Source organism: Pituophis catenifer, unplaced genomic scaffold (genome assembly GCF_029215685.1).
Source record: "Pituophis catenifer annectens isolate HBS135680 unplaced genomic scaffold, rPitCat1.0.hap2 SCAF_16, whole genome shotgun sequence".
Taxonomy (NCBI): domain Eukaryota; kingdom Metazoa; phylum Chordata; class Lepidosauria; order Squamata; family Colubridae; genus Pituophis; species Pituophis catenifer.
Window position 1 is genome coordinate 8,558,316 of NW_027256896.1, and position 288,358 is coordinate 8,846,673.

Sequence of the window (288,358 nt, forward strand, 5' to 3'; positions counted from 1 at the left end):
TCTTGAGACCTGGCTTGGATCTCTAGAAAGCTACAGGAGACAACTTTTCCATCGGCTTTAAAAGGCCTTGCTCCTAGCAACACTTTTAGGTGGATCCCAGGTATGAAAAATTCAAAATTAAATCCACTTCAACACATCATCCCGGCAAATCCTCTTATCGATAGATTTGGACACGGAGGAATAAGGAGAAGGAAAGGAAAAGAAAAGGATTTCAAGGTTTTCTTACTGTAGTTTAGGTCAATAAAGTAGATTTCCAGCATTATTTGTGGGTTTTATTTCTTGCCTTCCAGAACATGTTTTCTATGTTTCCCTCTTACGCTCCTGGGAGTTAAAGCAGAGTCAGTTTAAGATACTTTCTGACGTTTTCTTCAATACCTCGATTAAACAAGTTTTTGTATCTGACCCCACGTAGTTTTTCCAAGGTAATTTCCATGGCTCACCATAACCAGATGGGGCACCCCATGGCTTTCTGGAGGATGGTATTCCAGAGGGCAGAAGCTCTGCTCAGTCTACGCTGGTCACACCTTCTCTCCACTCTCCAAGCCCTTGGAGCAAGAGGGGGTGGTCCTTGCTCCTCGCCTGAGCTCTGTCTCTCACGTTTATCCTGCCTCTGTTCCACCCTACCTACAATCTGTCCTAATCCTGAAAGTCCCTGGCCTTCCCCATTTTCTTCCGCCCCCTCCCCCTCAACCTCTTGTCAGCTCAGGTTCCAGCTCACCTTCCCCCACAGATTCAGGCTCCGACAATAGATGGGTTCATGACACCCACAATATACTGTTGACAGTATCAAAATTGAAATCGAATTGAATTGAATTGAGGGTTCTAAAAGGACTGCCCCCATCCAGGCCCTGACACCATCGGTCATTCAGGACACATTCGATACAATGTCTCCAACAGCTGGAACAGTGGTGGGTTCCTCCCGGTTCAGCCCCGTTCTCCCGAGCCGGTGATGTCACCGAACCGGTTCTGCCCCTCCCTGCCCCCCGTGCCCCCCCACCTACCCCTCGGGTTATTCTTACCTTTTATTTGGCCCCACTCCCAATCTATTGCTGCCTCCTGAGTCCCAGTAGACCAGTGCCTGCAAAAATACATGAGTAGATCAGTGCCTGCAAAAATACATGAGTAGATCAGTGCCTGCAAAAATACATGAGTAGACCAGTGCCTGCAAAAATACATGGGTAGATCAGTACAACTCTGCAAGCAGTTAAAAGCCTGGTAGACCAGTACCTCTGCTATATCCTAAATAATTGTCACATGACCATCAAGCCACACCCACTAAATAAGCCACGCCCACAGAATTGGTAGTAAAAAAATTTAGAACCCACTCCTGAGCTGGAATACTACATTTACATCACTGTTCTGCAAAACGAACTCTGCATTAAGCCTCCTGTCACATCTTACCATAGAATTAAGCGTGGTTTAAACAATGCTCTACAGAGAGGTCTCCTAAGGTGTTGTAAATCGTAAATTCTCTTCCATCTAGGAAACGGATTTATGTCATGCCAGTTTCTAGCAAGGATTTGGCACATTTTAAGAGATGTTACTGTCATGATAAATGCCTAACTACTATATCTCCCTGATCACCCGGACCTTCAAGGGTTAACTAACCACATATCCCATAATCCCTGTAACCACTCCTTACCTCTTAGCCCCTCCTCCTGGGTACAAAAGGTCCTACCACATGGTCCACAGGTGATTCCAGATGTATACCTGAAAGAGAAAGGTACAAGGTCAGTGACCTCCAGTACCACCAGATCAATAATAAAGCTACAGAAAAGAATTGGAGTCTGTCTTTGAGTTATTGGGCCAGATCCAGCTTCTAACAGTTACGTCATCTCAAGTAGGTTCATTGTTTGAGCCTTTTCTTGGTCTTCAGATCTGTTTTGAATTGGGAATTGAACCAGAAAAATCAATATTGTGAAACGATGCTTTTAATCTGAATTGGCCAAATCTGAAAGCCTGGTCTTTAAGGCACAGCTTTGTTAGAATAGAATTCTTTATTGGCCAACTGTGACCAGACACACAAGGAATTTAGTGACTAAGTTCTCCGGAGCATAAGTTCTCTTGTACATACAAGCAACAAAGGGATAAATCATAATCATAAAATATAAATATCATATAGAATGGAATGGAATGGAATGGAATGGCACGGCACGGCACGGCACGGCACGGCACGGCACGGCACGGCACAGAACAGAACAGAACAGAACAGAACAGAACAGAACAGAACAGAATAGAATAACAGAGTTGGAAGGGACCTTGGATGTCTTCTAGTCCAACCCCCTGCTTAGGCAGGAAACCCTACTCCACTTCAGACAAATGGTTGCCCAATCTCTTCTTAAAAACTTCCAGTGTTGGAGCATCCACAACTTCTGGAGGAAAGTTGTTCCACTGATTCAGTGTTCTCACTGTCAGGAAATTTCTCCTTAGTTCTAAGTTGCTTCTCTCCTTGATGAGTTTCCACCCGTTCCTTCTTGTCCTGCCCTCAGTTGCTTTGGAGAATAGCTTGACTCCCTCTTCTTTGGGGCAGCCCCTGAGATATCGGAAGACTGCTATCATGTCTCCCCTAGTCCTTCTTTTCATTAAACTAGCCATGCCCAGTTCCAGCAACTTTTTCATATTTATGACAGTTCCAGTGTCCCCGGATCATGTGATCTTTGGCAGCCTGATTTCCTTTTACGGCAAACATAATCACTTCCTCCACTAAGTTCCTCGCAAGACACGGTCAAAGTGAGACGTAGTTTTGTGATTTTGGTTCTACAGACTAGTCTTCGTCAACCTGGACACCTTTTAACATGTAGGGGCTTCAAATCTCAGAATGGACAGGCTTGGGAATCCTGGGAGTTGAAGTCCCCACCTCTTCAAGCGGCCAAGTTGAGAAACCCTTCCCTACACATTTCAATCTCTATGGAGATTCTCCATCATCCAGATCTTGGTTGTTCCAAAGGTGCTTTTCCAAAAGTCAACTGGACTTTCTCTTTGAAAACATTTCACTTCTCATCCAAGAAGCTTCTTTGATTCTAACTGAGAAACTGAATAACCTTCTTGGATCATAAGCAAAATGTTTTCAAAGAAAAAAAAAGGTCCAGTTGCCTTTTGGAAAAGCAACTTTGGAATTTATTATTATTATTATTATTATTATTATTATTATTATTATTAGTTAATCTTTAGTGAGATTCACAGCCTTTGAGGCTGGTTAATAGCTCAGCAGCTCGAGTCCTAACCAAGGACCTAGGAACTGTTAAGGTATCGTCGGAGGATGTAAGCTGTTCTGAGTAAGGTGATTTTTTGTAGAGTCAAAATGTTCAAGTCCGGCAAATTTAGAATGTCTAAATAGCGGGGTAGCCCTTTGGGTATTGCTCCGAGGGCTCCAATTACAATTGGGACAACACACGATTTCTTTTTCCACAGTCGCTCAACTTCAATTTGCAGGTCCCGGTACTTTGTGATTTTTTCTTGCTGCTTATCTTCAATCCGTGCACTACCAGGTATTGCAATGTCAATGAACCATACTTTTTTCTTTTCAACTATTGTTATGTCAGGTGTGTTGTAGACCAAGTGCCTGTCAGTCTGAATCCTGAAGTCCCACAAGATGATGATGATATTATTATTATTATTATTATTATTATTATTATTATTATTATTATTATTAGTTAATCTTTAGTGAGATTCACAGCCTTTGAGGCTGGTTAATAGCTCAGCAGCTCGAGTCCTAACCAAGGACCTAGGAACTGTTAAGATATCGTCGGAGGATGTAAGCTGTTCCGAGTAAGGTGGTTTTTTGTAGAGTCAAAATGTTCAAGTCCGGCAAATTTAGAATTTCTAAATAGCGGGGTAGCCCTTTGGGTATTGCTCCGAGGGCTCCAATTACAATCGGGACAACACACGATTTATTTTTCCACAGTCGCTCAACTTCAATTTGTAAGTCCCGGTACTTTGTGATTTTTTCTTGCTGCTTATCTTCAATCCGTGCATCACCAGGTATTGCAATGTCAATGAACCATACTTTTTTCTTTTCAACTATTGTTATGTCAGGTGTGTTGTAGACCAAGTGCCTGTCAGTCTGAATCCTGAAGTCCCACAAGATGATGATATTATTATTATTATTATTATTATTATTATTATTTAATCTTTAGTGAGATTCACAGCCTTTGAGGCTGGTTAATAGCTCAGCAGCTCGAGTCCTAACCAAGGACCTAGGAACTGTTAAGATATCGTCGGAGGATGTAAGCTGTTCCGAGTAAGGTGGTTTTTTGTAGAGTCAAAATGTTCAAGTCCGGCAAATTTAGAATTTCTAAATAGCGGGGTAGCCCTTTGGGTATTGCTCCGAGGGCTCCAATTACAATCGGGACAACACACGATTTATTTTTCCACAGTCGCTCAACTTCAATTTGTAAGTCCCGGTACTTTGTGATTTTTTCTTGCTGCTTATCTTCAATCCGTGCATCACCAGGTATTGCAATGTCAATGAACCATACTTTTTTCTTTTCAACTATTGTTATGTCAGGTGTGTTGTAGACCAAGTGCCTGTCAGTCTGAATCCTGAAGTCCCACAAGATGATGATATTATTATTATTATTATTATTATTATTATTATTATTATTATTATTATTATTATTATTATTATTATTATTTAATCTTTAGTGAGATTCACAGCCTTTGAGGCTGGTTAATAGCTCAGCAGCTCGAGTCCTAACCAAGGACCTAGGAACTGTTAAGGTATCGTCGGAGGATGTAAGCTGTTTCGAGTAAGGTGGTTTTTTGTAGAGTCAAAATGTTCAAGTCCAGCAAATTTAGAATTTCTAAATAGCGGGGTAGCCCTTTGGGTATTGCTCCAAGTGCTCCAATTACAATCGGGACAATACACGATTTCTTTTTATTATTATTTTTTTCTTATTTTAATTATAATTATTTTATTATTATAAAATAATAAATAAAGTAAATAAAATAAAAATAAATAAAAAATAAAATAATTTATTATTATTATTATTATTATTATTATTATTATTATTATTATATAAATAATTATTGGATTATTTGTATCCATTTCATGTATTCATAATCATGTTTAGACTTGTAACTGTTATCTAATACATGCTCCACGAAAATAAATAACTAAATAAAAAATATAAAATAAAATAAATAAACATTTGAGCATTTCTAAGGTTTTCCCCACTCAAACCTTGTAGTTCCCGCCGCTGGCCACAAGAGGGCAAACCCAACCCGTCCATGCTTTCCTTCGCTCCGGAAAGACGCGGCTTTCCCTGAGCCTCACGTGACCTCCGATCATATGACCCGCCTTTCGGTTTAATATGGCGGCCCCCATGAACTGCCTGTCACACGTCCCAGGCAGGGGGCTCACAGGTCTTTCGCTGGCCGCGTTTTTTGGGGGGCTGTTTCACTGCTTTTGGGGCGTTCACGGCAGCGCGGGAGCCTGGTAAGGAGGCCGAGCCAGGGAAGGGGAAGGGGGAGGCCCTACCTAGCAGGGCTGCCGGGGGTTGTTTCTCTTCCGCCTTTTGCAATGAGCGTTTAAATGTCGCTTTTCGTGGTGAAAAAGAAGGCGAGCTAAGCCCTGTTCTGCCTTCCTAAAAAGGAGGATTAAAAAGAAAAATATTTGCAGGGAGCCCATTTTTTCCTCTGCAGAGAAATGCTTGAGCTACGTAGTTATTTTAAAACTGGTTTTACTGGTCCCTCCCTCCCTCCCTCCCTCTCTCTCTCTCTCTCTCTCTCTCTCTCTCTCTCTCTCTCTCTCTCTCTCTCTCTCTCTCTGTGTGTGTGTGTGTGTGTGTGTATAATATATATGTGTGTGTATAATATATATACACTGCTCAAAAAAATAAAGCGAACACAAGCAGAAGACATCTGAGATCTGAATGAATGAAATAGCCTTATTAAATACTTTATTCTTTACATACAGTAGTTTATACACTGCTCAAACACCTAAGTATTTGAGGGGCTGCCACAAAGAAGATGGGATCAAATTTTTCTCCAAAGCACCAGAAGGCAGGACAAGAAACAATGGTTTGAAACTGATCCAAGAGAGAAGCAACCTGGAATTCAGGAGAAACTTCCTAACAGTGAGGACAATTAACCAGTGGAACAGCTGGCCTCCAGAAATCGTGGATACTCACTTGACTGAAATGGTATCTACTAGGATCTCCTGCTTGAGCAGGGGGCTGGACTAGAATACCTCCCAGGTCTCTTCCAGCTCAGTCTGGTCTAGTCTTTCATATATTTTATCTATTGTTAGTTTATTTTGTGATTATTCTATGATAGTATCTTCTTCTTGTGAGTTGGGTAGGGCTGAGAGAGAGAGAGAGAGAGAGAGAGAGAGACTGGCCCAAAGAAAACCCATCTGGTTTTCATATCTAAGGGAGGACTTACTGTTTCTTGGATTCTTAGTCCAGAACTTAAATCACTGCACAAAACTGTTTTTCTATAACAGTGGCAAATAGAAGAGTTAAAAAGATGGGTTTTTAGTTCGGTGGGTGAAAAGGAAGACAAAAACTTTTTATTATGTTTTACTTGCTATAGGTAGTCCTTGATTTTTGTGCTGATTCTGTAAACTACTTAGAGTGGGCTGCAAAGCACTGGGAAGCGGTATATAAGTCTAAGTCCTATGGCTATACACGACATCAGGTAAAGTTTTTCGCTCCTTTTCTTCTGTCTGAATCCGCCCTGTTGCTTTTCAACTTTCAGGAATTCTTTGAATGATGACCTCTTGCTGCCCTACCTTCCTCCCCAGCATGGCCCACGGCATCACCATCGCTACGTCCGAGATTGCCAGGCTCACCTGCATGGCAATGCGACGCATGAAACCTGGCCCAGCGACAACAGCAGTGCCTCCCCTCTGGCTAATACATATACATTTGTTTCGGACTTCCCACCGTACCGTCCAAATCGCCGCCAGGTGTACGGCCACTTGACTATTGTGCGAGATCCTCTGAGGACTTTTTCTGTCCTAGAGCCCGGGGGACCAGAGGGCTGCCAACACCACCGCAGAGCTACTGTGGAAGAGACGGTGAGCCAAAGTCAGTGCCTTGTGGCCCAGAATGGGGGCTATTTTGATACAAAGACAGGAGCATGTTTAGGGAACGTTGTAAGCAATGGGCACCGGGTACAATCCTCTGGAGGAGTGCAGAATGCTCAGTTTGGTATCCGGAAAGATGGCACTTTAGTGTTTGGGTAAGTGTTGGCGTGCTCTTTTTTCTTTTTTAAGTACTGCAACTCCTTGTTTAGTGACCGCAATTGTGAGATTTAAAAAAAAACAGCAAACCTCATCAAAAGTGAAACAAAGACCATGAACAAGTAAAAAGCAGATTTATTATAAATTTTAAAATCTTAAGTTCCGGAGTTCGCTGTATGTCTGCTTTTTTTTTACTAATATATCTGGAACTCGTATTTTTAGAATATATCTATCTATCTATCTATCTATCTATCTATCTATCTATCTATCTATCTATCTATCTATCTCTCTATCTATTTTCTTACTTCTTCGTAGGGTTTATGTGTGTTTTTCCTCTAGCCAGGTTTCTCCTATGTAACCAAGGTTTTTCTGCAGCCCTAGCTCAGTAGAATCACATCCACTCGATTCTGGGCTTTTTTCTTTCCTGGCAGCCAGCAAGTTTTTCCTGCCAGGTGGGAAACATATATAGATCTATTTCCGGCTCGTTTGCTTTCATTAGTAAGCCACACCCACATCTTATGTATCCTCCCTGTAAAGGTATAGTATCTATTTTCTTACTTCTTGTTTTACTTAATAACCACAGTGATTTAATGTCCACTGTCAAAAATGGTCTCGTCATGTGGGTGCCTCAACATCCAGCTGGATTTCTATTTCCAGTTGTGGTCATAAACAGTAAATCTATAATTGGAAATAGTCGCTAAGTGTTGTGGCCCGTCAGCAGCCTGTGCAGTTAGTAGCTGATTCCGACAGCGAGGAGGCTGATATGGTGCTGCGCCAGCAGCCTGTGCAGCTGGTACTCAAGTCAATTAATGAGGAGGCTGGAGAAGATGTGGTGCCAGAGGCGGGGATTCAGCCAGGACCTTCAGAACCTCCAGAAGCTCCCATAAGTGAAGAAGAAGAAGAAGAGGAGGAGCCTCTTCTCAATGCATGAGTGTGCAGAGCTGTTAAAAGGCAGGAATGGCTCCTCAGGAGGAGGTCTCCTCGAGAGTCAGGCTTGGGGCTAATTGGCCACTCCCCTAGCCTATTTAAGGAAGGACGACGACTGATGCAATTTGCAGGAAACAACTTCGTTCATATTCCTTCGCGTCTTGATTCCAGAAATGTTTGATTTGGCTCTTGTTTCCCTCTTGTCAGTTTTCCTGCAAATTGCTTCTGGGCATTCAGCCAACCACAGTAAGATTACGGTTATCTGAAATACTGTGCCTCAGAGTTATTATTCTTTGGATTCTTGTCGGCTGTTAATGAAGTTAAATTAACAGCCCTTGTTCAGAAAAGACTGATTTAAACTGTACTTGTGTTCGAACAACTACTAAGAAAGCTCATTAGTAGTCCTTAATTAGTAAACTAAGGTTTGTATGGACTTTGTGGGTCCTGCGTTCTTTGGGGTCCGTAGCTGAGGCAGAACACTAATGAAGCTGTCACTAAAACAAGGACTGCCAGTAACCGTTTTGGCTTCCCTGCAATTTTTCAGTCTGTTTTTTTTTTTTTTTGCTTGTCTCTTCCAGCTACCTCTCTGAGGATGAGGTCTTGGCTACAGAGAACCCATTTGTGCAGCTTGTCAGTGGGGTGGGTTGGCTTCTACGTAACGGAGAGGTCTACGTGAATCAGAGCCAGGTGGCAGAATGCGACAAGACTCAGGAAACAGGTACCAAGCTGAAGGCACAACCCCTCACCCCCACCCCTTGAAGATTCAGGAGAATGGTTCTAAACTTGGGGTCCCTGGCCCAGGGACCAGCATCAGTCCATGTCATGCCAGAAACCGGGCCACGCAAACAAGCAAAGCCCACATCCGCAGGATGCAGGCAGTACACGAAACCACATCCCCTCAGTTCCGTGGAAAAATCCACGGAACCGGTCGCTGGTGCCCAAAAAGTTGGGGGCCACTGCTCTAAATCATGGGTGTCCAACCTTTGGACTTGCCAGAGTTAGGATTGAGTGAAGAGGAATTGTCTTGGGCAGCATATAAAATACGTAAAAATCACATAATGATGATGAATGTTATCCATTCAGTCATGTCCAACTCTTGGCAATTCTATGGGCCAGAGGTCTCCACGTCTTCGTCCGAAGAGGTTGTAGAAAAAAATGCTTTTAAAAGGCTCCGACGATCCCAGCTGAGTTGCCTGATCGTCAGAGGCTTTTAAAAGCATTTTTTTTTCCTGTGGAAAAAATGCTTTTAAAAGTAAAAAGTAAAAAAAAAAAAAAGGTTGGCCACGCCCACCCAGTCACATTACCCTGCCCCCCCCCCCCCACCAAGCCATGCCCACAGAACCGGTAGTAATAAATTTTACATTTCACCATTGGGGCCAGTCTAATCTCGGGGGGGTGGGGAGGATGATGTTCCAGAGAGAGGGAGCCACCACGGAGAAGGCCCTTCTTTTGGGTCCCACAAGGTATATCTCACTCAGGGATGGGACCCGCAACATTTCCTGCCTCTCCATTCTGATGAGTCGGGTAGATGTGACCGGCAAGAGACGGTCCCTCAGATAATAGTTTAAAGATTAAGGTTAATAATTTTCCTCCCTTCTCCACCCATCAATACAGTTTTGGACCAGATAATCTTTCAGGAAGTTCCAAGATGGTAGCAGTCCTGCCCAATTGTTGTCACGTAAAGTCATTCCACAGGGAGGGAAGACGTTCGGCTCAAGCCAGGGGTGAAATGCTCCCAGTTCGGACCGGATGGCCCAATCCGGTAGTGATGGCAGCGGGTGGTTTGGAGAACCGGTAGCAAAAATCCCTGCAACCCCCCCCTCCGCCACCATGTCCAGCTGAGCCGCACGATCATCAGAGGCTTTTTTTTTTTTTTACTTTTAAAAGCATTTTTTCTACAACCTCTTCCGATGAAAAATTGCTTTTAAAAGTAAAAAAAAAAAAAAGCCTCTGATGATCATGCGGCTCAGCTGGGATCGTCAGAGGCTTTTCAAAGCATTTTTTTCTGCAACCTCTTGGCCGAAGAGGTGATAAAAAAATGCTTTGAAAAGTCTCTGACGATCCCAGCTGAGTTGCCTGATTGGCAGAGGCTTTTCAAAGCATTAGAAAAAATGCTTTGAAAAGTTAAAAAAAAAAAAGTTGGCCACGCCCACCCAGTCACATTAACCCTCCCCCCACCAAGCCACGCCCACAGAACCGGTAGTAAGAAATTTTACATTTCACCCCGGCTCAAGCCAACCAACCCGCTTAACTTGGCTGCTTGAAACATCTCTCTTTTTCCCCCCGGGCAGGGATTTTTGACACTTTTGTCAACATTGTGTCTGCCAGGACGGCTGTGGGGCATGACCGGCAAGGACGGCTCGTGTTGTTTCACGCTGATGGGCAGTCAGGCGTCAGAGGGTATGTCCCGTGGCTTGGTGAAGCTTTCTGGCGAAGGAGATGGGAGATCTTTCTGGAGGGGAAGGTGTCTTCTGCGTTCCCAGATGTTGATCCCAAGAAAGAGAAGCTGGCGCTGTGTTCTCAGTTGTACCATCACACTCAGCCAAGCAGGGTGGATTTGATTTAAATCGAGTTGATTTAATTCACAATTTAAATCATGATTTAAATCACTAGTAAAAAGGCTTGATTTAAATCAACTCGATTTAAATCATAATTTTTAAAGAGCAACTGTCATCTCTGCTACTCCTTTGACCCGCTGTTGACTCACCGATAGTCCCAGTGTTGCAGAATATACAGCCTCCTGCTACATAACTAAGCTCCATTTCATGCTGAATAAACTAAATCATTTATGTATCTTAAATAGAAAACTATCTTACGATAGATTTTTACCCCAAAAGTTTTTCATTAAAATAAATCCGATAAAAATCAAAAAAATCCGATTTAAATAAAAAAAATCTGATTTAAATCAAAAAAATCCGATTTAAATCAAAAAAATCCGATTTAAATAAAAAAAAAATCCGATTTAAATCAAAAAAATCTGATGAGAGGAATCTTTTTTTTTTTTATTGCAAAAGTTTTACAATTACATTTTCACCCCTTTTTTCACCCCCCCACCTCCCTCCCCAAACCCTCCCTAACCCTCCCTAACCCTCCCCCCCCCAGACTTCCCTATTATGTACTCATAACTAGTAACACTAATATATAAGCTTGAACCCATCCCTCCCCCTGTATAATTTTTCCTCTTTGTCTCTTTACATTAAAATATTTCTAATACATTATTTTCAAATAAAAGCTATTTGATACTTTCTAGTTTGGTATTTGTTCTGAACATATTCTATCCACCTTTTCCATTCCCATTCATAAGTCTCTTGTGAACAGTCTTTTAAATATGCTGAAATCTTCGCCATCTCTGCAAAACTAGCCATCTTCAAAGTCCATTCCTCGATAGTGGGTAAAGCTTCATTCTTCCAATATTTACCTATCAACAATCTTGCTGCTGTTATCATATACAATATCAGTTTTATCTCACCCCGTGTAAAACCCTTAACTATACCCAATAAAAACAACTGTGGAGAAAATTGAATTTTTTTCCTCAAAACATTCTGCATGACCCACCAAATTTTTATCCAAAAAGCCTTAACTTTCCTGCAGGTCCACCAAACATGATAATACGTAGCATCTAAACATTCACATCTCCAACATTTTGGCTGAACATTAGGGTACATACATGACAACTTTTTAGGATCTAAATGCCATCTATAAAACATTTTATAAAAATTTTCTCTCAGGTTTTGCGACTGTGTAAATTTAACATTCTGAACCCAAATTTTTTCCCAAGTTTCCAGCATCACTGGTTCTTCAAAATTCTGTGCCCACTTAATCATACAATCTTTAACTAATTCCGTTTCTGAATCTCTTTCTAACAATACATTATAAAGCCTTTTAATATGCATTGGACCTTTCTCTCTTATATGTCTAACCAATTCTTCCTCATGCAACATAATACCAGTTTTTTGGTCCTCTTTCCATCTCAGTTGTAATTGATTATATTGTAACCAAGTTAAATTAAACCCTTCATCCAACAGTGTCTGTAATGTCTTCAGCTGCCATCTGCCCGCATCTGTGAAAAGAACCTCTTTATATAAAAACCCCCCGAGTGACATTATATTTGTATTCCACAAAGTATGACCAAGATCCAGCCATAGCGGTATTTTATAATCCCATTTGAATCGGTGCTTCTTCCAAACTCTCATCAAAGAGTCTCTAAGTATATGACTTTTAAATACTTTATCTACTTTGTCGTCATAAAATAAATAAGCATGCCATCCAAATTCAAGATCAAAACTTTCTGCATTCAATATTCCAGTCTTTTTACTTCCAAACCAATCACTTGTTAAAGTTAAAGCTGCTGCATCATAATATAACTGTAGGTTTGGGAGTTTAAGACCTCCTCTTTCTGGAACATCTTGCATAATTTTCAATTTCACTCTCGGCTTCTTCTCGTTCCAGACAAACTTATTCACACCAGACTGCCAAACTTTCAGTTGTTTATCACTTTTAAGCACCGGAATCATTTGAAACAAAAACAGAAATCTTGGCAAAATGTTCATCTTAACTGCTGCTATTCTTCCAAGTAAAGACAGTTGCAGCTTTTTCCAAGTCTCCATGTCTTTCTGAACCTCTCGCCACAACACCTCATAATTATTTTGAAACAATTTCATGTTTGATTCTGCAACCTGAACTCCAAGATATTTTACCTTAGGTACAATTTCAAAACCTGCCCTCCTTTCAAGCTCATGTTTACGATCTTGTGTCATATTTTTAACTATCATTTTAGTCTTTTTTGAATTCAGTCTAAAACCTGAAACTCTACCATAGTCTTGTATAATGTCCTTCATCAGGATTGTTGATTCCATTGGTTGTGATAGGGTAACAACCAGATCATCTGCAAATGCCTTTATTCTATAATCCTCTTGCCTTATCATTATGCCTTTCAAAATTTTAGAGTCCCGTATTGTGTTTAGCAAGACTTCCAATGTTAAAATAAATAAAAGTGGGGACAACGGACATCCCTGTCTTGTTCCTTTTTCAATTTTAAACTCTGTCGTCAGACTTCCATTAATAATAATCTGTGCCTTTTGCTCTTGATAAATTGCTGAAATCGCCTGTATAAATTGGTCCCCAAAGTCCATCTTTTTTAAACTCTTTAGTAGAAAATTCCAATCCACTCTATCAAAGGCCTTCTCTGCATCCAAAAAAACCAGCACTGCAGGAATCTGTTTATTCTTATCAAGATATTCCAATAAATCTATTACTTGCCTTACATTGTCCTTCATATACCTGCCCTCAATAAATCCCGCTTGATCCTCATGAATCACCTTTTGGATTACTGGCATCAACCTGTTGGCTAATACTTTCGCATAGATTTTATAGTCTGTATTCAAAAGAGATATTGGTCTATAATTCTCTGGTTTTTTAGGACCAACTTGTTCTTTTGGTATCAAAGATATATAAGCAGTTGTCCATGATGGGGGTATTTTACCCCCTTGTTGAATATTGCAAAATAAATCTCTAAGTTGTCCCACCATTTCAGCTTGTAAAGTTTTGTAATACACTGCGGTCAAACCATCCGTGCCAGGAGCTTTGGCTGTTTTTAACTGTTTAATTGCTGCTATTATCTCCTCCTCTGTTATAGGATAATTCATTCTTTCCTTTTGTTGATCAGTAATTTTTGTAACTCTCTTATCATTTAAATATTTTTCTATAAGTCCATTCTGCACCTCCTCTTTGGCATATAGTTTGGTATAATAGTCCACAAAAGCTTCTTTAATTAATTTTTGTTGAAAAATTTCTTTCCCTCCAATATCAATACTATCAATAGTCCGTATACTTTGTTTTTTCCTCAATGTGTAAGCCAACCATCTGCCCGGTTTGTTAGCGTTGCAAAATGTATTATGCTTCGCATATTGTAAATTTGTTGCAACTTGTTCCGCCATAAGCATTTGAAATTGGTCTTTCAAAAGTTTTATAGCATTTCGTATTCTTTCATCTGTTGGATTTTTAATAAATAACTGTTCTTTATTCTTTATTTCCGTTTCCAATTCAGATCTTTTCTTTTGTCGGAACAGTCTATGTTTAGAGTTCATGTAGATAAGTACCCCTCTCATATAAGCTTTACTTGCGTCCCAAACAATTTCAATTGGGGTACCTTTATTCAAATTTATTTCAAAAAATTCTTTCAAATGCTTTTTAAGTTCTATTGTATTTTTTTCATATCTAAACAACATCTCTGTTGGAGGAAATGATGAGAGGAATCTTGAGTTGTTTGTAAAAATAATACAGGCGGGATATAATAAATAATATTTTATAGTATATTAAATAAAAATTAAAAAAATGTATGTTTTGGTTGTGGATGGATAGGCAGCTAGGAGATTCTCTACCAAAATCGCAGCATAGTCAGTCTTGCTTTGAAAACAGATTTATAGCCAGTGGTGGGATTCAAATTTTTTTTACTACCGGTTCTGTGGGCGTGGCTTGATGGGTGCAGGCCTCCCTGCACTTAACCTGGGAGCCAAAATGGGGTGTGTGAGGACCCCTGGAAGGGGCGGGGCAGGAAGGGGCAGGGCCAGTAGCAATTTAACTACCGCTTCACCCGAACTGGCTGAATCCCACCACTGTTTATAGCTCTTTTTTAATTCTTTCATATTTGCTTCTAGGCTTTTTCTTGTGCTCCCTCTTATCATCCTCAAAGCCAACAAAAATAGACCTAGAATCCTAATAGCTTTGAATTCTCTCAGGAGCTGTGAATGTGAACATGTCCAGCTTAGGAAAGTAGAATTCTTGAGTGTCGGCTACTGGAAAAAGACCCAAATCATTTCTTCATTGGGGTAATATAACCAAAAGCTATGTTTTCCTCTCATCAGGTTCATATAACCATCTCTGTTTCTTGCAACCGCAGGCTGAACCTCTGGGAAATGGCAAATTTCCTGAAGGAACGCGGCGTCGTGAATGCGATCAACCTGGATGGTGGGGGATCAGCTACTTTTGTTGTCAACGGATCCCTTGCTAGCTACCCTTCGGATCACTGGTAAACATTTTCTGCCCTCATTTTTGGGGAATACCCTGCTTCTCGGGTGTTTTGAGTTGCACATTTTTCTCTGACCAACAACCACAGTAAGCTTCGCACTTCATGTTAATGGCTGTACAACAATGGTGGGCAGCCTGAGGAAACAATTTGGTTAGAAATTGTCCGGACTTCCAGTGGTGACGTCGTGTCGGGCGGTTCAGAGGAACAGAACTCCGTTCCCTGTGCCGGATTTCTAGCGATCGGGGGCCGTGAGAGGCAAAGTTTTGTCCTGGAGGGACAAACAATAGAAGGAGGAAAGCTCAGAGGCAGCGAGGAAAGGTATGGTTTACCGCGGCGTTAGGAAGAGAATCTCCAACCTGATGCGGAAGAAGCCTGCCTTAATGGCAGACCTGGAGGCGTGACACGCTGGCCAAAGAAAAGGGAAGCGAGGAGAGAAGACAGTACAGCAGGCATAATGCAAGCAGTGGATTTAGCCGAGTTTGAAAGACTGGCGAAGAAGCAGCCGGAGGAGCGATTAAAGATACAGAGTGATATATCTTTAATGGGAGGCTTAATTGCAGATGTACTGCAAAGGGACAAGCAAGAGATCATAAACGAGTTGGACGATGTGTACAGGGTCGATACGAGTTATGCTAGACCCCACAAACTCCCTAGGGAAGTCCACATAAGATTCGCTCATAAGAAAGTGAGAGATATGATATACAAGATCACAAGAGAGGAACCGATGACGTACAAAGGATAAGAAATTATTACTCTGAAACAAATCCCTAGGAAGGTCCGCGAACAACGGAAAGACTTATCGCTTTTTAGCGACTCAATTAAATAAATGGAATATACGGTTCCGATGGATTACTCCGGAGGGAATGTTAGTCTCCTGGAATGATAAAAAAATTAAAGTTGATAGTATGGAGAAAGCTCAAGAACTGTATGACCAGCTAACTGGCCTAGAGGAAGAATATAGCAGTAGGGAGGAATTGGAATCGGCCAGCCAAAATGAACAACAACAGGAGACAAGAGAAAGACCAAGAGGATAAAAGCAAAGAGGAGAAAGATCATCGAGGAGAAGAGGGAGTAAGAACAAGGATCCAAAGAAGGCAACGAGTGACACAAAATTAAGAATGGAAAAGGAACTGAAATTAATATCATTAAATGTGAATGGTTTAAATTCACCGTCCAAAAGAAGACATGTATTTTCCAAATTAGTTAAACAACAAGTAGACATCTAAAAACAAGATGAAAAATATTTACAATATAACAAATTGGGAAAACTTTATTCAACATTGGCAGAAGAAAAAAAAAGAGGAGTGGTAACATACATTAAAGAGGGGATAATAGCTAAACAAATATATGCAGACACAAGAAGTAGAATGTTGATAATCAAAATAGTAATGGGTCAAAAAAAATATTTTGCCTGTGGTGATGTATGCGCCCAATAAGAACCAAGCGGACTTTTACAAAAATATGTATGATAAGGTAATAGAGATAGGGAATGACAATGTTTGTTTGATTGGTGATTATAATGCAATAGTGGACATTAAAAAAGATTATGCAAACAACAAAACAAAACAAAAATAAAAAGGAACATCTTACCCAAAGTTTTTTTTTTTTTTTTTTTTTTGAAATGGCAGAAGAATTAAATCTATTAGACATCTGGAGATTCCGTAATCCAGAAGAAACAAAATTTACTTTCTATTCCAACCCCCATAGATCCTGGTTGAGAATCAATATGGCCTGGATATATGGAGGTTTAGTTAAAGTTGTTGAAACTGTAGAGATAATGCCAAACACCTGGGCCGATCATAATCCTCTCAAAATAATATGGAAAGGGCAAAAAAGAAAGAAAGGCAGGTGAACATTGAATCCACAAATTTTAAAAGAAAAAGAATATATTCAAAAGATTCTAATTATTTTAGACATGGCGCTCCCACGTGACACCTCTCCTGCACGAGCTGCATTGGCTTCCGGTGGTCTTCCGAGTGCGCTTCAAGGTGTTGGTTCTCATCTTCAAAGCGCTCCATGGCTTAGGACCCAGCTATTTATGAGACCACCTTCTGCCTCCGATAACCTCCCACCGGCCAACACGCTCCCACAGAGAGGGTCTCCTCAGGGTGCCGTCTGTCAGGCAATGTCGGCTGGCGATCCCCCCGGGGAAGAGCCTTCTCTGTGGGGGCACCCACCCTTTGGAATGAGCTACCCCCAGGAATACGACTAATCCCGGACCTCCGGACCTTCCGCCGGGCCCTGAAAACTTTTTTATTTCAGCAAGCCGGGCTGGGTTAAAAATTTTTAATTGGGTGAATTTTATGGGTAACGGGGTTTTAAATTGGAGAAACCTAAGATAATTTAATTTTGTTTTAATGTATTTTAATATTCGTATTGTGTGTTTTTAATTCTGGCTGTTCACCGCCCCGAGTCCTTCGGGAGAGGGGGCGGTATAAAAATTTAATAAATAAATAAATAAATAAATAATTGGAATAATTTTTTAATAATTGGAATTATTTTTTAGAGACAACAAAAAACACCACACCTCATTACAAAATCTCTGGGACACTATGAAAGCATATTTAAGGGAGATTACAATAGCATATATTGCAAAAAGAAATAAAGTGGAGAGAACATAACATTTTGTCCCAAGGAAATTAAAAAATTAGAAAATTAACTACAAACAGATTCGAGGGATGAACAAATTAAAATCAAAATCGCCCTAGTCAAGCATAAATTGAATGTTTTGGATGAAAAAGAATTGGCAAGAAACTTAAAATTTGCAAAACAAAATTACTTTGAACATGCAGGGAGGTGGTTGTCTTATCAATTAAAAAAGGAGAGAGAAAAAAGAATAATATACCAACTACAGGATGAAAATGGAATTGTGGAAAGTAATATGGAGAAGAAAAAAGAAATCACACAAGAATTCCTTGAGAGGCTTTATAGACAGGAAGAGACAGAACAGGGAAAAATAAGTGATTATTTGAAGGAAGGGATTGGGTTTTCATTGATGGAAGAAGAAAGGGAAACACTGAATAACATTATTAGAAATTAAAGAAGCAATTCGGAAACAAAAAAATAATAAGACCCCAGGATCAGATGGGTTGCCAGGGGAAATTTATAAACACTTAAGAGACTCGATAGAATTATTATTATTGGAAGTATGTAATGAAGCCTTGAGAGAAGCAAAGTCACCAGAAACATGGAAGGAGGTATATATTACCTAAAGAAGGCACAGATAACAAACAAATCAAGAATTATAGACCAATCTCATCTTAAATTCAGATTACAAAATATTTATGAACATTATGGCAGAACGGATAAAAAAAATACTAAATGATAAGATGCACTCAGATCAAAATGGATTTCTTCCTATGAGACAAATTAGAAACAATACCAGAATAGTAATTAATATATTGGAATATTACGAGGCACATCCAGAAAGACTAGTAGCCCTTGTCCTCCTGGATGCACAAAAAGCCTTTGATAATGTGAATTGGGAATTTATGATTCAACTAATTAAAGCCATGAAAATTTGGAGATAAATTTGAAAAGATGATTGACTCAATCTATTCCATGCAAACGGCAAGGGTAATAATAAATGAATTGATTTAGAAGAAGATATTGTAAAGGGATCAATGATAGCATGGGCTAAAAATATTGGGCACAACATTGAGTTAGAAGATTGGGAAAAAATTTGGGAGAAAAACTATACATTAACAAAATCTGCTGCATATAAAGAAAACCAGTATAAAAAGTTCTATCGGTGGCATTTAGCCTCAACAAGACTCGCAAAAATGTACCCCAACCTAAAACCTAATTGCTGGAAATGCAAACAAGTACAAGGTACCTATTTCCATGTATGGTGGCTTTGCCCAGAAGTTAAAAAATTCTGGATTAAAATACAAAAATGGCTAAAAGAAATTACACACTATAAAATAGAATTGAAACCTGAACTGTTTCTTCTGGGGATTATCAAAGGAAATTACCCTAAAAGGATTAAATATTTATTTATTCATATAACCACAGCATCAAGAATCGTACTCGCACAAACCTGGAAAATTATTCCACTATACCAACAGACTGTGCAATAATCTGGAAAATTTTCGAATGTGCAGAAATGGACAAACTTACTTTAGAACTAAATAATAAGGAAGATTCGGAATACTACTTAACTTGGGAAAATTGGTATCAATGGATAGAAATTAAATATAAGGAATGTATAGAATAAAATAAGAGACAAAATGTGTTTAAATATGTCGACTAAGTAGGAATATGCGGGAATAGATGAACAAAATTAAGAATTATGTACTGTCAGAATGACATTGAATTGTATAATTATTACGGATGTATTTTTGTTATAGCTGTATTTTAACTTGTAGTTTTGGATTTTAAATGTTAATAAAGGTTTATAAAATAAAATAAAATAAAATGCACTAAATGAATTTTAAAAAAGAAAAGAAAAGAAATTGGCCAATTGGCTTTTGCTCTCGTTCCCCAAGTTCCAAAAATAATCATTACATAAAAACCCCTTCCCCTCCCAAGGTGGTCTGTGTTTATTAGTGCCCCAGAGTTTGCATTGTGGACTCCTTTTATCAATAGGTTGTGTCATCTTTTTTGCAGTGGCTGTGGATGTTATACTTTTTTTATATGTTTCATTATTTTTAATCTCGTTAGCCACCTAGAGTTATGGATGTGAGTTAACAATAGCAGTTAGACTTATATACTGCTTCACAGTACTTTCCAGCCCTCTCTACGTGGTTTACAGAGTCGGCCTCCAACAATCCGGGTCCTCATTTTACCGACCTCGGAAGGATGGAAGGCTGAGTCAACCTTGATCCGGTTAGGATCGAACTGCTGGCAGCCAGCAGAATTAGCCTGCAATACAATACTGCATTCTAACCACTGCACCACCACGTATCTTGACTTAGGTGGCAGTATAAATTAAATAAATACATAAATAACGCATCTGCCACAGGCTGGGCTTGAAGATAAGGGGATGTGGCTGTGTTTTTAATCCCATTAGCCCCAAAGGTGCTTTTTCAAGAGGCAACTGGACTTTCTGGTTTTTCTTTGAAGACGTTTCCCTTCTCATCCGAGAAGCTTCTTCTAGGATGAGAGCTAAAGAAGCTTCTTGGATGAGAAACGGAACATCGTCAAAGAAAAACCAGAAAGTCCACTTGCCTCTTGAAAAAGCACCTTTGGGACAACCCTGACCTGGATGACTTGAGAATCTCTACAGACTTTGAGCTATGCAATTTGGGATGAACACCCTTTGAATGGTGTGGGAGGAGGAATGGATTTCCAAAGGAAAAAAATTGCAGACTACAGGAACCAGGAGCACCACTCAGGTAACCCTGAGGACACAGATAAACCTCCAAGTGCTTCAACGACCCTCTAAAAGGATGCAAATGACCAGCTCTGTCTGCAAGGAGTATCAATCCTTCCATTCCCCGCCATCCTGTCAGAGCTGAAGAAGCTTCTTGGATGAGAAGCGAAATGTCTTCAAAAGAAAACAGACAAGGAAGTCCAGTTGCCTCCTGAAAAAGCACCTTTGGGACAACCATGTCCTGGATGACTGAGAATCTCCATAGATAATTCCATCTGCCTTTCTCTCTTCTTTCTTCCCAGCGTGTTTGACTCTACCTGGCGCTGCCCTCGGAGCGTTTCGACCGTCTTGTGCGTGCACGAGCCTGCCTGCCAACCTCAAAACTGCAGCGGGCACGGGCACTGCGTGCTTGGACGATGCCACTGCCACGGAGCCTTCTGGAGAGGGCCAGCCTGCGACGTGCTGGATTGTGGTCCTTCCAACTGCACTATTCACGGAATGTGCACGGAGAGTAAGGGCCCACCTTTGGAAGGATGCGGGTGCAAACGGGTCTCCCTTTGGGGCTAGGTTAAAGGGGCCCTTTTGCTCATTGCGAATTGGCACCCTTGATTTTGAGGCTGGGCGCAGAAGTTCTTCCTCCTCTTCACTGCCTTGGTAAAGCACTCTCGGTAAACAGCTCTGTGCAAATCCATGTTGCTCCTTATTTGCTCATCCTCCACCTCAGGGGTCCTCAAACTACGGTCCGCGGGCCGGATACGGCCCACCTAAGCCATTAATCCAGCCCATGTGGGACCATGAGGCTGCCCCGTCCACATCACCCCACCTACGCACCGGCCCCCACCTGCCTTCTGGAGGCCGAGGAGGCCAAAAACGGGATGCACGGAGGCCTCGAGAGAGAGAGAGAAAGAGAAAGAGAGAGGGAGAGAGAGAGAGAGAGAAAGACACACACACACACACACACACACACACACACACACACAAACAGAAGTCCTTCACACGCACCCCAAGGCAGCCACATCCCTTCACTAACCTGCTTTCCATCCCCAGGAGCATAACAAATTAAAGTGTAATTTGTGTGTAATGTTTAATGGCCTGCTAAATTGGCCACACCCACTCAGTCACATGACCACCTAACCACGCCCACACAGCCGGTCCACCCCACCCACCCCCAACAGTCTGAGGGACCATGGATTGGCCCCCTGTTTAAAAAGTTTGAGGACCCCTGCTCCCCCTGGATCAAATTCTAGCTCTAATCCTGTCCCTAAATCCCTTCCCGTTCTTTGATCTTACTACCCAACTTCATAGTGTCTTCTCTGTCCCTTCCTTTATTGCAGCGGGATGCGTCTGTGATGCCGGTTGGACCGGTGAAAACTGCACCCAAGGTAAATCCTCTTTTCTCACTTAACCATCTTGGTGTTGGTTTCTTTTGCTGTGTCGACATCTCCTCTTTGCTCAGGGCAACAGGAATAAAAAAAATTGAATTCCATGAGACAGAAGGGAGGTGAATTAAAAAGAAAACAGCCAACATGGTGGTCCTTAGTCGCGAAGTCATGTCCGACCCATCGTGACCCCATGGACAACGTTCCCCCAGGCCTTCCTGTCCTCTACCATCCTCTGGAGTCCATTTAAGCTCACGCCGACTGCTTCAGTGACTCCATCCAGCCACCTCCTTCTCTGCCGTCCCCTTCGTCTTTTGCCCTCAATTGTTCCCAGCATTAGGCTCTTCTCCAGGGAGTCCTTCCTTCTCATTAGGCAGCCAAAGGATTTGAGTTTCCTCTTCAGGATCTGGCCTTCTAAAGTGCAGTTAGGGTTGTACATGTTGTAAACATGGGGGTACCCTTCCACAACTCTACAGCAAAGGTGTCCAACCTTGGGAACTTTGGTTTTGTGGATTTCAACTCCCAGAATTCCTCAGCCAACATGTCTGGCAGAGGAATTCTGGGAGCTGGAAGTCCACAAGTCTTAAAGTTGCCAAGATTGGAGACCCTTGCTCTAGAGTATATCCATACCTGAAAACAGGGTGTGCAATTCAAGTTTTTGCATTTGGCAAATGACAGAACAGAGCTGGAACAAAGCAGAAGAGTATAACAGAATTGAATGGGGAGCTCCAACTCCTTCCTTCTTGAGCTTGCAAAAAAGTCAACTAAGAGAGATTTGATTCTTCAACATCATGCATAGCACTGATTTTTTTTTCTTATCTAATCAAATCTATATATATAAAAGCGAAAACCACTCACGCCGTAATCACAAAATCTCCAGAACTGTAAAGCCTACAAACTTGAAATTTGCCACCTATGTTCCTCTTGCCTTCTAGGTGCTCACTAAGAAAGTATTTTTCAAAATGACCATCAGAGCATTAGAATTTCCTGTATTATGATTAACATCTTATGTTATCTTATGATTAACATATTATGATTTAAATTTTTTAAATTTTTTAATTTGTGGCTTTATAAACTGGGTGTTTTAATCTGTGTTTCGGCCAAAATATTTAATAATTTTAAGGGATTTTTAATATTTGTATTATCTGTATTTTATCTTGGCTGTTCACCGCCCTGAGTCCTTCGGGAGTAGGGCGGTATAGAAATTTGATTATAAATTTGATTATAACACGCTCTGATTCTAAGGAGTTCTGTTGTTTCGATGAAGAAAGACGCGTAGGCAGGATGATGGTTCACGGGAAGGCCCCTCAGTGGGAGGGCACCTTGATCAAGGTACCTCAGTGTGAAAATACCTTGGGGAAGGCACCCTGACTCCATCCAGAAGGCTTCCTTTTATTGTCATTTTACAACTATCATGGCGAAACATCAATCAACGTATACTTGTCCCGATTGGCTACAGAAAGCTCGTGAAGTCCATGTGGATCCCTCGTGTTTCCCTCATGTTATTTCCTGTAACAGACAATTGCCTACGTGTTGGGCCCTCATGCCTGGTATGTCTGAGATAAGGTCTTCTGCCACACATCCTGTTTTACATTTCTGTCTTTACATCTCTGATAAGATTAGGACATATGGTAACGTTGTTTACCCAGTGCGGTTTGCCGGCAACTGAGATAACACCATCTCCACAGTTCTACTCCCCCTCCCCACCTGAAAAGAAATCTGTTCCAAATGCTAAACACAAGCAGAGGAGAGGAGTTTCACTTTCACTTTCACAGCAGCAACCGGGGGATAAGATAGCAGAGGCTTCTGTGGGGCAAGGCTGAGGGAGAGAAGGGGAGAGGAGAGGCCAATCGTAACTACTCATTAATTTTCAATCTGTAAGTGTCGATTTATCAAGCCCCATCACATAGTTTCGTAGCGAAGCACGGGTATCCAGCTAGTATTTATATATTTTTAAAGCATGGAATGTAAATCTCTTGTGAGGTAACTCAATTATTATGGGGCTCCATTTGAATTATAGCTAACTTTAAAATTATTAGGGAATATCACTGGATGGGGAAGCTACTGTATATAACAGAGAGCAAACCCCACTCCCATCTAGCACTGATGACGTTACCTAGTTGGGTAATGAGAGCACCAGGATCTCCACAGTTCAACCCTGAGCGACAGAAGTTCTCTTCTATCGGATAAGAGAAAACTGTCAAGCAAAATGCCAGCTTTAAGCATCACCCTAAATACTTTCCAAATCCGGGGTGGGGCTGTTATGTTGTCACTAATGAGTACCATCATTAGTACCTCCTGGCTTCCCATCCACAATCCTGATCATGCTTTCCCTTCTTTTTAGCTTGCACCGATGGTACCTACGGGGATAGCTGTGCTCAGAAATGCCTCTGCCACAACAACGGCAAGTGTGACCCTGTGTACGGATCCTGCACTTGCCCAGTGGGCTTCAGAGGATTCTTCTGTGAAGAAGGTGAGAGGTTTGGAGCAGGGGTGGGTTCTACTTACCTTTACTACCGGTTTGCAGTGGGGCCACGTGCACGCGCACTCTTCTGCGCATATGCAGAAGCGTTTTGATGACGTCGGGGTCGGTGGGCGGAGCCTCCCACTGGTTTTACTACCGGTTCTATAGAACCGGTGCGAACCAGGGGCAACCCACCACTGGTTTGGAGCCAGTTCTGTGGCTCCCCCACAAAATCTTTCCAAGTGACAAGTTATTCCATCCATCCATCCATCCATCCATCCATCCATCCATCCATCCATCTACCTACCTACCTACCTACCTACCCCACCCCACCCCACCCCACCTCAACCCATCCCTCCTGTCCTGTCCTGTCCTGTCCTGTCCTGTCCTGTCCTGTCCTGTCCTGTCCTGTCCTGTCCTGTCCTATCCTATCCTATCCTATCCTATCCTATCCTATCCTATCCTATCCTATCCTCCCATCTATCTATCACTTAATAATAATAATACAACTCTTTGGGCCCTCTGCTGCGGCTCCCTCTCCCATCACTGGCTGGCGCCACCCCTCGCCCTCACCCTCCCAGTCACTCCTCGCCTGGCCTTGGAAATCCGAAAGATACAGAGGGAGAGGGGGAGAAAGAGACGTAGATACAGAGAAAGAGAGAGATACAGAGAGAGAGAGAAAAGGGTTTTGTGGTTCCTGGTGTTTTTTAACAACTGGTTCTCTGCCCTTATGACCAGCTGGGTAGACGTGCCTTATGGGGGGGTCATGTGACTGGGTGGAAGTTGGTGTTTTTTTCCCTATCTGTGGGAAACGGGTTCAAATGGCTCTTTGAGTGTTTAAGGTTGCAGACCTCCTGGGCTAATCTATAAATGCAGAAGATTGTCCTCGATTTATAACCACAATGGAGTCCCAGATTACTGTTGCTAAGCGAGACAGCTAAGTGAGTTTTGCCCCATTTTACGACCGTTCTTGCCACCTGTTGTTGGAGGGTGGCACCTCCACAGGCTGCAGGATGGCATCTTAAGGCAGGCTGGGCACGACTCCTAGCTCCTTTTAGCTTTGTCTTCTTGCTGACTTTTGGGACGTAACATCTATGTGTTAAAAGACGTAACATTTCTTCATTGTTTTTGCAGCCTGTCCTCTCGGAGGATACGGACCTAACTGTCAGCATTCCTGTCAGTGCCCAGACCAGTGTTACTGCGATCGGACGACAGGCAGCTGCAATATTTCTCTAGACTCAACCATCCTGGATAAATTATCTAGAGGTACATACTTTTTGGAGTCCAGACTGTAGAGATAATCCTTAGAAAAAAAACTGTTTTGAATTGTTTGAGGTTGCAGCCTCTCCAGATCTTGGTTTGCAAAGCCCAGAATTTAATTTTCTCTGTTCTCTTGGAGGGCTGTTGCCAATCAAGGATTAGCAAAATTGAGGTTTGGATCAGTGGTGAAATCTAAAATTTGTTACTACTGGTTCTGTGGGCGTGGCTTGGTGGGGGGTAATGTGACTGGGTGGGTGTGTCCAATTTTTTTTTTAATTTTTAAAACCATTTTTTCTACAACCTCTTCGGCGAAGAGATTGTAAAAAAATGCTTTCAAAAGGCGCTGACGATCCCAGCTGAGTTGCCTGATCGGCAGAGGCTTTTTTTCTTTTAAATGCCTCTGACGATCCAAGCTGAATTGCCTGATCATCAGAGGCATTTAAAAGAAAAAAAGCCTCTGCCAATCAGGCAACTCAGCTGAGATCATCAGAGGCTTTTAAAAGCCTTTGACGATCCCAGCTGAGCCGCGCGATCATCAGACGCTTTTTTTTTTACTTTTAAAAGCATTTTTTTGGCTGAAGAGGTTGTAGAAAAAATGCTTTTAAAAGAAAAAAAAAGCCTCTGATGATTGTGCGGCTCAGCTGGGCATGGGGCGGGGGGGGGGGAGAAGGGACTTTTGCTACCGGTTCTCCGAACCACCTGCCTCCATCGCTATCGGATCGGGCAATCCGGTCAGAACCGGGAGCATTTCACCCCAGTTGAATTTGGTTTGGGTGCAAAGTGAATATAGTGGTCTTTAGGATCGCGAAGGCAAATTCATTTGTTAAGGAAACTGTCCTAGCAGTAAGAGCAGGAAGTCCTCAACTTATAATTGTTCGTTTAGTGACCATTCAGAGTTAGGACAAAAAATAACTTAGAACCAGTTTTCCCTTAGCACAAGTAGGCCTTGATTTAGAACTGTTCATTGAGCATCTGTCTGAAGTTACAACAGCCCTGAAAAAAGGGGACTTATGACCGGTCCTCACAGTTATGACCATTGCAGCATTCCCCACAGTCACATTTGCGACCTTCCCAGTTGATTTCTGATAAGGTCGATGGGTGAAGCTGGATTCGCTTAACCACCAGGGGATTCACTTAAGAATTGCAATGATTCTAAAAAATAATAATAATAATAATAATCAATTTTTAGGCCAAAGAATTTGAAAGAATACAGTAACATTTTGTAAATAAAAATGGTGACAGTTCATAAAAGACTACTAGGTGCAAATGGAAATACGCATTATTTCCATAGCAAGGAAGATAAAGCAGGAATGGTTAAATTGATTCTTTTATTTAAAGAGAAAATATGTTCTTATTTGGATATCACTTCTGGAATTAGCGCTTGTAAAGCAAAAAAAAAAAGGAAACTTTGATCGTGGTTTTTTTTATTAGAAAGATTTGGTGTTATAGAAATGGCTAGTTATGTATTAATGTGTAAAAGCAGGGGTGGAATGCTCCCGGTTCAGACCGGTTCGCCCGATCCGGTAGTGATGGAGGCGGGTGGTTTGGAGAATCGGTAGCAAAAATCCCTGCCCCACCCCCACCATGCCCAGCTGAGCCGCACAATCATCAGAGGCTTTTTTTTTTTTTTTTACTTTTAAAAACATTTTTTCTATAACCTCTTCTGATGAAAAAATGCTTTTAAAAGTTAAAAAAAAAAAGCCTCTGATGATCGCGCGGCTCAGCTGGGATCGTCAGAGGCTTTTCAAAGCATTTTTTCTGCAACCTCTTGGCCGAAGAGGTGGTTAAAAACATGCTTTGAAAAGTCTCTGATGATCCCACCTGAGTTGCCTGATCGACAGAAGCTTTTCAAAGCATTAGAAAAAATGCTTTGAAAAATAAATAAAAAAAAAAGTTGGCCACGCCCACCCAGTTACATTACACCCACCACCACCATCAAGCCATGCCCACAGAACCGGTAGTAACAAATTTTACATTTCACCCCTGTGTAAAAGCAAAAAGTGGAAGTTGGAGTGTATTTATCTTGTACTGTGCTAGGAGGAATTGTAAGTCAATCCCCCCTTTTCTTTCTTTCTCTCTTCCCCCTATTATCTCACACCCCCTTTCTCTCCTCCACTTTCTCTTTCCCTTCCTAAATTTCCTATTTTCTTTTTCTTTTGTATTTTATATAATAGGAAAAAAATGGAGAAAAAATTATGGTGATTCACTTAACCACCATGGCGAAAAAGGTTGCAAAATCAAGTACGATTCACCTAACAACTGTCTTGCTTAGCAATAGAAAGCCAGTTCCCAATTGTCGTCGTACATCGAGGAATCCCTGTAATGGAGCCCCAAACGGATCCTTTTTGCACCAACAAATGTGCTCGTGCCAAGGCTGGGCAGATGATCAATTTAGATTCCCACAGAAAGCGTTTCACTTTAATAGAAACATTTGTTAAAAAATTATATTATTTTGATATCAATCTCAATGGACTATGTTTAACAGATTAACAGAGTTGGAAGAGATCTTGTAGGTCATTTAGTCCAGCCCAGTCCAGTCTCTTCTTGAAAGCTTCCAGGGATGAAGCCAGTGATGGGTTCCTCCCGGTTCGACCGAGCCGGTAGCGGTGACGATATGACGTCACCAAACCGGTTCTCTTTGTTCGGGAGCTGCCCACCACCGCGTTATTCTTAGCTTTTATTTGGCCCCACCCCCAATCTATTCACTGCCTCCCGAACCCCAGCTGATCGGCTACAAGGAAAAAAACTGTTTAAACTCTTGCCGCGGAGCTTCAAAGCTGATCAGTGTTAAAAGGCAGCGTGGTGGTAGACCGGTGCCTCCAAAAACAAATGGGTAGACCGGTACAGCTCTACAAGCAGTTAAAAGCCTGGTAGACCAGTACCTCTGCTAAATCCTAAAGAATTGTCACATGACCATCAAACCACGCCCGCATAATAAGCCACGCCCATAGAACCGGTAGTAAAAAAATTTAGAATCCACCCCTGGATGAAGCTCCCACAACTTCCGAAGGCAACTTCTGTCCCACGGGTTGATTGTTCTGACTGTCAGGAAATTCCTTCTCATTTCCAGGTTGAATCTCTCCTTGATCAGTTTCCATCCATTATTCCTTGTCGGGTCTTCGGGTGCTACTTCAATTCAATTCAAATTCAAATCCTTTATTGTCATTGTCTCCGCCCCGAGTCTCCGGAAAGCTGCCGTGAGTCTCCGGAGAAGGGCGGCATATAAATCAAATTTAAAAAAAATATTAATTAAAAAAAAATGTACATCATGCATACAATGAAATTGGTTATTTGTCGTCCAGATCAATATTTTTTGTGGCTCGGATCTGAACCAGGAAATAGGATCCCTTTTCTCACTTCACCTGATCTGATTTGTTTCTCCCCCTCCTCCTTTTTTTTTTTTAAGCTGGGCCGTGCCTGCTACAAGCTACCTCAAAGGATGCGATCCCTTTCTCCAAGTAAGTTACACGCATTTTGCTTAAATTCCTCGCATGTTCTCGGCGGTTTGCCTGCCTCCCACAGAAGAGTGGGTGGAGGGGAAATAAAAGCTCAGAAAAGACCCTTTTCGATCTGTAGCTTGGTGGGTGGCGCCTTTCTCTGCCCTCATTCATGAATCGTGGCTTGTTCTTATAGGAAAACCTGGGCCGAAATAAGCCTGGGTTTGGTTGTCCTGCTTTTGCTCAGCTTGTCGTTGAACGTCAAACTGGCTTTCTGCAACACTAAAAAGCGTCGGAAACACGGCCAGTACACGTCTCTCCCCTTTGATGAGATCAATGGTAGGATCAACGGGGGTCTGCGAGGAGCTTGGGAGGCTGACGACCCCACCGAGGATGCCTGGGACACAAATCCGACAGAAAATGTTAATCTGCTGTGATCAAGTTTCTCTTCCGTGGAGCAAAAACCTCAGGAGGCGCCACCGTTCTTCAATGTAGAAGTTTTGCTCCATCGCTCGGGAATCGGTTGCCATTTTTTCCTTATTGCCTTAACTGGAACCGGCGGCCTAGGAGGGGTCTGGAACTCTTTGGGTTCCCCAAGAGCAGGGGTCTGCAACCTTAAAAACTCAAAGAGCCATTTGGACCCGTTTCCCACAAAAAAGAATACACCGGGAACTACAAAACCTCAGTGGGCGTGGCCAACACGTCTCACCAGTCACATGACCCCCTCTAGCCACGCCTACCCAGCCGGTCATTAGGGCAGAGAACCGGTTGTTAAAAAACAACGGGAACCACAAAAGCCTTTTGACATTTCTCTCTCTCGCTCCCTCCCTCCCTCCCCCCTCTCCCCCCCTCCCTCTATATCTCTCTGTCTCCATCCCCCGCCGTCGCCCTTACCTTCTCAGGCCAGGCGAGGAGTGATTGGGAGGGGAAGGCGAGTAGTGGGGCCAGTCAGTGGTGGGATCATCCAACGGAGCCAAAGCAGAGGGCCCAAAGAGCTGCATGCGGCTCCGGAGTCACAGGTTGCTGACACCTGCCCAAGAGGGAAGCTTCCATACTTGTATGGAAATATTTTCTCCCGCCAAGTTTTGGAAAGAAGGTGAATGTTGGGTCACCAGAGCTGGCCATTTCCCGAATGCTGTTAGAAAATTTGATGATTTGAGAGACGGAAAACGAGTTTTTTTTTTTTTTTTTTTTTTTACTGGCACGTATTTGTGACGGTTGCACGGTCTCATGTCATCACCCTTTGCAACCTTGCCAGCCGGCTTCCGACAAGCAAAGTCAAGGGTGGTGCTGGGAGAAAGTGCGATTCGCTTAACAACCATGTCATTCATTTAACAATGGTAGCGATTCGTTTAACGGGGGCAAAACAAAGTAGAATGGAGCAAAACCAATTCGTAATTGCTGCCTCACATAGCAATTTAAATTTGGGGGCTCAGTTGTGGTCGTAAGTTGAGGACTACCTGTAGTATATTTTTGCCTCCCCCCTCCCCTCCCCCGGCTATAGACACCTTCTTGTCAGTGGTGGGTTTCAAATTTTTTTACTACCAGTTCTATGGGCGTGGCTTGGTGGGCGTGGCATTGCTTGGTGGGCATGGCTTTGAGGGCATGGCAGGGTAAGGATACTGTAAAATCTCCATTCCCACCCCACTCCAGGGGAAGGTTACTGCAAAATCCCCATTTCCTCCCGATCAGCTGGAACTCGGGAGGCAGAGAATCGATGGGGGCGGGGCCAGTCAGAATTTTTACTACCGGTTCTCCGAACTCCTCAAAATTTCCGCTACCGGTTCTCCAGAACTGGTCAGAACCTGCTGAAACCCACCACTACTTCTTGTCCTTCACACATTCCTGGGGGGAAAAAAAGGGAATTTGTTCTCTGGACCATAACTTCCATCATCCCACTGGATGGCTTGGCCACAGAAAGCTAATGGGGTTTGGAGCTAGTCAGGTTTGGGAATGCTGCTGTTGCTTTAAGCCAAGGATGAGCAACCTTAAACACTCAAAGAGCCATAAAGGTCCTAACCAGAAGCCCCCCATTCAATTCTGGAGCCGACCGGAAGTCCAGTTGCCCCACCCCACCATAGAGTCTCCTCCTAGCGCGGCATCCTTTTTCCTCTGCTGACCGGAAGTCCAGTTTCCCCCCCCCCCCATAGAGTCTCCTCCTAGCACGGCATCCTTTTTCCTCTACCTGTCCTAACCGAAAGCCCTATCAATTGTGGAGCCGACTGGTGACAGGGAGCCGCAACAGAGGGATGAAAGAGCCACATGCAGCTCCGTTGCTGACTAGCTGGTTGGCTGGGGAATTCTGGGAGTTGAAGTCCGCACATCTTCAAGTTGCCAAGGTTGGACATCTCTGCTCCAAAACCTGTGCTGCAGTGCGGGCCAAATGGACATGCCAACCTATTTTAGGACCGCCTCTTATACGGGGAAGAGAGATGGTGATATGTTTGCCCCTGCTATATTAATAGGGATATCTTAGTTAGGGTGGGGAACCGATAAGCCAATCCCTTTAATCAAATTTAATCAGCCCTGCTTTCTGATGAAGTTTTGATGATTAGCAGAACTGTTTTGCAGAAGTGTTTTGACATTTTGCAACCAACCTGTATTTACCACTATTTGCAATGGTCAAGTGACTGCAGTTAATGATTTGCTGGGGGAAAAAATAGCATTTACTTCCAGTTTTTGGCAAGCCATGGATTCACTTTACGACTGCGGAGTTCAATTTTATGACTGCAGAGGTAATTTTAGAACCCCCACTCCGAAATTTGTTGAACGACGGCCACAAAAAAACACTTCACATGATCTTGTTTTAATGTCTTAAAACATAGAACCTTTGAGATATATGGTAGAGCTTTACGAGCTGCCTCTGAACAATTTCAGCATTTGAATAAAAAAATCTAGATGTCTACCCTTCTGGAAGACTATTTGGCTCTTAAAAGGTTTGTCAGCCACAAACTCACATACTTGCGGCTACCTACTTCTTATTGATTTAGCTACACATATTTGTTATTTATTTGGACTTCTCCAAAACACCAGAGGGCAGGACGAGAAGGAATGGATGGAAGCTCATCAAAGGGAGATCCAACCTAGAACCAAGGAGTTTTCAGGCAGTGAGAACAATTAATCAGTGAATTAATTAATCTTGCCTCCCAGAGTGGTAGTGCTCCGTCCCTGGAGGTTTTCAAAAATAACACCAGACAACCATTTGACCGAGGAGGTACGAGGTCTCCTGCCTTAGGCAGGTGGTTGGACTAGATCTCTTGAGGTTCCTTCGAAACCTATGATTCTATGTTTATGTCTTACATTTAAGACATGTTTATGAATGATAGGCTATGGTTCATAACTGTGTGATTTATACGCTTGTTACAGAACTGTGAGTTGCCTTTTTCTTCCTCTTCTCTTGGACTTAACAATTTGCAACCAAAAACTGCTTTTCAAGATGATTTAGCATATCCTTCAACGTAAGCTTCTATCAATCCAGGTTTTATCACTTGAAATAAAGAATTCTTTAACCCGATGTTTCTCAACTTTAAGCTGTGTGGACTTCAACTTTAAACTGTTCATGACTTCAGCGACATGATGGCTAGAGAATTCTGGGAATTGAAGTCCACACATCTTAAAACCTTGCCAAGGTTTAGAAACGTTGCTTTAACGCACAATTCTGAACAAGTAGCCAACATGGGGCATCCAAATGATCTGGGCTTGTATATATTTGTAGATCTGTTTTTATTCAGTGGAATTGCAGAAATATTTTGGAATTTATCTGCTAAGCTTTTTCAATTGCATTTTTTTTCCTTTCCAAAATGACTTACTTGATGTCAAAATATGTTTTACACTTAACTTGCCGATTCAGAAAAATACATTGTCTTTATATATATATATTTTCAATGTACAAAAGAAAATAACCAGCGGAAAAGGTTTCAGTGGTGAGATTGTGATGCTGGTTACTGTAGCTTAACAAGCTAGGATTCCTAGGTTAAAAAGTTGTACAAGTAGATTCACTAGTTTTATTCTGCAGGCTAGAATAACAGGAGATACAGAAAAGGTGTTCACTAAATTGCTAATCTTTTTTATCAGAGATTTTTGAGAGACGTATGTTAATTTCTTAAAAAGTGTTTTTTAAGTAATATATTTGAAAAGATGAACATTTTCTTAGGATAGCAATAGGAGTATCTTTTAATAATAATATATTTTGGAGCAAAAATTAATTCTTTCTGAGCCAGCTTTTTTAATGCACTTTGACCTGTATTTCCTTTTTGTATTTATGGAACCCTCAAGTGAAAGTTTGAAAAGTAAGAGTATTTAAGTCTCTCTAGAAAAAATGAAGCCTCGAGGAGATTTTGCTCTGTGATTTATGTGGAAATAATCTTTTTACAGAAATAAATTCACATTCTGCCTGCTTCACTTTTTTGCTTGTGATTTGGTGGGCCGAAAGGAAAAAACAAAAAACAAAAATGGGGCACATTCTACTTTGAATAAAATGGGAAGATTCCCCACCATCCAGTCAGAGCTGAAGAAGCTTCTTAGATGAGAAGCAAAATGTCTTCGAAGAAAAACAAGAAAGTCCAGTTGCTTCTTGAAAAAAAGCACCTTTGGGATGGGAAGAGGAAATTTCTCATAGTTATAGATGACTAATTGACATGGCCTAAAGCAACCTCCTTCAATGGCTAGTCAAATTCAAAATAGATCCAGTAGGTTTCTTAACCCTGAATGAAACACAGTTGTTGATAAAAATAGGATCGCCAACATGATTGCCAACGTCCGATGATGGATATGGCACAAGAAGAAGAATGAAACAGACTTGTAACCCTGACTAAGATAAAAGGTAAAGGTTCCCCTCGCACATATGTGCTAGCCGTTCCCGACTCTAGGGGGCGGTGCTCATCTGTTTCAAAGCCGAAGAGCCAGCGCTGCCTGAAGACGTCTCCGTGGTCATGTGGCTGGCATGACTCAACGCCAAAGGCCCACGGAACGCTGTTACCTCCCCACCAAATGTGCTCCCTATTTTTCTACTTGCATTTTTTACGCGCTTTCAAACTGCTAGGTTGGCAGAAGCTGGGACAAGTAACGGGAGCTCACCCCGTTACCCGGGATTCAAACTGCTGAACTGCCGACCTTTCGATCTACAAGCTCAGCCCTTTGGAAAAACGGATATAAGACGCAGGAATCCTGCCCTCGCTCAGATCCTGACTCTTGCCTTGCTTTATCAGCTGTATATAAAGGCCATTCTTCAAAACAATGAAGCATGTGATGAGAATTTGCATGCAGAAATTGGGAGCAGGTTAGAAAACAGCCCTGCAGAATGGAGGTGGAGAAATTTGAACTGGCCATCACTTCCATCTTCTTTTCTTTCTTTAACCCTATTTTTAGAGAGAAGGAAAGAAAACTAAGGACATAGATCGGCTGTTTCCAGAATAAAGGAACTGTAAAACAAAATAATAAACTTTCAAAAAAAATAAATTTTAAAAAAAGCGGTCAAAAATAAACCCTGCTACTAAGATTGTTGGCCGGGCAGGCACAAAAACAGCCAGGGAAGTGATTGAAGTCTGGGAAACGGGGCCCCGTCAATCAAAAGGAGTGCTGATTTACTCCCAGCTTATCAAGTACTTAAAAGGGATATGGTGGCTCAGTGGCTAAGACGCTGAGCTTGTCAATTGAAAGGTCGGCAGTTCAGCGGTTCAAATCCCTAGTGCCATGTAAGGGGGTGAGCTCCCGTTCCTTGTCCCAGCTTCTGCCAAACTAGCAGTTCGAAAGCAGGTAAAAAATGCAAGTAGAAAAATAGGGACCACCTTTGGTGGGAAGGGAACAGCGTTCCGTGCGCCTTTGGTATTGAGTCATGCGGGCCATATGACCACGGAGACATCTTTGGACAGCGCTGGCTCTTTGGCTTTGAAACGGAGATGAGCACTGCCCCCTAGAGTCGGGAACAACTACCATATGTGCGAGGGGAACCTTTTATCAAGGTTCAAGGAGGCTTGGCAGCACAAGGAAACAACAGCCAATGACTTAATAGGCAGCCATCAATACACCAATCTACATCCAAAAAGCCACAAACAGGCACCACATAAATACCACACACAGAATAGCCCGAAGCTTACAGAGAAGTTCCCTGAGGACGAGCTCCACTACTGTTCTGTCCCCGTACCACACACGCACCCCCACAGACGGCCCGGAGTTAATAAGCCACACGACAAAACTCTTTGAAGATAAAGCTGGCAGCAACCCAGTGGCTAGCTGCCAATTCAGACTTTACTCACACAAAACAAAAATTAAGACTGCAAGCGTTCCGATCAAACAGGCTAATCCAAATGCAGTCTGATAAAGCAGGCAAAGTCCAGTAACGCAGAGATCATGGATTATTTCCAGTTTTTGCTCGTCACAAACTGAACCGGCCACCACACCCACATATATACCCTGTGGGGTGTGGTCCAGTGACTCAGCTAATCTCTGGCACGCCTTCCCCTCTGCTGCGCACGCTTCTCCCTGCGCCTCTGCCGAGGGTCCAGCCAGCACTTATCTTCATTGTCGCTGTCCACCTGTGGCTGCGGGGACATGCTTGGCTTTGAGCCTATCATTTGGCCTTCCGTGTCCTCCGGAGGCATTGCCAGAGAGGAGGGTCCTGGAGAGGGAGGCCTTGCCAACTCCTCTCCCTCACTCTCAGAGTCTGCATCTGTCGATAGCCCAGGCTCAGGCAACGGAGCCACAACATCTACAAGTCTGAAAGCTCAAACTTTGACTGACCCAATTTGGATGCTGTCAAAAAACCCAAGATGATGGCTGTGACCATGGGATCGAATCTCTTATCTATTTTTATATTTGACATCCATTAAAAATGGGTGAAAATTTGATCGCCTCTTTCTGGCTGCCAGAAATCTTGACTTTTCTGACTGTGCCCTGCAGATATCTCTGAGGTTAGTTATACAGATAAAATGGGGGCAATTTTCTTAGGTTTTATGAAAGAGAAAGCGTTTTGCTGAGTCATCTGGAACTTCTGGAACAAAAGAAAGCCGCAGAGGTTGAATACACAAAACTCTTCGTTTATTTGGAATTTTAAAAAATGTAAACAAGTCCAATTCTTTTCTTTCGTTATCAATTACAAACGAAAACAAGTGCAATGTGAATGTTGTTGCTTCAATTGTTACAGGCCAAGGTTAAGAAAGGAAAGAAATACCTGTTGCACTGCTGATATCGGCTCACGCTACCTGAGGAACAAACCTGTGTTTCGTTAACCATGCATTTCTAAAAGCAAAACTCATCACCTTTATAAATTCTGAGTATAAAATGAGCTTGAAAGTTCCTGATCTCTAAAATAAACTATAAGGTCAACCTGTGCTTTTAAAAGCCTATTCAGCAGTTAAGACTCAGCGGTGTTTCTTTGTTTTTGTTTTTTAATGCTTTTTTGTGATTCTGTTACTGAGAAAACTGAAAGCAGAACAGGAGAAAGGCATTTTCTTTTCAGCTAAACGGTCACTTGAAAGTATAACCAGCGACTACAAAACTATAAAATCAAAACATGGTCCTGGGAGAGAATGAATTTTTAAAAAAAGAAAAAAGAAGCAGCTATTTCAGTTGTAGAAAAATATGTGAAATATACATATATACATTTGACACAATGCTAAGAGTAAAGGGACTAAAACCAACTGCAATAGAAGAGAGGAACATTGTGCTGCCCTCTTCCCTGTTTCACAACAGTTCTCCCCTGGGCCAGATACTTTAGCTGGGGTTAGCATGTTACTTAAAATTCACACATTCTTGTAGGGACGTCAGAAGTATGGAGATCAGTTATTGGGCAATCTGTCCAGCCAATTGGCTGGAACAGACCAATGGCTTGGTCCACTGATTCTATAAATCATCCCACTTTTTAGAAGGCATTTGGACAGATGCCACCTGCCAATTCCAGAGGTGACGAGGAGATCTCCTGCAATTGACGCGTCTGCCAACTGTATCACGTCAAAAAGCCGGTGAGAATCAGCCATCCCCCATAACATCCAGCTAAGATTTTTTGGCTCGTGGTTCAGAGGGCCTGATCAAGCTACTTTGGTGAGCTGAAAAAAGAGTGAGACAAACTTGAGTTATCTGCGGAAGTATTAGGAAGTGAGGCAATTTAGCATCATGACTTCAAATGCAAAAAAATGTGTGCTACAGATAATACTTGACTTATGATGGATCCTAAAAATGGTACCGTAGTTTTTGGAATATAAGACTCTCCGGACTATAAGACGCAACTACCTTTTTTGGGGAGGAAAAGAAGAAAAAAAAAATCTGCCTCTGCCTCCCAGCAATTTGCCTCCTTGCAGCAAACAGCATGTTTCATTTTCAGCACAGCCTGATTAGCACAAGAAAAAAAAAATCTGCCTCCCAGCAATTTGCCTCCTTGCAGCAAATAGAGGCCCGCGCGGCAATAAGCAATGGTAATCCCTGCAACCTGATACGATGAGGGTCAGGAGGCCAATCCAACCAACAATCAGCTGCTTGTGCTAATCAGGCTGTGCTGAAGGTGAAACTGGCTGTTTGCTGCAAGGAAGTAAATTGCTGGGAGGCAGAGGCCAAAGGGTGGGGGCCAGCAGATAGGCGGGGCTACATTCATTGTATAAGACACACCCAAATTTTCACCCTCTTTTAGGGGTGGGGGGGAAAGTGCGTCTTATACTCCGAAAAATACGGTACTTACAACCTGAATTCAAAGCTCCAATGGTCACTCCCCTCCTGCAGTCACATGATCACATTTTGGGTACTGGGCAATTAGCTCATGTTTATTTGCAGCATTTGCAGCACTTTGTGGTCACATGACTGAAAATTATGACAATTTTTTGTTGCCGAAAACCAGCTTTCACTTCCAGTTTCCAGCAAAAAAATGTCCATTGCAGACAATGAGGTTTGCTTAACGGTATTCGTTTAATGACCATGGATTTGTTTAACAACCATGGAGATTCACTAAACGACTGCCACAAAAAAAAATGTAATAAAATCAGGTCGGTCACAAGATAACTTGCTTAATGACTGGCCTGACTTATGACCATAATTCTGGGCTCAATTATAGTCGTAAATCGAGAACTACCTGTAACCTAAATGTCTACGGAGATTCTCGTCATCCAGGTTGTCCCAAAAGTGCTTTTTCAAAAGGCAACTGGACTTTGTTTTTCCTTAAAGCGATTTTGCTTCTCATCCAAGAAGCTTCTTCAGTTCCACATTTCTTTGCAGTTGAACTGGAGAAGCTTCTTGGACGAGAAGCAAAATTTCTCCAAGGAAAAACGAAGTCCAGTTGCCTTTTGAAAAAGCACCTTGCAAGCTACCTGTATCCTACAAAGAATGATCCTTATGTAAACAGAAGGGGAAGAACTTCTTCCAAATCCTGCAGGCTCTGAATTGACTGCTATCATCATGGTCAGCAGAGTGCTTTAATGGCCAGATGCCTTTCCTGTCGCCAATGCGGAGTTTTGTACAGCAGATATATATATTCTCAGTGTGCCCAGAGAGAGAAATATCTGCCTCTACCTAGGATCGAACTCACAGCCTCCTGATTGTGAGGCGAGAGCTCCACCTCTAGGCCACCGCACCACTCTTCTGAGTTGACTTCTATGCTAGTGGCTAAATTCAAGCTGTCACTTGAATCCCAGCGACTGGGATTCAAGTGACAGCTCAGCTCTAATAGAGAGACCTGCCTGCCCCCTGCCCCCCCCAAATTTGGGGCTCAAAGTTGCAGCTGGCCCATGGTAAGAGGAGATGAGTGCCATTCCAGGGTTCACAAGCAACCATCATCTGGGCATGATTCCGCTGGACATCAGGCCAGGATGAGGGTGAAGGGGATGATCTCCATTCACCTGCTCTGGACTTCCCACACCAGGATCTCGTTGTAGGAGGCTGTGAAGAGGCGTTTCCCGGAGGGGGCAAATCTGCAGAGGGAAACGGTGTCGTTGTGTCCCGCGTAGTCCTCCGATGTCCTTGTTGCGCGATCAATCAGCCTCAGCATACGTTCTGGGTGGCAGAGAAAGGGACTGGCTAAGAGAAGGTAATTTTACGGTGGGTGGCTGGCTGAAACGTCGTAAAACTACAGGGAAAGTAAAACATCAAAGGTAGTCCGGTAGTCAACTTCTCCAAAGAAATGTGGCTTGCTTGCCTAGTTTTCATCTCAGGTTCTGTCTCTAATCCTAAGAACTAAACACTTGAAGAAGAATGTGTTGTCTGAAGCTCTTAAAAAGATGCTTGACAGTGAACGAACAATGCCTGGCATTAATCAAACTCACTGCAAGATGATTTGTTTGCATCAATGCAATGAAAGAGCCTCGTGGCGCAGCAGATTAATAGCCTGTTATTAACATTCAGCTGCCTGCAATTACTGCAAGTTCGAATCTCGCCAGGCTCAAGGTTGACTCAGCCTTCCATCCTTTCAAAGGTAGGTGAAATGAGGACCCGGTTTGTGGGGGCAATAAGCTGACTTTGTATAAATATACAAAAGTATGAAGGCTATTGCTTAACGCATTGTAAGCCGCCCTGAGTCTCCGGAGAAGGACGGCATATAAATCAAATTTTTTAAAAAATGCTCTATTTGTTGAGCATTAGTAATACACTGGTAACAGCCAGGGCTGCCTAGCTTGCTTTTGAGAGAAAACGACACATGTATTCGTTTAATGACCATGGATTTGTTTAACAACCATGGAGATTGGTTAAACGACTGCCACCAAAAAAAATGTAATAAAATCAGGTTGGTCACAGGATACCTTACTTAACGACTGGCCTGACTTACGACCATAATTCTGGGCTCAGTTACAGTCATAAATTGAGAACTACCTGTAACCTAAATGTCTATGGAGATTCTCAGTCATCCAGGTTGTGCCAAAGGTGCTTTTTCAAAAAAACTTGAGAATGAACGAAAGCATTAATCAAACTCCCTGCAAGCTGATTTGTTTGCACCGATGCTCTTATTTCTTGAGCATTGGTAATACACTGGTAACATCCAGGGCTGGCTAGCTTGCTTTTGAGAGAAAATGACACATGACCATTTAACCTCTCCAGATACGTACCGCTGAAGCCAACAGCTATGCTGCAGGCAACTGGAGAAAGGCTCAGCGAAGCGGCAAAGGAAGGCAAGGGAATCTTCTCGATGACCTACATGATGTGGGGAGGGGGGGAAAATCTCATTAAAAAAAAAAATCTGACATTATCTTGGTTACAGTTCTTTGTCCTGTACTTCTGAGGTATTTCTTCTGCCCATTAAAAATCTATACCCTCAATCTTTAAACAAACAAACAAACAAACAAACAAACAAACAAACAAACAAACAAATGGTATCCAATCATGCTGGAAATTAGGGAGCGCCTGAAAACATTAGGACAGCGGTAAATTGGCATTTGTGCTTCTCTCTAATGTAGTCCAACTTTGTGATACAATAGACAATCACAGGTCTTGTGAGATGTTTCTACTGCTATAGGGAGAGTTTAGAATAGAATAGAATAGAATAGAATAGAATAGAATAGAATAGAATAGAATAGAATAGAATAGAATAGAATAGAGTAGAGTAGGGTAGGGTAGGGTAGGGTAGGGTAGGGTAGGGTAGGGTAGGGTAGGGTAGGGTAGGGTAGGGTAGGGTAGGGTAGGGTAGGGTGGAGTAGAGTAGAATAATAGTATAGAATAAATAGAATATAGAATATAATAGAATCTTTATTGCCACTTTAAATGTACACTAATCATACATTAAAATGAAATTTCATCGCATTCAGCTCTCAAAAACAACCATTATGCATATACCCAGATACATACACATATATGACAAGAGAAACATCACAGTCTAGTTCAAATATATACATATACGTGGCAAAAAAAAAAAAAAGAATCCTGTAAGTTTACAAGACGGATGGCATAAGGAACAAAGCTGTTACAGAGTCTAGTAGTCCTGCTATAGATACTTCAAAACCTCCTTCCAGAGGAGAGCAACAGAAACAAACGGTAAAGTGGGTGTGTGGAGTCTCTAACGATGCTTTGAGCTCTAAGCACATAGCGCTTATAAGCACTATCTTGAATAAAGGGAAGCGAGCTTCCTATAATCTTCTCTGCTGTCCTCACCACTCTCTGTAGGGACTTTCTATCTGAGGCACTGCTGCCACCAAACCAAACAGTGATGCAGTTTGTTAAAACGCTCTCAATCATGCCTCAACCTTCTCTCCAAACCTGAAGGCTGAAGTGGTCTCATCTAGCAGCACATAAACCCCATCCAGATTCAACCACCGACTCCGTGATGCAGCCACTGGCCAAGACAACGCCGCATACCTGTTTCTGTTGCAAGCTGTAGAAGAGGATCTCTTTCTGCAATCCAAAGCCAATGTAAGCAATAGTACTTTTATCCCAAGGGCAAAACGCTGCCAGGCTAGGAGGTAGAGGACTGGGAATCTGAAAAGGAAAAGATCCATTATCAGACGAGTGCATGTAATCTGGAAAAAGCCTTGGTAGCGCAGTGGCTAGAATGCAGTTGTCAACCAGCCCACTGGGTAAGATAACAAAAAAATCCTCCTGGGATGTTTTTTTTTTTTTAAAAAATTAAGACTATAACTTTACTGAAGATTCCATGTGGGTCCAGAAGCAGAAAAGCCAGTTCTAACTATTTTGCGTGAAAACAGCATAGGAAAACTTTCCCTTTTTCCTCCTGGACCTCCCATTGTTCACCACTTATTTGCACTCTCTTTCTTTTGAGAACGGTCTGTCTGCTTTGGATGGGAATGGGACAACTCGCCGCAGCCAACTCGCTGCAGGACAATTTAACAATTCCATTTAATTATTTAAAATAAATAAATATTATTTTAATTTTTGCCATTCACACTTCATTCTGTCCCCTCCTTTTGCATCCTTTCTAATACCATTTCTTTTGTATTAGTGTAACTTTTCTCCCACAGTGAGTTCTCCTGTGGCGTGTTAGCCATGGTGAATTGTCATAGACCAACCTTGGACTTCCCCAGCTGGCGACCTTGAGGTGTTGGGTCTGTCTCAGGCTTCCAGTAGGCACCTTTGCATTCCAAATTTCCCTCCCAAATCTTCCTTACATTCCAATGCCTTCCCTCCCCACTCCCGTTACAGTTGTCTAGTTGCAAGCAGGCGCTGTGTAGCGAGTGACAAATTTTGCCCACTGCCAGTTCAATCTTGATTGACTCAAGGTTGACTCAGCCTTCCATCTTTTCAGTGTCAGTAAAATGAGGACCCAGATTGTTGAGGGCCATAGGCTGACTCTGTAAACCACTTAGAGAGAGCTGTAAAAGCACTGTGAAGCGGTATATAAGTCTAAGCGCTAGTGCTAGTGCTAACCAGTCCATATCCAATTCAGTAATGACATAAAAATCATTACTGCCTTCCAGAAAATTTACTTTCCTAAGCACTTTTTAATATGGAAATTAAATGTATCGTTTTATTTAAACAAATAGAGATATATACACATACATCTTAGTTGTGGATTACCTTTTTGAGTAATTCCTGGACCATAAATTGATCTAAATTTGAAACATAACCAAGACAACATGATTTGCCATGTGATGGAAATACTACAGACAAGTAACCTACTCTCACCTCAGGACCTGTGGGAGCTGGAAAGCTTAACCAATCGATGATCTCACATTTGTCCTTCAACCAGTCAGAAATCCAGACACTGACCCGTCGATCACTGCTGGAAGCCAACCAGAGGTCGCTTCCTTCAGTCCCAAGTTCGGTGTACTGGAGACAAATGGTATGAAAATGAGAATTTGTATTTGTTTATATAAATCCGTTTTTGATCTCTTTTGGTTTGCTATCAGTCTCCACCTGGACTGTTTTTAACTCCACTGTTGTTTCTGCATTTGTGCTGACTACATAGCTAGGTTATTGGCCTCTAGGATATTTTTAGAATAGAATAGAATAGAATAGAATAGAATAGAATAGAATAGAATAGAATAGAATAGAATAGAATAGAATAGAATAGAATAGAATAGAATAGAATAGAATAGAATAGAATAGAATTCTTTATTGGCCAAGTGTGATTGGACACACAAGGAATTTGTCTTGGGGCATACGCTCTCAGTGTACATAAAAGAAAAGATATATTCGTCAAGAATCATAAGGTACAACACTTAATGATAGTCATAGGGAACAAATAAGCAATCAAATCATATTAGAAAACAGTCAATATAAATCTTAAGGATACCAGCTACAGTCATATAGTCATAAATGGGAGGAGATGGGTGATGGGAACGATGAGAATATTAATAGTAATGCAGACTTAGTGAATAGTTTGACAGTGTTGAGGGAATTATTTGTTTAGCAGAGTGATGGCGTTTGGGAAAAACTGTTCTTGTGTCTAGTTGTTCTGGTATGCAGTGCTCTATAGCGTCGTTCTGAGGGTAGGAGCTGAAACAATTTATGTCCAGGATGCGAGGGGTCTGTAAATATTTTCACAGCCCTCTTTTTGACTCGTGGAGTATTTTATTTATTTTCCATTCTGTAACCCTCTCTCTTCTCTCTCTCCCCACCTGAATTCCATTTATCTGGTAACATACAGATGGGTAAAACAATTTGCATGCCTTACTGGTTTTCTGGTGCAATGGATAACGTTAATGGCCGAGGGTCGGTGGTCAGTAAGGACTCTGATGGTCATCCCTGTACGTGGGCTATTAATGGCAATCAATCCATCCTTGCTTCCTGATAGGATGATTTGCCCTAGAGACAGACACAAGGCGTCATCAGTCATAGGAAACAAATATGCACACAAACACTTCAGATTCTTCAAATACTTTCAGAAATCCTTTATTCAAGTTTGAATTTACTTTATTATCATTGCACCTCGTGCAACAAAATTAAATGCCATCTTCAGTGTACATTATAACTATAAAAATAAAACACAACACACATCTTTCACATTCTATAAAATTGAATTGAAAACCCCTGATATTGCATTAATATTGCACTGTACAGTAGAATTCAATATAGTTATTGCTCTGGGATAGAAGCTGTTTTTCAGCCTATTTGTCCTTGTTTTTATTATCCTGTACCATCTGCCAGATGGTAATAGTTCAAAAAAAAAAAAGGGTGCCTGGGATGAGATGGCTCTTTAAGAACGTTTTGAACTTTCTTAAGGAAGCGGGAGCTATCAAGCTCTTCCAAAGAGGGGAGAGGGCAACCAAAGATCCTCTGGGCAATGACGTTGACCCACTGGAGCTCTGTCCTATCTGCCACTGTGCAATTGCCAAACCATACACAGGTGCAGTAAGTTAAAATACTCTCCATGGTGCAGCGGTATAAGGTCACCAGCAGTTTTTCATTCAGTTGTTGTTTCCTGAGAAGTCCCAGGTAATATAATCTCTGCTGGGCCCTTTTGACCAGTGCTGCAAGGTGAGCACCCTAAGTCAGGTCCTCTTTTATGATAACACCCAGAAACTTAAAACTTAAGGCTGAAAACACCAGAATTAACACAAAGATTGTTAGCAAAGCCAAGAAGAGAGCATTTGATTTCATTTGTTCTACTGTCATTAATCCAGATAATCTCTGTGCTATACAGAAATAATCTAATAAAAGTAAGTATTAAAACTAGCTTCTAGTTAGTTAGATTCACTAGAGAAAGCAATCATGTTTGGAAGAGTTAGCAGTAAAAGGAAACTAAGTCGTCGAAGAATCCGGTGGCTGGACACCATCAAAGCTGACACCAGACAGAGCATGGAAAAACTCAAAAGACGTAGTGCAAGATTGGAAGATGTGGAGAGACCTGGCCCACAGAATCGCCAGGAGCTTGACACAATTGAATAGCTATCATTATCAGTTAGTTAGTGTCAGGCCTGCTTCCGTTCAAAAGTCAGGAAAGAAAACCCCCAACTCCATTGGATTAGAGGAGGAGGTCCTTTTACCAAGTTTAAAATGATAGCAGCGAAAGCAAGGCAAGATCTGAATCAAAGCGCACGAAAGATAAACAGTGAATGTTTAACTCCAAATCTCTCCCCCCAGGATCCAGCACTGAGAGGCCAATCAACGTCCAGTATGATGTTATGGGAAAGCTCCTCTGCAGGTATTTCTCGCATCTGGAGTCTCAGGATGGTTGGCCTTGACGGACTATAAAAAACTCCACTCAGCAGCACCATAATTCATGAGTGCAAACCTCCCTCCCAGTTCTCATGGAACTACTTTACACTAGCTTACTTCCCCACTCCAAATGCCCGTGGCCCCCTCCCTGTTTCTATGGCAGCCAGGAGCAAGCAAGCTTCAGAAAACCATGCTGGAAATTTGGCTGACAGACTAGGGGTCCCCAATCCCCGGATTATGGACCGGCACAGGGCTGCGGCATGCTAGAAACCGGACCTTGCAAACAAGTGAAGCCCCATCCATGGGATGCAGGCAGCACATTCATTCATTCATTCATTCATTCATTCATTCATTCATTCATTCATTTATTCATTTATTTTTTATTTATTTATTTATTATTTATTTATTTATTATTTATTGTGTATACCGCCCTTCTCCCAGAAGGGACTCAGGGCGGTGAACAGCCAAAATTAAAAAACATACAAATACAAAAGTTAAGATAATTAAAAAGAATTAAATCACTGGCTTCCCAATTTAAAACCCCCAAATCCATAAAATTTAAAATCCCAATTAAAAACCATTTAGGCTAGGCCGGCTTGATGGAATAAAAACGTCTTCAGGGCTTTACGGAAGGTCCGGAGGTCCGGGATCAATCGTATTCCAGGAGGCAGCTCATTCCACAGGGCGGGTGCCCCCACAGAGAAGGCTCTCCCCCTGGGGGCCGCCAGCCGACATTGCCTGACCGACGGCACCCTGAGGAGGCCCTCTCTGTGAGAGCGTATTGGCCGGTGGGAGGTTATCGGTAGCAGCAGGCGGTCTCGCAAATACCCTGGCCCTAAGCCATGGAGCGCTTTAAAGATGAGAACCAACACCTTAAAGCCACATGAAACCACATCCCTTCCTGTCCACAGAAAAAGCTCTCTCCACGAAACTGGTCCTTGGTGCCCAAAAGGTTGGGGTTAGACTACATCTCCCATCAGCCAGTAAGGCAAGGACACAGTTGAGAAAGTTAGGAAATGTTGAGATCTTAGCTTGGAAGGGTTGGAAAAGAGAAAAAGAACCAAGCCAATGGGGAAGACAGCAAGAAGGGTGTTGCCCAACTCAACATGATGGTTTGTTCCCTACCATCTGCAGAATATCCAAGTGCCATGACGGCCACGGAATGCGGGTGCATTTTCAATTCCATCTCCGTCCGGGAAATGCTGAATAGGCGGATGGTGCCATCGCTATAGCCTGCCACAATATGATGGCTTTCGAGCCCATTGATGGAGGTGGGCACTGGGCTCCAGGCCAAGCACAAGCAACTCTAAGGGGAAACGGACTAGGGGTTAGCCATGCCTTAACCACGACCAGGTGAAAGATGGGAAAGGAATAGCGGTCCCACTTTCATATCATGCATGCAGTCAAGCGCAGGAAATCAGAAATCCAGGCAGTTCAAATGAATATAAACCCTGTTTTCCCAAAAATAAGACCCGACCGGAAAATAAGTCCTAGCATGATTTTTCAGGATGCTCGTAATATAAGTCCTACCCCCAAAATGAGCCCCAGATAAGATTGTCAGCCAGATGGATGCATTTAGTACCATATTTTCCCCAAAATAAGACCTAACCAGAAAATAAGCCCTAATGTTGTGATGGTGAACCTATGGCACGCGAAGCCATATCGGTGGGCATGCAAGCTCAACTCTTGGCCAGCTGATTTTCGGACCTTCTGGGCCCACCGGAAGTAGGGAAACAGGCTGTTTCCTGCCTCTGGAGGGCCTCGGGGGAGTGGGGAAGGTCCGTTTTTCAGTCTCCCCAGGCTCCTAGAAAGGCTCTGGAGTCTGGGGAGAGCAAAAAACGGGCCTTCTGGTCCCACCGGAAGTCGGCAAATGGGTTGTATCCAGCCTCTGGAGGGCCTCTGGGGTGGTGGGGAAGGCTGTTTTTGCCCTCCCCAGGCTCCTAGAAAGCCCACCATGCCATCACGTGCCAAAAGCGGGGGGAGCGCGGGGGGGTTGCGTGCACATGTGCGGGGGCGGGGCGCATAGAATTATGGGTTTGGGCACGCGCACGCCCCCCCCCCCCCGTGCTCCCCCCGCTTTTGGCACGCGATGGCAAAAAGGTTGGCCATCACTGCCCTAATGTGTCTTTTGGAGCAAAAAATAATATAAGACCCAGTCTTATTTTCGGGGAAACACGGGTAGGTTTGCTGTACACTAAAGCTCTCTACAAGAATTTGAACTACAGGTAGTCCTCGACTTACAGCGGTTCATTTAGTGACCATGCAAAGTTATAACAGTACTAAAAAAAAAAGTGACTTAGGACTGTTTTTCACACAGCTATTGCAGCCTCCCCATGGTCACTTGATCAAAATTCAGGCACTAGGCGAGGCATTCGTATTTATGACTGTTACAGTGTCACGGGGTCATGTGATCCCCTTTTTCGATCTTCTGACAAGCAAAGTCAACTCGAACCACTTGAGAATACGCTCAAGTTCTTTACTGTTAAGTCACCCATGCTATAAGAATCTTGCCAGACTGACTGCATTCCCTTGGAATGCCCCGAATTAAGGCTTCGAGGATTCTTGGGGAGATCAGGCCTGTGCCGCTTTCTGCAATGCAAGGACTCTAAGCTTGGCCCCCTCTTAACACCTCCCTCCAGTTTAGTTGGAGAGTCCAACATATTCTTCCAAAATTACCTGATTGAGGACTTGAAACTGCACCACCAGCTCCAAGCTAGCCAGGGACCAAACCCTGACGCTACCGTCTTCCGCACAGGTAGCAAAATGAGACTCTCCGGGACTGAAGGCCACTTCACTCACCTGGAGCGACAGAGAAGAGATGACAACTGAAAGCGTTGCCTCAACAAGGAAGCAGCTCACGCGATTTGGATTTATCCATGACTGCCAAGATGCGCTCCAAGGCAAACCTTGTTCTTGTGGCCACTGATCAGCCGGATGCTGGTGTTCTCTGTCCAGTTGATGTACCACAAGGTCCCTGCGGTGGTGCCCACAATGCCCATGTCCATGGCATCATCAAAAGCGGCACTCACAATGGTCCCATCGAGAGTGATTTCCTGCTCCAAGAGAACGGAGTTAGATCTACAGGAAAGAGCCCAAAAGAGGAAAGAAGAGAAATTAAACATATTCCATTTTAGCTGCACAACTGTTATCATCAGGCCTGCAGAGAGTACGTACAAACGTACACATACACACAAACCTATACATAATGGTACCTTGATACTTGGTTCCGGGAGGTGCTATGAGTACCAAAAATGATAAGTACCAAACAATTTTTCCCCATAAAAAGAGCCGAGGTGGCACAGTGGTTAGAGTGCAGCTACTGCAGCTACTTCTGCTGACTGCTAGTTCAGCAGATCAGCGGATCAAATCTCACCGGCTCAAGGTTGACTCAGCCTTCCATCCTTCCGAAGTGGGTAAACTGAGGACCCAGATTGTTGGGGGCAATATGCTATTTGGTATACTGTCTTTGGTGTAAGCCGGCCAGAGTCCTCGGAGAGTGGGCAGCATAGAAAGATGATGAAGAAGAAGGAGAAGGAGAGGAGGAGGAGGAGGAGGAGGAGGAGGAGGAGGAGGAGGAGGAGGAGGAGGAGGAGGAGGAGGAGGAAGAAGAAGAAGGAGAAGGAGAAGGAGAAGGAGAAGGAGAAGGAGAAGGAGAAGGAGAAGAAGAAGAAGAAGAAGAAGAAGAAGAAGAAGAAGAAGAAGAAGAAGAAGAAGAAGAAGAAGAAGAAGAAGAAGAAGAAGAAGAAGCAGCCTGAGTGGCATAGGAGGCTAATATCCAGCTGCCTGCAATTACTGCGAGTTCAATTCTCACCAGGCTCAAGGTCGACTCAGCCTTCCATCCTTTCTAAGGTGGGTAAATTGAGGACCCAGTTTGTGGGGGCAATAAGCTGACTTTGTATAAATATACAGAAGTATGGCGGCTATTGCTTAACGCATTATAAGCCGCCCTGAGTCTCCGGAGAAGGGCGGCATATAAATCAAATTAAAAAAAAAAAGAAGAAGAAGAAGAGAAAAATAATGGGAAAGTGAGTGAGTCACAAGGCAGCCGACACTGACATATCCTAGCTTGTGTATTGAGTACCAAACAAACGATACATACTTTTGCGTTAAACAAAACGTTTTGTATTAAAATGTGTTGGGTACCAAATTCGATGAGTTTCAAAGCAACTGAGTACCAAGGAACCACTGCATGTGTATGTGTGTGTATATGTGTGTGTACATACACATGAACACACATACATACATTTACACACAAACAAACACATAACTATGTTATAAGGTATCCTGCCATGGGCAGGGGGTCGGACTAGAAGACCTCCAAGGTCCCTTCCAGGCCTGTGAGTCTGTGATTAGCTGCCCAAAGCAGATCTGTTTTTTTCAGGACAGGTTTTAATGCCCCACATTTACACTTCTTATCTTTGCAAGCCAGACGTGTGCTAGGCTCCAGTACAGACTGTCCATACCGCCTACTCCATTCACACATTTCCAGCTAGCTGGAACAACCAAACTGGCTGCCATCAGTCAGTGTGGGCAAAGTCTAGGAAGGAAGATTTATTCGAGATTTACTCATGAATGATTTCCAACCAGAAAGAATTTATTCCAAACCAGAGTCTTACCTTTGCTAATTCTATATTGCTTAAACTGTTTTCTCAATCATTCTCTGGGTTTCTGGCATTAGTTGCCTGAACCCTGCTGGTGGCAGGGAAATCCAAATGTTTTGCTTTTTATTGAATACTAGCTGGATGCCCCTGCTTCACTACAAAACTATGTGATCGGGCATGATAAATTGACACTACTCTGTAGCATCAGAGCGTGTTAATATAAGGCAACTGGCAGTTGGAACAGAGTTCTTTTCAGTTGGGGAAGGGGAGTAGAACATCTAACTCCTTAGCATCAGAGCATGTGAATATAATACTGTATATGAAATACTAATGCTCTGATGGTCATTTCAAAAAATCCTTTCTTAGAGAGCACCTAGAAGCCAAGAGGAACATACATACCAAATAGATGAGAGAGAGAGAGAGAGAGAGAGAGAGAGAGAGAGAGAGAGAGAGAGAGAGAGAGAGAGAGAGAGAGGTGATAGATAGATAGATAGATAGATAGATAGATAGATAGATAGATAGATAGATAGATTGATTTCTTGGAAAACCCTTGTCCACTTTCTTTCTCTGTGCTCCATGCTCCTCAATTAGCAAGGCACATCAGATGGTCCTTCCTGTCGCATTGAGTTTAAACAGTGCAATTAATTTGGAACAGAATTCCAGTTTGGTCTGGGAACTTCAACTTCTGCAATGGCTTTTTCAAAAGGACAGAGAAACCAAACTGATCAGTTCTACCTAAGGACATTTTTAGAGGTTGGAAATAGATTTAAAATGTTTAAATCCGCTTCCCTTGAGGGAATGATCTAGCAGGGAAAGTAGGAATGCTGTAAACAAACAAAATCGTCTTTCACGGACGCTGTGAGAATAAGGGAGAAAAGGGAGCCCCAGCAGCTCTCCATCATCTGGTATCTACAGAACCAACTGTTCACCCTGCGGTCCCTTCACACCTGGCATCAGATCCTTTGACTCTCAGCTCCTGGACTGCGGCCACTGACCACATCTGGATCTTCTTGGTATTGCTGCCACTGACCAGCCGGTTATGGCGACACTGCAGTACTCCTAAACAAGGAAAGGATTATTCCGATTAACACAGATTTCATCCAAATTCTGCTGGAGCCTGCAGAGATCAGTCCTCCTTGTTAGAGATGAGAAACTAGAAATCATGGGTGCTCCATCACTGGAGCACCCATGGAGGTTTTCAAGAAGAGTCTAGACAATCACTTATCTGAAATGGTATAGGATCTCCTGCCTGAGCAGAGGTCTGGACTAGAAGACCTCCAAGTTCCCTTCCAGCTCATTCTACTCTAATTCCTATTAAATGTAACACAGTGCGGAGACTCACCAATCTCACCGTCCACGGCCTCCCAAGTCATGAAGCAGCAATTCGTCTCCGTGTCCCAGCTGCAGATCTGTCCTGTGCTTGTCCCAGTGTAGAGTAGACAACCAGAGCTGTAGCACATGGATGTGAGCTCCACCCCACCAATAGCATCAGGAGCTGGGACTCGCTGGACCTAGCAGGAGGAAGGAAGATGATATGCATAATAGGCACTCCAAAAATAGCCCAAAGCTGCCTTGGATCGCTTATCACTGACAAAGCTGAAGGCTTTCTCGTTGACTACGGTCTACAAGGACTCCTCAAATTACAACTGGTCACTTAGAGACCATTCAAAGTTACGAAGGATCCACCCGGGGGGGAAGGGGGGGGCTAAATACAGGTAATCCTAGACCAGTGATGGCTAACCTTTTTGCCATCGTGTGCCACGAGTGTGCGTGTGTGTGTGTGTGTCACACGCATGCGTGCCCACACCCAGAATTCTATGCGCCCTGCACCTGCGCATGCGACCACCTCCCCCCCGCTCCTGGCACGCAATGGCACGGTAGGCCTGTTTTTTTGCTCTCCCCAGCCTCCAGAGCCTTTCTAGGAGTCTGGGGAGGGCAAAAACGGCCTTCCCTACACCCTCGGAGGCTGGAAGTTGGCAAATGGGCTGTTTCTGGCCTCCGGGGGATGGGGAAGTCTGTTTTCGCCCTCCCCAGACTCCTAGAAAGGCTCTGGAGGCTGGGGAAAGAGAAAAACGGGCCTTCCCCACCACCCCCTGAGGTCCTCCAGAGGCAGGAAACAGCCTGTTTCCCTACTTCTGGTGGGCCCAGAAGACCCGAAAATCAGCTGGCCAGCACGCGCATGCGCGCCGGAGCTGAGCTCGCATGCCCACCAATATGGCTACGTGTGCCAACTGTGGCACACGTGCCATAGGTTCGCCATCACGGTCCTAGATTTTAGCAAGGTAGTTGTTAACGAATTTTGCATGACTTTTTTGCCATGATTGTTTGTTTGTTTGTTTGTTTGTTTGTTTGTTTGTTTGTTTGTTTGTTTGTTTATTTATTTATTTATTTATTTATTTAATTTCTATACCGCCCTTCTCCTGAAGGACTCAGGGCGGTGAACAGATTAAGATTTCGTATACAGATAATAATTTTTAAGTGAATCATTAAATGATTGTTAAGTGAATCACTTCAATTGTTAAGGGAATTCTGCAGTTGTTAAGCGAATCTCGTTTCCCCCATTGACTTTGCATGTCGGAAGCCGGCTGGGAAGGTTGCAAACGGTGATCACATGACCCCAGGACATTGCAGCTGTCATATATACCATGCCAGTTGGCAACATGCCAGTTGCCAAGCACCCACATTTTGATCATGTGACCATGGGGGGGGGAATGCTGCAATGGTTGTTAAGTGTGACCGGCCATAAGTCACTTTTTTTCATTATCATTAACTTCGAACGGTCACTAAATGAATGGTTGTATGTCGAGGACAACCTGCCTGACCCAGATTTGATGTTCCAACGCTCGCCCCCCCCCAATGTGGTCATGTGACTGAACTTCAGACCCTCTGGCATTTACTTCCAGTTTTTGGCAAAACCAGGCCCACAGCAAATCATTGGTTGGCTTCGCCACTAGACAGTTTGCTTTAATGACCACAGCAACTGCTTTACAAGTGCGACACAAAAAGGTTTTCACCTTTACCTATTTTACAACCGTCACGACTTAACAACTGTCATGAGCAGGCTCCGTTGCTTTCGTAAGTTGAGGACTCCTTGTAAAATCGGGCAAAATGTCAAATGTATAACGGGGGAAAGAATACCTACTTTGAGGCTGATGTCCGAGCCCTGTTGCTTCATCAGCCAGAAGGTCACAGCTCCCTTCCCCACGCAGGCAAGCTGTCCCACGGAAAGGGGATTAAAAGCCAGGTCGTGGACGGGCTCAGCAAGACGGGTGGAGGACATGAGGTCGTAAGTCTGGGTGTTCCACAAGGCAATGTCTCTGTCTACATAATCTCCTGCAGGGACAGAGGTAGATGGCAATCAGGTTTTTTTTTTATTTATTTGTGAAATCTCGATGCCTGATAAATCTGGACTTCTCCCTAGCATCTGGGTACACTTTGCTTTTCTCAGATTCAAAATAACCTTAAGTGCAATAGCATGTTGTGGCTTATCAGCCGTCGGCCCCTCCAACAACCAAATCTGAGGAAGAGGAAGCGCTGGAGTCAGGGTCAGCAACAAGGCAAGCTAAGGGCTCCGAGGTGGGAGAGGGAATGGAGCTGTCAGAGAGAGACAGAGGCTGAGCTTGGGCCATCTGTCAGCCCTCAGATAGAGAGTCAACAGCCTCCAGGTCTGGAGGTGGCTGATGAGGAAGAGGAGGAACAGCTGGGTCCTGTGCCTGACACACGGATGCGAAGAAGGCAAAGGAGAGGAGAGCAGTGGAAATCTATGGGCCGGTCCTTGGGACGGAGGAGCCACCACTGCTAGCGAGGCCCCACCCTAGCTCTGGGGATGAAAGGCAGGGGGCAGAGATAAATAGGTGTGGCAGACAACTATTCATCTTCTGGCTGGATGGACTTCTTAGCCTGCGTTGAAAGAGGAGCTTTTTTGCTGGGCTGCCGGCACTCCTAATTAAAGGAATCTTTGAGTTCACTTCAGAGGGTTTGTCATGTTTGGGGAGCACTGAAGACTTATATACCGCTTCACAGTGCTTTGCAGTCTTCTCTCTCTCAGATGGTACTTAAAACCAAGGACTGTGACTCAGCAACTACAGATAGCCAACCACACAACCCATAATCAAACCAGGACTCAGCAAGGTATTTAAAGGCTCCTGCTCTCCCAGACCAGCACAATCCAAAGCTCAGTGAAGATGTCTCTTCAAATGGGGACGAAACGTTTGCAACCAAATCACCAAGCTCGGAGCTCAAACCAACAACATAACTACCAATCCGAGCTACTAATATTTAAAGACATTTCACAGCCTTCTCTAAGCCCCACACCCCCAACAATCTGAATCCCCATTTAACTGACCTCGGAAGGATGGAAGGCTGAGTCAAACTTGAGCTGGTCAGGATCAAACCGTTGGCAGTGGGCAGAATTAGCCTGCAATGCTGCATTCTAACCACTGCGCCAGCACGGCTCTTATAAACATTCATAAACGTTCATTCATAAAACATGAATGTTAAAATCTGCTCAAAAAAAATAAATATGAGAAAGATATTCCATCCAACTCGGTGCTTCTCAGCCTTGGGAATTTTAAGATGTGTGAATGTTTCTGGAGATTCTCAATGATCTTGTCCCAAAGGTGCTTTTTCAAAAGGCAACTGGACTTTCTTGGGTCTTTTTTTTTTCTTTGAAAATGTTTCATTTCTCATCCAAGAAGCTTCTTCAGTTCTGAAGAAAAGAACTGAAGATGAACCGAGGAAGCTTCTTGCACAAGAAGCGAAACTTTTTCAAGGGAAAAAAAACAAATGAAGTCCAGTTGTGTTATGAAAAGCACTTTCGATTTAAGATGTGTGGAGTTCAACTCCTACACTCCCCCAGTGTTGTGGCCCATCAGTGGCCTGTGCAGCTAGTAGCTGATTCCGACAGCGAGGAGGCTGGTGTGGTGCTGTGCCAGCAGTCTGTGCAGCTGGCACTCGAGTCAGACAATGAGGAGGCTGGAGAAGATATGGTGCCAAAAGGGGGGATTCAGCCAGGGCCTTCAGAAGCTCCAGAAGCTCCCATAAGTGAAGAGGAAGAAGAGGAGGAGCCTTTTCTCGATGCACAGGCGTGCAAAGCTGCCAAAAGGGAGGAGTGGCTCCTCAGGAGAAGGTCTCCTTGAGAGTAAGGCTTGGGGCTAATTGGCCACTCCCTTAGCCTATTTAAGGAAGGACGACGACTGAGGCAATTTGCAGGGAACAACTTTAGTTCACTCTCCTTCGTGTCTTGATCTTAGTTCTCTGCAAATTGCTTCTGGGCTTTCTGCCAACCATAGTAAGATTACGATTATTTATTCTTTGGATTCTTGTAGGCTGTTAAGAAAGTTAATTAACAGCCTTTGTTTGGGAAAAAAAATCTTATTTAATTTAGTAAAACTAAGGTTTGTACAGACTTTGTGTGTGCTGCGTTCTTTGGGGTCCATAGCTGGGGCAGTACACCCAGCCTGCTATGAAACCCACACATCTTAAAGGTAAAGGCTTTTCAAAGGCCTCACTCGCAATTTTTGAGAAAATGCAGAACTAAAATAAATATCTTACTTTCAGTTAGGATGCCATAGCAAGTGTCATTCCTTGGTCCAAACTAAACCCACAAAAATGCACCCACCCACCACTTGTGGAATGCCTGATGCCTTCTCATCCCCCTTGGCTATACCAACCTAGAGTGACAAGGAAGCGGTCGTCTTGAGAATATGCCATGGCTTGCACTTGGTTTTCATGATGAAAGAGGATTTTTTCACAAGTCCTATTTTGTACGTTCCAGATGCAAATTTGACACCGCAGGTCTCCACCACCTTGGGCAGAGGCAGAGGCCAGAACCTAGAGAAGAACAGCCCATGTCATCAGTAAAGAGCTAGGAGAGTAACTGTTTAACAAGTGGAAAAATGCAATTAGCCCCCAAAAAATAAAATAAATAAAGCAGCAACTCAAAGCCACGGAGAGAAGACAGGGAGAAAATGAGTTTTTAATTCTGTTCAAAATCACATTCAGACAAAGGACTGTGATGTCCACGTGTCTCGTGATTAAGAAACCCACAGGCAATTTCCAAGCAGGGCTAAAGCATATTAAAATACAGCTATTGTTTTAACAATTTTTTCTCCAGTTGCAATGTATGGCTGTAAAAGTTGGACTGTAAGGAAGGCTGAGCGCCAAAGAATGGAGGCCTTTGAACTCTGGTGCTGGAGAAGACTCCTGCAAATCCCTTGGACTGCAAGGCGATCCAACTGGTCAGTCCTAGAGGAGATCAACCCTGACTGCTCTTTGGAAGGCCAGATCCTGAAGATGAAACTGAAATACTTTGGCCACCTAATGAGAAGGAAGGACTCACTGGAGAAGAGCCTCATGCTGGGAATGATTGAGGGTGAAAGAAGAAGGGGACGGCAGAGAACGAGGTGGCTGGATGGAGTCACTGAAGCAGTAGGCGTGAGCTTAAATGGACTCGAGGATGGTAGAGGACAGGAAGGCCTGGAGGAACATTGTCCATGGGGTCACGATGAGTCAGACATGACTTCGCAACCAACAACATTGTTTTAACAAAGACTGTGCATATTGAGAAGAATTACCAGAATATATCTTAATTTTAGGGAGAGCTCAGAATAAATTGCTTTCTCCCACTCATACTGTCTATATATAATTAAATCGCTTACCACGTAGGCTATTGCAAAAAAAACAACAACTTTTCACTTACATGAAAAGCACAATGGATATTTGTAAAATATGCATGCTTATTTGTGTGGGTATGTGAGAGAGAGAGTTCTGACCCTCCTCCCCACACACATACAGTCACATGATCACATTTTGGGAACTTGGTAACTCGCTCACATTTATGAGCATTTGCAGCAACCATAATTTTTGGTGGGTTTTTGCCCGTTTCCGGTATTAACTTCCAGTTTCTAGGAGATAAAAAAAAACGCCCATTGGAAAAATGGACTTCTTTAATGACCGCAGCATTCACTTCATGACCACAGTGTTTGCTTGATGTCAGCCACAAAGCAATTCATAAAATTAGGCACGGTGACCCTCACTGAATGACAGCTATAACTTACGACCCGAGCTCAGTTATGATCGTAAGTGAAGGATTACCTTTTATTCAAAAATTATCACAATCTGAGCTTCAATAAATCCGCGTTTTGTCCGATCCAACCAACACATTCGTGATTCTGGTAAATCACATTTGTTACCTGTAGAAAAATGGTGGGATGACCCTACCTGGGCATTATGACTGAGAGCTAAGGTTGAAATCTCTTCCGGATGACCCAGCCAATGCTGTTGGGATCCAGAGTGCAAGTCTTCCACAATCAGCACACAACCACAGCTGTAGGCAAAGAAACCTGGCAGAGGGGGAAAAAAATAACCTATAACAACTAGAATCTCCCACACCCATACACACACACTTCGCCCAATACGATGTACACGTCTTCCAGATTACAACACGCAACTAGACTTCAGGATATTTTGCAAAGTAAATATTGCAGGCCAAAGAGACTATTCAAATTACCGTATTTTTCGGCTATAAGATGCACTTTTTTGTCTCCCAAAAGGGGGCGAAAATGTCTGTGCGTCTTATAAACCTAATATTGCCGAAGCCCGGCCTCCCGCCAGCCATTTTTTGGCTTCCACATGCCTTGTTTTCAGGCCTATTTAGGCCTTTTTTTGGCCCATTTTCAAGGCTTTTTTTTGGCCTGTTTTCAAGGCTTTTTGGGGGGCTGTTTTCAAGGCTTTTTCTTTTTCAGGCTTTTTGGGCCCGTTTTTGAGGCGCTTTTTGGCCCGTTTTCAGCCTGTTTTGAAGCTTCTATTGGCCTGTTTTGGGGGCTTTTTTCACCCCATTTTCGAGGCTTTTTTCAGCCCGTTTTTCCGGAAAAAAGCCTCAAAAATAGGCTGAAAAAAGCCTCAAAAACGGGCCAAAAAACCCCTCACAAATGGCCCCCAAAAGCCTTGAAAACGGGCCCAGAAAAGCATCAGAAATGGGCCAAAAAAAGCCCCCAAAATGGGCCGAAAAAAGCCTTGAAAATGGGCCGAAAAAAGCCCTGGAAACAGGCCGGAAAATGACCTGAAAAAAGGGAGGCCAAAACCTTTTTTTTGTTATTTTCCTCTTCTAAATTTAGATGCATCTAAATAGTCCGAAAAATACAGTAAACCTGAAGGCATCATCGTGGTAGATTTGGACCATGGTTTTTCGTTTTGTTTTTTTGAAAAGAGACTTAGAAAGTCTATGGAGATTCTCAGTCATCCAGGCCATGGTTGTCCCAAAGGTGCTTTTTCAAGAGGCAATTGGGCTTTCGGAAAAATTTTGAAACTCTTGAAAACTTTTGAACTCTTGAAAAAGCACCTTTGGGATGAGTCTTAGGAAGCCTTTCAAAATATTCCAAAGGCTGCCATAGCTCCATTAAGAGCTTCGTAAATGAAGGTAATAAAATCTTTTATATTATTTCAGGCAGGGGTGAAATCCAATTTTTTTTCCCTACCGGTTCTGTGGGCGTGGCTTGGTGAGCATGGCAGGGGAAGGATATTGCAAAATCCCCATTCCCACCCCACTTCTAGGGGAAGGATATTGCAAAATCTCCATTCCCTCCCCACTCAGGGGCCAGCCAGAGGTGGTATTTGCCGGTTCTCCGAACTACTCAAAATTTCCGCTACTGGTTCTCACGAACCTGTTAGAACCTGCTGGATTTCACCCCTGATTTCAGGGCTGTACCTGTGTCAGGGTTCCACACCATGTTCCCTCGGGCATTCCCGTTGTAGCCAATCACAGCTTTCAGCTTCAGACCCTCGTTAGCGGTTGGAGAAGAAAATACCTGAAAAGCCAAAACATGAGCTCAGTATAAATCATTATATAGGTGGTCCTCGGCTTACAACCACAACTTAGCCCGAAAGTTCTGTTACTAAGTGAGCCATTTGTTCAGTGAGTTTTGCCCCGCTGTACGGCCTTTCTTGCCAGAGTTTATTAAATGAATCACTTGCGGTTGTTTAATTATTAACACCGTTGTTAAGTGAATCTGGCTTCCCCATTGACTTTGCTTGTCAGAAGCTCGCAAAGGGGGATCCATATGACTCTGGGACACTGCAACCGTCATAAATTTGAGTCAGTTGGCCAAGCGTCCAAATTATTGATCAAGTGACCATCGGGATGAGGCAATACTTTTAAGTGTGAAAATTGGTCGTAAGTCACTTTTTCATTGCCTTCGTAACTTTGAACAGTCATTAAGTGAACTGTTCTAAGTCGAGGACTATTTGTACTTTACGCATCAGTAGACAAGGCAGCACTGCTTGTTAAATTAATTTATAGCTGTTTTCCTGAGAAACAATTTCAGAATAGCTAAGCCATTGATCAACATTTCTCTCTACACTCGGACTGGGTTAATCACACCAAATTATGGTTTGCTTGTTTGTTTGGCTTTGCCTTACAAGACTGGGCAGACCCAGCCTTTAAGATTTGTAAACCAGGACTGATGGCTGAGCGTACGAACCCCGCAAATTAGATTTATAGAATAAATCAGCACTGAACAACTGACCACCTTTTCTCCCCAGACCAGGGGTCTGAACCTTAAACACACAAAGAGCCATTTGGACCCGTTTCCCACAGAAAAGAAAACACCGGGAACCACAAAACTCTTCCCTTGACTGACTATTTCTTGAGTGGCCACAAAACTAGCATATGTAGTTGAAATTTTCTTCTGAAACTTTTCTTTTCTTGGATTTATCCATGGTTGGCCTACCGGGGGTTGAAAAGCTCAATAAATAGCATGCCGGTGGGTGTCGCACATTGGCGGTTGTGATGCATATTTTGAGTGACAGGGAGCCGCAGCAGAGGGGTGAAAGAGCCACATGCGGCTCCAGAGCTGCAGGTTTCTGACCCCTGCCCCAAACAGTCAAGCCAGGTCTCACCTTGGAAGTTGCAGAAGATTTGAAACGGGGTATGAAGTGCCGGTAGCAATCTGGCCGGATGATATTTTGGGGTAAAGACCCTTTCGTTTCCTTTCCTCTGTCTAGCACATGAGAAAAAGCAAACATGCTGAGTTAGTCTTAACATAAAGTTTTAATATTCTAGTTCTAAAAAGATCAGTTAAATCCATACAGGTGGTTAGTTTCTTGGGATAGAACGTACTGTAACTTTGAATCTTATTGTCAGATCCCTAAAAGTGATACTGCCATTCAGTTGGGAGAAGGGGGAGACTTGGATTCGATTTATTTATTTTATTTATTTATTTATTTATTAAATTTATATACCGCCCTACTCCCGAAGGACTCAGGGCGGTGAACAGCCATAAAAATAAAACATGGAAATACAAAATTTAAAATAGAGATAAAACAAATTAAATAAATTTGGCTGAACCATATTTAAAACCCCAATAATTTAAAACCAAATTTAAAATTCCCATTTAAAAGCGGAGAAGTTTAGGTCAGGCCGGCTTGCTGGAATAGGAACGTCTTAAGCGTGCGACGGAAGGTACGCAGATCCGGAATCCTCCGTATCTCGGGGGGGAGCTCGTTCCAGATAGTAGGTGCCCCCACAGAGAAGGCTCTCCCCCTGGGGGCCGCCAGTCGACATTGTTTGGCCGACGGCACCCGGAGGAGCCCCTCTCTATGGGAGCGTACTGGTCGGTGGGAGATTTACTAGCACTGCCTGTATCAACAGATATTTTACAACCTATATCCTGGCGCCAAAGAGCCCTGAGATCCCCTTAACGTTGAGGAATGTTTATGACAGCCATGTGGGCTATTTCACTTTAAAGAATAAAGGAGAAACGATGTGAATACATACTTATCCGGTTCTCAGGGCAGCTGGTAAAGAAAACATCTTCACACTTATGTATTGGCTAAAATCTGCATTCTGGTTTAAGGGAGGGGTCTCTACTGCTTTAATCCTACTTGTCTTGCCTAAGGGTATTCAGAGCTTGCATTGACTTCATTGTTGTCCCTTCTGCTTAATAAAAGGGTCCTTTTGAAATACTCCGTTTCAAGAGTTTTTACTTTCTTAAGTTGGGAGGAGAGGCAATCCTTACATTATTTTATGATTCGTACTGTGCCAACTTCTGCCACTGATATTTACGAACCGCCTGGATTTTAACAGTCACCCTGTCGTTTATAAAATGGAATATTCAAGTGCTTAAAAGCAGTTAATTACATATTCAAAATTCTTACCCAATTCCATGATATTTGTAGTTCCCATTTATTTGTTTCATGTTTTATAATTTCTATACTTTTTCTCCTCTTTTCGTTTGTCTTTTTTTCAAATTGCTTAATATTTTTTTTTTTAAAGGGAAAAAAAGAACAAATATCTAATCATGTTTCCTGATTGCCACTGCTGGAAATCATTCTCCATGATGTCACTGAGCTGGCCCTTCATTTTGTCGCACACTCAGCCAGATGTTCAGACTGGGTTTGGCATTTTTATCCACCTATCAAGTCCTTCCCAAGGACCTGGGATAGGCAGATGTTCTTGTATGATGATCTTAAAGGTCACAGGATGTAAGCTGTTCTGAGCAAGGTCGCCTTTTGCAATTGACCGATGATTTTTGTCAATGCTGATGATGTTCAACTTTACTATTATCAAATTTATTTGCTGCTTATCTCATGGCTCAAGACAACTTACCCCCTCCTGCAGGACTGTGAGGGCTTGAACAAATTGGAGTGATGTCAGGTTTCACAGGCAGAGGCTCTTCATGTTGGACAACATCATTTAGCACAAGAACTGAGTGGCCAGTAGTCCCATTAATCGTGTCCCCATTCTTTTTTTTCAAATAGGCTTCTTTTTCTTCTTCAGAGTCAGACCAAGTGTCTGGAAGAGAGAAAGGAGAGGAAAATGACAGAGAGGAAGCAACTAGCTCCATCAGCTTTTAAAACAATCGGAAGACGTGGAGACATCTGGCTCATAGAATCACCAAGAGTCAGACACGATTAAAGAGATAACTTCTTCATTCTCAACCTCAGGAATTTTAAGGATGGGTGGATTTCAACTCCCAGAATTCCCCAGCCACCATGCAGAATTGAAGTCCACCTCTTTTAAAATTCCTGAGATTGAGAGACCTTGTTTTCAGAAGATAAGAGGAATAAAAGAAGGGAACCCATTTGAGAGCTGCCTAGTTTATTTATCTTCCCACTGCAGAGACAATCTTCAAAAGGGTCTTAGTTTCTGTGTTGGAAAAGGAATTCTGGGCAAGGAAGAATATTCCCTCTCTCCAGAGGTGGTGGTAGATATACAGCATTATGCTGGCAATCCCATGAAGAGAAAAATGTATAATCCAATTCTCATTAGACACCTTCAGAGAATTACACCGTCAAAATCTCTGTTTCGTGCAGAAGGAAGTGAGATTGCAGACGAAGACAGAAAACTGTCAAAGGAAAAGAGGCAATCTTTATTTTCCATGGTTTATTTATTTGAATGTATTAAATGCCAATGGACCAATTATCTCCTTTCTCCTTTCCGGCTGGTAGATAGATAAGGTAAAGGTTCCCCTCGCACATATGTGCTAGTCATTCCCGACTCTAGGGGGCGGTGCTCATCTCCGTTTCAAAGCCGAAGAACCAGCGCTGTCCGAAGACGTCTCTGTGGTCATGTGGCCGGCATGACTCAACGCCAAAGGCGCATGGAACGCCGTTACCTTCCCACCAAAGGTGCTCCCTATTTTTCTACTTGCATTTTTTATGTGCTTTCGAACTGCTAGGTTGGCAGAAGCTGGGACAAGTAACGGGAACTCACTCCATTACACAGCACTAGGGATTCGAACTGAACCTTTCGATCAACAAGCTCAGCCTCTTAGCCACTGCGTCCCTTCCAGTAGATAGATAGATAGGGCCTATTTTATGGAATGACTGGTATCATCTTTAATGGAAAGGCAAGATCCATTGTGTTTTGATCAAACGTCTCTGGAAAGGCAGGTGATAGACAACCAGGAGGGGCGTTAAGTTGCCTATAGAATTGTATAGAGAAGACCTGATCGGTTCCTATGGTGAGGAATTTTCTTTGCTCACCATGCTCAACCAGTCGGTGGAGAGCGCTGAGATCCAGACACGGAGGAGACACCACAGTAGGCAAAGGAACCAGCTGGCGGGGGGCATCACTGGACCCAGGAGGTGAATTTTGTGCCTTCCCTGAATTGGCGTCTGTGAACAAACAAGAGGCAACATGGGAGGATGGGTTAGGGTTCAGATTTCCAGGTTCAGACCTTCACTTTGATTCTGTGTAAGTTTGTGCCAAATATCCATTCTCAGCCAAAACCAGCTTTATACATTTTGCTGCAAAAGAGCACATCAGGAATGGGGGAAGAGATGGAGATATATTCCCAGTATCTTTTGATGCACAGTTTTGTTCAGCTCCAATTCATCTATCTCTCTACTATGGAATATTGGCGGATTCCTGTTGTGGCCCACCAGCGGCCAGAGGAGTTGGCAGCAGATTCGGACAGTGAGGAGGTTGGGGAGGAACATGGGCCAGTCCTGGAGTCTGGGGAAGGCTCTGATGAGGGCTCTGCGTCGGAGGCAGAGATGGGGCCAGGGCCGTATGACAGTTATCAGTTGCCTTTGGAGTCAGACATCAGTGAGGCAGATAAACAGCTGGAGCCTGTTCCCAGTGTGCGCATGCACAGAGTTGCCAGATGAAGGGAACAGCTGAAGAACAAGGGTCGACTTGGGAGTAAGGCCACAGGTAGACGATGAATGGCTCCTCCCAGAGGGAATAAAAGAGGAGCGAAAGGGGAGGGGAGTTTGCAGAAGATAATTAGTTCGCTTAATTGGTTCGTGACTCTCCCAAGACTGCTGGCCAAGTTTTGAAGATATCGGCCTGGCAGCTCTCCAAGCCAGATAAGGTTTGTGACTGTAAATTCTCCCTTGAAAGACTTTGCTGGATGTGAATGAGAAGAATTTACAGTAATTTAATAAAAAGGAGTTTTTGTCGGGACAAGGAGTGTGCTTCATGCTCTTGGGAAGCCTAGGTCAGAACAATTCCCAGGAGGGAGGGAGTGCAATTGAGAACAGCAAGAGTGTGGATGAGAAGTGTCCAACCTTGGCAACTTTATGACTTGTGGACTTCAACTCCCAGAATTCCCCAGCCAACAATGAGAATTGAAGTCCACAGTTCTTAAAGTTGCCAATGTTGGGCACCGATATACAGTTTGTCTGGGAAGAAGAAAGTTAAGATGGCTCCTCCCAACAGTTCCCAGAGTATATGTTAAAGGTACAAGTAACTCTTGTATTTTTGGATTGGCTTTATTTTATTTTATTGGCCACGGTTCCGTTGAAATGAATTTAAATTTGTGTTTATTGAATTCTCCCACAGAGAGTTGTCCCATTCCGAACTAATAAATATCAACCTCATGTCTTGTAGGCTTACTGTGGGAGGTGCAACACCAACTGTATTACTCAAAAGCAAATGCCAACTTACCAACTTGAAGAACCACTAAGGGCCCAGGGGAATCGATCCTGCAATGAGAACACAATGAGTCCAAAATGAGATGACGACGTTCAAATCTAGAGGCGGGTTCAAGAAAAGTATCTTCAAGGTGTTAATGAGGAAACATTGAGTTCTTACTCATCCTTGAAGGGCTCCTCTGCAAAGACACCTAGGAAATCCCACAGGAAGATGGCATCTCCAACACTGAAGACCTGCTTTTGATCAGCAGTGAACCTCACCTGCTGTATCGGTTCGGAGTGACCGATGAACACCTGGGAGAAAGAAAAGCAGAACAACAGTTTTCTCCTTCATTTCATTTCCACAGTTTGAGATTAATATTGTTCCTAGACAGGATTTACCACTACAGCAGGGGTGTCAAACACAGGGCCCTGCTGTAGTGGTACTGGATCCGGCCCGCAATGTGGTCAGATCAGGGGTGAAATGCTCCCTGTTCGGACCGGATCGCCCGATCCGGTAGCGATGGCGGCGGGTGGTTCGGAGAACCGGTAGCAAAAATCCCTGTCCCCCCACCCCCCCATGCCCAGCTGAGCGATCATCAGAGGCTTTTTTTTTAACTTTTAAAAGCATTTTTTCTGCAACCTCTTTGGCCGAAGTTTTTAATTTAAGATACAAACGACCCAGAGGCATTAATGATTTTTTTTTCTTTTAATGACCCCGTAATCCTTTGCATCGGGGTGAAGTTGGGATAACTGAATGGAGTTGAGCCTTTACAGGCCAGATGCCCTTCCTGATGCCTACGCAGAGCTCGCAGCAAACAATTACTCATTGTGCCCAGAGAGAGAGAAATACCTGCCGCTACCTAGGATCAAACTCACAGCCTCCTGATTGTGAGGTGAAAACTCCACCTCTAGGCCACCAAGCCACTCAGAGGCATTCATGAATAATTAGAAGTTAAGAGCAGCAAATATTTATCTAAACCTTAATTATTTAGAGAGTCATGTAGCAGATAACTTTTTTTTTTTTTTTTAATTTGATTTATATGCCGCCCTTCTCCAGAGACTCAGGGCGGCTTACAATGTGCTCAGCAAAAGCCTTCATCCTTTTGTATATTTATACAAAGTCAGCTTATTGCCCCCACAACTGGGTCCTCAATTTACCTACCTTAGAAAGGATGGAAGGCTGAGTCAACCTTGAGCCTTGGCGAGATTCGAACCTGCAGTAATTGCAGGCAGCTGGTCTTAATAACCAGCTTAATAACAGGGTGCCTTAGACCACTGTACTACCAAGGCTCTTATTCTACCCTCTCTCTCCCTCTCCCTCTCTCTCTCATACATACCTTTCTGTCACATTGGTCCCATTCTATTCCATTTCTGTTAACATTCTTTGACTGAATGTTGTATTATTTTAATATGCCTATCAAATGACCATTCATTGCCCTGTTTCCCTGAAAATAAGACATCCCCTGATAATAAGCCCAATCGGGCTTTTGAGCGCATGCACTAAAATAAGCCTCCCAAAAAAAAATAAGCCCTCCCTGAAAATATTTAAATGCAAAGCTGGAAATCAGGTAAGACGGCAAGAGGAACCCCATCTTGCTCCATGCACCCCAAAATAATAAGACCTCCCCAAAAATAAGGCCAAGCGCTTATTTCGGGGTTCAAAAAAAATATAAGAGAGGGTCTTATTTTCAGGGAAACACAGCAGTAATGAGGAAGGAAAAGAAATCTAAGATTGCCCCGATTTACTTACCTGGCAGCTGACATCAAATCTCATTTCATAATCCCACACTTTGATAGTCCTATCACCGGCTGTGAGAACATACCGGCCATCGGGACTCAGCGTTAAAGAAGAACAAGTCTGTCTGTGAACTTGAGGGACCTGCAATCGATAGAAATCATCACTAACATTGGATTCCACTCTGAAACCGAAGACCTTCCATTAAGCAGCAAAACCCTTAGCACAGCGGTCCCCAAACTTCGCAGCTTTAAGACTTGTGGACTTCAACACCCAGAATTCTCCAGCCAGCATAGCTGACTGGAGAATTCTGGGAGTTGAAGTCCACAAATCTTAAAGTTGCCAAGTTTGAAGACCTCTGCCTTAGCATATTCATGTATAGATGACAGCTTCAGCTCACCCCTTGTGGTTTCAGTCAAGTACATCAATTTAAAATCTTCAAAGCCACCCATTCAAACATCAATACCGGTAGTCCTCGATGGAACACAAAATTTATGTTGCTCAGTGAGACAATTGCCCCATTTTGCAACCTTTCTTGCCCCGCTTGTTAAGTGAATCACTGCGGTTGTTAAGTTAGTAACATGGTTGTTAAATGAATCTGGCTTCCCCACTGACTTTGCTTGTCAGATAATCGCAAAAGGGAATTTTGTGACATGACCCCAGGACATTGCAACCGTCATAAATGTGAGTCGGTTGCTAAGTGTCTGAATTTTGATCATGTGAATATGGGGATGCTGCAATGGTCGTAAGTGTGGAAAACAGTCATAAGTCACTTTTTTCAGTGCTGTTGTCATTTCGAACGCCCCCTAGATGAACTATCGAGAACTACCTGCAATTACCCAGTTTCCCCCAAAACAAGACATCCCCTGATAATAAGCCCAATCGGGCTTTTGAGTGCATGGCAATAAGGCCGAGCGCTTAGTTCAGGGTTCAAAAAAATATAAGACAGGGTCTTATTTTCGGGGAAACACGGTAGTAATAATTTAGCGATTTTAGACCCATAGAACATTTGGGATTTTCCTCACAAGACGTGGGTAAACAGAAAAATATGGAAATCGCAAGGAAGTCCCACCTCTGAAAGGGAAACAAAAATTGTGGATCTCCTACCACTCGGATTAAGCGTCCAGACTTGGCATCCAGCACCAGGACCTTCTGGGAGGAGGTTGACACCAAAAGATGGCCAAAAGGGGCGAAGCAAAGCCTCACTGCAACATCAAGGGCCGTGCTGTCCAGATCCAGTATGCTCACATCGATTCTTAGTAGCTGACATGCGTAAATAAGAGTTTAACATTAACATCAATGTTAAAGAGCCGCGGTGGCTCAGAGGTTAGAATGCAGTATTGCAGGCTAATTCTGCCGGCTGCCAGGAGTTCAATCCTGACCAGCTCGAGGTTGACTCAACCTTCCATCCTTCCAAGGTCGGTAAAATGAAGACTCGGATTGCTGGGGGCAAGAGGCTGACTCTGTCAACCGCTTAAGAGAGGGCTGTAAAAGCACTGTGAAGCAGCATATAAGTCTAAGTGCTATTGCTACTAAGCTCTGTTTACTCAAACTGGATTTGCACTAGATCAAGAAATGGGCAAAGAAGCTAGGGATGGCAACCATCGGAGGTCAGCTGATGAAAATGATACAATTATTTCTCAGATTTATATTCCTTTTTTTTACCCTAGGAGTTCAAAGTACGCAGCATGACCTGTTATGATGGTATGAGATGCACCATTTGTCAGTGATCTCTGACATGAACTCACAACACAGATACTTTTATATTTGTGCTTATATATATTGGATGTTGTGCACATATGCGTGTCTACGTATGTGGGTGTGGGTCTATTTATGTGCATGAGTAGATGGAGGGAAGCTAGATGGATGGATAGACAGACAGATAAAGGGATAAAGAGATAGATATTGATGATGGATGGATGATCTTTGCTACAAGCTAAATATGTTTTTAATCTATGGGCTGAAACAGTAGACTGACAGAGATCTGAGCCAGAAAAAAATTGAGACTTAAAATTTTCCAGTCTGGCAGTTTCAAAGCTATCTCAATTTTGCTTTATAGGTGATAGTCCTACAACAAAAAGCCAAAAAGCTAAAAGGACATGGCAAGTACATGTTAAATGCCATTTGCCCAACACTGTTGCCACTATTCCAATAGAAATAACTTTTCTTCCCCGTGCAGAATGTTTAATTTCTTCAAATACAATGTTGAAACCTCACAAAATACACTGAATTTCATTTACCAGTCAAATGTTTAATAAACAAATATTTAATTCTCATTAAAAGTTATTTAGATAATAAACGTGTGTGTGCAGACCAGGGGTACTGAGGTAGTGATGATGATGTGAATTTGCATCATGCTTTTCTGATTCACAATTTCCACATCCACATCTCTAATTGTCAAATCCACATTTCTAATTGTCAAAGAAGATTTAATGAATATAAAAGAGTTATCCCGTAGTCCCTGGTACAGAACTGGGGAGTCGCAACGAAAGTTTGGAAATTCAGTCTATTCTACCAACCCGTTCTGCTTAATGGGTAGAAAAGGAATAGATCACATAATAGGTGGATGGATGGCGATAAATAAAGGTAAAGGATCCCCTCGCACTTATGTGCTAGTTGTTTCCGACTCTAAGGGGCGGTGCTCATCTCCGTTTCAAAGCCGAAGAGCCAGCGCTGTCCGAAGACGTCTCCATGGTCATATGGCCACCATGATTCAACGCCAAAGGCACACGGAACGCTGTTACCTTCCCACCAAAGGTGGTCCCTATTTTTCTACTTGCATTTTTTTTATGTGCTTTCGAACTGCTAGGTTGGCCGAAGCTGGGACAAGTAATGGGAGCTCACCGCCTTACGTGGCACTAGGGATTGGAACTTTCGAATGACAAGCTTAGCGTCTTAGCCACCATAAATAGATACCTAGAAAATCATGATGTAGAAATAATTCTCCAGAATGAAGTGAAACAAAAAGCCATGGTCTCCTATAGATAGCAAATAATTAATATACTCATTTCATATAGTTATTTGCTATCTACAGGAGACCGTGTTTCTTGGATTCTCCTCAGAATCCAAACTGCACACCTTCTCTTATTGTTTCAGGAAAAAAGGCCATGTGTTTGTTGATTACTTTATTATTTATTAAACCAGTTTATACAGCTGCCTACCTCACACACAGTGACTCCAAAGTTTCACACAGTTTCATTAGAATGATATGAGCAAGAAATTCTACCCGCTTTTGAGGGATAGTTACCTCATCCAGAGTATGAGCGTCCATGAGGGAGACGATGTATTTGGAAGGTCCCACAAAGGCCAAGAGACGTCCATCGCAACTGACAGACAAAGCGTCAGGACCGTGGTCAGCGTCTTGGGACACCACGTTAGCTGAATGAAAGTCGGAGAGTCAATTTCTGTTGTAAGCCACGAGGGTTGTGAAGCCCAACTCCCACTATTTCGCATAGCAGTCATTAAACAAACGTCACAGTTGTTAATCAAATCAATATATTCCTATGGATGGTTTTTGTTGGAAACTGACCCAAACCGTAAATTACAGTGACGAGTTCACGTGGAACACTGGAACCAGACATGAATACGAGCCGGTAGCCAAATGCCCATTATGTGATCAGGTGAACGTGTGGGTGTACTGCCCCAGCTATGGATCCCAAAGAACGCAGAACACACAAAGTCTGTACAAAACTTAATTTACTAAAATAACTCAGTCTTTTTCGAACAAAGGCTGTTAATAAACTTTCTTAACAGCCTACAAGAATCCAAAATAATCACAATCTTACTATGGTTGGCAGAAAGCCCAGAAGCAATTTGCAGAGAATCCAGACGCGAAGGAGAGTGAACTAAGGTTGTTCCCTACAAATTGCTTCAGTTGGCGTTCCTCCTTAAATAGGCTAAGGAAGTGGCCAATTAGCCCCAAGCCTTACTCTCGAGACCTCCTCCTGAGGAGTCACTCCTGCCTTTTGGCAGCTCTGCGCGCCCATGCATCGAGAAGAGCCTCCTCCTCTTCGTCCTCTTCACTTATGGGAGCTTCTGGAGGTTCTGAAGGCCCTGGCTAAATCCCCGCCTCTGGCACCACATCTTCTCCAGCCTCCTCATTGTCTGACCCGAGTGACAGCTGCACAGGCTGCTGGCGCAGCATCACACCAGCCTCCTCGTTGTCAGAATCAGCTACAATCCGCACATGCCGCTGACGGGCCACAACAGTGGGTGTGTGCAATTATTGGAATGCCAGAACTTAAGTGGCTTTTCTGGGGGGGGTCCACTGAAACTTCAAATGGTCACTGAATGACCGGTAATAAGTTGTGTGTCAGTGTATAAGAAATTGTGAGCTGGGATAGCCATAACAACAAGTCAGCCAATGGGAAAATGTTTGTGACTAAGAAACAGGATCTGTTGTGAACCATGGGAGATGGCTCAGAGCCTGGGCGTAGCTTAGCTTAACTGGTCTGTATATAAGAGTTAGTTTGTCCTTGGATTAGAGCTTGTATGATTCTGTGCTTCTGGATTCTGAGTTCTGGTTCTGGCTTGTGCTGCATGGGTATTGTATACATGCATCATGTTTTATATTATTGTATATAAAGAAGTTTCTTCTATAAATGAAACCTGCTGAATTATTTACTTGTGTGCTGGTTTGATTGCTGCAAACTCTGACATTGAGGAACACCTATAGCCATGATGGTGAACCTATGGCACACCTCCTGCCGGACAGCTGATTTTTGGGTCTCTGCCGCACATGCGGGAGACAAGCATGGGAGGCTTCACGGAGGCCTGCCACGCCCAAAATGGGGTGGGGGAGTGCGGGGTAGTAGTGTTGCATGCGCATGCACAGAGGATGGGGGGAGCGCATTATGGGTGTGGGCACGCACGTGTGCCCTTTGGCACCTGAGGAAAAAGGTTAGCCATCACTGACCTATAGTAAAGTCCCACCTTAGGACACAGATGTAGAGTAGAACGCTTACCTAACACTCGGACAGTGTGACTTTTCTGGATGGCGCAGTTATAAAGACTCAGCGTCCCATGCGTGCAGGAACTGTACATGAAATTGCCATCTGGAGAGAAGGTCAGACCCGTGATCAGACCCCGGTGCTGCCTGTCCAATAGTTGCCCCCAAACAAAAAGGCAAAATGAGGAATGAACGTGAAGAATGAAACTAGCGGATGACAAAAACAATTGCCTTTATATCCCACAAGCGCAAAGCATTCGGGTTTGTCTCCCTTCGTTCTAAGCCCATAACAATCCTGGCACAGGAAGCCCTCAACCTACGACCATAATGGAGCCCAGAATTTCTGTTGCTAAGGGAGAAATCTGTTAAGTGAGTTTTGCCCCATTTTACGACTTTTTTTTGGTCACAGTTGTTAAGTGAATCATAGCAGTTTTTTAATTAAAACAACAGCGTTGTTAAGTGAATCTGGATTCCTCTTTGATTTTGCTGGTCAGAAAGTCGCAAAAGGGGATCATGTCTCACACACACACACACACACACACACACACACACACACCCTGGGACACTGCATTCATTGTAAATGTGAGTCAGTTGCCAAGCATCCAAATGTAAATCACATGAAGATGGATGCTACAATGGTCATAAGTGCGAAAAATGGTCATAAGTATGAAAAACGGTCATAAGTCACTTTTTTCAGTGCTATTGTAACTTCGAATGGTCACTAAGTGAATTATTACAAGACGAGGACTACCTGTAGTTATTGGCCAGAGAGCAACCTGTTCAAACTCACCCAGGGAGCTATTTAATCAATAGGATTTGAATCAGGATTTCCTCCCTGCGCCTCCCCACGAGCCAAGTCCACTATAGTATATTTTTAGAGTTTCCTTTTGCACTATAGTATATTTTTTAGAGTTGTGTGATGCTCGTTGAGTTATTTGTTGTAAAAAGAAGAACATCTGCCATTGGAAAGGCGATAGAAATGTGTCTCTTTCTCCAAGCATTTGGGTTAACTCCCCATTGGTGACGTATAGTATAGTTTAATTTTAATCACTGTATAATTATTTTAGTTTGCTCTAGTGGCATGTGCTATTTTTCTTTTCTATTTTTGTATAATGATTTCGGATGCTGCCCAGAGTCTTGTCATTTGAGCTGAGCAGCCATGTTGAATATTTCATATAAATAAGATAAATCAGAAACAGAAATGTTGTGATACAGGTAGTCCTCGTTTAGCGGCTGTTCCAAGTTACGACAGTGATAAAAGAAGTAACTTTGCAACCACTCCTCACATTTACAATCTTCACAGGTCTGTAAACAAGGGAAAGCTGAAATGAGATTGTAAGCATGGTTTACAATTTCACTTAGCAACCGCTTCGCTTCATGACCAAATCGTCAGTCCCAGGTGAGGTCGCTAATGAGGACCTGTACTTAACATTTGACGTAGCTCTCCAAATACTGCTAAGTGAATGGATCATTCTTAAATCAGCACATTTGTTTTCCTGTTTTTCTTTACCGCATTACAGGCTAATATCGGTATTTATTTCATTTTTTTTCCCCTCCGGAGAAATATATTCCCTTTCAAATCAGTCCCCCTTCTGTTGCATGCATGCAAAACATTCAAAACCTAACTAGGAAATTCCACAAAGGCTTTACTTGTGTTCTTCAAGTAGTCTTGAGGCAGCCAAGCTGATGGTCCTGACCACGCCAGTGTCAAAACCGCAAGCAAAAATAGGTTGCAAGGGATGAAAAGCCACAGCGCACGGAATTTCATCAGAGGCCGTAAATTCATAAAGCTGTAAGGGGATAAAGTGGTACCCAGGTGAGATGGAGGCAGCAGAAGGAAATGATCCAGGTGTTAGTCTTGTGTCTCAGATCAAGGCCTCACAAATAAGGAACCTCACAAGGTCTCACAAATAAGGAACCACATAAGGTCTTACAAATGAGGAACCTCACATGGCCTCACAAATGAGGTACCTCACAAGACCTCACAAGTGAGGAATCTCACAAGGCCTCACAAATGAGGAATCTCACAAGGCCTCACAAATGAGGAACCTTACAAGGCTTCACAAATAAGGAATCGCACAAAGCCTCACAAATGAAGAACCTCACAAGGCCTCACAAATGAGGAACCTCACAAAGCCTCATAAGTGAGGAACCTCACAAGGTCTCACAAGTGAGGAACCTCACAAGGCCTCACAAATAAGGAATACTAGATCCAGTTTTGGTGGTCACGATGTAAAAAAGATGTTGAGACTCTAGAACAGAGGTTGGCAACCTTAAACACTCAGAGAGCCATTTGGACCCATTTCCCACAGAAAAAACAAACAAACACCGGGAGCTACAAAACTCTTCCCGTGCCTGACTATTTCTTGAGCGGCCACAAAACTAGCCTATGTAGTTGAATTAAAGGTTCTGTTTTCTTCTGAAACTTTTCTTTTCTTGGATTTATCCATGGTTGACCTACCAGGGGTCGAAAAGCTTAATAAATTGTGCATTGCTAGGTGTCGCACATTGGCAGTTGTGACTCATATTTTGAGCGACAGGGAGCTGCAGCAGATGGATGAAAGAGCCACATGCGGCTCCAGAGCCGCAGGTTGCTAACCCCTGGCTCTAGAAAGAGGGCAGAGAAGAGCAACAAAGATAATTAGGAGACTGGCGGCTAAAACATATAAAGAACGGTTGCTAGAATTGGGTATGTCTAGTTTGATGAAAAGAAGGGTGACATGATACAATATCTCAGGGGCTGCCATAAAGGAGCTGTCTTTCTTTAGAAGGCAGATCAACAGGGCTATGATCACGGTATCTTAGCTGTTTTGGACTTTCATTGACATCTCGATTTATACTGAAAGCAATTCATTTTGGTTGACGGGTGATTCAGCTAATATTTCACTAATGGATTGATTCACCCATCAATTTAACTGTTCGGTTGTATATACAGCTTCCATATAAAAGTTTCCGGCATTGAAGAGATAAGTGCCAGAATAACAAAAGGGTATATCTAGTTTGATGAAAAGAAAGACTAGGGGAGACATGATAGCAGTGTTCCAATATCTCAGGGCCTGCCACAAAGAAGAAGGAGTCAAGCTATTCTCCAAAGCACCTGAGGACAGGACAAGAAGCAATGGGTGGAAACTAATCCAGGAGAGAAGCAATTTAGAACTAAGGAGAAATTTCCTGACAGTTAGAACAATTAATCAATGGAACAACTTGCCTCCAGAAGTTGTGGTTGCTCCAACACTGGAAGTTTTTAAGAAGAGATCGGACAACCATTTGTCTGAAATGGTAGAGGGTTTCATGCCAAAGCAGGGGGTTGGACTAGAAGACCTCCAAGGTCCCTTCCAACTCAGTTATTCTATTCTATTCTAACTTCCAAAAAGAAACATCTATTGTTAAAACAATGTTAATCTTTAAGGTGCCACAAAGGAGTGTGTGTATTTGTGTGTGTTTGTTCTGCTGAAAGAAGTTCCGAAATCACCTGCTGCATAGATTCGACATTCCAGATGCGAATGGTATTGTCTTCGGACACCGTCACCAGCTGTTTCTGGGAACTGTCCACTGAAAAGGCCAAGACCGTGCCCACATGAGATCTCATGATGGTGCTGTAATTCCTCGACTGGATGTCCAGGCAGCCCACGTTCCCAGTGGTGGTGGTGCACAAAACCTTCAGATTGTCTGGGCTGATTCGAACCGAACTCACTGGATTGTTGTGCTCTGGAAGAAAGATGCCAGCTTAGTCAGCATTCGGGTGACATGGTTAGATTCACCGGGCAAAGGGAACAGTGAGACATCTGGAGTTTATTGGTGATGATGCAAATAAGAGAAATGAGATGAAGTGAGATGAGATGAGGTGAGGTAGGATGGGATGGGATAAGATGGTAAGCAGTGGTGGGATTCAAAAATTTTTACTACTGGTTCTGTGGGCGTGGCATGGCTTGGTGGGCGTGGCAGGGGAAGGATACTGTAAAATCTCCATTCCCACCCCACTCCAGGGGAAGGATACTGCAAAATCCCCATTTCCTCCCGATCAGCTGGGACTCGGGAGGCAGAGAATAGACGGGGGCGGGGCCAGCTGGAGGTGGCCATATCAGCCATTAGCGGCAGTCAATGGTATTTGTGATACATTTTAAAATGTCCAGTTGACTGAGTTTCATTTTTAATGAATAAAAGAGAATAATAATAATTTTATTGTCATTGTGCGTGTATACACAGTATACCCATACAACGAAATTCACAACACCCAAAAATCAGGTCCAACACACATAACAATCCTCAAACACACTGTCAGATCCCTAAAAGTGATACTGCCATTCAATTGGGAGAAGGGGGAGACTTGGATTCGATTTACTAGCATTGCTTGTGTCAACAGATATTTTAAAACCTATATCCTGGCACCAAAGTGCCCTGAGATCCCCTTAATGTTGAGGAATGTTTATGACAGCTATGTGGGCTGTTTCACTTTAAAGAATAAAGGAGAAACGATGTGAATACATACTTATTCGGTTCTCAGGGCAGCTGGTAAAAAAAACATCTTCACACTTGTGTATTGGCTAAGATCTGCATTCTGACTTAAGGGAGGGGTCTCTATTGCTTTAATCCTACTTGTCTTGCCTAAGGGTATTCAGATGTTGCTTTGAATCCATTGCTGTTACTTCTGCTTAATAAAAGGGTCCTTTTGAAATACTCCATTTCAAGAGTTTTTACTTTCTTAAGTTGGGAGGAGAGGCAATCCTCTCTCTCTCTCTCTCTCACACACACACACACACACACACCACAAATTCCCCACCCCTAAACCACCCAAACATCCACACAACAGACCAAGTAATGGTCTGTGAATGTGAATCACTGTGAATGGTGTGGGAGTAGGAATGGATTTCCAGAGGAAAAACTGCAGACTACAGGAACAAGGAGCGCTAACTCAGGTGACTCTGAAGACACAGATAAACCTCCAAGTGCTTCAACGTCCCTCTAAAAGGATGCAAATGACCAGCTGTCTGCAAGGAGTATAAATCCTTCCACCCCACCACTATCCTGTCAGAACTGAAGAAGCTTCTTGGACGAGAAGCGAAACGTCTTCAAAGAAAAACCAGAAAGTCCAGTTGCCTCTTGAAAAAGCAGCTTTGGGACACTCTCATAGGAGCAAGTGTATGTCCTCTGGTGTCATTTCTTACCTTTCCAGAGGCATCTCCAGTTGATCTCCTGAACGGAAGATCTACCTACTTTGTGATCTTTAAGCTCTACGTACCTGCCTCCAGGAAGACTTCTGAGAAGTCCAATGGCCACAGTCGCAGGTAGCCATCGTCAGAGGCAGTGGCACAGAAACTTGAAGAGAGGCAAATGCTGTTTAGGGATATCCCAGGGCCTGGAGGTGGGGAAAAAACAAACAAACCAGAAATCCAGGATGCTCTAAGACACAACAGCTGCCAGTGCTTGAATCTCCACCCCACCACCACCACTCCATCTCTAATTGATCCTTGATATCTGAAGCCCTTTTTAGTTAAGACCCTGTCGGATAACATTCTACAACTACTCCAAAACAAAATCCCTTCTCTTCAATAAGTCTGTAAGAAAGAGACTTCAGGGTTCAGCCAAAGACCACTGTTCTCTTTTTTGACCCAAGAACTGATGACGTTTCTGCCTCCGCTAAGAAGCCATCCGAGCCTAGGAAAATACAGCCCAATTTAAAACAGAATTTCTTTTTCAGGATCCCACCAGTTAATAGCATTGCCAACGTTGTAAATTCCGTATCTCCAATATGACACCCATGAGTACCAGTGGTCTGATGATTTATTTTATTTCATGACTGTGATCATGATTTATCACTTATAGCTTTTATGTACACTGAGAGCATATGCACCGAAGACAAATTTCAATCACACTTGGCCAATAAAGAATCCAATCCTATCCTATCCTATCCCATCCCATCCCATCCCATCCCATCCCATCCCATCCCATCCCATCCCATCCCATCCCATCCTTCATTCCAATATTCTATTCTGTTTTCTGTTCTGTTCTGTTCTGTTCTGTTCTGTTCTGTTCTGTTCTGTTCTGTTCTAATTCTATTCTATTCTATTCTATTCTATTCTATTCTATTCTATTCTATTCTATTATTCTATTCTATTCTATTCTATTCTATTCTATTCTATTCTATTCTACTCTATTTCTATTCTATTCTGAAAAATACAGATAGTCCTTGACTATTTGTTTAGTGACCATTCAAAGTTACGACAGCAGTGAAAAAAGAGACTTATGACTGTTTTTCACACCTAAGACTTTTTGTTCTGCCCCAGCTATGGACTCCAAAGAACGCAGCACACACAAAGTCCGTACAAACCTTAGTTTACTAATTAAGGACTACTAATGAGCTTTCTTAGTAGTTGTTCGCACACAGGTACAGTTTAAATCAGTCTTTTCTGAACAAGGGCTGTTAATTTAACTTCATTAACAGCCGACAAGAATCCAAAGAATAATAACTCAATTCTGAGGCACAGTATTTCAGATAACCGTAATCTTACTGTGGTTGGCAGAATGCCCAAAAGCAATTTGCAGGAAAACTGACAAGAGAGAAACGAGCTGAATCAAACATTTCTGGAATCAAGATGCGAAGGAATATGAATGAAGTTGTTTCCTGCAAATTGCCTCAGTCGTCATCCTTCCTTAAATAGGCTAAGGGAGTGGCCAATTAGCCCCAAGCCTTACTCTCGAGGAGACCTCCTCCTGAGGAGCCACTCCTGCCTTTTGGCAGCTCTGTGTGCCTGTGCATCGAGAAGAGGCTCCTCCTCTTCTTCCTCTTCAGTTAAGGGAACTTCTGGAGGTTCTGAAGGCCCTGGCTGAATCCCCGCCTCTGGCACCACATCTTCTCCAGCCTCCTCGTTGTCCAACTCGAGCGCCAGCAGCACAGGCTGCTGGCGCAGCACCACACCAGCCTCCTCGCTGTCGGAATCAGCTACACAGATTCTGTGTAGATACACAGGTCGCTGACGGGCCACAACACTTTTGCAGCATCCCCCTTCTGCATTCTGCCCTATTCAGGCTCTTGGCAACTGGCTCGCATTTATGACACATTTATGACGGTTGCAGTGTCCCGGGGTAACGTGATCCCCTTTTGCGACCTTCTGACAAGCAAAGTCAACAGGGAAGCCAGGTTTACGTAATAACCGTGTTGCTAACTTTCCAACTGCAGCGATTCTCTTAACAACGGTGGCAGGAAAGGTCGCAAAATGGAGCAAAGCTCACTTAACAACTGTCTGACTTAGCAACAGAAATGCTGGGTTCAAACGTGGCCGTAAGTCGAGGACTACTCTATTAGCTAATATTAATAATTAATAATAATATTAATAATTAGCAAAGGGAGGTGTCAGCCTTGAGTGTAAATTCGTTTTTCAAAAACTGTTTATCCTCTGAAGATATTTTTAGATGTTCTTCTGGGCTCCTCTAAATCAAATTACTCATTTTTTTTTTTTTTACAGAAGGCCAACAGTAAAAAAAAAAGCTCCATCTGAAGACTGCGTTTTGTTTGGAAAAGTACCCTTTTGTTGTTGTTAGTTGCAAAGTCATGTCCGACCCATAGTGACCCCATGGACAATGTTCCTCCAGGCCTTCCTGTCCTCTACCATCCCCTGGAGTCCATTTAAGCTCACGCTGACTGCTTCAGTGACTCCATCCAGCCATCTCGTTCTCTGCCGTCCCCTTCTTCTTTTGCCCTCAATCTTTCCCAGCATTAGGCTCTTCTCCAGTGAGTCCTTCCTTCTCATTAGGTGGCCAAAGTATCTGAGTTTCCTCTTCAGGATCTGGCCTTCTAAAGAGCAGTCAGGGTTGATCTCTTCTAGGACTGACCAGTTTCATCGCCTTGCAGTCCAAGGGGCTCGCAGGAGTCTTCTCCAGCAGCAGAGTTCAAAGGCCTCCGTTCTTTGGCGTTCAGCCTCCAACTTTCACAGCCATACATTGCAACTGGGAAAACTACAGCCTTGACTATATGCACTTTTGTTGGCAGGGTGATGTCTCTGCTTTTTAGAATGCTGTCTAGATTTGCCATAGCTTTCCCCCCCAGGAGCAAGCGTCTTTTAATTTCTTGGTTGCAGTCCCCATTTACGGTGATCTTGGAGCCCAGGAAAATAAAATCTGTCACTATCTCCATTTCTTCCCCATCTATTTGCCTAAAGTATGCTTAATGCCCGTCAAAAATGTAAGTTAAGAGGGTAGAGACTTAATGAGAGTATCCAATGACACACCCATACGAGTCTAACACGTTCACCTGCCTCCCAAAGTTAGATACAGATTCAGATATAGATTAACAGAGTTGGAAGGGACCTTGTAGGTCATCTAGTCCAACCCCCCGCCCAGGCAGGACACCCTGCACCACTTCTGACAGATGGCAGTCCAGTCTCTTCTTGAAAGCTTCCAGTGATGAAGCTCCCACAACTTCTGAAGAGTTAGGATTAGAAAAGGGTTAAGTTAGAAATGGCTATGATAACTGAGCGCTGAAAAGTTCCCAGAAGCACGAGCTCATACCTGAATTAAAAGCTTGCTTCTCCCGCTGAGGAACGGGTCCCGTCTCCAAGGGCAGAAGGCGACGGACATTTTTGACAGTGACATTCTTGTAGTCAATTTCTAAAACGTGCCCACTTCTGCTGCAAACAAATCTAGGAAAGGAAGGGAGGAAGAAAGGGAGGGAGGGAGGGAGGGAGGGATGGCTTTAATGCTTAAATCAGTTCTTGCCTGTGGCTATTGTGTCACCACTACGTCACTCTGATAACGGAGGTGAAAAAATAATTTTTCCGTAAATAGACATTGCATTATATAAACCAATGTCAAGATCCCTATGGAACTAGGCTATGGAGGAACATCCTATACTTCCCTGCTAAAAGAGGCAGGAGAAAAAAAAGAGGAAAAAAAACCTGTGTAGATTTCCTTGCTGAAACAATTGTCCTTGCTGAAATAATTAAGTGTAAAACTAACTTTACTTTTAGAATAGAATAGAGTAACAGAGTTGGAAGGGACCTTGGAGGTCTTCTAGTCCAACTCCCTGCTTAGGCAGGAAACCCTATAGCATTTCAGACAAATGGTTGTCAAATCTCTTCTCAAAAACATCCAGTGTTGGAACATTTACAACTTCTGCAGGCAGGTTGTTCCACTGATTAATTGTTCTAAACTGTCAGGAAATTTCTCCTTAGTTCTAGGTTGCTTCTCTCCTGGATTAGTTTCCACCCATTGCTTCTTGTCCTGTCCTCAGGTGCTTTGGAGAATAGCTTGACTCCCTCTTCTTTGGGGCAGCCCCTGAGATATTGGAACACTGCTATCATGTCTCCCCTAGTCCTTCTTTTCATTACACTAGACATACCCTTTTGTTATTCTGGCACTTATCTCTTCAGTGCCAGAAACATTTATATGGAAGCTGTATGTACAACCGAACAGTTAAATTGATGGGTGAATCAATCCATTAGTGAAATATTAGCTGAATCACCCGTCAACCAAAATGAGTTACTTTCAGCATAAATCGAGATGTCAATCAAAGTCCAAAACAACCTCTAGCAAAGGCAGGAATGAATCTTAACGTCCTTGCTAAGATATCAGGATCACAGCCCTGTTGATCCGCCTTCTAAAGAAAGACAGCCAGAAGCTGCCTTGAAACATCATTCTTTGTCTTAGGAGAAGAAAGGAAAACAGTTTCTCACAGCGTCCGGTCCTCGGGCTCACGCTGGGTGGAGTGGCCGACCTCAAAGGCCAGGTCTGTGAACTCCAGAGAACGGTATTCGCCCAAATTCACAGGGCAGGAACGCAAAGCCCCGCTTTGGATCCGCCACAGCCTCACATTGTCACGGCCACACGATACCATCCTGTGGTGAGAGAAGTCAGGGTACAGGATGAGAAAGGATTGTTCCTTCGTGTCTTGAGGGAGGGAGGGAGGGAGGGAGGAAAGGAAGGAAGGAAAAGAATGGGAGAAGGGAAGGAGGAAATTGAGATGATATGGGAGGGAGAAAAGAAGGGGATGTTGTGGCCCGCTGGCGGCCAGTGCAACTGGCAGCAGATTCGGACAGTGAGGAGGTTGGGGAGGAACTTGGGCCAGTCCTGGGAGCTGGGGAAAGCTCGAACGAGGGCTCTGCATCGGAGGCAGAGAGGGAGCCAAGGCCATCTGATAATTATGTGCAGCCTCCAGAGTCTGACATCAGCGAGGCAGAACAGCGGGAGCCTGTTCCCAGTGTGTGCATGCGCAGAGCTGCCAGATGACAAGAACAATTATGAAAACAGGGTCGACTTGGGAGTAAGGCTTAGAGATGATTGGCCCCTCCCATAAGACATAAAAGAAGAGCGAACGAGACGTGAGCTTTTGCAGGAAGCAATTTAGTTCATCTGGCCGGTTCAAGATTTGAAAATTCTGTTTGTGACTCTGTGCCAAGTTTGGTCCTGCCCTGAGTCTGGAAGTTAGCTGTCTGGCAGCATTCCACGTGAGATTGGTGGGTGTTGATAACCTTCCCCGAAAGACTGTTTATCAAGCCTTGCGGACGGTAAATGAAAGTAATTTACAGTCATATAAAAAAAGAAGTTCTGCGGAACCAAGATTGTGCTTTATACTTTCTAAGGAAGCCTAGGTCAGAACAGGGGAGGGCTGGAAGGGAGGAAGGGAGGAAGGGAAGGAAGAAAGAAAGGAAAGAAGGAAAGAAGGAAGGAAGGAAGGAAGGAAGGAAGGAAGGAAGGAAGGAAGGAAGGAAGGAAGGAAGGAAAGAAGGAAGGAAAAGAAAGAATAAGAGGGAGGGAGGGAGGGAGGGAACTTTATCTAGCAAAGCTTTCCAGCTTGGATGTCAATCTGAATTCACATAAGCATAGTAGTCGTGATATACAACTTTCCCTTCCTTCCCTCTTGAGTCACTCTGGTTTGCTGTTTGGCCTGGACTCAGCATCTTGATGCTGATCAGTTTCCGATGAAAGACTCCTTCAATAGCTCCACCAGCTATGATGCAACACAGTGCGTAAGAAAAGGCTCAGAGAGTAAATAACAGGCTGGCTTCTGTGGCCTGTAGCCACTGTACATACAAGCAACTCGGTTTCCTGAAGAGCTGATTCGAAGACTCTTTTGCAAGCTCTCCTTGCAAGGATGGCCGTTTAGCCCCAAGAAGAACAAGCGGTTCTTTACCTGGTATCGTCAAAAAAGGCAATCTTGAAGGCCCGAATGTCCACATCTGTGTGAGCTTTGGCCAGCATGACCACTTCTCCTCCACGATTCACCTGCATGGTGTTCCACACCACCACCAACTGCCAAGAGAGCACGCAACAGCTAGAGTGATCTTTCCTTGACTGGACAAGCCTGAACAAATCTACCACTAAAATCCTTCTACAACGCCCAAATTCATTCTTCTTTAACCAAGCTCAGAATTAAGGGTTTTAAAAAAATATCTTAGCTCAGAACTTTCAAGGAAGGAAGGAAGGGTGGACTGAGGACATCTCGGCAAAGAGCTGGCAAAGGCCAAAGGACCACTGAGTAAACCGGTTCTTTGGAACCTCTCTGGATAAGGAGAGGATGAGATTGCCCACATATGCTCTGGGTGGCTGCTCCCCTTAAGGAGACCTCGGGACAGCAATTGTCTGTCTGACAAAGGGTAAATGCCTGGCTATGGTGACAAGGCAATACTTGGGTTCTTCCTGGTTTATCAATGGAGAGAAGATTCAGGATCTTCACAGCTGATTCTAAGTAACGCAAATTTACACATTTAGTTAGCGTGTTTCCCCAAAAATACGACCTACCCTGAAATTAAGTCCTAGCTCGATTTTTACACGAGCCCAATTTAAGTCCTACCCCCCACACACACACACAAAAATAAGACCTAATTAAGACCCCACCCACTCCAGGGTGCACGGATAAAAATTAAGCTAGTGTGGGGATGGAGGTGTGGAGCTGCCCTATTACTTACCTTCGGACAATTGCAGCCAGGCCTCACACATCCCGACACCTGCCTTACCAGCCCACTTTTTGGGCTCTGTTATCGGCTGCAGAGGCCTTCAGGAAAGCCCTGACGGCCTACAAAGGAAGTTCCTGAAGGCCTCTGACAACGAAAAGGAGGCCGAGGGCGACGCGCGCAAGTGAGGTGAGTCAGTGGACAACATTCCCCAGAAATAAGACCTCGTGACGTTTTTGGTGGCAAAAAATATATAAAACAGGGTATTATTTTTGGGAAAATACTGATACGATATTTTGAATGCTGCTCTAAACCATAAAAATTAAAAGGAACACTGGGATCTGAAAAAACAGAAATGAATTAGCTGCAGAGTAGTGCCATTTTTGAATATTCTAACGGGGATAGGAGTCTTGTTGTTCTATCAAAAAAGCTCTACAGAGAATCATTAAAACTGCCCAGAATATCATTGGGTTCCAGCTACCAGCCCTGGACGACATCTTCGCATCTTGCTGTTTGAGAAAGTTGCATAACATTCTCAGAGACTCTTCCCATCCTGCTTACAATCTTTTTGGACTGTTGCCTTCTGGCAGAAGATTCAGAACAATTAAAACTCGGACCACACGTTTTCTGAATAGTTTTTAATCCCAGAGCTATAATTGCACTCAACAATGAACTAAAGGGCCACCATCAGTGAGCTGTTGGACAGCATTACTTGGTCTGTTGTGTGGATGTTTGGGTGGTTTAGGAGTGGGGAATTTGTGGTGGGTGGGAGTATGTTTGGGGATTGTTATGTATGTTGGACCTGGTCTTTGAGTGTTAAGTGAATTTTGTTGTATGGGTATACTGTATATACACATACAATGACAATAAAGTTGTTGTTGTTGTTGTTATTGTTATGATGATGATGATGATGATGATGATGAGTGCTAGAAATCTAGCTTCAGATGAGGTAACATTGTCAGTACATACAGTAAATTGGGTAATAAAACGTCTGCAAGAAAACAACCAAGCTCAGACAGCATCAAGGATCCTGCAGTTTAACCCTGAGCTACAAATGTTCTCTTCAATTTAAAAATTAGGTGACACTAATCAGAAAACATAGTATCTTGGAGCAACTATATCTATGGGCAATTCTAATGTATGAAAAGATGGCATCAAGATATCAGCACTTGGACAGCTCCATCTCTGTCCAGAGCAAATACAGAAAGGAAAGCAACTCTAATAATTTTGAAATATTCTACTGGAATCAAGGTTCTGCCTGGGAAGAGATCTTCAACCATGAGAAATCTATGTTTTGATCTCTGGGAAGAAGTAGATGGGATGAAGAATATATGACCAGGACTCCCTTCCTCCACTCCAGAACCCGTTATGCATCTGCCTTGACTTTAGATGACACCAACTGACAGTTAAATCAATTTACAAATCAGTTAACTATGAGCAAGTCAAAAATCAAGTCACTAAAAGCACAAATCATAAAAAATACTCAACCGCTTTGGCACGCAGAGGGAATCTTTTTCGGCCCTCAACGTTGTTTCCCAAGTCCTCAACCACCATACAAATCATGTCTGGGAACTGGGAAAGGCTAGAGATACCTCTGCAGATCCTGGGAGCTATAGATGTCCCATAGAGACCTTTGAGGTAACATTATAAAAGAAGTGAGTGAAGTGAGGAAAACCCTCAATACCTTCGTATGTTTTACAAACAAAATGCCAATTTACTTACCGTCTTCCCGCGTTTGTCCTTCCCGGTGCCACAAAGGACATTTCCGCTGTATGAAAAACTGGGGAGAAAAATGCCAAGTAGAGTCCATCATTTTTACTTAAGTAAAAATAAGCTACTGATGGGTGTTATAGTTTAAGAATTGGAGAAGCCACTGCCTGTCAGGACAGATAATGGAGATGTAGGCAGGCAGAGAATTTGATCTGTCGAAAGATCATTGAGTTTCCGCTTCCAAGGAAACTCAATGCAGACCATTCAATGAATTCTTCACCACCAAATCTAGAACTCATTCATTCATTGATTCATTCATTCATGGTTTGTTTTATTGTCTATGTATGCAGCCAGGCCTTCGAGATTGCAGTGGCTTGCAACAACATACTAAAACACAATAAAATGTCCCCCAGTAAATAAAAACAACAAAATACAAAAAGAGCCATTAAAGGGTCTTGGGTTCTTGTGTAAAAACAGGATGGAACAACAACTGATGATCTCCTTTTACCGGTCCACAGTAGAAAGCATCCTCACTTATTGGATCATGGTATGGCACGCTGATCTGACAGCCGCGGATAGAAAAACATTACAGAGGGTGGTGAGCACAGCCCAAAACATCTTGGGCTGCCCCCCGATACCCCTACATGAGATCGCTAGGGCTCGCTGCCTTAGAAGAGTGAGGAAATGCTCAGGGACGACTCTCACCCTGGTCACTATTTCTTTACCCTCCTACCATCGGGAAGGAGATCTAGAAGCATAGCCAGCCGCACAAACAGGCTGAAGAAGTTTTTATCCGTGGGCTGTCAGACTCCTGAATGAGAAATAGCATCATAACTACGTAGTATGATGGACTTGCAGGGCTGGCGCAACGTGTAACATGTTCACACTGGTGCAATAGGACTGGGGGTTTTGTTAATATGATTTATTGGGTTAGGGATTTTCTGTCTTCACTGTGAATTGTATTGTGTTGGGGGCAATGGTGAAATGTAAAATTGGTTACTACCGGTTCTGTGGGCGTGGCTTGGTAGGGGGCTTAATGTGACTGGGTGGGTGTGGCCAACTTTTTTTTTTTTTTTTACTTTTAAAAGCATTTTTTCTACAATCTCTTCGGCCGAAGAGGTTGTAGAAAAAATGCTTTTAAAAGTAAAAAAAACAGCCTTTGATGATCGCGTGACTCAGCTGGGCAGGGGGCGGGCAGCGATTTTTGCTACCTGTTCTCCGAACCACCCGCCGCCATCGCTACCAGATCAGGCGATCCAGTCCGAACCATTTCACCCCTGGTTGGGGGGTTGCACTGAGGGAGTTCCACCAATCTCATTGTACCTATGTTGTGCACTGACAATGAGGATTTGAATTGAATTAACGTGATAGCTAATAACAGGTAAAGAAATCAGAAAGTCCAGTTGCCTTTAAAATAAAAGCACCTTTGGGACAACCATGATCTGGTTGAATAAGAACCTCCATAGACAACATATTAAAAAAAAAAAAACTTTGTGTAAAAATGGCAAATGTTCATTCTCCAAGAGCCATATTTGGTTTTCAAAAGCTTCCAAAGGGCGCTCACACAGAGGCCAAACTAATATCTATTGGAAGGCTGTTCCATGATAAAAAAAAAAAGCCACACTTGGTATCCTCAGCCCCCTCAACACTGTTGTGGCCCGCCGGCAGCCAGCAGAGCTGGCAGCAAAGTCAGACAGTGAGGAGGTTGGGGAGGAACATGGGCCAGTCCTGGAGTCTGGGAAAGGCTCGGATGAGGGCTTTGTGTTGGAGGCAGAGAGGGAGCTAGAAAGTGTTGTGACCCAGGCCCAAGTAGGTATTATCAGACACAAACAGTTCCAAAACAGACTTTGGTCCAAACTACCAAATTAAAACAAATTCTTCATAACACAAATTCTTCAGTCTTTATTTTTTATTTTATTTTTATTTTATTTTGAATTTGTATACCGCCCTTCTCCCTGAGGACTCAGGGCGGTGAACAGCCAAGTAAAAACATCAAGTACAAATATTAAAATACAGTTAAAATATACATATATAAATTTGGCCCTATTAATTAAAAACAATAAGTCTTATCACCGACCTTGGTATAATTAGGCAAACTGCCAAAGCTTCTCTTGGCAAAAGTTCAGAAGCAGAAGACGCCGACAAGAGATAAGTGCAACAAGACAAGAACAAGTCTATCAACATTGTTTTCTAGCAAAGAGGCCAAGAGCCTTTGCTGGTCTTTTAAGCCTTATGGGAGAGGCCAATCATCTCTTGGCCCTACTCCCGAGTCGTCCTCTTTGCTGTAGCTGCTCTTGCCTTCTGGCAGCTCTTCTCATACGCACACTAGGAACAGGCTCCTCCTGTTCCTCTGCCTCTCTACTATCAGCCTCTGGAGGCTCTGGAGTCTGCACATCACTCCCCGATGGCCCTGGCCCCATCTCTGCCTCCGACGCAGAGCCCTCATCCAAGCCTTCCCCAGACTCGAGGACTGGCCCATGTTCTTCCTCAGCCTCATCGCTGTCCGACTCCGCTGCCAGCTCTGCAGGCTGCTGGCGGATCACAACACTAAGCAGCGAGGCAGAGTCAGTGCGCGCATGCACAGAGCTGCCAGAAGACAAGAACAACTCAGAAAGCAGGGTCGACTCGGGAGTAAAGCTACACCTTGGAGGTGATTGGCCCCTCCCATAGGAAATAAAAGAGGAGCGAACAGGGAGTGGGCTTTTGCAGGAAAACAATTTGTTCGTTCCGTGACTCTGAGAGACTCTGTGCCAGGTTTTGCCTTGTACTGCAGTTGGAAACAAGTTACATGGCAGCTTTCCAAGTGAGATAAGGTCTGTGTTGATAAATATTCTTTTGCAAAACTGTCTGGACAAATCTTGCTGACTGTGAATGAACGTAATTCACAGTCGTGTAAATAAAAGAGGTTTTGCTGGCACCAATTTCTGCTTCCTGCCTGTTAAGGGAGCTTAGGTAAGAACAAACACACCCATGTGTTCGAGATTATGAGCTCTTCCATCTTACATTCTCCCCCACCCCCGCACCCTTTTTTCCGAGGTGTCCGGCATTTACCTGAGGCACGAGATGGACTGGATCCCAGTTTTAAAGACGCAAAGGCACTTCCCGCTTGGGAAGTCCCAGAGACGCATCACGCTCATTTCTCCCGTCTGCGCGGATGCCAGCAAAGTGCTTTTGTTGTTGAACGCCAGTGCCGCCACCTGCAAAATAAATCAGGCCACTGTCTGTGCCAAGGGTTTCCAGCAAGCATGGGGAAGTTAGGTCACACCCGAATCAAAAAGATGCAAGGATACCAGGGCAAGAACAAAAAAAGATCTGCAATAAAAATACTAGAAAAGGCAGATGCTGTTTTGACGGCATTCCGAAAATCAAGACAAACGCGTGAAAATGGATAGAAAAAATCAGGTGAGTAGCTAATATGAATTCCCCAAATGCTGGCTCGGGAATTCTGGGAGTTGAAATCTACAAATCTTAAAAGCTGCCTGCTTTAAGAAACAAATGTCTATACATTTTCCATACTGCATCCTTTCCATGTTAGAGACATGGCTATATTTGGAATGACTTTTACGTTAAGACAAAAGGAGAAGGAAATACCTTGTCGGTGTGGCCAGCAAAAAACGTCTGTTTGCCAGAATCAATTGCTATGGCTACAATCAGAGCATGGCAAGGGTAGACCACTACAGCACTGCCAGAAGCCCACAATGCCTGGGTGAGGAAAAAAAAGAAGAAAACGTCAGAACCTTCATAATAGAGGTGCCCTTTCTGAAGCCCTGGGGCTGCTGGGACGCCCAAATGGAACGCAGGTGCCTCTCAATCTCTAACTTGTCATTTTGAATAAGATATAAAATGAACAATGTTGCATATGTTACCAGAATGAATCATACAAACTAGGTTTAATTGGAGGTCATATGTAAGCTTTACCCTGGTCTTAATCTGTACTTCATACAAAAGTATGAAGGCTATTGCTTAATGCATTGTAAGCCGCCCTGAGTCTCCGGAGAAGGGCGGCATATAAATCAAATTAAAAAAAACAAAACAAAACAAAAACAACGGCTTCTTGATGCACCTTGGTGGTGCAGCGGACTAAAGTGCTGTTAAGTAGCACTTAGCTGCCAGCTGCCTGCAATTACTGCGAGTTCAAATCTCACCAGGCTCAAGGTTGACTCAGCCTTCCATCCTTTCGAGGTAGGTAAAATGAGGACCCGGATTGTGGGGGCAGTAAGCTGACTTTGTATAAAAAAGAACACCGCTTGGGGGGGCCGAAAGCCCTACTTAAGCAGGTATATACAAAAGTATGAAGGCTATTGCTTAATGCATTGTAAGCCACCCTGAGTCTCCAGAGAAGGGCAGCATATAAATCGAACCAATAAATAAATAAATAAATTCTTGTATGCTATTCCAAGACCTAGAGCAGTGATGGCTAACCTTTTTTACCTCGGGTGCCGAAAGTGTGCCCATATCTATAACGCAATGCCCCCCCGAGCGCCCCGCCCCCATGCATGCATGCGCAACCCCCCCCCATGCTCCCCCAGCCCCACATATATGCGTGTCCCCCCCCATGGCCCGTTTTTGTCCCAGGAGGCTTCAGGGAGGCCTGCTAGGCCCAAAATGGGCCATGGGGCACGCGTTCCCCCCACCGTACCTCCCTGCCCCTTGCACATGCACATGCAGCCCCCCGCCCCCACACATATCTCCCCAGTGACCTGAAAATCAGGTGGCTGGCATGAGGCACATGCGGGCAGTGGAGCTGACCTAGGGCGACAACTCGTGTACCCACCTGTAGCATGCGTGCCATAGGTTCACCCTCATGGACCTAGAGGGGTATCACAACCCAAAATAATGTCTCATTTTGCTTGGAAGCCTGCTTGTCTCACTATAATGTTGCATGTTTATCTTGCTTTTTTCGTCTAAGGCGCTCAAACTGGCACCCATGGTTTTTCTCTCCCCCGCTGGAGAGAAATATGCTAACTAAATAAGGATATACTGACCCATTTGGTGCTGCATCCCCCAAACCCAATAATCTTCTTCAGCTTCAGAATTGGATCTGGTAGCAGCTTCTGAAAACCAATCCAGAGTTACATTGAGTCAGGAAGCATCAAATGTGAAAGACATCAACACAAACGATAACTCCTACCCTCAAAATGACGCTATAGAGCACTGCACACCAGAACGATTAGACACAAGGACAGTTTTTTTTCCCGAACTCCATCACTCTGCTAAACAAATCATTCCCTCAACACTGTCAAACTATTCACTAAGTCTGCATTACTATTACTATTAGTCTTCCCATCATTCCTATCACCCATCTCCTCTCACTTATGACTGCATGACTGTAACTGGTATTCTTATTGTTGCTGGTATTCTTACGATTTATATTGTTTCCTAATATGATTTGATTGCTTATTTGTTCCCTATGACTATCATTGTTGTACCTTATGACTTTTGACGAATGTATTTTTCTTTTATGTACACTGAGAGCGTATGCACCAAGGCAAATTCCTTGTGTGTCCAATTACATTTGGCCAATAAATAATTCTAATCTAATCTACTGTGTTTCCCCGAAAATAAGACCCTGTCTTATATATATGTATATATATATATTTTGAACCCTGAAATAAGCACTTGGCCTTATTGCCATGCGCTCAAAAGCCCGATTGGGCTTATTATCAGGGGATGTCTTATTTTGGGGGAAACAGGGTATCTGTCATCTATATCATCTATTTATCTCTCTCACTATCTTCTATCATCCCTACCTACCTACCTACCTACCTACCTTCCATCCATCCATCATCTATTGATCTATCATCTATACATACATACATATATATCATCTATCTCTCTATCTCTATCTATCTAGCCACCTACCTACCTACCTACCTACCTACTTACCTACCTACCGTGTTTCCCTGAAAATAAGACCCTGTCTTATATTTTTTAGAACCCTGAAATAAGCGCTTGGCTTTATTGCCATGTGCTCAAAAACCCGATTGGGCTTATTATCAGGCGATGTCTTATTTTGGAGGAAACAGGGTAATCTAATCTAACTTTCTAGTATGGCTCTGCTTTTTTTCACTAAAGAAGCAGTGTACAACCTCTGGGCAATATATAATTCAGTCTTCCTGAACCTTGGCAACGTTAAGATGCATGGACCTCAACTCCCAGAATTCCCTAGCCCAGTGGCCTCCAACCTTTTCAGCACCATTTTTTTCCGTGGACCAGAGCGGGTGTGGTTTCACGTGCTGCCTGCATCCCACAGATGGGGCTTCGCTTGTTTTTCCAGCCCAGTTACTGGCATGCCATGGCCTGGTGCCAGTCCAGAGAACGGGGGTTGAGGACCCTTGTCCTAGGCCAGCATGTTTAAAAAACAACTGATCTAAACGGGTCGACACTCTGATCTGGTATTAAGCAGCTTCCACCATTCATCATTGGCCCAATTTTCCCTTCTGGCTAGAACTAAAATATCATCAGTCCCAGAAAGGAGCTGGGAAGGAAGAAAAAAACGAAAGCGGTGGAGAGTCAGAAGTCGCCTTCTGTAACCCTGATGTGATTGTATCTCACAGGTGAGCGAGTCTCCTTCCATGAAACAAGGAGGGACTTCAGAGGTATAATCCTGCAAAAGAATAAAATTGCTTCTCACCGTGCAGGGCACAGAACTCTTGGCAGAGATGGTCTTTGGTCCTGCTGTCGGCATATATTGGTTCTGGAGAAACAGAGGACATGTTAAAGGTTGGGGGAACAGAGCAGGGACCAAAAAAAAAAAATATGTTACAAGTTGTTTTGGGTAAAAAAATGTTCTTCGTTAAGTCATATTAAACTGAGAAGCTGTACATTCGAAGCACCTGTCACAGATATTTCAAAATATTCAACAATTCATATTGTAGTCTCCTGGCTAACCATACCATCGCCACGCGCTAAATAAATAATTGTGGCAATCGATATGCTTCTTTTATTATGACAATAATTCTTTCTTAAAGTTAGTAACAGTAGAAGGGCAGGCAGGTTACCTGAGATTTGTTAATTATGAATATTTATGCTCACATCATCTGTTACTTATAAATGACTATCATCTTCTCCTCCTTTCTGAAATGTCCACTGGAGACTGATGAATTAAATCAGGGGGAAAATATATTAAGAGAGTTGAAAGACACTTTTGAAAGGGAGATAGGGGCCTGGGCAGAAATTTTGGAAACTAGGCAGTGGAAAAGGGTAGAGGTGGGAGAAATACCTAGATTGAATAGCCAAGAAGCAGAGGCAGACAGAGCTAAAGATCCAAGGGAGGAATATGAGAGGCAAGCCAAAAAAAAAAAAGCATAGCAATTAAATATTGAAGCGGGCAAGAGACGATGGATAGATGATTTCTCTTTGTTGTTGTTCTGACTTGCTTTTGCTTTTTTCTCTCTTTCTTTTCTTTTTTAGGTAAGTGATATGACTAGAAGTTAGGTAGGATAGAAAGAAAACGTCCATTAATAAAGGGGTGACATGATTAAAAGTTAGAATAAGAGATAGAAATAAGAGAATGGGGAATATTAGTGTATACACGTTTGTATAATAAAATAAAAGCAACAACAAGAGAAAACTTGGAATAATTGAATGACAGACTGCAACTTAATATCATTATTAGAAATATATAAGTTGGTTGAATGTAATAACTATGATTAATTCTACTAGTTTTATTTGTATTAGAAGGTATGACACCCAGGTGCCACACTGTTCACGCATGGACATGTTTGTAAAAAGATAAAAAAATAAAAAAACTTGGGGGGGAAAATGAAATGTCCACTGGAAATGTGAGCACATCCTTTTGTCCGCAAGAATTCCTCCAGCACGCACTGTTATAATAAATACCGCAGTGACCCTTGATTATTTGCTTTGGGTCTTGCATTTTGATTCCATATCACCCATGGCAAGAATTCCTCGGAGATTTTTCTCTCTGCCCCCACTTTTCCCAATCCAAACTGAAACCTACAGCTGCGTTAAAGGGGAACATTTGTTCACAGGAATGCCTAAGGAAGAATGGCTCGGAGTTGCGGCTTACCTCGTCAGAGTCGATGGTAACATCACGGACCGCGTCATCTCCATTTTTGTGGGCATAAACATGAATGCTGCCATCGTCCATCGAAGAGTGGGGGAAACGGGAAACTCCTCTGGCCTGTGACCCTTCTCTCAGGCTCTGGTCCGCAATGCAGGATGTCCACACAGGCTCGGACCTGGACGGGTGAATCTTGGGGATGTGCTTTGTAAGAAGAGGAGACTGGCGAGGCATCTTTCAAAAAAAAAAAAAAAAAAACAGAAAGTTTTGGAAAGTGGAGGCTGATCCCAAGGTATGCTGACTCTTTCTTCAGCAAGAAGCAACGGAGCTGTGGGTCATAGGGGGACGGTAGCAAGCTAAAGTTTGAGCCGAGGTGGTGCAGTGGTTAGAGTGCGGTACTGCAGGCTACTTTCTGCTGCCTGCCGGCTGCCTGCAATTTGGAAGTTCGAATCTCACCAGGCTCAAGGTTGACTCAGCCTTCCATCCTTCCGAGATGGGCAAAATGAGGACCCAGATTGTTGGGGGCAAGAGGCTGACTCTGTAAACCGCTTAGAGAGGGCTGTAAAGCACTGTGAAGCAGTGTATACCGTATTTTTCAGAGTATAAGACACATCTTTTTCCCCCCTAAAAGGGGGTGAAAATGTAGGTGCGTTTTATACACTGAATGTAGCCCTGCCCACCCACTGGCTCCCACCCTTTGGCCTCTGCCTCACAGCAGTTACCTCCTTGCAAAGAAACAGCAAGAAAAAACAGCTCCTTTCAGCTTCAGCACAGCTTGATTAGCACAAGGTGATTGGATCGGCCTCCCGACTCTCAGCTGATTTGCTCTCAGCTGTTTTGCACAGGGCTCTGCTGCTTGCTGCAAAGAGGTGAATTGCTGGAGCAGATTTTTTCCCCCTTGTGCTAATCAAGCTATGTTGAAAACGAAAATGAAAGTAAAACAGACTGTTTGCTGTTTGCTGCAATGAGACAAAATTGCTCAGAGGCAGAGGGAGATTTCTTTTTCTTCTTTTCCTCACTAAAAAAGGTAGGTGCGTCTTATACTCCAGAAAATACGGTAAATCTTAAGTGCTATTGCCATTTGAAGTGGCTGAGTGAATTCTGTGCAGGGAGTCCTCAACTTACAACCACAATGGAGCCCAAAATTTATGTTGCTAAGTGAGAGTTGTTAAGTGAATTTTGCCCCATTTTACAAATCTTGCCACACAGTTGCTAAGTGAGTCACTGCAAGTAGTTAAATTTGTAACCTGGTTGTTAAGTGAATCTGGCTTCCCCCTCGACTTTGCTTGTCAAAAGGTCGCAAAGGGGGATCACGTGACCCCGGGACGCTGCGACCATCATGCATACACACAAGTTGCCAAGCGTCCAAATTTCGACCATGTGTCAAACGGTCGCAAGCGTGGGGGAAAAAGGCCGTAAGACGTTATCAGTGGTGGTATTCAGCCGGTTCTATCCAGTTTGGGCAAACCTGTAGCGGCGGCTGCGGGAGGCTCCGCCCACCCGCCCGGTTGTCATCACATCCTGTTTGTGATGCCCTGCGCGTGCCTGGAAGGCCCTGTGCATGCGTAGAGGTGGCACGTGCGAACAAAGCGACCGCACACGTGCACGCACTCACATCTGTGAACTGGTAGCGAAGGTAAGTGAATACCACACTCCTGAACGTTGTAACTAAACGAATGGTTGTAAGTCGAGGACTATCTGTACAGCTCTGGGTGTGTTCTGTCCCCAACCCCACGCACACACACCAACAGACGTTCAGGAGTTAAAGACCAAACCAGCCAGCAAAATCCTTTTCCTTATGATAACGGAACTTGGCAACAACCTAGTGGCTGCCTGCCAAGAGTTTATTATTTACAAAGAGGAGAGATAACTTCTCCCCACTTCTGATACATCAAAGGAAAGCAGCTCAATAATTACAATCAAGTCCAGAGATAATCCAGTCTTAAAGCAAAAGTCCGGCAATGCAGAATGGCGTGGAAGCTTTCAGCTTTGTTCGTCACAAGGTTTGACTGGCCACCACGCTCCCTTTTATATCCTGTGGGGGGTGGTCCAGTGACTCAGCCTAATCTCGGGCACGCCCTTTCTTCTGTTGCGCACGCTTATCTCTGCGACGCTGGCGTGGGTCCAGCCAAGACTCATTACCCTCATCACTGTCCATCTGTGGCTGTGTGGACGTGCTTGTCCCCGGCCCTATCTCTTGCCCTTCGGCGGACACCGAAGGCATTGCCAGAGAGGAGGGTCCTGGAGAGGGAGGCCTTGCTAACTCCTCCCCTTCACTCTCGGAGTCCTCTCCTGACGATGACACAGGCTCAGGTAACGGAGCCACAACAGGGTGTTAAGAAAGATCAAAAGCTTACATACCTCTTTGGGACTGGTGATTTGCTGGATGAGAGACACCCGGTCCCGAATTGGCTTGCTCAAAGACACGTCCTTGGGAACCAGGGTCACTGGCTCGTCTTCGGGATGGCCAGCTGAAAAGATGGAAGAGAGCAGGGGTGGGATGCTGGGGGTTCGCAGGGGGTTCGGGAGAACCTCTAGCTAAGATTCTGTGCAGTTCGGAGAACTCCCAAATCCCACTCCTGGCTGGCCCCGCCCACTCTGCCCCACCCCTCCCAGGAGTCCCCACGCGGCCCATTTTGGATACAGGTATGTGCAGGGTGTACACGGAGGCTCGGGGAGGGCGAAAAATGGGCCTGCTGGAAGTTCGGGAAGGCCGGAAACAGGCCTCCGGAGCCTGGGGAGGCCGTTTTCGCTCTCCCAGAGGCTCGAGGAAAGGAGCCTGGGGAGGGCAAAAACACCCCACCCCCACCCGCCATAGTGCAGGAGCAGTGGTGGGATTCAAGTAATTTAACAACTGGTTCTCTGCCCTAATGATTTCTTCCAATAACCAGTTTGCCAAACTGCTCAGAAAGTTAACAACCGGTTCTCCCGAAGTGGTGCGAACTGGCTGAATCCCACCACTGTGCAGGAGGCTGACTAGGCCACGCCCACCATGGCCACGCCCACCCAGCAACCGGGCAGAGAACCCCTTGCTAAAATTTTTGAAGCCCACCCCTGAAAGAGAGCAATGAAGACCTCAGGACATGGAGCCTGCTGTGCCTGCTGGTGTGTGAGCTGCTCAGAGGTGCCTCCGTTATCTTTGGGTGGTCTTTCTCAACTCTTGTTTTGCCCGATTTTTATATTGGCTTTTGATTTTGGTTTTTCCGTAGGGCTTGTTAGCAGCCCAGAATTACTTGGATGAGTAGAGGGGAGAGAGGCATATATATGTTTCGAATAAATAACGGTACCATTAGAATCATGGCTCATTATCAGGGTGGATTTGATTTAAATCGAGTTGATTTAAATCACAATTTAAATCATGATTTAAATCACTAGTAAAAAGGCTTGATTTAAATCAACTCGATTGAAATCATAATTTTTAAAGAGCAACTGTCACCTCTGCTACTCCTTTGACCCACTGTTGACTCACCGATAGTCCCAGTGTTGCAGAATAAACAGCCTCGTGCTACATAACTAAGCTCCATTTCATGCTGAATAAACTAAATTATTTATGTATCTTAAATAGAAAACCATCTTACGATAGATTTTTACCCCAAAAGTTTTTCATTAAAATAAATTCGATAAAAATCAAAAAAATCCGATTTAAATCAAAAAAATCTGATTTTTTTTTATTTTTTTTTAAAAATCATTGATTTTTATCCACCCTGCTCATTATCAATTTTCTTCTTCTAGAACTGCTTTCAGTCTGTGATCTAAGGCACTAGGCCAGTGTTTCTCAACCTTGACAGCTATGAGATGGGTGGACTTCCAACTTCCAGAATTAGCTGGCTGGGGAATTCTGGGAGTTGAAGTCCACCATCTTTGTCAGAGTTTAGGCAGCGTAACTAATATTATGAGATAAATCTAGGAGCAAAGACACAGCACATAGAGCTTTTAGATAAATAACAATGGTTTATATACAGCTAAATCTATACAGACATACATGGTAAATACCTTATCATACAGCTACTGACACAAGGAGAACAATGAGATACACAATGAGAGAGAACATGAGGTGAAGAAAAAGCCCTCTAATGGCTTCCCTTATATAGGCAGCTTCTTACCCAGCTTCTTAAAGTGGCAGTAACCCTGCTGCCTCATTCCCACTGCATCAGCTTTCAGTTGCTTCTGCTTACAACTTTCCATCAGCTTACAGCTATTAAATCTACATTCCCTGACAATCTTAAATGTTGTCAAGGTTGGGAATCCCTGCACTAGGATTTCAGAGACATAGAATAAGAATCGTATCGTATCGAATCGAATCAAATCAAATCAAATCAAATCGGGATAGGATAAGATAGGATGGGATGGGATGGAGTAGAGTAGAGTAGTAGAGTAGAGTAGAGAGAATAGAATAGAATAGAATAGAATAGAATAGAATAGAATAGAATAGAATAGAATAGAATAGAATAGAATAGAATAGAATAACAAAGTTGGAAGGGACCTTGGAGGTCTTCTAGTCCAATCCCCTGCTTAGGCAGGAAACCCTACACCACTTCAGACAAATGGTTATCTAATCTCTTTTAAGCATTTGTTGGGGATTGAGCCATGGTGGTGCAGTGGTTGAAGTACAGTATTGCAGGCTAACTCTGCTGACTGTCAGGAGTTCGATCCTGACTGCCGGCTGCCTACAATTTGGCAGTACAAATCTCACCAGGCTCAAGGTTGACTCAGCCTTCCGTCCTTCCGAGGTCAGTAAAATGAGGACCCAGATCGTTGGGGGCAATAGGCTGACTCTGTAAACCGCTTAGTGAGGGCTGGAAAGCACGGTGAAGCAGTATATAAGTCTAGGTGCCTTTGCTATTGCTATTTTGTCAATGAGAAGATAAGCACAAGTAGACATAAAATGATTCATCAGCCTACTAAATCAATCCATGCATAAATGGAGTTACATCTCGATATATTCTTGGTTTATTCTGTAAGAGGGGTGGTAGTTCAGAAAGCTGTCTGTGCATTATTTCTGTTTTTCACAGTCTCCTGAATTCACTCACTCACCAGCATAGGAATTCGAAGTGCTTTTCTGAATGGAGTCATATGGCATTTTGGATCCATCAGAAGGGAACCTGAAGAAAAAGATTAGAGAAAGGATACTGCATAAGAAATTGATTTTTTTTTTTTTTGGTCCAGCGTTTCAGCCTCTATCAGCCAGCAAGACAAAGTCTAGTTGTGGTAAGGATGGGGGTCAATTGAATCTGATCAGGCAAACTTGATCCTGTAATCTGCAATAAACATTTTGGCTCAGAGAATAATACCATATGTGGATTTTAGGTGCTCAAAGCAGGAGTTTTCATTAGGAACACCCCAGTTGTAGAACTTCTATTCTGACAAAGCCCCACACTCAGGGGTGGGTTCTACTTACTTTTACTACCGGTTTGCAATGGGGCTGCGCGCACGCGCTTGTTTCGTACGCACGCTCTTCTGCGCATGCGCAGAAGCATTTTGATGATGTCACGGTCAGTGGGCGGAGCCTCCCACCGGTTTTACTACCGGTTCTATAGAACCAGTGCGAACCAGGGGCAACCCACCACTGCCCCCACCCCTTCCAAATCGCAACATATCCCTCATGCATCTCTTTTTCAGGATGAGCAATATTACGCAAAGCAGGAAGTCCCCCAAAAAATATTATGGCAAAGAAATGAGAGGCCTCAGAATAAGAAATTTAGCCAAACCTACCGAATGTAATCATAGAGATCGTGCCACAGTTCTCCTTTGGGCACAGGAAATGCCATTTCCCGAGGCATGGGAGAGAAACCATGCAATGCCATCTTGGACTGGTGAGCCTCAGAAGAGGTCAACGCTAGAAGAAAAAAGAAAAAGAAAGAAAGAAAAAAGGGTGGGACAGATGTGGTTGTTCTTCATTGAAATTATGCCAATATTGAAAAGCCTGTTTTGATATTATGATGCAAGTTCTCCCCTTTCATATAAATATTGTAATATTGTAATATGGATACAAGCATGTCAAGGGCAGAGTTTAAGTTGCAGTATCACTTGGCTTCTCTTCCAAGAGAAGCCAATGCTTGCATGAGAAAAAAACTGAGTCCTCTTTAGAGGTTTCTTTGTGCCAACCTCCCATGAAAGAGTGGGGTATTGTATTGTAAAAAAAAAACATCGCTCATAGGTTAGGAGAGAGTACTATTCCCTATATGAATGCAAGCTAATCTGCATATTATTATCATTTATATAAACTTGTCTTTTTCATATCCTGCAATGTTTGAAAAAAACTATACTTAAAACTTTATTTGGCTTTGGTTAAATAATTTCTGGAGCCAGGCTTAGTGTCACCAAACAGGCATTCTTTCTGTTCCCAGCTCCATGCTGCGGCACAGAATTGGTAAACCTGCAAATGTTGCTTGTATTAGTGTAGCAACCAAGATCACAGCCCTCATGCCTCTTCCTAGCCATTTATTTTTTATTTTTTGGTAAACATTCCTTTGTAGGAACAAGCCAAAAAACCATGGAGAAAGATGGAAAGGATTTAGGAAGCCAAAGGTCAATTGAATCAACCCACTCTACTCAGAATGCTAAACGCATCTGAAGAACAGTTGCAGGAACTGGGCATGGCTAATCTAGTGAAGAGAAGGACCAGGGGAGACAGGATAGCAGTCTTCCAATATTTGAGGGGCTGCCACAGAGAGGATGGGGGTCAAGCTGTTTTCCAAAGCCCCTGAAGGTGTTAGGCCAACAAGGTGTAATGGATGGAAACTGATCAAGTGAAGTGTTAATACCACTCTATAAAGCCTTAGTAAGACTACACCTAGAATAAGGCATCCAGTTTTGGTCACCACACTATAAAAAAAGATGTTGAGACTCTAGAAAAAGTGCAGAGAAGAGCAACCAGGATGATTAGGGGACTGGAGGCTAAAACATATGATGAACGGTTGCAGGAACTGGGCATGGCTAGTCTAGTGAAGAGAAGGGCCAGGGGAGACATGATAACACTGTGCCAATATTTGAGGGGCTGCCACAGAGAGGAGGGGGTCAAGCTATTTTCTAAGGCACCTGAAAGGCCAGACAAGGAATAATGGATGGAAACTGAACAAGGAGAGATTCAACCTGGAAATAAGGAGGAATTTTCTGACATTGAGAGCAACCAACCCATGGAACAGAAGTTGCCTTCAGAAGTTGTGGGAGCTTCATCCCTGGAACTTTCAAGAAGGGACTGGACTGCTTTTTGTTTTTTTTACTTTTAAAAGCATTTTTTTGGCCGAAGAGGTTGTAGAAAAAATGCGTTTAAAAGTTAAAAGAAAAAGCCTCTGATGATTGTGCGGCTCAGCTGGGCATGGGGAGGGGGGCAGGATTTTTGCTACCGGTTCTTCGAACCACCCGCCTCCATCGCTACCGGATCGGGTGATCCGGTCTGAACCGGGAGCATTTCACCCCTGCTGCATCCACTCTTTAAAGACTCTCACCTGGGTCAAAGAGCAAATCGCTGGTGAAGAGGTTTTTCACCAGCAGGTTGGAGCACAGCTTGACGCTTTTCAGATGACTGTAGGTTCTGTTCAGGTAGAGGCCGAGAATGTGGCGGAGATCCAGGATCAAGCAAGTCCATCGCACGTTGATGGGGGCAAGGCCCACCAGATCTGAAGGGCCAAACATGCCAGTTCCGAATTTCTACAGACATTTGACACACTCGCAGGAATCTCAAACCTTATACACAAATGGCCTCATTTCCCCCCTCCGACCCACACAAAAAGACCCCAAAGGGGGAGACTCTCTGCAGCAACACAAACATTCATTGCACGTATCCGGCCCAGGGATACGTGCAATACGTTTCAAGATTTAGTGCAATATAAAAAATGCAAATAATTTTTCTGCAGACCACCAAAATTTTCTCACGGACCACCAGTGGTCCACGGACCACCGGTTGGTGACCACTGCTCTAAACCATCAACTCACTTCTCAGGAAAATTAGATCCAAGTTTCTAAAGTCTTGGGGATCAAATCAAAGGCAAGACCATTTGCTGGTTGCTGTAGTAGGGGAAAAAAAATACCCCCTAAATCTTGATTAGACCTTCTTTGCATTTTACCTCGTTTAGAAGTCTTGGCTGTACTTTCATAGACTGACCCACGGGCTGCCCCACAAATATATGGGAACTGCAACCATGTGGCTGTGGACTTGAATTCTTTAAAGAGGTTAGAGAACGAAATACGGACCACTTGGCTGTCCTAGAAATGAAAAGAAACAGAGCCAGTTTATAGAGACAGAATTATCATTCCGGGAGCAACAAATATTTTGGAGCTGATTAAGACAGCCCACAAAAGATAACCAAAGCTGAATATTGTTACTTATATAGATTTATAGACTGGACACAAACTGTTTCAACTCCTACCCTCAAAGCGACGCTATAGAGCACTGCGCACCAGAACAACTAGACACAAGGACAGTTTTTTCCCAAACGCCATCACTCTGCTAAACAAATAATTCCCTCAACACTGTCAAACTATTCACTAAGTCTGCATTACTATTAATCTTCTCATTGTTCCTATCACCCATCTCCTCCCATTTATGACTGTATGACTGTAACCTTGTTGCTGATTTATATTGACTGTTTCCTAGTATGATTCGATTGCTTATTTGTTCCCTATGACTATCACTAAGTGTTGTACCTTATGATTCTTGATGAAGGTATCTTTTCTTTTTATGTACATTGAGAGCATTTGCACCAAAGACAAATTCCTTGTGTGTCCAATCACACTTGGCCAATAAAGAATTCTATTCTATTCTATATTCTTCTCTCCCACCCCCTCCCCTCCCCTCCCCTCCCTTCTATTCTACTCTACTCTACTCTATTCTATTCTATTCTATTCTATTGTGTGATTTTAGCCAGGAAATAAATTCACTCCTACACTGCTTTTCAAACTTATTCAGAAACTTATTCTGTTTCTGCCAGACCTATGTACTGTACATTTAATCTCATGCCGACTGCTTCAATGACTCCATCCAGCCACCTCATTCTCTACCGTCCCCTTCTTCTTTTGCCCTCGATCGTTTCCAGCATTAGGCTCTTCTCCAATGAGTCCTTCCTTCTCATTAGGTGGCCAAAGTATTTGAGTTTCATCTTCAGGATCTGGCCTTCTAAAGAGCAGTCAAGGTTGATCTCCTCTAGGACTGACCAATTGGATCGTCTTGCAGTCCAAGGGACTTGCAGGAGTCTTCTCCAGCACCAGAGTTCAAAGGCCTCAGTTCTTCATCTCTCAGCCTTCTTTATGGTCCAACTTTCACAGCCATCCATTGCAACTGGGAAAACCACTTAAATGGACTCCAGAGGATGGTAGAGGACAGGATGGCCTAGAGGAACGTTGTCCATGGGGTCGCGATGGGTCTGACACGACTTCACAACTAACAACAACAACAATGTACTGTACATACCTCTGTATCTAAAGCTAAATCCAATACAGGGTCAGGGTGCCAAGCAAAACACTTTGTAGTTTGATGGAGAATGTAGAATAATCTTTCCCTTGCTACTTCAGATCATTTCTTAAGTGCACAAGTGCAGAGACTAAAATATAGTCTACAAACGAGTCAGGAAAAATAAGAAATCTGGTAGCATTTTCTCAGATTAACAGATGCTACTAAAATAAATAAAATTATTTTAAAATGTTTATTACTTTTTACAAAATAAATACATGTATTATTATTTAAAATAAAATAATAAAAAATAGGTTTTTTTCATTTTGGGTTGAGACCTGCCCAGAGTTTGTTAATAAGATTGGCAGTTATATAAATGTTTTAAATTAATAAAATGTGTCAGTCTGATAAGGTGTTACCAGATTCCTCCCGATTTTGAGCTACCATAGATTAACCCAGCACTTCTATTATGTCTTAGACAGCGAGTAATTCAAAAGTAACACTCAAGAAAAGTAACAGCTGCGGTGTTTAGGAAAACAAATCTGCCACCAGGTATCAATCAACAACTCCTAAAACACCAAACACACAGATTGTATCAGAATTCCTAAAAGGCAACAACTATTCAACAACAACAAAAAAATGTTAGAAAGACAGGTGGCATATATCCACCTCCTTAGGCGTGTTCATTCTTCTCTCATTCCAGATCTGTTGGCCTGTGGGAAGGATCCTAAAAATGTTATTTGTCTTTTTTTTTTTAATTTTGTTTTTGTTTCAAGTGGTTATATTGTTTGCAAGCATCTTTGGAAGGACAGCTTCTCTGCAAGGTGGGGAAGAAACAATGGTAATAAATAGTCAATAAATGTTGTATTATGAAGGCATCACTAGAGGACTGCAGTGCTTTCAAGAGCAATTTAATTTATGTTATTATTGTACCACGACCATCGTGGAGCCAGGAATAAACTCACACACTCACCTCAGTGGCAACATCCAGATGCACCACAAAATATTTGCCTGGTGCAGGTTTGAACAGGATGTAGATATAGCGACCAGTGAGACCCAAGGACTGGGTGCCAGTTTTGGGAAGCTGGAGGTAGTTGCTGGCCGGAACAGCACCGCTAATGCGATATACTGTCCCTTTCAAAGTCTTGTCCTGAATGGAGAGAACAAGCAGGCTTTAAAGTTTGCTTTCACATAGGAAAGCTAGTTTTGAGTAGAGTCACACGATTAAAAATGCAGGTGCTTGGCAACTAGCATTATTTACAATTGTTGCAGCAACCTGGACCCTCTGATCACTATCTGCAACCTTCCCAGCCAGCCTTTCCAAAAAGCAAAGCTAATGGGAAAAGCTTTGTGATTCACTTAACAAGCATGGCAAAAAAAAGGGTCAAAAAATCAGATTCAATTCACTTAACCACCACTTTGCTTAGCAACAGAAATCCGAGTCTTGATTGTGGTTGTAAGTTGAGGGCTATTTGTAGTCACACTAACCTCTGTCCACTCACAAATTACCAGCTGAGATTGCCTTAAACCTATCTGTGTTTTCATACGATGTATCTCTACCCCATGAGTTCATCCATAAAGACATATAAGAGCCTTGGTGGCGCAGCAGACTAAAGTGCTGTTAACTAGCACCAGCTGCCTGCAATTACTGCAAGTTCAAATCTCACCAGGCTCAAGGTTGACTCAGCCTTCCATCCTTCCGAGGTAGGTAAAATGAGGACCCGGATTGTGGGGGCAATAAGCTGACTTTGTATAAAAAGAACACCGCTTGGGGGGTCGGGGGGGGGGGGGGGGGGGCTGAAAGCAGGTATATACAAAAGTATGAAGGCTATTGCTTAACGCATTGTAAGCTGCCCTGAGTCTCCGGAGAAGGGCGGCATATAAATTGAAGGAAGGAAGGAAGGAAGGAAGGAAGGAAGGAAGGAAGGAAGGAAGGAAGAAAGAAAGAAAGGAAGGAAGGAAGGAAGGAAGAAAGAAAGAAAGAAAGAAAGAAAGAAAGAAAGAAAGAAAGAAAGAAAGAAAGAAAGAAAGAAAGAAAGAAAGAAAGAAAGAAAGAAAGAAAGAAAGAAAGAAAGAAAGAAAGAAAGAAAGAAAGAAAGAAAGATAGTTTAAGGCAGGTGTCTAAAATCCCCAGTCCGGGGACCAGCACCAGGCCATGGCATGCCAAAAAACCGGGCTGCACAAACAAACAAAAAGCCCTATCCGTGGGATGCAGTCAGCATACCAAACCATGCTCCCTCCGGTCCATGGAAAAACCTCTGCCCACAGAACCGGTCCCTGGTACCCAACTGGTTTAAAGGGTTTAAGGCTTATGTATATGTAATTCTGGAGAAGTTAAGGCACCCCTAATCATGATCTATGCCATAATCTAAGTTCAGATGTCAGAGTAAGCGAACTACAGACTACCACAGGAAACTGAGCGAACGAATTTAATATAAATTAAGCTACTGAGAGAAATGTCAGGAGATTTGGCCTTACCATAAAGGTTGTCACGTCCCCATCCTTGGTAGATCTTTTCCATTCTTCTACTTTAAAGTGTTTGAAGATGTTCAGATAAGGATGCTGCCACACTGAAGGGGAGGGGGGGGAAGGGTTGGAATAAAAGAGCAATGAGCCCCAATTAGTATTCCCAACGCTAAATTCCTCATTCATTCTGAGTAGGCTTTCAGTATAGAGATTTTAAAATTATGACTGGAAGAAACCTGAAGGTAAATTGCTATAGTTAAACAGAACTCAAAACAATGGACAAAATACAATATAAAAATCATACAAAACCATACATACGTACACACAGACACACACATGCATCTATCTATCTATCTATCTATCTATCTATCTATCTATCTATCTATCTATCTATCTATCATCTCTCTCTCTCTTCCCCATATCATTTATTTATCCATACACACACATATATGCACATACACAGAAATATATAGATACATACACACACATATATGCACATATACAGTACATAGAAGTATATACGAACACACACATGCATAGAGAGTAGATATACAGTACATATATACAAATCGGGGGTGAAATCCAGCAGGTTCTGACAGGTTCTGGAGAACCGATAGTGGAAATTTTGAGTAGTTCAGAGAACAGGTAGCAGGAATTTTGAATAGTTTGGAGAACTGGAAAATACCACCTCTGGCTGGTCCCAGAATGGGGTGGGAATGGAGATTTTGCAATATCCTTCCCCTGGAGTGGGGTGGAAATGGAGATTTTGCAGTATCCTTCCCCTGCCACGCCCACCAAGCTACATCATGCCCAAGCCACTCCCACAGAACCAGTAGTAAAAAAATTTGAATTTCACCACTGATACATATATACCTATAGATACACACATACATACATATATACATACATACCTACATACCTACATACACAGATTTACTCTGTGATTAGCTAATGCTTGTAAACCGTTCTTTCTATAGTGCTTCTATATTTTAATAACATGCAACAAGCACTGCAGATGTCCAACCAGTGTAGCTTACCTTCAGGACTGAAAAGCTGCACCTGGTGAATTTCTGCCTCTTACATAGCATTTCATTGATAGTTCCTCTCCCCTCACCCCCACCCCAATTCAGTTACCCTCCAAAGCTGTGTAGTTCAACAGTTACCCTCCTAGAGAGATGGAGGACATCTGCACCTGATGGATTTTTAGCTTTTATTCAGTTGATCAAATCTGATCTCTCCAACAGGTATTAAGACTGTATTAACCCATCTGTTATATTTTGCATATTATATATTGCCCCACGTTTTCGGATTTTTTGCAGCCTATCCATCTAAGGCTTAGTTTCTAAGCGAACAGATACCGCTATGGAGCAGGCAGACATCCAAGCCATGAAGCACTCCCTTGCAAAGACAGAGCAAAGCTGCACCTAGCGACCTTCTGCCTGTCACTCACCTGCCTTATTTTCTTTCCCAGACATGCAGGACCTGCCATCCAACAGGCTACTGGACTCTTAACCCCACACACCAATGAAGCCCATGGCAAGGGAGGCAAGAAGGAAGGCTCGACCTGATGGACTTCTGCCTGTCCCTGACCCACCACGACTCTGGGCTCCTGGACTCTTCCCCCCCCCCATGTTTTACTTGTTTTATTTATATAACGTTCAATTTCCATCAAACAGTGTGTGATCTACACCTGACGAACCTCTGCCTGTCACTCACCTGCCTGATTTTTTTTTTCCTTCCCAGATATGCAGGACCTGCCATCCAACAGGCTCCTGGAACCACACACCCCAGTGAAGCCCATGGTAGGAAGGAAGGCTCGACCTGATAGACTTCTGCCTGTCTCTGACCCACCAACACTTGGCTCCTGGGCTTTTTCATCACCCACTTGATTACGACAGCATCCAACCTGTGAATTTTTGACCCCCGCAGAGACGGAAGGGAAGCTACACCTGACGAACTTCTGCCTGCCGTATTAATTTAAATGCAAAAAAAAAGAAAACCTTTTTTGGGGGAGAGGAAACCACTGCAAATACTACGGAAGGCGCCCTCCTTGCTCTCAAGGCCCCGAGGCCCGGATCCCTCGCCCCGGCTCACCTTTGGCCATGGCTGCCCGGCTCGGCCCGGCTTCCCGCCGCTGCCCTCGAACTGCCCGCGTAGGTGCGCCCACGACCATAGAGTCGCCTCAACGAAAGGAAGGAGGGCGTACTCTCCCAGGGCTAGAGAGGCCGCTTTGGATCATAGAGCCGAACCTAGAGCGGACACTAGAGAAGCCTCCGTTTCCGGGATTATAGAGTCGCGCTCTTAAAGAAGAGGAAGCGGCTCTCTATCCTTCCTATCTCTATGGGGATGTACTTTGTTAGCCGCGCCCCTGCTCGCTTCTTTTTTTTTTTTTTTTTCCTTCTTTGCATTTTCGCCTCAAAAGCAAAAGCCGGTTTTTCTAAATCGTGCATTCCCTTTTTTTTTTTATGTGACCTAAGTATATAAACTGTTTGTAACGGAAGTGGCAAGCCCAACTACATAAATAGAAATGTGTGTCTATTTCTATTTAAAACGTTTAACCGCAAAGGGGCTTAATAGGATTTTAAAGGTGTCTTTGGAGAATAGATACAGAGGAACAGAGTTGGAAGGGACCTTGGAGGTCATCTAGTCCAACCCACCGCCCAAGTAGGAGACCCTGCACCATTTCTGACAGATGGCAGTCCAGTCCCTTCTTGAAAGCTTCCAGGGATGAAGCTCCCACAACTTCCGAAGGCAACTTCTGTTCCATGAGTTGGTTGCTCTCAAAGTCAGAAAATTCCTCCTTATTTCCAGGTTGAATCTCTCCTTCTTCAGTTTCCATCCATTGTTCCTTGTCTGGCCTTCGGGGGCTTTGGAAAATAGCTTGACCCCCTTCCTCTCTGTGGCAGCCCCTCAAATATTGGAAGACTGCTATCCTGTCTCCCCTGGTCCTTCTCTTCACCAATCTAGCCATGCCAAGAATTTAACAGATTAACAGAGTTGGAAGGGACCTTGCAGGTCATCTAGTCCAACCCCCCGCCCAAGTAGGAGACCCTGCACCATTTCTGACAGATGGCAGTCCAGTTTCTTCTTGAAATCTTCCAGTGATGAAGCTCCCACAACTTCTGAAGGCAATTTCTGTTCCATTGGTTGATTGCTCTCACTGTCAGAAAATTTCTCATTTCCAGGTTGAATCTCTCCTTGGTCAGTTTCCATCCATTATTCCTTGTCTGGCCTTTGGGTGCTTTGGAAAATAGCTTGACCCCCTCCTCTCTGTGGCAGCCCCTCAATTATTGGAAGATTGCTATCCTGTCTCCCCTGGTCCTTCTCTTCACTAGCCATGCCCAGTTCCTGTAATCGTTCATTGTTTTAGCCTCCAGTCCCCTAATCATCCTGGTTGCTCTCCTCTGCACTCTTTCTAGAGTCTCAACATCTTTTTTTATAGTGTGGTAACCAAAACTGGATGCAGGACTCTAGCTGTGGCCTTACTAAGGCTTTACAGAGTGGTATTAGTATCTCACTTGATCAGTTTCCATCCATTATACCTTGTGTGGCCTTTGGGTGCTTTGGAAACTAGCTTGACCCCCTCCTCTCTGTGGCAGCCCCTCAAATATTGGAAAACTACTATCATGCCTCTCCTCGTCCTTCTCTTCACTAGCCTAGCCATGCCCAGTTCCTGCAACCGTTCATCATATGTTTTAGCCTCCAGTCCCCTAATCATCCTGGTTGCTCTTCTCTGCACTCTTTCTAGAGTCTCAACATCTTTTTTACAGCGTGGTGACCAAAACTGGATAAACGAGAGTTCGGTCACTTAGTTTAGTGACTGTCTGTTAATGTTCAATGTCTTCATGTAATGCTTTCATGCAGTGGTTCTCAAACTTGGCAACTTTTAAGATATGGGTGGAATTCAGTTCCCACAATCCCCCAGTTCAGCTTGTTGGGGGATTCTGGGAATTGGAATCCATACGTTTTGTAAATTGTCAAGGTTGAGAAACATTGCTTTAATGCAGTGGTGAAATGTAAAATTTGTTACTACCGGTTCTGTGGGCGTGGCTGGGTGGGGGAGAGGGGGTAATGTGACTGGGTGGGCGTGGACAACTTTTTTTTTTTTTACTTTTAAAAGCATGAGTCGTGCCTGGTGGATATCTCAAGAAGCGGGCTATGTCATGGTTTGGCAGGATTACATCGGGCAAACACCTGTGTTGCTAAGCACTCAGCCCCCCTGTTCCTTGCTGCACAGCCAATGCAGGGCTACAAGGAAGGTGTGGGCCAGGGGGCCAGAATTGGGTACTAAACTGATGCCTCTGAAGGTATAAAAGGACGCCATACCTTCCTCGAGGTGTGGCCTTCCTTACATGTCTCTTTTGCATATGTGTGGAACGGTTTACTCAGCTCTTCTTTGTACAAATTAAAGCTTTGGCATTCTGGTGACCCAAGTACATTTTTGGGACCTTAACAGTACAATGGAAGGAAGGAAGGAAGGAAAAAAACCACGGAGAATTATAAGTTATTTTATTGACTTTCCAGTTTCGGCTCGAAAATTCACCCGCCTCCCTCCTGTTGCCTCGAACAAACAATAATAAGAATAGTAATATCCCTGTGATAACATTTTTAACACTTATCAATAAACCATCTGCTTATTCCAGGTCCTTGCGAAAGACTCGATAGGTACAGAAAAATGCCAGACTCCGTCTAAATATGGATGACTGTGTGATCAACCATAATAACAGTAATAATAATAATAATAATAATAATAATAATAATAATAATAATAATAAATATCAAGAGGAGCATGTTGTGTGCAATTCTGTACAACCTCCAGTGGAAGCAGTCTACATTTGTGTGAACAGCCTGTTTTTCAAGACAAGATTATGCAATTTCTTCTTCGATTCTCTTTTTGGGGCCAACAGCGGCAACGGATAGAAGATCCCTGGTTGGTTATGCACAGGCAGTCCTCAACGTACGACCCCCGTCGAGCGCCAACATTTCTGTTGTTAAGCCAGACAATTGTGAAGTGAGCTTTGCCCTATGGGACGACCAATTCTTGCCTCCGTTGTTAAGCGAAACGCTGCCGTTGAGACGTTAGTCACCCGGCCGTTAAGCGAATCTGACTTCCCCTGTTGACTTGGCATCTCAGAAAGTCGCAAAAAGAGGATCACGTGACCGTGGGACACAGCTAATTAAAAGTTTCTCATCCGTCGATTCGATTCCTTTTTACCTCTGTACGGCCATTTCAGGCATTTCTTTCGGGATCAATCACAACGGACATCTTTCGGTCCTCGAGGTCCCCCGTTTGAGGGAAAACTAATACTTAACAAAAATCAAAGGGTTTTTCTCTAGGGCCGTGAGGGCGAACCTATGGCATGCGTGCCACAGGTGGCACATGGAGCCATATCTGTGGGCACGCAAGCGCTGCCCTAGCTCAGCTCCAGCACGCATGTGCACGTCAGCCAACAGGCTATTTCCAGCCTCCAGAGGGCCTCTGGGGGGGGCGAGGAAGGCCTTTTCATCCTCCCCAGGCTCCTAGAAAGCCTCTGGAGCCTGGGGAGGGCAAAAAACAGTCCTACCGGGCCCACCATGCCATTGCATGCCAAAAGCGGGGGGGGTCGCGCGCACATGTGGGGGGGCGGGGCGCATTGAATTATGGGTGTGGGCACGCCCAAGCGAGATCCCCCCCCCAGTGCTCCCCCTGCTTTTGGTACACAATGGCAAAAAAGTTAGCTCTCACTGCTCTAGGGTTTTCTTTATCCCAACAGTTCCTCAAAGCCAACCAACTCCTGATTGCAGTTTTTAAAAAAATCATCATCATCATAATCACTCCATAGATTCAAGATACCCGGAAATCTGCCCAATTTCTTCTACGTAATGCAGGCAGGCATCTAAAAATATCTAATTAGAAACTACGCAAACCCCTTTCCCCCCACCCACCCACCCCCAAAGTATAAAGCTGAAGTTACCAGAACCCCACTCCATCCTTTATTTGGCTTAAAAAAAAAAAAGCCCAATACTTAAAACAAGGAGGCATATTCCCGAATAAATAATCAAGTTGTGCCTATAAAAGGATACAAATAATTAATTGAAGCCTTCATTCTTGTTTCCGTAAATGGGACTTAAGGGATTTTTAAGTTCCATACATCTAACTGTATCAGTGATGGATTGCTACAGGTTCGCCCCGGTTTGGGCGAATCGGTAGCGGCGGTGAGAGGCTCCGCCCACCTGCCCGGAAACTTCTGCACATGCGCAGAAGTGTTGCGCACGAGCAAACCGGTAGCAAACAAAATTGAAACCCGCTACTGATCTGTATATACTGTATCTATCTATTTATCTATATTTATATATACATACACACTCAGAAAATGCATGCACTCCCACACTCACACCCACCCACGCGCTCTTAAAGTGCCTACCCTAACTTGTGTTAGCTCTGGCTTGTTTAAACAATTGCTTCCTTAACACTGTGAACGAGTTTTTGTGCCTTGTAAGCAATGAAATATTGTTTTTCTTTAGCCCTTTATCTATATACATAGAGAAAGAGAGAGAGAGAGAGAGAGAGAGAGAGAGAGAGAGAGAGAAACACGTTTTCAACCCTGAGCAAAGCCATCGGGCAGAGATCGGCTTCAATTATTGCTCACAGACCTGAGGAAATAAAAAGGGAAGAGAAAAATGTGTTGCTCTTTTCAAGTTAGAGCTTGTTTCAGTGCACGGTAGGGAAACAAGTGGGGATTTCTCAGTTCCAACACACTAGTCCAGAGGGTGTCCAATCTTGGCAACTTTTGAGGCCTGTGGACTTCAGCTCCCAGAATTCCCCAGTCAACCATGCTGGGTTGGGGGGGGAATTCTGGGAGTTGAAATCCAACGATCTGAAAAAGTTGCCAAGATTGGACACCCCTGCTTTAGACAGTAATATGTAGATCTCTTAAGTCTCTGAGTTAGGTTCCCTGCCTGAAGTTACCCAGAAATGTGAATCTACCCAACAGCCCCATTTTTCAATGGTGTGTATGTACACATCAGCAGTTTGCAGCTCAATTCTGCTGTCCAGGCATATTGTTCGTACCTTGCTGGAACACCAATGGCATTGCCGATGCACAACGAAGCTAACCAGGGGCCGGGAGGGGTTTTTGGCTCTAGAAGCCCTAAATAGGTAAGGCAACCTCAGTTAGCTCTACATTTCGGATCGAATGGTGCTGAGTGGGAAGAGCCCTTTAACCCTACGAATGTTGTAAAATCCATGCAAAAATTAGTACTGTCGGCATTCTAACTGACAGGTTGACTAATGTACAGCTGCAGAGGGGCAGTCGTCACGAATTAGAAGCTATTTCAGTCTTTGGGAGGGAGGGAGGGAAGGAAGGAAGAAGCGAGGAAGGGAGGGAAAAGGGAAGGAAGGAGAGGAGAGGAGAGAGGAAAGGGAGGGAGGGAGGGAAGGAGAAGGGAGGGAGAAAGGAAGGATGAAAAGGAAAAAGGGAGGAAGAAGGGAGGGAAGGTGGAAGAAGGGAGGGAGGGAGGGAGAAAGGAAGGATGAAAGGGAAAAAGGGAGGAAGGGAGGGAGAAGGGAGGAAGAGGGAGAAAGGAGGAAGAGGAAGAAGGAAGGAAGGAAAGAAGGAAGGAAAAAACGACGGAGGGAGAAGGGAGAGGAAATAGGAAAGAGGGAGGGAGGGAGAAGGGAAGGAGAAAGGAAGGATGAAAAGAAGGAAAAAGGGAGGGAGGAGAGAAGAGAGAGGAAGAAAGGAAGGAAAAAGTGAATGAGGGAGGAAGAAGCCAGGGAGGGAGGGAGGAAAGAAAGGAAGACGGCAAAAAGCGAGGGAGGAAGGGAGGGAGGAAGAAAGGGAGAGAGGAAGGAGGGCAGAAAGAAAGGGAGGGAGGAAAGAAGGGAAGGAGGAAGGAAGGAAGGAACGAAGGAAGGAAGGAAGGAAGGATTTCAAGCTGGTTGATAAAAGCGTCCCTGGGTCTCCTCGGTGATCATCCCTGCAGGCTGCCTTGAGCCTCCATGGATCGCAGCCTCGAAGAAAGCATCTTGGTCCAGCCCTCCGGGGCTCTGCATCTTCCCAGGCGATGCTATCTGGAGACCAAGGAACTGCTCTGCGACCGAGTGGAGGAGGTGGTGGCTCCACTGAGCTGCGAAAATCCACTCGTGCACGACTCCAGACTCGTCATGGAGCCCCTGGAGGAGGGGGGGGAAGGGAGAAAGGAAACGCTCGTTATCTCCGGCCCTTAATGAGACCCCAGCGCTTTGGCCCCACCATCCGTCCCTCCCCCTTTCCCCTGCCCTCGCTTGGCTGATCATCTTCTGCTCAGCTGGAGGCCCCGCTGTCCAGCGTCCATCCGCAGGGATCTCGTTTGTGGCTGGAAGATGTCAATTCGGCAAGAGTTGCTCGGAAGGCAGATGGCCAAGATCAGACAAGCATTGTTCCCACCACCTCCACCCCCATTCCATCCCCCCCCTCCGGCTCTCCATGGCATTGTTTTTAGAGCCTAGCGGCTGTGATTTACAGCAATCGCGTGATTCAGCTGAAGAATCCCAGTTAGCCTTCGCAGGAGTTGGTTAAGAGTCCCCGAAAAGAGGGACAGCAAGACAAAGAATGCCTTGGTAGTACAGTGGTCTAAAGCACCCTGTTATTAACACCAGCTGCCTGCAATTACTGCAGGTTCAAATCTCACCAGGCTCAAGGTTGACTCAGCCTTCCATCCTTTCTAAGGTAGGTAAATTGAGGACCCAGTTTGTGGGGGCAATAAGCTGACTTTGTATAAAATATACAAAAAGTATGAAGGCTATTGCTTAACGCATTGTAAGCCGCCCTGAGTCTCCGGAGAAGGGCGGCATATAAATCAAATTAAAAAAAAAAAAAAGTATGTGAGGGAAGGAGCGGAACACATCTTCCCCCAAAGTGAAATGTGTAGAGTTTTTTTTGCATCTCATTTTTGAATTAATATACAGAAAAGAAAAGAAAAAAGGAAAAGCCAAATGTGCAAAAAAAATAAAATAAAATAAAAATAAAATAAAAATGGAAATAGAAAGAAAGAGCTTCTGATTTTCTCTATAGGAATGGCCCCAGGGGTGGGCTGCTGGGGGTTCGCAGGGATTCGAGAGAACCTCTAGCTAAGATTCTGTGCAGTTCGGAGAACCCCCAAATCCCACTCCTGGCGTTGAAGTCCACAAGTCTTAAAGCTGCCAAGTCTGAAGACCTCTGCTGTAGATCAATAACTAGGAGATGGTGAGTTCTAGTCCCGCCTTAGCCATGAAGGCCAGCTGTGTGACTTTTTAGCCAATCATCAGGAGACAGTAAGTTTTAGTCCCGCCTTAGCCATGAAATCTGGCGGGGTGACCTTGGGACACTCCCTCTCTCAGCGCCCAACCAACCTTACAGGGTTGTTGTGGGGAAAATAGGCGAAGGAAGGTGTGTTAGATATATTTTCTGCCTTGAGTTACAGATAGTCCTCGACAGTTTGTTTAGTGGCCATTCAAAGTTACAACGGCACTGAAAAAAGTCACCTGTCCGTTTTTTCACAGTTAACAACCTTTGCAGCATCCCCAGGATCAAGTGATCAAAATTCAGACGCTTGGTAACCGACTCGTATTTATGACCGTTGCTGTGTTCCAGGTGTCATGTGATCTCTTTTTGCGACCTTCTGACAATTAAAGTCCACGAAGAAACCAGATTCACTTAACAACCGGGTGACTGGTTTATGAACTGCAGTGATTCACTTAACAACCGGGGCAAGGAAGGGAGTAAAACGGGACAAAACTCACTTAAGAAATGTCTCGCTTAACAACAGAAATTTTAAGCTCCATTGTGGTCGTACGTTGAGGACTAATTGTACTTGTAAAAATAATAAAGGCAGGATGCAAATGAATAACAGGTAAATAGGTAAAGGTTCCCCTCGCACATATGTGCTAGTCGTTCCTGACTCTAGGGGGCGGTGCTCATCTCCGTTTCAAAGCCGAAGAGCCAGCACTGTCCGAAGACATCTCCGTGGTCATGTGGCCAGCTTGACTCAACGCCAAAGGCGCACGGAACGCCATTACCTTCCCACCAAAGATGGTCCCTATTTTTCTACTTGCATTTTTTATGTGCTTTCGAACTGCTAGGTTGGCAGAAGCTGGGACAATTCACGGGAGCTCACTCCATTACGCAGCACTAGGGATTCGAACTGAACCTTTCAATCGACAAGCTCAGCCTCTTAGCCACTGAGCCACTGCGTCCCTTCCAGTAGATAGATAGATAGGGCCTATTTTATGGAATGACTGATATCATCTTTAATGGAAAGGCAAGATCTATTGTGTTTTGATCAAACGTCTCCGTGGTCATGTGGCCGGCATGACTCAACGCCAAAGGCGCACGGAACGCCATTACCTTCCCACCAAAGATGGTCCCTATTTTTCTACTTGCATTTTTTACATGCTTTCGAACTGCTAGGTTGGCAAAAGCTGGGACAAGCTTCTGTCCCAGCTTACGAGTGCCTCATAACTCACCCCGTTACGCGGCACTAGGGATTCGAACTGCCGAACTGCCGACCTTTTCGATCGACAAGCTCAGCGTCTTAGCCACTGAGCCATTGAGCCCCTCTTAAATAAATAAATAGATGCCCCCAATTCTTTGTTTACCTGAACTCCTTGGATGCAAGCACCTCGTAATAATACAGGATCTTGCATTTGTGATTAGAGACCTGGAGCGTAGCCAAGACGTCGTCGACCCGAGAGAGGCTGGTCCCCGTGCAGGGAATTGGGCTGTGCATTTTCCACTGGAGGATGTAAAAACCTGGCCAGCGAGTCACATGGGAACCCTGCAAGCAGAGACACAAGGAGAAACACGCAGGTAGGGAGGGATAAACGAGGTGTCTTGTTTGTCTCTGCCAAGTTAGCTTTCAAACTCCTCTTTCCTCTTGCTGTGGGGAGATAAAGATAAATCAGGGGTGAAATCCAGCAGGTTCTGACAGGTTCTGGAGAACCAGTAGCAGAAATTTTGAGCAGTTCGGAGAACCAGCAAATACCACCTCTGGCTGGCCTCAGAGTGGGGAGGGAATGGGGATTTTGCAGTATCCTTCCCCCAGGAGTTAGGAAGGAATGGAGATTTTGCCATATCCTTCTCCCAGGAGCTAGGAGGGAATGGGGATTTTGCAGCATCCTTCCCCTGCCACTCCCACCACACCACTCCCACCAAACCAAACCACACCACGCCCACCACACCTCACCCACAGAACCGGTAGTAAACAAATTTGGATTTCACCACTGAGACAAATCCTATAGGCAAATTCTTGGTGATTCTGTTAAAGATCCCCATGGATTCGACTGAGTTGATCCCCCTAATCATGTTTCTTACTGAAAGGAGCCTTTCTAAGCTAGCGTACGAAGGAGGTCATCCTCTGGAGGGGTTTCAGGAGCTCTAAACATCTGTGGAGCTGCTCGGATACCTATCTGGGGCTGCATAATAGCAACCTTAGGACGACAAGATGTAATTTTTCTGGAAACGTGCACGTCTGCCCATGTGTTTTCTAGGTTTGGACATGGACTTGGAAACAAACTTGATTCAGGTTTTTTATAGATAGTTTTCATTTTTTTTTTCATGCCACATAATAATGGTTCCAGGGAATGTTCTATCTGTATCTGTCTGTCTCTAGCTAGCTAACTAGCTATCATCTATCGTCTAGCTACTAGCTATCATCTATCATCTGTCATCTATCATCTATCATCTATCTATCTATCTGCCTGCCTGCCTCCCTCCCTGCCTGCCTGCCTACCTATCATCTGTCTGTCTGTCTGTTATCTATCTATCTATCATTTATCTATCTATCTATCTATCTATCTATCTATCTATCTATCTATCTATCTATCTATCTATCTATCTATCTATCTCTTACCTACCTACCTATCATCTGTCTGTCTATTATCTATCTATCTATCTATCTATCTATCTATCTATCTATCTATCTATCTATCTATCTCTTACCTACCTACTTACCTATCATCTATCTATAATCTATCTCTATCATCTATCTATCTATCTATCCATCCATCCATCCATCCATCCATCTCCTACCTATCATCTCTCTCTTTCTCATCTATCTGTCTATTATTTTTCTATTTATCCTATATTCCTATATTCCTATATCCTATATTCTATTATCCTATCTCTGTCTGTCTGTCTGTCTGTCTATCTATCTACCTACCTACCTCCTTCCTACCTACTTAACTATCTATCAGTCTATTATCTATCTATCTATCTATCTATCTATCTACCTACCTACCTACCTACCTACCTACCTACCTACCTACCTCCTTCCTACTTACCTACCTATCATCTATCAGTCTATTATCTTTCAATCTATCTATCTATCTATCAGTCTATCTATCTATCTATCTATCTATCTATCTATCTATCTATCTATCTATCTCCTACCTACCTATCATCTATGTCTATCATCTATCTATCTATCTATCTATCTATCTATCTATCTATCTATCTCCTTCCTACCTACCTACCTATCATCTGTCTGTCTATCATCTATCTCTATCTATCTATCTATCTATCTATCTATCTATCTATCTATCTATCTATCTATCTATCATCTATCTATCTATCTATCTATCTATCATCTATCTATTTATCTATCTATCTATCTATCTATCTATCATCTATCTCATCAATCTATGCCATCTATCTATCTCCTACAATCTATCTCTCACACCTTTCACATGATATTTATAATTGCTTACTACTGCATGATCTTTTACTCTTTCAACTTGCCCTGCAATCCGTTTCTTAATTAATGAGCTCATGCCTATACAATTAGGAGTGGCAAAACACTCTCCGCACTCAGGTACATTACAAATCGCAGAGACCTGATCATCTCAATGAACCGGGTGCCATGGAAAGCTTTCTAAACAGTGCAACTAACTGATCAAATGCGTCCCTCTGGCGCTGAGTCTGAGGAATCTCTCGCCCATGTTAAAATTCCATGGAATTGGCTTCTGTTGTGGCCTGTTGGCCGACTACCTCTCCAGCAACTGAATCAGAGGAGAAGGAGGCATGGGAGTTAAAGCCAGCATCGAGGCAACCTGAGAGCTCTGAGGAGGAAGAGGAAATGGAGCTGTCAGAGAGAGAGAGAGAGACAGAGGCGGAGCCTGGGCCGTCCGTCAGTCCTCAGATGGAGAGTCAACAACCCCCAGGTCTGGAGGTGGCTGATGAGGAAGAGGAGGAACAGCTGGGTCCAGTGCCTGATGCACAGATGTGCAGAAGGCAGAGGAGAGGAGAGCAGTGGAAATCTATGGGCCAGTCTTTGGGTTGGAAGAGCCAAAGCCCCATCCTATCTCTGGGGATAAAAGGCAGGGGGCAGAGGGGAATATGTGTGGCAGACAACTATTTATCTCTCTTCCGGACAGACTTGTTAGCCTGCGGTGAGAGAGAGACTTTTTGCTGGGGCTGCTGGCGCTCCTAATAAAGGGAACATTTGTTTAACTACAGAGGGTTGGTCGTGTTTGGGAGCCGGTTATCAAACAGCTTTGCTTTCTCATTATGATTAGGCCCAGAACTGCTTTGGGGAGGGGGCACAATCTCACCTGGATGCTCTCGCCTTCACGGCAGACCAAGGGAGTCTCCACGCGGCTGTAATCCACTCCCAGGATCCAACTCTTGCCAATGAGTTGTACGTTTTCCCCAGATGTCAAAGGGGTTGGCATGGCAGATTCCTTCCGGACAGTCTCGGGGGCTCGTTTGGAATGGAAGAGGCTAAACACCACGTCTCCTTTGAGGATGTCAAAATCCCAAGTGATCACAGATTCACCTTCCAGGATCTCTACAACGATCTAGATTAGAAGACAGGAAAAATCTTATGTCTAGCCAGTTTCTTCAGGGAGGCTGCTGATAAAATTACCATATTTTTCGGACGATAAGACTCACCGGGGTATAAGACGCACCTTAGTTTTTGGGGAGGAAAATAAGAAAAAAGCTGATTGTCAGGTGGATTTTCTGAAGCTCTGTTTCGGAGGCTTTTTTTCTGAAGCTTCGTTTCGGAGGCTTTTTTTCTGAAGCTTCATTTCGGAGGCTTTTCTGAAGCTCTGTTTGGCAGTTTTTTTTAGCCTCTGAAACTTCAGTTTGAGAGGCTGGGCGGGGCTACATTCAGAGTATAAGATGCACATAGATTTTCATTCTCTTTTTTGGGGGGAAAAGGTGCATCTTATACCCCAAAAATATGGTAAACCTTCTTAGATCCAGTCAACATTGAGGGGGAGGTGTTTCCTGCTAAATCTACTTGGTTGGCAGAGGGCTGCAGGCCACTGTGGCTGAAAAAGGAGGCTAACACGGCCAAAAACAGGATGCAGGGGGCCGCACACGCACCCCCCCCCTTAGCTCCATTTCTGCTAGCAGAGGGCTAGCAAAACAAACTAAAAACAAAACAAAAGGAGAAATGTTTCCCCTTTTGCATTTGAACATCCAAGAAGGGACAGCAAAGGGGAAAGGGAAGTAGTAAAGACAAAGAAAAAGAAGGGAAGAGGGGAAGAGAGAAAGGAAGGAAAAAGAAGGAAAGAGGGGAAGAAAGAAGAAAGGAGAATGAAGAGGGAAGAAAAAGAAAAGGAAGGAAGGAAGGAAGGAAGGAAGGAAGGAAGGAAGGAAGGAAGGAAGGAAGGAAGGAAAAGGAAGGATTATAATGACAGTGACGGAAGTCCTGCCTTAGCACTTGGCCACTATAGGTGCCCCCCCCATGAGTGACGTTGAGTTGGCCACGGCCACCCTGGCCACCGCCTCCCCCAGCCCCCGCCCCGAGGTCAAACACAACCCTAATGCGACCCTCAATGAAATCAAGTTTGACACCCCTGATCTAGATTCACTGATAAACTTCTTATTAGGGCTACGTGGAACCTTTCAAACTTCAAAGCGATTCTTCAGGGCACATGTGGAACTGGAGGTAGGATGCTGAAATATCTAACAGGCACATATGTGCGAGGGGAACCTTTACCTTTACCTTTAATTATTGACTCACCTCGCAGCGGTGGCACCAACAGCCCCGCCCAGCAGAAGCCCGCTGCTGGCCCACTTCTTCTGCGGCCGCTTGCCGCCACTCGCACGCATTGCCCCAACCTCTGTTTCGCCTTCAGATGCCTGCTGGATCGATCCAGAGCTCTGTTATCAGCTGCAGATGACTTCCGGCAGGCGTCTGAAGGCGAAACGGAGGCCAGGGGTATGTGTGCGAGTAACGGCAAGTGGCCGCAGAAGAAGCGGCCGCAGAAGGTGAGGTAGGTGTCAGGGTGTGCGAGGCCTGGTAAGTAGGGCAGCTCCACCACCTCCCATCCCCACCCTACCTTAATTTTTACCTGTGTGCCTCGCCCCACCTCCTGCACCCCATGGTCTTAATTAGGGCTTAATTAGGTCTTAATTAGGGCTAATTTTGTGGGTGGGTCTTAATTTGATCGCATGCACTCAAAAAACGTGATAGGGCTTCTTTTCAAGGTGGGTCGTCTTTTTGGAGAAACATGGAATTGTAACTTTTGAATGGTCACTAAATAAACTGTTGTAAATCGAGGATTACCTGTACCCAGTGGTGGGATTCAAATAATTTAACAACCGATTCTCTGACCTAATGATTTCTTCCAACAATCAGTTCACCAAACTGCTCAGAAGGTTAACAACCGGTTCTCCCGAAGTGGAGCAAACTGGCTGAATCCCACCACTGCCTGTACCTACAAAGAAACTGACTTTTAAATCTTTCCTCTTTCCTGCCTGAAAGATTCACAGCCATTGAAGGGACAGGACACCAGGAATATGGGGGAAGAGAAGTTCTTCTTCCTTCCTGTTTCTCCAGGATCTTAATTAAGTCATTGCTGGGTGGCCTAGAACAGGAGTCTCCAACCTTGGCAATTTTAAGCCTGGTGGACTTCAACTCCCAGAATTCCCAGCAAAGTTGGCGGGGGACTTCTGGGAGTTGAAGTCCGCCAGGCTTAAAGTTTATTTTATTTATTTATTTAGTTTGTCAAACTTGTACGAGATAACAGGAATAAGTATAAATATGGATATGAATACAGGAAATGAATACGTATAAAAGGGGACATTAGGACAGGGACGGTAGGCACGCTGGTGCTCTTATGCACACCCCTTACAGACCTCTTAGGAATGGGGTGAGGTCGACAGTAGACAGTCTAAGGTTAAAGTTATGGGGGGTTGGGGAAGAAACCCTAGAGTCAGGTAGTGCATTCCAGGCACTGACCACTCTGTTGCTGAAGTCGTATTTTCTGCAATCGAGTTTGGAGCGGTTTACCTTGAGTTTGTATCTATTGTGTGCTCATGTATTATTGCGGTTGAAGCTGAAATAGTCATTGACAGGTAGGACATTGTAGCAGATAATTTTGTGTACTAGGCTTAGGTCAGACTAAAGTTGGCGTAGTTCTAAGTTGTCTAAGCCCAAAATTTCAAGCCTGGTGGCATAAGGGATTCTGTTGTGAGCAGAGGAGTGGAGGACTCTTCTCGGGAAATACCTCTGGACTCGCTCAATTGAATTAATGTCCGATACACAGTGCGGATTCCAGGCAGATGAACTGTATTCGAGAATTGGTCTAGCAAAGGTTTTGTATGCCATAGTTTGCAGCAAAATGTTACCAGAGAAGAAGCTTCGCAAGATTAGGTTAACAACTCTTAATGCCTTTTTGGCAATGTTGTTACAGTGAGCTCTAAGTTGCCAAGGTTGGAGACCCGTGGCCTAGAAAAGGAGAACGTATCTACTGTACCTTCCATTGAACAGAAGGTTCTCTTCGGTCTTACCTCCTGGGGAGCCCCTTTGAAAATATTTGCAGAGTGATAGATGGTTTCTGTCCAGAGACGAATATGATCTGCGGTTTCGGACTCTTCATCTGTTTGATAGAGGGATTTGGGGACAAGCCCACCTTCAGGCACATTACACTGTGGAGGGAGGACAATGGATAGTCAGATAAAATACTTTTGTAAATGTCAACATTCCAAATAAGAAGAAGACCTCTGATTTTCCTGATGTTCGGTCTACAGCGACAAAAGCTTCTTCTTCTTTTGTCGCTTCTATCCACTCTCTTTGGATAGAGTGACCGAAGGAAGACCAGATCCAGATGAGGACCATCAATGGAGGTTTATCAGGAATGCAAGAGCATCTCAAGAAGGCAATGGCCAACCACTCCAATGGCCAACTGGCAAGATTCATTTTTCATGTGGATATATACATAATTTTATTTATTTATTTATTTATTTATTTATTTATTTATTTATTTATTTATTTATTTATTTATTTATTTAGTCATGTTTATGTAGTGTATAATGGAGGTGGTAACAGTGGTTAGAATGCAGCATTGCAGACTAAGGCTGCCCACAGTCAGGAGTTCGATCCTAACTGGCTCAAGGTTGACTCAGCCTTCCATCCTTCCGAGGTTCGTAAAATGAGGACCCAGATTGTTGGGGGCAAGAAGCTGACTGTTAACCGCTTAGAGAGGGCTATAAAAGAACTTGAAGCGGTATATAAGTCTTACTGCTATTGCTCTTCCTTCTCTCTCTCTCCCTTCCTTCCTTCCTTCCTTCCTTCCTCCCTCTCTCCCTCCCTCCCTCCTTCGCTCCCTCCCTCCCTCCTTCCCTCCCTTTCTTTCTTCCATGGTGCACAGTGGTTAGAATGCAGCAATTCAGGCTAACTGCCGATTGCTAGGAGTTCGATTCTGACTGACTCTAGGTTGACTCAGCCTTCCATCCTTCCGAGGTGGGTAAAATAAAGACCCAGATTGTTGGGAGCAAGAGGCTGACTCTGTCAACCACTTAGAGAGGGCTGTGAAAGCACTGTGAAGCAGTATATAAATCTTATTGCTATTGCTCTTCCTTTTCTCTCTCTTCCTTCCTTCCTTCCTTCCTTCCTTCCTTCCTTCCTTCCTTCCTTCCTTCCTTCCTTCCTCCCTCCCTCCCTCCCTCCCTCCCTCCCTCCCTCCTTCCATCCCTTTCTTTCTTTCTTCCATGGTGCACAGTGGTTAGAATGCAGCATTTCAGGCTAACTGCCCATTGCTAGGAGTTCGATCCTGATCAACTCAAGGTTGACTTGGCCTTCCATCATTCCAAGGTGGGTAAAATGAGGCCCCAGATAGTTGGGAGCAAATAGGCTGACTCTGTCATCCGCTTAGAGAGGGCTGTAAAGCACTGTGAAGCGGTATATAAGTCTAGGTGCAATTGCTATTGCTATATGGTATAGACATTATCCAAACATACCACACATTCTCCTCCAAGGAAATCTGGAATCACGTCTTTTTCCAGATAATCTACAAGTCCTCCAGGACCCTGATAGTTGTTGCCGCTATAAATGAGGAATTTTTGCCTGGTGTTTTCATTGATAAAGGGGCTCACCTAAAATTGATAGGAGAAAATGTTGCTGTTTATCACTTGTTCTCTCAAATATTCAAAGTTCATAATCCTTTAAATATAATATACTTTCCCAAGAAACCAAAATAAACGCACCCTTGCTTATTTTAACTTGGACCCTAAAATCTGAGGTACAGAAGCTGGGGGTTTTTTTATTCCAAAGAAATATTTTTGCAGTGTTTCACACTTTTCCCATTTACAAAATAAAAAAGGCATATAAAGAACTCTTGCCTCCCTCATTGCACAAATCTTTCAAATTAAATTTACAATGGAAAGAGGAGCCATCATCAAAGGATAAATTATGCATAAAAGAGCAGTGGTGGCCCAGTGGTTAGAATTCAGTATTGCAGGCTACCTCTGCAACTGCCAGCAGTTCGATCCTGACCGGCTCGAGGTTGACTCAGCCTTCCATCCTTCCGAGATGGGTAAAATGAGGACCCGGATTGTTGGGGGCGATATACTGACTCTGTAAACCGCTTAGAGAGGGCAGTAAAGCACTATGAAGTGGTATATAAGTCTAGGTGCTATTGCTAAAACAAGTTGTACGTCAACTTGCAAAGCATCACTGGCCTGCTCTCAAGTTGCCATAGGCAAGGGGGATGGGAAAACAGCGAAGCAGCACAGCAGCAAAAAACAAAAGCACATTCCAGACATATCTCTCTCAAGGCTGTCTCCCAGGGTTACCCATAGAGGCCGGAGGGGAGTGATCTCTACAACCCGCGAAATTGTTCCATTGGAGAATGTGACTGTTGACACACTCTGGGGGGAGGGAGGAAACATGGTCAAGTCGGGGCTGTAAATTACATGAGGTCAAGAGTTGGCTTCACCTGGAACATGCTGACATGAAGCTCCTAATAAATAACCGGATTTCTTTTGAAGCTTGGCTCGAGGCTCATGATTTAATTAGGGCATCCGTTGGAGCCCTGACATTGCAAGTGTTCTAGAAACAAGTTTGGGCCAAGGAGCTATCCAGTAGCATGTCCTTATCAGTTAAAAACAATTTTCCTAAATGTGCTGTTTTTTTAAAACCTTCTTGAAAGAACCCCCTCGAGGGTTGCTCACCAAAGTCCAAAGCACAGGGAACACCCTTGGCGCTCGCACAATCAACAACCTCCCTAAAGTCTCCGGATAGTTGTCCTCAACCACTTCAATAATCCTAAGGAGTGTTTTTACACCAGGACGCCAGAGATGACGCATGTTCAGCCCTTCAAGATCAACTAAACAGGTCCAGGATCTGAAAGGGAAGAAAACACAAGACAGGTTTTTTTGCCATCTGTAAACTTGACATTCCTCAACTCACTAGTCCTCAAGGCACAGGATCTGGCCAACTTCCTTATGTAAAATTTTGGGAGTTTTCACAAATGCCATTCAGAATAGTCTTCCAATCTCCCTACATTTTATTCAAAGTGTGAAAAAGTTAATTTGTTTAATGAGGTTATGGCACTGATGGAGTCTCCTTAATCTAACAAATAGCTGATTTATCCTTCATGTTGATCTGTATTTGCATAAGGAGATGCATACTAACGAGATGGGGCGGCCTAAGAGGTTGGTGTTTTCTTCACATCTTCTTTGTCCCTCCTCATTAATTGACAAGACCTAAAAGGAAAACAAAAAACAAAGGTTTGCATTGTGACATATGAAAATATTCCTAAATTACAGGTCTTGGATGTACTGATCAGCTCTTATAGAATCCTTTAATTTCTTGCCTTGTGAAGTTGGTGGAAGAAGAGAAAGTTATTCAGTGAAAGAAAGGGAAGGGAAGGGAAGGGAAGGGAAGGGAAGGGAAGGGAAGGGAAGGGAAGGGAGAAAGGAAAAGGAAAAGAAAAAGAAAGGAAAGGAAAGGAAAGGAAGAAAGGAGAAGGAAAGGAAGGAAAGGAAGGGAAGGGAAGGGAAGGGAAGGGAAAGGAAAGGAAAGGAAAGGAAAGGAAAGGAAAGGAAAGGAAAGGAAAGGAAAGGAAAAGAAAGGAAAGGAAAGGAAAGGAAAGGAAAGGAGAAAAAAAAGGGGGGGAAACCCTCCAGATGAAAACTGGGAAGTCACTGCTAGAGTAAAAGTACAGAGTGATGATATCTAGTATGAACCAGAAAAGGTATCACATTGTTTCTGATCTGTACATCTGTACACTGGAGAGGGGAGAGGGGAGAGGAGGGGATAGGAGAGGAGAAGAGAGGGAGGGAGGGAAAAAGAGAGAGAGAGAGAGAGAGAGAGAGAGAGAGAGAGAGAGAGAGAGAGAGAGAGAGAGAGAGAGAGAGATGCAATAGTCTCATCTCGATTTGCTTGGTCTTAAAAATGGGCAGTGAAGGTTTTGGAGATGCTTTCAAGATAGAGGCCAGTCCTTCAATGTAGACCAAGTAAAAGAAAGCTCTGCAAGAAGTCAAGGAATGCTACTTTTCTTTGTAGAGTATATTAAGAAAATCTATCCAACTCCCCAACCAACTATGAGATATGTGGGCTTCAATTCCCAGAATTCCCCTGTCAACTATAAGATATATGGACTTCCTCCCACAATGTAAGACTGCCATCCTGCTACGTCATGCTTCACTTGCTGTCAGTCTACCATATGCAATGGGTGTTTGTGTGGAGGAACTGCGGCAGAGGTGGGTTTCAGCAGGTTCTGACCAGTTCTGGAGAACCGGTAGCGGAAATTTTGAGTAGTTTGGAGAACCGGTAGTAAAAATTCTGACTAGCCCTGCCCCCATCTCTTCTCTGCCTCCCAAGTCCCAGCTGATCGGGAGGAAATGGGGATTTTGCAGTAACCTTCCCCTGGAGTGGGGAGGGAATGGAGAGTTTACAATATCCTTCCCATGCTACGCCCACCAAGCTACGCCCACAGAACCAGTAGTAAAAAAAATTGAATCCCACCACTGAACTGCGGGGAGAGGATAAGGAGAGCATTAGAAAAAGTTCTATTTGGTAGACATTGTGAAGACCATGTCCAGGGACTCTGGTATTGCATTCCTGCATTGCATAGTTGCTACGTTTGTGAGTTTGGGTGCCTTCAAAATGTGGGCACACGTTCACTTAAGACAAAGAAGTGCCAGAAGCCCCTTGAGAAAGGGTCTTTGCCAAAGCTAAGCATTTAATTTAAAGGCGTCTCTCACATGGCGAAGAAGCGATTCTTCTCCCAGGGCCTTCACAAGACCCTTGGTGTCCATTTGCCCAAGGCGAAGGATGTAGAGGGGTCTTCCATCTTGAAAAAAAAGAAAGAAAGAAAGAAAGAACAAAGAAGCTGAATTTTAGAAAAAAAAACCTGTCCTGAAAGACGGAATAAGCTTCCAGAAACATGAAAATTAGCAGCAATTCGTCCAACGTCCGACTGCCAGCTTGTGACAACAACACAACTTGCTGTTGAAATGAAAGATTCTTCCCATAATAGCTCAGCCTTGAGCACACAACCTTGACTTACACCTTTGATTTACATCATTACCGAGAGTAAAACTTAGACGTACAGAGGAAAGAGGAAAACAAATGACTTACCACCAACTTTGTGTCCTGCCCCAGCTACGGACCCCAAAGAACGCAGCCCACACAAAGTCTGTACAAACTTTAGTTTACTAAATTAAATTAGTCTTTTTCAAACAAAGGCTGTTAATTAGCTTTCTTAACAGCCTACAAGAATCCAAAGAATAAATAATCGTAATCTTACTAGGATTGGCAGAAAGCTCAGAAGCAATTTGCAGGAAACTGATAAAAGAACTAAGATCAAGACACGAAGGAGAGTGAACGAAGTTGTTCCCTGCAAATTGCCTCAGTCGTCGTCCTTCCTTAAATAGGCTAAGGGAGTGGCCAATTAGCCCCAAGCCTTACTCTCGAGGAAACCTCCTCCTGAGGAGCCACTCCTCCCTTTTGGCAGCTCTGCGCGCCCGTGCATCAAGAAGAGGCTCCTCCTCTTCTTCTTCACCACCCATGGAAGCTTCTGGAGGTTCTGAAGGCCCTGGCTGAATCCCCGCCTCTGGCACCACATCTTCTCCAGCCTCCTCATTGTCTGACTTGAGTGCCAGCTGCACAGGCTGCTGGCGCAGCACCACACCAGCCTCCTCGCTGTCGGAATCAGCTACTAGCTGCACAGGTCGCTGATGGGCCACAACACTTTGACGTAAGTCAAAGCATGACTTTATACATGCTTTATACATGTTATACATGCTTAATAATTGAACAATGGCTACATTCCATATTGCACGGTGGATTCAGAAAGGATTGAGAACCACCACTACGATGAACAAAAATAGCTACTAATGATGCAGTTTTGGAAATGGACCAGATGAGAACGTGAAAATGAATATTCACTATCCAAAATGTCACTATTCAGAGCCATAGGTTTGGGGAGAGGGGGGGGGCCATAGGAGAACCACAAATGACAAACCACATGACTTAGATATTTGCACAGAACGTTGTGATGTAATACTGTATAGGAAGTTTATCTCGATAGAGGGATGAAACATACTTTAAGTTCGCAACAGATAGAAAATATGCAGAAGAGGCTCAAATAGACACCTCCCTAATTCACTATAATGTAAGAAGTGGAAGACATACAGCACAGTTTGACTTACAAAATTCTATTATTGTAGCCCCTCTCAATAAAAGTAGTTTTAGCTTTCCCACAGAGTTTGTCTTTTGGGGCCAGACACCGAAGTACAAAAGGCCAGGTTTTGCATTGTGAAATGACTACATTGCAATTCATATTGACCATAGGTATTACAGCCTTGTAGACACTGAGCCTTTGCCATCATAGAAGATTATTATTATTTTATTTCCTGGCTCTCTTTGGAATTACTTTTACATGCATTTCGGCAAAAGCGTTCAAAACCGAGATTTGCAGGAGAAGGAATGGCAGAGCCTAGAGGGGCAGAGTTATAGTAAAAAGGGGATCACCCTAGAATCCCTACGTAGCCACAAATGGACCAAGACCAACTATCCTTGAATTCCATCATCCCTTATCTAACTCCAAGCAGGTGCTGTTTGTTGAGAAGATTTCTGCTCATAGGCTGTTTAGCAATAAACCAGTTTAAAGGTAAAGGTAAAGGTTCCCCTCGCACATACGTGCTAGTCGTTCCCGACTCTAGGGGGCAATGCTCATCTCCATTTCAAAGCCGAAGAGCCAGTGCTGTCCGAAGACATCTCTGTGGTCATGTGGCCGGCATGACTAAACCCCAAAGGTGCACGGAACGCTGTTCCCTTCCCACCAAAGGGGGTCCCTGTTTTTCTACTTGCATTTTTTTACGTGCTTTCAAACTACTAGGTTGGCAGAAGCTGGGACAAGGAACGGGAGCTCACCCCGTTACGCGGCACTAGGGATTCGAACTGCTGAACTGCCGACCCTCTGATTGACAAACTCAGCGTCTTAGCCACTGCGCCACCACATCCCCAAAATCAGTTTAATCCACCATTCTATGTGGACCAGATCTGTCCCACCTGACAAGTTTTAAATGCTGAACAGCAATGGCAAATTCAACATTGCACCCAAGAAGCCCACCCCAGAATCATCCTAAGGTAACTGAATGATGAATGACTCACAGACTGATGAACTTCATTCCCTGACACTGAGCAGAGGGCAACAGGTCGATGCTCACCTTTGTCCTGGTAATGCCAGCCCCCAGCGTAGAATTCCTCCAAAAGGGAAGGTGGCCTCCACGTTTGCAGAATGTAATCCACCTGGTATTGCTTTCGCCATGCCAAGGACTGGCAGAGCATTTCCCGAGCCTTGTCAATATTGAAGTCCCGAGCCCTCAGGAAACGGAGGATGTATTCATCTTTGGGAACCTGAGCAAAAGAGAGAATTACCGTATTTTTCAGAGTATAAAATGCACTGATTTCACCTGAGTAGTGTTCCTGGTTCCTTGTTTATTTTCTTTTGAAGATGTTTCTTCAAACATCAGCTGTCTGCAAGGAACATAAATCCTTCCATTCCCCAGTGTCCTGTCAGAGCTGAAGAAGCTTCTTGGATGAGAAGCGAAACGTCTTCCAAAGAAAAAAAAAAAAGAAAGTCCGGTTGTCTCCTGAAAAAGCACTTTTGGGACAACCATGACCTGGATGACTGAGAACGTCTACAGACTTTGAGCTATACAATTTGGGATGAACGCCCTTGGAATGGTGTGGGAGGAGGAATGGATTTCCAGAGGAGAAAAAAATTGCAGACTACAGGAACCAGGAAAACCACTCCGGTGACCCTGAGGACACAGATAAACCTCCAAGTGCTTCAACGACCCTCTAAAAGGATGCAAATGACCAGCTTCTCTGCAAGGAACATAAATCCTTCCATTCCCCACCACCATCCAGGCAGAGCAGAAGAAGCTTCTTGGATGAGAAGCGAAACGTCTACCAAAGGAAAAAAAAACAAAACAAGGAAGTCCAGTTGCCTCCTGGAAAAAAAGCATCTTTGGGACATCTTGAAGTCGCACAGCAAGGAAAACCGTTCAAAGATGTCCTTCAGACAGAAGGAAACCGATTCAGAATGCAGTCTTGTCAACCGTTAAGGCAAGCTGCTCCCGGTTCCTTCACAAGTTCAACAATGGGACAGGAGCATTCAAGGAAGATACTGACTAGGTGGCTCAGTGGCTAAGACACCGAGCTTGTCGATCAGAAAGGTCGGCAGTTCGGCGGTTCGAATCCCTAGTACAGGTTTCCTGCGTCAGCAGGAGGTTGGACTACATCACCAACCTTTCGGACCTCAGGGACCACTAAATTCATAATTTTAAATCCCACGGACCACTAATACGATCTGGCTAAGGACCGGCTGGGTGGGTGGGCGTGCGTGGCTAGGTGTCATGTGACTTGATGGGCATGGCCAACTCGATGTCACTCACATCAAGGGGTGCCTCACTGGCCTCTACTCGCCCCTCCCCTCCCAGCCACTCCTCCCCTCCCCACCCGGGCTCCTTAGGGCCCCAATAGGAAGCAGTTATTGGAGCTAAGCAGCCACCACGAGAAAGAGTTGGCAAAACAGCTGGCTCAGTTCAAATTGGATATGACTGAGAAGGAGGCTCAGCAGAAACACCTCATGAGGACTAGGAGCATAGGCTTTCCAAGCATAGGGAAGACCTGCGGGAGTGCAACGCCATGTCTGGAGGCTCAGCGGGCTGAGATGGTCAGCCAGTTCCAGGCCATGATGCAGTCCCACTGGAACAAGCCCCTCCGGCTCTTCGCCACCATGACGCTTCCCTCCAGCCTTCGGCCAAAGCCCTGCACCAGGAGGCTGAAGCAGACCCAAAGTCAGAATTTCTGTCCCCCTCCGACCAGCACAAAAAGATCCCAAAGGGGCAACACAAACGTTCATTGCACGTATCTGGCTCAGGGGCCATAATTTGAGGACCCCTGATTTAGTGCAATATAAAAAATGCAAATAAGTTTTCTGCGGACCACCAACATTTTCTCACGGGCCACCAGTTGGTGACCGCTGGACTAGATGACCTCCAAGGTCCCTTCCAACTCTGTTACTGTTACAGAAGAGATGAGTTATATACCTAACCACGGCTTCCCTTCCCCCCGTTTACCTTTCCTTTCTGCATTTCCTGGAGCCACTGACGAAGTCTGATCAAGCAGCTTTCCTGCATGGGACTTAATTGTCCCAGGTAACGTTCTATGTAATCAGCATCGAGTTTGTCCCCTAGGGAGAGAGAAAAGTCAGCCATGGGAGAAGCTCAGGGGAAAAAAAATAAGGCAATCATGGGAGAGTAAAGCTATGAATGCATTTCTTGCCTTTTGCTTGCAGACAGCCTGTAAGAATGTTTACAAGTAGCCCTTGCTTACACTGCTGCCTCGTTCAGTGACCATCTGAATGTTGCAACAGTGCTGGGAAAAAAAATAACTTTACAACCTATGTCTACATGTATGACCTTTGCAGTATCTCTCATCCCATGACCTCCCCCCCCACTGCAGTCAAGTATGCTTACTCGGGGCCTGATCTGTTGTTTTTCCTTCTTCCATTCCTGCGGATTCTGAGAGATTTGAGAAAGGATTACAAGAGAGTAAGCAGGCACATACAATGGAAAACAATATTGTAGTACAGGCACACAGCCATGAGCACAGCCTGATGTGTGCCTGCTTACTCTTTTGAAATCCCTTTCTCTCCAATCTCTTCGCTTTGCAAGAGGCAGGGAGGGGGGAAAATGAAACAAACTCTGTAGGCAATCTCTCCTGTGCCTAACTTGTTTGGGAAATACTAAGTGGAGAGCACACTGGCTGCTTGTGTGGCATTTTCAGGCTGCTGTCACCAATGCATTGCTTTTGATATGCATTTCCCATTGTGTGCCTGCTTACTCTCTTGTTATCCTTTCTCTCCAATGAGTGTTAAGTATGAACATTAATTCCTTTCTTGTTAATTATCCCAGTGCTGCGGGAGCAATTCAAAGGGGGGCAGGAATGGGAAAAGGGAAAAGTCACTTGCAGTCACCTATTTTCCTTCTTAGCCATCACTTTGTTTAGTGACAGAACTGCCAATCCCAACTGTGGTCACTAAACGAGGACTACCTGCCATCTTGTTAAAAAACTACAAGGTTTGCTCCTGAGGAAGACGTTTGAAGTTTGTTATTTCCAAAAATATAGTTCTTCCTCAACCTGAGAGGCTTTCATAGAATGTTTAAAAAACTTGGCTCCTTCTTCTGCTGGCCTTGTAAGACAATTGAGGGCTCTTTGATGCATATTCCTTGGACTTTTCCAGCTACGTTCACTCTTGATTTCCAGTTAGAACAGAAGTTAATACAGTTCTGGGGGAAACAGCAGTTAAAAATGTCATTGTGATGTTGACTCATCTTCCCAAAATACAGAATTTGACGTTTTATAAAATAACATTGGTCTTATCAAATCCAGCACAGAATGATTTGAGATAGATGGAAATATACGGGAACTCCTGATGATGAGAAATGAATGCAAGGATGATCAATTTCTGAAAGGTTTTCATAGTACCAAAAAATTAGAATGTGCAGCAATACATTTCTATACCGTCTATATCAGGGGTCACCAACCTCAGGGACCACTAAATTCATAATTTTAAATCCCGTGGACCACTAATATGATCTGCCTAATGACCGGCTGGGTGGGCGTGGCTAGGTGGTCATGTGACTCGGTGGGCGTGGTCAACTCGATGTCACTCACATCGAGGGGCGCCTCACCAGCCTCTACTCGCCCCTCCCCTCCCAGCCACTCCTCGCCTTCCCACCCGGGCTCCTTAGGGCCCCAACAGGAAGCAGTTGTAGGAGCTAAGCAGCCACCATGAGAAAGAGTTGGCACAACAGCTCAGTTCAAATTGGATCTGACCGAGAAGGAGGCTCAGCAGAAGCACCTCACTGAGGACTAGGAGCATAAGCTTTCCAAGCAGAGGGAAGACCTGCAGGAATGCAAGGCCAGGTACCGGCACCTGGAGGCTCAGTGGGCTGAGATGGTCAGCCAGTTCCAGGCCATGATGCAGTCCCACTGGAACGAGGCTCTCTGGCTCTTCGCCACCAGCGTCGCTTCCCTCCAGCCTTCACCCAAAGCCCCACACCAGGAGGCTGAAGCAGACCTCAAGTCTATATAGGTAGTCCTCGACTTACGATCATTCTTTTAGTGGCCGTTCGAAGTTACAATGGCACTGGGTGAAAAAAATCACTGTTTTTCATCCTTACGACCGTTGTAGCATCCCCAGTCACGTGGTTAAAATTTGGCTCGCAACTAGCATGTATTTATGACGGTTGCAGTGTCACGGGGTAATGTGATTCCCCCTTTTACGGCCTTCCAACAAGCAGAGTCAAAGGGGAAGCCAGGGTCACTTAACAAGCAGCTGCAGTGATTCACTTAACAACCATGTTAGTAACTGAACAACCACAGTGTTTCCTGGCTGGAAAGGTTGCAGAATGGAGCAAAAGTCACTTAACAACTGTGTCGCTTAGCAGCAGAAATTGTGCGCTCAATTGTGGTCGTAAGTTGAGGACTACCTGTATTTCACTAATAAAAATAATAATAATAATACAGGGGAAAAAAAATGAAATTTCAACTGGACTCATCATTTCAGTGTACGTTTTATTCCGTTCCTGATTCTTCTTACCTTGACCCCTTTTCCTTTGGACAATCCTACAATGGAGATGGAATGGTAACTATCATGACATGATTATTTGGGATCCGGCTCCCCCTCCCAGGCCGGAGGCATTTGACATGTCCACTGTGCTGAAGCCATGGTAGTTGGAGTCAACAACATATCAGAAATCACAAGGACATTCGTGGTGTGAGCTGCCAAAGCATTGGATCTGTGCAACGCCAGAAACGGTTTAAGAGAGCGCCTAGTTCCTTTTTTTTTTTTTAAAGAATAATTCTAAATTCTCTAAATCAACTGGATTTAGCTAGTTTCAGATCAAGCCAGGTTTCAGATCAATTTCTCCTTTTTTGGCTGAGCTTTTTCCAAGCCTGGGAAGAGAAATGCAAAGTGATCGAGGCTGATGGAGAGGGGGGGAAAAAAACTGGCTGGAAAGAATGCAATGCTTTTGCAAGGTGGGCTTTTTCCTCCCCGAAGCAGAAGAGCACAACCGCACCAGACCAGGGAAACCGAAGGAAAATGCTCCAAAGAGTAGCCACGCTTTGGAGTGGACATCCGGATCCAACCAGCTCATCGGCCGCTGTGCCAGGAAGAGAAAAATCCAGAGGCGGCAGCGGTGCCAGAAGCCTCTTGAAACAAAGAGAGACACATACATGCATACAGACGAGAATGAAAGAGATTTTTTCAAAGCCGGGTCCATGGGAGTGGACAATGGGATCGGCCACCGTTCCCAGTGCAAGTTTACCGCAACTGAAAAAACAGGAACGATGAGATGGAGCAGCAGAAGTCCAAGAATCAAAACTTAAATTCATCCGTGTTATCCTGAGCATTAAATTTCTTGGAAAGACCAGATTGCAAAATTTTAACAGGTAGAGCGGCGCGTTAGAAAAGAAATGGAGAGGAGATTAGAAGCAGGACCGGGTTCAAAAATCCAAAGCGGTTCGAGATAGGGCAGAAGGAACGGTGAGGTTAATGGAAACAGCTGCCACGGATCCAGCTGTTATAAGCCATTACCTTCAGGAGTCGAAGCCTCCCCCGCAGGGCAGGCGTTGTTGCCTCGCTGTTCTTTCTCGCTTCCGTGCGGGTGGGTTTCCTGCGATATTGTACCGTTATTGCTTCCGGATGGACTCCTCTTCCTGAGGCTCCCCTTGACTTCTGGGGGAGTCCACCGAGGGATAAAAGTGATCCCTTGGGATATCAGCTCCTTTAGATAATGCTCGATCACTTCTTTGCCCTGAAAGGAATTGATTTGTGATGTTTAGAATCAGCTTGCATGATCTAGTTTAATGAAAAGTTACGTTTCTAGTGGTATGTCTAATCTGATGAAAAGAAGGACTAGGGAGACATGATAGCAGTGTTCCAATATCTCAGGGGCTGCCCCAAAGAAGAGGGAGTCAAGCTATTCTCCAAAGCACCTGAGGGAAGGACAAGAAGTAACGGGTGGAAACTCATCAAGGAGAGAAGCAACATAGAACTAAGGAGAAATTTCCCGACAGTGAGAACAATTAACCATTGGAACAACCTGCCTCCAGAAGTTGTGAATGCTCCAACACTGGAGGTTTTTAAGAAGATGTTGGATAACCATTTGTCTGAAGTGGTGCAGGGTTTCCTGCCTGGGCAGGGGGTTGGACTAGAAGACCTCCAAGGCAGTGGTGAAATGTAAAATTTGTTACGACTGGTTCTGTGGGCGTGGCTTGGTGGTGGTGGGGATAATATGACTGAGTGGGCGTGGCCAACTTTTTTTTTTTTTACTTTTAAAACCATGTTTCCTACAACCTCTTCAGCTGAAGAGGTTGTTAAAAAAATGCTTTTAAAGCCTCTGACGATCCCAGCTGACTTGCCTGATCGGCAGAGGCTTTCTTTTTTTTTTTTTTTAAAGCCTCTGACGATCCCAGCTGAGCTGCGCGATCATCGGAGGTTTTTTTTAACTTTTAAAAGCATTTTTTCGGCCGAAGAGGTTGTAGAAAAAATGCTTTTAAAAATAAAAAAAAAAGCCTCTGATGATTGTGCGGCTCAGCTGGGCAATTGGGGGGAGGCAGGGATTTTTGCTACCGGTTCTCCGAACCACCCGCCTCCATCGCTACCGGATCGGGCGATCCGGTCTGAACCAGGAGCATTTCACCCCTGCTGCATCCACTCTTTAAAGACTCTCACCTGGGTCAAAGAGCATTGGGATGCCATAGCAGTTGTCAGTATTAAAAGATATGTCACTTTTTTGAGTGCTGTTGTAACTTTGAACTGTCACTAAACAAACTGCCGTAAGTCGAGGGCTACTTGTACTCAAGATATCCATCATTTAGCCTTTGCTCTTCCAAGATTTGTAGGGGGCACTGCTCATCTCCATTCCAAACCATTGAACCAATATTATCCAAAGCTTGGTCATGTGACCAGCATGCCATCACGGAATGCTGTTTCCTCCCCACTGAAATGGTACCTATTTATCTACTCGCATTTTCATCCTTCCGAACTGCTAGATTGGCAGGAGATGAGGCAAGGACGGGAGCTCACCCCGTCATGTGGCGCTCGAGTCTCAAACCCAAGCTGCCGGGTTTCCAGCCGACAAGCCCAGCGCCTGTAGCCTCTGAGCCACCACACTACCCACATTGCAATGCCCAGAAGGTTGATATTCACCCGCTTGATGTTGGCTGTGTACTGCTTCATGGCGATTTTCTCCACCGTGTTTTCAAACCCGAAGAACGACTTGATGTCAAGGGATGCAGACTGTTCGAAACACGTCCAATCTTCATTCTCTGGATGCACCTACCGCAGAGAAATAGCACCGTTAGAAACCAACCCGGCTTGCAATACCTAAAAAACAGCTTTGAAAAGGAATTTTGAAGCTAGTTCTCAAAGGTAATTTTTATATCTTTTATTTTCCCTTCCTTTCAGAGACTTTTCATTAAATTAGGTAAAGGTAAAAGTTCCCCTTGCACATATGTGCAAGTCGTTCCCAACACTAGGGGGCGGTGCTCATCTCTGTTTCAAAGCCGAAGAGCCAGCGCTGTCCAAAGACATCTCCGTGGTCATGTGGCCGGCATGACTCAACACCAAAGGTGCACGGAATGCTGTTATCTTCCCACCAAAGATGGTCCCTATTTTTCTACTTGCATTTTTTTACATGCTTTCGAACTACTAGGTTGGCAGAAGCTGGGACAAGTAACGGGAGCTCACCCCGTTACGCGGCACTAGGCATTTGAACCGCCGAACTGCCGACCTTTTGATCGACAAGCTCAGTGTCTTAGCCATCCCTTTATTCATTATATTAGACATACCCAATTCCAGCAATCCCATTTTTTTATAGGTTTTAGCCTATAGCTTGACTCCCTCTTCTTTGTGGAAGCCCCTGAGGTATTGGAAGACTGCTCTCATGTCTCCCCTAGTCCTTCTTTTCATTAAACTAGACACACCCAGTTCCTGCAACCGTTCTTCATATGTTTTAGCCTCCAGTCCCCTAATCCTCTTTGTTGCTCTTCTCTGCACTCTTTCTAGAGTCTCCACATCTTTTTTACATCGTGGCAACCAAAACTGGATGCAGTATTCCAAGGGTGGCTTTACCAAAGCCTTATAAAGTGGTATTAACACTTCACGAGATCTTGATTCTATCCCTCTGAAGCAGCCACATGCAAGCATATAGTTCCTGGTTTCAAGAACTGACCTTGTAAGGATGGGAGATGTTCTGACCTAGGCTTTTCAAGACCACGAAGCAGACTCCTTGTCCCGACAAAAATCCCTTTTGATTAAGTGGCTGTGAATTCCTCTCATTCACATCCAGCAAAGTCTTTCAAGGGAGAATTCACAGTCACAGACCTTATCTGGCTTGGAGAGCTGCCAGACCGATATCTTCAAAATTTGGCAAGGAGTCTCGGAGAGTCACAAACCAATTAGGTGAACTAATTGTCTCCTGCAAACTCCCCTCCCCTTTCGCTCCTCTTTTATTCCCTCTGGGAGGGGCCCTTCATCGTCCACCTGTGGCTTTACTCCCAAGTCGACCCTTGTTCTTTAGCTGTTCCCTTCGTCTGGCAACTCTGCACATGCGCACACTGGGAACAGGCTCCAGCTGTTCCTCTGCCTCACTGATGTCTGCCTACGAAGGCAGCTGATAACTCTCAGACGGCCCTGGCCCCATCTCTGCCTCCGATGCAGAGCCCTCATCAGAGCCTTCCCCAGACTCCAGGACTGGCCCACGTTCCTCCCCAACCTCCTCACTGTCCGAATCTGCTGCCAGCTTTGCTGGCTGCTGGAGGGCCACGACAGGGGTTTCAGTAGCTGGGGTCATGCGAAATAGCACTTATTTCCAAGCATCTTAGCTTTCATGAAGCTGTATTTTTCAGTAGGGAGCAATAAAGCATGCCAGTAACTCAGTTTTGTCGGCCGAGCATAAAAAGGGTATTTTATTGTCTCGATGGCTTCTTAAATGTCAGGGGCAGACAAAGGCAGTCAGTCACCTGCTGACCCAAAGGGAAGCTTACAAGCATTCTTAGCTAAATGGTGGTGGGCTTGGAGCAAATAAGAAAAAAATAAAATAAAACAAAATATGGAGTTTTAACTATCATTAAGTGTTGTACCTTATGATTCTTGATGAACATATCTTTTCTTTTAGGTACACTGAGAGCATATGCACCAGACAAATTCCTGGTGTGTCCGATCACACTTGGCCAATAAAAAAAATCTATTCCATTATTTCTCTTTTCTATGGCTTCAATTGGAAGAGAAAGATGGAATTATAAGAGGAAATAGATGGTACGACATGACCATCTCTGTACTGGTAAATCTAACAAGCCACCCAAAACTATAGATATCAGCAAAACCCATTTTCCTTTGAAGATTATCTATGGAGATTCTCAGTCATCTGAGTTATCTCAGAAGATGTTATTTTTTTCAAAAGGCAACTGGATTGTTTTTTTCTGGAGGAGGAGGAGGAGGAGGAGGAGAGGGAGGAGGAGGAGAAGCAGCAGCAGAAGAAGAAGAAAGAGGAGGAGAAGGAGAAGGAGAAGGAGAAGGAGAAGGAGAAGGAGAAGGAGAAGGAGAAGGAGAAGGAGAAGGAGAAGGAGAAGGAGAAGGAGAAGGAGAAGGAGAAGCATTGCTCATCCAAGAAAATTCATCAGTTGGTAAGGAACAAATCACAATATTCTTCCTCAAGAAAAAAATAAAGCAGTCCAGTTGCCTTTTGAAAAAGGCATCTTTGAGACCTTTGAAGATTGCTATTTCAAGTTTGGCTGATGTCCTTCAAATGATAGTGATAGTGAGGAGAAAGAGGAGGAGGAAGAGGAGGGGGAGGAAGAGGATGATGGAGGATTGCAATGATATCCATTATAAAAACTGACAAAATGCAAACCAGTCCCTGGTCCTTCGCACAGGATCAGAGAAATCTCACAGTTACATGACTGACCGAGTAGTTGCATGTCTCCAGGACAATGACACGGTTGGAAAAGGTCTCGTTATGGGCTTCAATAACCAGGGTTCTCTCTCTCCAGTTCACGGTGTTTTTCTGTATGAAAAAGACATATTCTACCCCAGCAATCTGGAAAGAAACAGGAGAAAAAGTCAGAAGAGTAGCCTAAAAGGGCAAACGAAGAGCTAAGGGCTTGGGGTTTGGGGATAGTTTAAGGATAAGGACTGTTAGAAGGAATGTATTATAGTCCTTACTTTCTTGAGTAGACGAGGTGCATCCACGTTCAATTTGCAACTCCTTTCAATGATCTGAATGGCTCCGTCTTCACTCTTGGATTCGCGAAGGATCTCACTCCCCAGAAAAACTGGGATCTCTGGGCAGGTTGGAAAACGTTTCTCGTAAGCCTGGGAAGGAAGGAAGGAAGGAAGGAAGGAAGGAAGGAAGGAAGGAGGGAGGGAGGGAGGGAGGGAGGGAGGGAGGGAGGAAGGAAGGAAGGAAGGAAGGAAGGAAGGAAGGAAGGGAGGAAGGAAGGAAGGAAATGGGAATGAGAAGGAAGGAAGAAGATGGGAATGAGAGAAGGAAGGGAGGGAGGGAGGGAAGGAGGAAGAGGAGAGGGAAGAGAAATAAGAGAAGGAAGGAAGGAAGGGAGGAGGGAGGGAGGGGAGGGAAGGAAGGAAGGAAATGAGAACGAGAGAAGGAAGGAAGTGGATGGGAATGAGAGAAGGAAGGGAGGGAGGGAAGGAAGGAGGAAGAGGAGAGGGAAGAGAAATAAGAGAAGGGAGGAGGGAAGGGAGGGAGGGTGGAAGGGGAAGGAGGAGAGGGAAGGAAGGAAGGAAATGGGAACGAGAGAAGGAAGGAAGTGGGTGGGAATGAGAGAAGGAAGGGAGGGAGGGAAGGAAGGAGGAAGAGGAGAGGGAAGAGAAATAAGAGAAGGGAGGAGGGAAGGGAGGGAGGGTGGAAGGGGAAGGAGGAGAGGGAAGGAAGGAAGGAAATGGGAACGAGAGAAGGAAGGAAGTGGATGGGAATGAGAGAAGGAAGGGAGGGAGGGAAGGAAGGAGGAAGAGGAGAGGGAAGAGAAATAAGAGAAGGGAGGAGGGAAGGGAGGGAGGATGGAAGGAGAGGGAGGAGAGGGAAGGAAGGAAGGAAATGGGAACGAGAGAAGGAAGGAAGTGGATGGGAATGAGAGAAGGAAGAGAGGGAGGGAAGGAGGAGGAGGAGGAGGGAGAAAGGAGGACGGGAAGAGGGAAAAGAAATAAAAAGAAGGAGGGAGGGACGAGAGGGAGGGAGGGAGGGAGGGAAGGAAGGAAGGAAGGAAGGAAGGAAGGAAGGAAGGAAGGAAGGAAGGAAGGAAGGAAGGACGGACCATTGTTTTAGGCTGTAGATGCTTAAATGTACATTTCTAGGCCTGTAAAATATTGCCTACTAAGAATGCAAACTATCTGTCATTTCAAATCCATCTCAGAAGAAATAGTAACTAATTCGGGGAGGTCTTATTTTCGTGAAGACATATCAGGTCAGGCTTCAAAATCTGCAAGACGTCAACCCAGCTCCAATAGCTTGAAAACTCCAACCCCTAGGGTAAAATCAAGTTAACAGGATTGCAAAATACAATTTTGCTGAATGAAGGTCAATTATCCAAGTCCCCAGGAGAAACTTTAAAACCTTGCATGATAGATAGGCATTCGCCCTGTGGAGCCAAAAAAAAAAGGGGGGGGGCGGGAGGAGGGTTTAATTTCTCAGCAGAGGAGAACCAAAAAGATATGCCTGGATCCTAGAAAATGGACTGCATATCTGTAATAAAGGGTGGTTCAGTGGCTAAGACTTATCGATCGAAAGGTCGGCAGTTCAGTGGTTCGAATCCTGAGTGCCGCGTAACGGGGTGAGCTCCCGCTTCTTGTCCCAGCTTCTGCCAACCTAGCAGTTCGAAAGCACGTAAAAAATGCAAGTAGGAAAATAGGGACCACCTTTGGTGGGAAGGTAACACTTTTCCGTGTGCCTTTGTCATTGAGTCAAGCCGGCCACATGACCACAGAGACGTCTTCGGACAGTGCTGGCTCTTTGGCTTTGAAACGGAGATGAGCACCGCCCCCTAGAGTCGGGAACGACTAGCACATATGTGCAAGAGGGACCTTTACCTTTACCTTTACCTTTAATCTGAAATAAATGGCTTTTGAAGACTACTTTTCAGCATCTGACTTGGATATAGTAACTCTATTTCCAATACAGTACTAATAACTAACGTGCTCTCACAATTCCTGTTCTCTTAGATCTCCTAACGGGATCTAGATCTCCTAAATCAGGGCGTAGTATCCTCCCCTCAATGGGACTGTGTGGTTCCCCCGTCAAACTGTCAGATGAGAGCATATACCGGCCTAGTGTTTGATTTTTTAAAAAAATATAAACAATGCTGCACTTCGACGGTAGGATAGCCTAGACATTTATATTTCAAGATAGATTCCACACCTGGAAGACTGCAAGCAATTTTGGTTGCCATACTACAAAAAAAGATGTTGGGGCTTTGGAAAAAGTTCAGAGAAGAGCAACTGAGATGATCAAAGGCCTGGAGACAAAAAATCTATGAAGAACGGTTGCAGGATTTGGGTTTGGCTAGTCTAAAGGAAAGAAGAATTAGGGGCAATATATCAATACTTGACGGGCTGCCACAAAGAAAAGGGGGTCAAATTATTCTCCAAAGCACCAGAGGGCAGGACAAGAAGCAACAGTTGGAAACTGATAAAGGAGAGAAGCAATCTGGAATTAAGGAGAAACTTCCTAACAGTGAGGACAATCAACCAGTGGAAGAGCTTGCCTCCAGAAGTTGTGGATGCTCCATCACTGGAGGTTTTTAAGAAGACAGTTACTTATCTGAAAGGGCATAGGTTCTCCTGCTTGAGCAAGGGGCTGGACTAGAAGACCTCCAAGGTCCCTTCCAGCTCCTATTCTATTCTATTCTATTCTATTCTATTCTATTCTATTCTATTCTATTCTATTCTATTCTATCCTATCCTATCCTATCCTATCCTATCCTATCCTATCCCATCCCATCCCATCCCATCCCATCCCATCCCATCCCATCCCATCCCATCCCATCCCATCCCATCCCATCCCACTCCACTCCACTCCATTCCATTCCATTCTACTCTGTATTCTATTCTACAGGGCTGTGGAGTCGGGAGATAAATGTTCCGACTCCGACTCCTCAGTTTTTTTGTGCTTCCGACTCCGACTCCGCCTCCAGGTACCCAAAATTTCCTCCGACTCCGACTCCTCGACTCCGACTCTGACTCCACAGCACTGCTATTCTATTCTATTCTATTCTATTCTATTCTATTCTATTCTATTCTATTCTATTCTATTCTATTCTATTCCATTCCATTCCATTCCATTCCATTCCATTCCATTCCATTCCATTCCATTCCATTCCATTCCATCGGTTCTATTCTATTCTATTCTATTCTATTCTATTCTATTCTATTCTATTCTATTCTATTCTATTCTATTCTATTCTATTCTATATTCTATATTCTATATTCTATATTCTGCTTTATTCTATTCTAGATCTTTTTAACATTTATATTTTATTGGGGTCTACTAATCTAGGTTAAATGTAAATATATATTGCTAGTCCATGAATGCTGTACACTAGCTAATGAATAAACAAACAAACAAACAAATAAAAACAATGAATCAACAAATACCACGAGCAAACTTCGATTATAGTCAGGATTTCAGCACCAGCGATGTCCTCAGCTTAGGACCACAATTGAGCAAAACATTTATGTTGTTCAATGAGACATTTGTTAAGTGAGTTTTGCCCCGTTTTACAGCCTTTCTTGCCACAGCTGGCAAGTGAATCCCTGCAGCTGATAAATTAATAACCCGGTTGTTAAGCGAATCTGGCTTCCCCATTGACTTTGCTCGTCAGAAGGTCGCAAAAGGGGACCCCGGGATACAGCAAAGGTCATAAATATGAGCCAGTTGCCAAGCGTCTGAATTTTGATCACATGATCGCGGGGTGCAAAAAGTCGTAACTGTGAAAAACCGTCATCAGTCGCATTTTTCAGTGCCGTTTGTCCCTTTGAACAGTCAAACCGTCATAAGTGGAGGACCACCTGGAATGTTATTTCAAAAACAGTGCTAATTCCTGGGGTGCTCTCACACCAGTGGTGGGTTCCTCCCGGTTCCGCCGAGCCGGTAGCGGTGACGATATGACGTCACCAAACCAGTTCTGTCCCCCCTGCCCCCCTCCGCCCCCCCCCACCCCCGCATTATTCTTACCTTTTATTTGGCCTCACCCCCAATCTATCAAGAGCCTTGATAGTACAGGGGTTTAGTGCACCCTGTTATTAACACAGCTGCCTGCAATTTCTGCTGGTTCGAATCTCTCCAAGGCTCAAGGTTGACTCAGCCTTCCATCCTTTCTAAGGTAGGTGAAATGAGGACCCAGTTTGTGGGGGCAATAAGCTGACTTTGTATAAATATACAAAAGTATGAAGGCTATTGCTTAACGCATTGTAAGCCGCCCTGAGTCTCCGGAGAAGGGCGGCATATAAGTCAAATTAAAAAAAAAAAATCTATTGCTGCCTCCTGAGTCCCAGCTGATGGGCTATAAGGAAAAAAACTGTTTAAACTCTTGCCGTGGGGCTTCAAAGGGCCGTCCTACAGCTGATCAGTCATAAAAGGCAGTTTGGTGGTAGACCAGTGCCTCCAAAAACAAATGAATAGACCGGTGCCTCCAAAAATACATGAGTAGACTGGTGCCTGAAAAAATAAATGGGTAGACCAGTGCCTGCAAAAATATATGAGTAGACTGGTGCCTGCAAAAATAAATGGGTAGACCAGTGCCTGCAAAAATATATGAGTAGACTGGTGCCTGAAAAAATAAATGGGTAGACCAGTGCCTGCAAAAATATATGAGTAGACCAGTGCCTGCAAAAATAAATGGGTAGACCGGTGCCTCCAAAAATACATGAGTAGAGTGGTGCCTGCAAAAATAAAGGGGTAGACCAGTGCCTGCAAAAATACATGAGTAGACCGGTGCCTGCAAAAATAAATGGGTACACCGGTACAGCTCTGCAAGCAGTTAAAAGCCTGGTAGACCAATACCTCCGCTAAATCCTAAAGAATTGTCACATGACCATCAAGCCACGGCCACAAAATAAACCACGCCCACAAAACCGGTAGTAAAAATTTTTAGAACCCACTCCTATCTCACACGTCTTTTTCTCTTAAGATTTCCAAACTGGAAGGGCTTAATTAAGACAACGAATCGACCATTGCCACGAAAACATGTGAGTCAATTTCCATTAAAGTCAGGATTTCAGCACAAGCAAACACAACGGGGGCTTATTTCATTTAACTGATTCTGCAATTCACAAAGCATTGTGGTTATGTAATCCACCGCCTCTCCGTCCTCGAAAGAGACTGCCTGGCTTTACAGCATCCAATTAAGGATGCTTCAGTTTCATCTAAAGAGGAAATAGTCACAGCATCGAACCATTGGGTCATAACAAAGATGATTAGGGGACGGGGGGCTAAAACATATGAAGAATGGTTGCAGGAACTGGGTATGTCTAGTTTGATGAAGAGAAGGACTAGGGGAGACATGATAGCAGTCTTCCAATATCTCAGGGGCTGCCCCAAAGAAGAAGGAGTCAAGCTATTCTCCAAAGCACCTGAGGGCAGGACAAGAAGCAAAAATGGAAAATAATCAAGGACAGAAGCAACTTAGAACTAAGGAGAAATTTCCTGACAGTTAGAAGAATTAATAAGTGGAACAAGTTGCCTGCAGAAGTTGTGAATGTTCCAACACTGGGCGTTTTTAAGAAGATGTTGGATAACCATTTGTCTGAAGTGGTGTAGGGTTTCCTGCCTCAGCAGGGGGTTGGACTAGAAGACCTCCAAGGTCCCTTCCAATTCTCTTATTCTATTCTTACAGCAGTGATTCCCAACCTTTTTTTTTGGCCATGCCCCACCTAAGAATCTCTAAAATTGTGATGTGTCCCCCCCCCACCGTGACATATAATTCTTACTTTACTCAAAAAGTGAACTCTACTCATGCGAAGGAAGCCTAAAAGGCCATTAACTTAGTTTAAACAAAGTTCAAGTTGCCCCCCCATTAAATATCAAATTGCCCCCCTGTGGGGCGTGGGCCCCATCTTTGGGAACCACTGCCTTACAGGTATGTGAGCGTCAAGAGGAAACAACGAGCTAACTACTAGTTTTAACCAGAGCCTTGGTGGCAGAGTAGACTAAAGTGCTGTTAAGTAGCATCAGCTGCCTGCAATTACTGCAAGTTCAAATCTCACCAGGCTCAAGGTTGACTCAGCCTTCCATCCTTTCGAGGTAGGTAAAATGAGGACCCGGTTTGTGGGGGCAATAAGCTGACTTTGTATAAAAAGGAACACCGCTTAGGGTGGGGCCGAAAGCCCTACTAAGCAGGTATATACAAAAGTATGAAGGCTATTGCTTAATGCATTGTAAGCCGCCCTGAGTCTCCGGAGAAGGGCGGCATATAAATCGAACCAATAAATAAATAAATAAACCACACATGGGAGAAAGAGATGCGGGGGGGGGGGGGAAAGAACCAGAGATGTTTCTCCACCGATTTCCCTCTCCCCCCCCACATTTCGGCACAGCTCACATCAACCGATGACCTTGACAAAGAGATTATGCAACCCATCCTGTGCTCTGAAGGCCATAAATATCAGCAGCCAGCCTTCCAAACCACAAAAATATCCAAGTGTTAAGCCAGAAGCAATTAAAACACACCCCGGAGATCATGTCAGTTCAACCTGGCTCCAGGTCAACTTCAAATACCTTCTAAAGCCACTGTCCACATGAGCTACGACGATTTCCTAACCTCCCTTCCGTTCAAAATGGAAATCGGTGGCCCAGAAAGATTCTTAGGTGTCCATTTAAGTGTCCATTTATCAGGCCCCATCACATAGTTTCGTAGCGAAGCATGGGTATCCAGCTAGTCAGTAAATAATACAGGAAGCTTGCAACCGCATTTCTTAATGTTTGGACAATAGTTAGTAAATCAGCTGATCCAGGAAGCCGGTTTCTGTAGGACACTCAAATGAAGGCAAAAACAAAGGTCTCCTAGATAAAATGATGAAAAGCTGCTGCTTTGGGCAGAATGCCAATATCACTACACAAAGACACATACAGAGACACACAGGAGACATACACACACAAACACAAGCATTTATTTAAACATGTATTCATATTCCTCATTCATCCTCATCCCACTTCTATAACCTCCCCCCCCAATCTCACCTAAGTGATGCTTAACATTTAAAAAACACACAATGCTTTGGGCACACGTTGCTAATTTTTGCTGCAAAGCGTTTTGTTTTGTTTTTTTTATGACTACCACATCAGAGCATCGGGGGGGGGGGGTGTCACAGCACAGCAACGGACGACAAACCAAACAGCAAACAGCTGACTTGACATTTAACACGGCTTGCTTGTAACACAGCATCTCCGCTAAGGATTAAATGACATTTAATGATGCATGAGCTCTCGTGTCTACACAGGCTGCAAATAAATAAATAAATAAATAAATAAAATACAGATGTCCTCTGTAAAGAAATACATTAAGTAGAATTGAGATGCAACAAAAATGAAGTCTTGTTTTTTTAAATGGATTATGAATTAAGATACACAAAAATGAAATCGCTTTAGAAAGGCTATTTTGTTGTTGTTGGAAACGAAACGAGTTTGTGTCCAATTTTACGGTCGTTCAGCAAATTACTGCAGTCGTTAAATGACTCATGCGGTCATAAAGCAAGCCTGGCTCCTTCCATTGACTTTGCTTATGGGAAGCCAGCTGTGAAGGTTGCAAAGGTGATCACATGACCCTGGGGCAGCTCGACTGTCATAAATACCTGACAAACACCTGGATTTTGACCACATGACCATGAGGGATTTCCTAATGGTGACGACAATAAACCTGTGGAATGGCTTGCCTAAATGTAGAACCTTACTTTTTTCACCATTGAATTTCATTTTGTTAGATAACATCCAATGTTCAAGTCCGTCAAGATCCTTCTGTATCTGGAGCCTATCTTCTGGAATGTTGGCTATTCCTGCCAGCTTGGTGTCATCCGCAAATTTGATGGGTTCCCCATCTTATCCCCTTGTAATGTAAAAAATCGCTTATGACCATTGCAGCATCCCCACAGTCACGTGATCAAAAATCAGTCCCAATGAAGGAGAATATTTGTAGCTCAGGATTGAAGTGAGGGGTCCTTGGTGGTTGCTCGTTTTCTTGCAGATGTTTCATTATCTTTATCTTTTATTAGATTTGTAATCTAATAAACTCCTTTCGGACTCAGGGCAGTGAACAGCCAAAATAAAAACATCTGTACACAAAAGTTAAAATAATTTTAAAAATGATTAAATGAAATTTGGCCCATAATTTAAAACATTTCAATTAAAAGTCAGTATCAACTTTAAAACCAACATGGAATCAGGCCAGGCCGGCTAACTGAAAAAAGTAGGTTTTAAGGGCCCGACGAAAAGTCCGGAGGTCTGGGATCACTCGTATCTCTGGGGGTAGATCATTCCAGAGGGTAGGTGCCACCACAGAGAAGGCTCTCCCCCTGGGGGTCGCCAGCCGACATTGTCTGGCTGACGGCACCCTGAAGAGGCCCTCTCTGTGGGAGTGAACCAGCCCCACAATTATCCTAATTACCTGTGTTTCCCCGAAAATAAGACCAGGTCTTATATTAATTTTTGCTCCGAAAGGCACGTTAGGGCTTCTTTCCTGGTTAGGTCTTATTTTCAGGGCAATATGGTACTAAATCAGAGGTGGGTTTCAGCAGGTTCTGACCAGTTCTGGAGAACCGGTAGCAGAAATTTTGAGTAGTTTGGAGAACCGGTAGTAAAAATTCTGACTGGCCCCACCCCAATCTATCCTCTGCCTCCCGAGTCCCAGCTGATCAGGAGGAAATGGAGATTTTGCAGTAACCTTCCCCTGCCATGCCCACCAAGCCACACCCACCAAGCCATGCCACACCCACCAAGCCATGCCACACCCACAGAACCGGTAGTAAACATTTTTGAAACCCACCACTGTACTAAATGTGTCCGTTTGTCTGACAATCTTAACTGGAGCTTATTTTTGGGTAGGGCTTATATTATGAGCATCCTGAAAAATCATGCTAGGGCTTATTTTCCAATTGGGTCTTATTTTCGGGGAAACAGGGTAGGTAATATCATCAGTGCTAGTGATGGAGAGGTTGCCTAGTTAGAATAGAATAGAGTTGGAAGGGACCTTGGAGGTCTTCTAGTCCAGCCCTCTGCTCAAGCAGGAGAACCTATACCATCTCAGACAAGTGACTGTCCAGTCTCTCCTTAAAAACATCCAGTGATGGAGCGCCCGTGATTTCTCGAGGCAAACTAGTTCCACTGGTTAATTGGGTTAGGATAATGAAATGTCTGCAAGAAAACAAGCACACTCAGAGATCACCAAGGACCCCTCAAAATTCAGTCGCTTGGCAACGGGCTCATACTCATGGTTGCACTCTCCCGAGGTCACGTCATCCCCTTTTGCGACCTTCCGACAAGCAGAGTCGTCCATGGTGAAAGCCGGATTCACTTCTTCCCAACTGCAGCAGTTCACTTCACAACGATAGTTCATCAAATACGTTTTGACGAATAGTTCGTCAAAATGGGGCAAAGCCCACTTAGCCACAGAAACGTTGGGCTCCACTGCAGTTGCAAGTTGGTGTAATCGGTTCCAGGGGTGAAATGCTCCCGGATCAGGGGGGATCGCCCGGTCCGGTAGCGATCTTGACTGGTGGTTCAGCGATCCGGTAGCGATGGCAGAGTGCCCGCCCGTGTGTCATTACTTCTTGGTTTTAACCAGGAAGTAATGTGTTTTTTACCTTCTGCCCATGTGCAGAAGGTTTTGTGCATTCGCAGAAGGTTTTGCGCATGCGCAGAAGGTCTGAGCGTGTGCGTGCGCTTCCGAACCGGTAAGTAGAAGGTAAGTAGATTTCATCTCTGACCAGTACTGCCTTGGTGGTGCAGTGGACTAAAGTGCTGTTAAGTAACACTTAGCTGCCAGATCCCTGCAATTACTGCGAGTTCAAATCTCACCAGGCTCAAGGTTGACTCAGCCTTCCATCCTTCCGAGGTAGGTAAAATGAGGACCCGGATTGTGGGGGCAATAAGCTGACTTTGTATAAAAAAGAACACTGCTTGGGGGAGGCCGAAAGCCCTACTAAGCAGGTATATACAAAAGTATGAAGGCTATTGCTTAGCGCATTGTAAGCCGCCCTGAGTCTCCGGAGAAGGGCGGCATATATAAATCAAACTATTAAATAAATTAAATAAATACTGTACACCAGCAGAACGCAGCATGAAAGCGTGCTCAAGGTTCTCGCAACGGTCTGGCTTGACAGGCGACCTCATCTGAACCTGCTGGAGGGGAGCACGCATTACCGTCGCACAGATGACCCAGCTGTAACCACTAACCCGAAGGAGAAGGTTACAGCTGAAAGCAGATCCCAGAAGAACCTCAGCGTTCCTCGGCTGAGCTATAAACAGAACCGGCCTCCGGGTGCAGCCTTCACCACAAAGCTTCAGGCAAGGAGAACTCGGAGCCCAGGCTCCCTTCGCACAAACAATGCTCTCGGTTTTTAAGTTGTTGCTCTCTCTCTCAGCTGGCAAATGTACCGTTAAGTCTCTTATTTTACACTCAGGACAAGTTAAATGGGAAGTTTGTCCAGAAGAGGACTGACCGGGCCGGGCTTCAAGAGAAGCATTTAATCCAGCTTTTCAGCAAAACAGCTGTTTCTTTTTTTTCCCCAACAATAACGACAAAATGAAGAAGGAACAAAGAACAATTTTTTTTTTCGCAATTATGGAATGCAACGGCTTCCGAGGGAGGTTTTTTTTTTCCCCCTTCATTCTTTATTTGGCTTCCTTCCAGCAATGACATACATTTTTTTTTTTTTCAAAGGAGGATGAAAAGGAAGATAAAAAAGCAACGGACAAGAATTTTGCCGGGTCAGCAAATAAGCAGTGGTGGCTTCCGGTGACTTTGATTGGTGGACAATGGCTGCCAATCCCATTGTTTGCTTAGGAAAGAGCTGGGATTTAAGGAGTCGGATTAAAGTTTCCTATCAATAGGACTTGGGTGACACTGTAAAAGCAAGTATGCTGGGCTCCATTCTATCGCACAGAGTAACAAAGGAAAAATTCCGTTGAGTATAAATAACGCCCCAAACCAAAGAACTATCAATGCAGACAAACAAGCTAACGGTAAAGGACAGCCTAATCATGGAATCACGAAGACCATCTAACAGGGCAAGCCATGACCATATAGACTAACAACAAACCTTACTCCCTTCTAGCACTGATGATGTTACCTGGTTGGGCAATGAAATGTCTGCAAGAAAACCTCAACCACCATTACCTCCTCCTCCTCCTCCTATTGCTCCTCTTATCCACAAAACCCACATTCCTTCTAGCACTGGGGATGTTACCTAGTTTGGTAATGAAATGTCTGCAAGAAGTCCTCCTCCTCCTCCTCCTCCTCCTCCTCCTCCTCCTCCTCCTCCTCCTCCTCCTCCTCCTCCTCCTCCTCCTCCTCCTCCTCCTCCTCCTCTCCAGAAACCCACTCCCTTCTAGCACTCATGATGTTATCTGGTTGGGTAATGAAATGCCTGCAAGAAAACCTCAATCACTACCTCCTCCTCCTATTGCTCCTCCTCCTCTTCCTCCTATTGCTCCTCTTATCCACAAAACCCACATTCCTTCTAGCACTGGTGATGTTACCTAGTTTGGTAATGAAATGTCTGCAAGAAAACCTCCTCGTCATCCTCCTCCTCCTCCTCCTCCTCCTCCTCCTCCTCCTCCTCTCCAGAAACCCACTCCCTTCTTAGCACTGATGATGTTACCTGGTTTGGTAATGAAATGCCTGCAAGAAAACCACCAAGCTCAGAGAGCATCGAAGACCCTACAAGTCAACCCTGAGCTACGAATATTCTCTTCTCTAGAGAAATTCTCTATTTTTGAAAGTAGCAGTAGAGTCTTTGAAGACAAAGAATCAAAACCTCTTTTTTCCCCCTCTCCCTATCTTTGATTGGTTTTAGAGTACTCCCGAATGAAGTTTTTCCCCCCCAGGGGAGTCCATCTACTGGATAATTCATTCCCCACCTCCAAAAAAAAAATCATGAAGAGGCAGAGGTGGGTTCTAAATTTTTTTAATACCGGTTCTGTGGGCATGGCTTATTTTGTGGGCGTGGCTTGATGGTCATGTGACAATTCTTTAGGATTTAGCAGAGGTACTGGTCTACCAGGCTTTTAACTGCTTGCAGAGCTGTACCGGTCTACCCATTTGTTTTTGCAAGCACCAGTCTACCCATTTGTTTTTGGAGGCACCGGTTTACCCATTTGTTTTTGGAGGCACCGGTCTACTCCTTTGTTTTTGGAGGCACTGGTCTACCCATTGTTTTTGGAGGCACCGGTCTATCCATTTGTTTTTGGAGGCACTGGTCTACCCATTTGTTTTTGGAGGCACCGGTCTACTCATTTGTTTTGGGAGGCACTGGTCTACCCATTTGCTTTTGGAGGCACTGGTCTACCCATTTGTTTTTGGAGGCATCAGTCTACTCATTTGTTTTGGGAGGCACCGGTCTACTCATTTGTTTTTGGAGGCATCGGTCTACCCATTTGTTTTTGGAGGCACCAGTTTATTCATTTGTTTTTGGAGGCACTGGTCTACCCATTTGTTTTTGGAGGCACTGGTCTACCCATTTGTTTTTGGAGGCACCTGTCTACCCATTTGTTTTTGGAGGCACTGGTCTACCCATTTGTTTTTGGAGGCACCAGTCTACCCATTTGTTTTTGGAGGCACTGGTCTACCCATTTGTTTTTGGAGGCACCTGTCTACCCATTTGCTTTTGGAGGCACCTGTCTACCCATTTGTTTTTGGAGGCACCAGTCTATTCATTTGTTTTTGGAGGCACTGGTCTACCCATTAGTTTTTAGAGGCACCGGTTTATCCATTTGTTTTTCGAGCGCACTGGTCTACCACCACACTGCCTTTTAACACTAATCAGCTATAGGGCGGCCCTTTGAAGCCCCGTGGCAAGAGTTTAAACAGTTTTTTTCCTTCTAGCCGATCAGCTGGGACTCGGGAGGCAGCGAATAGATTGGGGGTGGGCCAAATAAAAGGTAAGAATAACGCGGGTGGGGGGGAAGGGCCCAGCTCTCGAACAAAGAGAACCGGTTCGGTGACATCATATTGTCACCGCTACCGGCTCGGCAGAACCGGGCCGAACCGGGAGGAACCCACCACTGTGAAGAGGGAAGAAATGGAAGAAACAGACAACACGGCACAAATACATAGATAAGGTCAACTTCATTACACAAATGCAATTGCTGGAGTTATCGGTTTGTTTCTGGCCTTTGCTGTGGCCAAAAACAAAATATTAAGAATTCCAGTTAATAATCCAAGTTAGACTTTCTTATAGTTCCACGTACAGATGGGAAAGATACCCTAAACAACAGTAGATACCGAAACCAGAAACTGTCATATTCATTGCAGATGCTTGCAAAATTGTTTAGGAATGTGACAAGTACCAGGGTTGCTGAGATCAAGTGTACAGTTGCATCAGCTACTCACAGCCTCATCTGCCTGATGCTGTCCTGCTTCAGAAATCTTCAAAAATTACTTGCAAAAATGCAAACTCTGGATTATAACAGCAGGGAAGGGGGGAAAGCGCTTTCAGACATAAAGAATAGAATAGAATAGAATAGAATAGAATAGAATAGAATAGAATAGAATAGAATAGAATAGAATAGAATGAAGAATGCAATGGGATGGGATGGGATGGGATGGGATGGGATGGGATGGGATGGGATGGGATGGGATAGAATAGGATATTGGAATGAAGAATAGAATAAAGAATGGAATGGAATGGAGTAGAATAGAATAGAATAGAATAGAATAGAATAGAATAGAATAGAATAGAATGAAGAATGCGATGGGATGGGATGGGATGGGATGGGATGGGATAGGATATTGGAATGAAGAATAGAATAAAGAATGGAATGGAATGGAGTAGAATAGAATAGAATAGAATAGAATAGAATAGAATAGAATAGAATAGAATAGAATAGAATAGAATGAAGAATGCAATGGGATGGGATGGGATGGGATGGGATGGGATGGGATGGGATAGAATAGGATATTGGAATGAAGAATAGAATAAAGAATGGAATGGAATGGAGTAGAATAGAATAGAATAGAATAGAATAGAATAGAATAGAATAGAATAGAATAGAATAGAATAGAATAGAATGAAGAATGCAATGGGATGGGATGGGATGGGATGGGATGGGATGGGATGGGATGGGATGGGATAGGATAGAATAGGATATTGGAAGAATAGAATAAAGAATGGAATGGAATGGAGTAGAATAGAATAGAATAGAATAGAATAGAATAGAATAGAATAGAATAGAATAGAATAGAATAGAATAGAATAGAATAGAATAGAATGAAGAATGCGATGGGATGGGATGGGATGGGATGGGATGGGATGGGATAGGATAGGATATTGGAATGAAGAATAGAATAAAGAGTGGAGTGGAGTGGAGTGGAGTGGAGTGGAGTGGAATGGAATGGAATGGAATGGAATGGAATAGAATAGAATAGAATAGAATAGAATAGAATAGAATAGAATAGAATAGAATAGAATAGAATAGAATAGAATAGAATAGAATAGAAGCTGGAAGGGACCGATCTATGCTCAAGCAGGAGAACCTATACCATTTCAGATAAGTGGCTGTCTAGACTCTCCTTAAAAACCTCCAGTGTTGGAGCAAACTGGACAGAACTCCACGATTTCTGGAGGCAAACTGTTCCACTGATTAATTGTCCTCACCGTTAGGAAGTTTCTCCTTAATTCCAGGTTGCTTTTCTCCTTGATTAGTTTCCATCCATGGTTTCCAAAGCCCCCTCTGGTGCTTTGGAGAATAGATTGACCCCTTCTTCTTTGTGGCACCGCCCCCCTCAGATATTGGAACACTGCTATCATATCACCCTAGTCCTTCTTTTCATTAAACTAGACATACCCAGTCCCTGCAACTGTTCTTCATTTGATTTAGCCTCCAGTCTCCCTAATCCTCTTTGTTGCTCTTCTCTGCACTCTTTCTAGAGTCTCCGCACCTTTTTTTGTATCGTGGTGTCCAAAACTGGATGCAGGATTCCAAGTGTGGCCTTACCAAGGCATCATAGAGTGGTATTAAGCGATCTTGAGTCAAGTAATTAAGTGTTCTGTAAGCATATTCCAATCTCATACAGGAAACTATTCAGGGAAGTACTTCTGTCGGTATATCAAAGCCTCATTTCATTATGAACAGAAGCATAACTGCGCTGTGTCTCTCTCTCTCGAGAATTTTGCATTCATCAAAGGGAGGAATTGCAACGCAAGACCGTCAAACATCAGAAACAGCAGCGGAAGCTGTTTCTATCATATGAACCACTGAAAGGATCTGAATAATAACCCACAAGGGAATTCTGAATGAGTCCCCGGCGATCCTTCATAGCTCCTTCCTACGAAAGCGTAAGTTGCTTTTAAAGCTATATCGATTGATTCCCACAGATCTGATGCAAAACTCAGTTTAACAGAGTTGGAAGGGACCTTGTAGATCATCTAGTCCAACCCCCACCCAAGCAGGAGACCCTACACCATTTTTGACAGAGGGCAGTGCAGTGTTCTTGAAAGCTTCCAGGGATGAAGCACCCACAACTTTTGAAGGCAAGCTTTTCCATCCATTATTCCTTGTCTGGCCTTCGGGTGCTTTGGAAAACAGAGTTGGTTGGTTCATTCTCCCACCTCCAGAAGATAGATAAAGAGAGATAGATAGACAGAGAGAGAGGGAAAGGGAGAGAGAGGGAGAAAGAGAGAGAGAGAGAAAGAGAAAGAGAGAGAACGAGATGGAGAGACAGAGAGAATGAGAGGGAGAGACAGAAAGAGAGAGAGAGAGGGAGAAAGAGAGAGAGAGAGAAAGAGAGAGAACAAGATGGAGAGACAGAAAGAGAGAGAATGAGAGGGAGAGACAGAAAGAGAGAGAGAGAAGAGAGACAGAGAGAGATTTCTCAAGCTTCTTGGGGCTGAGAAGAATTGCTGCAAAACTGAGTTTTCTGAAGTGGACCACTAGACTCCTAAACAACTGAAAAAATGATCTACCCTGTTTCCCCCAAAATAAGACATCCCCTGATAATAAGCCCAATCGGGCTTTTGAGCGCATGGCAATAAGGCCAAGAGTTTATTTCAGGGTTCAAAAAAATATAAGACAGGGTCTTATTTTCGGGAAAACACGGTAGTAAAAAGAAAAATCAACCAAAAGAGCAACATGCAAACAAAAGCAAATAAAACACCCCCAGGAGCAAAACAAATTAAAGTTTAATTTGTGTGCATTGTTTAACGGACTGTTAAATTGGCCATGCCCACCTAGTCACATGACCTAGCCACGCCTACCCAGTCGGTCCGCCCCCCCAACAGTCTGAGGGACCGTGAATTGGCCCCCTGTTTAAAAAGTTTGAGGACCCCTGCATTAAACCAACTCCAATGTCAGGGTTCCAAGTAATAGATCCATGGTCTAGGACATGCCCACAAATGACTTGATTCCTGTTTCAAATGATAGGAAAAATGGAAAGAGCCAGGCGCTCTGAATGAATGCCTTTTCGCTGTTCATCGGCAAAATTTCTGGCCTTCTGCACATGCTCAGAAGTAATTCATATGTGCTCCAGAAATGTCTTGCTTAGAATCGCCAGCTTACTGCAGCAAGAATTATGAACAAGTTTCATTGTTCATATGAGTCACGGTGGCACAGTGGTTAGAGTGCAGTACTGCAGGCTACTTCTGTTGACTGCCGGCTGCCTGCAATTTGGCAGTTCGAATGTCACCAGGCTGAAGGTTGACTCAGCCTTCCATCCTTCCAAGGTGGGTAAAATGAGGACCCAAATTGTTGGGGGCAAGAGGCTGACTCTGTAAACCGCTTAGAGAGGGCTGTAAAAGCACTGTGAAGCAGTAAATAAGTCTAAGTGATATTGCTTTTCCTTTTCTCCGTTTTTTTTAATTTTTATTTTAATTTTGATTTATATGCCGCCCTTCTCTGGAGAGTCAGGGCGGCTTACAATGTGTTAAGCATTCTCCCCCTCCTTCCTTCCTTCCTTCCTTCCTTCCTTCCTTCCTTCCTTCCTTCCTTCCTTCCTTCCTTCCTTCCTTCTTTCCCTCCCAGTGGTTAGAATGCAGTATTGCAGGCTAATTCTGCCCACTGCCAGCAGTTCGATCCTGACCGGCTCAAAGTTGACTCAGTCTTCCATCCTTCCGAGGTCAATCAAATGAGGACCCAAATTGTTGGGGGCAATAGGCTGACTCTGTAAACAGCTTAGAGAGGGCTCTAAAGCACTATGAAGCGGTATGTAAGTCTAAGTGCTATGGCTATTGGCAGCATTTCTTCTTCTCTCATGCTTACAGCTTCCTCAGCAGCTTCGGGAGACTTCAAATATTCCTAGAAACTCTTTTTTTGATTCACACTTAGCATATTGAAATGCTGTTGGAATAAAAAAAATTATGGCTTAGAAACCAGAAAGCATAAGCAATTCTTCTTCCCTTGCCAGGCCTATCAGGGACACATTTTGCATTTTAATTTCCTCTTCCTGAAACTGTGAAGTTGTACAGTACAAGGAAAAAAAGCTGAATGTTCCTAGACCATCTGTAAACTGCTGATACGTGCACAAAAGCCTTCCTTGCCGGCATATATACTCCAAGATATTCTGTAACCAAAATCGAGCCGTGAGATCCGTTAAGAAACGTACAGCGTCTTGCTCTAGAGACAACCTTCCTATATCCTAGTTTACTGCTAAGCAACAAACACCCGTAGCTCGAAAAACTTTAAGAATGTAAATATACATGCTTAGCTGGTGCCCAGCAATTCTTGGGCGGTTCAGGAATAAAAAGATAAAAAAAGAAAAACCAGGAAAAAACGTAATTATGAACAAAAGCAAAGAATAGAATAGAATATATATATATATTTATATATAGTAGAAGATGACGAGGATGGCTGACCTGCTCAGTCCACAGATGGCTACACTCAACCTCACCAAAGGCCTAAAAATCAGATGAATCTTTCCCCTTTAGCTTTGTTGTACGTTGCCCAGAGTTACTTGTGTGGTGGGATGGGCAGCTATAGAAATTGGCTATAAATAAATCGATGAGGTGAAATGCCATGGACTACCTCTCTCTCTCTCTCTCTCTCTCTCTCTCTCTCTCTCTCTCTCTCTTTCTCCATCTCTCATTCTCCCTCATTCTCCCTCTTTCTCTCATTCTCCCCCCTCATTTTCTTTTTCCATCTCTCCCTCATTCTCCCCCTCTCATTTTCTCTCTCTCCTGCTCTTTCTCCATTTCTCTCTCATTCTTCCTCATTCTCCCCCTTTTTCTTTCTCCATCTCTCTCTCTGTCTCCCCCTCATTTCTCTCTCTCTCTTTTGCTCTTTCTCCATTTCTCTCTCATTCTCCCTCTTTCTCTCATTCTCCCCTCATTTTCTTTTTCCATCTCTCCTTCATTCTCCCCCTCTCTCATTCTATCTCTCTTCTGCTCTTTCTCCATTTCTCATTTTTCCCCATTCTCCCCCCTCTTTTTCTTTCTTCACTTCTCTCATTCTCCCTCTTTCTCTCTTTCTCTCGTTCTTCCCGCTCTCCCTCTTTCTCCCTCTCATTCTCTCTTTCTCCTCTTTTTCTTTCTCCATCTCTCTCTCATTCTCTCATTCTTCCCCCCTCCCTTTCCCCCTCTCATTCTCTCTCTTTCTCTCTCTCATTCTTCCCCCTCTCCCTCTCTTTCTCCCTCTCATTCTCTCTCTCATTATCCCCCTCATTTCTTTCTCTTTCTCTTTCTCTCTCTCTTTCTCGCTCATTCTCTTTCTCATCCTCTCTCTCTCTTTCTCTCCATCCAAATCACATCAAATCAATTTTATTATGATCTTAGATCAACATAGTCACCACTTTCCCTTCTCCTCATCTAAAACTGTCTCAGTCTTGAATCATGCTTCCCTATGCTAGTATTAAAAGAATCCCCTCCCTTTATTTTCTAGCATTGTCCAAGGACAACCTCAAGGTGGTTACATTTTGTGAAGTTATGTCTCTCTTTACAAAGAGTGGAATCAGGAGACTAAAGTGACTTGGAACAGAGACCAGAAAGGGGTCTGGAATAAGGACAGCAAATTTCATGCCAACATAGTTTTCAGCCAGATGGCACACAGTACTGCGACTCAGCAGTTGGAAAGTTGTTTTCTCAAAGGGCTTGTCAAGGTCCAATTCTCAAGTGTGTGTTTTGGGAAGGAGGGATGGATCTCAGCACTCTTTAGAAGTGGAAAAAGATATTACAGAGAAGTAAAGGGATAGACAATGCCTTATTTTATGATAACTGAGACATTTGAAGGAAATATGCTTTCTTAATACCATCAGATGTTCTGATGCTGCCTCCAACAGGTCTTAAAACCTCTTCAAGAGATGCAGCAATATTCAAACAATATAATTTTCCTAGGATTCCAATTTTTTTTTAAAAAAAAGTTTCCTTTCTTTCCCCCCCCCCCCCAGACACTGGCCACCAATTCATTTGACACTGAGCAGTTAAAAGTTAAAAAGCCGATCGCTGAAATACGACCCATCATGAATTACAATGACAAATTGTAAACACTGTTAAGCGCAGCAAAAGCTTTTGAAACAAACTTTTTAAAAAGTTGAACAAAGGAACTTTAAAACCAAGAATATTAGCAGCATAAACATCCAAGCCCAAATGGACCCCACAAAAACAGAATTTTGAATGCAATTAAAAGCTAGGAATAACAGAATAACTGAGTTGGAAGGGACCTTGGAGGTCTTCTAATCCATCCCCCTACTCAGACAGGAAACCCTATACCATTTCAGACAAATGGTTGTCCGATCTCTTCTTAAAAACCTCCAGCGTTGGAGCATTCACAACTTCTGGAGGCAAGTTGTTCCACTTATTAATTGTTCTAACTGTCAGGAAATTTCTCCTTAGTTCTAGATCTGTTCTCTGCTTGATTAATTTCCATCTTTGCTTCTTGTTCTGGTGCTTAAGAGAATAGGTTGACTCCCCCGTCTTTGTAAAAGCCCCTCAAATATTGGAATACTTCTATCATGTCACCCCTAGTCCTTCCTTTCACTAGACTAGACATACCCAATTCCTGCAACCGTTCTTCGTATCTTTTAGCCTCCAGTCCCCTAATCATCCTGGTTGCTCTTCTCTGCACTCTTTCTAGAGTCTCAACATTTCTTTTATATTGTGGCAACCAAAACTGGATGCAATATTCCAAGGCATTATAAGGAAATGAACTGCAGAAAAGAGAAATAAGGTGCCACTTACCGCCATCACAAGCTCAAACGGATACTTGTAGACTCTAACAGGGGATTGATATTTTTGCACCATTTTTACTTCACGATGCCTACGAAGAACGAGAAAAGCAATTGGTTAAATCCTCGTCAACCCGTCGAGTGAAAACACCTCGGTTTTTTATAATGGATCTTCTATTGGAAGTTAAAACAGGGGTGAAAGGAATCAGATGTGCGCTTGAAACAGATTGTCTAACATAAATGCCCAAGAAAAGAAAATGAATTAATCCCGATGGTTCAAAAAGCTAAAATACCTTTTCTTTATTTTGTTGCCGCCCTGTCACTACTCTGAGAGGACATCGTTTTAAAGGCTGCTAACTCAACCCTTACAATTCATTCTCAATTCATCTGCTATTTAGCAACAGGGAGAGAACAGACTCCAAGTGGTAAGAGGGCATACTTTACAAAATGTTCTAGGCGTACAGTTGAGAAAATTATAGCATTTTGACAAGTGACTCAACACCAACTGGTTTACCTTACAATGAACAAGAGACGCCGTGGGATTTGAACACCATCTCCGCAGCTCTCAGCGCCACTGGAATTTTTCCTCTCTGCCCCCGTAGCCGTTGCTTTGAACCCGCGCGCACATGGTCGTCCAAGAATCCAGGAAAAGAATGGAGCTACTCTTAGAACTAATTAAATTGCTTTTTTGCAAACCCAGTAGGATATGCTGCCTCCGCTTGGTATTAAATGCCCCTGAAGGTTACAAGCTTAGAATGACTTCTTAATTTAGTTTTTTTTTAGTTTTTTCTTAGTGCCTGCTCTGAAAAAGGGAGACAGTTAACTGCTATTCTAATAGCAAATCCTTCCTAAAAGTTATTGCATTACATTCTTAATTAAATTATCTTTCCATTGATATATAATTTTATGGTACTACTCCCCCCCCCAAAAAAAGGGGGGAGTGTTATTAGCTAGTTTTAGAAAATACACTTTTCCCAAAAGGTTTCCACAATTTTGGCCACTACTATATGTAGGACAGACCAGGAGGAAGCTAACTGCCAGATTACAAGAACACAAGCGAGCGGTCAGACGAGGAGACCTGAATTCATTGGCAGCCTCAGACTGCAATGAACAAGGACGCACATCCAATTTTGCAGCTACTAAGATTGTTGGATGAGCAGGCACAAAAACAGCCAGGGAAGTGAGTGAAGCCTGAGAAACGGGCCCCTGATCAGTCAACAGGAGTGCTGATTTTCTACCAGCCTATCAAGTTCTTAGAAGACAAAGGCTGGGCAGCACAAACAAACAACAGCCAAATGACTTAAAAGCCAGCCATCAACACACCCCAATCTAAAAAGCCACCTACAACAAGCACCAGCGGTGGGTTTCAGAAATGCTTACTACTGGTTCACTGCGTGTGCGCACGCTCGTTTTGCATGCCTGCGCGCCTTCAGTGCATACACACCTTTCACGCATGCGCCCGGCCTCGAAAATATGGTTAAATAGGACAGCATTAAATCCGGGCGGGTGGGCAGGCCCACCCACATTCACCGCTACCAGTTTGCCTGAATCGGTGCGAACCGGCAGAATACCACCTCTGACAAACACCAAATAAATACCCCACACAGAACAGCACACGCTCCCTGAAGATGGGCTCCAGCTCGGAAGACAAAACCACTGGTGCCGGTGACAGACCCAGATTGGACCTTAAGTAACCTGGGCCCACCTTTTCCGGTTAAAAAAAGCATTGGATGCCCCAGTGGTGGTATTCAGCCGGTTCTATCCAGTTCGCCTGAACCGGTAGCGGCGGCTGCGAGAAGCTCCCACCTGGACATCATCACGTCCCGATTTTGACGCTCCACGCATGTGTGGAGATGGCGCGTGCGAGTAAAGTGAGCGAGCGCTCGCATTTGTGAACCGGTTGTGAAGGTAAGTGAATAGGTAAGTGAATTTGCAGGACCGCCTTCTGCCGCCGATAGCCTCCCACCGACCAGTACACGCCCACAGAGAGGGACTCCTCAGGGTGCCGTCAGCCAGGCAATGTCGGCTGGCGACCCCCAGGGGGAGGGCCTTCTCTGTGGCAGCTCCTGCCCTCTGGAACGATTTGCCCCGGGAGATATGAAGGATATCGGATCTCCGGGTCTTTCGCCGTGCCCTGAAAACTTTTCTTTTCCATCAAGCAGGGCTGGCATGAACCCCCTCCCCCCTTTTTTAGTCTTTTTAGTTTTTTAGTTTTAAATTGTCATGGGGTTTTAAATTGAATTGTTTTAAATTGGGCCAGTTATATAATTCTTTTAACAATTTTAAATTTTGTATCTGCATGTGTTTTAGCTCTGGCTGTTCACCGCCCTGAGTCCACTAGGAGAAGGGCGGTATACAAATTGAAATAAATAAATAAATAAATACCAGCCCTGGGATGCCCTCAAGAAAGGCAGCTGCTACTCAAACGTTCTGCAGAAAGAGAAAGGAGAATGTACCTGAAATTTAGCGTTGGCTTGCATTAAATCCATAAACTTTCATTAAGTAGCCATCTGTGTAATGCACTCCTGGATAAAAGGTATCACTCGCTGGTGCTACATTGGTAAATCCGTCTAGAGAAAAGGGGGAAAAAGCAGACAGAACAAGCATTGGCCAACGCTACAGACAGAATCGAGATACAGCAGCTATGTTGGGAATTACATAACAGATATTTGAACCTAGGAGGAGGACAGACCAGCTGATGATATGCAGCCCTTGGATCTTGGAATGTCCAGGAGCTGCGGAAGCTTGTGACAGCCCAAGAATGTTAGCACTAAATCCAATTTAATGTGGGTTCTTCAGGATGATTCAGCCATTTATAAATTTATTGATTTATAAGAGGCAGATTATCAAGGCTTGGGGTCTCTTTGAGATGACTCTGCTTAGGAACAACAAATAAAAAGAGTTTCATTGATAAAGCTTCATGGCTAGAAAAAGCATTAGGTTAGTATTAAATAACTGCTGCTTGAAACAAAAACAAGCCAGAACATACTTAAAAGAAGTTGAGGAAAGATTCTGATCCAATATATCTAAATATGAAAATAGAAACACTTTTTTCTTACTAAATGGAAGAGAGTTTTCATGCTGAATTTAATAGTTGGTTCCCAAACCTATAAAAATTCAGGAGATGGTTATGCTGGCTGGGGAATTCTGGGAGTTGAAGTCCAAGACCGAGAAACACTGATCTATATGTTAATTGGGTGGCCATATACATTTGTTTCATAAATAAATAAATCACCCCAAAGTCAACTCCACGGAGGCCCTCATTATTATTTTTATATAAAGTTTTATTAATTTTCTACTATTACATTTAGTAAGTGCTGAATAAACATTGTGTTGTCTGGGTAATTTTGTTTGCTTAGCAATACCGTGTTTCCCCGAAAATAAGCCCTCCCCTGAAAATTAACCTTCTCCGAAAATAAGCCCTTCCCGAAAATATTTAAAGGCATGTGCAGCTGGTTTCCGCCATTCCCTCTGGTTAGGGTTAGGGAGACAGAGCTGGAAATCAGGTAGGATGGCAAGAGGAGCCCCGTCTCACTCCACGCGCCCCAAAATAATAACACCTCCCTGAATATTAAAGCCAAGCTCTTATTTTGGGGTTCAAAAAAATATAAGACAGGGTCTTATTTTCGGGGAAACACGGTACAAATCATATTCCTAATCTTTATCCCATTTCTCCAACCATTGATAAAAAAAAATCCATGTTTGGTAGTATTCTGTATCTTCTTTCTATTTAATCTTCAATGTGAGTCTGTCCATTTCTGCACAGTCCAATATCTTCTTAACTATCTCTTCATCTAGTGGTATTTCTTCATTTTTTCCAATGCTGCGCAAAAACATTCCTCGCTGCTGTTAATACATGCAATATTAAATATGCACTTTGTTTATCGAATTTTTCTGGTACTATACCTAATTAAAAAAAGTTCAGGTTTAAGATCTACACGTTTTCCTGACATCTTTCTAGCCACTGGAGGCCCCCATTTTTAAGACACCCTTGTCATCTTGTCAGAGATTTCGACGGCCTAAACATTTAATAAGTAAAAATAAGTAATTAATCTGCAAGAATCTTTTTCTTTTTTTTTTTAAGAAATGGAATACACCAGGGGTGAAATCTACTTACATTTCCTACCGGTTCAGAAGTGCGCGCACGCCATCATCACATCCTATTTTTTACCCTCTTCGCATGCGCAAAGCCTTCTGCACATGCGCAGAGGGTCAAAAACGGAATACTTCATGGTTAAAACCAGGAAGTAACGACCTCTGGGTGGGTGGGTGGAGCCTCGCACTGCCGCCGCTACCAGTTTGCCAAACCACACACCACCGGCGCTACCAGTTCGCCGAACCATGTGTCACCAGCGCTACCAGCTCGCGCGAGCTAGACAGAACTGGCAGGATTTCACCACTGGAATACACTATATATAAACCCAGTGTTATTTCTCCTGCAGCAGGAAACCCTTTTGAGTTGTTTCAACTTCTGGAAAGTTTGATTCCCCATCTCTCCTTCCCTTCAGCTTATGACTAAGTCATCCATTAGCTTCATATCTCTGAAAGCAAACCCATTTTTTCGCCACCCACACTGTGCTTCCCCCTTCCCTCTGCCTTCCCGAGCCCTTCTCCTATGCATTTATGCAAGCTTTTATGATCCTTTCATGCCGGGCGATGAATGGATCCATTTAATCTTAGCAAGGAGAGCTTTCCGAAGCAAGGTTGGGGCAGCTCCCAGCCTTTTATATCACCGTGCAAATTGTTTAGCTTTCCCCGACATAATTGATGGCTGACATTTGAGGCATCTAACAGAAGGTTTCAATCAAAGCAATGCAGGCAAGCGAGTAGTTCTACCTCTTCCAAAGTAATCCAGCTGTTTAGGTTTTCGAAAGCTGCGGGTGTCTTTACATTCTCAACCCTTACATAAATAGGCATTCTCAAGGCTTCCTCCCTTGAAAAACTCTTTGCGGGTTTGCAATGCAGAGAGCGAGGTGCTTCGGTCGTTGCCAAGAATTATTGTAATCTTCTGGGTCGGTTTGAGAAGCAACAGCAAGGAAAAAAAAAATGTTTGGTGCATCTTTTTTAAAAAAAATAATAATAATAACCTATTTATTTTTGAGAAGCTGTTTTTGGGCTTGAAGTTCGCCTGGACGAATTCCTGTGGTTAGTGGCAGATGGCATCTGCACACACACATTGTGTAAATTACCTGCAAACGTATCAGTCCAGGGAGAAAAAGCTGGTAAACACGAGACCCAAGTGCTTATGCAAGAATAACCTGGAGAATTCTGCACGTCTGCGAGTTTTACAATAGCTGCTGTAAAACTGGACTGGATCAGATAGAAGTCGAGGCTGCTTTCCTGGTTTGCCCAAGCTATGGACCCCAAAGAACGCAGCACACACAGTCTGTACAAACCTTAGTTTACTAATTAAGGACTACTAATGAGCTTTCTTAGTAGTTGTTCGAACACAAGTACAGTTTAAAACAGTCTTTTCTGAACAAGGGCTGTTAACTTAACTTCATTAACAGCTGACAAGAATCCAAAGAATAATAACTTGATTCTGAGGCACAGTATTTCAGATAACCGTAATCTTACTGTGATTGGCTGAATGCCCAGAAGCAATTTGCAGGAAAACTGACAAGAGAGAAACAAGAGCCGAATCAAACATTTCTGGAATCAAGACGCAAAGGAATATGAACGAAGTTGTTTCCTGCAAATTGCATCAGTCGTCATCCTTCCTTAAATAGGCTAGGGGAGTGGCCAATTAGCCCCAAGCCTTACTCTTGAGGAGACCTCCTCCTGAGGAGCCACTCCTGCCTTTTAACAGCTCTGCGTGCTCGTGCATCAAGAAGAGGCTCCTCCTCTTCTTCCTCTTCACTTATGGTAGCTTCTGGAGGTTCTGAAGGCCCTGGTTGAATCCCTGCCTCTGGCACCACATCTTTTCCAGCCTCCTCATTGTCTGACTCGAGCGCCAGTTGCACAGGCTGCTGGTGAAGCACCACACCAGCCTCCTCGCTGTCGGAACCAGCTACTAACCGCACAGGCCGCTGACGGCCCACAACATTTCCCGCAAAAAGAATGAAAAGTTCAACATTTCATGATCTTTGCGGTTAGAATTTTCACGTTCTCTGCAATAAGGATGACAAAACCCGAACGCTTCATGCTTTCTGCTGTTCGATCTGAAGTACCAAACTCAATGTCTGTTAACTACATGGCAGAGATTACAGAACTTACTTGATCATCCGTCTTCAAATACAGGAGGTCCTGGACATACAGCAGCTCGCATAGTAACCGTTCAAAGTTACAACGACGTCACTGGGAAAAAAAGCGACTTAACACCGTTTTTCACACTTGCAGCTGTTTTAGCCTCCCTGCCGTCACGTGATTTACATCTGAATGCATTTATGACCGTTGCAGTGTCCCCCAGGGGTCATGTGATCACCTTCTGTGACCTTCTGACAAGCCAAAGTCGATGGGGGAAACCGGATTCACTTAACAACCATGTTATTAATTAAGCAACCGCAGGGATTCACTTAACAAATGCGGCAAGAAAAGTCATAAAATGGGGCAAAACTCAGTGTCACAGTTCCAAGTAACACTCCCAATGAAAGAAGACTCTGAGGCTTGAAGTTCCTCAAAGTTCCATTTGATTAGAGATGTCATATTGGCACATCTGGGAAAACCCGAATCTGAAAGCTTCCAGGTTTTCCCCACCCAAAGGAAAGTCCAAATCCCTTCCCAACACCCACATGTCCATCCCATGGTCCAATCAAAGCACCATCCCAACTGGAGATGCCTCCCAGTTCCAACCCTCCAGGTGCAGGGCAAGATGTCCTTGACTCTCTGAGAAAGGAATGTTATTATGACTATATATCACCCTTGCTCCATACAACCACCCCCCTCCTAGTTTCCCACAGCAGTAAATGTGGCAGGCCTTCAGGCCCAATGCAAAAGTTGGCTTCCAGAACCCCACCCCCACCCCCCCCATCAGAAGATCGTATCCTGCAACAAGAGTAACACAGGGGATTAATTCAAGAGACTAACCACCTCTTCACCCCCAGGGTGAAGATCTTCTGACATGGGGAGGGGGAGGGCGTGGCCTGTCAGGCCTGGAAGCCATCTTTTGCATTGGGCTTTCAGGCCTGCCACGTTTACTGCTGTGGAATGACACTCAGTGAACCACATACATTTTGGGCTCAATTGTGGTCGTACATCGAGGACTGCCTATAATATCTTTTTGTCACCCCACTAAAGCTGGTTGGGCATGCTCCAAATCCTGTCTACGGGCAGTCCTCGGCTTACAACCATAATGGGGACAATGTTAAGTGAATCACACCCAATTTAACCACCTTTTGGGGGGGGCATATCTGTTAAGGAGATAGCTGCAGTGAATCATACAGTTATGTGAATCCGACTTCTCCCAGTACAACAGCACTGAAAAAGTGACTTATGACCGGTCCTCTGGCTTACAACCTTGCAGTATTCTCCAAGGTCACATGATCAAAATCCGGTTGTTTGGGCCACTGGCATGTATTTGTGACGGTTGCAACTGGGGGTCATTGTGATTAGAAGTGGGATTCACATACTGTAGCAACCGGTTCACCCAGCATCGGAAATGTGAGTGTGCACTGCCGTGCATGCATGTGACGTCAAACAACACGGCAATTCGCTCACTCGCATGTGCCATCCATGTGTTGTGGTCCGCTAGCAGCCTGCGGAGCTGGCAGCGGAGTCAGACAGCGATGAGGCTGAGGAAGAACATGGGCCAGTCCTGGAGGCTGGGGAAGGCCTGGATGAGGGCTCTGTGTCGGAGGCAGAGATGTGGCCAGGGCCATCGCGGAGTGAGGCGTGGACTCCGGAGCCTCCAGAGGCTGACAGTAGAGAGGCAGAGGAACAGGAGGAGCCTGTTCCTAGTGCACGCATGAGAAGAGCTGCCAGAAGGCAGGAGCAGCTAAAGCAGAGAGGACAACTCGGGAGTAGGGCCAAGAGATGATTGGCCCCTCCCATAAGGCTTAAAAGGCCAGCAACGGCTCTTGGCCTCTTTGCCGGAAAACAACGTTGAGAGAATTGCTTCTTGTTTGGCTGTAGTTTATTTCTTCTGTTCCTGAACTGTTGCCAAGAAAAGCCTTTGGCAGTTTGCCTAATTATCCTAAGGTCAGAGATAAACTAAAGACTGGTGTTTTAAGGACTCTGCTTTCATTTCATTTAGAATACGCTGAGAATGAGTTAATTCTCAGCTATTTTAATAAAACCTGTTTGTTTTTTGGAACTGTTTTGCATTTAATATCCACTACATGGGCCTGGGTCACAACACCATGCATATATGAGCCATCAAAAACACAGCGATATAGGACGGGATTGCGCCTGGGCAGGTGGGCCGACCCGCAGATCACCACTACTGGTTGGCCCAAAATGGTCCAAACTGGCTGAATACCACCTCTGACTGTGATCCCAGCCAGCTTCCAAAAAGCAAAGTCAATGGGACAAGCCAGATTAGTGTTCTGACCTAGGCTTCCCAAGACAGTAAAAAGCACACAGTTAGTCCCTCTTTTTATTTCAACGGCTGTGAATTCTGTTCATTCACAGCCCTTGATGAGTCACAAATAATGTGTAAAGAGTCTGACAGAAGTCTGCCACAGTCTTTCGGGATAAGGCTGTTAAGCACCCATCTTTATCTCCCTTGACATGCTGCCAAAGACCTAATTGGCAATTAGCTTTGCAAGGCCACACGGAGCACAGAGTCAAAATGGAGCTTCAGAATTTAAACTGACCAGCACAAACATAGTTGCTTCCTACAAAGGCTCACGTGCCTTTGCTCCTCCTTTATGTCTTATGGGAGGGGCAATCATCTCCGAGCCTTACTCCCGAGTCGCCCCTTTTGTCTTAACTGTTCTTGTCTTCTGGCAGCTCTGCATATGCGCGCACTGGGAACAGGCTCCCCCTGTTCCTCTGCCTCGCTGACGACTGACTCTGGAAGCTCCGGAGTCCACACATAACTCCCAGATGGCCCTGGCCCCATCTCTGCCTCCGATGCAGAGCCCTCATCCGAGCCTTCCCCAGACTCCAGGACTGGCCCATGTTCCTCCCCAGCCTCCTCACTGTCCGACTCTGCTGTCAGCTCCGCAGGCTGCCCACAACAATTAGGTTGAACAGCTGTGTGATTTTACTTAACAAGGTCAGCAATCTGTTTAACAACCATGGGGGGAAAAAAGATCGTAAAATCAGATGCAACTTACTTAACAACCACCTTGCTTAGCAATGGAAACTGCTAAAATGTGGTCGTAAATCAAGGGCCACCTTGAAAGGTTTGGGTGCAAACATCAACATTTCTACTTGACTCTGGAGATTGCTTTATATCTGAGTTTCAAAGCATCTTGCTTCCAGTTAGTATCTCACCCGGTTTGGAGGCATCCGGGTGAAGCCAATTGCCGGAAGGGATTGAATATATTTTACATTCCCCGCTTCATTATGGAAACATTCAGAGAATAGGTCACTTAATTACTGCTTTCTTAAACCCCCATCGCCAGGCAGGCTCTATATTTCAGATAAAAGATATGCTTTTCCATTCAATATTTATGGACTCGTCTCTCGGAGTGCTATTAATTATTTCACGTGTCTCCCACTCACTCAGAGGCAAAACTCAAATATTAGCTGGGTAAACCCATCGTTTTCTAATCTAGGTAAGAAAAGACAGCAAAAGCTGTGGAACTGGACGAGGAATCTACAAAAGGAATCTCACCTTCCCAACAAAATCTGAACATTGACAAACAGCTGATAACTAAACCGAGGGCCAAAATGGACAGGCTGAGACGGAATGACTGTGTGAAGGAACAGTAAAGCTTCCATTTTAGAAGTTGCTGCTAAATGAGTTGGATTTATTTGAAGTCAACATATGTCCCTTCCAGAAGATCAAGGACAGTTACACTTCTAATTAAGGGTATTTTGGTCCAGCACTGCCAAAGCTGAAGGACATCTCCTTCCTTCCCCATTCCTTTCTTTAAAAAACCACAGAATGCGCCAAGACGAGAAGTGCTCAAATCCTGTCAGATCCTTCGCTACATCTGAACTGATTTTATTATGATATATGGGTAGTCCTCAACTTACGACCACAAACCGAGTCCAACATTTCCTTTGCTAAGTAAGAAATTTGTTAAGGGAGCTTTACTCCGTTTCACGAGTTTCCTTGCCACTTTCTTTCTTTTTTTATATAAAAGTTTGTTTTATTTTTTACACAAACAAACAAACAAAAACATACAATGTATTTTTTCTGAGCAGAATATTGGCCGGTTTAAATAAACTTAAACAATTTTTAGTCATTTCAGCACAATTTCTATCTTCCCTTTTTGCCATGTTTCCTTGCCACTTCGTTAAGTGAATCCACTGCTGTTGTTAAATTAGTCACCCGGTTGTTAAGCGAATCTGGCTCCCCTCATGGACTTTGCTTGTCAGAAGGTCGCAAATCACATGACCCCAGGACCATCATAAATGTGAATCAGTTGTCAAGTATCAGAATGGAAATCACGTGACCATGGGGGTGCTACAGCGGTCGTAAGTGTGAACAATGGTCGTAAGCCACTTTTTTCAGTGCCATTGTTAACATCAAACAGTCACTAAGCGAACTGTCGTAAGTTGAGGAGTACCTGCAATTCCTCCAATTCCAAGAGCCTTGGTGGTGCAGCGGACTAAAGTGCTGTTAAGTAGCACTTAGCTGCCAGCTGCCTGCAATTACTGCGAGTTCAAATCTCACCAGGCTCAAGGTTGACTCAGGCTTCCATCCTTCCGAGGTAGGTAAAATGAGGAGCCGGATTGTGGGAGCAATAAGCTGACTTTGTATAAAAAAGAACACCACTTAGGGGGGCCGAAAGCCCTACTAAGCAGGTATATACAAAAGTGTGAAAGCTATTGCTTAACGCATTGTAAGCCGCCCTGAGTCTCCGGAGAAGGGCAGCATATAAATCGAACAAACAAACAAACAAACAAACAAACAAAAATAAATAAAGTCAGTTCTGCCCCAGAATGAGACATGCTCATGACTATCAGACCTTCACTACCTTTGAACTGATTTTATTGATATAATTCCGACATACAGTTTCAGTTCTGTAAATCTTTGGAAAGAAGAAGAGGAAGGAGAGATCATTCAATGGCGCCCTGCATTCCCACACTAGCATGTTCTAACAATCTAACTTGAGATAAAAGGTAAGGTAAAGGTTCCCCTCGCACATATGTGCTTGTCGTTCCCGACTCTAGGGGGCGGTGCTCATCTCCGTTTCAAAGCCGAAGAGCCAGCACTCTCTGAAGACGTCTCCGTGGTCATGTGGCCGGCATGACTCAACGCCAAAGGTGCACGGAACGCTGTTACCTTCCCATCAAAGGTGGTCCCTATTTTTCTACTTGCATTTTTTTAATGTGCTTTCGAACTGCTAGGTTGGCAGAAGCTGGGACAAGTAACAGGAGCTCACCCCGTTACGCGGCACTAGGGATTCGAACCACTGAACTGCCGACCTTTTGATCGACATGCTCAGCATCTTAGCCACTGAGCCACCGCGTCCCACCACTAACCGAGATAGAGGACGCTAAACTGATCTTTGGATTATCTTGGCCTGCTGCCTTGAAAACACAGAGAGTCAAACGTGATGCATGGTTGACGGAGATCGCCTTTGCAGGTTTGTTTTCTATCGCTAAGTCAACCTTAGCGATAGCAGGAATAAGGTGCAGAAGAAAAGAGAAGGTTGTGAGCTGACAGACTCCAAATTATTGTCATTAAAGGCAATCTAAAGTCAGTGGCTTTTGGCCAGCGATTCTCAGCCTTGGCAACCTTAAAATATGTGGACTTCAACTACCATCATTTCCGAGCCAGCAAGATTCAAAAACATTGCTTCCGACGTGTTGATGCACATTGTTTAATTGCTCTGACAGAGAATAACAAGAATAATAATGGAATAACAGAGTTGGAAGGGACCTTGGAGGTCTTCTAGTCCAGCTCCCTGCTCAGGCAAGAAACCCTACACCACTTCAGACAAATGGTGGTCCAATCTCTTCTTGAAAATATTCAGTGAAGGGATATCAACAACTTCTGAAGGCAAGCCTTTCCACTGATTAATTGTTCTAATTGTCAGGAAGTTTCTCTTTAGTTCCAGGTTGCTTCTCTCCTTGCTTAGTTTCCATCCACTGTTTCTTGTTCTGCCCTCTGGTGCTTTGGAAACTAAGATGACCCCCTCTTCTTTGAATAGCTAATATATTATTATTACATACTATAATATAATAATACAGGCAATAGCTAAGCCAGGAACCCATCATCAGTCCTGTTACAGCGAAATGTGGATGCCTAACACCCTGGTCTCCTAACACATCTTGCAAACAAGCTTACTTAAAAAGCCTGATCAACAACGATAATTAACCGGACTGCTTTGACATACGTTGCACAAAAAAACACTTTTTTCTCTTCTTTTTTTCTTGCTTTCTTTTTTGCAAAGAGCGCAGAATTTATTTGCGGCTGTCTCAAACTACTTAAATAGCAGCTCTAGCTATTTAAAGCAAGGAGGTTTATGAAAATCTTGAACCTGGATTGAATGTATCTTTCACCTGCGTTGCAAGACTTATCGTTTAATTGCAGAGTAATTTTCTGCTTCTACCTACCAATAACGTCAGGCATAAATATGTTTTACTTCCCAGCATTAACTCATTCCTGTGAAACATAAATTTTCTAATTCACGCCAGAAGGCAGTATCTTTGAAATGGCTTGGGTTGTACCAGGGGTGAAATCCAGCAGATTCTGACAGGTTCTGGAGAACCGGTAGCGGAAATTTTGAGCAGTTCAGAGAACCAGCAAATACCACCTCTGGCTGGCCCCAGAGTGGGGAGGGAATGGGGATTTAGCAGTATCCTTCCCCCAGGAGTGGGGAGGGAATGGGGATTTTGGAGTATCCTTCCCCCAGGAGTGGGGGAGGGAATGGGGATTTTGCAGTATCCTTCCCCTGGAGTGGGGGAGGGAATGGAGAGTTTGCAGTATCCTTCCCCTGCCACGGCCACCAAGCCACACCCACAGAACCGGTAGTAAAAAAAGTTGGATTTCACCACTGGATTGTACTAAAACAGGGGGTGTTTTTTTGGTCAGCAAGGGATGAAAAGATCTGCTTTTGAAAAGCTGCTACCCATCCATGTACTTTAGAAATGCCCATAATGGATGAATGGCTGATGGAGTTAGCAGAGATGGCTAAATGGATTGTTTCGGTTAAAGAAAAAAAAACACATACAATTACTTTTGTTTCTACTTGGAAACCGCTTCTGGACTCTAATGCTTGAGGTGGGAAAAAAAATGAAATTTTGATTTTGGGGATTTACCAATTAGAAAGGTTTCTTGTTATAGAGAGGGCTAGTTTGTATCATTATATAAAAGTAAAAAGTTGAGCTTTGATTATCATATTCTACTTCACCAAAGGGAGTTGGAAGTCAAGACTTTTTTTTCCTTTTCCCCTTTTCTCTTCACTTACTTTCCCATTATTTTCTTTTGTATTTTTGTACTTTATAATGTAAACTAATAAAGAAAAAGAAACAAACTTGGTGGGATCAATAAAAAAAAAGAAAATCTCCTTTGAATGTCCTTTGAGGGGGTCAACCTGTTTTCCAAAGCACCTGAAGGCCAGACAAGAAATAATGGATGGAAACTGAACAAGGAGAGAATCAACCTAGAAATAAGGAGGAATTTTCTGACATTGAGAGCAACCAACCCATGGAACAAAAGTTGCCTTCAGAAGCTGACAGGGAGAACAATCAACAAATGGAACGGAAGTTGTGGGAGCTGCATCACTGGATGAATCCTAAATTGCATTAACAAGGGATACAATCAAGATCAAGTGAGGTATTAATACTTTCCTATAAAACCTTAGTAAGACCACACATAGAGTACTGCATCCAGTTTTGGTCACCACACTATAAAAAAAATCTTGAGACTCTAGAAAGAGTGCAGAGAAGAGCAACCAGGATGAATAGGGGACTGAAGGCTAAAACATACGATGAACGGTTGCAGGAACTGGGCATGGTTAGTCTAGTGAAGAGAAGGACCAGGGGAGACAGGATAGCAGTCTTCCAGTATTTGAGGGGCTGCCACAGAGAGGAGGGGGTCAAGCTATTTTCCAAAGCACCAGAAGGCCAGACATGGAATAATGGATGGAAACTGACCAAGGAGAGATTCAACCTAGAAATCAGGAGGAACTTTCTGACAGTGAGAACAATCAACCCATGGAACAGAAGTTGCCTGCAGAAGTTGTGGGAGCTTCATCCCTGGAAGCTTTCAAGAAGAGATTGGACAGCCATCTGTCAGAAATGGTGTAGGGTCTCCTGCTTGGGCAGAGGGTTGGACTAGATGACCTACAAGATCCCTTCCAAGTCTGTTAATCTGAATCAAGGTTCTTCCTAGGGTTCAGAAAAAAATATCTATCTTGGCTAGTTAGACAGACATGGTTTATTATAGCTTCCTTTCCTTTCACACTGGTGTTCTGACTTTCCAGACTAGCTCATAGCTCTGAAATGTTGTCGTGGCCTCTCAACCAAGCTTTAAGCAGATTCAACCTGATTGGTTTCAAACCATTTTGTTCTGGAGGCCACCTTTTGAGAGAGAGGGATTGATTTTGGGAGACTGATGCATAAGTAGCTTGGGGGAGGAAATCACGGATCTTTGTTTTGTTTATGACAATTACAGCATGGCTGTCCTATGCACAAAGGTGAAAAGATTTGACTTTACCCATCAGGCAGGAATGGAAGGGGAAGAGGATGGAGCCTGCTGAGATGGCCAAATTGACTGCCTTAATTAGAGACAGGGCATTGTCAAAGTTTAATGATGACTAGTAACCTCTTCCTGACTTTTTTTCTTTTTTTGTGGGAAACAGGAAAAAAACAACAACACAAAGCTACGATATACAGCTTTGACGGTTCAACTAAAAATAATGGATTATGGGGGAAAAAATAAACAATGCTGTAACCGTAGAGTAAGAGGTTAATTTATAGTCATACTTTTAATTGCTGTAAAAGAAAATAGGAAATCGCTTTTTTTCCCCCTTTGGATTTCTGACTTTTTGTCCTTGCTCTTTCCTTTCTTCCTTTTTTTTTCTTTTTCAACTCCAAATATGAGTACTCATTAGTTTTTATTCTATTTTCCAAATTCGAACGGTTTAAAAGAGAGAGAGGAGAGAAATGGGGGAGGGAGGGAGGACGGGAGAGAGAGGAGACAAGGGGGGGAGACAGGACAGAGAGAGAGAGGGAGGGAGAGGGAGAAAGAAGGAAGAGAGAGGGAGGAAGAGAGAGGAAAGAGAGGGGGGATGGAGGGAGTGAGAAAAAAGACAGAGAGGGAGGGAGGGAGGGGGAGAGAGAAAGAGTAAAGATAGGGAGAGAAAGGGAGGAAGAGAGGAGGGAGGGAGAGAGGGGGAGGGAGATGGAGAGAGAGAGGAAAGAGGGGGAGGGAGATGGAGAAAGAGAGGAAAGAGGGGGAGGGGGATGGAGAGAGAGAGGAAAAAGAGGGAGGGGTGGGTAGACAGAGACAGAGAGGAAGGATAGGGAGAGGAGGGAGGGAGGAGAGAGAGGGAGGGAGATGGAGAGAGAAGAAAGAGAGGAAAAAGAGGGAGACAGAGGAAAGAGAGGGAGAGGAGGAAGGGAGGGAGCGGGAGAGAGGAAAGAGAGAGGGAGGGAAAGAGAGAGAGAGAAAGAGGAAAGAGAGGGGTGAAGGAGGGAGGGAGAGGAGAGAGAGAAAGGAAAGAGGGAGGGAGGGAGAGAGAGAGAAAGAGGGAAATGGATTGTCTCAGATTCCAGTCAGCTTCATATGGACTGTTTGAATGTGATTGAAGTGTTACACCTACACCCTGAAAGAGGGTGTTAAGAACATGTGAGAACAAGACAAAGGTGGTGGGTGGCTGAGTGAGAATTTCACAAGCAGCCAGATATCAACACGCAGGATGACAGGATCCAGAAAACAAATACAGACAAGAAGGAACTCAAGACACAAATTATACAGTGTGTTGGAGTTGGAGGCTCCCCCCCAAGCTTTGCTGCACAACCACAAGCTCTCAGGGCTGTCCTGAATCTCCAAGAACACATACAAATGGGGGATGGAGGGGAGGGGGAACGAAGATCAGTAGAATTTAAACCATGGTTGCTGCATTAATACACAACTTGGCTTCACACCACATTAAACCATACAATCTACTACATGTTTCTAAGCTACAGAAGAGAATTTATTTCTGTTCCGGCAACCCAATTAGAGAGGAGACAGACAGTTTTCCAATGCATTGGATCCCACTTCATGGGGGGATGGGGGTAGAATACGAATAGAAGACGCTAGCAAAAAAATGGGCACTGTTTGGGCTTAGAAAAACAGCAGCAAGAAGAGGGGGGAAAAAATTCTATTGTCGAAAGAGGCTCGGGAAAATAGACTGTTGTATAATTAGCAGCTCCAAGTAAAGAATAGGGCTGAGTGTAAGTCTGAAACAGAGCCAAGTTCATAACCATATTTAACTTTGGTAAGTGCTTGCTCATCGATGGATCGTGCATACCCGCATCCGGAGACCACTGGAAAAAGCACAACCGGATTAGCTTTCATCCTGCTGTATTCAGCGCAACTGGAAGCATCCATTGAGAAAAGAAATCAAAGGCCTCTACCCTGGCCAGAGCTGGGCTACTCGCAAGTAAGCATCAGAATTGCTGCCGGAGAAGAACAAGCTGAGCTGGAAGGTGGGGTTAAACACGCTATCAGTTTGGAGTCGTTGCGTTCCCAACAAGAGACCAGTGAGTCTTAAAAAGGTAAAGGTTCCCCTCGCACATATGTTCTAGCCGTTCCCGACTCTAGGAGGCAGTGCTCCTCTCCATTTCAAAGCCAAAGAGCCAGCACTGTCCGAAGACGTTTCCGTGGTCATGTGGCCGGCATGACTCAACACTAAAGGCGCATGGAATGCTGTTACCCTCCCACCAAAGGTGGTCCCTATTTTTCTACTTGCATTTTTTACATGCTTTCAAACTGCTCAGTTGGCAGAAGCTGGGACAAGTAAGGGGAGCTCACCCCCTTATGTGGCACTAGGGATTCGAACCGCTGAACTGCTGATCTTTCGATTGACAAGCACAGCGTCTTAGCTGTTCCTTAGCTGTTCCCACATCCCTTCCAGTCCTTCCAGTGACTCTTATCTAGTGCCAATTTAACTTTGAGAAGGGCTTGGTCATCGATGGTACCCATCCACATCCATAGACTTAGCTTTGATTGTTAGTTGACTAAATTCTTGTACTAGAGATAGCAACAATCAACTTTCCTGTTTAGTATTTCTGAACTCAGTAAATGCTGTTGGTTATTTGCACGTGACAACGGCATCCTGAAACAGTTCACAAGATATTTCTGAAGTTGTTGCTTTCTTTGTTATTACTCACAGTTTCTATCTCACTAGGTTGACCTTCATCTCTAAAGATTTAGAAAGCAGCAGATTTAAAGGGGGCTTCTTCACCTGCTTCTTAAGAAGGTATATTTCCAAATTGGTACTTTTTAGTTAACAGACTAAGTATCAAGAGTCCTGCTGGATCAGGCCGTGAATTCGAAGGGGGATTTCTCACTTGGCCACCACGCTGCTTAGCAACGGAGCTGTTGGTCCCAATTGTGGTTGCTAAACAAGGACTATCTGTAATGTTAGAACTCAAGGATTGGTGCTTCTTAAAAATCTGGAACCATCCCACTCTTGATTTCTGGCAATGTGTAATCAACTGATAATAGCAAATTCTAGATACAACTTTCATGTACTTCAATGATGACCAGGATGAAGTTTCATAGAAGACTATGATAAAATGCCTCGCAGGAGCTTCCTTGATGGAATCCTCCATTAGAAACCCAGATGCAGAGCCACCACATCTAAAAAAAACCAAGGATAGCTTATTATTTTTCAAACCTATCTTCAATTGAATTTAAAAAAAAAAAAAAAAAAGGAATTGGGACATGGTGATTGTGTTCCATAAATATGAAGAACGGTTGCAGGAACTAGGTATGTCTAGTTTAATGAAAAGAAGGACTAGGGGAGATATGATAGCAGCGTTCCAATATCTCAGAGGCTGCCACAAAGAAGAGGGAGTCAAGCTATTCTCCAAAGCACCTGAGGGCAGGACAAGAAGCAATGGGTGGAAACTCATCAAGGAAAGAAGCAACTTAGAACTAAGGAGAAACTTCCTGACAGTGAGAACAATTAATCAGTGGAACAACTTGCCTCCAGAAGTTGTGAATGCTCCAACACTGGAAGTTTTTAAGAAGATGTTGGATAACCATTTGTGTGAAGTGGTGTAGGGTTTCCTGCCTAAGGAGGGGGTTGGACTAGAAGACCTGCAAGGTCCCTTCCAACGCTGTTATTCTATTCTATTCTATTCTATTCTATTCTATTCTATTCTATTCTATTCTATTCTATTCTATTCTATTCTATTCTATTCTATTCTATTCTATTCTATTCTATTCCATTCCATTCCATTCCATTCCATTCCATTCCATTCCATTCCACTCCATTCCACTCCATTCCACTCCACTCCACTCCACTCCACTCCATTCCATTCCATTCCATTCCATTCTATTCTATTCTATTCTATTTTCTTCATTATTTATCAGTATCAATAATGATCCAAGCACACCTATCCTAGGGTATTTAATTCTGGGAATCATATTTTAAGAAGATCTTTAACTGTACCGCAGTAATTAGGTCCAGAGAAAAGCAAACAAAATAAAGAACATACAAGGAAAATCTTATGAAGAATGCTTGGAGGCATCGGATATATTTAGCCTGCAGAAGAGATGGTTGAAGAGAGATGTGACAGCTGCCTTCAAGTATCTGAAGGGCCGTCATGTAGAAGATGAGACAAGAGAATTTGGGGTTGTTCTAAAAGAACAAGAAATCATGAGTTTCAAATACAAAGAAGGGCATTTTGGTTGGGTGTCAGGGGAAAAAAATACACTTAATGGTATGAATTGTTGTGCCACAATGGAATGTGGAAGTGATGGTGGAACTTCCTTCTTGGGAGGTATCTGAAGAGAAAAGAGTCTTTCTTCAGAGAGATTTAAAGAATCTTCAGGCGTATCTGAAGAAAGCATCTGAAGAAAGATGGTGAGACAAGCCTTGGAATACTGTGTCCAATTCTGGTCACAATACAAAAAAAAATGTTGAGTCTCTAGAAAGAGTGCAGAGAACAGCAACCAAGATGATTAGAGGCAGTAGTGGGTTTCAATTTTTTTTTTACTACCGGTTCTGTGGGTGTGGCTTTGTGGGCATGGCTTTGTGGGCGTGGCAGGGGAAGGTTACTGTAAAATCTCCATTCCCTCCCCATTCCAGGGGAAGGTTACTGCAAAATCCCCATTTCCTGCCGATCAGCTTGGACTCAGGAGGCAGAGAATAGATGGGGGAGGGGCCAGTCAGAATTTTTACTACCGGTTCTCCAAACTACTCAAAATTTCCGCTACCGATTCTCCAGAACTGGTCAGAACCTGCTGAAACCCACCTCTGATTAGAGGACTGGAGGCTAAAACGTACCATGAACAGTTAAGGGAACTAGATATGCCTTGTCTAACAAAAAGAAAGAATAAATTGATACGATAGCAGTCTTCCAATACTTGAGGGGCTGTCATAGAGAAGAGGGAGGGTCAACCTATTCTCCAAAGCACCTGAGGGCAGGACCAGGAGTAATGGGTGGATGATCATTAAAGACAGATCATAGACATCGAGCGGTGGTCATATATGCAGATTCAAGCTAGATATAAGAAAAAATTAGAACAATATGAATTCCAAAAAGAACCACAAGAATTAGATAAGATTTTACAAGGCACTGAGGACAAATTGATTAAGAAAATATATAATTATTTATTGATTAATAAATATAGAATGGAAGAGGAGGTAGTTAAAGAAACTATGATTACGTGGGCCAAAAATTTCAGCTATAATATTGAATTGGAGAAATGGGAGAAAATTTGGGATAAAACCTATAAATTGAGGATGTCTGTAGCCTATAAGGAAAATATGTATAAAATGTTCTACAGATGGCATCCCCCACCAGCGAGATTGGCTAGAATGTTTCCGAATACATCACCAGACTTCTGGAAATGCAGACAAAATCAGGGAACATACTACCACATGTGGTGGACATGCCCAAAAGCAAAACAATACTGGAACGGAATAAGAAAATGGCTCGAAGAGATAACTAAACAGCAAATAGATATGAAACCGGGATTATTTTTATTAGGAATATTTTCAAGGAATTACGATAAAAACCCACAATATTTAATTCTAAATATTACAACAGGAGCGAGAATAATGTATGCACAGAATTGGAAAAATAACAATATACCAACAGAGGAAAATGTGATAAGGAAAGTTTTAGAATGTGCAGAGATAGACAGACTTACAAAGGAAATAAAGAATAAAGAAGAAACAGAGTATTATATGGCATGGAATGAATGGTATATAAATGGTTAGAGGATAGGTGTAAAGGTTAAGGAAAGACTGAATGAAGAAGATATAGGAGTTAGAAATTAGTAACAAAGCTACATAAATGGAAATGACACATAATGAATGACTGTAATTTAGTATATGAATATATTATGATGTATAAAAAGAATGAATGGGGAAAAATCTAAATAAAAGACAGATCCAAGCTAGAACTAAAGAAAAATTTCCTGATAATGAAAAAAAAATCAGTGGAATGTCTTGCTTCTACTCCATCCCTGGAGGTTTTCAAGAAGAAATTGAACAGAGATTTTTTATGGGATGGAATAAGGATTTCTGCCTTGGGCAAGGAGGGTTGGACTAGAAGACCTCCGAGGTCCCTTCCAGCCATATGGTTCTATATGTCTCTCACTCTCCCTACATCACCAGCCCTTCCTACATCAGGCATTTTATGGGCCTCCAGAGATACATTTTGATTCTCCTTAATGAAGTCTCTTTCAAGGACAGAGAGACAGAGAGCGGGAAAAAAGACTGTATTCTACTAAGACCATGATGGGGAACCTATGGCACATGTGCCGGAAGTGGCATGCAAAGCCATCTCTCCGGGTACGCGAGCTGTCACATGCTGCTCTTCCGGGTTCCGGCATGCCAGCCTGCTGGTCTTCACGTGCACAGGAGCACCGGAAACCGGAAGACCAGGTGTCCGGTGCGCATGCTTGTGCCAGGAAGATGATATTCCCATTTCCAGTGCCTGCATGCACACCAGAAACCGGAGGTCCAGGTGGCTAGTGCACATGCATGTGCCAGGAAGATGATATTTCCATTTCCGGTGCCCACATGTGCACCAGAAACTGGAAGACCAGGTGGCCGGCGTGCATGCGTGCGCCGGAAACCAGAAGGGCAACCACCCGGCGCACATGCTCCCGTTTCAGCACTCGGTGCCGAAAAGGTTCACCAACACTGTACTAAGAGATGCATATCCATTTTCTTTTTCCCAGAGTTAGAATCCCATCTGTCTGTTTGTGAAAAAAACAACAACAAACCTATTTCACAGAGGAAATAAGGAAGCAACGAATGAGGTATACAAATCCCTTCAGAGCAAATGTGCACTAACAGCAAACACTGTTTTACCAGGCTTCTGATGTAAAGATGGATTGAAGGAATATTTGGATGCTCTCTCTCTCTCTCTCTCTCTCTCTCTCTCTCTCTCTCTCTCTCTCTCTCTCTTTTGGCTACATTTTAATTTTGATGTGCATGGCGAGGTTTGCCAAATACGCTTCCTCTAGTGATGGAATGTCATTCCTCTCAAGAGTTTGCATCATGCATCAAATTATCAGTTCACCAAACCAGAGGGTCGGTGAGTTGTTCTAGAATAAGCAGGGAGACGAAAAAAATCTAGCTAAGATTAATGCATTATTTTTGGAAATTATACCAATGCATCTGTTTGCTCACGCCCCGACCTCCTTCAGCATCTTGTGGGAACACCGTTGCACGCAGAGAGATAGAATGACACCCAGCCGTAGGGACTCATTTTTAGTCCCTGCTCCAAAAACCACCGACAGCCAGCAACTGCTCTCCATAAAATATTTAACCGTTCAACCTTAAAATATTAAATATTAATTCCCCTCCAATGTCAAGCATTTAATTTAAATACCTGCATTTAAATCATTCCTGCTTCTCCTGCGGGCTGCTCCCCTCCCCCACCCCCACCCCATATGGCCTGGGCTGCAATTTCTCATCCTCCTAGACTGCACGCCCGTGGATCATGGGCATTGTAGTCCAACCCATCAGAAGAGTGCCAGGTAAGAAAATAGCTGTTTTTTCCCCCCATTATTATTATTAATCTGACGATCTTTGAAAGTTAACTCAGTGAAAAATGCAGCTTTCTCTAGGAAAGGGCCGATGTGAAGCTGCAGAAGGCAGCATCTCTAAAATGTCTTTGCCCCCCCCTCCGCCCCCCCTTTAAGCGAAACAGTTTACTGCTGGTTCACTGCACAGAAGTCTCTTTCATTACCAGAGCAAGGTGCTTTTTTTCCCTAGGCTGCTCCTTGGACCTCTCAGGTGAGTCTCCAGCCTACCTGGAGGGACCCTTCCCACAAGTCCAGCCGTGCTTACCAGCTGCAGATCAGATCTGCTAGATCTGACCAGTTCTATTGGGTCAGCCAAGGAGCCTGGTGTGCCCATCCCTGCTTTAAAGGCTATTCTGCAAGTGTAGAAAGATGCTTGTGGAAATATTCACACGTGGAAATATAATCTACCCTGTTACAGAAATATATAATGAAAGAGGGGGGACGGGGGAGAGAGGGGGGCAGGGGAGAGAGAAAGAGAGAGGGAGATGATAGATAGATAGATAGATAGATAGATAGATAGATAGATAGATAGAGACAGATGATAGAAATGATAGATAGATGATAGATGATAGATGATAAAGATAGATAGATAGATAGATAGAGATAGATAGATAGATAGATAGATAGATAGAGACAGATGATAGACATGATAGATAGATGACAGATGATCAAGATAGAAAGATGGATAGATGGATGATATAGATAGATAGAGACAGATGATAAAAATGATAGATGATAGATGATTAAGATAGATAGAGATAGATAGATGAGATAGATAGAGACATAGAAATGATATAGATGATAGATGATAAAGATAGATAGATAGATGATAGATAGATAGATAGATAGATAGATAGATAGATAGATAGATGTTAGACAGATGATAGGTAGGTAGGTAGGTAGATAGATAGATAGATAGATAGATAGATAGATAGATAGATGGATGGATGATATAGATAGAGACAGATGATAGAAATGATAGATAGATGATAGATGATCAAGATAGAAAGATGGATGGATAGATAGATAGATAGATAGATAGATGGATGGATGATATAGATAGATAGAGACTGATGATAAAAATGATATAGATGATAGATGATAAAGATAGAAAGATGGATAGATAGATACAGATGATAGAAATTAGAGATGATAGATGATAAAGATAGAAAGATGGACGGATGGATGGATAGGTAGGTAGGTAGATAGATAGATAAATAGAGAGATGATAGACAGATGATAGAGAAGATAGATAGATGATAGATGATAGAGATGATAGATGAGAGAGAGACATAGTTATAGATGATAGACAGATGATACACAGATGATACACAGAGAGAGACAGATAGTTATAGATGATAGACAGATAGATAGATGATAGATAGATAGATAGATAGATAGATAGATAGATGTTAGATAGATGATAGGTAGGTAGGTAGGTAGGTAGGTTTGTAGGTAGGTAGGTAGGTAGGTAGGTAGGTAGGTAGATAGATAGATAGATGATAGACAGATGACAGAGAAGATAGATAGATAGATGATAGATAGATGATAGATAGATGTTAGATAGATGATAGGTAGGTAGGTAGGTAGGTAGGTAGGTAGGTAGATAGATAGATAGATAGATGATAGACAGACAGACAGAGAGGCAGGCAAACAGAAGGATGGATATAGGTGTAGGAACATGTAGATATAGGTGAGCGGGCTTGCCCACATCCACGAGACATACACCCCATCCCGACCTAACGCCTCCATCCTCCTCGCTCTTTACTAGACCGGCTTGTATCCCCTCCCTCCCCTCCCCCTCCACACACACGTACCCACCGCCAACCGGCAGCGAGCGCAGGAGATCCGGACCGGACGCCCTTTCCCCGCCTGCCTGCCTGCCTGCCTTCACCCACCGGTCACTCGGCGGACAGAGCCGGCCCGGCCGCCTTCGCCGGCATCCTCCTCCTCCTCTTCCTCTTCCTCGGCGTCTCGCTCTTCGGCGGCGGCGGCGGCGGTGCCGGAGCTGCTCGGCCGCGCGGCGACGGCTCCCTCCGGGCGGCAGGCAGCGGGACAGAAGCCGAGGCGAGGCGAGGCGCGAGCGGGGAGGGCCAGCACCGCCCCAGGCCGGCGTGCTTCGACCAATCAGACGCCGCAACTAGCCCGCACCCCGCAGTCCTTCGCGGGTCCCCCCCCCAACCTCTCCCGCGGTACCTTCCTGACCACGCCCCCACACCGCTGCGGCGGAGGTGGGGTCTGAGGCCCCGCCCTCCTCCCGCCCGGGCCACGCCCCCACCACAGGGCAGATAGACAGGTGCGCTCCGCATCACCTTAAGCCGCGACGTCGGTCTCTCTTTTGCCTGACGTCCCCCACCCCCACAAGGAGGTGACCTTGGAGGTCGCTGAGCAGAGGGAGGGGGGATTTGGGAAGGGAGACCACCAGGAGATGCCAGGCCAGGTGGGTGGCGGGGGGAAAAGGGGGAATGGAATAAAGCTCTTAAACGAGGACTTCATCGCTGATTAATCCAATCCAATTAATTGTTTAATTGAGATAATTTTGACGTTAATTTTGACCCCCCTACGACATCCCTCCCCCCTCAAGGAGGTGACCTTGGAGGTCGCTGAGCAGAGGGAGGGGGGGATTTGGGAAGCGAGACCACCAGGAGATGCCAGGTCAGGTGGGTGAGGGGGAAAAGGAGGAATGGGAATAAAAATCCGGGAAGGAAGCAGTGGCCGAGCACCAATCCAATTAATTGTTTAATTGAGATAATTTTCACGCTATTTTTGCCCCCCCCAATGACATCCCCTCCTCAAGGAGGTGACCTTGGAGGCCGCTGAGCAGAGGGAAGGTTGGGAAAGGAGACCACCAGGAGATGCCAGGCCAGGTGGGTGGGGGGGAAAGGGGGAATGGGAATAAAGCTCTTAAACGAGGATTTCATCACTGATTAATCCAATCCAATTAATTGTTTAATTGAGATAATTTTGATGCTAAATTTGATGCAGAGGATACACAGTACTTTGTGTATGATGTAAGGAAATATTTTTATTATGGTAAGCCGAAGCCAGTATAATGCACTTTTAACAGTTAAGACGGAGTTCATAAAATTCAGATAAAGCTATGACGATCTTGAATGCTTTTCTATAATTAGAGAGGTAATAAATTTGACAAATAGCATCCAGCCAGGCCTAAAACTTGGCCAAATGCCTAGTAGGACTGGCAGATCCTCTCCCGCGTGGCTCTCATATCTAGGTGGCCCACACATGCATATATATATATATATATAATATGAGTAGTTATATTATTTATAATATTATGCAGGAAGCTTTTCAAGGCTCAGATAGCCTTTTCATCATCATCATCATCATCATCATCATCATCATCATCATCATCATCATCATCATTATTCTATCCATCACAGGATGAAGGTCTCTTCCTCATGTTTCCACCCATATGGTCCTGAGCTTTCTTTTGCCAATTGGGTCTGCCATCCTTGCTGATGTCATCCGTCCATCTTGTTTTAGGTCTCTTTCATGGACGCTTTTGATCAAGTGGGATCCATTCTATGACTGCCTTGCTCCACCTGCCATGCGTTCTTCTTCCTAAGTGACCAGCCCATTTCTATTGCAATTCTTTTGCTCTCTTAACGGCATCGTATCAGTGGTGAAATGTAAAATTTGTTACTACCGGTTCTGTGGGCATGGCTTAGTGGGGGTGGTGGTAATGTGACTGGGTGGGCGTGGCCAACTTTTTTTTTTTTTTTTTACTTTTAAAGCATTTTTTCTACAACCTCTTCAGCTGAAGAAGTTGTAAAAAAAAAATGCTTTTAAAAGCCTCTGACGATCCGGCAACTCAACTGATATCGTCAGAGGCTTTTAAAAGCATTTTTTTCCCTACAACCTCTTCGGCCGAAGAGGTTGCATAAAAAAATGCTTTTAAAAGCCTCTGATGGTCCCAGCTCAGCCGCGCGATCAACAGAGGCTTTTTTGTTTTACTTTTAAAAACATTTTTTCCGCCGAAGAGGTTGTAGAAAAAAAGCCTCTGATGATCACACAGCTCAGCTCAGCTGGGCATGGGGGGTGGGCGGCACAGGGATTTTTGCTACCAGTTCTCCGAACCACCTGCCACCATCGCTGCCGAACAGGGAACATTTCACCCCTGCATCATATACTTTCTTTTTGTTCTCTAATCCATGTGCGGGTCTTTCTATCTTGTCTTGTGATGTGTAGCATCCCAAAGGTGCTCTTTCAGGAGGCAACTGGACTTTCTGATTTTTCTTTGAAGACGTTTCGCTTCTTCAGCCAAGAAGCTTCTTCAGCTCTGACTGGATGGTGGGGAATGGAAGGATTGATACTCCTTGCAGACAGCTGGTCATTTGCATTCTTTTAGAGAGCCGTTGAGGGATGCGGTGGCTCAGTGGCTAAGATGCTGAGCTTGTCGATCGAAAAGTCGGCAGTTCAGCAGTTTGAATCCCTAGTGCAGCATAATGGGGTGAGCTCCCGTGACTTGTCCCAGCTTCTGCCAACCTAGCAGTTCAAAAGCACGTAAAAAATGCAAGTAGAAAAATAGGGACCACCTTTGGTGGGAAGGGAACAGCGTTCCGTGCGCCTTTGGCGTTTAGTCATGCCGCCACATGACCAGAGAGATGTCTTCGGACAGCACTGGCTCTTCGGCTTAGAAACGGAGATGAGCACCGCCCCCTAAAGTCGGGAACGACTAGCACAGATCTGCGAGGGGAACCTTTACCGTTACCTTTACAAAGCCGTTGAGGCCACTTGGAGGTTTCTCTGTGTCCTCAGGGTCACCTGAGTGATGCAAATGTGTGGAGCAGAGATGGTATTCAGCCGGTTCTTGGAACTGTTGAAAGGACTGTGTTGTAGATTGGAGATAGATGACGTCGTGTCCCTCCTTCTCTGTTGAGAGAGGGTTGATCAATCACATTTAACACGCTGTTCAATTTCCTTTATTGTCTCACCTTCCGTTGAGATCCGTTGGCCAAGGTGTATAAATAGCCCTGTAGATAAGCTTATTCAAAACACCACAATTATTGGATGGCCAAATTTTAGCTGCATGACGTTCAGAGTGGTCAGTTGGAGGGAAAAAATCGAGGTCTGTGAAGATCAATATTATTTATTTAAATTTATTAAAGTATTCATTCTTTTTGCTTTGCGTTTGTAGAGGACCCGGTAAGTTAAGAATGCTAAAGTTAAGAATGTTACCGTGTTTCCCCGAAAATAAGACCCTGTCTTATATTTTTTTTGAACCCCGAAGTAAGCGCTTGGCCTTATTTTTGGAGAGGTCTTATTATTTTGGGGCGCATGGAGCAAGACGGGGCTCCTCTTGCTTTCTTGCCTGATTTCCAGCTCTGTCACCCTAACCCTAACCAGAGGAAATGGCAGGGACTGGCTGCACATGCAGTTAAATATTTTTGGGGAGGGTTTATTTTCAGGGAAGGGCTTATTTTTGGGGGAGGACTTATTATCCGGGGAGGTCTTATTTTCAGGGAAACACGGTAACAATAAAACAGCTTCAGATTAAAACAAACAATGGCCACCCAACAATATTATGGTTGAAATAAAAAAAATGTTCAGGTGCTTCAAAATTGCCAAAGAGGCATGCAACAGAATTGTTCCAAGGGTGAAGGGCCCTCTCCAAGGTGCTTACTAACTTAATTATTTTTCATGGTGAACCAGAAATAAGGCCTTTTTTTTGAGAATATACTTTGAAGAACCTCACAAGATCATATAAATCAAAGTTCCATAAACACTGGCATGGGGAATTCTGGGGGAGTTGAAGTCTATATAGGTAGTCCTCAACATACAACCATTCATTTAACGACTGTTCAAAATCACAATGGCACTGAAAAAGTGACTTAACAACCATCTAGTCCAACCCCCACCCCCTCCTGAGCAGGAGACCCTACACCATTTCTGACCAATGGCAGCCCAGTCTCTTCTTGAAAGCTTCCAGTGATGAACCTCCCTTCTGAAGGCAGCTTTTGTTCCATTGGTTGATTGCTCTCACTGTCAGAAAATTCCTCCTTATTTCCAGGTTGAATCTCTCCTTGATCAGTTTCCATCCATTATTCCTTGTCTGGCCTTTGGGTGCTTTGGAAAATAGCTTGACACCATCCTCTCTGTGGCAGCCCCTCAAATATTGGAAGACTGCTATCCTGTCTCCCGTGGTCCTTCTCTTCACCAGACTAGCCAGGCCCAGTTCCTGCAACTGTTCATCATATATTTTTTATGTTTTAGTCTCCAGTCTCCTAATCATCTTGGTTGCTCTTCTCTGCACTCTTTCTAGAGTCTCAACATCTTTTTTGTAGTGTGGTGACCAAAACTGGATGCAGTATTCTAGGTGTGGATGGATGGATGGGTAGATAGATAGATAGATAGATAGATAGATAGATAGATAGATAGATGATAGATAGATAGATAGATAGATAGATAGATAGATAGATGATAGATAGATAGATAGATAGATAGATAGATAGATAGATAGATAGACAGATAGATAGATATACAAACAGATGATAGATGATAGATTTTAGATGATAGATAGATGATAGATAGATAGATAGATAGATAGATAGATAGATGATAGTTGATAGATGTTAGATAGATGATAGATGTTAGATAGATAGATGATAGACAGATGATAGATGATTGATAGATGTTAGATAGATGATTGATAGATAGATGTTAGATAGATATATCAGTGTTTCTCAAACCTATATTATGATTTCCTCTGAACTACCTGAACTACCTGAAGTTTCCAAATGGTTTTCAAAGAAACCATTTTCATCTCTAACTAAATCTCTTTCCTGCAGTGTGGCTAAAGTAGAGTCTGCAGAATTTTCATTGAACTCACTTTTCCTGTCACTGTTTTTGTGTCAGTGTGAGTCTTCTCTTTCCAATGAGATCAGGGGTCCTATAGGCAGGGCTATGCTGGAGGTGGAACTTGAAATACTGCGATAATTCATGGAATGGTATTTTAATGGATTTAACTACCCCGAATGTACAGTATGAATTGCATCGTTTGTATTCAGCTGCTGTTTTCGAGCACTGGGTTAAACTTGTCTGGACTTGGAAATGAAGCAAGATCAGGTCTAATTACTGCTTAGACTGGAGCCTACCAGGAAATCTCAGGGCTTAATCTAAGTTGTGGCATTTTTTTAAAAAAAATATCCCACACAAAGGCAATAATAAATTATGTTTGAACTATTGCAAAGAAAACTCTGTGAAAATGGGTTAAAAGTCAGCAGAAGGCGAGCTGGAACAGGAGAAAAAGAGAAGTCACCTCTCTGCTCCTGATAATAGTCCTTGACGTGTGACCACAATTGAGCCCAAAATTTTGGTTGATAAACAAGACACGTCTTAAGTGAGTTTTTTTCCCATTTGATGAGCTTTTTTTGCCACAGTTCTTAAAAGTGCTATTTTCAAAGGGCTTCATTTATTCACAGTTGCAGCCCAGAAACAGGATACCTGCTTGAGTCTATGACAATTCACCACGGCCAACTCACCACGGCCAACTCATCATGGCCAACTCACCACGGCCAACTCACCATGGCCAACTCATCATGGCCAACTCACCACGGCCAACTCACCACGGCCAACTCATCACGGCCAACTCATCACGGCCAACTCACCACAGCCAACTCACTATGGCCAACTCATCATGGCCAATTCACCATGGCCAACTCACCATGGCCAACTCATCACGGCCAACTCACCACGGCCAACTCATCATGGTCAACTCACTATGGCCAACTCACCACGGCCAACTCACTATGGCCAACTCATCATGGCCAAGTCATTATGGCCAACTCACCACAGCCAACTCACTATGGCCAACTCATCATGGCCAATTCATTATGGCCAACTCACCACGGCCAACTCATCATGGCCAACTCACCACAGCCAACTCACCACGGCCAACTCATCATGGTCAACTCACTATGGCCAACTCACCACGGCCAACTCACTATGGCCAACTCATCATGGCCAATTCACTATGGCCAACTCACCATGGCCAACTCACCATGGCCAACTCACCATGGCCAACTCATCATGGCCAACTCACCACAGCCAACTCACCACGGCCAACTCATCATGGCCAACTCACCACGGCCAACTCACCATGGCCAACTCATCATGGCCAACTCACCACGGCCAACTCACCACGGCCAACTCATCACGGCCAACTCATCACGGCCAACTCACCACAGCCAACTCACTATGGCCAACTCATCATGGCCAATTCACCATGGCCAACTCACCATGGCCAACTCATCACGGCCAACTCACCACGGCCAACTCATCATGGTCAACTCACTATGGCCAACTCACCACGGCCAACTCACTATGGCCAACTCATCATGGCCAAGTCATTATGGCCAACTCACCACAGCCAACTCACTATGGCCAACTCATCATGGCCAATTCATTATGGCCAACTCACCACGGCCAACTCATCATGGCCAACTCACCACAGCCAACTCACCACGGCCAACTCATCATGGTCAACTCACTATGGCCAACTCACCACGGCCAACTCACTATGGCCAACTCATCATGGCCAACTCACCATGGCCAACTCACCATGGCCAACTCACCATGGCCAACTCATCATGGCCAACTCACCACAACCAACTCACCACGGCCAACTCATCATGGCCAACTCACCACGGCCAACTCACCATGGCCAACTCATCATGGCCAACTCACCACGGCCAACTCACCACGGCCAACTCATCACGGCCAACTCATCACGGCCAACTCACCACAGCCAACTCACTATGGCCAACTCATCATGGCCAATTCACCATGGCCAACTCACCATGGCCAACTCATCATGGCCAACTCACCACGGCCAACTCATCATGGTCAACTCACTATGGCCAACTCACCACGGCCAACTCACTATGGCCAACTCATCATGGCCAAGTCATTATGGCCAACTCACCACAGCCAACTCACTATGGCCAACTCATCATGGCCAATTCATTATGGCCAACTCACCATGGCCAACTCATCATGGCCAACTCACCACAGCCAACTCACCACGGCCAACTCATCATGGTCAACTCACTATGGCCAACTCACCACGGCCAACTCACTATGGCCAACTCATCATGGCCAATTCACTATGGCCAACTCACCATGGCCAACTCACCATGGCCAACTCACCATGGCCAACTCACCATGGCCAACTCATCATGGCCAACTCACTATGGCCAACTCACCACGGCCAACTCATCACGGCCAACTCACCACAACCAACTCACCACAGCCAACTCATCATGGTCAACTCACTATGGCCAACTCACCACGGCCAACTCATCATGGTCAACTCACTATGGCCAACTCACCACAGCCAACTCATCATGGTCAATTCACTATGGCCAACTCACCATGGCCAACTCATCATGGCCAACTCACTATGGCCAACTCGCCATGGCCAACACACCACGGCCAACTCACCACGGCCAACTCACCACGGCCAACTCACAACCTGAAACTTCCTAACAGTGAGGACAATTAACCAGTGGAACAGAAGTTGCCTTCAGAAGTTGTGGGTGCTCCATCCCTGGAGGTTTTTAAGAAAAGACTGGACAGCCACTTGTCTGAAATGATATAGGGACGTGATGGTGAACCTATGGCATGCGTGCCACAGGTGGCACAACTTCCAAATGGTGCATTTTCAGCCTCCGGAGAACCTCTGGGGGGGGTGGGGAAGGCCGTTTTCACCCTCCCCAGACTCCTAGAGCTCCTAGATGCTGCAAAGGTCATAAATGGGAGGATGTATCAATCAGTCACTTTGTTTCAGTGTTGTGTAACACCGAACAGTCGTTCAACGAAGGGCTGTAAGTCGAGGACTACCTGTGATGAGGTTTCCAAGACAGAAGTTAGGATTTCCCAAAGAAGGGGGAATCATAGCAAGAAATATGTGTTATCCCTATTGCATTTGTACAATTCTGTTAGCGTTTCACTAACTTTATTTAAAGGGGATGTGGTGGCTCAGTGGGTAAGATGCTGAGCTTGTTGATCGGAAGGTCGGCAGTTCAGCGGTTCAAATCCCGAGTGCTCCCGTTACTTGTCCCAGCTTCGGCCAATCTAGCAGTTCGAAAGCACGCAAAAAATGCAAGTAGAAAAATAGGAACCCCTTTGATGGTTAAGCAGCACCTTTGCCGTTAAGTCATGCCAGCCACATGACCATGGAAACGTCTTCGGACAGAGCTGGCTCTTCGGTTTTGAAACGGAGATGAGCACCGCCCCCTAGAGTCGGGAACGACTAGCACATATGTGCAAAGGGAACCTTTACCTTTACCTTAACTTTATTTAAAACAAGTGGTTCAGATCCTACTTTACATCCTGTAAGGTTTTTTTAAAAAAAACTACCCGATATAATTAAAGCACAACGATAACAAAATCAATTTTAATACCCGGAGGAATCCACATCATGTTGGAAAGGAAATGAATACTCCATCTAATGAGCTGGAAACAATCGACCTTTGGCAGTCGGTCTGCATTTTTAAAATACGTATATATTTTCAGTCTCCAAGGTGATATATTATGTCATCACAGAACCGAGTGGGCAACCTTGGCAGTAGATTTTGGATAATATGTTAATAGAAAAAGTGCGGCCAGCAAGTCCGTACCTTGTATCTTTGATTTGAAATGCAGAAATGAAATATTCGTGTTTTTACAGCTAAGATAATTTCTGCCAGATTTAAACGACTGAAATCTTAGAGTATTTGGAGGACTAGGAAGGAAGAGTTGGAACTTGGAATATTTCTCCCTGATTTGAAAGAAGAGATTGGACAACCATTTGTCTGAAATGGTTGAGGGTTTCCTGCCTGAGCAGGGGGTTGGACTAGAAGACCTCCAAGGTCTCCTCAAGAAGCCTTCCCTGGACCCGGCAGTGTTGGCTAATTATCATCCAGTCTGCAACCTTTTCTTCGTTGCGAAGGTTGTTGAGAGTGTGGTAGCGCGACAGCTTCCTCAGTACCTGGTTGAATCGGCTTATCTAGATCCGTTCCAGTCGGGCTTCCGGCCTGGGTACAGCACGGAAACGGCATTGGTCGCATTGTTCGATGATCTCTGGAGGGCTCGGGACAGGGGTTGCTCCTCTGTCCTGGTCCTATTAGACCTCTCAGCGGCTTTTGATACCATCGATCATGGTATCATGCTGCACCGGTTGGAAGAGTTAGGGGTGGGGGGCACCATGTTACAGTGGTTCTCCTCCTTTCTCTCCAACTGGTCGCAGTCTGTGTTGACAGGGGGGCAGAGGTCGACCTCAAGGCCCCTTGTATGTGGGGTGCCACAGGGGTCAGTCCTCTCGCCCCTTCTGTTCAACATTTATGTGAAGCTGCTGGGTGAGATCATCCGTGGTTTCGGGGTGAAGTACCATCAGTACGCTGATGACACTCAGCTGTACATCTCCATCCCAGAACACCCCAATGATGCCCTTGAAGTGATGTCCCGGTGCCTGGAGGCTGTACGGATCTGGATGGGGAGAAACAGACTCAGGCTCAACCCTGAGTGGCTGTGGTTTCCGACATCCCAATATAGTCAGTTGGTGCCATCACTGACTATTGGGGGCGAGTCGTTGGTCCCCACGGAGAGGGCTCACAACTTGGGAGTCCTCCTGGACTCACGGCTGTTTTTAGAAGAGCATTTGATGGCTGTGGCCGGGAGGACTTTTTATCAGGTTTGCCTGATCTGCCAGTTGCGTCCCTTTCTGGATCGGGACTTGTTACGCATGGTCATTCATGCCCTCGTCACTTCCCGCCTGGACTACTGTAATGCTCTCTACATGGGGCTCCCCTTGAGGAGCACCCGGAGGCTCCAACTGGTCCAGAATGCGGCCGCGCGGGTGGTTATGGGAGCGACGTGGCGCTCCCATGTGACTCCCCTCCTGCGCGAGCTGCACTGGCTCCCAGTGGTCTTCCGGGTGCACTTCAAGGTTTTGGTTACCGTCTTTAGAGCGCTCCATGGCTTAGGACCGGGGTACGTACGAGACCGCCTTCTGCCACCAATAGCCTCTCACCGACCAGTACGCTCCCATAGAGAAGGTCTTCTCAGAGTGCCGTCGGTTAAACAATGTCGACTGGTGGCCCCCAGGGGGAGAGCCTTCTCTGTGGGGACACCTGCCATCTGGAACGAGCTCCCCCCAGAGATACGGAGGATCCCGGATCTGCGCACTTTCCGCCGCGCCCTCAAAACATTCTTATTCCAGCAGGCTGGTCTGGCCTAACCTCCCTTTTTAATTGTTTTTAAATTGGTTTTATAATTGGGGTGCTTTAAATCTGGCCAAAGTATTTAATGTATTTTAAATGGTTTTTAACGTTCGTATTATGTATATTTTAGTTTCTGGCTGTTCACCGCCCTGAGCCTACTCCCACCGGAGTAGGGCGGTATATAAATTTAATTATAAATAAATAAAAATAAATAAATATAAGTCTGGTAGATACCTTGGCCCATAAGTCCAAAAGGATTCCCTAAATTTATTAGGCAACATCACATGGAGTGCTGGACTTTACACAACCCATACACAACCCATATTTTAAATCAGTGGACCTGATGTTGTATCCTTTGGTATCTGCTTGTACCAAATGTAACTTTGTGGCTCTCAGAGTCTCTTGAGAAAAATTAATAAGAATGGTTCAGAGTTACAGGAATTTCAGAAATTGAACTGTTTCCTGAAGACTCTGGCATCTACAGGAGTAGACTGTAGAGAGCAAGGGAGGTGACCAAGAGATCATTGAAGGAACCCCAGTAGCAGAAGAAGCAAGTTAAGTCTAGTGAGAGGGAGAATATTACAAAGAGACACAGATTAGCCTCTCACTCAGCTCCATGAGATATAAGAGGGGGGAGGAAAAGGAGGAGGAGGAGAAGGAGAAGAAGAAGAGGAGGAGGAGGAAGAAGAAAAAGAAGAGGATGAGGAGAAGAAGGAAGAAGGAGAAGAAAGAAGAAGAAAGAAGAATGCAGTACTTAATAAGGGTATGCAATACCCTTATATGCTTCTGGACAGAACTTCTGAAAGTTCTTTTAAAAAAAGAAAAAAGAAAGTAAGTAGAAAGAAAAGAAAATTTTGGCCCTAAGGCTTGTTCATATCAGGCCCAAAAAACCAAGAATAACATGTGGAGTTACTTCTGAGTAGTTCCTCCAGTGTTATCTGCCTAAAGACAGAATCTTGCCAGATTAAAGAGATTATCTGCAATAACTATAGACATACCCCTGTGAATTGCTAGGGAGGGTCACCAGGCGTTCCAGCTGTGTGTCTCTGCCCTCTGGAAAGGAGCCCCTCCTTCCAACAACTCTGGATTACATCCCACCATATCTATGAAAGGGAGGGAGGGAGGAAAGAAGAAAGGAAGGAAGGAAGGAAATTTCTTCTTTTGCTATTAGTGCCAAAACTCATTTACAACAGATTTAATTAAACCACAGAATTTGCTGCCAGAGAATGCAGGCATGCCTGCCAACTTGGTTGGCTTTAAAGAATTAAACCCATTCATGAAGTACAAAGCTATCAGTGGCTGCTAATCAAAATGATTCAATGCCAGTTGCCAAATAAGAAGCACCATCCAACTCAGATGGTGCTAAGGGGGAGGTGCTGAGTCAGTTCAAGTCTTGCTTGTTAGAGATCTCGGGATATTCGGGATGAAAGCAAAACGCTGGATTAAGTCAAGACGTTTGGCCTGATCTAAAAAGGGTGGCTCTTCTTTTTTGAAGGAAAGTGAAAATCATACACAAGTATGTTGGCTTTGAAATAAACCCAGCAATCACTTCCATGATGGAGAAGTGCACAATGGGTGATTCAACGTGAACTCAAGTGCAACATCCCTCATGCTACGTAGTTCTAGCTACTCATGAGATGCCAACTGTTGGATCCCTACTGGCCTCACAGCATTCCTTACACCCAGCATCCCTGGCCCCCTCTTGGCCATCATACAGGTAGTCCTTGACTTATGACTATAAAGGAACCTGCCCGTCATAATTGTAGGTCATGACAATCATTAATTGGGTCATTATTATTAATAATAGTAATATTTTCTTTCCATTATTTTTTCATCTTTTTCAATTTTATATAAATAACATCACTTTACACCTTATGCTTCTTCTCAGTTACTCCAGTTGTTTACATTCTTTCTTCGTTTCCGGAAGTGTCTCTCTAATTCCTTCTACCCAATCGTTAACAATAAAAGATTCATCTTAATTTACATTGTTATCAAAATTAATAATATCCTTAGATTATTTATTTTCAGCTTTCCATCTGCTGTGGTTTATCACAAACATGTTCTATTCCTTCTTCTTTGCAAAAATAGTCACTTTCATGATTTCAACATTGTTATTCTCTTTACAATTAACATTTTAAAATGTCCATTTTAATTTACATTGATATCAAAATTAATAATATTGTCAAATTGCTTATTTTCACATTTCTATCTATTAAGATTTAATGCAGACAAACTCTATTCATTCACCTTTATCATATATTCACTTATAATCATTTCCCACCATATCATATTTTTTCAATTTCTACCATATTATTCTTACATACTTCTTTATCATTTCATTTTCAATGCTTTCATCTAGCTAGCATCACAGTATATCTATATCCTATAATTCTTCTCTCTTACCACTACTATAACAATTAAAATTCCATTCTAATTTTAAAAACTATCAAAAATACTATTATTATATTGTCTACTTTCCCATTCCCATTTATTAATCTATCTCAGATATATATATTTGCCAATTTTTACCCCATCATCCTTTATCTTTAACCATCATCTCTAAATCTTTTTAGCATCCCCTTTTCTAATAATTTTTTGCATGACCCTTTATCTCTCTCTAACTTCTCAATTCTTATATATATATATAAGAATACACATCCATGCAGAAAGCAGACTCAAACCCACACTGATAATGAGCCACGACCAAGGACCAGAAGCCAGACCGCAGCTGCATCATTAGCCACTTTAAACCCCTCCAATCCATACATGAAGCAGACTGACACCCACCATGAAGAGCTCGCACGGCCACAAACACGAAGCCAAACAACAACAACGCAGCTCACCAGCTCAAATCCCCCTGCAACTCAGACTAAGCTGAGCACAACCAAGCCCCCACCCAAACAGAACACACCCACAGCCAATCAGAGCATATCCAACCCCCCATCCAATCAGAGCACAGCCAAGCCCCTAACCAATCAGAACACACTTCCACCCAATCAGAACACAGCCAAGTTCCCACCCAATCAGCTCACACCCCCACTAGCAGTTAAAAGGAAGAGACAGCTGCGATCTCACATTGCTCCTGGAAGCACGAAGCCGAGAACACCAGCCTGAAGATGACGAATGAGACTTCGTCGAAACGTCGCCAAGACACTTCCAATTTTACGTGGGAGAAGACCCGAATAACCAAAGACATACATATATATGTATGTATGTATGTATGTATGTATGTATGTATGTATGTATGTATGTTACATTTCATCTTCTGTCTTCCTTTTATCTTTTTTTGTTGTATTATTTGAGCATCCCTCACCAAAACTTTCCCTTGTCTCTTCCAGATTTTCCCCTTCTTTCCTTTCGCCTGTTTCTTTTTTAGGGGGAATTCCCCCCCTTTCCTCTCTGCGCTTTTTACATACCCAACCATTTCTATAATGCTCTCAATCTGATTTCTATCTTTTAACATTTTCTCTTCAACATTGTTAATTTCTTGTTTCTCATTTAAATTTCCCTCTTCCAACTTCTCTTCATTTTCTTTTTTTGTATATTTAAATAAATTTTCAGTTTCTTTTTTGCCTATTAAAGATTCACGCATACTTTTAAACATCAAAAGTAACTCTTCATACATCTGCAACTCCATTTTATGACCATTTAAAAGGTTACTAATACCTCCGCAATTATATCTCTATGCACTTAGCCAGAATTTTAAGTCAATATAGTTCTCTTCTTTTTCTTCTTCTTTCAATTATTCCTTTGTTCTTTAAAGTTAAAATGTTATTCTCAATTATTAATTATTGTCCAAATTCAACAACAGTCAAATCCAATTATAAAGCTATCTTCCAGAAGAGACGGGAAATAAAACAACCACCCAGTTGTAAAACAGATGTAAAATTCTCACAGTGTCCAAATTATCTTCTTCTAGATGGCCAAGGTCGAAATTTCCAGCTGCTATTTCTTCTGTTTTGTCTCTTTGAGTAGAATGTTACAGTACTTTTTCTTTCCTCCAGCAGACGGCACTCTCCGTTTCTACTCCGTTACAAAGCAGGCTATTTTATCCAATTGTCTGTCAAAGTGTCCAATGATTTTTAAAAGTTCTCTTATATATTATTGTTTTCTTCCAAAAATCATTTTTTTTCTTTTTAAAAATCATTTGCTTTTCCCAATTTTCCAAATCCAAGACTTTCTCTTAGATACTTTATATTACAATCCACACCTTCTCTTTGTTCCATGTGTATGTTTTTTTCCCAAATGTCAAATAGCCGCTAGTCAAAGCTCAGAAATTCTTTTAAAACTTCAATTTTGATTTTTCTTAGTATAAATTGGCATTTATCTCACCCAGTTCTAGCACTCCGTCCAATTGCTACTCCTGCACAATTTTTCGGTTCGGTTGTCCCAGCTTCAAGATGGCCACCATATGATGGCCGCCGCACCTGCTGCCACTTCAGGAGAGCTGTTTCTGTTCCAGGGAGGAAATTGCCAATTCCTCGCAATCCACAAAACGTATATCCTTTCTTCACCGTCCCTACAAGATGGCTATGGCTCGAAAGCCTCCTGGCAGCGGTTTGTCCGGCTGGATTTCGTGCAGCTCATCAGAGCCCACTATTTTCCAGTCCATTCCCACTGCGATATCAACCGGAAGTCTGTTGCCAAAGGATCTGAAGTCCACCCTACACCAGAAGTAAATGCCATTTTTTAGCAAAACCATCATAAAATACTTATACTTTATTTATTTGGCCAAGTGTGGTTAGACACACAAGGAATATGTCTCTGGTACAGAAGCACAAAATGCAGATGTGTGACTAGGGGACGCTACAAACATCCATGACTGTAGGCCGTTTCTTGAGCACCAGAAATGGGGTCATGTGACCATGGAGGGTAGTTGCTGTGAGACCTTCAGAATGATGTTACTACGTCATCGTAGCTCTCATCTAGCGATGATAACAGTATATAAACCTGTTGCTGCTCGGAAAAAACCACCTCCTTTTGATGTAGCTCTCGAAAAATGCTTTTTATGCAATTCAGGTGTGTTAACATGTCACCACCCTTAAGGAGTCGTGTGCGAAACAACCTTCGTGTAATGTTAATTTGCGCCCCCACAGTGTCATGAACATAAAGACGTTTCAAATTGCCCCAGTATCTTGCAGCAGACTGTTCAACCTCGATGTGAACAAGCTGGGTATCGTCTAGAGACAAACCAATAATACACAATGCACTCTCATTCTTACTCTGGAACTCGGCTATCTTCCTGGCATCCTCAGCATCGTCAGCATTCCAGGAAGTCACATCTGGTGGATTCTGCACTACATCCCATAGCCCTTCTTTGTGCATCAGGAGACTGCACTTGGTGGACCAGGATTTGTAGTTGGTGCCATCCAGCTGGGTAACCAGTGATAAGTTGGGAGCTTGACCTGTGCCATCCTCACCATGATATTAAATACGTATCAGAACGTCTGGAGCAATAATGTGTGTCACAACTCTCTTATTGCTGTAACTGGTACACACACTCTGGTACTGGGCCCATAACCAGTGTTGAGGGTAAAACTGCCCTCTGCAAAGTGGTGCAACGGACCAGACAGTGAATAGATACGTTGCTTAACAAAACACACAGATACTCACAGATTCTGAACGATTAAAGAAAAATAAACAGTCTTTACTTGTAGTAAACAAACTTGGCTTCTCAAAACAAAGATAACACTTCTTCAAATAATCACTGTTCAACACAAAAACATCGTTTGCTTACAATTTCAGTTCTCTTCAGTAACACAGACACAGTTCCTTTCAGCAGTTCAACCTTCTAATAGCAGGAGCAGAAGTGAATGAACTTCCTGCCTTCTTTTATGTCTGCTTAGCACAGCCAATTAGTCATCTTGTAGCAGTTAAAGTTACAGAACATAGTTTTCTATATATTATCTACCCAACCGTAGGATAAGCATCCAACAGAATCCTTGGAGAGAAACGGGGGTTAAAAATTTGATCTGAATGCAGATCATTTTCACTGACTATCTGTTGAGGATTGGGTGCACAGAAATGATGGCCGTGCTCATGATCAGTTTTATTTCTCTTTATCTGTTCTCTATTTATAATTTCTTCCACCCATAAATCAAGAGGCATCTGGTAACTCCTTTTCAGGTGAATAAAATTTAATTACAAGGCATAAACTTTCACGAGCTCTCTAACGAAATCTGTTCGTTGGGATAAAAGAGGCTGCCAAACTCCTGATCTGGGGAAGTACCATAGAGTAATACTATATTTCATCTAAAAAAGAGCCCAGAATTGTACAGAAAACAGCATTAATGCATGCATACACACAGTGCAAAAACTAAGTGAAAATTTTACCTTTCCCCCTCGCTTAAATCCCAGTTAATTTTTTTTTTAATTTGATTTATATGCCGCCCTTCTCTGGAGACTCAGGACAGCTTACAATGTGCTAAGCAATAGCCTTCATCCTTTCGTATATTTTATACAAAGTCAGCTTATTGCCCCCACAAACTGGGTCCTCAATTTACCTACCTTAGAAAGGATGGAAGGCTTGAGTCAACCTTGAGCCTGGCGAGATTCGAACCTGCAGTAATTGCAGGCAGCTGGTCTTAATAACAGGGTGCTTTAGACCACTGTACTACCAAGGCTCTTGTAAAAATCACCATGATTTAAGTGACAGTCCTCTGGTTATTCTCCCCAGCAAGGGCTTAGATAAATAAGCAAAAATAAAGCTTTACAGAGACCTATCCAAATGGAATATATGTAGAACAGTTCGCCTCCTGAAGTTCTGGAGCTCCATCAGTGGAGTTTTTCATCCAAGGCTGGGCAAGCTCTATTGCCTAGAAGGGTGTGAGGATTCCTGCCCTGTGGAAAGGGATGGACTAGAAGCTCTCATGATGCCTTCCAAGTCTAGGATTCTAGGGTTCTTAACCTGCCCTCCGGAAATGACTTTCCAGAGATCATAGCTGCCATTGTTCTTGTTCTTTCAGACCTTGAAGAAGCAGTGGAGACAACTGAAAGAAGGTTCATGTTGAAGGAGTGTTGTGGACCAGAAATGGCCCAAAAAGTCTTTAACTTCTGGAGGAAATGGTCCCACGTTCCTCATTATTCATAGTTGGGGGACCTCTCGTCTGCTTGGCAGTCGTCCCAATCTTGCAGTAGAGCTGTCAATGAAAGCAGAAGATCACAAAACATCACCAGGTCATCGTCAACCCAATCAGCATCTAATCTGGAGATGCCCTCAAGGTTCCCAACCTTCGCTCAGAATAGAAACGTCAGCAGCTGGTGTACCAGACAAGCCCCCATTCACCCCTCTTGAATTTTTTAATATCAAATTTTAATCTCAGCCAAAGAATTCAATTACACCCTCGCTCACAAACTGACTCTTTAACTCCTTTTATCCGACAAATCTGGGTCTCCATTCGCTTCCCCCCCGTTCATCTGCTTGCTTTCCTGCTGTTACTCCACTTCTGCCTCTATAATGGAGCATGAGAGGAAGGATCAGATATTACTCCATCACCGGCTGTCTCAGGAAACCTGGTAAATGTCATTTTAGAAATGAGAACTACCCCTTTACCAGCTACAAGTGGTCCTTGACTTACAACTGCTAAACATTCTGTAAACATCGTATTCAGAGGTGGTATTCAGTCGGTTCGCACCGGTTCATGCGAACCGGTGGTGGGAATTTGGCCTCGGTCGCCGAACTGGTAGCGATGGCCGGCTGGCCACACCCTCGAACCGGTCCTCTGGTCACTGCTCACTTGCCCCAGCTGCCATGTTTGTCGCCGCCATGTTCTTTGCACATGCGTATCCCATTGCCTTGCAAGTCCAGTGGGATGCACATGCACAATGAACATGGCAACGACAGCAGCAGCTTTGCCAGCCGCTTTCCAGCAGCAGCGGCTGGCTGGAGGCTGCCAAAAACTCTGTTCAGCTTGCCTTCCAGACTCTGGACCAGCCGCAGTGGAAGGTAAGCAGCCTGAACAAAGGCGGTGGTGGGGGAGGAAGTGGGGCTAGGGCCGGGGTTGCTAAAGGAGGGATAAGGGGGTGACTGGTGAAGGGAGGGCGCAGGTAGATAGGTAGGAATTCAAAAAAATTTCCTACCTTTTCATGTGGGCATGGCTAGGTGGGGGGGGGGTCATGTGACTGAGTGGGTGTGAGTGACATCAAGTTGGCCACGCCTACTAAGTCACATGCTCCCCCACCTAGCCACACCCACCGAACTGGTAGCAGTTGCTAATTAGAGTTTATAAAACTTATACTATACCGATCTTAGAGTATTGTTCAACTATTTGGAATCCCCACCATATATCTGACACCAGTACAATTGAGTGGGTTTTAGAAGTATTTCATGAGAAAAGCTTTGTGTCAGGGTTCCGACGGATGTCCTAATTAAATCATGAGTCTTGAGCCAAGCTTCAAAAGAAATACAGTCTTTATTAGGAGCTTCATGTCGACATGTTCTCAAGTTGAAGCCATCTCTGACCCTACGTAATTTACGCTCCAATTATGACCCTGTCAATTATGATCCTCTCTCCCCCCGGGGTGTGTCATTAATTGCATTCACCAACGGAGCAATTTTGTGGGTTGTAGAGGTCACTCCCCTCTGGCTGCTGTAGGTAACCCCGGGATACAGCCTTGAGAGAGATAAGCGTGGAATGTGCATATATCTTTGGATGCTATGCCATTTCCCATCCCCCCTGGCCTATGGTGACTCAAGAGCCAGGGATGCTTTGCAAGTTGACATTTTGTACTAGATCTCACTAGGGCAGGGCACCCGAAATCTGAGTAAATTACCCCAAATTGGGTAAAAGTAGTTTTTTCTTTGGGTAATGACACACAAACCAATTACCCATCGCAAAAGGGGCATTTAAATTGACTTAAAGATTGCCGGGTGTACTAAAATAACTCTCAAATATTCCTATTAAAATGAAAAACTGAAACCACCAATGGTTATTGGTGCAAATGATGTAAAGATCATTGAAGGCTACTGTTTTTATAATACAGGTAGCCCTTGAGTTATGACCATCTGTTCAGTGCCCATTTGAAGTTATGATGCTGCTGAAGGAAAGGACCTATTCTTCCTTTCTCAAACCTGATTCTCAAACCTCATTAAGATTGACAGAAGAAAATATTTGTAGCTCAGGGTTGAACAGTGATGTCCTTGATGGAGTCTCTGAACTTAGTGGCCTTCTTGTACACATTTCATTACCAAACTAGGTAACACACCGACGATGCAAGAATACCTCCAAGCTCAGAGAGTACCAAGATATTCTGATAAATAGTTTTCAGTTTATGAAAGAAAAGATTTGGGAAGCACTTGCAGTAGGTCAAATTGAGATTCTCTTGGTTTGCAATAATCTAAACCACACCCATTGGCGATAGGCAAGGAATCATCTATATCCCACTGCAAGCCAATTTATTCAGGACTTGTAGGACCTAGCTTTGTTTAGTTCAGATTCGATATTGTGCTGAGGGACCTTTGTTTCAACTCAGATCAAACTCCCTCATGGCCAAGCAAAGTCAAGTATAGAGTGATGGTCAAGGCAAGATACAATCAGAACTTCAGCACCTTGGACAGGGTAATGTTTGTGCAAGGCTTGGAAGAAATCTTTCTTGCTTTCTAGTTCTACCATCCTCCCGGCTGCCATGTACTGGAGTAATAACAGAAAAGAAGCTGGTTTTTCCAGCAGCATCGCCTACAAATGGAACTTACCATCTCTTGTAGCACTTGACAATGAGTTATTCTCCAACAGTTCATTGCCTTCTGCGATCAACATTCTGGCAAGTTCTGAAGAGAGAAGGGTAGTTTCTGAAACCTCTTTTGTCTTGTCCTCATCCTCTTGGCTGTCAATCCTTAGGAGGGAAAATGTGATTGTTTGTGAATCCCTACTTCGTAGTCTCTTGGTGTAATGGGATATGAGGATAACCTTGGGAGACAGAAGAACCCACAGCCTAGACCAGTGATGGCTAAACTTTTTGCCATCGCATGCCAAAAGCAAGGGTCACACGTGTGCATGCCCACACTCATAATTCAATGCGCCCCATCCCCACACATGTGGACGCAACCCCCCATTCCCCCACTTTTGGCACGCAATGTCACGGTGGGCCGGGTAGGCCCATTTTTCGCCCTCCCCAGGCTCCAGAGGCTTTTTTGGAGCCTGGGGAGGGTGAAAATGTTCTTCCCCACTCCCCCCAGAGGCCCTCCGGAGGCTGGAAATAGCCTGTTTCCTGACTTCCAGTGGGACTGGAAGGCCTGTTTTTCACCCTCCCCAGGCTCCAGAGCCTTTCTAGGAGCCTGGGGAGGGCGAAAATGGCCTTCCCCACCCCTCCCCTCTCCAGAGGCCCTCTGGAGTCTGGAAATGGCTCATTTCCTGGCTTCCCAAAAATTAGCTGATCGGTGTGCGCATGCACGTTGGAGCTGAGCTAGGGCAATGCTCACGAGCCCACAGATATGGGCTCCGCATGCCACCTGTGGCACACATGCCATAGGTTCGCCATCATGGGCCTAGACAATGGTCAGATGAAAAGAATCTGAGCCCAGAGAAAAAAATGGGGATGGAGGAAGCATCGCAGAAGAGACCTGCCCTAGTTCTCTGGAAAGTAAAAGTAAGAGAGAGAAGTGCTTGCAGATTTGCAAGATTCTATTGCAGGTATTATAAAAGTAGTGTTAATATTCCTGGTTTTGGTTTCATGCCTGGACTATCTAAAAGGGCTAATGCTCAGGGAAACTTTGAAGAAAGCCGTACTCATTCAACTTTGCTACTTGCATTATGAAAGAGCCAGTTTGGTCTAATGGTTAAAGCGCCAGGCTAGAAAACAGGAGATATCATGTTCCATCTTAGCCCTGAAAGCCAACTGGGTGACTTTGGGCCAATTACCAGGTGACGGTGAGTTCTAGTCCCACCTTAGCTGTGAAAGCCAGCTGGGTAACTTTGGGCCAATTACCAGGAGACGGTGAGTTCTAGTCCCACCTTAGCTGTGAAAGCCAACTGGGTGACTTTGGGCCAATTACCAGGTGATGGTGAATTCTAGTCCCACCTTAGCTGTGAAAGCCAACTGGGTAACTTTGGGCCAATTACCAGGTAACGGTAAATTCTAGTCCCACCTTAGCTGTGGAAGCCAACTGGGTAACTTTGGGCCAATTACCAGGTAACGGTGAGTTCTAGTCCTACCTTAGCTGTGAAAGCCAGCTGGGTGACTTTGGGCCAATCACCAGGTGACGGTGAGTTCTAGTCCTACCTTAGCTGTGAAAGCCAGCTGGGTAACTTTGGGCCAATCACCAGGAGACGGTGAGTTCTAGTCCCACCTTAGCTGTGAAAGCCAACTGGGTAACTTTGGGCCAATTACCAGGTGACTGTGAGTTCTAGTCCTATCTTAGCTGTGAAAGCCAGCTGGGTGACTTTGGGCCAATCACCAGAAGATTGTGAGTTCTAGTCCCATTTTAGCCCTGAAAGCCAGCTGGGTGACTTTGGGCCAATCACCAGGAGACGGTGAGTTCTAGCCCTGCCTTAGGCATGAAAGCCATGTGAGTGACTTTGGACCAGTCACTCTTTCTCAGCCCAACCTACCTCACAGGGTTGTTGCTGTGGAAAAAATAGGAGGAGAAAAGTGTGTCGAATACGTATGCTGCCTTCAGTGATTTGTTAATAATAATAAAAGTAGGATGCAAATAAATAAATGAGATGTAGAAGAACAACAGTCTATCTTACAAGTCCTTCGTAAGGGTTACTCAGAACATCCATAGAAACTATTTTGAACATCCTGCGCGCATCAAAAAGTGGTTTTTATTTTTGAAAAGAAAACTTGGACTGATTCTTTTTGAGGCAGAAGAAGACATTTCGCCACCTGTCCTGAAAGCGGCATCAGTTGTATTGGTTGCTGTGGGAGATGGTAGGACAGTTATTGACAGTTAAGATTAGTTGGAGGTGGGGGTGTGGGGATGACAGGTGGACCAGATGACTGCACAGAAAACACAATTTTTCCATTTTCCCCCACCACCATCCTGTCAGAACCCATCATTCCTCCCCCATAACTACCCTGTTTCCCCTAAAATAAGACATCCCCTGATAATAAACCAAATTGGGCTTTTGAGTGCGTGCACTAAATTAAGCTTCCCCCCCAAAAAAATAAGCCCTCCCCAAAAATATTTAACCGCATGCACAGCCGGTCCCCGCCATTTCCTCTGGTTAGGGTTAGGGAGACAGAGCTGGAAATCAGATAAGACGGCAAGAGGAGCTCCATCTTGCTCCAAAATAATAAGACATCCTTGAAAATAAGGCCAAGCGCTTATTTCAGAGTTCAAAAAAATATAAAATGGGGTCTTATTTTGGGGGGAACCACGGTAATCTCAACTGTCAATAACTGTCCTTCCATCTCCCACAGCATCCAATACAACTGATCAGTAGTAGGTTTAACTTACCTTTGTTACCAGTTCGCTCGTGCATGCACAGAGTGTATTTGATGACGTCCGGGCGAGTGGGCGGAGCCTCCCGCTGCTGCTGCTACCTATTCACCCGAACTGGGGTGAACCAGTAACAACCTACCACTGCAACTGATGAAGCTTCCAAGATAGGAGGCGAAACATCTTATTTTTCCTCAAAAAAAATCAGTCTAGTTCCCTTTTCAAAATTAAAACCACTTTTGATATTCCCAGAATCATGGAATATCATCAGAACTGCCATCACGGAATCAAGAAGGATGTCAGATATCCTTCATTGCACGAAGTGTTTGAATTAATTTGGTTTGCCTGTTTTTCTTAAGCCTCAAAAAAACAAACAAAAAAAAAACAGTCCAATTGTGTTTTCAAAATAAAAACCACTTTTGATGCGACGATGACATGTGGTAAGAATGAAGCTCAAGGAAGTTCTTACCTCTTTTTTGGTAAAGAGCAAGACGAGCTCAGTAATCTGTGCGCATGCTGGTTAAAAACAAAGCATGAAAAAGGGTGTCAGCATTGCTGGATCGTGACCTCACCAGTGCTACCAAAACATCTGTTTTCTTGGCTGAATTTTTATGGCTCCCTCCAAGGAAGACCCATTTTTCCACCGAGAGGTAAAATAGAAACAAAAATCATTTAAGAAGGTAAATCGAAGTTCAAAATTAGATCAAGGTCAGCCATTTTAGTTTTTTTAACACTAACAAGAGTTGGAAGGGATCTTGGAAGTCATTTAGTCCAGGGGTGGGCAAATGTGGCTCTTTTACAACCTGTGGACTTCAACTCCCAGAATTCCTGAGTTGAAGTCCACAGGTTGTAAAAGAGCCACATTTGCCCACCCCTGATTTCTAGTCCAACCCCCTGCTCACATAGGAGATCTGTACTGGGGATTCGAACCGCCGAACTGCCAATCTTGCTGATCGACAAACTCAGTGTCTTAGCCACTTGAGTCAGGCTGAAGCCACCTAGTCAGGCTGATGTGCTAAAGTTCAGCTGAAAAATGAAAAAAGGAGTATTTGATTCCCAACCTTTAATCTTGGAGCAGGAGATATGCTTTTAATGGAAAAAGTAAACACCCACCCACCCACACACACAAATAAGGACATGCATGGTCTTATTGTCAAAATTAAAGGGAGATAGCCCTTAAGAATAGCGCTTAGACTTATATACCGCTTCACAGTGCTTTACAGCCCTCTCCAAGCGGTTTACAGAGTCAGCCTACGGCCCCCAACAATCTGAGTCCTCATTTTACCCACCTCGGAAGGCAGGAAGGCTGAGCCAACCTTGAGTCAGTCAGGATCAAACTCCTGGGAGTGGGCGGCATATAAATTGAACCAATAAATAAATAAATAAATAAATAAATAAATAAATAAATAAATAAATAAATAAATAAATAAATAAATAAATAAATAAGAAAGAGCGTGGCTGGCTCAGGATTTCTGGGAGTTGAAGTCCACAGGTGGTAAAGGAGCCACAGATGCCACCCATCATCTAGACACTGAGTTCTGAACAGATCACCTGAACAAACAATAGCAGTTTCCTGTTGTAAATTTCCAGGTGCTTCTGGGTGACCTCGGACTTCTGCAACTGTTCGTTCACCGAGGACAGGTGTTTCTTCAGTTCTAAGGCATCGCTCTGATTTTGGGGGGAAATAGAAAAAAGAGAGAAAAGAGAGAAGTTGGAAGAGAAGTTTTAGACAGAGCAACTTGACACACATTTGCTCACCTGGGTGTTTATCAAATAAGTTTTGCTCCAGAAGCAAAATATTACTAAAAACATGATGGTGACACAGAAGGAGTAGTGCGGTGGCCGAGAGATAGAGCTCTCACCTCACAATCAGGAGGCTGTGAGTTCGATCCTAGGGACCATGTTTTTCCCAAAATAAGACCAGGGCTTATATTAATTTTTGCTCCACAAGACATTATGGCTTATTTTCCGATTAGGTCTTATTTTGGGGAAAATACAGTACTAAACGCCTCCATCTGCTGACAAAAGGCAGGGAGCGGAGATGAATAGATGTGGCAGACGACTATTCATCTCCCTGTCGTACAGATTTGTTAGCCTGTGTTGAGAGAGAAACTTTTTGAGGGGTCTTCTGGCGCTCCTAATAAAGGAAACTTTGAGTTAACTTCAGAGGGTTTGTCGTGTTTGGGGAAGCTGGGTCAGAACACAATCCTTATGCAAGACAACCACAGTGCAAGGAAGGAAACCAGATGGTTCCTCTTGCTTTGGCCTGACCTCTGCTTCCAAAAGCTCCTTGTTCTTCTTCCCCATCAGCTGGGATTTCAGCTCCATGATCTCAGCTTCCAACAGGTGGATGACTTCTTCGTAATCCTGTTCCGCGCTCTGGGCTCGCCACCGGAAGACTTCTGCGGCTTGCAGCTTGTTCTGCAGACACTGGTTCTCTTGGAGGAAGCTCAACGCCTTCTAAAATTTGGGGAAGAAGAGGGAAAGAGATGTAGAGGTCACAGTATATGTGAGAATGCCCTTGGGAGACAGGAGGAAGAGCTGCAGACTAGGCAACGGTTAAGATAAGAGGCAGTGGAGCCCACAGAAGGAAAGCAGGTGAGGCAAACATCACACAAGGGACTCTCCCTGGTTTACTGGAAAGTAAAAACAAAGGAGGGGAGAGTAAGGCCTGCAAGATTCTGTTACTATAACCTTACAACAAGGGGTGTGTAATCGCTCTGTGATTAAAGACACTGAGTATGTCAGCTGGAAAGTTGACAGCCAGGGTTAGAGACCTGAATGCCACCCAACAGGGTGAGCTCCCATTCTTGCCCCAGCTTCTGCCCACCTATCAGTTGAAAAGCATGCAAATGCAAGTAGATAAATAGGTACCACTTCAGTGGGAAAATAACAGTGTTCTGTGAACCTTGGCATATAATCATGCTGGCCACATGACCATGGAAGTGTCTTTGGACAATACTGGCTCCCTCAACTAAGAAATGGGAATAGGCATCACCTCCTAGAGTCAGAGAGAACCTTGATCTTTAATCTTACAATAAAGGTAATATTTATACCCATGGTTTGTGCTTCTTCTCTGGGTTACCTTGAAGGTTGGGATGACCCTTCCGTAACATAAAAGGTTGTTTTGTTGAGGTCTGTAATTTTAAGTAAACTGCTTTGCCAGTTCCCACCCTTGAAATCGCTGCATGCAGAATACCAGAGGTGGTATTCAGCCAGTTCGGGTGAACTGGTAGTAGCCACCTGCAGGTGCTGTGCACCCGCCCGGGTGCAACCCCGTCCTATATTGCTGTGGTTTTGATGCCGCACACATGCATGGATGGAGAGGCCGTTTTCGCCCTCCTGGAGGCTCGAGGAAAGCCTCCGGAGCCTGGGGAGGGAAAAAACACCCTCCCCCCACGCGGTGGTGCAGGAGACCGATTAGGCCACGCCCACCATGACCACATCCACCAAGCAACCGGGCAGAAAACCCCTTGCTAACATTTTTGAAGCCCACCCCTGTCTACAATTCTATGGTACTTTCCTTCTCAATCTCTGCTATTAAAAGAGGTTGAAGGATTAGAGCGAGGATAGGTCTTTGGAGGGGTGACAATCAGGATGAATGCTTGGGGTTGGTGGAAAGGAACATAGACATGTTTGATAGAAGCCATGAATGGAACTTGATTGAAGAAAGAAAACTGTTTATTTATTATTCAAGAGCTTGTAAAAAAAATAATAATCGCCATATATCCAATTCCCCTTTGCAGACTCAGAATTTGATGGTGACTCTAGCTCCATCTGTCAGGAAGGCAGGTAGTCCTCGAGTTACGACCCCAAGTGAGCCCCCAAATTTCTATTGCTAAGCCAGGCAGCTGTGAAGTGAGTTTTGCCCCATTTTACAAATTTTTGGCCCGTTTGTTAAAGAGACTAGTGTGGTCGTTTAAGCGAATCTGGCTTCCCACATTGACTTTGCTTGTCGGAAAACATTTGGGAAGGTTACAAATAGCGATCACATGACCACGGGATGGTGCAACCGTCATAAGTACATGCCAGTTGCCAAGTGCTTGAATTTTGATCATTGGAGGGATGCTGCAACAGTTGTAAGTTTGAAAGCCGGTCCTAAGCCTCTTTCTTCGGTGCCATTGTGACTTCAAACAGTCACTAAATGAATAGTTGTAAATCAGGGGTGGGCTGCTGGGGGTTCGCAGAGCTTTGGGAGAGCCTCTAGCTAAGATTCTGTGTAGTTCAGAGAACCTCCAAATCCCACTCCTGGCTGGCCCTGCCCATCCCACCCCGCCCCTACCAGGAGTCCCCACGCAGACCGTTTTGGATATGGGTAAATGCAGGGTGTGCACGGAGGCTCAGGGAGGGTAAAAAACGGGCCTACCAGATGATCAGGAAGTTCCTGGCCAGTTTCCAGCCTCCAGAGGGCCTCTGGAGCCTGGGGAGGTCATTTTCATCCTCCCGGAGGCTTGAGGAAAGCCTCCAGAGCCCAGGGAGGGCAAAAACACACCCACCCACCCCGCCATGTTGCAGGAGGCTGACTAGGCCATGCCCACCATGGCCACGCCCACCCAGCAACTGGGCAGAGAACCTTTTGCTAACATTTTTGAAGCTCACACCCGATTGTAAATCAAGGACTACCTATACTTCAGAGTTCTAACCTTGGGAGCTGTTGTCACAGTCGTAAGCCTTAATCATATACATCTTCAGGTCAATGAAACAGAGGTGTCCTACCCGTCCCCATCACTTACCTGATTCAATTTGTGATGCTGGTCTTCCATAGACTTCTTATTGCTTTCCACCTCCTTCAGGAGAGACTGGGGAGGGGAGGGAAGGGAAGGGAAGGGAGGGGAAGGGAGGGGAGAGGAGGGGAAGGGTTACAGTGTCATCAATCCAGACAGTGCTTTCCTAAAATAATAATAATAATAATAATCCCCGTTCAAGTGGACCTGTGACTTTATGTTCCTCAAACCTTCTCAGAGTTTGGTAACCTTTGTCATGGTGTCCTTAACTGTCAGCAAACCAGCTGATCTTGTCATGGCTTCCAATGGAAAGTGGTCTTCTTGACATCATTTTAATAAAAGTCAAAAGACTGACACCCACACCGTTAGGTAAAAACAGTCAGGAAGCCTAGTCTGTAGCTCTGAGCGGAAGTCAAATGATCATGGTCTTCTGCTCATCCATGTCTTTTCCAAGTAGGTATAGAATCAAAGAATAGTGCTGGAAGGGATCTTGGAAATCTTCTAGTCCAGGGGTTTCAAACCAGTGGTGGGATTCAACCAGTTCGCACCTATCCGGGAGAACCGGGTGTTAACTTTCTAAGCAGTTCAGAGAACCGGTTGTTGGAAGAAATCTTATTTTGGTTTTTTCAACTTTACAGGGCTAATCCTGTAAGGAAGGCAGGAAGGAAACGTTCTGGTGGTGTTTCTAGCCTAATCTATATTGTCCTGCTTACAGAAACTGCCTCTCTGGTTAACCCTTATTACATTGTAACAGCTAAAGCGAAGCACCCATCGACGTGAGTGATGTTGAGTTGGCCACGCTCATGCGGTCACATGACCACCGAGCCACGCCTACCCAGCTGGTCATCAGGGCAGAGAACCAGTTGTTAAATTATTTGAATCCCACCACTGTGTCAAACTCATGTTGTCACAGTGATGTATCGGGACTTTTTTCCCCTTCGCTAAACCAGGTGTGGGCGTGGCCAGTGTGTGACGCATCCGGCCTGCAGCCTGGGAGTTTGAGAGCCCTGTTCTAGTCCAAACCCTTGCCCAAGGCAGGAGACTTGTAAATATGATAAGTAGCACTACTAGTTAACTAATTATAGAATCATAGGCCTGGAAGGGGCCTCGGAAGTAACAGTAATAGAGTTGGAAGGGACCTTGGAAGTCATCTAGTCCAACCCCCTGCTCACGCAGGAGACCTGTACTAGGGATTCGAACCGCCGAACTGCAGATCTTTCTGATCGACAAGCTCAGTGTCCTAGCCACTGAGCCACCTGTTCTAGTATTCGGCACTGCCACATGCAAAAAGGCCAGCTAATCGTCGCGTACGCATGTGCGCCAGAAATCCAGAAGAGGAATGGGTCACACCACACATGCCAGGGGACATGGCTCCATGTGCCACTTTGGGAACGTGTGCCGTAGGTTCGCCATCATGAAGCTATTATGGCATATGGCATTGGTTCCTTAGGCTGGTCTACCTTGCAAGATTTGTCGTGGATTTCTGATCTTATGCCTTTTCATAGTTAGTCAGAAAAGGTGTTACCAGATTCTTGATTTTGGCAACCTTAGAACAGCATTAGCTCTCTGCCTACTTTCAGTTATGTATAATATAGCTAAATTTACATGTTGCTACATCTAGCAGGTAACAAAGATCTGGGAAAAAAATACCTTCCTTTCATTGTGTACAATCTTCAGTGGCTTTAATGACATCTTGTGTTTTTTTAATGCACTCAATCATAATTTCAACTTTTTAAGCTTTTGGGGGGCATTTTGAACTGCTGTTTTTGGCTGTTAATGTAGATGTCCATCCATCTGTCCACAAGGACCAAATTGCTACATGTTACTTAATGGAGGGTTGGTTTAGGCGCCATGGTGGCCCAGTGGTTAGCATGCAGTATTGCAGGTTGACTCTGCCCACTGCCTGGAGTTCGATCCTGACTGGTTCAAGGTTGACTCAGCCTTCCATCCGGTTGAGAGCAAAGTTAAGCTGTGCTGCCTATCATGCCAATCAGATATTCCTTGACCAGTGATATGGCGACAGCAATGGAGCCAGTTCCAAAACGTAAGAGCCAGGGTGTCCCCCAGTGGTTAGAATGCAGTATTGCAGGCTAACTCACTGCTCACTGCCAGGAGCTCGATCCTGATTGACTGAAGGTTGACTCAGCCTTCCATCTTTCGAGGTTGTTAAAATGAGGACCCAGATTGTTGGGGGCAATAGGCTGACTCTGTAAACTGCTTAGAGAGGGCTGTAAAAGCACTGTGAAGCAGTATATAAGTCTAAGTGCTATTGCTATTCCCTTCCTTCCTTCCTTCCTTCCTTCCTTCCTTCCTTCCTTCCTTCCTTCCTTCCTTCCTTGGTGCACAGTGGTTAGAATGCAGTATTGCAGGCTAACTCTGCCAGCAGCTCGAATCTCACCAGGCTCAAGGTGGACTAAGCCTTCAATCCTTCCGAGGTGGGTAAAATGAGGACCCAGATTGTTGGGGGCAATAGGCTGACTCTGTAAACTGCTTAGAGAGGGCTGTAAAAGCACTGTGAAGCAGTATATAAGTCTAAGTGCTATTGCTATTCCCTTCCTTCCTTCCTTCCTTCCTTCCTTCCTTCCTTCCTTCCATCCATCCATGGTACACAGGGCTGGAAAGTACTGTGAAGTGGTATATATATCTAAGTGCTGCTACTATTGCTATTATGCCAATGACCATCACCAATTTACATGGAATTATGCCTTCTGGTTGATGGCCTTACCTTCAGCCTCTGGACTTCCTCCTGTAACACCACCATTTCCAGATGTAGGTTATCCAGCTTCTCGTTCTCACTGGAACTGAGAGAGTCAGACATCTGTAAAGAGAAGTTGGTGCAGCCAAGAATGCTGATGAGTAAGCCAAACTTAGATTCCTACATCTATTTTGGTATGCTCAGAGCATTGATCAAGCAGAGTAGCTGTGCAAAAATAAATCACGATCACGTGATGAAGCGCTAAGCTAGCTAGAGGATTTTGCAACCCAGGAGGGACCGTGAAGTTATGGGATTGAGAGAAAGAGAAAGATCTGCTGATATGTGAATGGAGATTCTCAGTCATCCAGATCATGGTTGTCCCAAAGGAGCTTTTTAAAAAGGCAATTGGATTTTCTTTGTTTTTTAAACGTTTCGTTTCTCATCCAAGAAGCTTCTTCAGTTCCTCCACCATTCAGTCAGAACCGAAGAAGCTTCTTGGATGAGACATGAAATGTCTCCAAGGAAACACAAAGTCCAGTTGCCTTTGGAAAAAGCACCTTTGGGATCTGCTGATATAAATACTCTATTTTCAAAGTGGCAATAGTGGTTTTGTGTACAGCTAACCTCGGCCTCGCTATCTCTAGCTAAGTGATATAAATCATCCCCAAGAACACAGATAATTCTTGACTTACAACCGGTCACTTAGCAACTGTTCAAAGTTATGATGGACCCCCCAAAAAAGTACTTAGGACCAGAGGTGGGTTTCAGCAGGTTCTGACCAGTTCTGGAGAACCGGTAGCGGAAATTTTGAGTAGTTCGGAGAACCGGTAGTAAAAATTCCGACTGGCCCCGCCCCCATCTATTCTCTGCCTCGCGAGTCCCAGCTGATCGGGAGGAAATGGGGATTTTGCAGTATCCTTCCCCTGGAATGGGGTGGGAATGGAGACTTTACAGTATCCTTCCCCTGCCACGCCCACCAAGCCACACCCACAGAACTGGTAGTAAAAAAATTTGAAACCCACCACTGCTTAGGACCCAGATTCAAAATTCTGATGCCCACACACACCCCCATGATCACATGATTGCATTTCACATGATGCTCAGTAACATGCTCAGTAACAGGCCCACCTTATGGTCATTTTTAGCATCCTGCAATCAAGGAGCCTGGTGGCACAGCAGACTAATAGCCTGTTATTATCATTCAGCTGCCTGCAATTACTGCTGGTTCGAATCTCTCCAAGGCTCAAGGTTGACTCAGCCTTCCATCCTTTCTAAGATAGGTGAAATGAGGACCCAGTTTGTGGGGGCAATAAGCTGACTTTGTATAAATATACAAAAGCATGAAGGCTATTGCTTAATGCATTGTAAGCCGCCCTGAGTCTCCGGAGAAGGGCGGCATATAAATCAAATTAAAATAAATAAATAAAATAAATGTGACTACAATTTATGATGGTTTTTTTCCATTGGGGCTCCAAGCCATCTGGCAGAACCAGGCTCTTGCAAAGGTGGGAGCTGATCTCACCACGGGTGGTAAGATGTTCCAAAGGTCAGGAGTCACAGCAGAGAACGTCATTCTCCTGGATCCCGCTGGCCATAAATCTTTGACTGACGGGATCCGCAATATGTCCCCTCTGCCGATGTGGGTAGGGTAGGGCCAGTCCCAATCGATCAATCAGAATAGAGCTGAAAGGCACCTTGGAGGTCTTCTAGTCCAACCCCCTGCTGAAGCAGGAGACCCTACATCATTGAAGACAGGTGCCTGTCCGGTCTCTTCTTAAAAACCTCCAGTGATGAAGTACCCACAACTTCTGGAGGCAAGCTGTTCCACTGATTAATTGTTCTCACCGTTAGGAAGTTTCTCTTTAATTCAAGGTTGCTTCTCTCCTTGCTTAGTTTCCATCCATTGTTTCTTTTCTTGTCTTCTAGTGCTTTGGAAAATAAATTGACCCCCTCTTCTTTGTGGCAGCCCCTCAAATACTGGAATGTTGCTATCATGTCCTCCTTAATCCTTCCTTTAGTCCTGACGAAAACATATGAAGAATGGCTGCAGGATTTGGGTTTGGCTAGTCTGGAGAAAAGAAGAATTAGGGGCTGCCACAAAGAAGAGAGGGAGCCTGGATAGCTCAACAGACAGAGCTCTGTAATTTAACACCAACTGTCTGCAATTAAAGTAAGATCGAATCTCAAGGTTGACTCAGCCTTCCATCCTTTCTAAGGTAGGTAAATTGAGGACCCGGTTTGTGGGGGCAATAAGCTGACTTTGTATAAACATACAAAAGTATGAAGGCTATTGCTTAACGCATTGTAAGCCGCCCTGAGTCTCCGGAGAAGGGCAGCATATAAATCAAATTAAAAAAAAAAAAAAGAAGAGGGAGTCAAGCTATTCTCCAAAGCACCAGAGGGCAGGACAAGAAATAATGGATGGAAACTCATCAAAGAGAGAAGCAACCTGGAATTAAGGAGAAACTTTCTAACAGTGAATTCAATTAACCAGTGGAACAGCTTGCCACCAGAAGTCATGGGTGCTCCATCACTGCAGGTTTTTAAGAAGCGATTAGACAGCCACTTATCTGAAATGATATAGGTTCTCCTGCTTGAGGAGGGGGCTGGACTAGAAGACCTCCAAGGTCCCTTCCAGCTCTATTCTATTCTATTTTTCTCTAGACTAGCCAAACCCAATTCCTGCAGCTCAGAGCCCGAGTGGCGCAGCAGATTAATGCTACTGTTAAAGGTGGTATTTAGCTTCCAGTTGCCTGCAATTACTGTGAGTTCAATTCTCACCAGGCTCAAGATTGACTCAGCTTTCCATCCTTTCTAAGGTAGATAAAATGAGGATCCAGTTTATGGGGGCAATAAGCTGACTTTGTATAAAATATACAAAAGTATGAAGGCTATTGCTTAACGCATTGTAAGCCGCCCTGAGTCTCCAGAGAAGGGCGGCATATAAATAAATAAATAAATAAAAACCCTGTTCTTCATATGCTTTAATCTCCAGACCTTTAATTATCCTAGTTGCTCTTCTTTGCACTTTTTCCAAACTCTCAACATCTTTTTTTGTAATGTGGTGACCAAAATTGGTTGCAGTCTTCCTGGTTTGGCCTTACTAAGGATTTATAAAGTGGTACAAATAATTCACATGATTTTGATTCTATGCTTCTGTTTACACAACCAAGGATTGTATTAGCTGTTTTGGCTGTTGCCACACACTGCTGGCTCATGTTTAAATGATCGTCCATTTGGATCGTCCCTTCTGGGGTGAGCTGATTCCTGAAGTAACCTGCATGCTTGCTTTAAAAGTATTAACCAACAATTGAAGCAAACATAGAAGAGCGCAATAAAACTTTGCATAATTCAACACTGACCGGAGAATGGAAAGCAGACGTGTCCAGCAAAGTAGCCACTTCAAGAGGACTGAAAAGTGCAGAATTTGAATGGAGATCTGTGTCTTCTTCTGGAAGCAAGTCCTTGAGAACGTGGAGGAAATCTGGGTTCAGAAAGAAAGGAGGCAAACCAGAAAGGCTGGTGACGTGATCTTAATTTAGCAGAAAGTTTGGAAAACATCACCTCCTCTCTGCTCATAGAAATGCTGAAAGAATAGAATAGAATAGAATAGAATAGAATAGAATAGAATAGAATAGAATAGTGGAATGAAGAATAGAGTAGAGTAGAGTAGAGTAGAGTAGAGTAGAGTAGAGTAGAGTAGAGTAGAATAGAATATTGGAATGAAGAGTAGAGTAGAGTAGAGTAGAGTAGAGTAGAGTAGAGTAGAGTAGAGTAGAATATTGGAATGTAGAATAGAATAGAACAGAATAGAACAGAACAGAACAGAACATAACCGAACAGAACAGAATAGAATAGAATAGAACAGAATAGAACAGAATAGAATATTGGAATGAAGAATAGAGTAGATTAGATTAGATTAGATTAGATTAGATTAGATTAGATTAGATTAGAGTAGAGTAGAGTAGAGTAGAGTAGAATATTGGAATGTAGAGTAGAATCGAATCGAATCGAATTGAATCGCATCGCATAGAATAGAATAGAATAGAATAGAATAGAATAGAATAGAATAGAATAGAATAGAATAGAATAGAATAATAACAGAGTTGGAAGGGACCTTGGAGGTCTTCTAGTCCAGCACCTTGCTCAAGCAGATACCCTACACCATTTCAGACAAATGGTTATCCAATCTCTTCTTAAAAACCTCCAGCGTAATTCAGGAGAATTACCTCCCCAAGTAGCCATTAGAGGGAGGCCTTGCTCAACTTCTCGGTCAATGCTGACAGAAGCAATCCTGGGATGGTCACGGATTCTTCTTTTGCTTCCTAAAGCTCACCTAGAAATCTGGAAGAACTCTCCAAAAATTATGGCCCCTCTTCTCGTTAAAGGCCCCTCTCCTGAAACTGTTTTCTACCTCCGGGTAGCCTTTATCAACACAGCGTCCAGCTTTCCCACTCTCCGAGGTGTACCCCAACCATCTGGCACAGCTATTGCTTATTCTAGCGGGAGATTAAGATAGTCAAAGCCCATTAGATCCGTGGGGTTCATTTAAGGAAGGCCGCAAGAAAAGGTAAAAATAAATTCACTAATAAAACCCAAACGAAGAGCCAAAGGTCTAGTGCAGGGCAACTTTAAGGCTTGTGGACTTCAACTCCCAGAATTCCTCAGCCAGCATAGATTTGCCTGCTTTTCTAATTGCTGCTCCCTCTGACGATCAGCTGTGCTTTAGAAGCATAGCTCCAAGAGCCCCAACCTCAAAACAGCGAGCGAACTAATGTGCTGAAGCTGACTAGGCTAAGGACTAGCCAGATGAATACTGGTAGGCAGAATTTTTTTTCCCTATTTTCCTCCCCAAAAACTAAGGTGCGGCAGTTCAGCGGTTCAAATCCCTAGTGCTGCATAACGGGGTGAGCTCCCGTGACTTGTCCCAGCTTCTGCCAACCTAGCAGTTCGAAAGCACGTAAAAAATGCAAGTAGAAAAATAGGGACCACCTTTGGTGGGAAGGGAACAGCATTCTGTGCGCCTTTGGTGTTTAGTCATGCCGGCCACATGACCACGAAGACATCTTTGGATAGCGCTGGCTCTTCGGCTTTGAAATGGAGAGGAGCACCGCCCCCTAGAGTCAGGAATGACTAGCACATATCTGCGAGGGGAATCTTTACATTTATCTTTAGATATGAAACATAATCAGGAATACTAGCTCTATCTCACCTATACAATTACATTAACAGAATCTTGAAAGCTGAAAGTACCTCTAGATCTTTTCTTACCTCCGTAGGCTACTGTGCCTTGGGAATCAGTTGTCAGTCTCTGCCGTAACTGCCTTTTCCTCTCTTCGCTCATATCTAGGTTTAAGTACTGTAACATCTGAAAGCCAAAAAAAAAAAAAAAAAGAGAGACAGTGAGAAGAATGATACTAACAAAAAACTGGGGAGGGAAAAAAAACCGAAAAAATGTTGATATTCATTTAGAAGTGTGGTCTCGCTTCCCTGGTATCTCCATCCACATTCTAGACAGCCTCTAGAAGTTTCTAGATCCCAGGATTTTGAGCTATGGCCATGCACTCTAGAGGATTTTGGAGCTGAAATCTACACCCTTGGAGGTCACCTGGGTTAAGTCAGGGTGTTCTCCTACACCCAAAGTCATCTTTAAGATGGAAATCTTCTTGAGAAATCAGCTCTGCATCAGGCTTGATCAAAAAAGGAAAACTTCCTTAAAAGTGGACCCAACTCCATTGCAGGGCCTTTTGGAAAAAAAAAAGCAGTGGGTGGAGATGTCATTTCCCCGTCAAGAGCCTGAATCTGAGGAGGAAGATGAGCTAGAGCTGGAGCCTAGGCAGACCGAGGGGGCAGCTTCATTGGCTTCAGAGGAATGTGGGGTGGAAGCAGGCCAGGGTCTCTCAGGAATTGGATGGCTTGCTAGCAGGGAGGAACGGGGCCAGGATGACCAAGAGAGGGCAGGCAGTGGAGATGAGGAGCGACAGAGCTCAAGCGATGAGCAAGAACCACCCCCTCCTGATCCCCAAGCACAGAGAGTGGAGAGGAGGCATGAACACTGCAGGCTGACCCGAAGATTTAGGAGGAGAGTGCCCCACCCCTCTTCACAAGGCACACCTAGGGAGTGAGATTTAAGGAGACACTGTGGGGAGGGGCATTTGTCGGCACTGAATTCATGGAGTTTTGTGTGCTGTTGCCGATGTTTGGAGTTTCCTGGACTTCTTGCTTGCTTCCTTGCTTCCTGGATTAATTGCTTTGTTCCTTTGCTTCCTGAAACCATTGCCTTGTTCCTTTGCTTCCTGGACTCATTGACTTATTCCTTTGCCCCACTGGATTTCTTGCTTTGAAGCCATTGTGTAACAGCATTTTGCTGGACTACTTGCAGCCAGAGGCTGCTGGAAGTGTGTGTGTATATGTGTGTGATAACTTTGCTCTGGGACTTGCCATAATTGTTGTGTCCACCAGCAGCACGTGGAGCTAGCAGCAGAGTCAGACAGTGAGGAGGCTGGGGAAGACCATGGGTCAGTCCTGGAGGCTGGGGAAGGCCCGGTCAAGGACTCTGCATCAGAGGCAGAGATGGGGCCAGGGCCATCTGGGAGTGACGTGCGGACTCGGGAGCCTCCAGAGTCAGACAGCAGAGAGGCAGAGGAACAGGAGGAGCCTGTTCCTAGTGCACGCATGTGCAGAGCTGCCAGAAGACAAGAGCAGCTAAAGCAAAAAGGATGACTTGGGAGTAAGGCCAGGAGATGATTGGCCCCTTCCATAAGGTATAAAAGAGCAGCAAAGGCTCTTGGGCTCTTTGTAGGAAAGCAACGTTGCTAAATCTGTTTTCCAGTCGGTGTCTCTTATTTCTGAACTTCATGGGGCTTTGCCAAAGAAGATAAAGGTTTGTGATAAGCTGAAGGACTTTTTCTGAAGGACTTGTTTTTGAATTAATTTAGACTAAGATGGGAATGAAGCTGTTATAATAAAATAGTTTTGGTTTGAGACTAATTGTGTCCTTTAATGACTAAGTGAGCCTAGGTCACAATAATAATGTGGAGCATTTGGGGGAAAGTTGGAGCAATAAAGGGGCGATTTGAACTATCAACTGACTGTGTTGCCTCTGTGCCTTGTCCCGGGTCATCACAGGAGATCTCCAAGTATGGACCATGGCTTGGAATCAGTATATGTTCTTCATTCCAAGCCATGAAATTAATCCATTAAAATATAATCTGAAGAAATATTATAGGTGCACAAAATGTGCTTAGAAAATAACAGGGATGACCTAACACAAGTTAGCTTGACCTCCCAAGATATAAAAAACCCAACCCTTGAATTCAATAAAGTTAGTTAACTTACATTGAAGGAGCCTACATCAATCCTAGATTCAATCCTTTAATTTGACTGGAATCACATGTTGAGTTGGACCAGGGGTGGGAGTCAAATAATTTATCTACCGGTTCACCCAGCACCAAAAATATGAGCGCACGCGTCACCTCTGTGCATGCGCACGGCTTGAAAACGTGGCTAAATAGGATGGCATAGTGCCAAGGCGGGTGGAGGTTGTTACTACCAATTCGCCCGAACCGGTCTGAACCGGCTGAATATCACCTCTGGATTGGACTCACCAATTCAAGTTTGCCATCCTTGAGACGAACGTGAGGGTCCAGGGGTACTTTAGGCTTGGGGGTTGAAGACGATTCCTGGCTTGAAGGAGAAGCAGGAGCTGTAAGGAAGAGAAAAAATGGACAGAGCCAGCACACTAGATATGTCTAGCCCAGGGGTCAGCAACATTTGGACCCATTTCCCACAGAAAAGAAAACACCAGGAGCCCCAAAGATCCTAACTGGAAGCCCCCTGTTCAATTCTGGAGCTGACCGGAAGTCCGATTCCCCCCCACCATAGAGTCTCCTCCTAGCGCTGCGTCCTTTTTCCTCTACCTGTCCTAACTGAAACCCCTATCAATTGTGGAACTGACCGGAAAGCCCATCCCTTGCCATAGAGTTTCTTCCTGGTGCGCTGTGCTTCCCCCACAACCAGAAGGTCCTCTCAAAATTGTGGTGCCGATCAGTGACAGGGAGCCGCAACAGAGGGATGAAAGAGCCGCATGCGGCTCCAGAGCCGCAGGTTCAGTGGTGGGATTCAGCCAGTTCGCACCACTTTGGGAGAACTGGTTGTTAACTTTCTGAGCAGTTTGGCAAACTGGTTGTTGGAAGAAATCATTAGGGCAGAGAACCGGTTGTTAAATTACTTGAATCCCACCACTGAGCGGGTTGCTGACCCCTGGTCTAGCATAACGAAGAGAATGACTAGGTGTGACTTGATAGCAATCTTTCAGTACTTGAGGGGCCATCAGAGAAAAGAGGGGGGGGTCAACCTATTCTCTAAATATTCTCTTCGCCACGCGGGTGGTTATGGGAGCGACGTGGAGCTCCCATGTAACGCCTCTCCTGCGCGAGCTGCACTGGCTCCCGGTGGTCTTCCGAGTGCGCTTCAAGGTGCTGGTTATCACCTTTAGAGCGCTCCATGGCTTAGGACCTGGTTATCTACGGGACCGCCTGCTACCACCAATAGCCTCCCACCGGCCAGTACGCTCCCATAGAGAGGGACTCCTCCGGGTGCTGTCAGCCAAACAATGTTGACTGGCGGCCCCCAGGGGGAGAGCCTTCTCTGTGGGGGCACCTACGATCTGGAACGAGCTCCCCCCGGAGATAAAGAGGATCCTGGATCTGTGCACCTTCCATCGCGCGCTTAAGACTTTTTTATTTCATCAAGCTGGCCTGGCCTAAATCCTCTCCCCTTTTTAAATGTAAATTTTAATTTGTTTTAAATTATGGGGTATTTTAAATTCAGCCAAATTATTTAATTCATTTTTATTTGATTTTAAATTTTTGTATTTATGTGTTTTTATCTTGTGGCTGTTCACCGCCCTGAGTCCTTCGGGAGAAGGGCGGTATAGAAATTTAATAAAATAAATAAAGCAGCCAAGGGTAGGACAAGAAGTAACAAAATGGAAGATTAACAAAGAGAAATCCAATCTAGAAGTAAGGAGACAGTTCCTGACATTGAAACAATCAATCAATGGAACGGCTTGCCTTCAAAAGTTGTGGGTGTCCATCATTGGAGGCTTTCAAAAAGAGATTGGACAACTATTCGTCTGAAATGGTATAAAGTCTCCTGCTCGAGCAGAGGGTTGGACTAGAAGACTTCTGAGATCCCTTCCAACTCTATTATTCTGTGTACTATGTTCTATCAACACTCTCATGAGCTGGCGTTTCAAGACGTTTCCATATCCTATTATAATCCCATATCCCTCCTCATCCCAGTGCAAAATGTCTTTACCGGAAATGATGCACTCTGGTGGGCAGACATCTGGAGACGGAGAAGGCACAGGAAAGTGGCTGTTGTGTCTGCTCTGGAAAAAAAAAAGGGAAAATGCAGGAGGAGAAAATTAATCAGGAAAGAAGTAAAAGGGCGTGAAAAACAAAGACGAATAAAGACCTTTCCTTTGGATGTCCCAAAGGTGCTTTTTCAAGAGGCAACTGGACTTCCTTTGTTTTTCTTTGAAGACGTATTTGTTGTGACCCAGGCCCAAGTAGTTAGTATTAAATACAAACTTTACAGACTTTATTGGAACAGCTGAGAATGAACTCATTCTCAGCGTAGTCCAAACTAAATGAAAACAAATTCTTCAAAACACCACTCCTCAGTTTATCACCGACCTTGGGATAATTAGGCAAACTGCCAAAGGCTTTTCTTGGCAAAAGTTCAGAAGCAGAAGACGCCGACAAGAAATGAATACAGTGAAACAAGAAGCAAATCTCTCAACGTTGTTTTCCGGCAAAGAGGCCAAGAGCTGTTGCTGGTCTTTTAAGCCTTATGGGAGGGGCCAATCATCTCTTGGCCTTCCTCCCAAGTCGTCCTCTCTGCTTTAGCTGCTCCTGCCTTCTGGCAGCTCTTCTCATAAGTGCACTAGGAACAGGCTCCTCCTGTTCCTCTGCCTCTCTACTGTCAGCCTCTGGAGGCTCCGGAGTCCGCACATCACTCCCCGATGGCCCTGGCCCCATCTCTGTCTCTGATGCAGAGCCCTTATCTGACCCTTCCCCAGCCTCCAGGACTGGCCCATGTTCTTCCTCAGCCTCATTGCTGTCCAACTCCGCTGCCAGTTCCGCAGGCTGCTGGCGGACCACAACAGTTTTGTCAATTGCCATCTTATGCGTGTTTGTGCTTTGTGTCAACTCTGAAGTGAACCTGGCTGAAGCCGTCTTGTGCTGCCTCATAGTTGCCACGAAGCCAGAAAGGGGGAAGGGAGCAGGGAATTAGATAGCCAGGCTCCAGTCAAAACAAAATGCTTTCTTGTGGGAACCAAGGTCATTGAAACAGGTGGCTGTTGAAAGAAGTGGAGAAGAGCCTGCCTTCCATCTTCATTGGACAATGTGACCGGTGACATTTGGAAAGGGGGGAGTTTGATTCTTTTAATTAGGTGAAAACCGTAGGAATTGTCAGAGTTGGTTTTCACCGGCTGTGCTGAAATGATATATCCCATAAACATATCCTTTGAGGAATCTACCTGCCTCGGAGTTATGCTTTCAATGGGTGTATTACTCGGAATGCTGACTCTTTGCTGCTATGCAGTGACAGAACTGCATAGCCATGAACTGTGAGGAGTGGGCAGAGGTGGGTTCTACTTACCTTTACTACCGATTTGCAATGGGATCACTGCAATGCGCATGCACAGATCGCCGATGACGACATCTGGGGCAGTGAACGGGGCCTCCCGCCAGTTTTACTACCGGTTCTTGCGAACCGGTCCGAACTGGAGGCAACCCACCACTGGGAGTGGGAATGAAGGAGGGAATGTTTGGGGAAACTAAAGTAAGTGGTAACGGGTCATTTGCATTCTTCTCGCTAAAAGGACACAGGCAGGAAACCCCACACTCCCTCGCACTGATGGTGTTACACAGTTGGGTAATGAAATGCCTGCAAACCAAGAACCAAGCTCTGAGAACATCAAGGACTCATACTAATCTGGTCCAAACCTACTCAAACTTTCTGAAGTCCTCCAAGATCAGCTAGATTCTGCAAGGCACCTTGGGTTGGTATCCCACAAGATTCAGCGGGAAAGCAGTTTTCCGAAAACACAACCGGAAGCGTAGCCTGGTGTGACTTTTTCCGAAGCATCCTGAGGTTAGATTTGGATTAAGGTTAGTCGGGCTGAGAAATTCTTCACCTCTTACCTCTGTCTCCTGGCGTGTTTGACTTTGCAAAGCTGCAGTCTGATAATCTGCTCTGAAGATGTTTTAAAACTATTATTATTATCCTGCACTCTGGGTGTGTAATCCTGTTCATACCTTTTCTGCCTTGCTCCGGGATTAGATGGATTCAAAGGCTAGGTAGGAACGCATTGATGAAATAAATCGGTACCATCCCATAAGGCACGGCTATGATTAAGAATCTAGTGGTCTGTTTTCATAGTAGTATCCTGGCTCCAAAACTCCCACAAGAAAATAGTCAATCAACGATGCTGGCAGAGCATAAAATAAGCCTATTACAACTGTTATGTAACTGTAATGGATCAAATGTGTTTACAAACACGCACAAAAAGAGGAAGAGAGTAAATTAACACGTCTCTGAGTTCTTTAACTCTTCTTCCCAGACTCCCTGTCAGGTTCACCATCTTCGGCTTGGCACCTCACTGGCATCCTGCCATCAAAGGACATGAGGGGAGGCATGGGGAGACGAATGGGCAATAAACCTGTATGCAGCTTGTGTGGGAATTCGGGAGGGGGGAAGAACAGCTGAAGAAAAGCAGATCAACATGGGGCCTGTTCGTGCCCCGGTGTCTTCAAGGCCATTTGTGTTGTGACCCAGGCCCAAGTAAGTAGTAGGAAAATCAGTCAGTGAAAAAGCAAACAAACTTTATTCAAACAGCTGAGAATTACTTCATTCCCAGCGTCGTTCAACTAAATTAAAGCAAATTCCTCCCAACACAAATTCCTCAGTCCTATCGCAAACCTTAGTCCAATTAGGCAAACTGCCAAAGGCCTTTCTTGGTAAATGTTCAGAAGTCACAGATACAAAAATAAATACAAGACATAGATGAAGGAGAAGATGAAGCTACCAACGTTGTTTTCCGGCAAAGCCCAAATGCCGTTGCTGATCTGTTTTAAGCTTTATGGAAGTGGCCAATCATCTCTTGGCCCTACTCCTGAGTTGTCCTCTTTGCTTGAGCTGCTCTTGCCTTCTGGCAGCTCTTCTCATGCATGCACTAGGAACAGGCTCCTCCTGTTCCTCTGCCTCACTCCTATCAGCCTCTGGAGGCTCTGGAGTCTGCACCTCATTCCCCGATGGCTCTGGCCCCATCTCTGCCTCTGACGCAGAGCCCTCATCCAGGCCTTCCCCAGTCTCCAGGACTGGCCCATATCCTTCCTCAGCCTCATCGCTGTCCGACTCCGCTGCTAGCTCCGCAGGCTACTGGCGGACCACAACAATTTGCCCTGAATGTGGAAAGTTACCAGCCAAACATTTCAGCATCCCCAAAACATCTCGGCGACATCGCATTGGCTGACTTTGGACTGGTCATAGTGGGAGGGACAGGAATGAATGAAGGAAATAGTTTTGTATTGATGGGTGGAAACTCAGATTCCACTGACTTTACTCCAACCAGCATCTCTTAGTAAAAGTACCTTTTACTTCAACCAAATGGAGTCGAGGGTTTTCCTTCCCTGAGGATCAGATTGGGGCAGGTCTGACACTCCCTATTGCAGAGTTTCCCAACCTTGGCAACTTTAAGATGAACAGACTTCAATTCCCAGAATTCCCCAGCTAGTGTTCCCCATTCACTTCATTATCCTGGGAAAACTCAATGGACATTTTCATATCTGAACCCCAGGGAGTGTTTAACTAAAGTCATCTTGTAGCGGGCATCTCAGAAGAATGTTTGCTTCCCACCATTGGAGAGAGAGAGAGAGAGAGAATGAGAGAATGAGAGAGAGGGAGGGAGGGAGAGAGGGAGAGGGAGAGAGAGAGAGAGAGAAAGAGAAGCCACCCTGATCCAAAGGAGTTCAGGAGCACCGTTTTGGCAGGGAGAAGATGGCCAACTTTGAGAGTGAAGAATTTGTGGATGAATGAAAATCAGGAGTGGAACTTATCAGGAGTGGAACTCTTACCTCTGGGGGTCTCACGTGGACCTTCCACCTCCCAGGAGGAGCCATGCTGTTATCTCCCAGCCTTGTGGACATTGAGTGAGCACCGTTGTTTGCACAATGTCCTGGATGAAGTTGTTCCCTTCCTGGAATGAAGGCCACTTCTGTGTTTCCTTCATGCCTTGAAAAAGAAAAGAGCAACTTGCTTATAAGAAGAATCAGCGAGAAAGGGATGCTTAAAAGAATAAGGCAGTTAGTATACCCAGAAGTGCAGGTAGTCCTTCACTTACAACTTCTTGTTTAGTGACTGTTCGAAGTTGAAACAGCGTGAAAAAGTGACTTATGACCGTTTTTCACACTTATAACCATTGCAGCATCCCCATGGTCAATGATCAAAATTTGGAGGCTTGGTAACGGTTTCGTTTTTATGACGGTTGAAGTGTCCAGGGGTTACATGATCCCCTTTTGTGACCTTGGAAACTTGTCAATTACAAATGGCCGTACTGTTTGTGTCCATGCATATATTATGCTGATACATTAAAAGGTAAAGGTTCCCCTCGCACATATGTACTAGTCGTTCCCAACTCTAGGGGGCGGTGCTCATCTCCGTTTCAAAGCCGAAGAGCCAGCACTGTCCGTGGTCATGTGGCTGGCATGACTCAACACCGAAGGCGCACGGAACGCTGTTCCCTTCCCACCAAAGGTGGTCCCTATTTTTCTACTTGCATTTTTTTTTTACGTGCTTTTGAACTGCTAGGTTGGCAGAAGCTGGGACAGGTAACGGGAGCTCACCCCGTTAGGTGGCACTCGGGATTCAAACCGCTGAACTGCCAACCTTTAGATCGACAAGCTCAGCATCTTAGCCACTGAACCACCGCATCCCTTGATAATGCGGATACATTATGACCTCCTATATTCTTGGGGAGACTTCAAGGCATACGAAGGACAATACGAGATAAAGAAAAGGCCGCTGTGACTTGCTTTGGACAGCGAGATGAGCAGCATATAAATTGGAAAAAATTTTAAAAAAAATTTAAAAATTGCATTGTTTATATAATAATAAAAATAATAATTTATTAAATGAATAGGCGACCTGACTTTAGCCGAATTTTGTACCATTTCTGGACGGAAAGCTGATAAGGCATGTTAGGCACGTCTTGTGACTTGTGAGACATTGATATGCGTTGTGAAACCACAACTTGGAATCAGGAATGAGTTTCAGCCCTGTGCCTCATAGCACATGGTGGTTAATGTTTTGGTCAGGAAGTATGAATAAAGATGATACCATCAACTCTTCAAGATAAGCCAAGTCAACCTTGCAGGAATTCCAAGAATGCTACTTGATTGTTCTAGATGCAATGATGCTTGTCCAAGTTTCTCCCTGCCCCGTTTTATACCAAACCAAATCAAGGAAGGCTTATTTTGAGTTTCCTTCTCGTGGTTCCTCTTATCTCTGGGTAATCTCTGTCTAAACTACACCCAAGTCCCTTCTTCATGGTTCACTCTCTCTTTTCCCAGATCAGCTCTAAATACCTTTAGACCAGAGGTGGGTTTCAGGAGGTTCTGACCAGTTCTGGAGTAGTGGAAATTTTGAGTAGTTCAGAGAACCGGTAGTAAAAATTCTGACTGGCCCCGCTTCCATCTATTCTCTGCCTCCCAAGTCCCAGCTGATCAGGAGGAGATGGGGATTTTGCAGTAACCTTCCCATGGAGTGCGATGGGAATGGAAATTTTACAGCATCCTTTCCCTGCCATGCCCACCAAGCCATGCCCACCAAACCATGCCACACCCACCAAGCCACACCCACAGAACCGGTAGTAAATTTTGAAACCCACCACTGCTTTAGACATATCTATGCCAACTCTATTTCAGATGTTGTGTTGAGAGCCATTTTGGTATAGTGGTTCAGGCAGGGGTGGACTGCTGGGGGTTCGCAGGGGTTCGGGAGAATCTCTAGCTAAGATTCTGTGCAGTTCGGAGAACTCCCAAATCCTACTCCTGGCTGGCCCCGCTCACCCTGCCTCGCCTCTCCCTGGAGTCCCGACGCGGCCCATTTTGGATGCTGGTAAGTGCAGGGCGTGCATGGAGGCTCAGCGAGTGCGAAAAACGGGCCTACTGGAAGTTCAGGAAGGCTGGAAACAGGCTTGTTTCCATCCTCCAGAGGGCCTCCGGAGCCTGGGGAGGCCATTTTCGCCCTCCCGGAGGCTTGAGAAAAGCCTCCGGAGCCCAGGGAGGCTGACTATGCCCACACCCACACAGCAACCAAGCAGAGAACCCCTTGCTAAAATTTTTGATGCCCACCCTTGGGTTAAGGTACCAGGCTAGAAGTGGGAGACTGTGAATTCAAGTTCTGCCTTGGATATGAAAGCCAGCTGGAAGATTTTAGACCAATCAACAGGAGACTGTGCCAGTGGTGAAATCCATTTTTTTTTCTACCAGTTCTGTGGGCGTGGCTTTGTGGGCATGGCAGGGGAAGGATATTGCAAAATTTCCATTCCCACCCCACTCTGGTGGTATTTGCTAGTTCTCCGAACTGCTCAAAATTTCTGCTACCGGTTCTCCAGAACCTGTCAGAACCTGCTGAATTTCACCCCTGCACTGTGCATTCTAATCCTGCCTTGGGCATGAAGGCGAACTGAGTAATTTTGGGCCAGTCCTGATCTCTCAGCCCAACACACGTTACAGGGTTGTTGTGGGGAAAATAAGAGGAGACATAACTCACCACCTTGAGTTATTTGTAAAAATAATAAAGGTGAGCTATGAATAAATAAATCAACTCCAATGTAACACTTTACCTGAACAAATTCTTTGCAACTATCCTTTTAGCCTCCTCGTGTGTAGCACCCACCAACGAGTCTTTATTGATAGCAATTAGCTGGTCTCCCACTTGCAGGCACCCATCCTAAAGAATGTAGAGAGACAAATAAATAACAGTGGGAAAATCAAGCTTTCTGGGGAAGGAAAGGTAAGATCAGCCTTGTTTCTTCAATTTTCCTTCCTTCCAAAGTTCTTTATTCCAACCAGAACACATTGAAGGAAAATCTCTGGCTCTGTCCAAGATAGCAATAGCAATAGCACTTAGACTTATATACCGCTTCACAGTGCTTTCCAGCCCTCTCTAAGCAGTTTACAGAATCAGCCTCTTGCCCCCAACTATCTGGGTCCACATTTTACCGACCTTGGAAAGATGGAAGGCTGAGTCAACCTTGAGCCAGTCAGGATCGAACTCCTGGCAGTCAGCAGGGTTAGCCTGCAATATTGCACTCTAACCACTGCACTACCAGGAAGGAGAATGAGAAAGGGAATTAAGAGAGGAAGGAAGGAAGGAAGGAAGGAAGGAAGGAAGGAAGGAAGGAAGGAAGGAAGGAAGGAAAATGAGAAGGAAAGGAAGGAAGGAAAATGAGGAGAAGGAAAAGAAGGGAGGAAGGAAAATGAGGAAAAGGAAAGAAGGAAGAAAGGAAGCAAGCAAGCAAGGAAGGAAAATGAGAAGGAAAGGAAGGAAGGAAAATGAGGAGAAGGAAAAGAAGGGAGGAAGGAAAATGAGGAAAAGGAAAAGAAGGAAGGAAGGAAGGAAAATGAGAAGGAAAGGAAGGAAGGAAAATGAGAAGGAAAAGAAGGGAGGAAGGAAAATGAGAAGGAAAAGGAAAGGAAGGAAGGAAGGAAGGAAGGAAGGAAGGAAGGAAGGAAGGAAGGAAGGAAGGAAGGAAGGGCAATAGCACTTATAAACTGCTTCACAGTGCTTTACAATCCTCTCTAAGTGGTTTACAGAGTCAGCCTCTGGCCCCCAACAATCTGGGTCCTCATTTTACCCACCTCAGAAGGATGGAAGGCTGAGTCAACCCTGAGCCAGTGAGACTTGAACTGCTGGCAGCCAGCAGTCAGCAGAAGTCGTCTGCAGTACTTCACTCTAACCACTGCACCACCCTGGCTCAAATAACAACACATGTAACTCAAATCCTTCAAGTATTTGTCATACCTTATTGCAGTCTCCTTCCTGTTGGACGTCATGGACGTAAACCATTGGTCCATCTGATCGGTTGGTTCCTCCACGAATGGTTAACCCCAAGTCGGAAAACTTTCTTATGGAGACACTTTGGATCCCGGATCCAATGGAACAGCTATGAATAGATAAAGTGTTAGAGGAAGTTAGCAAAACACTCTAAAGAGAAACTAAATACCGTATTTTTCAGACTATAAGACGTACCTAGATTTATAGGAGGAAAACAACAAAAAAATAGTTTTTGGATTCTGCGTGTCGTGTTTTCGCCCTCCCTGGCCCCAGAAGCACTCTGCAGTGCTCTGCACGGCCCATTTTTGTCAAAAATGGGCCCATTTTTGGCCTTCAGAGCACTGCAGAGTGCTTCTGGGGGCGGGAGAGGGTGAATACACGATGCGCGAAGGGTTCGGGAGCCCAAAAACGCCCGTATTCGGTCTATAAGATGCACCTACATTTTCACCCACTTTTGGGGGGGGAGGGGAAAGTGTGTCTTATACTCCGAAAAATACGGTACATCTATTCCTGTTCAAAGGACACATCCTGGAAAGTGTACCCCCATGTGCAGGTAGTCCTTGACTTACAACCATTCATTTAGTGACCATTTAAAGTTACAACGGCACTGTAAAAAAGGGCCTCATGTCCATTTTTCACACTTATAACCATTGTCACATGATCAAATCCATCACTTTACCTCAGTGGTGAAATCCAATTTTTTTTTAATACCGGTTCTATGGACGTGGCTGTTGTGGGCGTGGTATGGCTTGGTGGGCGTGGCATGGTGGGCGTGGCAAGGGAAGGATACTGCAAAATCTCCATTCCCACCCCACTCTGGGCCAGCCAGAGGTGGTATTTGCCGGTTCTTCAAACTACTCAAAATTTCTGCTACTGGTTCTCCAGAACCTGTCAGAACCTGCTGGATTTCACCCCTGCTTTACCTTGTCCATGGTCCCATGATCAAAATTCAGATGCTGTTCTGCCCCAGCTACGGACCCCAAAGAACGCAGCACACACAAAGTCTATACAAACCTTAGTTTACTAAATTAAATCAGTCTTTTTCAAACAAAGGCTGTTAATTAACTTCCTTAACAGCCTACAAGAATCCAAAGAATAAATAATTGTAATCTTACTAGGATTGTCAGAAAGCCCAGAAGCAATTTGCAGGACACTGATAAAAGAACTAAGATCCAGATGTGAAGGAGAGTGAATGAAGTTGTTCCCTGCAAATTGCCTCAGTCTCGTCCTTCCTTAAATAGGCTAAGGGAGTGGCCAATTAGCCCCAAGCCTTACTCTCAAGGAGACTTCCTCCTAAGGAGCCACTCCTGCCTTTTGGCAGCTCTGCACGCCCGTGCATTGAGAAGAGGCTCCTCCTCTTCGTCCTCTTCACTTATGGGAGCTTCTGGAGGTTCTGAAGGCCCTGGCTGAATCCCCGCCTCAGGCACCACATCTTCTCCAGCCTCCTCACTGTCCGACTCGAGTACCAGCTGCACAGGCTGCTGGAGCAGCACCACACCAGCCTCCTCGCTGTCGGAATCAGCTACTAGCTGCACAGGCCGCTGACGGGCCACAACAGATGCTTGGCAACTGGCTCATATCTATAACGCAGTATCCCAGGATCACGCGATCCCCTTTTGGAAACATCTGGCAAGCAACGTCAATGAGCAAAGCCCAGATTCACTCAACAACCACCGTCAGGGTTCCAAGTAATAATTCCATAGCAAACAAAACTCACACTTGCCACGCTGGAGTTCAAAATGGCTTTCGCCAGGTCAGCTTCAGAGTTGACAACTACAGGACGAACTTCACAACTGCTGCAATTTGCTTAACGACTGTGGCAAGGAAGGTCATAAAACGGGGCAAAACTCACTTAACAGCTGTCTCGCTTAGCGGCAGAAACTTTGGACTCCATTGTGATTGTAAGTCGAGGACTACCTGTACAGAAAAATGACCTTCCACCGTTCAGGGTATAATGAATAGAGAAGATCAGAAGGACCAGCTCAGGGAGATTCACGAACTGTGGATGTATTTCCCAGCAATTCAGTACATACTGTGAGATGGAGGGGTGGGTTTGTCCTGGATTTCCAAACAGCATCCCATGGGAATGGGTTGGGCTCAGGAGCAGAGGGCTCTGGGAACAAGACGAGGAGCCAGACGAGGTGCTTCCCAAGGACCTGCCTGAAGAACAGAGTCAAGGACAGCACTGTAAGATGGATACAGACTTCAGAGGATCATTAGAACTGCAGAAAAAACAATGGCTACCAACCTGCCTTCCATTGAGGACCTGTATACTGCACAAGTCAAAAAGAGGGCTGGGAAAATATCTACAGACCCCTCGCATCCTGGACATAAACTGTTTCAACTCAAAATGACACTATAGAGCACTGCACACCAGAACAACTAGACACAAGGACAATTTTTCCCCAAATGCCATCATTCTGCTAAACACTTTCTGCCTCCACTAGTGTCTGTATGATATATGTGCCAATGGCTTGCAAATACTTGACACAAATAATTCCCTCAACACTGTCAAATTGTTTACTAAGTCTGCATTACTACAATGCTCAAAAAAATAAAGGGAACACAAGCAGAAGACATCCGAGATCTGAATGAATGAAATAGCCTTATTAAATACTTTGTTCGTTACATACAGTAGTTTTGTGTTCCCTTTAGTTGCTTGAGCAGTGTATAAACTACTGTATGTAAAGAACAAAGTATTTAATAAGGCTATTTCATTCATTCAGATCTCAGATGTCTTCTGCTTGTGTTCGCTTTATTTTTTTGAGCAGTATATTAATCTTCTCATCGTTCCTATCACCCATCTCCTCCCACTTATAACTGTATCACTATAACTTTGCTGCTTGTATCCTCACGATTTATATTGATTGTTCCTGATATGATTCAATTACTTATTTGTTCCCTATGACTATCATTAAGTGTTGTACTTATGATTCTTGACGAATGTATCTTTTCTTTTTATGTACACTGAGAGCGTATGCACAAGTGGTGGGTTTCAAATTTTTTTTACTACCGGTTCTGTGGGTGTGGCTTGGTGGGTGTGGCAGAGGAAGGATACTGTAAAATCTCCATTCCTTTCCCAATCCAGGGGAAGCTTACTGCAAAATCCCCATTTCCTCCCAATCAGCTGGGACTACTTGGGAGACAGAAATAGATGGGGGCGGGGCCAGCCAGAATTTTTACTACCGGTTCTCTGAACTACTCAGAATTTCCTTGTGGGGTCCAATCACACTTGGCCAATAAAAGAATTCTATTCTATTCTATTCTATTCTATTCTATTCTATTCTATTCTATTCTATTCTATTCTATTCTATTCTATTCTATTCTGGAAGCATTTGGACAGCGAGTGGAACCGAATCAAGGCAGCAAGGCGGGGTGGGTGGGGCCAGCCAGGAGTGGGATTTGGGGGTTCTCCGAACTGCACAAAATCTTAGCTAGAGGTTCTCCCGAACCCCTGCGAACCCCCAGCAGCTCATCTCTGGCTTTGTGGACTGGAGGGAGAAGGGGAGAAAGGGATGGTTTGTGCAAGCAACCCGCAAATGTGTATGTGCGTGCAGCTGAAAGGATGGGGGGGGGAATCCCTGTCCTACAGAAAACTAAGTTAAAAAATGCTAGGAAATTCCTGGAAATTTGATATTCAGACAAACCAGACATCAATAGAGATAAACCAAAATTAGACACCATTCAAACGAGACGGTAAAAAAGAAGGAAAAAAGAAAGTAAAAAGAAAGACGGAAACAAAAAGGCCTCTTTAAAGAGAAGACATCCTCTTTAGCAGTCAACATCAAGAGAAGCAGGGATTATCACTAGACAAACAAGCAGAAAACAACCATCAAGGAACCGCCAAAGAGAAAACCACATCCCACCAACACTAGCAGGGCAAGTTATTGCATATAAACACGGTGAAAACTCCACACTCACTATCACTGATAATGTTACCTAGGTAAGTAATGAAATGCAAGCCAACATCCAAGCTCAGAGAGCACCAAGGACTACACAGTAGGACTACACCAAGGACTCTACAAATATTCTCTTCTATCGGCACTTGCACGTACAATAAACAGAGAGCAAACCCCACTTCCTTCTAGCACTGATGATGTTAACTAGTTGGGTAATGAAATGTCTGCAAGCCAAGAAGCAAGCTTTTAGAGAGCACCAGGGAGTCCATAATAATAGAGTCTTGCCGGTTTGTTTGTGCTGCAGCTCCTCCACCTTCTTATACTCCAGTCAATTAGGGAAGTATCTACCTGAGCCACTTTTGAATGTTATCTTGTTGTTCTGGACTTTAAAAAAATGTTTCAGCCCCTCTTGCTTAGACAACAGATCTTGCATACATCTACCAAGGCTATTTTCCTTACTCTACACACCGATTATTCTTTAAGGCTCAGACATGCTTTAGAAACCAAAATCCTCTCCCCATGAGGATTCTGCACACTTCTCCTTTGCCGGTGGTGGGATTCAGCCGGTTCGGGCTGGTTCAGGCCAGTTCAGGCGAACCGGTATTTAAATTGCTGGCTGACCCCGCCCCTCCCCACCACTTCCATTTTGGCTCCCCATTTTGGCTCCCAGGTAAGTGCAAGAAGGCCTCCTAAGCCCAAAATGGGCCATGGAAAGATACTGTGCGGCCCACTCCACAGCCTGTTTTTGCCCCCAGGGGGTTGCAGGAGGTGGAGTGCTGCCTGTCACACCCCCTGGCCACACCCACCATGGCCAGGTCCACCCAGCGTGGCCATGGTTACACAGAGAACCAGTTGTTAAATTATTTGAATCCCACCACTGCCCTTTGCCCAGATGAACTTCTTGAGACGTTTCTTCGTTTTTTTCCAGTGATTTCCCTCTATTCCATTGACAGGTTTCGTATCATCCATACTTACTTCCAGTATGAGAAGTAGGTGAACTCTGCGTAGAACATGTGCTGCTATGAGATCCAAATTTTTCCAGCAGTTCAGAGAATTCCTTGCTGAACAAGAAACAGAATATGATTTTAAGACACCTACATTGGCCTGTCTGGATGTGGGTTGGGTTTATTTTTTTAAAAAATTATTATTCTATCGTTAGGTTTTCTCAGGAATTCACATCTGCCAGCACATTTCAAAGGCAGCAATATTAATGTAACTAAGACGCTGAGCTTGTCGATCAAAAGGTTGGCAGTTCAGTGATTCGAATCCTAAGTGCCATGTAACGGGGTGAGCTCCCGTTATTTGTCCCAGCTTCTGCCAACCTAGCAGTTCGAAAGCACATAAAAAATGCAAGTCGAAAAAGTCGAAAAACTAGCAGATATGTGCTTGTCATTCCCGACTCTAGGGGGTGGTGCTCATCTCCGTTTCAAAGCCGAAGAGCCAGTGCTGTCTGAAGATGTCTCCGTGGTCATGTGGCCGGCATGACTCAACGCCAAAGGTGCACGGAACGCTGTTACCTTCCCACCAAAGGTGGTCCCTATTTTTCTACTTGCATTTTTTATGTGCTTTCGAACTGCTAGGTTGGCAGAAGCTGGGACAAATAACGGGAACTCACCCCATTATGTGGCACTAGGGATTCAAACCACTGAACTGCTGACCTTTTGATCGACAAGCTCAACGTCTTAGCCACTGAGCCACTGCCTCTCCTAGAGAAAATAATTAAGAGGATGTAAAACAATCGCCAAATCAACACAGCCTGTTAATGAAAACAAATCCAGTTACTTGAAATAATGGGGATGTTTTTCTCACGTCATGTCACCTGAACACCATGTGTCCTTATATGCAATAAGCCTGATAGAGAATTGCTTCCAAAGAGGTCCATTGTCCATTCTAAATAAAAAACCCAAAGACCTACCGAGCATCGTCATCTCTGGTGACAAGAAGGCGCATATAACTGGTGCCAGAGGCTGTCCTTAGGATGTCCACGGCTCTGTGGAAAGTTAAGGAGCAGGAAATGAATTAGAACCTGCAGTTGATGCTCTTCAAAAAAAAAAATAGTAATCAGCTTCTACCCAAAACATCATCAATCATCATTTTTACACAATCCACTGACTGGATTTGTTCCTGTTGACTATTTGAACTTTCCCAAGATAACCAGGTGACTTAAAGTTGCAATCGTCATGTAATGCACTGTTCCAAGTAACACTGTCCTGCCCCCATCGGAGCCTGAATCTGCGGCGGAGGAGGATGCTGGAGGTGATGGAGATTGAGGGGACGGCTTCATCGGCTTCAGAGGAATGTGGGGAGGAGGAGGAGGACGAGGCAGGCCAGGGGCCCTAAGGATTGAGACAGCTTGCTAGCAGGGAGGAACATGGACAGGATGACCGAGATAGGGCAAGCAGTGGACATGAGGAGCGATGGAACTCAGGCGATGAGCAAGCACACACACCCGATCCCCGAGCACAGAGAGTGGAGAGAAGGCGAGAACAGCGCAGGCTGACCCGGTGACTCGGGAGGAGAGCAGCCCGCCCCTCTTCACAAGGCACACTTGGGGACTGAGATTTAAGGACACGTTGTGGGAAGGGGTGTTTGTTGGGAACAAACTCTGAATTTGTATAGTTTGGTATGCCGGGACAGATATTTGGAGTTTGCAGGACTGCTGGCTTCTTCCTTACTTCGTGGACTCCTGGTTTGTTTTTTGTTTCATGGGCTCATTTCCCTGTTTTTTTGTTTTGCTGGACTAGGCGCAGCCAGAGACTGCCATATGTGTGTGTGCACACGTGCTTTGCTCTCGGGCTTGCCAAGAATGTGGGAGCATTGGGGGAGAGGGAATTTGGAGCATAAAAGGAGAGTTTGAACTCTCAGCTGGCCGTGCAACCTTTGTGCCTTGTCTCAGGTCATCACAAATACATTCTTTTGCAATGGATGAAGTGAGACGCTCCCAATTCTAATTGTGTCAACCACTTTTTCAGATCTTTTAATATGGCACCAACTTCATCAACCATTATTGGTACCTGTATGGCTTTCTTTTTCCCACATTTGCTAGACCCTCCATCGGAAGACTTTTACATTTCCCCTCTTTTTCTCACTTCTATTTTATTTCTGTTTCCATCCCCAACTACTGTAGGGCCAATTATCCCTACTTGTTTCTGTATTGCCATTACCGATAAGCAGATGCATCTGTTTTTTAAAAAAGGAAGACCTGGTTTATACGTGGAGGGGGGACCACCAGGAGATCTCATGGCTGCAGGCCAGATTTAGAAGATGAAAAACATCCCAGAAAAAGATAACAGGCAAAATAATTTGATATTCTGGCCCTACATGTTTGTGTAGCTACCAGAAATCAAACCACAATTTGAGAGAGACTTTTCCTTAGATAAATGCGAAAATATTGGATCCACTTTAGTTAGCTTATTTATGAGGGATGTTAGCAGTGGTGTAATTCATTTTTTTTTTACTAACGGTTCTGTGAGTATGGCTTGGTGGGCGTGGCATGGGTTGGTGGGTGTGGCTTGGTGGGCGTGGCAGGGGAAGGATACTGCAAAATCCCCATTCCCTCCCTACTCCTGAGGGAAGGATATTGCAAAATCTCCATTCCTACCCCACTCTGGGGCCAGCCAGAGGTGGTATTTGCAGGTTCTCCGAATTACTCAAAATTTCTCCAGAACCTGTCAGAACCTGCTGAATTTCACCCCTGATTTGTTTAGGGTTGAGTTGCCTGAAGGTAAACAATTGTCCTAAGCATGGAAAGAAATGACCAAGGGACTTCAATGAGAACAAAGGCCAGAGGAAGGATTTAGTATTATATTATCAAAAAATAAAGTCAGGTCATGTTAATTTGTGGATGAATTGTTAGTCTGAATCCTGGAAGCAGATTGAATTCTTGACATGATTTTCCCTAGCATTACTAACCATGATCTGCAAGCATTAAACCTGAGCTCTAAAATACTGTTCTTACCTAGGCTTTTCAAGACCATGAAGCAGACTCCTTGTCCCGACAAAAACCCCTTTTTATTAAGTTACTGTGAATTTTTCTCTTCAGCAAAGTCTTTCAAGGGAGAATTTACAGTCACAGACCTTATCTGGCTTGGAGAGCTGCCAGGCCGATATCTTCAAAACTTGGCCAGGAGTCTCAGAGAGTCACAAACCAACTAAGCGAACTAATTGTCTCCTGCAAACTCCACTCCCTTTTCGCTCCTCTTTTATTCCCTGTGGGAAGGGCCATTCATCATCCACCTGTGGCTTTACTCCTGAGTCGACCCTTGTTCTTTAGCTGTTCCCTTCATCTGGCAATTCTTCACACGCGCATACTGGGAACAGGCTCGAGCTGTTTGTCTGCCTCACTGATGTCTGACTCCGAAGGCAACTGATAACTGGCATATGGCCCTGGCCCCATCTCTGCCTCCAACACAGAGTCCTCATCAGAGCCTTCCCCAGATTCCAGGACTGACCCATGTTCCTCCCCAACCTCCTCACTGTCTGAATCTGCTGCCAGCTCCACTGGCTGCTGGCGGGCCACAACAAATACATTTTTACCTCTCGTTAGTAACACCAATCAGGCTGTCCCCGTTCACTTCTAAGATCTGATCTCCTGGTTGTAGACGACCTGGAGAGAAGGAGGAAAGAGAAGAGAAGAGGAAACTGTCACGTAGAAGTAATGGTATTATGTACACGTTTTATGCCCAAAGATTGGTTGTGAATAGTTTGGACCTACACAACTACCCTGTTGACAATTAAGATGATGGAACAATTATCATTGATTTTAGAGGTGCCCAGTCTGGAACCCCTGAAGGCCTTAAGTGTGAGCTACTCAAAGTTTTCTGAAGATCGTCACTAAGTTTTAAAACAGCCAAAGATCAAAAGAGTACAAAACATGAGGAATCATTAAATTCAGTGTCACAGGGTCATTTTGGGATGCTGCAGACAGAAGCAGAAAGGAAGGTAGAGATTCACCTTCATAAAAATCTCCTTTTTGCTCAGCGGTTACAAAATAGAACTTTTGATTTCCAGATCTTCCTTTCACGAACAGCTTTTCTATCATTTCCTATTTTAATTTTAACTAAATCCATTTTACCCTTTCTTTAGATCAGGATGTGAAACTAAGAGTTATTTCAAGACACAAGTTTGGGAAGGGAGAAAAATGTCTAATGATGAGAAATCCAAATTTATTCTGATATAACATTTTGGGCCAATAATTCTGGTTCATTTTTCAAAGAAGGCATACACTCAGGTGTATATCAGAAGAACCAACTCTGATCAATTGGGGGGGGGGGTGGCACTTTTACTCAAGGCTACATCAGAAGCAATAATTTTGGATTCTCGTCTCCAAGACTGTCTTCCAATAAACACTATGAGGAGCTGTCCTTGGTGCTGATAATGTACTACAATAGTTGTACTCATGTGTATTTGCTTCATTTCCCCAATATGACATTGACCAGGGACCCAAAATGCATTTTTTAGACATGTCCCAATGTATTGGGTTAATTTTTACCACACCTTTTGCAGACAAAAAAGTTGTTCTAGGACAGGGGTCAGCAACCTGTGGCTCTGGAGCCACATGTGGCTCTTTCATCCCTCTGCTGCGGCAACCTATTGCTGGTCGGCTCCACAATTGATAGGGCTTTCAGTTAGGACAGGTAGAGGAAAATGGACGCCACGCTAGGAGGAGATTCTATGGTGGGGGGAAGTGGACTTCTGGTCAACAGAGGAAAAAGGATGCCACACTAGGAGGAGACTCTATGGTGAGGGAACCAGACTTCCAGTCAGCTCCAGAATTGAATGGGGCTTCCGGTTAGGACCTTTGTGGCTCTTTGAGTGTTTAAGGTTGCCGACCCCTGCTCTAGGAAATTTCCCTGATTCCAGTTCCCACTAATCCATTTTGCAATTGTTTTAATTGATGAAGATCTGAAGACTTTTCAAGCAGCTAATATCTCTAACAGGGAGATTTCAAGCCACAGATGTAAGTGATAAAAACTTACCATCAATGTAAGCCACGCCCCCTGGTAGGATTCTCTTGACATAAACTCCGTATTCCTCACCCGTAAATTCTTTAACGCCACCAATCACTTTGATACCTATCCATAAAAAAGAAATACAATGCGGTCACAAGCGGCATCTCCCTGCTTCACAAGGTAAGTGTGCATACTGGTCTGAAAAAATCATAATTTCTCCCTCACTGAATCAGGGGAGCTTTAAGTTAATGGGGACACCAGAGTGGGTGAAAATACTTTCAAATAAATATGCATTTGTTCCATTGAAAATTAGGTAAGCGCAGCAGAATGCATTCAGGGCATCTCTGTTTAAAATATTCTATCAAAAATAGAACCATTAGCTCCATGTTTATAGAATAGAATAGAATAGAATAGAATAGAATAGAATAGAATAGAATTAAGAATAGAATTAAGAATAGAATTAAGAATAGAATAGGAATAGAATAGAATTAAGAGTAGAGTAGAGTAGAGTAGAGTAGAGTAGAGTAGAGTAGAGTAGAGTAGAGTAGAATAGAATAGAATAGAATAGAATTAAGAATAGAATTAAGAATAGAATTAAGAGTAGAGTAGAGTAGAGTAGAGTAGAGTAGAGTAGAGTAGAATAGAATAGAATAGAATAGAATAGAATAGAATAGAATAGAATAGAATTAATAGAATTAAGAATAGAATAGGAATAGAATAGAATAGAATTAAGAATAGAATAGAATAGAATAGAATAGAATAGAATAGAATAGAATAGAATAGAATTCTTTATTGGCCAAGTGTGATTGGACACACAAGGAATTTGTCTTGGTGCATACGCTCTCGGAGTACATAAAAGAAAAGATACATTAGTCAAGAATCATAAAGTACAACACTTAATGATAGCCATAGGGTACAAATAAGCAATCGAATCATACTAGGAAACAATCAATATAAATTGTAAGGATACCAGCAAGAAGGTTACAGTTATACAGTCATAAGTGGGAGGAGATGGGTGATAGGAATAATTTATTGATGTAGCTTCTTTCATATAAATTGGTCCTGTTCCTTTGGGGATTGATTCTTTTTGTTTTTGTATCATAACAGAATAAGGGAGTTGGAAGGGAACTCAGAGGTCTTGTAGTCCAATCCCCTGCTCAAGCAAGAGACCCGTTATCGTTTGAGACAAATGGTTTTCCAATCTTACATACGGCGCATTCAGAAAGTATTCAGACCTCCTTCCAGAGGTGGTATTCAGCTGGTTTGGGCGAATTGGTAGCGGTGACTGCGGGTGGGGGTTGGTGTACATTCTACATTCTACATTGAATCTACACTCAGTACCCCATAATGACAAAGTGAAAACAGAATTTTAGAAATGTCTTTAAATCTATTAAATTCAAATTAAATTAATTATAGGGGACGGAGCGTAGATTCATGAGGAAAAAAATGAATTTCAACAACCCTAGAATCAGGTTGGGGATATGGTGGCTCAGTGGCTAAGACGCTGAGCTTGTCAATCGAAAGGTCAGCAGTTCAGCGGTTTGAATCCCTAGTGCCGTGTAATGGGGTGAGCTCCCGTTCCTTGTCCCAGCTTCTGCCAACCTAGCAGTTCGAAAGCACATAAAAAATGCAAGTAGAAAAATAGGGACCACCTTTGGTGGGAAGGTAACAGCGTTCGGTGAGCCTTTGGCATTTAGTCATGCCGGCCACATGACCACGGAGACATCTTTGGACAGTGCTGGCTCTTTGGCTTTGAAACGGAGATGAGCACCGCCCTCTAGAGTTGGGAACGACTAGCACATATGTGCGAGGGGAACCTTTACCGTTACCTAGAATCAGGTTGCAGCATAAGAAAACTGACAAAAGTGAAGGAGATCTGAATACTTTATGAATGCGCTCTTATGTTCATGCAACACTGAGAGGGAAAACACAATAGTTAACAGTGGGTCATGTGATGTCGAGTAATAATTGGCCTCTTTTAGATGCATTCTTATCCCAGAGGCTCTTAGCGGTCAAAGTCAACGAAAAATTTGAAATGAGTTCACCCAAATGCTATCACCTCTGGTTCACCCCGTAATCCCAAAAGAGAAATCTATTTTTATGTGCAGCTTTAGTGACAAAATAGAAAAAGCTTATAGGATTCTGCAAAGTGAGAGAAATCGCTCATTCTCTTTACCCTTTTATTTACATAATCCTATCAGAAGGTGTGGCAGGAGGCCATCTCTGATCGGTAAACAAACATCCTCATGCAAACAAACACAAGAAAAAGGAAGGTGATTGTTTGGCTTATACAGGTAAGACTTACGACCACAACAGAGACCAAAATTTCTGTGGCTAAACGAGACAGCTGTTCAGTGAGTTTTGCCTCCCCACCCCCTGCCATTTTACAAATTTTCTCACCAGGGTTGTTGAGCGAATCGTTGTGCTTGTTGAGACAGTAATGTGGTTGTTAAGTGAATCTGGCTTCCCCGATGACTTTGCTTATCAGCAGGTCGCAAAAGGGGATGACGTGACCCTCAGAACACTGTAACTAGTGGTGGGATTCAGCCAGTTCGCACCTATTCAGGAGAACTGGTTGTTAACTTTCTAAGCAGTTCGGAGAACCGGTTGTTTGAAGAAATATTTTCCCCACCACCACCACTTTACAGGGCTAATCCTGTAAGGAAGGCAGGAAGGAAACATTCTGGTGGTGTTTCTAGCCTAATCTTTATTGCCCTGCTTACAGAAACTGCCTCTCTGGTTAACCCTTACTACATTGTAACAGCTAAGGTGATGCGCCCATTGACGTGAGTAACGTTGAGTTGGCCACGCCCACATAGTCACATGGCCACTGAGCCATGCCTACCCAGCTGGTCATTAGGGCAGAGAACCAGTTGTTAAATTATTTGAATCCCACCACTGACTGTAACTGTCATAAATATGAACCGGTTGCCAATGTCTGAATTTTGATCTTGTGACCCTGGAGATCGCTGCAACGGTCGTACATGAAAAAAAATGGTCATCAGTCACTTTTTTCATGGCTGTTGTAATTTTGAACGGTCACTAAAAAACTGTTGTAAATTGAAGATTACACACACACACACATTAAAAGTGACAATTCTCCTTATAAAGAATTGGTCAAGCTTCTCTCTCTGGGGTTCATATGGAAAACTTTCAGGGGAAATATATTATTGGTGATAGTGACTTCTCTCTCAGCTGCTGATTTTTAATTTCAACATCTATTCTATTTCATTTGGGTTTCTCTTACATTAAATGTTCTTCAAAAGTATCAGCAGTGCTCTAGGAGACAGAAAAAAAAGCAAAAGCAGTCCCAAATTCCAGATTCTGATAGCCAAATCTTCCTTTTTCCCATTACAAATCCAGAACAAATCAAAAGTTTATATTTTATCAATCCTTTTGCATTTAAGGCACCAGCAAGTATCATTTTTTAAGACTCTGGTTGTTGCTGTTTATCTTAAGATAGCCCCCTTTTAAACATACCAGCTTTTAAAAGTTCCGCATCTGTGTTTCTATTTTATTCCCTTTATAAACAATTCACTTCAGAGCAGTGGTGAAATCCAAATTCTTTTACTATCGGTTCTGTGGGCATGGCTTGGTGGGCGTGGCGGGGAAGAATACTGCAAAATTCCCATTCCCACCCCACTCCTGGGGGAAGGATATTGCAAAATCTCCATTCCCACCCCACTCTGGGGCCAGCCAGAGGTGGTATTTGCCGGTTCTCCAAACTACTCAAAATTTCCACTACCGGTTCTCCGAACTGCTCAAAATTTCCACTACCGGTTCTCCAGAACCTGCTGGATTTCACCCCTGCTTCACAGTCTTTTGAATAACCATGTACAGAAATTAATAGAACATCAATGAAACTTTTCCCATATTTTAGGGTGTCCACCTGGATTCCACGTTGCTGTTTGAACCCTGAAAGGTGAGTTTAAGAAGGAATTCTCTCCCTTGAGATTGTAGGCTCTAGAAAGAGGGCAGAGAAGAGCAAAAAAGATGATAAGAGTTCTAGAAGCTAAATTGTATGATGAACGGCTGCACACGGCCCTCCCAAGCTCCATTTTTCACTGGCAGAGGGTTGCAGGAGGCCATGGCAGCCGAAAACGAGCTCAGGAGCCTGTTTTTGCTGGCAGAGTGCTCGGGCCACCACTGGCGCCCCCGACAGGAATGACATTGCACTGGCCACGCCAGAGGTGGGTTTCAGCAGGTTCTGACCAGTTCTGGAGAACTGGTAGCAGAAATTTTGAGTAGTTCGGAGAACCAGCAGTAAAAATTCCGACTGGCCCCGCCCCCATCTATTCTCTGCCTCTCAAGTCCCAGCTGATCGGGAGGAAATGGGGATTTTGCAGTATCCTTCCCCTGGACTGGGGTGGGAATGGAGATTTTACAGTATCCTTTCCCTGCCACGCCCACCAAGGCCTGCCCACCAAGCCACGCCCACAGAACCGGTAGTAAAAAAATTTGAAACCCACCACTGGGCCACGCCCACCCTGGCCACGCCCACCCTGACCCCTCGAGGCCAAACACAACCCTGATGCGGCCCTCCATGAAATCGAGTTTGACACCCCTGCTATAGGGTCCCCTTTTGAGCAGGGGGCTGGACTAGAAGACCTCCAAGGCCCCTTCCAGCCCTATTATTCTCTGTTCTATTTTTATGAGGGGGAAAGGGGGAGGTGGAAAGTATGTTGGGGGGAAAAAACCGGAATGATTGAATACCTGTCTGGCACCCTAGACCTATTCATGTTTGCTTTCCTAAATGCGTTACATTTTAAAGGGAAGGGAATATCAGATCGTACGTTGGTTCTGCTTTAATTGGAAGCTGTGAAAAGAAATATTTTCTTATTGTCTTGAGCTGTGCATCTGGAAGCATGATTTGTAAGGGGTGGGGGTGGGGGGGGAGATTCAAATTGCAGAGTCTGGCTGCTGGAATAATCCTTGACCCAGTTTTTGCCTCCACTATAACTCATTCATATCTGCTTAATATCACTTGCTCAGGGCTAACCTCTTATTAGAGAAAGCTCTGGGAAAAACAGCCCGCAGATTAACAAGCAATGAAGACGACATGAGCTGATGAGTTTGTTCTATGGGACTAAAAGCAGAAGGACAGAATTAGATGCTACTATCGGGGCTATTAATGGCTACGTCAAGCACTTCCCAGCCTTGGCATGGCTAAAATTAGGCTCAAGTCTCCTTTTTCTGACCTTTAGCCGTTGCGATGCAGCGTTGAGATCTGGGAGCCAACCTGGCCCATCGGAAAAAAACGGGAAAGGGGAGAAGAGAGGATCTAATGAGTCCATGGAGTCCTCTCTGAACTTGGTTTGTTTTTTGCAGACCTTTTAGATGTACCAAATTAGATAACATCTTCGGTGATGGAAGGGAGTAGGGTTTGCAGAGTGGAGGAAAAAAAGAATGGGAGGAGGAGGGGGAGGAGGAGGAGGAGGAAGACTGTAGGGTACTTGGTGCTCTCTGAGCTTGGAGGTTTTCTTGCAGACGTTTCATTATCCAACTAGGTAACATCATCAGTGCTAGAAGGGAGGAGGGTTTGCAGAATGGAGGAGGAGGAGGAGGAGGAGGAGGACAAGGAAAAGGATGACGACTGTGGAATTTTTGGTGGTCTCTGAGCTTGGTTGTTTTGTTGCAAACATTTCATTACAAAACTAAGTAATATCATCAGTACTAGAAAGGAGTGGGGTTTGAAGAGGAGGAGGAGGAGGAGGAGGAGGAGGAGGAGGAGGAGGAGGAGGAGGAGGAGGAGGAGGAGGAGGAGGAGGACTGTGGGGTCCTTGGTGCTCTCTGAGCCTGGTAGTTTTCTTGCAGATGTCTCATTACCCAACTAGGTAACGTAAGCAGTGCTAGAAGGGAGGAGGGTTTGCAGAATGGAGGAGGAGGAGGAGGAGGAGGAGAAGGAGGAGGAGGAGGAGGAGGAGGAGGAGGAGGAGGAGGAGGAGGAAGAGGAGGAGGAGGAAGAGGAGGAGGAGGAGGAGGAGGAGGAGGAGGAGGAGGACTGTGGGGTCCTTGGTGCTCTCTGAGCTTGGTGGTTTTCTTGCAAATGTTTCATTACCCAACTAGGCAGCAACATCAGCATCAGTGCTAGAACAGAGTGTGGTTTGCCTTGAAGTGGGACCTATTTATACATGTCCCTGGGAGTTGGGCAACATATAAATTATTATTATCGGTATTGCAACACACATTTTTTAAAAAAAATTATGTGGGGCTTTAGTCAAATGGTCCCGGCCACCATCTGGCCATTTTTGAAACCCTCCTTGTGGGGCATCAGTAAAATCGCCATCCCATGACAGAAGTATGACAAACAAAACGAGAGAAAGAGGGAAAGGGGAAGAGGGAAAATCCAAAGGACTTAACTGTGGATCTGAAGAACGATGGACAAAAACAAATGGATTGAAATTCTACAGCTCAGTTTTCAAATCCGGGGCACTCACCCAAGCCATTGGCACAGTCGTAGAAGTCAAAACAATGCATGTGGCGATCCATCCCGTGTGGTCCCATTAATGTCCTGAAAGAGCAGAGCAAAAGGGAGGATGAGCTGGAATACGGAGCTGCAGAAGGACGCACGTAAACACGGAACTTGTTCATTGGTTAAAACACATTTTTATAGCCACCCAACTCCCACATAGGTGACTCCAGGCAGCTCAGAACATTTTAAAAATCCATCATACAATAAAAACCCATGGGAATGGGATGGGATGGGGTGGGATGGGATGGGATGGGATGGGATGGGATGGGATGGAATGGAATGGAATAGAATAGAATAGAATAGAATAGAATAGAATAGAATAGAATAGAATAGAATAGAATAGAATAGAATAGAATAGAATAGAAGTGGAGTGGAGTGGAGTGGAGTAGAGTAGAGTAGAGTAGAGTAGAGTAGAGTAGAGTAGAGTAGAGTAGAGTAGAGTAGAGTAGAGTAGGAGTAGGAGTAGGAGTGGAGTGGAGTGGAGTGGAACGGAACGGAACGGAACGGAACGGAACGGAACGGAACAGAACAGAACAGGAGTGGAGTGGAGTGGAGTGGATTGGAGTGGAATGGAATGGAATGGAATGGAATGGAATAGAATAGAATAGAATAGAATAGAATAGAATAGAATAGAATAGAATAGAATAATAGAAGTGGAGTGGAGTGGAGTGGAGTGGAGTGGAGTGGAGTGGAGTGGAGTGGAATAGAGTAGAGTAGAGTAGAGTAGAGTAGAGTAGAGTAGAGTAGAGTAGAGTAGAGTAGAGTACAGTAGGAGTGGAGTGGAGTGGAGTGGAGTGGAACGGAACGGAACGGAACGGAACGGAACAGAACAGAACAGGAGTGGAGTGGAGTGGAGTGGAGTGGAATGGAATGGAATGGAATGGAATGGAATGGAATAGAATAGAATAGAATAGAATAGAATAGAATAGAATAGAACAGGAGTGGAGTGGAGTGGAGTGGAGTGGAGTGGAGTGGAGTGGAGTGGAACGGAACGGAACAGAACAGAACAGAACAGGAGTGGAGTGGAGTGGAGTGGAGTGGAATGGAATGGAATGGAATGGAATGGAATAGAATAGAATAGAATAGAATAGAATAGAATAGAATAGAATAGAATAGAATAGAATAGAATAGAATAGAATAGAATAGAATTGGAATATTGGAATAAAAATGGCCCCATCTCTGCCTCCAACGCAGAGCCCTCGTCCGGGCCTTCCCCAGCCTCCAGGACTGGCCCATTGTCCTCCCCGGCCTCCTCACTCTCCGACTCCATTGCCAGCTCTGCAGGCTGCTGGCAGACCACAACATAAAATGGGATTAGAACTCATTGTTTCTTGGTGATTGGTCCAAAGTCACACAGTCAGCTTTCATGATGGGACTAGAACTCACTTTCTGGCCTGATGCTTTAACCACTAGATCACACCGTTTCCCTCTCACGTGGCATTCCTCCTCATCCACTTTCCCACAGACAGTTAAATTTCCAGCTGCCAAACAGCAGTATCATATCATCCGGTTTCTCTCTCTGGCAAGTCTACCCCTTAATCTGATTAACAGCCCAGAAGATGCTGGAATAGGATGATTAGAGAGCTGGATGATGTAAAATAGCGGTAGCCATAGCAACGGAGAGAAAGGGCATAGCTAAAAGGTGGGCCTGGCCCAACAAGACACAAAACAACCATCACACCAAGAGCCTTGGTGGCGCAGCAGACTAAAGTGCTGTTAAGTAGCACCAGCTGCCTGCAATTACTGCAAGTTCAAATCTCACCAGGCTCAAGGTGACTCAGCCTTCCATCCTTCCGAGGTAGGTAAAATGAGGACCCGGATTGTGGGAGCAATAAGCTGACTTTGTATAAAAAAGAACACTGCTTGGGGGGGGGCGAAAGCCCTACTAAGCAGGTATACACAAAAGTATGAAGGCTATTGCTTAACGCATTGTAAGCCGCCCTGAGTCTCCGGAGAAGGGCGGCATATAATCGAATCAATCAATCAATGTTTTGTGGACAATGTGAGGAAGAGTTGTGAGGGCAAACGTAACCATTCTCAAAAGTTCAGTGAAGGAGAACTTACACTCCAAATAGTTTTGAAAGTTAGTATCCAAGCATTAACAGATTGATAGATTCACAGAGTTGGAAGGGACCTTGTAGGTCATCTAGTCCAACCCCCCACCCAAGCAGGAGACCCTACGCCATTTCTGACAGAGGGCAGTCCAATCTCTTCTTGAAAGCTTCCAATGATGAAGCTCCCACAACTTCTGAAGGCAACTTCTGTTCCATGGGTTGATTGCTCTCACTGTCAGAAAAGTTCTCCTTATTTGTAGGGTGAATCTCTCCTTGATTATTCAGATGGAGTATTGCGTTCTTGTGTTTATTAGTTATGTGGTGGTCAAAATGCGTGAGAGTCTGAGTATTTCAATGTACAATTGCTATCACTTCACTGAACCGCGAGCTTCCTGGTTTCACACCCTTCCATTAAAACCCCAAAGAAGGAGAACCAGTCCAAAGAGGTATAGCATGAAATTAGGGTTCTTCCAGTTATTGTGTTAGAATATCACTTTATTTATCACTTGGTAAGGCCACACTTGGAATACTGCATTCAGTTTTGGTCGCCACGATGTTAAAGATGTTGAGTCTAGAAAGAGTGCAGAGAAGAACAACCAAGAGAATTAGGGGGCTGGAGGCTAAAACATATGAAGAACGGTTGCTGGAACTGGGTATGTCTAGTTCAGGGGTCAGCAACCTGCGGCTCCGGAGCTGCATGCGGCTTTTTGGGTCCTCTGCTATGGCTCCCTGTCAGGTGATCCCACCATTGGCTGGCCCTGCCCCTCGCCCTCCCCTCCCACTCACTCCTCGCCTGGCCTGAGAAGGTAAGGGTGACTGTGGGGGATGGAGAAGTGGCCAGGGCAGAGACAGAGAGATACAGAGAGAGAGGGAGATGGGGGGGAGTGAGGGAGGGGAGAGGGAGGGAGGGGAGAGATATGTCAAAAGGATTTTGTGGTTCCCGGTGTTTTTTAACAACTGGTTCTCTGCCCTAATGACCGGTTGGGTAGGCGTGGCTGGTGGGGGTCATGTGACTGGTGGAAGTGAGTGACACCGAGTTGGCCATGTCCACCCAAGCTTTGTGGCTCCTGGTGTTTTCTTTTCTGTGGGAAACGGATCCAAATGGCTCTTTGAGTATTTAAGGTTGCAGACCCCTGATCTAGTTTAATAAAAAGAAGGACTAGGGGAGACATGATAGCAGTCTTCCAATATCTCAGGGGCTGCCACAAAGAAGAGGGAGTCAAGCTATTTTCCAAAGCACCTGAAGGCAGGACAAGAAGCAATGGGTGGAAACTCATCAAGGAGAGAAGCAACCTAGAACTAAGGAGAAATTTCCTGACAGTCAGAACAATTAATCCGTGGAACAACTTGCCTCCAAAAGTTGTGAATGCTCCAACACTGGAAGTTTTTAAGAAGAGATTGGACAGCCATTTGTCTGAAGTGATGTAGGGTTTCCTGCCTAAGCAGGGGGTTGGACTAGAAGACCTCCAAGGTCCCTTCCTTCTATTCTATTCTATTCTATTCTATTCTATTCTATTCTATTCTATTCTATTCTATTCTATTCTATTCTTTGCAGTTTCATGTCTGAATGGACTCTGACAACCCTCAATGTGCTAAAATCTTGGGAAGATTAAGCAGGCTTTAGATCTACAGTGATCCTCTTAGGTGAGGTGAACAAGTAGCCGCTGCAGAAACTCAGGCTGAAGCCAAAGGCTGCAAAGTAAATTAATTTAAGCTGCAATAGCTGTGAAACTCAAAACTGCCTTCCAACGCCTGTTTTCTTCTCATGGGGGAAAAATGACTTCTTTTTGCAGCTTTCTCAGGGGGCTTGAGAAGTTCGTTCCTCTCTCTTTGTGGTGTCCAAAGAATCATGGTTAAAGCAATCAAGAAGGTGGGCAGAAAAATTCCAGTTTTATCTGCCTGGTTTTTACGTGCTTGGTGACAGATCATGCTTTCCAGGAATGTCCACTCGCATCAAAGAGAGCAAGTTTAAAGTGGGTAGACTTCTAGTGCTGCTGGCTGGGGAATTTTGGGAGTTGAAGTTCATCCACCTGCACGTCTTTCTCCTTTTATCCTGGCCACTTTTTTTACAGAGGCACGATTGAAAGCGTTTTTAATAAACTGCATCCCTGTTTGGTTTGGTGGCAGCAACGCCTCAGATAGAAAGTCCTTACAGAGAGTGGTGAGGACAGTGGAGAAGATTATAAGGAAGCTCACTTCCCTTTATTCAGGATACTGCTCATAAGCGCTATGTGCTTAGAGCTCGAAGCATTGTTAGAGACCCTACACACCCACCTCACGGTCTGGTTTTGGTGCTCCCCTTTGGGAGGAGCTTTCAAAGTATTTCTAGCAGGACAATAACAGCTTTGTTCCCTAGGCCATCCGTCTGGTAAATTCGTAAGATTCGTTTTTCTCGCCACGTACAGGTATTCATCTGAACTAGACTCTGTATTTATATTTGTATTTATTTATTTATTCTGTTATATTGTGTAGTGTACAGGGGTGTCTTCAAAAATTTTAGCAAGGGGTTTTCTGCCCGGTTGCTGGGTGGGCGTGGCCATGGTGGGCGTGGCCTAGTTAGCATCCTGTACCATGGCAGAGAGGGCGTCTTTGCCCTCCCCGGGCTCCGGAGGTTTTCCTCAAGCCTCGGGGAGGGCAATGGCCTCCCCAGGCTCCAGAAGCCCTCTGGAGTCCCCGAACCTCTGGTAGGCCCATTTTTTGCCCTCCCTGAGCCTCCCCACGCACCCTGCACTTACCTGCATCCAAAACAGGCCGCGTGGGGACTCCTGGGAGAGGAGGGGTGGGTGGGGCCAGCCAGGAATGGGATTTGGGGGTTCTCCGAACTGCACAGAATCTTAGCTAGAGGTTCTCCCGAACCCCTGCAAACCCCCAGCAGCCCACCCTTGGTAATGTATATTGGAGGTGGTGACCCTCTGAGAGCTGCATGCAACGAAATTTCATTTTAATGCATGCCGATTAGTCTACATTCAAAGTGACGAGAACGTTAGTCTAAGTCTAAGCTAAAGTTGCCACGGTTGAGATCTAACTGAAGAAGACTGCTTTAATAAACTGCTAAAGAAAACGAACTCTGCTTGGATTAAAACTCAGAAAACTAACGATCTTGGGCCACAATGCTGAGAAGAGGGAAGGGGTTTTTTTGACACTGTATCCCTATGGAGGTCACAACCATTCAAAATTACAATGGCTCTGGCCGGGGTGTGTGTGTGGGGGGGAATGTGACTTGCAACCGGTTCCCAAGTTTATAACCATTGCAGCCTCTCCACAGTCACGCAATCGAAACTCAGGCACAACAGGCAAGGATTTACAATGGTTGCAGCGGCAGCCTCCCGGTTTCCCATGGTCACCACTTGCCACCTGTCAACTCAATGGGGGAAGCCAGATTCACTTAACAAAGGTGCAATTCATTCCCTCTCTCCCTCTCGTTTCTTTCTGTGTATGTGTGTGATCTATCATCTATCTTTGTATCTATCTATTTCTATCTCTATTTCTTTCTCTATGTGTCTGTCTGTTTATCTATCTATGTCTGCCTATCTCTGCATTTCATTGTTTCTCTCTCTATGTGTGTGTGTGTGATCTCTCTCTCTCTCTCTCTCTCTCTCTCTTTCTTTCTGTGTGTGTGTGTGTGTGTGTCTGTCTGTCTGTCCTTCCATTCATCATCCATCCATCCATCTCTATTTCTATCTCTATTTCTTTCTCTCTATGTGTCTGTCTGTCTATCTGTGTTTCATTCTGTTTCTCTGTGTGTGTGTGTGTGTGTGTGTGTGATCTATCTATCTAACTCTATTTCTCTCTGTTTCTCTCTCTGTCTGTCTATCCATCCATCATCTATCTATCTATCTACAGTATCTATCTATCTATCTATCTATCTATCTATCTATCTATCTATCTATCTATCTATCTATCTGTATTTCTTTCTCTGTTTCTTTCTCTCTCTGTCTGTCTATCCATCCATCCATCATCTATCTATCTACCTATCTATCACTCTATCTCTATTTCTTTCTCTGTTTCTTTCTCTCTGTCTGTCTATCCATCCATTATCTATCTATCTATCTATCTATCTATCTATCTATCTATCTATCTATCTATCTATCTATCTATCTCTATTTCTATTTATGCGGGAGAAAACCCGAATAACCAAAGACCTACATACAAATACCTGCGAAAACCTCAGAAAACAAATCTATCTATCTATCTATCTATCTATCTATCTATCTATCTATCTATCTATCTATCTATCTCTATTTCTTTCTCTGTCTCTCTGTCTGTTTATCTATGTCTGTCTATCTCTGTGTTTCATTCTCTGTTTCTCTCTATGAGTGTGTGTTTGATGTATCTATGTATGTATTTATCTATCTATCTCTATTTCTTTCTCTTTCTCTCTATGTGTCTGTCTGTCTGTCTATCCCTCCGTCCATCTGTCTGTCTATCTATCTATCTATCTATCTATCTATCTATCTATCTATCTATCTATCTATCTATCTCTATCTCCGAGTTTCATTCTCTGTTTCTCTTTCTCTCTATATAGATATGTGTGTGTGTGTGTGTGTGTGTTTCTAACTATCTACCTACCTACCTACCTATCTTTTTTATTCTCTCTCCCTCCCTCCCTCCCTCCCTCCCTCCCTCTCTCTCTCTCTCTCTCTCTCTCTCCCCGGATTGCTGTTCACACTCCCTCCCCCACAGCTTTTCCCGCGAACATCCCCAAAGTGACTAATGAATTAATCTTTAAATCAATTACTCTGTTAGATCATATTTGTCAAAGTGATGGGGAGATATTATCTGCTAGGCCATCTGCTTGCTGATCTCTCAATCTGGCTTGCTGGATAAAATCCTAATCAAAAGTGTAAAGATCACGAACTTCCGACTATCCAACTGTTCCTTTTCAACTGCAGGGCACCTTGGATTAATCACCAGAACCAACTGACTTGACACCTGCGCTGTCGCCACCTGCTCTTCCGGTTTCCGAAAACGGCCCAAAAAACAACCTGAAAACAGTCGGGAAAATAGCCTGAAAAACGGCCTGAAAACGGTCCAAAAAACAGCCTGAAAACAGTCCGGAAGGAACAGCTCTATTTTTATTGTAATATTACATTAAAAGAATCTGACAAGTCTGAAAGCTCATTCCCCGTCCCTCACTTTTGCTTCCTGGAAAACTAGGGAGGGTCCCTTCTGAGATCCTTTCAACCCCCTGTGCCTCCTTCACATTCAAATTTCATTTATCAAACCACTGTTTAGGCCAGTGATGGCAAACCTTTTTGGGACCGAGTGCCCAAACCAGAACATGCCTGCATATGTGTGCATATGCGTGCGCCGGAGCACCAGAGACCCAAAGACCAGCTGGCTGGCGTGCACATGCCTGTTTTGGGGCTGTTTTTGGGGCCGTTTTCAGGCCGTTTTGGGGGCCGTTTTCAGGCTGTTTTTTGGACCATTTTTAGGCCGTTTTTCACGCCATTTTCCAGACTGTTTTCGGGCTGTTTTGGGGGCCGTTTTCAGGCCGTTTTTCAGGCCATTTTCCAGACTGTTTTCAGGCCGTTTTTCACGCCATTTTCCAGACTGTTTTCAGGCTGTTTTTGGGGCCGTTTTTAGGCCGTTTTTCAGGCCATTTTCCAGACTGTTTTCAGGTTGTTTTTGGACCGTTTTTAGGCCGTTTTTCAGGCCATTTTCCAGGCTGTTCTCTGGACCATTTTCCAGGCCATTTTCCAGACTGTTTTCAGGCTTTTTGGGGGGGCTGTTTTCAGGCCGTTTTTCAGGCCATTTTCGAGACTGTTTTCAGGATGTTTTCAGGATGTTTTTTGGACCATTTTCAGGCCGTTTTTCAGGCCATTTTCCAGACTGTTTTCAGGATGTTTTCAGGATGTTTTTTGGACCATTTTCAGGCCGTTTTTCAGGCCATTTTCCAGACTGTTTTCAGGATGTTTTCAGGATGTTTTTTGGACCATTTTCAGGCCGTTTTTCAGGCCATTTTCCAGACTGTTTTCAGGATGTTTTCAGGATGTTTTTTGGACCGTTTTTAGGCCGTTTTTCATGCCATTTTCCAGACTGTTTTCAGGATGTTTTCAGGATGTTTTTTGGACCATTTTCAGGCCATTTTTCAGGCCATTTTCCAGACTGTTTTCAGGATGTTTTCAGGATGTTTTTTGGACTGTTTTTAGGCCGTTTTTCATGCCATTTTCCAGACTGTTTTCAGGCTGTTTTTTGGACCATTTTCAGGCTGTTTTTCAGGCCATTTTCCAGACTGTTTTCAGGCTGTTTTTTGGGCCGTTTTCGGAAACCTGAAGAGCAGGTGGCGACAGCACGGGTGCTCACAGAGAGGACTCTGTGTGCCTTCTCTGGCACGCATGCCATAGGTTCACCATCACGGGTCTAGGCTATGGACCTTCTGTCTCCCAAGGCTATTCACACATTCCATTACAGATAGTCCTCGACTTACACTAGTGACCGTTCAAAGTTACAACACCGCTGAAAAAAGTGACTTGTGACCATTTTTCAGAAGTACAACCTTTGCCGCATCCCCATGATCACGCGATCAAAATTCAGATGCTTGGCAACCAGTTCATACTTGTGTCCCAGGGTCACAGAATCCCCTTTTGCGACCTTTTCGACAAGCAAAGTCACTGAGGAAGCCAGATTTGTTTAACAACTGGGTTACTAGCCTCTCAACTGCAGTGATTCACTTAACAACCATGGCAAGAAAGGTCGTAAAACAGGGCAAAACACACTTAACAAATGTCTCATTTAACAACAGACATTTTGGACTCTATTGTGGTTGAAAGTCAAGGACTGCATGTACAGTTCTCTCTCTAAAAACTGTTTCTTCTCCACTCCAGGTCCACTGATAAAACAATGACTCTTTGCAGGTCTCTGGCAGTGCACCTTCTCCATTGTAGCACCTTGTTTATTAATTTTATTACAGACTAACAGATTTAATAGAGTTGGAAGGGACCTTGTAGGTCATCTAGTCCAACCTCCTGCCCAAGCAGGAGACCCTACACCAGCGGTGTCAAAGTTGCGGCCAGCAGACCAAATGTGTTACAACTTACAACAATAAAAAGTAATTTAAAAATAATTAAAAAAAGAAAAGAAAAACAGAAAGCACAGAAAAAATTTGAAAGAAAAAGAGAGAAAAAACTAAGGATATTGTAAAGAAAAAAATAAAGAAATTTATAAAGAAGTGACTTCTACCTTCATCACAAGTGTAAATAATTTTAATGACTCATAGTCTTCTCTTAAATGATAACGCATGATCTTTTCTTCCTATATCTTATCTATCAACAAATTGTCAGCCTTTAGTAGGTAGACCAGACCGCAAACATAACTAGATCAACTAATGCTATTTTATTGTAAAGCTACATTAACATAATCTTGCAAATCTGGGTGTAAAATTCTCCTACTGTCACCTTTACCGCCAAAACACTTAGGAAGGATCCCTTTTTCCTTCACCCACTATACAGTTGTAGGCTCTGCGGCTTCTTATCTGACTGTTCCCTTGGCAGCATCTCTTTGCCTGCCAGTCTCTCCCAAGGCCTTTTCCATATATATAAATATCCATAAAACTTTGCCATTTCAGTGCTGATGTGAGCAAAAGTCCATTAAGTGTTAACAGCAATAACAATGTATCTATTTTAATCTTGATCACATAATCCCACTTTATATTCCTTCCTTTTATTTTTGACAAGAATAGAATAGAATAGAATAGAATAGAATAGAATAGAATAGAATAGAATAGAATAGCAGAGTTGAAAGGGACCTTGGAGGTCTTCTAGTCCAACCCCCTGCTTAGGCAAGAAACCCTACAACACTTCAGACAAATGGTTATCTAACCTTAAAAACTTCCAGCGTTGGAGCATTTACAACTTCTGGAGACAAGTTGTTCCACTGATTAATTGTTCTGACTGTCAGGAAATTTTTCCTTAGTTCTAAGTTGCTTCTCTCCTTGATTAGTTTCCACCCATTGCTTCTTGTCCTGCCCTCAGGTGCTTCGGAGAATAGCTTGACTCCTTCTTCTTTGTGGCAGCCCCTGAGATATTGGAAGGCTGCTATCATGTCTCCCCTAGTCCTTCTTTTCATTAAACTAGACATACCCAGTTCCTGCAACCGTTCTTCATATGTTTTACTCTCCAGTCAATATTGATCTTTAGTTCCTTTAAAAAATATCCAAGAACTTGACTTCTTTTCATGTTTTCATTGCTCCTTTTCACAACTTCAAAGCTTTAATAATCCAATATAGGAAGATTAACCCGGTCACTCTCTTGGTTTGTTATTTACATATCCCTTTTAATTATCAAGGCATCGGCTGATTTCTTTCGTATGTCCAGTGTAACTTCTTTTTCCATCTCCTTCTTGTGGCCTGCCATTTTTAAACCCATTTCAAATCAATCTCAATCATGTCACGTAATATTTGTTTCTCTTCCATAGCACATTTTAAACATAATCAATAGGGGCAGCACTCTTAAAATTAACTTCTGAGTCATTTGTTCAAAAATATCCTTCAATACATCCGTTATTGAAATATTTTTGCTTCACTCTGTATTTATAAGTCAAGGCTGAATGTTCTTCTCCATTAACTGTAATTTTTTGTTCCATCTAGTTCTCTGTAGTATCCAAATTTAAAGTCTTTTCTTATTTTTTTAAGAATTCAAAACAAAAGCATTTTTCCACAGGAATGGATTCTTTATCTTTAAATCCAAAATCTGATTTCAAATTTATCTGGAGCCTTAGTGAATTTATAATTTTCTAAAATCAAAGTTTTAACCATCTTTTATTGTACATTCCACACAAAAAAAATATCTGTTTATTTGTTTAGTACATTTGTTTTCTGCCCATCCATGCTTCAAGGTAGATTCCAGGTAGTTCTTAAATTCTTAAACCTGTTTTTGAAACTTCCAAGGAAATTCACCCAGTGCTGTAAAATGTGTTGATCTAAAGGTTTCTAATAGCTGAAAAGCAATTAATAAACAATTTCTGAAGTGATTAGAAAAGGAGTTGTGTTAGAATGCCCAACAAAAATATCTCTGGTTTCAAATCTATATGTTGCTTTGTCATTTTTTTCCAGAAAAATATGATAAAAAGACTACATATCTAATCTTGCACATTCTAACCGCAACTATTTGCACAACAATGGAAAAATGATGAGATTCCATCCGAGAGGAATGTAATTAAGAAAATATTAGAATGTGCAGAAATGGATAGACTAACGCTTACTATCAAGAATAAATTGAATATTTTTTTGATATGGGGACATATTTTATCAATGGTTAGACAATAGAAACAGAAGTTAGAAAGGAGGAGATATAAAAGGAGGAAATGCTAAAGTGGAGAGTTGTTAAAGAAGATGAAGTTGTATTATTGTTATTATATTATCATATTATTATATTATCAATATTACAGTGATGAATACCACAACAAATATGTGTATCATGATTGTTTAAAAATAACTGCACCCAGACCGCACACTGTTTGATGAAAATTGAATGTTATATAAATAAAACAAATAAAATATTTTTAAAAAGGAGTTATGAAAACCCAGTGTCCTTTTAAAGGCATTAACCACGGTTTCAGTAAAAAGAACAACAACAACAAAGTCCTTCCCTCATCTCCCAGCTCTCTAAATTGTCTTGAGTTGTCTCACGAAGAACAACTGTCCAGAATATTTGTGGGCAATCTCAAGTCCTCTTCTCCTCCAGAGAGGAATTACGAAGAACTGAACTACTTGCCTGCTCATTTTATCATGGTCATCGATTCCATTTTTCATGGAGCTGTTTCCAGTTGAGCCAGGGGTGTATGAATCTAGTGTTTTGAGGTTTTATTGAGCTCTTATGCAGTTTTAGTTGATTATTTGGGGGGGGGGGTTAACTGCTTTTTAATCTGCTTCTCTTTGTTTGCTATTGCAAGCTCAGACCACGAAGTGTGGTTAGTAAAGGAAGCCAAAGATCAATATTTCTAACCCTAACCCTAACCCTAACCCTAACCATGGCAACTTTAAGAGTTCTGGGCTTCAACTCCCAGAATTCCCCAGTCAGCCAATACTATGAACAGATAGAACATAACTTCTACCAACTCACAACCTCAGAAAATACCAAAATAATTTTGAAAGTCCTTTTGTATAGATTGATTAGATCAAACATCAGGGTCATCCAGATGTTGCTTAGAGAACAAGCAACTGGATGTGAAATCATTAATCACAGGCAAGGCAACCAGTTATTCGCATATACACTGTCCCCCTTCATCCAATAACTTGTTTCTCTTCAAATTAAAGACAAACAGTTATAAATATTAAACAGATATGTACTAGTCCAGACAAACAGGCAAGTACAGTACTAGTCCACACACATGTACTACCGTAATACTTCCTGACCTTTGAAAAGAGGCACAAGAAAATATAATTTACAATATAAAAAGATCAATTTCAGTATCTATCTGACTTTTATGGAAAGGGATCTTACAATATATTCTGTCTGGAAATAGACTTGTAGGTACCTGCCCTAAAATCCAAAAATCAATTATTTTCCTCAAGAAACAGGAATAGAGCAAAATAGAACTGAAATAAGAGTAGAGTAGAGTAAAGTAGAGTAGAGTAGAGTAGAGTAGAGTAGAGTAGAGTAGAGTAGAGTAGAGTAGAACACAATAGAACAAAACAGAACAGAACAGAACAGAACAGAACAGAACAGAACAGAATAGAATAGAATAGAATAGAATAGAATAGAATAGAATTCTTTATTGGCCAAGAGTTTGGACACACGTAGAATTTGTCTCTGGTGCATAAGCTCTCAATATATATATACAAACAACAAATATAATCATAAGAAATGGTAGTAGAAAAGAGAAGAAAGCTAATAGAAATACAGCCATACTACATGGGTAAATATCCTTAGACATAAGACAATACTGTGCTAATTAGATGTTCAGCATTCTCTACAGTATTCTCTACACATTTCTTCCTTCTTTAACAGAATCGTCCCTCTAAATATAACCAACTTTCCATGTCGTCTCCAAGCTACTACAGTAGTAGATGTCAGCTAATGGAAATGAGGTTGTATACAACCAGAGACCTGAGAATTTGGTCAAGGTGTATGAATTGAAGAACGAAAGCAATGTTGGCATTGAATTCACAGGTTTCCTCTTAAGCCTTTTCAGGAACCTTAAAAAGGGGCTATATTAACATGCTCAGAAACTCCCCCGTTCTTGTAATTTTCCAGATCAACAGGATCATTTTAATGAGTGTGACACTCATTTCTACTTTATAATAGATTCCCCTTTGCTTTCCGTCACTTTGCTATCTGTTTACAACACTCTGAAACCCCTCCCTGAGGAGCCATCCATTTTATTTTCGGGGAAGGTCCATCTTCCCTCAAGGCTTTCAAAATATAATTTCTCTTCCCCCCTCCCCCCAAAAAAACAATAAGTGGATCAAAAGTACATCCACTTTGCAAAAGCTATTGCAAATTATAATTTAGTCCTGCCAAACGGTTTTGTGCACACTGTTTTGTGAAGGGGTTATACTTACAAAGAACATCACTTTGTAAATGCAGCCCCATGATTCCCTCTTTCTTTTAGGAAATTGTATTGAGATTCTCTTACTATAGCATGCAAATGAAAAAAGAAATCTAGTAGGGAGAGATGGGGAAGCAAGAGAGAAAGGAAAGAGAGGTGTGAGAAAGGAAAGAGAGGATAAAGAGAAAGAGGGAGAAACAAGCATTGACTTCCAGCTTTTTTTCAGTGCTGTAGGATAGAATTACAGCTTCAACTTTTGACTTTTGCATAGTCAGTAAATAGCATTTCTATAACAAAAAAATCCCTAATCTAATTAGCAAAAGCCAAAATCCGCATCAAAGAGCATCGGCATCAAAGAGCAAAAGTCTAGAAACGATTTACAAGTAGAAACAAAACGAGATATATTGTTTTCTCTAATGAAAACAGTTAATGTTGCCGTCTCTGCTAGCTCCATCCATCGCCTTTTTTCCATCCAACCTCATTATTTTCCAGCATGTACAGGAGTGGTTTTTTAAAAAAACTTTAATCCTTACTTATTAATGTTGCAAAGATAAAAGCTAAAGAAAGAAAACCACTGATAAAATGAAAGACGTCGTTTCTTAACAAAGAACCCCCCACGCCCATCGTCCCCAGATCCACCATCTCACCAATAAATGAGGGAAAGTCCATCGAAACGTTCTAGATCGCTTCCCCCTGGCTTCAGATAGGACATTCTGCTCTACACTGGATATCTGGAATTCTTTATTCTTCCCAGCAACGGTCTGAGAGGGAACAGCAGGTCCAATCTCTCAGCTGCAACGCCATCTCTGTAACCCCAAAACACGGCTTGGAAAGAGAGTGAGTGGCCTTCTCCTCCCAGGGGATCCAAACCATCCACAATGGGATCTAAGCGGTCTTTTCTGGAAAGAGAATGTTTGCGGATGATTTTCAGCCCTGCCTTTGACCGCTTCTCTCTCCAGGACCTTGCCGCTAACAAAAGTGGATTGATGGTTTTGCTCCGGCAGCCTTTGGAACACGGTGTCCTAGGAACAGATGTTGTGACTCTTTAGTTAATCCCAAAGATTTGTTCCCTTGAGGGTAGCGTCATCTGAAGGGCTTCCAAGGTTTTAGCGCTGCTGGGTCCAGATAGAACGACAGAAGGATGGACGTCGAAGGGATGGAGACAGCGAGATGCACAGGGACCCCACCTCTTGTCTTCTCTCGGTTCAGGCAAAGAATCTTTCTCCAGAACTTTGAAAAACAGAGATGGGCCACAGGGAGCGGTGCATCAATGCAGCTGGGTTTGGGGGTGGGGAGAAATGCACCAACCGTTGGAAGGAGGTCTTGGGAAGCGAGCAGGACAGGCAATGGGTGCTGGACATGGGGTTGGGGCTTTTTCTGGGCCCCTGAATTTTTAGAAATGCTATTAGGGAAGTTGAGGTTTTCCCCCCACACACAATTGCGGACATCTCCTTGACTCGGGAGGAGACCAAGCAAAGAAGAATTTTAGAATTTCCCTAGGCATGGAAACAAAATGAAGATCCTGTGGTAAGAGAAGAGAAGGAGACGAGAGATTTATGAAATTTATTCCATGCGGAGAACCACTTTGAAAAATGGCCACATGGCTTGAAAGTCTTCCCTTCTCTCTCCCTCCCTCCCTCCCTCCTTCCCTCTCCTTCCTTTCCTTTCCTTTCCTTTCCTTTCCTTTCCTTTCCTTTCCTTTCCTTTCCTTTCCTTTCCTTTCCTTTCCTTTCCTTTCCTTTCCTCTTCCTTCCTTCCTTCTTTCCTTCCTCTCCCTTCCTTATTTTCCCTTCCTTCCTTCCTTCCTTTCCTCCATCCTTCCTTCCTCCCTCCCTTCCCCTCCCTCCCTCCCTTCTTTCCTCCCTCCCTCCCTTTTCCTTCTTTCCTTCCTCCCTTCCTCCCTTCCTTATTTTCTCTTCCTTCCTTCCTCCCTCCCTCCCTTCTTTCCTCCCTCCCTCCATCGCTCCCTTTTCCTTCCTTCCTTCCTTCCTTCCTTCCTTCCTTCCTTCCTTCCTTCCTTCCTTCCTCTCTCCCTCCCTTCCTCCCTCCCTCCATTTTCCTTCCTTCCTTCCTTCCTTCCTTCCTTCCTTCCTTCCTTCCTTCCTTCTTTCCTCCCTCTCTCCCTCCCTTTTCCAGCCACCCAGCTCTGCAAAGCTAGTCTAGGCCCCCCAATTATCAATTTTTATTTTTATTTTATTTTATTTTGAATTTGTATACCGCCCTTCTCCCTGAGGACTCAGGGCGGTGAACAGCCAAGTAAAAAAACATCAAATACAAATATTAAAATACAGTTAAAATATACATATATAAATTTGGCCCTGTTAATTAAAAACAATAAACAAAACACTTAAAAACACTTAAAAAATTAGGCCAGCCCAGCTTGCTGGAAAAGGAAGGTTTTAAGGGCACGGCAGAAGGCACTGAGGTCTTGGATTCTCCTGATCTCTGGAGGCAGTTGATTCCATAGGGCAGGTGCCCCCACAGAGAAGGCCCTCCCCCTGGGGGTCACCAGCCTACATTGTTTGGCTGATGGCACCCTGAGGAGGCCCTCTCTGTGGGAGCGCACCGGTCGATGGGAGGTCGTCGGTGGCAGCAGGCGGTCTCGAAGATAGCTAGGCCCTATGCCATGGAGCGCTTTAAAAGTGATAACCAACACCTTGAAGCGCACCCGGAAGACCACCGGGAGCCAGTGCAGCTCGCGCAGGAGCGGTGTTACATGGGAGCGCCATGCTGCTCCCGTCACTACCCGCGCTGCTGCGTTCTGGACCAGTTGGAGCCTCCGGGTGCTCTTCAAGGGGAGCCCCATGTAGAGAGCGTTGCAGTAGTCAAGGCGAGAGGTGATGAGGGCATGAATGACTGTGCACAGGGAATCCCGATCAAGAAAGGGCTGCAACTGGCGAATCAGGCGAACCTGACAAAAGGTCCCCCTGGTTACAGCCGTCAGATGTTCCTCCAAGGACAGCTGCGTATCCAGGAGGACTCCCAGATTGCGAGCCCTCTCAGTGGGGGCCAACGACTCGCCCCCAATAGTCAGTGATGGAGTCAACTGACTATATCGGGATGCCGGGAGCCACAGCCACTCAGTCTTGGAAGGGTTGAGCCTGAGCTTGTTCCTCCCCATCCAGATCCGCACAGCCTCAAATTCAAAATCAACTTTAACAAAGCAGTGTAATTCAGCCCCAAATAGTTGTGAAGACTTCTAGAGCACCTAAATTCATGCTCCCATTTCCAAATTACGTCAACCATTTAGCTCGAGAAAAAGAATTCTGTGCAATCTGGAAAGCGACAGGTTTTTGTTTTCCTCCAGAACCATACTCATCTCATCCTGCCTTCCCATTCCCATTGCATATTCCGCCTAAAGCAAGCAAGGAAATAATCCAAACATTTCCCAACCATTTTTTCCCCAGACCAGCTCCTGGTGCATTCCCAAGTAACTGTAAGCCTGGGGCGCCCTCTAGTGGAGGACAAAAATCCCCAGCCTTGGAAGTTCCCATGAAGCATCTATCATCTTACTTTCTCCTTCCCCTGTTTCTATTTTCTCTGACTTTGTTTGTTTGTTTGTTTAGAATATATATATAGCAGCCCATCTTCCAATCTTTATAATTCCCTTCCCCTTCCTCTTTATTTTAAACCCTTTCTAATCCTTTTCAAAGCCATAAATCACTACTTCTGATTTTCCTTCTTTTGGCAAAAAGTTTCCAGTCTTTTAAAAAAGTCTTTATCATTTTTTTTCCCACGATCAGTTTGGTCAGCTTCACTATTTCCACAAGGTCTGTCAATTTTACAATCTAATCTTCCAGTGTGGATATTTTATTATTCATCTATCTGCGTACCTGACTAGGTGGCTCAAACCTGACTAGGTGGCTCAGTGGCTAAGACACTGAGCTTGGCAATCAGAAAGATCTGCAGTTCGAATCCCTAGTACAGGTCTCCTGCATGAGCAGGGGGTTGGACTAGATGACCTCCAAGGTCCCTTCCAACTCTGTTACTGTTACATGCCACTGTATCATTTATAATATTAATTTTCTATCTTTCTTTTCTAGTTCAGTGTCTCTAAGACCCACTAGGATCAATTCTGTTTTCATTCTAGGGTTAATCTGCAATACATGTAGCCCTCAATTTACGACTATTTGTTTCATAAAAAGAAGGATTTGGGGTGACATAATAGCAGCGTTCCAATATTTGAGGAGTTGCCACGAAGAAGAGGGGATGAATTTATTCTCCAAAGCACCTGAAGGCAGGACAAGAAGCAACAGGTGAAAACTAATCAAGGAAAGAAGCAACCCAGAACTACGGAGAAATTTCCTGGCAGTGAGAACAATTAATCAGTGGAACTACTTGCCTCCATTAAAAACCTCACTGGAGATTTTTAAGAAGAGACCTGACACCCATTTATCTGAAATAGGGTTTCCTGCTTGAACAGGGCATTGGACTAGAAGACCCCTTCCAACTCTGTTATTCTGTTCAAGGACTGTTTGAAGTTACGACAGCACTGAAAAAGTTACTATTGAGTAATGGAGAGGAAGCCAGTGCTTTTTTTGGCACAGAACAAACACAAACTTTTTGTTGATATTACAAATTATGTTCATATATAGCACCACAAACAAAGAGTACAGTCACCATGTGCTTTACTGCTTAACTATTTAACTGTAACAGGAAACTCTACTTAGAACAAAAGAACATAAGACTATAGATATAGATATAGAGATAGAGATAGAGATAGAGATAGAGATAGAGATAGAGATAGAGATAGAGAGATATAGATATAGATATAGATATAGATATAGATATAGATATAGATATAGATATAGATATAGATATAGATATAGATATAGATATAGATATAGATATAGATATAGATATAGATACATTAGAGAGGGTCCAGAGATATTTTACTAGAAGAGTACTCAAATCCTGTGCTCAAAATAAAATTCACTATCCCACCAGGCTTGAAATTTTAGGTCTACATTCCAACCTAGGCTTAGTTCATAAGATTATTTACCAAAAAGTCCTACCTGTAAATGAGTACTTGAATTTCAACCGTAATTACACAAGGGCTATCAATAGATTCAAACTCAATGTAATTCGCTCTAATCTTGATTGTAGGAAATATGACTTCTGCAATAGAGTAGTAAATGTCAGGAACACTCTACCTGATCCTGTTGTTAATCTCTCTAACCCCCATACCTTTGACCTTAAACTGTCTACCGAGGACCTTTCACGTTTCTTAAGAGGTCCCTAAGAGAGCGTGCATAAGCGCACCAGCGTGCCTTCCGTCCCTGTCCTACTGTCCCCATTTATATGTACTCATTCTATGTATTTATGGCTATGTTTTGCTTATTTATTTCCTTTTATTTATCCAATTTTTTTTCATGTGTCCATGTCTATGTCTATACTGTTACTTGTTTCCTTGTACTTGTTGATAAATAAATAAATAAATAAAATAATAAATAAATAAATAAATAACAATAAATAAATAAATGATTGAATGAATAAATAATAAATAAATATATGACTGATTGAATGAATGAATAAACAAACAAACAATAAATAAATAAAATAATAAATAAGTAAATAATAATAATAAATAAATAAATGAATGAATGACTGAATGAATAAATAATAAATAAATAAATGATTGATTGAATGAATGAATAAACAAACAAACAATAAATAAATAAAATAATAAATAAGTAAATAATAATAATAAATAAATAAATAAATGACTGACTGACTGAATGAATAAATAATAAATAAATAAATGATTGATTGAATGAATGAATAAACAAACAAACAATAAATAAATAAAATAATAAATAAGTAAATAATAAATAAATAAATAAATAAATGACTGAATGAATGAATGAATAAATAAATAAACAAATACATAATAAATAAATAAAATAATAAATAAGTAAATAATAATAAATAAATAAATAAATGATTGACTGAATGAATAAATAATAAAAAAATAAATGATTGACTGACTGACTGAATGAATAAATAAATAAATAAAATAATAAATAAGTAAATAATAATAATAATAATAATAATAAATAATAAATAAATAACAATAAATGAATGAATGAATGAATAATAAATAAATGATTGATTGATTGAATGAATGAATAAACAAACAAACAAACAAACAAACAAATAAATACCATAGATCCAAACTTGTAAACGCCGCCATCTACTGGCTGAATACTACGGTAGTTGCCGCCTAGAAATACATTCCAACAATGAATTCCAACAGTTGAAAAGGCCCAACAGGGACCTCAGCTGGCCCTGGGTTCAAGGTGTTTGATCTATTCTTCCTGTATCATGATGGTTCCTGGTGTGGTTGCAGAGCTAGTTGTAATAGAAACAACAAATTCTTCTCCTCGGTTTCCAGCAGTTCTCTGCCAAGAATGTTGCTTGAGAAACCAATGTAAGCCAGTAAATCTACCGCTAAGATAGGAAATCAGTCAAACAGGTATTTTTACCCTTAATGAAAAAAAAACAAACACACCAGCCACTACAAATGGAGTGGCTTCTTTTTTGTCCCAACAGACAGGAGTGCTTTAATAAATAACACAACTGTCTGCTAAGTAGCTTCTTGGAGCACTGGGATGGCTTTTAAAAGTGGTAGAAGGAACCACATGAGATTTGACATTTGCAAGTGCTGAAACAGGGTTTCCCAACCGTAACCATTTGAAGCAGGGGTGAAATCCAGCAGGTACTGACAGGTTCTGGAGAACCGGTAGCGGAAATTTTGAGCAGTTCGGAGAACCGGCAAATACCACCTCTGGCTGGCCCCAGAATAGGGTGGGAATGGAGACTTTGCAATCTCCTTCCCCCAAGGAGTGGGGAGGAGGATTTTGCAGTATCCTTCCCCTAGAGTGGGGTGGGAATGGAGATTTTGCAGTCTCCTTCCCCCAGGAGTGGGGAGGGAATGGGGATTTTGCAGTCTCCTTCCCCCAGGAGTGGGGAGGGAATGGGGATTTTGCAGTCTCCTTCCCCCAGGAGTGGGGAGGGAATGGGGATTTTGTAGTATCCTTCTCCTGCCATGCCCACCAAGCCACACCACGCCCAAGCCACGCCCACAGAACTGATTTGAAGATACATGGACTTCAACTCCCACAATTCCTATGCTGGCTGGGGAATTCTGGGAGTTGATGTCCATGTGCCCTAAAGGTACCAGCCAAGGGTGGGAAACCCTGGGCTAGAAGATTGAAGACTTGAGATTGGACAAGAGTGAAACAAAGCTGGATTGACAAGCGAGTACCCTTAATAACCTCCCAGAATCCTTGCCCACTGCTAAGCAGACTACAGGTGGAATCCAAAATACCTGAAGGGAATCTGGTTACTTGATGCCCACCTTACCAGGTAGACCAGAGGGAAAAAACACATCAGATGAGCTAACTCTACTTTATTGTAAAGCTATAGTAACAGAATGTTTCAAGTTGGAAAGTACAATTCTCCCACATCCCCTATACAGCCCAAGAAACTAGGGAGGGTCTCTTCTGAGCCTCTTGTCCCTCCTTACTGTACATCTGTGGGCTATGCTATCTCTTATCTAACCATTCTTATAGCCCAATCCAAGGCCTTTCCTATGTACCATTACACTTAACTGTTGTGGCCCGCTAGTGGCCAGCGGATCTGGCAGCAGATTCAAACAGTGAGGAGGTTGGGGAGGAACATGGGCCAGTCCTGGAGTCTGGGGAAGGCTCTGACGAGGGCTCTGCATCGGAGGCAGAGAGGGGGCCAGGGCCGTCTGACAGTTGTCAGCTGCCTTCGGAGTCAGACATCAGTGACACAGAAGAACAGCTGGATCCTGTTCCCAATGTGTGCATGCGCAGAGCTGCCAAGAGAAAAGAACAGCTAAGGAACAAGGGTCGACTCAGGAGTAAAGCCATAGGTGGATAGTGAATGACCCCTCCCATAGGGAATAAAAAGGAGCGAAGGGGAGGGGAGTTTGCAGGAGACAATTAGTTCATTTGGGTGAAGATCTGTTCCTGCATTCTTGCCAAGTATTGCGGTGTCTGAAAGATATCAGCCTGGCCACTCTCCAAGCCTGATAAAGGTCGGTAACTGTGAACTATCTTGAAAGACTGTGGGAGAGGAAAGACTTTGCTGGAGAGGAATTCACTGTAAATTCAATAAAATAAAAAGGGGTTTATCAGGATGAGGACTCGTCTTTGTGCTGCTGGGGAAGCCTAGGACAGAACATTAACAAAAGCATGCACATGGCACTAAGTATGCACCCCGCTTCTGTTGCACTGGGCTTAGTCTAACCACCATCGTGGTTTAACAACCGTGGTTTTGGCCAAGTGTGATTGGATACACAAGGAATTTATCTTCGGTGCATAAGCTCTCACTGTACATAAAATGACTCTGCAACCATCATAAATAAGAGTCAAGTATATTGCCAAGCGTCTGAATTTTGATGGCGTGACCATAAGGGTGCTGCAATGGTCGTAAGTGTGAAAAATGGTCATAAGCAGCAGTGGGTTTCACATTATGTTACTACCGGTTCGCCCTGCATGTGCACACTCGCTTCATGCGTGCGCACGCAAACCGGTTTGTGTATGTGTCTGCCTTCCACACATGCGCCCCACCTTCTGCCCATGTGCTTTGCTCATGCGCACGCCTTCCACGCACGCGCCTAACCTCAAAAACGGTCCTAAATAGGATGGCATAGAGCCGGGAGGGCAATTTCCGCTACCGGTTTGAGTGAACCGGTCTGAACCAGCTGAATACCACCTCTGGTCATAAGTCCCTTTCCTCAGTGCCGTTCTAACTTTGAATGGTCCCTAAGCAAACTGGTGTAAGTCGAGGACTAGCCGTATTCCTTCCTCGGCCTTCAGGGTGCAGGGAGCACATTCCTCGAGATGTTTTGGGGCTGAGCCTCTCTCCCACCCGGCCACTTAAGGGCTGTGAATTCCGATTCCCTGACTAGACAAGAGGAAAAGAGAGGCAGAAGTGAGGGTGTAACCCTTGACTTTCTTTGAAGAGGGAACGAAGGAGGGTGGACAGCCCAGCAGGGCAGGCCAAACCTGTTCCTGAAACCCAGGAACAGGTTTGGCAAGGGGAGAGCATCTGCCAACCTTGCGTTGTCAGGTGGATGGCAGTTTCAGGTGTGTGAGCTTCGAAAGCTTCGTCTTGCCTTTTCAGCAGAGTTCCACCTGCGGGGCCCATGCCAGCTATCCCAAAGCGATGTAGAATTTGAGATTCTTTTCAAGCTTAGGCCACTTTGCTCGTCGAGATAGCCCTCAACTTGTAACCGTTTCACTGAGCGACCGTTCGAAGTTACGACGGCCCTGGAAAAAAGTGACTTGCGACCGTTTTTCATACTTATTATGACTCCCCATGGGTCAGATCATCAAAATTTGAATGCTCGGCAACTGATTTATATTTTTTTTTTATTGAAAAAGTTTTTCAAATACAAATTTTTCCCCCTTTTTTCTCCCCCCCTCCTCCCTAACCCCCCCTCACCACCCGTCCCCCTGTGACTTCTTCAAAATAAAATCCAACTTCGTAACAGATTATATAATATTTTACCATCCCCTTGCTCCATCCCTCAAATACTGACCCTTTCTTTCTAATAATATTATTACATCCCCCTTTTACCATACGTTTCAAAATAACATTCTACTGTAATGATTCTACTGTAATGCAACTGATTTATATTGATGAAGGTTGGGGTGTTTTACCGGGATCTTGGGAATCTCCTTTTGTGACCTTCGGACAAGCAACGTTAATGCAGAAGCTGGATTCACTGAACAACCGTGTTACCAACTTAAGAACTGCAATGATTCACTTAACAACGGTGGCCAGAAAGGTTGTAAAATGGGTCAAAGTTCATGTAACAATGATCGCACTGTGGTTCACTTTTTAAAAGTCCGTTTATATAGAGTATGTACTGGAAACTTTCTTCCCTTTGAAAAGTTGTGCCGATGGGGTATTAGCAGTGGTGGGATTCAACCGGTTCGCACCACTTCAGCCGAACCGGTTGTTAAATTTCTGCCTGGCCCCTCCCCTCCCTGCCCCACCCCTTCCAGAAGTCCCCACACACCCTGTTTTTGCTCCCAGGGGGTGCAGGAGGCCGAGTGCTGCCTGTCACATCCCCTGGTCACGCCCACCATGGCCACGCCCACCCCACGGTCATTAGGACAGAGAACCGGTTGTTAAATTATTTGAATCCCACCACTGGATTAGGGATAAATATTACAACGAAAGCGGAATTATTTCTATGGAGTTTGATGGAGGCTGAACTGGAAAAGAAATGTTGGAAAGGAATATTGTATAGGGTCATTGAGAGAAGGTTATATGTATGCATAAAATACAGGTAGTTCTCAACTTATGACGACAATTGAGCCCAAGATTTCTGTTGCTCATCGAGACAGTTGTTCAAGTGAATTTTGCCTCATTCTACAACCTTCCTTGCCCGAGTTGTTAAGTGAATCACTGCAAGTTGTTAAGTGAGTAACATTGTTGTTAAGTGAATCTGGCTTTCCCAATTGACATTGCTTGTTAGAAGGTCGCAAAAGAGAATCACGTGACCTTGGGACACTGCAACTGTCATAAATATGAGTTGGGTACCAAGTGTCTGAATTTTGATCCCGTGACCACAGGGATGCAGGAATGGCGATAAGTGTGAAAAATGGTCATAAATCACTTTTTTCCAGAACTGTTGTAACTTTGAATAGTCGCTCAATGAACTATTGTAAGTAAATAGCCACAATGGAACGGTGAATGGTGAAGCACACCAGTTTAGTTAAGGAAAAAAAATAAATAAATACATGTTTTGTTTTATTTACAATAAGAAATTAGGATATTATATATTGGTGTAGTTATTTGATGGTTAGGAAAGCGTATCTTGTATATTTTGGCTTTGTATCTGCTTTTAACCCAAAACAAGAGATTATTTTATTATTTAAGTCTATCCATATCAAAGCGACTCAGAAGTAACCTTTTTTTTTAAAAAAAGAAATTGGGGGTGGGAGGGGTTGTGTCACTTTTTAAACTTTCCCCATTGCTGCTGTCTCTATTTTTGCTTTTGTGTTGTATTTTTTTTAACCTTAATTGTTTATCTTTGCAATTTAATATTTAAAAAAAGAATGATATTTTTAAAAAAGGAGACTGGAAGACTTATATGGAGAGGTGGTATTCAGCCGGTTCGTACCAATTCGGGCGAACCGGTAGCGGAGATCGCAGGTGGGCCCGCCGACCCTCCCCGGCTGTATGCCATCCTATTTAGTCACGTTTTCGAGGGCGGGCGCAAACGTGGAAGGTGCATGCGTGAAGTGAGCGTGCGCACGCATGGCAAACTGGTGGTAAGAATATTGGAAACTCACCGCTGCTTATACCGTGTTTTCCTGAAAATAAGACTGTCTTATATTTTTTTAGAACCCTGAAAAAAGCGCTTGGCCTTATTGCCGTGCGTTCAAAAGTGCAATTGGGCTTATTATCAGGGGATGTCTTGTTTTGGGGAAAACAGGGGAGAGAAAGAGAGAGAGAGAGAGGGGGGGGGAGAGGGAGAGAGAGAGAGATGATAGATAGTGAGATAGTGAGATAGTGAGATAGATATAGATATAGATATATATAGAGAGAGAGATGATAGATGATAGAGAGATGAGAGAGAGAGATATGATAGATGATAGATAGATAGATAGATAGAGATAGATAGATAGATAAATTTAATTATATTTAATTTAATTTAATTTAATTTAATTAATTCAATTTATATGCCGCCCCTCTCCGAAGACTCAGGGCGGCTCATAGATAGATAGATAGATAGATAGATAGATAGATAGATAGATAGATAGATAGATAGATAGATACCATGTTTCCCCGGAAATTAAACCCTGTCTTATATTTTTTAGAACCCTGAAATAAGCGCTTGGCCTTATTGCCATGCACTCAAAAGCCCGATTGGGCTTATTATCAGGGGATGTCTTGTTTTGGGAGAAACAGGGTATGGATATTTGGCTGTCAGGAGAAAAGACTGAACTGGTGAGTTATGGATTTGGAGATTTTTTAAAAAAATAGTAAAGAGGAAAGGGGAAGAAGAAGTTGGAAATTACTTTGATATAAAGAGGGGGCAAAATCTTCTTTTTATTCTTTCGTCTGTATTTTGTTTCCTCTTAGCCTCATTTTAATTGCGCATACTTTTATTGTACTGAAAAGTTGATGGGGTTATGGGATGTGGCCATGGAGGGTGTGTTTCTGTTTTTTTTTTTAATGTTGCAAATGTGGAAAAACCTGACACAGGCGCAGAGATGGACTTCTTTCCTTTGGCTTTTGAGCATTTTCGGCCAGTTGCAAGCCAAAAAAGCATCTTCTCTCTGTGCACACACCCACACCCCACAGACACACCCCGTATACACATAGGCAGGCCATCCCCTTCTTTCTTCTTCACTCGGGGTGTGTCTGCCTCACATGACACAAGTATGTACAGCATTCTTGTCTCACCCGTTCCTCAAAGCGGCATGAATCACCTCTTGGGCACCTGTGTTATGTGAACAATCCGGAACGCTCACACACACACAAAAAGCTTAAACATCTATTAATGCCAAATAATCTGATTTGAAAGGGTGGCAGGAACCGGTCACTAAACTGGGTTGGTATTTTTGTTTTGTTTTTCCCCCAGCTGTTTCCCTTTGAAAATGCCAGAGAGGTAGTTGGGGGAGGAAGGAGAGAGGCCCTGAATTAAATTTGGATTTAAAAAAAAATTAAAAAAAATGATTGTGGTTAGTGTCTCTTTGAAGGTAAGATTCAAATGGAAAATGCAATGCTGAGGAAGGAGTATTTAACTCTCTCCTCTCATTTAGAACGTAGAACAGTGATGGCTAACCTTTTTGCCGTCGTGGGCCAAAAGCAGGGGTCGTGTGGGGGGATCATGTGCGAGTGTGCCCATACCCATAATTCAATGTGCCCCACCCCCACCACATATGCACATGCGACCGCCCCATACACACTCCCCCCACTTTTGGTACATGATGGCACAGTGGGCCTGGTAGGCCTCTTTTTTCGCTCTCCCCAGGCTCCAGAGGCTTTCTTGGAGCCTGGGGAGGGCGCAAACAGCCTTCCCTACCCCACTGGAGGCTCTCCAGAGGCCAGAAACAGCCTTTTTTCTCACTTCCGGTGGGCCCGGAAGGCCCAAAAATCAGGTGGCTGGCGCGCACATGCACACTGGAGCTGAACTAGGGCAATGCTCACATGCCCACAGATATGGCTCCGCGTGCCACCTGTGGCACGTGTGTCATAGGTTCGCCATCACGGACATAGAATAATAGGGTTGGAAAGGATCTCGGAGGTCTTCTAATCCAACTCCGTGCAGTTGGAGCAGGGGGACCCTATACCAGTGGTGGGTTTCAAAATTTTTTACTACCGGTTCTGTGGGTGTGGCTGGGTGGGCGTGGCATGGCTTGGTGGGCGTGGCTTGCCGGGTGTGGCAGGGGAAGGTTACTGTAAAATCTCCATTCCCACCCCACTCCAGCGGAAGGTAACTGCAAAATCCCCATTTCCTCCCGATTAGCTGGGACTAGGGAGGCAGAAAATAGATGGGGGCAGGACCAGTCAGAATTTTGACTACCAGTTCTCCAAACTGCTCAAAATTTCCGCTACTGGTTCTCCAGAACTGGTCAGAACCTGCTGAAACCACCTTTGCCCTATACCTGTGTTGGCGAACCTTTTCGGCACCAAGTGCTGTAACGGGACTGCGCCAGTGGTGGGTTGCCCCCCCCCGGTTCGGACCGGTTTGCAAGAACCGGTAGTAAAACTGGCGGGAGGCTCCGCCCACTGACCCAGACGTCATCATAGATAATCTGCAGATGCACAGAAGCGGGTGCGATGCGAACCAGTAGTAAAGGTAAATAGAACCCACCCCTGGAGTGCGTGTCCTGGGAAGATGATTTTCCGGTTTCCGGCATGCGCACCGGCCACTTGGTCTTCCGGTTTCTGGCGCACATGCACTCATGAAGACCAGCTAGCCAGCGCACATGCGCAAGCCCGAAACCAGAAGATCATCTTCCCAGCACACGCATGCGCACCAGGCAGCTGGTCTTCCAGTTTCCGGGGCTCCCACGCATGTGAAGACCAGCTAGCCAGCATGCCGGAACCCGGAAGAGTAACAGGTGATGGCTCGTGTGCCCAGAGAGATGGCTCTGTGTGCCACTTCCAGCACGCGTGCCATAGGTCCGCCATCATGGCCCTATACCGACATAATCCCACTTTATATCCCTTCCTTTTATTTTTGACCATATTAGAATAGAATAGAATAGAATAGAATAGAATAGAATAGAATAGAATAGAATAGAATAGAATAGAATAGAATAGAATAAGAACAGAATTAGAGTAGAGTAGAGTAGAGTAGAGTAGAGTAGAATAGAATAGAATAGAATAGAATAGAATAGAATAGAATAGAATAAGAACAGAATTAGAGTAGAGTAGAGTAGAGTAGAATAGAATAGAATAGAATAGAATAGAATAGAATAGAATAGAATAGAATAAGAACAGAATTAGAGTAGAGTAGAGTAGAGTAGAGTAGAGTAGAGTAGAGTAGAATAGAATAGAATAGAATAGAATAGAATAGAATAGAATAAGAATAGTAGAATAATAGAATAGAATAGAATAGAATAAGAACAGAATTAGAGTAGAGTAGAGTAGAGTAGAGTAGAGTAGAGTAGAGTAGAGTAGAGTAGAGTAGAGTAGAGTAGAGTAGAAGAGAAGAGAAGAGAGGAATGGAATGGAATAGAATAGAATAGAATAGAATAGAATAGAATAGAATAGAATAGAATAGAATAGAATAGAATAGAATAGAATAACAGTTGGAAGGGACGTTGGAGGTCTTCTAGTCCAACCCCCTGCTTAGGGAGGAAACCCTATGCCACTTCAGACAAATGTTTTTCCAACATCTTCTTTAAAACCTCCAGTGTTGGAGCATTGGTTGGTAGGTTCCATGTACAGAAACAAGAAAAGGAGAAAGAATAAGAATGAGGCAGATTGGATGGGGTGGGATGGGATTTGATTTGACTTGACTTGACTTGACTTGACTTGACTTGATCTACCCTTTGAAGAACTTCTTCATGGACATATTAGGTTCTCTATCAGTATAGGATAAATTCACCCCTGTATAAAGAATGAGTAATCCTCTTTCCGGCATTAAAGAATTACAGGTAGTCCTCGACTTATGACCATAATTGAGTCCCGAATTTCTGTTACTGAGACATTTATTAAGTGAATTTTGCCCCATTTTACGACCTTTCTTGCCCAGGTTGATAAGAGAATCACTGCAATTATTAAGTTAGGGACAAGGTTGTTAAATGAATCTGGCTTCCCCATTGACTTTGCTTGTCAGCTCACCAAAAGGTGATCACATGACCCTGGGACTCCGCAACCGTCATAAATATGAGTCAATTCAGCGTCTGAATTTTGATCATGTGACCATGAGGATGCTGCAACGGTCAGAAGTGTGAATAACAGCCATAAGTCACTTCTTTCAATGCTGGTGTAACTTCGAACCGTCACTAAAGGAACTACTGTAAATCAAGGACTATCTGTACTGGAAGTTGGTGGTGTAAACAAGCAAGCAAGCAAGCCAACCAACCAACATGATTCTTGATCTGAAATAAGACGGTAAGAAATGAAGAAAGGAGAAAAATGAGGCAGACTTGACTTGACTTGACTTGACTTGACTTGACTTGACTTGACTTGACTTGACTTGACTTGACTTGACTTGACTTGACTTGACTTGACTTGACTTGACTTCACTTCACTTCACTTCACTTCACTTCACTTCACTTCACTTCACTTCACTTCACTTCACTTCACTTACCATCAGGAGATCTTCTGCCAGGACATAGTAGGTGTTGAGCCAATACAGGACAAATTCAACCCTGTGAATTTGGGGAATTTGGAGAATGGGGAATCCTCTCTCTGACATCCATAATTACTGGAAGTTGGTGATGTAAACAAACAACAAACAAACAAACGAAGATGATTCTTGGTTTGGAACAAGACGGGCTGGGTGCTTTTGAAGTGACTTCATCTCCTTCACTGCTCTCCTGCTTCTTCTTATCCTGGTGCCCGATAATCAAGATGTAACTCAATCTCAGGATGCAGCTAGCCTCAGGCAAGCCTTCTGGATAAGGTTGGGAAGATGCAAGACAAAAAACTTCCCACTTGTCACCTGCTATCTGACAGCGCTTTGGGCTTGATGGACCAAATTATCCACAAATGACCCATAATTTATTTATTGCTTCCTCTCACACCTCCAGGGAGCTTGGCTCTATCACCTCCTGCGTGCATCTGCTCCCAAAATGCTGAGAGATTCTGGAATGTGCTTCCCAGATTCTTCCCTCTGATGTAGTGCAGGCTTTTAGCCAAGAGGATGAGCAGATAAGTCAACTGATAGCCAGGTTTGTAAACAGGGGTTACTTGGACTACAGCAAAACACCAACGAAACAAAAATAGGCACCATTTTCAAACCCTCCTTTCCACATCTTTTCTTTTCTTTTTCTGAAAAGTTTTTCAGTTTTATTTCTTATACACATAATATAAAATGTACATTATCTTATACATAATTAATCATACATGTACATGTTTTCCTTAAAGAAAGCATTAAAATAAGGTATTTTATTTACATTTGGAGTTGCTCTTCTACCCTTTCTTATCTCATTTCGTAACAACCCTTCTTCTTCTTCCTTCCACAGCTTTTCTATGCACTCTTTCTAGAGCAGAGGTCTCCAACCTCGGCAACTTTAAGACTTGCGGACTTCAATCTCAGAAAGCTGGCTGAGGAATTCTGGGAGTTGAAGACCACAAGCCTTAAAGTTGCCAAGGTTGGAGACCAGGGGTGAAATCCAGCAGGTTCTGACAGGTTCTGGAGAACTGGTAGCAGAAATTTTGAGTAGTTCGGAGAACCGGCAAATACCACCTCTGGCTAGCCCCAGAGTGGGGTGGGAATGGAGATTTTGCAATATCCTTCCCCCAGGAGTGGGGTGGGAATGGGGATTTTGCAGTATCCTTCCCCTGCCATGCCCACCAAGACACACCACGGCCACCAAGCCATGCCCACAGAACCAGTAGTAAAAAAAAATTGGATTTCACCACTGTTGGAGACCCATCTTCTAGAGTCTCAATATACCCCCATGTGTTCAAAAGTCTCCAGATTCACATCGTTGCCTTCCAGTTTAAAGCCAGGGGTGTCTCAAAACTTTTACAGCCACAAATTATCCGACCAGACAAAGAGGGAAAGAGGCTGGGTGATATGGGGGAAAAAAAGATATTGAAAGAAGCATGAGGAAAAAAAAAATAGCTCAAAAGAACCCTGCCTTCATTTTCGAGATTCTTAGCTTTCAAGATTTTATTATTATATCCTGCAGCGGTGTTTCTCAGCCTTGGTAATTTCAAGGGGTGTAGACTTCAAGTGGGATGCAGTGGCTCAGTGGCTAAGATGTTGGGCTTGTAGATCGAAAGGTTGGCAGTTCAGCGGTTCGAATCCCTAGTGCCGCGTAACGGGGTGAGCTCCCGTTCCTTGTCCCAGCTTCTGCCAACCTAGCAGTTCAAAAGCACGTAAAAAAAATGCAAGTAGAAAAATAGGTGGGAAGGTAACAGCATTCCATGCACCTTTGCCGTTGAGTCATGCTGGCCATATGACCACAGAGACGTCTTCGGACAGCGCTGGCTCTTTGGCTTTGAAACGGAGATGAGCACCGCCCCCTAGAGTAGGGAACGACTAGCACATATGTGCGAGGGGAACCTTTACCTTTACATTAGACTTCAAGTCTTAGAATTCCTAGCCAGAAATCCTTCAAACAAGCCGTCTTCTAATGGGGGCGGGCAGGGGATGTCCATAGAGGGTGGCTCCAAAAAGTTAAGATGCAGCCTTGGTGGCTTCAATCACACTGTTGTAGCCATCAGAACGATGCCCAACAAAGAGCTGGTGTGTGTATGTGTGTTTGTGTCTACGTTTCTGCGTCATGCTCTCCTTAAAGCTGTTGTGGAATCTGTATCAAAGAAAACACACTTGCTTCATTCCAATTTGTGATCAATTCTCACCATTTTCACTGTTTCACCTTTGACCAGTGTGCTTCCTTAAACATAGGACTTGATTTTCCTAAGTCTCCTTTGTCCTTTGGCACATGTTTCTCCCAAATATTCTGTATTCTTGTTTGCAAACCTAGATGGTTTTTTTTTTTTTTGCAGACTGTTTATCAAACTTTTTTACATTTTCCAAATGATTTTCATAAAAGCCTACATGATGTGTGTGTGTGAGAGAGAGAGAGAGATGATAGAGATAGATAGATGATAGATAGATAGATGATAGAGAGAGAGAGATCATGATAGATAGATAGATAAATAGAGATAGAGAGATAGAGAGATAGAGAGATAGAGAGATAGAGAGATATAGATAGATAGATAGATAGATAGATAGATAGATAGATAGATAGATAGATAGATAGATATAGAAGATAGATAGATAGATAAATAGATAGATAGAGATAGATAGATAGATAGATAGATAGATATAGAAGATAGATAGATAGATAGATAGATAGATAGATAGATAGATAGATAGATGACAGATAGCTAATAGATAGCTGAGAGAGAGAGAGAGAGATGATAGATAGATAGATAGATAGATAGATAGATAGATAGATAGATAGATAGATATAGATAGAGGTAGAGATAAATTGATAGATAGATAGATAGATAGATAGATAGATAGATAGATAGATAGATGATAGAGAGCGAAAGAGAGAGAGAGAGAGAGGTAGAGATAGAGATAGATAGATAGATAGATAGATAGATAGATAGATAGATAGATAGATAGATAGATAGATAGATGATAGATAGATAGATAATGAGAGAGAGAGACTATCCAAAAAAATCAATGAACAGGTTTAAAAATGTTGACCATTTTCAGTTTGGGGATGGTTTTGAAAATGTGAAACGAAACCAGTTTGCACAGAGATGTGAATAAAATGATTTTTATTTTTTTTACCATTCCTACACCCTGAGATGGTGCCTCCCTTTGAACCACCAATGAAAGCCATGCACCGAAGGAAGCACGAATGAAGCTCCATTTTTGGGAACGTCTCTGTTAAGCAACATCACTAAGATCCAGTCGTACAGCAGAACGGAGCACTTAGGGCAGGGCAGGGCAGGGCAGGGTGTGCGATGCCTTTCAAAAGAATGGAAGGCTGCCAAAGAAAACCCTAATCTGTACAATGCTCTCTCTGCTTCTTCCTTTCCTCTCCCACAGGGCCACTAGAAAAACATGTGCAGAGACTGCCAGCCAGTCATTCTCAAGGAATTTGCATAAGAAGCCAGCATCTGTACAAACTGAATTTGGAAAAATGTTTTCTGCACTGAGATCTAGAAAGCCTTTGAATTTCTTAAAAATATTTTTTTTAAAAAAAAAATGCAAATAATAAAGAATTCCCACTAACGTTCTTCAGATATTTTTATCTTGAATGTCATTTGGGGTTTGGAACCTTGCTGGATCCATGGCAGTGCCCTGTCCAAAAGCTACATTCCCTGTGGAGGTCTCTTCGTTGGAGGCCATGTAGTAGCAGTTTAAGATGTTTCTTTTTCCAGACATTTGGAAGAAAACATGTTTTTATGAATGTTGGTTTTTTCCCAATTTACAATTAAGCCCTTCTGCATCATTTATTATCTCAGTTAGAACAGAACAGAACAGAACAGAACAGAACAGAACAGAACAGAACAGAACAGAATAGAATAACAGAGTTGGAAGGGACCTTGGAGGTCTTCTAGTCCAACCCCCTGCTTAGGCAGGAAACCCTACACCGTTTCAGACAAATGGTTATCCAACATCTTCTTAAAAATTTCCAGTGTTGGAGCATTCACAACTTCTGCAGGCAAGTTGTTTTGTTGGTGAATTGTTCTAACTGTCAGGAAATTTCTCCTTAGTTCTAAGTTGCTTCTCTCCTTGATTAGTTTCCACCCGTTGCTTCTTGTCCTGCCCTCAGGTGCTTTGGAGAATAGCTTGACTCCCTCTTCTTTGGGGCAGCCCCTGAGATATTGGAAGGCTGCTATCATGTCTCCCCTAGTCCTTCTTTTCATTAAACTACACATACCCAGTTCCTGCAACTGTTCATATATTTTAGCCTCCAGTCCCGTAATCCTCTTCGTTGCTCTTCTCTGCACTCTTTCTAAAGTCTCAATATCTTTTTTACATCGTGGCAACCAAAACTGAATGCAGTATTCCTTTTAAAAATAATTAAAAAAAAACTTTATTAAACATAAAAAGATAAAATATGAAATCAAGTACATACAAAATACATTTATATTCACCTCATAAAACAGAAAAACTATACAAAATGAAACAAATGCAGTATTCCAAGTGTGGCCTTACCAAGACCTTATAAAGTGGTATTAACACTTCACCTGATCTTGATTCTATTCCTCTGTTTATGCAGCCCAGAACTGTGTTGACTTTTTTGGCAGCTGGCTCATTATTTAAATGGTTGTCCACTAGGACTCCAAGATCCCTCTCACAGTTACTGCTATTGAGCAAGGTACCACATATACTGTACCATATACAGTTATTAGATTACTGTTGCTCCTGATTTTTTTTTCTCCTTATTGCTCTATGTTTTTAAATATTTGCATGCCTGTGTTCGCAGGCAGTATTTGAATCCATGTTATGCTTCCCAGATCTAATATCCAATTCTGGATATCAGATGAACTAGAAGTGCAATTAATGCATAAATTTGTTGGTCTAGTCCTGTGATTCCCCCTCTAATACAGTGTTTCTCAACCTTGGCAACTTTAAGATGTCTCGACTACAATTCCTAGACTTCCCCAGCCAGCATTGGATGATTGGAGAATTCTGGGAATTGAAATCCACACATCCTAAAGTTGCCAAGGTAAGAAGTACAGTAGTGGTGTGACCTACTACAGACTCACCGCAATTTAAATTTCCATTCCAGGCATTTTTAAACTCTTTTCTCCCCACAATCTGTAGAAATTTGAAACCAATTCTCTCTCAAGTGTTCCATATGCTACTTACACAGCCTTCATAGAGAGAAAGAGAGATCATCGCAAAACTCCAACTTACCTTACCAGCAATGACTAACCGAGCCTGTTTCCCGTTATACACAGAGCAAGGTTTGCAGAGAAGGTTCACCCTCGTTGAGAAAGAACTGGAGGTCAGGAGGACTGCAGGAGGCCCACAATTTCGATGCCTGGGTTTTCAAGAAGAATGATGTAGGGGGAAAGAAAAGGAGAGGAGAGGGGAGGGGAGGGGAGATGAGATGAGGGGAATGAGGGAGGAAGGAAGGAAGGAAGGAAGGGGGACCAGAGAGAGAGAGGACAGGACAGGACAGGACAGGACAGGACAGGACAGGACAGGACAGGACAGGAAAGGAAAGGAAAGGAAAGGAAAGGAAAGGAAAGGAAAGGAAAGGAAAGGAAAGGAAAGGAAAGGAAAAATAGATGAAGGGAAGGGAAGGAAGAAAGGAAGGAAGGAAAGGAAAGGAAAGGAAAGGAAAGGAAAGGAAAGGAAAGGAAAGGAAAGGAAAGGAAAGGAAAAAGAGATGAAGGGAAGGGAAGGGAAGGGAAGGGAAGGGAAGGAAAGGAAAGGAAAGGAAAGGAAAGGAAAGGAAAGGAAAGGAAAGGAAAGGAAAGGAAAGGAAAGGAAAGGAAAGGAAAGGAAAGGACAAAAAAAGAGGGAAAACCCTCCATATGAAAACTGGGAAGTCACTGCTAGAGTAAAAGTGGATCTAGTGTGATCCAGAAAAGGTACCACATTGTTTCTGATCTGTACATTGTTCCTAGTTGCACCTGATCAGTTGCTGACTCAGCTCAATACAAACAGTCGGTTTAGCTTCTTCTCTGCAGCTGACAGAAATGGCAAAATTGATCTAATTGCTTCAGTCAGAGAAAAGAACATCTCCAGCTTTGTTTCTCCTTGAAAATTGCTTCTGGACTTTGTGCTCGAGACTAGAGGGTGGGGGAGAGCTTTTGAGGTTGAGCTTTGCTGATAAACACAGTTTGTTGTTATAGAAATGGCCCGTAGTTGTGAAGGTTAGTAAAAGCAGAGAGTTCCAGCTGAGGTTTTATTCTGTACTTTATTGCACTGAGAAAAATTGGAAGCTGGTGCTTTCCTCCTCCTCCTCCTCCACCTCCTCCTCCACCTCCTCCTCCTCCTCCTCCTCCTCCTCCTCCTCCTCCTCCTCCTTCTTCTTCTTCTTCTTCTTCTTCTTCTTCTTCTTCTTCTTCTTCTCCTTCTCCTTCTCCTTCTTCTTCTCTGCTATATTCGCCCCTCTTCTTCCCCCTTTCTTCCCCCTTCCCCATTTTTCTACCATCTTTATTGTATATTATGATGGTTTTAATAAAATGCTTCATAGCAAAAAAAGAAAAAAAAGAAAAAAAAAGAAACACCTGGCTCTGTCAACTGGCCTGGGGAATCCAAAAATGATACCCAATGCTGGGGGTCTTTGGTAGCTTGATGGTGCTCTCTCTTAATTTGTATATTTGTATAAGGATTTTTATGGTGTATTTTTATTGTAAACTGCTCAGAGACACTTAGACAGTGAGATGGGAGGTAGAGAAATTTCATAATAAACAAACAAATAAAGGGACATGGTGGCTCAGCGGCTAAGACGCTGAGCTTGTTGATCAAAAGGTCGGCAGTTCAGCAGTTTGAATCCCTAGTGCCGCATTAAACGGGGTGAGCTCCCGTGACTTGTCCCAGCTTCTGCCAACCTAGCAGTTCAAAAGCACGTTAAAAAATGCAAGTAGAAAAATAGGGACCACCTTTGGTGGGAAGGGAACAGCATTCCGTGCACCTTTGGCATTGAGTCATGCTGGCCACATGACCATGGAGACGTCTTTGGACAGCACTGGCTTGGATTTCACCGCTAACCTGAGGGCAAGGCAAGAAAGAATGGCTGGAAGACCACTAAAGAGAGATCCAACCTAAAACTAAGGAGAAATTTCATGACAGAACAATCCATTAATGGAACCGCTTACCTACAGAAGTTGTGGGTGCTCCATCACTGGAAGTTTTCCAGAAGAAATTGGACAGGCATTCATCTGGAATGGTATAGGCCCGTGATGACGAACCTATGGCACACGTAGCCATATCAGTGGGCACATGAGCTCAGCTCTGATTTTTGGGCCTTCTGGGCCCACCAGAAGTAGGGAAATAGGTTATTTCCTGCCTCCAGAGGCCTCGGGGAGGTGGTGGGGAAGGCCTGTTTTTTTCTCTCACCTGGCTCCAGAGCCTTTCTAGGAGTCTGGGGAGGGCAAAAACAGCCTTCCCCACCCCTCACCCCTGGAGTCCCTCCGGAAGCCAAAAACAGCCTGTTTGCCAACATCCGGTCCCACCGAAGCGAGTGCGACCCCCCCGCCTCCCTCCTGGCACACGATGGCAAAAAGGTTAGCCATCACTGGTATAGGCTCTCCTGCTCAAGCAGAGGGTTGGACTAGAAGACCTCCAAGGTCCCTTCCAGCTTTGTTATTCTATGACTTCTAAGCATGCTGGAGAAATCAGCACAGTGCAGCTGAAGTGTGAAAGCCAACAAGTCCCAACACTTCAGCTTTAGAACTGGAAGCCCCAGAAAAAAAATCTCAGCTCTGTTACTTTATCTTGCATTTCTCTTTACTTCTTTCCACTTTAGGCTTGCCCTGTCTTGTTCCACTCCCCCTCCTTGCTCTCCTCCCTTGCTCCATCTGAAGCCAACTTTGTTTTTCTTTGCAAATGATGCAACTCATTGATTTCCAACACGCCTCTTTAAAAACTGCAGAGAACAACATTAGGAAATGCTTAAATTAAGCCCAGTTGATGCAGAAGGGTTAAGGAGCCTGAATTTCTCCCCTAAGCTTCCGTCTTTGGTTCGCATTGACCTGTGGCTACTGCTCCATCGAAACTGGGGGTGGTGTTCTGGTGGGAACAGAAGAGAGTGATTGATTTTGGGGGGGATTCAGAGCAAAATGAGTGCCAAAAAAAAAACAAAAAACAACCATATCATATTTATCTGTCTCTTCTTGGATCTTGAGAAATGAATGGAATGTCTAGAGCAGTATTTCTCAACTCTGGCAGCTTTAAGATGGGTGGACTTCAACTCCCAGAATTCCCCAGCCAGCTTCTAATTAAGACCTGGCTGACTGGGGTATTCTGGGAATTGAAGCCCACCCATCTTAAAGTTGCCAAGATTGACAAACACTGGTATCAATGGCATAACAGGTGAATAACTTCGGCGGAATTTCAAGATTGTGTTAGTACAGCCTAAAAACAATAAAGTATCATCTCATAATTTCTAAAGGTAAACGTAAAGGATCCCCTAGCACATATGTGCTAGTCGTTTCCGACTCTAGGGGGCAGTGCTCATCTCTGTTTCAAAGCCGAAGAGCCAGCGCTGTCCGAAGACGTCTCCGTGGTCATGTGGCCGGCATGACTCAACGCCAAAGGCGCACAGAATGCTGTTCCCTTCCCACCAAAGGTGGTCCCTATTTTTCTACTTGCATTTTTTACCTGCTTTTGAACTGCTAGGTTGGCAGAAGCTGGGACAAGTAACGGGAGCTCACCCCATTACGCGGCACTAGGGATTCGAACCGCTGAACTGCCGACCTTTCGATCGACAAGCTCAGTGTCTTAGCCACTGAGCCACCACATCCCTTCATAATTTCTAGAGTGCCTATTTTATGACTTGGCCCATTTCAAATGACTGACAATTGCCTTCATCCATTTCATTCTCTATGGAAGCTTGCCCAAGGGAACAGGGATGTCCATACTATAGCCAGCGAAGTCAACCGACATAACTTGATTCTCAGAATTTTACTTTGAATCCAAGCCAAGGGCAGCAAAAATAAATGTGAATATTGTTCTTTAATGCTGACTGGGGAATTCTGGGATTTGAAGCCCACACTTCTTAAAGCTGCCAAGGTTGAGAAACGCGGATCAAGAGTTCTTAATTTTAGTATCCTTTTTAACCACAAAGTGCTTCACTTGTCCAGCAATCCTGGGACTGTGTACCTGGCTTCTTTTTGCTTTCCCCTTCATTGACTTGTTCAAAGGGAGATGCCAAATGACATCAAAGTTTGTGAGAACTTAGTCTACAAGGAGAAGACCAATGCATTTCTCATTTTCTGTAGGTGTATTGCCTCCTGCTTGCTTTTTTCTTGCTTTCCAGCTCTGCCCGCCATCTGCAAAACATCGCCAATTCAACTGTGTGTAGTGGACTGCAACTGCAAATTCTATCCAATTATAGAATCAGGGCTTCTCTAAGAGACCAGCAGAACATTTAACAAATTAATTCTGAAGTCCATGGCAGCAGTTTTTACCCACACCTCACGCCCAGAATGATTTGTGGCTTACTAAGAGCCCATAACTGTAACACTGTTAGTCCTCCAGCTTTGTAAAATTGCAGCGAACTCTGATAAAAGCCAGAAGTAGTATAAGACAAACCATTCGCTCACTCACTCAATCTTATTTGGTCATAAACCAGCAGATAAAACCATTCACTCACCTACTTGTCAGGCTGTTCTCCAGATTGTAGTTGTCTTTACAGAAACAACATGCCTAGGTTTACTACATAGGGTTTGACGACCCACTTGTAAATATACCCCTTTCGGAGTGAGACAACACAATCAGCCTGCAATCATGGTTAAAAACTAGTATATACTTTACTCTGTATTTTGCTCTACTCTGTATTCTACTCTACTCTGTATTATTCTCTACTCTACTCTACTCTGCTCCCTATTCTATTCTATTCTATTCTATTCTATTCTATTCTATTCTATTCTATTCTATTCTATTCTATTCTATTCTATTCTATTCTATTCTATTCTACTCTACTCTACACTATTTCTATTTCTATTTCTATTTCTATTTCTATTGTGTTCTACTCTATTCTATTCTGTTCTATTGTGTTCTACTCTACTGTACTCTACTCCACTCCACTCCACTCCACTCCACTCCACTCCACTCCACTCCACTCTTCATTCCAATATCTATTCTATTCTATTCTATTCTATTCTATTCTATTCTATTCTATTCTATTCTATTCTATTCTACTCTACTCTACTCTACTCTACTCTATTTCTATTTCTATTGTGTTCTACTCTATTCTATTCTGTTCTATTGTGTTCTACTCTACTGTACTCTACTGTATTCCGTGTACTGTTCTGTTCTGTTCTGTTCTGTTCTGTTCTGTTCAGTTCACCTCTACTCTACTCTACTCTACTCTACTCTACTCTACTCTACTCTACTCTACTCATGAGATGGTAGTGATGAAAGTGCTCGCCTAGAAACCAGGAGTTGGTGAGTTCTAGTCCCACTCTTTCGCCGCCCAACCTACCTCACAGGATTGTTTGTTTCTGAGGAACATAGGAGGAGAAAGGTATATCAGAAACGTTTGCCACCTTGAGTTATTTGTAAAAATAATAAAGGTAGACCACAAATAAAGACATCTTTACAATACAATTGGTTGTGATCCAAATGCCATTGTTTTCCTGGTCTGGTCCACCTTAGTTAGCTCTCCTTATACAAAAACATGCCCAGGATTCTCTTGGGCTTGGACTGCCTCGGAATGAGGCCCCAATCCACAAATCAGAACTGGGCCTAAAATAAATGTCTTTTCTTACTCCAAAGATCCGGGCAGGAATGTTGTAAGAATGCCATTCCTTTTGGCAGCACAGCCTGTGGGCAAACACCAGTAAACAATCTCCCGAGGAAAATCCTGGGTTGGCATCAGTCATAAGGCTCAAGAAGCTTTTAAAGTGGCAACACTGGCCATCTGAAAGGGAACAGGATATCTTTAATTTCCTAACAAGGGTGGGGAAGGCTTTATAGGCCATTCCAGGTTTTATACATATTTATAATTTACTTATACACACAAAACCAAGTGTGATATTTGTACATATTTATACATATTCTGTACAGTCATTGGGGTGACTATCAATTATCACTTGATAATTGTGCATGAGGCTGCCTCATGTTGCACTTGTGTGATAAATCCCATAAGTCACACCTTGCCCTGCAGTTTATTATTCCAAAACTGAACCATAAGAAAAAAGAAAATTATTTCTTTGTTTGTTCCTTATACGTCTTTGTTTGTCCTTCCTAATTAGCCTCCTACGATCTTGCCATTCCTTCTTTTATTCAAGGAATCCTCTTTACATGCATTTAAAACCCATTCCAGTTTGAGTCCTTGCTAGCAAATGAAAACGTTCCTAAGAATTCCCACGTCCATCAAAAACAAGGAACAGATCTACAGCCTTCTGTTTTCTAAGCATCTTTTCCTAAAAGATCTTCATGTTTTGAGCATTATCAAATATATTGTCAAGGTTCTTCTGTGATATTTCTACAGCTCCATTTTACATGGTTACTATCAGGGGTCAGCAACCCGCAGCTCTGGAGCCGCATGTGGCTCTTTCATCCCTCTGCTGCGGCTCCCTGTCACCAGTCGGCTCCACAATTGATAGAGCTTTCAGTTAGGACAGGTAGAGGAAAAAGGATGCCGTGCTAGGAGGAGACTCTATGGTGGGGGAACTGGACTTCCAGTCAGTTCCAGAATTGAATGGGGGTGGGGTGGCAGTTCCGGTTAGGACCTTTGTGGCTCTTTGAGTGTTTAAGGTTGCCGACCCCTGGTTTAGATAGACCTGACTTCAAGGTCAGCCAGACTAGGAAACCAGTATTATGGTTTCCTAGCTCTGAATATTAAAACCAATTTTTTATTATAAGGTTACGGTAACAGAATCATGCAAGTGTGAATGTGCCTCCCTCCCCCCTCTCTTTATTTTCATGAGATCTGTCTGAGATGCTTTTTCAAATTACACTTCTGCTCCGGACTCAGATTTCTTTTATCCGAACATTGCCTCAGTTCTTCTTCTTGTTCCTTTTTTTTATATATATATCTAACGTTTAGCAACAAAAAAACATTTCACGGGATCAAAAGCTACAGAAGCATAAAGGATTAAGAAGAAATTAGGAAAAGATAAAAGCAAAAGTGAGACTCAGTAAAGATGAAGAAAGGAGAAAAGAAAGAAAAAATATCTAAAGACATTTCTGATCTGCTTCGCAGAAATGTAATCATTACAGGGGCGGGTTCTACTTACCTTTACTATCAGTTCGCAATGGGAGCGTGCGCTTCACTTCGCTTGCTCGCGCTTCTGCGCATACGCAGATTGTCAAATATGACATCCGGGCAGGTGGGCGGAGCCTCCCGCTGCTTTTACTACCGGTTCTAAAGAACCGGACAGAACCGGGAGTAACCCACCACTGAATCATTACCATGTTCCCAAATTGCCTGTTGTGGTTCCGTTCTTCCTTTTTAATCAATACATTCTGAAATCGTCAATTCATTTTCGCCCATTTTCAGTAAAAAGCCCATAAAAGATTTCCAGACTTTTATGAAAGTAGTTATTGTTGCTTGAGATCCTTCAGTTGTTCTTCTGAGCTCGGCTGCTTTCTTGCAAACATTTAATTGCCAAACTAGGTAACAACACAACTTACCCAAACACACACATGAGTGTATATATGTATATAAATATTTAAATATTCATAACAAATTAATGATATTTAATAAAGCTATAACCTCCAAGAGAGTTTTTTTTTAATTCCTTGTTTATTTATCTGCATTCTAGTCCTTTCTTCTGTTAACATGTCCTCTCTTGTACTCATTTAAATATTTTTTTCAAAGCATTCAAATATAAAGTGAGAGAAGCAGAGAGAGAGAGAGACATGCATTTCTGAGTCATAATAAATATTAAGAAAAAAGAAATACGCAACCGGCAGAGTGAAACTCAGACAGGAATTACACAATACGTCACGTATTGG

The 288,358-nt window shown here is 43.8% G+C and overlaps 4 protein-coding genes across 4 annotated transcripts; 1 reads left to right on the plus strand and 3 right to left on the minus strand.

Moving 5' to 3' along the window:
• Positions 1 to 5,312: 5,312 nt before the first annotated feature.
• On the plus strand, positions 5,313 to 29,876 carry NAGPA (N-acetylglucosamine-1-phosphodiester alpha-N-acetylglucosaminidase). Its single transcript, XM_070955198.1, has 11 exons — positions 5,313 to 5,437; positions 6,700 to 7,185; positions 8,692 to 8,831; positions 10,405 to 10,513; positions 15,012 to 15,140; positions 20,757 to 20,965; positions 21,789 to 21,836; positions 24,178 to 24,306; positions 25,432 to 25,563; positions 28,964 to 29,015; positions 29,191 to 29,876. The coding sequence occupies exons 1-11, from the start codon at positions 5,313 to 5,315 to the stop codon at positions 29,429 to 29,431; spliced, it is 1,800 nt and encodes a 599-aa protein (XP_070811299.1). The 3' UTR covers positions 29,432 to 29,876.
• Positions 29,877 to 36,515: 6,639 nt separating this feature from the next.
• On the minus strand, positions 36,516 to 106,303 carry WDR90 (WD repeat domain 90). Its single transcript, XM_070954868.1, has 44 exons — positions 106,229 to 106,303; positions 104,147 to 104,238; positions 102,642 to 102,818; positions 100,347 to 100,485; positions 99,729 to 99,899; positions 97,993 to 98,116; positions 97,315 to 97,382; positions 94,642 to 94,751; positions 92,287 to 92,514; positions 90,889 to 90,951; positions 89,240 to 89,308; positions 87,846 to 87,956; positions 87,306 to 87,451; positions 84,267 to 84,324; positions 81,785 to 81,903; positions 80,328 to 80,489; positions 79,165 to 79,295; positions 75,899 to 76,015; positions 74,132 to 74,367; positions 72,310 to 72,449; positions 70,676 to 70,806; positions 68,959 to 69,089; positions 66,819 to 66,974; positions 65,727 to 65,855; positions 64,155 to 64,288; positions 64,008 to 64,045; positions 62,600 to 62,731; positions 61,221 to 61,406; positions 59,513 to 59,613; positions 58,323 to 58,422; positions 56,837 to 56,958; positions 55,288 to 55,447; positions 52,758 to 52,948; positions 50,958 to 51,126; positions 50,563 to 50,674; positions 47,921 to 48,092; positions 47,691 to 47,813; positions 46,140 to 46,320; positions 43,531 to 43,661; positions 42,540 to 42,683; positions 41,256 to 41,375; positions 40,013 to 40,097; positions 38,813 to 38,966; positions 36,516 to 37,036 (listed from the first exon to the last, which is right to left on the minus strand). The coding sequence occupies exons 1-44, from the start codon at positions 106,236 to 106,238 to the stop codon at positions 37,024 to 37,026; spliced, it is 5,586 nt and encodes a 1,861-aa protein (XP_070810969.1). The 5' UTR covers positions 106,239 to 106,303; the 3' UTR covers positions 36,516 to 37,023.
• Positions 106,304 to 111,961: 5,658 nt separating this feature from the next.
• Positions 111,962 to 160,832, minus strand: SEC14L5 (SEC14 like lipid binding 5). The gene is made up of 16 exons (XM_070954996.1): positions 160,729 to 160,832; positions 158,286 to 158,364; positions 138,123 to 138,272; positions 137,866 to 137,997; positions 135,108 to 135,236; positions 133,491 to 133,710; positions 129,964 to 130,076; positions 128,044 to 128,233; positions 125,575 to 125,663; positions 124,001 to 124,071; positions 123,538 to 123,709; positions 122,326 to 122,460; positions 120,877 to 121,014; positions 117,684 to 117,929; positions 114,732 to 114,910; positions 111,962 to 112,289 (listed from the first exon to the last, which is right to left on the minus strand). The coding sequence occupies exons 2-16, from the start codon at positions 158,346 to 158,348 to the stop codon at positions 112,184 to 112,186; spliced, it is 2,133 nt and encodes a 710-aa protein (XP_070811097.1). The 5' UTR covers positions 158,349 to 158,364; positions 160,729 to 160,832; the 3' UTR covers positions 111,962 to 112,183.
• Positions 160,833 to 199,827: 38,995 nt separating this feature from the next.
• LOC139325488 (syntaxin-binding protein 4-like) lies at positions 199,828 to 260,272 on the minus strand. Its single transcript, XM_070955389.1, has 21 exons — positions 260,208 to 260,272; positions 245,982 to 246,055; positions 239,572 to 239,667; positions 238,130 to 238,199; positions 235,509 to 235,583; positions 234,569 to 234,654; positions 231,728 to 231,854; positions 229,662 to 229,803; positions 228,481 to 228,587; positions 225,710 to 225,866; positions 221,883 to 221,955; positions 220,169 to 220,266; positions 217,833 to 217,929; positions 215,924 to 216,045; positions 212,592 to 212,684; positions 209,876 to 209,941; positions 207,414 to 207,602; positions 206,694 to 206,810; positions 205,612 to 205,658; positions 202,455 to 202,594; positions 199,828 to 199,902 (listed from the first exon to the last, which is right to left on the minus strand). Exons 1-21 carry the CDS (start codon positions 260,270 to 260,272, stop codon positions 199,844 to 199,846), a joined length of 2,100 nt encoding a protein of 699 aa, XP_070811490.1. The 3' UTR covers positions 199,828 to 199,843.
• Positions 260,273 to 288,358: the final 28,086 nt, after the last annotated feature.

Excerpts from the sequence above, each read along its gene's own strand:
- NAGPA (XM_070955198.1), top strand. The coding sequence starts at position 5,313 with ATGGCGGCCCCCATGAACTGCCTGTCACACGTCCCAGGCAGGGGGCTC. Across the intron at positions 20,966-21,788 it reads TCACGGAATGTGCACGGAGA|CGGGATGCGTCTGTGATGCC; the intron begins GTAAGGGCCCAC and ends CCTTTATTGCAG. Across the intron at positions 24,307-25,431 it reads AGGATTCTTCTGTGAAGAAG|CCTGTCCTCTCGGAGGATAC; the intron begins GTGAGAGGTTTG and ends TTGTTTTTGCAG.
- WDR90 (XM_070954868.1), bottom strand. Across the intron at positions 98,117-99,728 it reads CGATTTGCTCTTTGACCCAG|CGTTGACCTCTTCTGAGGCT; the intron begins GTGAGAGTCTTT and ends TTTTTCTTCTAG. Across the intron at positions 97,383-97,992 it reads GATCTCTATGATTACATTCG|GTTCCCTTCTGATGGATCCA; the intron begins GTAGGTTTGGCT and ends CTTTTTCTTCAG.
- SEC14L5 (XM_070954996.1), bottom strand. The coding sequence starts at position 158,348 with ATGGTGCAAAAATATCAATCCCCTGTTAGAGTCTACAAGTATCCGTTT. Across the intron at positions 130,077-133,490 it reads GGAGGCTTCGACTCCTGAAG|GGGACAAACTCGATGCTGAT; the intron begins GTAATGGCTTAT and ends CTCTCTCCCTAG. Across the intron at positions 122,461-123,537 it reads TCCCTGTGCTTTGGACTTTG|GTGAGCCCCTTTATCAATGA; the intron begins GTGAGCAACCCT and ends TATCAATTTTAG.
- LOC139325488 (XM_070955389.1), bottom strand. The coding sequence starts at position 260,272 with ATGTCCTATCTGAAGCCAGGGGGAAGCGATCTAGAACGTTTCGATGGA. Across the intron at positions 246,056-260,207 it reads GGACTTTCCCTCATTTATTG|GACATTAATGGGACCACACG; the intron begins GTGAGATGGTGG and ends CTGCTCTTTCAG. Across the intron at positions 212,685-215,923 it reads CGTCTGCTTTCCATTCTCCG|ATGTCTGACTCTCTCAGTTC; the intron begins GTCAGTGTTGAA and ends TTCTCTTTACAG.